Source organism: Ciconia boyciana, chromosome 1 (assembly GCF_034638445.1).
Source record: "Ciconia boyciana chromosome 1, ASM3463844v1, whole genome shotgun sequence".
Taxonomy (NCBI): Eukaryota; Metazoa; Chordata; class Aves; order Ciconiiformes; family Ciconiidae; genus Ciconia; species Ciconia boyciana.
This window is the reverse complement of record NC_132934.1, coordinates 152,584,937-152,873,294: the sequence shown is the minus strand read 5'-3', so window position 1 is coordinate 152,873,294 and position 288,358 is coordinate 152,584,937. Positions and strand designations below refer to the sequence as shown.

General features: G+C 42.7%; 3 protein-coding genes and 2 long non-coding RNA genes across 8 annotated transcripts in view; 2 read left to right on the top strand and 3 right to left on the bottom strand.

Moving 5' to 3' along the window:
* TMEM255B (transmembrane protein 255B) overlaps nucleotides 1–44,870 on the top strand; it is a 77,908-nt gene extending 33,038 nt beyond the window's left edge. The window contains exons 5-9 of the mRNA XM_072849827.1: nucleotides 26,200–26,280; nucleotides 30,215–30,300; nucleotides 33,382–33,541; nucleotides 38,929–39,072; nucleotides 44,169–44,870. Coding sequence (XP_072705928.1) covers nucleotides 26,200–26,280; nucleotides 30,215–30,300; nucleotides 33,382–33,541; nucleotides 38,929–39,072; nucleotides 44,169–44,336 — 639 coding nt within the window. The 3' untranslated portion in view covers nucleotides 44,337–44,870. The remainder of the gene's footprint in view (nucleotides 1–26,199; nucleotides 26,281–30,214; nucleotides 30,301–33,381; nucleotides 33,542–38,928; nucleotides 39,073–44,168) is intronic.
* A 4,606-nt stretch (nucleotides 44,871–49,476) lies between these two features.
* Nucleotides 49,477–94,071, bottom strand: GAS6 (growth arrest specific 6). The gene is made up of 15 exons (XM_072849826.1): nucleotides 93,673–94,071; nucleotides 93,078–93,244; nucleotides 78,357–78,381; nucleotides 77,499–77,561; nucleotides 70,945–71,067; nucleotides 69,249–69,368; nucleotides 67,270–67,395; nucleotides 66,030–66,151; nucleotides 65,138–65,256; nucleotides 64,551–64,740; nucleotides 58,138–58,302; nucleotides 56,417–56,585; nucleotides 54,604–54,776; nucleotides 53,546–53,774; nucleotides 49,477–50,062 (listed from the first exon to the last, which is right to left on the bottom strand). Exons 1-15 carry the CDS (start codon nucleotides 93,740–93,742, stop codon nucleotides 49,911–49,913), a joined length of 2,013 nt encoding a protein of 670 aa, XP_072705927.1. The 5' UTR covers nucleotides 93,743–94,071; the 3' UTR covers nucleotides 49,477–49,910.
* A 7,127-nt stretch (nucleotides 94,072–101,198) lies between these two features.
* On the bottom strand, nucleotides 101,199–105,881 carry LOC140646228 (uncharacterized). Its single transcript, XR_012040374.1, has 3 exons — nucleotides 105,741–105,881; nucleotides 101,675–101,895; nucleotides 101,199–101,544 (listed from the first exon to the last, which is right to left on the bottom strand). It is a non-coding gene; the product is annotated as an uncharacterized lncRNA (long non-coding RNA).
* A 25,197-nt stretch (nucleotides 105,882–131,078) lies between these two features.
* Nucleotides 131,079–145,945, top strand: LOC140646227 (uncharacterized). Of its 2 annotated transcripts, XR_012040373.1 has the most exons (4): nucleotides 131,079–133,829; nucleotides 134,262–137,016; nucleotides 137,146–139,218; nucleotides 145,147–145,945. It is a non-coding gene; the product is annotated as an uncharacterized lncRNA (long non-coding RNA). The 2 variants fall into 2 exon arrangements; XR_012040372.1 differs by having other exon boundaries at nucleotides 134,262–139,218.
* A 10,068-nt stretch (nucleotides 145,946–156,013) lies between these two features.
* Nucleotides 156,014–287,236, bottom strand: RASA3 (RAS p21 protein activator 3). Of its 3 annotated transcripts, XM_072849823.1 has the most exons (25): nucleotides 286,935–287,236; nucleotides 249,107–249,167; nucleotides 248,043–248,160; nucleotides 236,397–236,500; nucleotides 224,704–224,798; nucleotides 212,648–212,724; nucleotides 190,444–190,524; nucleotides 187,579–187,651; nucleotides 183,157–183,236; nucleotides 178,953–179,057; nucleotides 178,293–178,449; nucleotides 177,307–177,455; nucleotides 175,218–175,332; nucleotides 174,255–174,329; nucleotides 173,599–173,722; nucleotides 172,322–172,428; nucleotides 171,596–171,673; nucleotides 170,514–170,591; nucleotides 169,879–169,952; nucleotides 166,037–166,143; nucleotides 165,001–165,083; nucleotides 161,294–161,505; nucleotides 160,397–160,500; nucleotides 158,411–158,594; nucleotides 156,014–157,817 (listed from the first exon to the last, which is right to left on the bottom strand). In XM_072849823.1, exons 3-25 carry the CDS (start codon nucleotides 248,117–248,119, stop codon nucleotides 157,742–157,744), a joined length of 2,415 nt encoding a protein of 804 aa, XP_072705924.1. In that variant the 5' UTR covers nucleotides 248,120–248,160; nucleotides 249,107–249,167; nucleotides 286,935–287,236; the 3' UTR covers nucleotides 156,014–157,741. The 3 variants fall into 3 exon arrangements, with proteins under 3 accessions (XP_072705924.1, XP_072705923.1, XP_072705925.1); XM_072849822.1 differs by lacking the exon at nucleotides 249,107–249,167; XM_072849824.1 differs by lacking the exons at nucleotides 249,107–249,167; nucleotides 286,935–287,236 and adding an exon at nucleotides 286,275–286,374.
* Nucleotides 287,237–288,358: the final 1,122 nt, after the last annotated feature.

Below are 288,358 nucleotides of genomic sequence, written 5' to 3'. Positions count from 1 at the left end.
GTCCCCATGGGATCTTTAGAGGGAAGTGGATTGCAACAGCACAAAGGGAACATCTTGTTGGAGCAAAGACAGCAGAGGAAGTGGCAGGCTTTGGTTAGAAGTAGTGTGAAGGGGGAACCTACTGAGTGACAAACAACCCAAAATTCACCATCTGCCTGCCATCAAAGGGGGGGTGGGTCATTTAACCAGAATGACTAGTATTTCCAGTGTGTCTTCAAAACCCGGTCCTCCTCCTTCCGCCAAACCTATTGCCATCTCTGGTTCAAAAGGACATTTATAGGCATTCACAGTACTGCAGTAGCAGTAGTGTTACTAGTAGTTCATTACTGTCTATGAGTGCCTAGGAGTCTTTCTCATGACCTTCTTGTGTAAGCGCTAGACAAACTTAGAACAAAGGTTTTTTTTTCATTTTGGCTCCCAGAGTTCAAATTAAAATATTAAACAAAAAGGATTAATAGAAAAACAAGACAGACTGGGTTGTGGGGTCATTTGAATTTGCCAGTTTACATGTTAGATATGTGTTGTTTGCTGTTCTGTCTGTTGTGATAGAATGCCTAAAGATCCCTCTAAACCCAACCTTTTAATGGAGCTTTCATTTCCAAAAGCATCAGGAAATAATTAGTTATATATTTTAATAGACACCAGAACTCAGATGTAGAGTGCTGCATAATACAGCAAGTGTGATGGTATATGATCCCCTCACTGCTATGAAATATCATGGGCCTGCTCATCTTTCTGCTTGTGTTCATTGAGGGGCAGCATAACATCACTGGCATCAGTAGAACTATGCTTAATTTTCTGTTAGCAAATGCATCAGAATAATTAGGCTTTGGATCACTTGGAAAGTAAAGCTGGGCTTCAGAACCAATGTGGGCTTCAGAACCTCACGTGCATTGCACGAGGAAGGAGATGTCTATTGGTATGAACAACCAAGTTGTGCAATTGGAGCATGAATAAACACTCTGGATTGTAATCATGTTTTGTGCTAAGCAGACCCTGCCAGATGCTGAAGGGGTCTGCTTTTACTTGGATTTGCCCTGCTGTTGCTCTGGATGACACTTGGTATAACTTTGTCTGATCAGCGTGAGCCCAGGGAGCCTCTCCATGGGAGCTACTTAAAAGAGGAGGGGAACAGATTGCTCTTAGGTTTCCTGCTCCTGAAAATTCAGTGGTTGTGCCCCAGAAAACCATTGCCACTTGTTCAGATATTGGATCTGTCTCCTAATTTCCCAGGAACCAGGCTTATTTTTGTCCTGCTTCGATCTGATCATTAGGAAGTCTTCAGACAGCACAGTTACACCTTATAACTGCATCGCAGCTGCGCAGCCGCAGCCCCCCGCTGCTGAGGTTAGACGTGACCTCGCCTTCTCTGAGGCGAGTTGCTGTGTCAGAGGACAGTGTGTGTGCCCAATCTCAAACACAGGGACAGGCATCGCCCCTGTCATCTTCCTAGGTGTTTCCTTTGTCAGTTCGCACTCTTCTGGCTTCAAGTTCCTTTCACATACCTTACTTAGCTATTCTAGAAACGACACTGCTTCCTGCCTAAATCCAACAACAATATCATATTCAAATATTATTGTACCCTATTATTGTACTGAAGAAACAGCATCTCATACGTAATACCTAGAGTTTATATTTGCCTCCTCTTTATAAATAGCTGCGTGGCATTGCTTGCTGTCATGGCATGCCCTTGAGGTGTTGTTACGGACTGAAAGTGATTCAGTACATTGCAGTGCTCTCCGGGGAGAAAATGAGCCAGTGAGTTGTTGTAGGAGAGCACCAAGGCACAAAGTCATGGCACTCACCCAAGAAGAAAGCATCTTACAGTCTTGGGTGCAGTTCTGTATCTGGTTACGTCAGTGACTGGGTATGACTGCATCATCTGTGCAGAGCTGGAGACTGGAAGGGGCTGGTCACCCTCCAGCTATCCCTCAGCGTGCTGGAGATGTACAACCCAATGACATGAACCTGCTTCAGTCACGGCATGACACGATTCATGGAAATCTGTTCCCAGCTGTTTACGTTTGGGTCGAGTTTTGTTTATCACATCTGTCTCTTCTGTTCTTCGCATATTACAGAACAAAGAAATACTCAGTAGTACCATTTGTTGGAAAACTAATTTGCGTGTCAACATGGTCACACTCACTTCATCTCATTCTCCTCCTCTGTCTAATAAGGCGCTTAATAGGATCAGGTGAAATAAAGGTGTACATCACCTAATTTCTCTGACTAACACTGGGGAAATCTGTAGGGGTGGTAGTGTAAGTACACTCCCAATATGGTTTACACCAATATGGTTTATGGTGGGGCCTTATCAAAAGAAGGTTTGTCACGCAGACTGCGGTGTCACTGCCACTGCTTTACGTCCCCTTTGCATCACAGCTAATTGCCTTCCGGGAGGGCAGTAACACCAAGTTCAGTCCATTCCCCAGAGGCCAGTACCAGCCATTTTCAGACCTGCGCTGTGCTGTTCCTACTTTGGCCACTGCTTTTGGGGGATGACTGCTGGAGAATGGGACTAAACTGTCCTCCATTCAGGGAAAGGGCAAACTCCTGGCCTGTCAGAGCCGGTGCCCAGGTCTACACTAAAGCCATAAAGTTTTCGTGAAGAGGAGTTGGGCGGCGTTCACTTTTCTGTCTCCAGTATCAGGGTGCTGATATGAAGGCTGCAGGTCCCTTTTCTCCTGGAGGGAGAAGTACTAGCTGAAGCCAGGCAGGCTTCAGACCAACAACAAATACAACATCCTCCTTCACATCAGTTTGGAATAAGAAATGTCTCCTGTTTTTCATTTTATTTTTAACTTCATTCGAGTTGGGAGGGATGTGAAGGCGGCAAATTACGTTATAGATTTTTCTTAGTGTGTGCCTGTTGTTGAATGGAGACTATTACTGTTGCACATTTTTTTCTGCTCTTGTAAGACTGGATAGAATAATAAAATACTTTCTCTGTTTTATTTTCTTCCCAAGAAGGCATAAAATTGACAAAAATTCTTCCAGGAAAGGAATGTATTTCAGAAAAGAGATATTTAAATTATTTAAGACTCATTTTAAAACACTTTGCTTAATAGAAAGCTCTGGAGCACAGCACTTAAAAAATTAAGAACGCTGAAGGAAAAGTAGCTTGATTTAAAATAGCAGTAGCTTATTTAAAAAATAATGCAGATGTAATTTACTGTGTAAATTTCACCATTGCAGCTTCAGCTGCACTTTTCACCTTAAAAAAAAAAAAGAAGCCAGAATCAAATGAAACAAATCAAAGCTGGAATTGATGTGCGGTGATGTTATTTCAGAAAAATATGGTGATCACAGGAATCCATTATCTGAATTCGTGTTTGCTTGAGATGTTTTGTTATTTAGCAGATGAGAATAGCCCAGCTGTGCAACAGCTAATGGAGATCATCCAACAGCCTCCTCTCACCACACAGGGAGGCCCCTGTCCCACCTCACGTACACATTCCCTGCAGTACCTCCTACCCTCCTATCCTCCTTTATCGACTATCTACTCCTTTATCTACTATCCTCCTTTATCTTTTACCGCAAGCCTTGGCCACATGATCCTTAGCTTCTCAGGTATCCCCCAGGCAGAACCTAAAATAGCCAGCAGCAAGAAATCTGGTTATGAAGTGAGGAAATTGCCTGCAAGAGCTTCCTGAGAAGGTTAAGAAGATGACAGGCAGCAAAAGCATGGGCAGATATTTGAAGCTGTGGAGACAAATGCTTTGTATCATCTTTTCACATGCTCAGCTGAGAATCAAGGAACATTGGTACTGATACACAGCCAGTCGCATTTTCCTGAAGTATGGGATAAAAAGAGACTGACATGCCTGAAAGCTCTAAGAGAAACCAAGGGCTCGTGCAGGGGAAGTCCTCTCTGCTTGAGTATAAGAACCGCTTTTTGATCTTGTTGAGTGGAATTCACAGACCACATCTGGACAGATTTAACAGAAAGGATCCACTAAAAAGTAAAAGCAGAGCTGAAGAGCTTGGGATAATACCCACGGCAACACCAGAAGATACAGCAGTGAAATTGCAACTTGGGATGGTTGCCATTATCCTTTCTCTACGCACCTCTTTGGCTTTGCCTTCTCTGTAACAATTCTTCAGGTAGTTCAATACATCAATAAATATACCTCTAAGCCTTCCTTTCTCCTCATTGAACAAGCCCAGTTCCTTCAACCTGTCCTGGTACATCCTGTCCTTCAGTCTTCTGATCATTTAGCGGCCCTCCGCTGGTCATACTGTAATTTGTCAAGGTCTTTCTTATATTGGAGAGGGGTTAAAATTGGACACCATGCTGAGATGTGGCCTCATGAGTGTTCAGCAAAAAGGAATAATCACCATAAAAACCTCCTGGTGATGGTTTGCTAATGCAGCCCAGTATGCAGTTGGCCATCACTTATGCAAAAGCACCCTGCTAACATATGTTCAACTTGTCCACAAACACATCCGGTTTTTTCTTTGCCAAGCTGCTACCTAGACAGCTTGAACTGGAATAACTGGGGTTATTCCAACTCAGATGCAGGATTTTACATAGACACTGTAGAAAAATTAACAGAATACAGTCAAAGAATTTAGATTCATGTTTAACTATTCTTAAAGATGCACTAGATTTCTAAATTTCTATAACCAACAGAAAAGAATAAAAAAGTGTGGATGCTCTATTAATTGCCATTTCATTACCATTTTTGGCTTTCTTTTAAGCATGAACTGCACTGAATTTTCTGTGTTTATAAAGCCTAAGACGTTGATAATGACCCTCATGTGCCTTATCATTAATTACTGCTACATCCTCTTAGCTGAAGTTCTGTTTTAACGCAGTTTATGGTCAGGCATGACCTTGCTTTAAAAGGAAGTGATTTTTAAGCGAGTCTGATTTTACATGGTGCAATGAAGGGACGGCATAAATCTACAGATTAGAACTGCTGCACAGGCGCGCTGTCCTGTCCCCTTGTGCTTGGAGCTGGGTTCCTCTGCCATGGAGAGCTTGTAAGGTCCACTGAAAAGCTCAGCCAAGGGCTGTGTAGCCAAAGTGTCTTAGAAGGGCTTCCAAGATGTTCCTCTGAACTAGTCATTATTTTAGGGACCTCCTAAAAGCAGCCTCCATGGGTTTTTTTCTGGGTGGGTTGAATGGACACATTTTTGAATGAATGCTTGGATAGTGTAATGGATGGTGACCGTTCGAAAGATTATAAGCTGCTTACAACTTCTGATTCTGAATGGTGAAGGGACAAATTGGCAGAATAATCAGATGCACTTCAGGTTAGCTTTTACACATAGCGAACAACATGGCTTACTTCATTACTTTATTACTAGCAATTTGAGAAAACACTACGATAAGGTACTGTATTAGGAACTGAAACCTGAAATGGACTATGCGAAGGGAAATCATGTTATAAGAGTCTGAGGAGAAAAGCATCTTGCTCTATTGTTTTGCAGTTTCAGACCTCTATTTTTATATAGATAGACCCTAATCCATTCAAGAATTTTCTTAAGTGTCCACAAATAAGAAACTGAGAAAGTGGTGGAATGTGAAATGTTGGGAAAACTGGTCTAAAGAAAGGAAAAAATCCATTTAGCCATAAGATTATCCTGCCCAAGATCAGTGGGGCTTTGCTCATCTTCACTAGAAAGCACAAACACAAATGGTTGCTTTGTTTATGGAGATCTGGGGACTTTTTTATTCTTGCTACAGACTGCCTTGTATCATAGTAGTGGAATGGGCAGTGCCTTGTATCATAGGCAGAGGAATAAGAGATCATCTGCAGGTTTTTTGTGATGTAGGATAATTCTGTAAACAGTAGTTATTCTGAAGGAGACTAGATCCCAATTGTAGCACCTCTGGAATATAAATGTGTTGCAGTGGCTTTGAAATCATATATTGTATGTACACATGGTAAGTGGTCTTGTCTAGCTGAAGCATTTTAATGTGACTGCATATATATAGAGGAGAGGCTTCCTGGTGCCTTAGGCATGGCATCACTCACTTTAAGCAAAGGTTCAAATCCCATCCTGCCTAAAAGCAGACAACACGTTAGATTCTGATTTACAATACCAGGTTCTCACAAGCTGTTCTGAACGCTTCAGATGTGCAAGAATTGGAACAGAAAACAAGTCAGGCTCCAATCCTGGGCTCCCATTTTGCACTCTTTCTGACTTTACATCTATGTGCCAGCTTTACATAGATGGGTGAAGTTATCAAAACTCATGTAGATGTTAGAGGGATATGTGTATAAGGAAAAGGAGGGTGCTGTGGAAAGGCAGAGTTGCTTGTCCATCATGAGATCTAAAATGCACATCAAACCAGGCAGTGTTAAGTTGTCCCTTGGATTCCTCTCCTCTTCTGCAAAGCCACTTCTGTGTCATATTGATTTAATTTCATTTTCAGCTGATACAGTTTCTTCCTCTTGATAGCGGTGGCTTAAGGAATTAATTAAAATAGAGCATATCATCAGGCACTAAGCCCTGAAATGAACCTGTAGCTGAACTGGAGGACACTAAAACACTTATCTCTAGCATGGGATCTTTATCCTCATAGTTTAAGTGCATCTTGTGGACTGCTGAAGTGTATCAGCTGGGTATAGATAGATATAGATATAGATAGCTGGGTATACCTATAGATTTGGGAGTTTAGAAACTAAACTTGAGATATTTGTCTTCTTTTTATGTATGTTAACTCAAAATACTGTTTAATAAGAGTGACATTATGTAAACTCACCTTCTGGGAAGCAGAGGGGAAAGTGAAGTCTTTCATCTGGGGGATGCTGATGCAAATTGGGCTCTGGTTGGTAGAGCTCAAAAGCTGCTGTACTAAGTAATATCAAGATGGCAGCCCTCATCCAGTGAACAAATGGTTCATTTGTTCATTTATAATGATACATTATAAAACTGCAGTCCCAACCAACCCTGGCAAAAAATAACATGAGTGGGTGTGGGGTTTGATTCTTTCAGCTTGTCCAAATGATTTAGATCAGGGCTGTTTTGCATTGTACCTTTCTGTGCTACAGAAACCAGATCAGGGAGTTGAGTGCTGCTTTTTTCTCACAGAAAGCATGTGTAAAATACTCCTAGTTATGTAGTATTTTATGCCTTTAGACCAAGAAGCTGCAAAATCACCGTGGCCACTTGGTGCTCTAGCTTCCCTCCCAAGGAGAGAAGCTCCCAAGGAGAAGAGGGAAGCTGTGTTAGCACTCTGAGGTTTATCAGCCTCAGCAAACATCAGCGGTTTCAGTGTTTTGTGGGTTACAGAGTTCAGGTCAGCTGTCCGCAGTAAAATATTTGTGGGATTTTAAATAAGAGTGGCTGTCAAAAAGTGGCACCCTCCTTCCCCTGGTTTCACGCTTCTGCTTCACCTCTTGCGCTAAGGCTCAGGAGCCTGCCCAGGGCAGACTGAAGGGAAAGCTCACCCCGTGTGCTTTCCCCCGGCAAGGCTGGCTGCCAGTGGGATTGCCCCATCCAGTCTATCTCAGGCAGACAGACACACAACTGTCGGTGCCAGCCCAAGGCGAGTGGTGGGGAGATGGAGCTGGGAGCTGGAGGGAAGGCAGGACCAGTTCTTTGGGCTGCAGCGTTCACTTGGCTCAGCTTAAAGCCAGCGTCGAGCCAAGTTAGAAGCGGTGAATCCAATGATGACTGGAACAACCAACTGTTATGAGACCTCAGCTTGGGACATGAGTTAGTCAGAGAAGTACAGTCCAAAATGCCACAAAGATTTGATGATTTCCGCTGTAAGTGCAGGGCCCCAGGCAGGGATGCCCACCCAGCAGCAAGCTGCAGGTTCCCTGCTGCTTCCCCAGGCCTTGGACAGAAGAGGCAGGTGCTGCATGTGTGCACTCAAGAACTGGTGGCAACATCTGGTGATTGCACATGCAGCGGCCAAGAATGTCGATCCTCTTCCCATCTTTGAAGCTTCTTGTGGAGATTACAGACACTCAGTCAAGAATTGCAGCAGGGGTGCCCAGCAGCTTCGCTGATGACCGCTGCATTTTACTACAGGGTAACTTCGTAAGCCCATGGCATGTAACACGGCTTACCATCACGCCCCAAAGCCTTGCACACTTCAAGCCAGATCTCCTAAAAAGCCATTTGAAAATGTTCTGAGTAATCCTCTTGGCCTTTCCTTTGAAGAAAAAAACAAGTATTCCCTGTCTAACGAAGTTGTTACCTTGACAACTGGTGGTAGAAAACGCAACTCAAAGAATAAGTACTTTCTCATTGCAGTTAAGTTAGCTAGCTTCTCTGCAGAAGAACACTAAATGCATTTTACTTTCTCCATGCTGCTACATGAGACAAAATTACAGCTAATTACTTTTAATTCCATTTCCATCCTGTATGACTCATTAATATAATAGCACGGCATAGCATAATACCATGAAGGGTTTTGTTGGGGTTTTTTTTAGCAGAATGAGCACTAAACATTTGTAACTGAAAACTAGCACTAGTTCAGTAGTGATTTTTATATTGTTGGTCCACCGAGGTGAAAAATGTTTTTTTGATTAAACTTCTTAAATACAAAGTGCTTCAGTTTGCAAGCAGTGCATTTTGAAGCCAATGGGCAACTATCCCAAGTATTAAATACTAGTATTAGACCTGGCATCTGACACTGATATGGGAAGCACAGACTGCATTCCTACAGTACCACTGAATTACAAGGGAGGATTAATTCTTTTTTATGGGCTTAATTTAAGGGTTGGAGCAAAGGAGGACTCTTAAGTCCTTAAGCTTAAGCCCGTTTGCTAAGATTTTTCTTTTGTACTGCAAGAGGACCACATTCGCATAACAGTTGTGTTCATGCATCCAAATGCAATTGAGTATACTTTAAATCAAAGGATGAATACTCTTCTTTGAACATCACAATCCACGTGGTAGAAGAGCTCCTCATGCTGGATAGGTCTCCAGCCTAATTGAGAGCCCTGGAATGAGTTACAGGTATCTACAGATGTCTGGTGCTTCCTGCCACATCAGAGCCTGGAGGCTCTGCTTTGCTGTCTGCTCTGGCAAAATCACCTACTTTGAGGTGAAGATCTCCCCCACAGTAACTGTAGTTATATTGGTGCTGTTGTAGGTTATTGTGTTTTTGCCAGAAGAACCTTCCTGGGCCAAAGGAGGGGTTTTTGGATGCCTTCCTGCCATAGTAGTATTTTCAGCTGATGCAGAAGGAGCAGAGTAGAGAAAAAGGACATCCTAGCTGTAGGATGGAGCCACTGTGTTTTGGAAAGCAGCAAGTCTAAGGAGGGATGAAACATCAATGTGGTAAAAAATCTGAATGTTAAGTAATCTTCCAGGGAGATACTGTAGTTACTTGAGCTAACATAACCCATGAATTAGTAGACAGTAGTGTCTACTAGCAAGAGGAAGCTGAGTTACCCATAATGACAGGTATTTTGTAAGGTATTAGTGGCCATGTCTACTCTGCTGCTATGGAAAAAACCTCAAGCATCAGACCTCTGTCTAATGCTTAGCTGCCACTCAGCTCAGTTTCAGACCACCCCACAAGCTCTCTTGGAAACAAATCTGAACTAGAGGGATAACGCTAAGCTGTGTGGGTGTGAGCAGTGTAGATGGGACCATGTGGCCTCAGGACTGGAGATTGATCTCTGGCTTTTATTTGGCAATATAGGTATAGCCTGTGGGACCATTGCTAGATTACTGACTCCAGTTCTGGTGTTCCTTTGTGCTTTGCAAAGGACATTATCAACTTGGAAGGAGTTCAGAGAAGAAAAATCTGAAATTTGGAGTGGCATCTTTTAGCAACAGTACTCAGAAGTTTGATTTACTGTGTTTATCAAAGAAAAGCTTAAGAGGTGAATTGACCTTGGCCTCTCTAAGGTATCTACCTAATCAAAGGTTATCTGATAACAGAGGGCTTTTAGTCTCTCACACAAAAGCACAAGTAAGTGCAGTGGGTTGAAGTCAATGCTAAACAGATTCAAACCATGAAGCAGACACAGTTTTGACAGTAATGAGTTACGGCAACAGCTTTATCAAGGGTATGGATGGTTCTCCATCACTGAAATATTTAAATCCCAAGCTTCTTTTTATATGAGCTTAAGAAGCTTATCCAGAAGTTATGAACTTGACGCAGATGTCTTGGGTTGAAATTATTTAGCCTATGTTATTCAGAAGGTCATTATAGAGCAGGGTCTTCAAAGAAGGGTTCTGTGAACTATTTTTATGGTCAGGTGGAAACTCTATTGCATCGTGTCAGCAGGTCTCTCTGTGTGGTGCCAGGACCTGGTCCCTGCTGGAAAACGTTTAGGTGTTCACAGATTAAAAACAGTTGAAAACCATTTATCAAGATTTCTGGTCCAGGTTTGCTGGTCTTCAAATCTGCAAAGGAAATGTAATCTTTAACATGAACATAACTGAAATAATATCTCTATTAAAAACATTATTCCTCAGATATTGGGTAACACACAAGACAACCCAATGATAAATATATTGGATGCATCCAAGGGCTTGAGAGCAAAACTGTCATTTTGCTAATGTTTTCTGGACTAGAATGCAGAGAACTTACACTGTATAAGGGACAGGGGAGGACTTCAGGATATTTGTCCCCAAGAATCTGCAGTCTGATATTCCTCTGTTTCCAGACAGATATGTACTATGCATACAGCCTGAATATATTAACATTACAGAGGAACTGGTAGGATGCTTTAATTTGGTTGTCAGATATTTTCCAGTAAGAAAAATAATGGCAACCCTATTTTTGGAGAACCTCAAGATCCCCTTTCCAGCTTGCAGAGCCTCTCACATTGGCAGGGACAAAGTCCCCTGTTATACAGCTCGTTTTTCTTTTTTTTCACTGAAATTCCTTTCAGGTTTAGCCGAGTTGCAAATTCTTTACAATCCCTTTCTTCTTCCCTGCTGTGACTTGTTTTCCTGGGGGAAAAGGGTTGGAATTGCACCAACCAAACACAAATATCTAAACTATTAGGCAGCACACACGTTGTGTTTGGATGCCAAAGAACAATTCGCTTTTTGATGGGAAGGAAAAAGAGAGATTCCCGGTTTCTTTCCCAGCAGCATCTCTCTAGATCTACCAGGTGGTCTCCTCGTGCTGTTCTGCAGCTCCAGGACAGGGGCAGAGAGAAGGCTGTCTCAAGCCCACCTGGCTCTTAATCTACCCCACTGTGTAGGACAAAAGCCTTCACTGTTGGCAAAAACCAAGGATTGGTCCAGCTTCCCCTAGCCCCGTGACACAAACGTTAGTCCATTGGCTTCCCTCGCTGAGATGTAACAGCCCACATTGAGATTCCTCATTAATGTCATTAGTTTGGTCATTCAAGCTGCAGTAATGCAGCTTTGAGGTAAAAATTCTTCAAAGATGCAGTAAAGGGCATCTTAACTACAACTGCGTGCAATAGGGTAGGAGGAAGACTGCTCTTTTATTTTAAATTAGGAGGTTGAACTCTGAGAAGACATTAAGGGAATGACATTTGAGTATATGAAAGGTAATGGTTAAATGCCACTGCCATTTAATTACGTGATCCCGTCTCACAGAGAGCACAATGTCAATGGACAACAGGGCAGAATTTGCAGTGCATTGGGGTAATAGCAAACCTGGCACTTCCAGTTTCTTTGGCTCTGAAAATTAAAGCATTTTCTTTTAGCTTTGCTTCCAGTGTAATTAGATAGGTGCAAACTCCACTGAGTATACTGTAAATCAACTCCAGAGATATGGAGGGAAATTCTACACTTTTTACTCACCTTAATAACCGTATTATTAGCATGAGAAATAATATGAGAGGTGAGAAAGTGAGCAGGATTTGATCCATGTTTAAAATGTCAATGGTATTCTTGTTTCCATGGATTATAGTCTTCTGCATGTGTGTGACTCCTATACATCCAAAAATCAGTTTTTGGGGGGAATTTATTTAGCAATGTAGAATAGCAGGTTGGATCAAGGGAGATTAACTGTCTACTTCCATCTTTAACCTTACTTTACAAAGCTCTAGCCATGATGGAATTTATGCAAAGCATACAAAGCACGTTAATTACAGTTTAATCCTAAGAAAGGTGGGTGACTGGGGCAAAGGGCTTGCAGTCTGCTCTGAAAAGCATAATCTACTTCCTTCTGATGTGCTGCCAGCAGAAGATAATTTCCTTCATTGTTTCCTATTCTCAGAAATGTTTCTAGACTATCAACAGATGTTTCTGTTCTATGAAAAAAATTCAAAGCTGCTACACAGATACATAGAGGGGAGAGGGAGTAACCACCTGCAGACTTCAGACTACAGCGAAAATATTTGGCATTTTTTCCATGATTTGTCAAAGGAAAAACAGTGCTTTGAGTTGCCCTGTGCAGAAACTAGTGGAGTAAAAAAAAGGCAAAGGTGCTGTTTATTCACATGGATCTAAATCAGCAAAGCATGTAAAAGTCCTTAAATTCTACTAGAATAAAAAATTAGGGTATTTAAGTATTCTGCATTTTGCCCTAGCAAAAGGTTTCAAAAAGCCAGAGGTTTTGTTTCGTCTTTAAGAAGAAACCATGAGTAGTATGAATAATAATATGTAGCAGGAATTTCTCTGTCTGTGGGTGGATGATTATTCAGTTACAAATAGTGTCCATGAAAAGTATGGTCCCAGGTATTCAGTAAAGTTCTGATTGATGATTATTTATGGCTCTATTAAGAGCTTATTAAAATATGTGTTGCACCAGCATTGATAGATTATGAAAGTTCACACTTGTAATATATTTATTTAGTCTTTGATGAGAAATTTCAAGTTTGAAAAAGTGTGTTTTTAAGATATCATAGTTAAAAAAAAATTTTTACCGAACCTGCCTAGAATTTCCTTGTGTGTATGCCTCAGCGCAGGTCTGTCCACACTCCCAGCCAGAAGTATATCCAGTGGCTTTTTAGCCTCTGGAGCACTGAACACCATGTATTTTTGAACATCCCTGATCTTCTGAAATGCGTGTGAGCTTCGAAATGACAAGCCAGTGGAGATGGGGAAAAGCTTATTGTACCTGAGCAATCAGGGTATGCATGAATAATTTCACCAATTGTTTAGACCGTCTTAATTTTATAACTCATGTCTTTCCATTCCTCCTGGGGCTTCTCTCATGGACTTTTTACTCTCTTTTATTTTGGGGCCTAGTCCTGCAGTCCCTTCCGTTTGGACGAGCCCTGTCAGCCTGGCCTCTAGTATGCTGTGCTGTGTGTCGGTGGGGGTCTTCCCTTTACAGGGATGATAGGGAGCTTTGATGGCAAATTGCTGGGCATAAACACCTACTTGCTGTGTGTTTTCTGCTCAATACCTAACATAAAAATTTCATACATAAAGTTGTTATTATATTACTTGGATTATAATGGGGATATGTAAAGGTCCCCGTCAGTGGTGTGCTGTGCCCTGAGAATTAACATCAACACTGCAACATTAATTAAGCCTCCAGCATTTTATTTGTATATGTAGATATTCAATATATATATATTGCTCAACTAGATGCATTTAATGCAGCCTCTTTTCCTTCTCTTTAATGTAAAATAAATCCCAAAGAGCATTATAAATGTAAACCCCCTACATTTCAGTCAGCAGGATATTCAGTATTTCAGATGTGTAGAGGTTAGTGTGTTGCAAAATGACATTTCCTGCAGTACTATACTTAGACACTTACATATTTCTTACATGTTCTGATAGCATCAAGGCAAAAGGGAGGAGACGGGTTGTATTTCATCTATTTGAGTTGCATTACCAGAAACAGAATAAACAGTTCTTGCATTCTTTTGGAAAAGTTAATTACTCACATGGCACAACATCATTATAATCAAGACAGAGCAGTTAGTTCATATAACAAACTCTATAATCAAGGTAATGTAATCAATGTAAGTAATCAACTATAATAAGCAATTAAATATCTAACTGCATCAAGCAATAACTAAAATTACAGCCTTGAATAATATCAGCTAATTGCATCATTAGAAACTTGTGTAAAAGCCAGTGGTAAATCTAAGTTTTTAACTATGCAAAATAGCTGTTGCAGGTATCATGGGAAGGTCTACAGCCTCATCCTGAGAGACATCAGCTAGCAAAACTTGACTAAAGAAAAGCAGTCATATTCCGGTTCCAGGCTTGGATTTGCCAGAGGTCTGGGGTATTAAGGCAGGAGTAGGCTTCCTCGCTGGGGCCTTGTGTGGTCCCAACTCCCCAGTACAGCCAGAGCAACTGCCCCTCATGACACACTGGTTTGCAGCACAGCAGCCCCCGAGCAGACGGGCACAGTGTCACTCAGCAGCTCTGCACACACCTCTTTTCTTCCACTAACGCCTGCATCAGCTAAAGGCACTGGGGCTGCTGAACCTCCATGGGGATGTGCAGGGGAGTCAGCTCCTGTTTCTTCTACTTGTCCCACTGCACTGCGTATGCTGGTGAGGGCTGATGGGCCTCTCCTCCCACCTTCCTGCCAAGGGAGAGTGTGGCCAAAAGTCATTGAAAGAAAAAAAAAACTATTTGAAGAGTATTTAACCTGTCCTAATAGAACTATATCCATCTGAGAACAGACCTGTCTGTCCACATCAAGAAGAGAAGTGTCTGTGCACATCGTCTAGCAATGGGGCAGCTCTAGCATCTGGAGGCTTTTAATTTGACTGTAGCAGTACTACCAGCCCAGAAATCTCCCCCAAATAAAGGAGAGTGAGACTGAGGCTACCACTACAAAATATTTTAAATAGAAGAAAAATCAATGAGGAAATACAAAGTGAGACAGATCCAAGTATGTGTGTTTTTCAGCCATGACAATATACAGGTACTCCATGTACTTGCTGGTTTGAAAGAGCTGAAATGAATATCTACTGCTCCCAAACATTAAGAGAAGCAGATTCTGTAGGATCTAGTCCTAATAGTCCTAAATAGAAATCCTAAAAAGAGCCCCTGGAAAGCACGGTGTGAAGTAAATCTGCTTGGTGAGAGTGAAGAAGTGTTTAAGCCACTGCAGCTGCTTTTCCTATTTTCAGCACTGGAGTTAGGTTATTTCAGCATAGCAGACGAGACAGGCAGGGTCCCTAGGCTGGAGCCCGGCATTTCTGGAAGAAGATTAGCTCCTAAGTTAAGTTCATGCAGGGCAGACAGAGAAGCACGAGGAAGGGTAAGTGGTGACTGCAGTCTAGAGTGAAGCTCGCAGCATTGCTCTCATGGCATGACCTCACCCAAAGTATGTAACAAATACTGTCCTGACTGCCTCCTAAGTATTTAAACAAAACGGGGAATGTGTTATTTGCACCAGGGGATCACTAATGTCTTGTAGTTACAGTAGGAGTATGGCATGGACAGAAGCATCCTGTCTCTCTGTCTCACTCTACATCACTTTGAAGGGTTTGTTCAACTGTACGTTTGGGAACCCTTGACTTTGAAGGCAGGGGAAATACATGTAGAAGCTGAATCAACACACACTAGCCAAGTCTGCAGCTTAGGTCAAAAGAACATGTGAAAATCTAATTCTAGGGCTTATAGTTTCTTAGTATAGTTTGCTAATTGTTAGCTGAATTTTGAAAAAATGGCAAAAAAATTGAAAACATTCTGTTCCTGATGGCCCAGTCCATTGTACCCCTTGGCAGCAGCATAACTTCAGGGCTAGGCTGGTGCACAGAAGTAGGGCTGTGGGAGTCCAGAAGTTGCTTGCTCTATTTTTTTTAGTGCTCACCCTTCCAAATCCCAGCCAGCATGTACTGTGCGCTCCCTGACAGCCTGGGACTTTCTGTGTTGTTAGTCAAGGTGATGCTCTCAAGAGGACAAAACACAGAAGAAAAAGTAGGAAACAAACACTGGTATCACAGGGGAAGAAAACTGCTGAAATGCAGTAATGGCAAGGCTTGGAGGCCCACTTGATGAAGTAAAACTAAACTGACATTTGGATTTAAAAGCTGATGATGAGCTTGGTGGCAATGAGATAAAAGCTGTTAATAACTCTAGAAAAACACTCTCGTGGTGCATGGTCAAAATGTGAAGCAGGTAGGAATTATCGTAGAATCATAGAGTCATTTAGGTTGGAAAATACCTTTAAGATCATTGAGCCCAACTGTAAACTTAATATGACACTGCCAAGTCCATCAGTACTGTTCATTTTCTCCCCGTAACTGTACTTTCCCAGTAAGGGAAACTTTCCTTAATTTTGAATAAAACTCAGACTTTTTTTTTTTTTTTTTTTACAATTGCTGTCTTTCAGGCATCTCTCCATAGTGTTCAGGACTTTATTTTCTAGCATCTGGACTTCCTTTCAGGGTCATAGTTTTTTAAAACCTGGGGTTTTGTAGCAACCACAGCATTCCAGATTGCTGTCAGCCAAATGCTTACAGCCAATTTATGTGTTTTGAGTTTCTTAGTGAATGAGAGAGAAGGAGATGCAGTGGCTGGTTCAAGTACCAGCCCCTTTAGCATCCCTGGCACTGACTGAAAGAGCACTTCTGCTCAACCCAGTGCAGCAAAGGCCGGGAGCTGATGCCTGGCACTCCCATAGGAGCAGTCCCTGACGTTGAAGGGAGAGAAGAGAAGCCCACTGAGCCCCATGGTGATGGTGGGCAGCCCCAGGGCACTGGCCTGTCCAAGGAGACACCTTGCTCTGTCCTGCCCAGAGACTCCTACAGTTGGGCAGTGACCCCTCTCTTCCCAGCTGCTCTCTGAAATCCAAAGGTTATGAAAATAATGCCATTACTTACAGAAATAAATTTCAATGAGGCATGTGAGGAATAGTATTTTAATAACTATCTGTAAACTATGTGTACAAAAATGTAACATCTCATGAATTATGGGTTAGGTGTTCTGTTGGTCTACCAGGAAGTTAAAGATTCTTTATCAAGCACAAGAGAAGATACAGGTCGGTAAGAAACTAGCCAGTTTAAAATGGTTATTGTAGTTAGTTTATTTTCTTTTCCATCAGTTGATGTGGGTTCAATATTTGGAAATCTGGAATTGGAGAGTTCATGGGGGGTTATTATTTCTGCTTTTTTCTTAAAATAGTGAAATTATGCAAGATACTGTTTTCTGAAAGCCTCTTCTGCCCCAGAAATTGCAAACTGAAAACTGAATTGCATGTTTAGCTGCCAACGAGTCAAAGCCCAAAACGATTGTCAAAAATACCCACCCTTGTTTCTGATTCCAGAAGGTATAATAATGTGCTTTATGTGGGAGTTGCAAGGCTGGGGAGCAAACAGAAGTATAAGATGTTTTGTGTCTTAAAGCTGATACCCCCTTACTGCAGTATTGGGGATACTGACCTGTACCTTAGACTCAGATGTTCCTTAATACTCATCTTGTCACAGCCAATATGCAAGCTGTTCATAACATTTTAAAAGTGCACAATTTTTTTTTGTTTATGAGTGAAAGCACAGAAGTTGTTTGTATTAATCACTCCTATGAATCCCTGGGATCTCCTAGCAGTGGTCTTCCTCAGGAAACACCCATCTCATTGCGAATGTTGTTGGAAAAGACTGAGAAACAGCTCTTGGTCAGAGAGAGACAGGAATGACACAAGATCTGTAGCATTTCCTCTCATTATTTGTACAGGGTGGGATCCAGTCAGCTTCAGCTCAGGTCCCCAGACAGTGATCCAGTCTGCCTGCTTTCCCAGACTCCTACTATGTTGGCACCTTCTTTCATGAGATTCTTCTGTCTTTGGTCTGAAAGCTCTCCGGTCTGTATGCTCCTGTGTGCCATGTGCTCTCAGGTAGTCAGTGTGAGGCAGACGCAGATACCTATGCTCCATCTAGCCCTCCAGAAAAGCATAAAAGCTAGTTGCTAATAACAGCTATTTGTTCATATTTGCATGCCTGCTTTCAGAAAGTTAGCAGATCTTGAAGGGAGTGATAATCTCCAGAGCACCCAGCTGTTGGCACAGGGCTGAGGTGGGACTGAAGGGTTATGTTTTGGTTTGCTTTTAGGATTGAAAAATTTTAGGATTGAAAAACTTGAAAAATCTTGGCAGCTCTCTCTCCTGTTCATTGCTAGCTATGCTGTAGATGAAAAGGACCTACAAAAATGTTGTAGGAAGAAAACAGAAGATGAGAAACTTCAAGTTAATGAGCCACTAAAAACATTAGTCTGGTTTTGGACTCCTCAATTTTATCTGTATTTGTCTTTTACATGTGCCCAGGACCGTTCTGTGGTCCCCAGGCCAACTGGCATGGTGAAGCCCATGTCCTTACTCTTAAAGTCTCTAAGAGTCACAGGCAGCATGGCAATGTCCAGATTACTTTCTGGGAGTGGTTCTTGGCCCATGCTAATTTCCAAAACATGCCCAGAAATTATTTTGGAAGAGTGAAAGTTTGCCCAGGCCAAAGCCATCGCAGGCACGGTTCTAACAATTTAATGGACTAGGCGATCGAGTTTCAGGCCTGGGAACATTCCCTGGCACTGATTAATCTACATTTCTATTGATGCAGCCATGGAAGCTAAGACTAAATAAATACTGTAATTGGAAAAAAATAGCCTCACTATATAATTATTTCAATAAATTATTAGCCATGTTTTATGTCTGTAAAGTATGGCATAAATTTCAGTCAATACAGTTTATGCTATATCTCAGTTTTCAGAAAGTGGACTTACACATAAGGGAGATGGAATTTTCCCTAAGTTATCCAAAATATATGTGTTCTCCAAGGAAACAAAACTGGAATAGAAAAATTTACTTTCCATACCTCAGTTGAGAGCCATACGACCTCCTCCCCCACAGACATTGTATCAAATCCACCAAAGATACTGTTCAAAGAATACTTTCCTTACACAAATAACGTATTGCAGTGCTCCCACCATCAAAGGGAATGTGGGGTTTTTACTGTATGCTCTTAAAATAAAGCAACCAAACAAACCAAAACCCTCTATATTTGGACCAAATCTTCTCTTTCTTGGCATAAAGCCTTCCCTCTTAGCAGTCTGTTCATCACTCTCAGGTTCTAATACACATGCAAGCAAAATACTGAAATAAAACCCATGCAAGATCAGGGAGAGCTACAGTTTGCTCTGTAGGGTTCAAGGCTGAGCAATTATGATTTGTCTGAAATTAAAGGGAATTACTGGGTGTCCAGATTTTTTTTTACACCTCTGAAAATTTTAACCCAAGTTCTAGTATGACTAGTGTTAGGCCTTGTAGGATCCACGAGAGTCAAATCTCAGAGGCTCATGGATGTTCTTCGGTAGCCTGATCTTAATCTGTTTCTGCTGAATTCAGCAGCAAGCCTTCTTTTGACTTCAGCGCATCAAGTTTTCATACTGAGCGCCACAAGTTCAAAAGTATTTCCCAGCACAGCATATTACATGACCAGATTTTACCAGGAATTTCCTCAACCACTGTCACTGGAACAGAACTATGCAATATCTCCCACTAATGTGTAATATTAATATATTAATACATAATAAATAATGCATTCCCCTCTGCTTCTTTGAGTAACTCTCTTTAACTGAAATTGGGCAGGTGGGAAGGATCTGTTGGTTGGAGCTCTGCTCCTATACACAGAGGACAAATACCAGTAAGCTGGCAAAAAGAGGAAGAATTCTGTATAAAAATGTAGTTGCATGCTTGGGTTTATTTACTGATGTAAAGGAAAAATGTCAGGGTTTCATTCAGTCCTTCTGAGCACTGGAAAAGATAATTTCTTAGCTAATTGTTCTTGGTTTTGTTGTGGTTATTTGTTACCTATGTTACTACAGAGCTTAAGAGTAGCAGTCATCTTTTCTGTTCTGTCTGCATATTCAGGTCTTTTTTATTATATGCTGATGCCATTTTTACTTTATGTATGAGTGTGTTTGTGTACAATGGGCAGATACAGTCAGATTGCCATCAGTCTAAGTTTAGAAAATGTTTTTTAATATAACCTTATTTATTTCTATACAGTGGTAAGTGGAGATATAACAGAACATTGTTGCTATATACTTTAAAGCCACTGTTAATAGATGAAATATATATACACTTACGTATATAATATGTAAAAGTAGTTCTGTCTGTACCAGTATTGCTATAAGCAGTAGAATCAAGGATGGGTAGGTATCCTATATTCATATACAGTCTGCAGTGAGCAATATGAAAATATGAAGTATTTTATGAGCAGCCTGTCAGGAATACTTTTATGGCTTTGAAGTATGTCTCATTTGCTGTTGTTATTAGAGAGGCCAATAAAATCCAATAGGTGCTAATGCAGTGTGACATACCACTGGATAATTTTTAAACACTTTTTAATGTCTGTGTGGTGCCTTATTCATATGAACGCCTTAGTAGACAGACCACAAGACCTCTATGGCAAGAAAATCTAATTCAAATAAAAGCTTTTACCAGTGCAACCTTTCGGCATCCCCAGTGTACCTCTACTTAAAAGCTGCGTGCTTTAGGTGTTGAGTTCTGTGGGTGTCTGGATAAAGTCAATGTTATCTGATCTTTGGTTTTTTTATACACTCCATCATCACTCATTTATTTTGATTTGGGGTCGCCAGACTGATTGCACATACAAATGCCTTTAGAAGAACAGACTGAATGCAGAAAGCTGGCTTTACTAGTGCAGCAGGCTTGCTTTTCAAATTTAGGTGCATGAAGGAAAGTACTCATTTGCCATGATTGTGCGTGCAAATATGTTAACTGTATACACAGTGGTTGCTTCCACGTCACAGCTCTGACCTCTTTGCTGCACAGCAATATGAAGCGATAATAGTGGGTACGGATTAATCAATCACCTCTCTCTCCTCAGGGAACAGTGCTGCTTCCAGTCACAAGCACACTTGTGCTAAAAGACCAAACCAATAAAAGGACCAATTTCTTTTTTAAGAGGAAGGAGCTGTAAAGGGTAGGAAAGCTGTGTGAGCCAAGAGACCAGGGCCAAGGTGAGGGTCTTCCTGTACTTGATGGAGGCAGATTAGCCAGCTCTCTCACTGCCTTTAACAAGGTATAGAGTTGTCTGAGGGGAGGATTAGCATTCAGGGCCTGGTGTGATGTGGTGGCATCACTCATCAGCAACCTGTAGTAAGGACATGCATGCCCAGAAGGTAAGTTCAGGGAACATCTGTCTCCAGATGCTAAGGTATACTTGCTAAATTCACAACCTATGGTACTCTGAGAGAACTTGTTTGTGTGCTCATATCCTGAGGTAGACTCTGACCCTCTTCACAAAATCAGAGTTGCTGAGGCTGGGCAGCACCTCTGGAGATTGTCTAATCCAACTCACCTTGCTCAGAACAGTGCCAACTAGAGCAGGTTGCTCAGAACTGTGTCCAGTTGGGCTTTGGATATCCCCAAGGATGGAGGCTCTACAACCACTCTGGGAAACCTGTTCCAACAGGGAAACCTGTTTAATCACCCATGGTGTAAAAAAGTTTCTTCTTATGTTTGAACGGAATTTCTGGTATTTCAGTTTGTGCCTATTGCCTCTTGTCCTTTTCCTCGGCACCACTGAGAAGAGTCTGGCTCCATCTTCTTTACTTCCCCCATCAAGTATTGATACACATTAATAAGATACACCTGAGCCTTCTCTTCTCTAGGCTGAACAGTCCCAGGTCTCTCAGCTTCTGCTCTTATGACAGATGCTCCAGTCTGTTAATTATCTTCATGGTCCTTTTCTGCACTCACTCTAGTATGTCCACGTCTCTCTCATACTGGGGAGCCCAGCACTAGACACAGCACTCCAGATACGTCTCACCAGTGCTGAGTAGAGGAAGGATCACCTCCCTGGACCTCCTGGTGGTGTTCTTCCTAATGCAGACAAGGATACTGCTGGCCTTTTTTGTCACAAGGGCACATTGCTGGCTCATGTTTAACCTGGCACCCACCAAGACCCCTAGGTTCTTCTCTGAAAGCTGCTTTCCAGCTGGTCAGCCCCCAGCCTTTTCTGGTGCATGGAATTATTCTTCCCCAGGTGCAGGATTTGGCATTTCCCTGTGCTGAACTTCTTGAGATTTCTGTGGGCCATTTCTCCAGCCAGGGTCCCTCTGAATGATAGCACAATCCTCTGGTGTTTCAGCCACTCCTCCCAGTTTGGTGTCATCTACAAGCTTGCAGAGGGTGCACTCTACCCATCATCCAGTTCAGTAATTAAGATGTTACACAATATTGTCCCCAGTATTGACCCCTGGGGTAGACGACTATTGAGTGGCCTCCAGCTCGACTTCATGTCACTGATCACAGCACCATGACCCCAGCAGTTATGCCAGTTTTCAGTCCACCTCACTGTCTATTTATTTAGTTTCTACTTCATGAGCTTGTCTGTGAGAATATTACGAGAGACTGCCAAAGGCCTTACTGAAGTGAAGATAAACAACACCCAGAAGCAGATGAGTGAGAAGCTCCACTCATCCATCAAGCCAGTCACATCCTTGCAGAAGGCTAACAGGTTGGTCAGATGTGATTCTCCCTTCCAAATCTATGTTGACTACTCCAATCACCTTCCTGTCCTTGAGATGTTTGGAAATGGTTTCCAAGGTTATTTGCTCCATCACCTTCCCACCAGCATGTAGTTCCCTGGATTCTCTTTCTTGCCATTCTTGACGATAGGAGTGACATTTGCTTTCTTCAAGTCCTCAGAAATCTTCCCTGAACTGGACCATGACCTTCCAAAGATAATTGAGAGCGGCTTTGCATCGACATCATTGAGCCTCCTCAGTACTTACGGGTGCATCCCATCAGGGCCCATGGAATTGTGTATCTCCTGTCTGTTTAAATGTTCCCTAACCTGATCCTCCTCCAGTAAGGGTAAGTCTTTCTTGCCCCAGATTTTCCCAGTGGTCTCCACTGAAGACCAAGGCAAAGAAGGCATTGAGTACTTTGGCCTTTACCATGTATTTTGTCACCAGGTCGCCTGCCTCATTCGGTAGTGTGCCCATATTTTTCCTAATCTCTCTTTTGCTGCTAATACACCTGTAGAAGCCCTTCTTGTTGCCCTTCGCAGTCCTTGCTGAATTGAACTGCAGGTGGGCTTTGGCTTTCCTAACCCCATCCCTGCATGCTCATATAATTTCTCTATTAGTCCTCCCTGGTGACTTGCCCCCGATGGCACTTCTTGTACACTTCCTTTTTATGTCTGAGTTATATCAGGAACTCCATGTTCATCCATGCAGGCCTCCTGCTGCCTTTGCTTGATTTCCTGCTTGTTGGGATGAACTGTTCTTAAGCTTAGAGGATGTAATCCTTGAATATCAGCCAGGTCTCCTGGACCCCAGTGCTTTCCAGGACTGTATCCCATGGGATTCTTCCAAGCAGATCCCTGAATAGGCCAAAGTCTCCTTTCCTGAAGTCCGGGTTTGGGATCCTGCTTTTTTCCCTGCTCTCTCCTCTCCAGATCCTGAGCTCCATCGTCTCATTGTCAGGGGCAAGGATGCCCTGACTTTCACATCCCTGACCAATCCTTCCTTCTTTGTAAGTATGAGGTCCAGCAGAGCTCCTCTCCTCGTCAGCTCCCTAATCACCCATGTTAGGAAGTTGTTGTTAATGCACTCCAGAACCCTCCTGGATTACTTGTGCCCTGCTGTGTTGTCCCTCCAGCAGATACATCGTGCCTCCCCCAGATGTTGGGGTGAACTCCTTTACTACTTTGAAGCATGAGCACCCATGAGCACCCGGGCCTGTGAGTGTGAGACTTCTTCCAGTAGTCTGAAGAAGCCTCATCTACTTTTTCCTAATCAGGCAGTCTATAGCAGACACCCACCACACCATTGCCCATCTTGGTCTGGCCTCTAATACTGACATATAAGCTCTCAGCTGGCTCCTCATCTGTCCCTAGGCAGAGCTCCATGCATTCTTGCTGCTTTGTCTCATAAAAAGCAACTCCCCTCTCTGCCATCCTACACGTCCTTCCTAAAAAGCCTGTATCCATCTGTGGCAGCACTCCAGTCCTGTGAGCTATCTTACCACGTCTCTGTGATCCCAATGAGATCATTGCCCTGTGACTGCACACAAACCTCAAACTGTTTGTTCTCCATGCTGTGTGTGTTGGTGTACAGACACTTCAAAGATTGCTAAGCATCCCAGAAAAGGGATGAGAGCTTTCCTTGTGCTGTCCTATGGGTGCTTCCTTATTCATGTGCATACACTTGAAATGGGCCCCATTTAGCCCTGTTACATTGATGATGGGATTTCTCTTGTCCACATCACCCTGTTCACTTCACTTGTCTCATCAGTCCACTACTACCTCACTTGATTGTTGGTCCTCATGTCCCTCCCCTGTTGCTCCCAATTTAAAGCTCTCATCACCAGTTGACTAGACTGTAAGCAAAAATGCTTTTGCCCTGATTAGTCATGTGGATCCCATCTCTGCCAAGAAGTCCTTGATTGAGAAAGATGCTCTCATGGTCATAAAAGCCAAGTTCCTGTTACCAAGAGCAGATGCACAGCCAGTTGTTGACCTGCTGGATCCATCCGGCCCTCCTCAAGCCATTTCTCCTCACCAGGAGGATTGAGAACACCACTTGGGCTCCATGCCCTTGACTGTCGCCCCCTTCCAGGATCTTCCAGGATCAAACTGAAACTTATTGTTGTCAATATAATGGACAGCAGTTTTTCACGGATTTGCTTCTCATGGTAGAAAAAGCCATTTCTACTCTTCACTCCCCTTCTCTCTCATTTCATCCCTATGCAACAGATGAAGTCAAGGGTTGGAGTATGATACTGTATGAAAGAAGGGCAGCACAGCCTTTGGGTGATCCTGTGCTTGCTGTGCTAGCAGACAAACTACAATCCTGTTGGTCCTCCCAACCAGATCTGTCCCTGGAAGTCATGGCTAAAGGCTAATGCTTTCCCAGGCCTATGGAAGAATGTTGTCCTAGTTCAAGACATGGCATGCTGTTTGTGTGGTATTTGCTTTTCCTCTAGAGAAAAAGAGTTACTGAAGCATATTTTCTTACAGTTGTGTGATATAAATATGTTTGGATGCAGGAAGCTAACCTTTCCCTAACCCTTGGGAGCTGGTGTCCAAACTTCCTTGGGTTTGCCAGAGTAATCAGAAAGGCAAACAAGCTGATGGATGAGCTTTATTCATTGACCTGTCTGCATTCCTGCCTAGCTCTGCATTTTTACTGATTATGTATTTTGGGTCAGCAGATTTATACAGTTCACACTTCATTATCCAGCAAGCATAGAATTCTCAGAAGGGATCTTAAGTAGTGCAGATCTTTCTGCAATTTCTGGGCTATTCCTGGATGGGTCATAAAGCTTTAAAATGCAGTGAAAGTTAATCAGCACAGATTGCTACTAACAAACAACCTAAGTAGTCCTTTGCTTGTAAGTTAGCATGCAAAGAGGGGATTCCGCATAGTGAGTTTTGATCTTCTCTCTTGGAAGTGGTCTGACTGACATACTGGAGAGCACCTGAGTGCTTTTGAAGGCACAGATCATGACCTAGGACTAGATAAGTGACAGAAAGTTGAAAAAGACTTTTTTTGCCAACATAAGTCATTCCCACACTTTGCTTTGGGATAGACATCTGATCACAGGGAACTCTTCCGTCATCAAATCCTCCCTAGGCAAATATGTTCTCGTCCTGAAACTGGCTGAGGTGTGCACCCTCTAGCCTTAAAGTGGCCATTTGCCAAGTTCGGAAACACACATCTTCCATCCGGCCAAGGATATTTCATTGTCTTCTTCCTTTATATCAACTTGTGGGAACTGTTACAAGCAAAATATGAAATATGAGCAGTGAATGCATCTTTTGCAATAAGTGTAAATGCAAAATAAGGCAAAAGCAAACTTAGTGCAAATTACTCCCCCTTTATGCCTTCATTTCATCATTCTTTGTTTTGCTTTTGGGGTTTGAAGTGTGAGTAAGAAGAATGCTTAAAGTATTAGCTCTTTTACTTTGTTTTCACTATGGACATTGTTGAAATCCTTTAAAAAGAAAGTCCCATATCTTGAAGACAAATAGCAAAGTAATTATTTCTGCTAGGTAAGAAACTACCAGGAAAAAGAGTGACTGGACCATTCTCATAGAGCAGTACTATTTAACCTCGGGGAAGGAAGTGGTTAAATGCCAGGGGTGATGTCTTCTTAATAGAGGTGACTGGTACAGAGAAAAATAAATGATACTCACATAGCTTAGTGGCAGGGCGAGGAAGGAAAATGTAACCCTGAGGAGAGCCATTCTGGAAAGAAAGCCCACAGGGGTGTGTGTGAGGGGCTTACCCAAGTGTCTGCACTGGCTTCAGCTCCACAGAGCTGTAAGCATCTGGCATGGGGACAAGGGACATGGTGCCTTCACACTTCCTCCAGACTGAGTACTTTTTTGGCTATTTTTCTCTTTACAGGAACCCAGACCTTTGTATAACAAAAGGTGCCAGTTTTATTCAAGCGGTATAGGATTCCTATATGATGCCTACCAGACAGAGGTAAACAAACTCACCTCATCACATGTTTGTTTCTGCTATGCTTTGAGGGGCTGGGGAGGAGGGAGGCAGGTGTTTGAGAGCAAGTCTGTGCATGTAGGTCACGGGCTGATAGAAACCCTCCTGCTTTTTCTCCCACAAGTGACTCCCCGCTTGCCCGAGCCTCTGGTGATTGCAAATCATTACAACCAGTGAGGTTTTGAGTCATCATCAGTGTTTCTATCCAGTACATTACTCTGGGATTGGAAAGGTTCCTAGTCCATCTGTACTGTATAATAGCTGTCTGGAATGTATTTGTCACATTGGCATCTTTCTCTAAGGACATTTCTGTAGGCTTCAAGTGGAATATGAAATATCTAAATTAATCCATTTGCATTGTCCAGAAGACTTAAAATTTTCTCTGTATTTATCCAGCACAGGCCAAGAATGTCAGCGGTTTGAATGCAGCTTTTTTATTATCTCAATGACATTAACATGGTTGGAAAAGTGCCCATACCCACATGGCCTAGCCTCCTGAGAAGTCCAGATTTAGTTTCTTTTCCTATTTTTCATCTTATTTTTGTGGTAGATTGGTGAGAGTGAAAAGGAAATCAAGCAGAGCAGGATTGAAGACAGCTAAACAGTGGGATAACTTACATGAAGTCAGATGTCCTTCATCACCATTCCTCCCATGGCTAAGAAAAAGTGTATGGGGAATGTTACCATTAATAATTCTAGACAGCTTAGCAAAGTATATTACCAGGTTAAGCAGCTAATACCGCTTAAATCCTGCTGCTAGGGCACCCCGTTGTTGATTCCAGAAAATGTATGACAAAAATATTTCATTCACCTCCTTGCCTAAAGACCTACCCAGACAAACTTGTGATCTGTGACAGCACCCTGTCCTGTAAGTTTTACTCCATCCTCTTCTAAAGTGTGCATGCACACTCAGACACAGACATGGCCAGAGAAACGCTTCTGATTCCTGTAATAAGCGTGTAGCTAGCATCACACTGACCACAACTCCCTGCAGGTGACCCCAGCGTTGGGCTTCTGGCCAGACAGGCTTCCCCAGCTCTGCAGATTCTGAGAATGTCTCAAGTTGGGCCACCCAGAGCTTCTTGCTCTATTCTAGCAAAAAACCCCATATCTTTTAAAAGTGTAGTTAGTTTGTAATAACATTCTTGTCTGGTTGTCCACTGATCTAGAGTCAGCATTTGCTAATTCAGAGTTAATGATCCATGGCATTTGAACTTGGCTTTTGCTGGCTAACTGTGGAAAAGCAAAAGGCGAACACTTAACTAGGAAGGCAGATTGTTTGCTGAGGGCAAGTTTCCTTTTGATTGCCATCTCTAGCCTGTGAGTGGTCTCCAGCTCATATCATTTGCCTGTTTTGGTTCTTCCCTTTGCTCAAAGCAGAAAGAATTCGATTTTCTTGCAATTCTCTTGAATGCATGTTCTCACCATGAGGTGAGACCATCTCTTCAGTTGGTGCTGAGGGGATAGACAGGCACAAACAGCCAGAATGTGAAAAAGCTAAATGTCTGGTCACTGAAATGGAATAATAGGTCTTGACATGGAGAATACCCACAAATGGCCTGTTTCCACCACCCTTGCTCACACCACACAGTAATTTGTTTATTTTGGTTTATTCACTGTTTTCCTAAAAAGGAGTGTCTTGCTCTTTGCATGTTTTAAAAATGCAGTGATAAAAATAGACAACTACAGTAACTCACTTGGCCAATAACATAATATGTCTTGTAGCCTAGAAGCAGCTAAAAACATGTTTAAGATCTTGCCGATCTCCCTCTTTTGTACTTCTAGCCTTCTACAGTAAAAAGGGGCAAACTGGCCTTACTGATTCTTGGAGAGGGGAAAACTACTTTTATTTCCAGTTACAGGTGGTCCCCAAAGCCATGCATCAGAACAAACCACCTTTTTAGCAGCCCCCTCCATCTTACGAAGCCCTCCAATCCCAATCACTCATGTGTAATGGGGAAAGGGTATTTTAACTATGCAGGCCGTAGGCCATTTTCACTGCATACAGGGGGTCAAAGCCAAAGCCTCAAGTTCCACTCAGTGCAAAAGCACTAGGGCATCCCAACAAAATGCCTGTGGCAGTGGATGCATGGGCACACTCTGCTCCAGGATCGGTTTTCAAACTGCTTTGAGAAGCAGCCAGGTGTGATGTTTCAGTTACTTCTGAACTGGATCTCGATTAAGTCAACGCAGTCGTTGATGGTAGCGCGCTCCTCTTCTGCAGTAAATTGCAGCTCAGACTGAGGACAGCTGCAGCTGAATGTGACTTCGGGCCAACAAAGCCCTTGTGGGAAATTCCAGTAAGTTCAGACGCAACGGAACAAGGTTGATGAAACGAGGTCCTATCTCAGGGTGGGATATTCTTGTGACAAGTGGGATGTGTCTGTATCAAGCTGTGAGCTCCATTTCCAGATTGCAACCTAGACTGAGACCGTCCTGTTATAACCTAACTTCCATTTTGAGTTAGAAGAGCTGATTGTATGAGACGTTAACCACAGGTACAGCCTTGTCCTGGGCAGCAAAGCAATCCCAAGGCATCATTTTAACTTCCTTTTAACTTTAGCTTTGTCACCCAATTTCCGCTTCTCAAGCAAATCCTGCTAAGGACAAGTGTGGCAAGTCTGAGACCAGCTGCAAGATTAACTTCCTCTGGTGCTGACTGTGTGTGTTTAAGGCTTTCCTTTTTGCTGGGAACAAACCCACGAGGAGTACAGACTCCTCAACAGTGGCAGTTTTCACACTAAAAAGGGTGCACAGATCCAGAACTCAGGAGCTGAGAAACATCTGATTTATCATCTCCTGTGGAGACTGTCCCACAGACTGACACATTCATGGCTAAGCAGAACTGTCTGACAGAGCTTTTCAAAAGCAGGCATGTATTCCTAAGCATGCTCCTTCTACTTTTTCATTATGAGGAATTTTCCATTCAATAATACATTTTATTTGCAGTTTGCGAACAAAATACTTCTCAGTGGTTACAGTACATTTTTTTCTATCAAAATAAAAACTATAGAAAAATGTATTTTCTGACCTGCTAGCTTTTAAAACCTGACAGTTCTCCAGGATTTCAAAGTCAATAAGCTAAAAATCTCAGGAAAAAAAAGCCTTACATATAAAACATTTCAGTTGGTCTGTAGTGCCAAATAGAAGTGATTAATGCTTACCACACTTAAGGAGTCATTAAAATGATTTCTTGTCTGGATGGAGAGTGGCTTACGTGTGCCTACCTTTATTGTTGTAACATCTGTCCATGCCTGCAATTCCTGCTTACACAAATAAGCCTTCTCGGTTTTCTATTCAAGAGCCTGCAGTAAGTGGTACTTATTTGCTGGAGTGCTTGGATCTTTTCTGAGCGGTTTTGTTTGCGGGTTTGGAGATTGTTCTTCTTGTTGTTGTTCCTAATTGCTTCCTTCTTCAGGAGGGTGTTACTGAAAGGAGAGAGCTCCCATTTATTGGAAGCTGTTCAGATAAATTAGCTTCTTTGCCCATTTCCCCACTATAATGGAGTGGTATTCTAATCCACTTTGGTGGCTTGCTGTGGTGTATCTCTCAGGACCCATGGTCCCTGCATCACAGCCATAGGGATCTCGCAGCTGCAGGCTCTGGCTCTCAGCACCAGGTCGTACAGCAAAGTGCTTGAACACTCTGGCAGCCCTGGCTGCAGGTCGGTGCTAGGGAGCTCTGGGCTCCACAGTGCAAATGCCCCGAGACTCAGGGGCTGATGTCCTGCATGAAACTCCTGGGAGCTCAGGGATGTCCTTCTGCCCTTCTGCAGTCGTGGACTTTGGAATCTCAGGATCTTTCTGCACAACAGGTAGTAAAACCTGACACTGCAGTAGCTGCTTCTTTGTGGTCAGTAGGATGATTCACACAATGCTGAAACACTGAGAATAAAAGTCAGTCTCTTCTTTCTCGGCAGGTGACATGTTATACCTTAAACAGCAAGTGCCAGCTGAAAGTGAAGAGTAACACGTGCTATTGCTGTGACCTGTACAACTGTGAGAAGTAAGTACCTGTGTGCAGTCAATGGCCTCCAAGAAATCCTTGGTTGTTTGTCCCTCCTCTTAAATGACGGGGCGGGGGATGCCCCTAGGCCTGGAGAAACAACACAAGGGGTTTGTATGCTGAGCAACCCAGTTCCTCTGAGACTGAAGTCCTGATGCGCCAGCAGAGAAGAGGTGAGGGGTTGCGTATTAGTGTTGGCATTATTTCAGTTTCTTTTTCTTTAAATATGCCCATAAGCTCTTTGCTGTGTGATCAAAATTGACTGCTCAGTCATAGCCCTGTCAAGATTTACTGTTGATCTTGCAATGCAATTTTCCCATTAGATTTAATGAATCCTTTTTTTTTTCTACCAAACTGGAGGAAACAAAATGAATAGGAACATAGGTGTCCATGAGCAGAGATCATGTTGTAGGCATATGCAGAGCTCTTTTGTTAGCAACAGCCTCTGTAGGCATGGGATTTTGCTGAATTGTCATAGGATAGATACAGAGGGTCTTGTGAGTGTTTTCTGATGCTGTCCATTTAACTTCTTCATTGCCACAGCATGAGATGTCAGAAGATAAGAGGAAATGTCTGGATACGCTTATGAAGATCAGCTGAAGGTTAGCACAGGGTTGCCATGCAGCGATTTAGCAGGAGTAAAGAAGGTGGTTAGGAAAACTACATCACAGCAAAGTCCAAGGGTTTATAATGTGGAAGACAGTTGAAATGGCCTCACACAACTGACTGGCCACCTGACACATAGAGATTTCAACTGCAAGCAGCATCATGTCTTGCCACATAGAAGAAACTGGGGAGAATTTCCCAGAGCAGATCTTCTGCCTGACTCTCCCTCTGCACACCTCAGTATCATCTTACCACGCACTCTCATGCAACATCTGCAACCCTCTACAGTTCCCCCACAGTCACTCTCCTTTCTTTCCCTCTATGTACTTCTCATCTTTCTTCCTTCCTTCCTACGTCTCCTGTTTATTTTGGTTTTGCCTCCTTTTCACACGCTAGCAGCCCTGAATAACCCCAGTCCTCTGTAAGCCTTGGCTAGCATGCTGCCAGACATGAACATTTTAGGTGTAGGGGAATGAGGCTGGCACAGTGCGGCTTCTACATAAGGCTTCTGCATAAAAGAGTAGCTCTTGCCCAGATCCTGACTTAACTAGAGAAGCAAAATGAAATTTGGAACTAGAGGGAAGTCATCTGTGCATACGTATTTCTCATGCACACAAGAGACACAATGTGAGTGCAGGTCTATGGAATGGATTAAAATCCCCGTGAATGTTAGAGTCTTTTGCTTGTGTAAGAATTGTTAAATCTGGACATGATGTGGAGGTATACACAACAAATGACATGGGAAGGGTAGAGTATGCACAACTTTGGTACCTTTTCTATGATAGACAAATGATGGAACATCATAATTGCAATGCAGTATGTTTACACTAAGAATGCTTTCTTCCATGGTAAACAACTAACTGCTGCACGTTAACACTGAATCAAACAGCCCAATCCAATGCAGAAAAGAACAGGGGTCTTAAAGGGCTGAAAGCATTCAGAGTTATCAAATAAAGTGACTCAAACTCTGTTGCTTAAAGCGTAAGGTAACAACAAGGAGAGATCAGGAATACTCCCTCTCCCTCCAGATGGAGATCCTCAGTGCCATTTTTCTAAGACATTGGGTTTGTCTGAAACACCTGGGACTGATCACTGCTGTGACAGTATCCCGTGATATAATTAAAAATGTGTGTTCTGCCATTGTCAGTAATCCACAGTGGACAGCAAGATCTTATGGCATTGGCATGGACAAATCCAGAGTAAAGAAACAGTCTTGCTGCTCTACAGACTTGGCAATTCCAGTTCATAGGATGGCTAGAGACAAGTAGGAGAAGACACAGTCACAGGAAGTGTCTTGGTGTCAGCCGTGTAATAGCCCGGTACACAGGCAGGATCGCAAGTCAGATTTCCTCAGCCTCATGGCAGCTGAAGCTGTAGGTTTATTTAGTTAAGGAATGACTGGGCTCATGGTAGGGCCCAAGTGAACTCAACAGTAGCAGATCCGCAGTGCCAGAACCATGCCCCACAACAAATGATTGGATGTTTCCAGGAATTACTGTGCTTGGCTTGGTTCTTCCCAGAAATGTTGTGGGTTTCACCACGCTGCTACCTTCCTCTGCAGAGCTTTCTCTAACCACCATCTCCACTGCTGCCCCATGCGCTGGGGATGGAGGAGCAGAGGAGTGAGCACAAACTGCTCACTTCTGGTTTCCGCCATAGCCTGATGGCAATTTCCTAACAGTACAAAAACAGACTTGGCATTTAAAAAATCTTTCCTACTCAAATAGCTGCTCTAGGAGCTCATTAGTGGGCTAGCATTAAGGCAGGTACTGGAAAGAACTGCAGGAAACTGGTTTCAAATTTTGCAGTAGCATATTTCTGGCTTGCGGCAAGACAATGAGGATTAACTTCACAACATGCCTAATTTACAATAACCAGTGCAGTGTAGAAATATGAACAAAGAAAGATTTCTGGATAGTGCAATCCGTAGTGTAAAGACACATCTTTATACTGTACTGTGTTGCATCTGTTAATTTGGAACCGCAGAAACCATAAACAAATGTAGCCAGCTGGCAAAATCTCCCTTCCTGTGGTTGAATTAATGCTTAAGCAACTTCCCTTCCCCAGTTTCAGAGATGCCAGCAGATTTCCAGGTGAGATGGGAAAAAAAGCAATGCTAAGCATGCTTTAGGTGGTAGCTAAACAACAAGGGCATCATCCATATGCCAGGACTATGCCTGCGTTCAGAGACCCTGAGCAAAAAAAAAAAAAAAGAGTCCCTGCTGGTGCACAAGACTGATCAGCCAAACTAGGGCTGGTATCAGTTGGACTACATGTTTAATGCTGGCATTAGCAGAGCCAATTTTTGTCTACAGTAGAGCTTTCTCCAATTCACCTGAGAAGTGTTTGATGGAAATATGGATGAAGTACTTTGCCAAAGAGGAAAGTAAGCAGGAGGGATTCAGATCCTCTGGTGCTCTGTGTTATGTGCAAAACCATTCCCACCGCAGTGATGTTGTCTGCATTCCCTTTCAGTTCAGAGCAGTCCTCCAGCTACTATGAATTTCTCGGCGTGAGCAGCTGCCAGGACGTGATTCACCTGTATAGGCTGCTGTGGTCCTCCACAGTCCTCAACGTCATCGGGTTGTTTCTGGGGATTATTACGGCAGCCATTCTTGGGGCATTTAAAGACATGGTAAGGCTCACAGTCTTTTGTCTTATGTGAGGACTTCTGTCCTTGTTGACGTTATCAAATGGGTTAAAACCAAGGAAGCCTAAGTGTATGAAGGAGGCACTTTAAACATGGTTCCTGTGTGATTTAGGCTAAGCTGTTGCCAGCTGCTCACAGCTAAGTAGGTCAAGCCTGGTCAAATACATGAATGGAAGGGAAAAAACAGGCCTCTGTGTGAACAGATGCTGGCGATTCACTTAGTGGCACCTTTTTTTTCTTCTAATTCAGCACTGAACATGTGGGTCAGCAGAGAGTTCGAGGATGCTAGTTTGTAGCTAACATATAAAACTCAAGTCCTAGGTATGACTATTTAACCTTATGTAGTTCTTTTCCCAATAATGGGGATTAACTCTGAAGTACCAGTCAAGTTTTTATTCAAACAGTTTTATCAGGTCACATTAACCTCCTCTTTTGTTTCACTAAGGAATTCCACCCTCTAACTGCTCCCTGTGCCACACCACCACGTTGTGCTGATGTGCACCGCTGTGTTTAGAAGAGGCTGTGTGCTAGGAGGGATTCTGTAATACAGTGCTGCATCTGCCTAGATTTTCTGACGTGTTAGAAAGGTGAAGTAGCTTTTCCTGGGTTGGTCACTGTCAGTGGTCATGTTTGCTAAAGCAGTGCCTATAGACCTGCCAAGTGGCTCATGATTTACTAGGCACTCAGAAGAGTAGATGGTCCCAGCCCAGACAGCCTCCAAACTAAATGGGCAGAGGTGTGGGGATGGAGGTGAAATGCAGGAGCCGAAGGGAGGTGTGATAGCAGCACAGTTCATCTTAGATCCATGATGTTTCTGGTGACTATTCCAGGGGAGAAAACTAAATCGACAGGTGAAAGGAAAGAAGTGAGGGATGGAGCAGGGAAGAGAAAGCAAGAGAGACGGGTGAGATGTACACCGGGGCGGCAGACTAGAGGGAAGGGGCTGCTCAGAGCTGGCAGCCAGTGAGCCAAGGACCCACACTGGAGACCATCCAGGCCCTGCTCTGACCACCCAGCATCCCTTAGCAAGCACATCCAGGCTATCTATCTACAACATGTGTTGGGTGCTTAAAACTATGTGACAGAGCAGGGCCATATGAATTATTTGAAATTCACCTTTGTTAAGAGTTGCAAAATGTTTGCCGGAAATATTCCTCTCTCTAGCTTAAGGCAAATAAGCACACTGAGCCTTCGTGTGTAAGAAACGTGCAGCTGAGCTGTCCTTTATGTGGGGGGACTCTTTCAAGGAGTTGATAACAAATTGCAGCCAGCCAGTAAAGAGTTGCAGCTGCCTGACGGGAGGGAGTGGAAGCAGCTTTCCGAGCTTAATTCATCCCCTCCCCGTGAGAGGAGCAATGGCACAAGGGGAGCAGAAACAACCACGGTGAGAAACAAGGGGAAGAGCAGTTACATGAGGAGGGGAAGGCAGGCATCACCTACAGTGAGTCCTTGGTAGAGCACTGCAGCTTTCCAGCGCTGCTAAGTATTTTCCCCTGCCTAGCAGATGGGTGCGAGTGCCTCCACCCAGGGCAGCTGTGGGAGTTGCTAGTGCTCCCCTGAGACAGGGCAGGGTGCAGAGAGCCAGCCTGAGTCCACCTAATCTGTCTCACACAAACCGAGGCTTACATGGGATTTGGGCTGATGTTCCGTTGCGGGGCGCTGCGACACCTCTGTGCTGTGCGGGGGCCATTGCCGCACTGCTCGTGAGGGAGGCCAAGCTGAGGAGCCGTTCCTGGGAGAACTGGGGTCTCCATGACCTGGCACATTCCCTTGCTGGGATGCAGAGCCTGGCTCAGGGGCTGGGTCCTCTGACGGGGCGGCGTAAAGCCGAGCAAGGAAATCGCAGCAGCAGGGAACGTGCAGCTTCTCCCCAGGCTCGGCTGGAGCGAGTCTGTCGGGGCTCCAGCTAAAAACCTGATCTGAATAAGCTGTTTAATGTCTCCTCTGCAGTGGGAGCGGAAAAAACCCCTCACTAGCTTAAGGGAAAGATGAGTTTGTGTCAGTTACCTCAGCACAGGAGCCATGCTATCTATGCTTGTGGAAGTGTTACTGCAGCAGCAATCCAAAATGCAATGACCGCTCCTTGCTCCTGCCTGTGCTTTTTCAGGGTCCTTTTGAGTGACGTACTGGAGCCGGTTTGCTAATCTGCTCCTCGCTTTCCTTACTCTTGGGGTAAGAAGTAACTCTTGGGGGAAGACGGGGGCCAAGAAAACATCAAGCAGAAGAGGGAGAGAAAGGGGCATGGGACTGAAATAAGAAAAAAAAACCCTCAAAATGTGCGGGAGAACAATTTTCTTTCTTTCAGGATGTCACCTTCCCGCAGAAATGCTCACTGGCATTTTGCAGGGAGAGCTGCAAAGCCCACAGAAACGCCTCAGGGCGTTGCTCCAACTTCCAGAAAACATAGGGCCAGGCTGACTAGTCGAACAAAAACCATCATGTTTATCTCTGGGGAACACTGGCAGCCAAAGCATGTTACAAAGGGGAGAGTTTGCAAAACAGTGCCGTTGCCTCTAAACCCATCGCATTTCCTGGACAGAAAAAAAAGAAGTGTTGTTTTGGTTGTTGCGGGTTTTCTTTTTTGTGACAAAGTCCCTGCAGACCCTGGCACGCTCCCCGCGGTTTTGCTGCCTGCCAGAAGGCCGTGCTGGCTTAGTGGGAAGCATTTCATCCTCTCCTGACCCCCAAGGTGTCAGCTCTCAGCGGCCCCTGTCTCACCAGTGGGGCCATCCTCCGTGATGGGCTGGGTGCTGGGGGAGCCGCAGTGGTTACGACGGTACCCTCCTTTTCAGATCTACAGTGTGCTTGGATATAGGACGCCAGCTAGACAGTTACCTTAAAGTCACCTTTAACAAAAAGCAGATTAAGATATAATAGAAATAGAAGTATGTACTTGGAGTAGCCAAAATGGTAAAACACCATGATTATTTCTTACAGAAGACAGAGGTAAAGAAATGCATGGAAAACTTCACTTGCTGGTACTAGGAGTTAATCTAGAAACTCCCTTCCCTGCTCCAGTATTCATCTGATGACTGGTCGATGTTCTCCTGACACACCTTGCCAAGGAATCTGCCTGCCCTGAGTTTAGGGTTGCATTAATCAGAACTACTGATGGGCCTTGGGGGGTTGTTGGCTGCTTTTTTTTTCCCAATTAGTCTCCTTCTTGGAGTCCTCGAGGGAATCTGAACGGATTAAATATCATTCCCTTATCCTCTCTCCTCTTCCCTCACCCTGCTCTAAAAAGGAGAACAAAATGAACCCCTAATTACTGGGCTACTTGCCACGTGGGCTACCTGCCATGTGTTCATATCTTAGCACTCGTGCAACTAAAGGTGCAGTCTGACGTTAAAAGTAATCGTGGCTCAGAAATAAACGCTTTGGCAGGTCTGTGTCAGATCAGGGAGCTGACCTGCCTTGCTCTGCAGCCGCGCAGCCCAGCACACAGCGAGCAGCAGCTTGCGGGCCAGACACCCCTCCGGCCGCAGCCTGGCTTCCCACGCTCCCTGCCCCGAGCTGCCGCACGGCTGGCACCCTTTAAAATGTCTCCACCTACCCTTGTATTTTATGTGACTAATTTAACATAGTGTCATTCCTGGAATACTTGATAAAAGCATCTAACCACCTTCAATACCTGCAAATCGTTGCTGGCTCCGGGCTGTGACCAGATAGCCTGATAATAAGGTGCTTTGATCAGTGGATTTGGGGTGGATGACTCCCCAAAACTGTCTTCTAGGACTGTTGTGATGTTCATCCTTAGCAATTGGAGAGCGTTGCCGCTACGGATGGAGAGGACGTAAGAGGACTGAGAGAGGTTCCTGGGAGAAGGACAGCAGCACCCAAAGGGACCCACACCAGAAAGTTGGTGACAGATGCAGAACAGGCATCTGTGTCTCACATTGGGTAAAACAAGTGTTTCTTGACACGTTTACGTCCATAGCCAGAAGGATCTGATCGCTCTGGGGCCTCCCTCCTCCGAGGAAGGGGTGAGCCATGTCGCTGGCCCCAAACCTTTGGGTCAGAGGCAAGCTTGTTAGCTGTTTCTTGCTACTCCTGTCTGAAAGGCAGTCTCTCTCCGTTTCTCCCCACCATATCCACCCAGCAGGGTGGGTAGAAAGGAGATGTTTTGAGGAGGGTACCTTGAAGATGAGAGACTTACCTTCTCCCATGAAATAGGCTCTATGCTTTCGACCGCAGCCTTTCTCCGCGCCAGCTCCTGGGGTGCTAAGTTTCTCCAGAGAGCTAAGGCCTAGAATGTCAGGTAACCTCATGTGGTACATCTGGGGTACAGTGACCTAGATGATGTTTTCCGTATACAAACACAATTAATATACCTCTTTCTCAGTCACAGGGAGATCTCACACTATCTCCAGAGGATGCAGTGGTTTATGTCTCTCACTGATAAATCTGAGCAGAAATGCAAAAAAAAAAAAAAAATCCTGGGTTCTGCTTTCAGCATTTGTCTGGCAGCCACCATATTTTATTATTTCAGTAAAAAGAAAATTCCATGCTCTCATGTAGAGGAATCTGCTGATAAAAATGAAGGAGAGAAAAGAAACCACTGGATTTGTCTCGCTTTGCAAAGCAGAGGGACATGAAAATCTTTCACAGAGCTCTACTGTCCTTCACAAATGGTTATATAGCACAGGGTTTTAGGGTTTAACACAGGCCCCCGTTCACATTTAGCTTTTGCTCTTTTTTTTTTCTCTCCCAGTTGTATTAGCTGGTTTAATATGAGCTATTACTTCTTCCTGCAAACCTCCTCTCACATTGCAGTTAAGGGCCATGCCAATAAAGCCAGGGGATGCGATGAAGGATTTTATGCAGTAGGAATGAGATATGCACGTGGGGGGTAGTATCGGACAGCCAGCAGCAAACTCCATTTCACAAGTTGAGAGGGAGCTGTGGAAGAAGAGCAAGTGGTCTGGAAAGGGAGATCTTTGTAGATCTGTGTAGGAAAGCAGAGAGAAAAGACACGAGGACATCAGGTAGTTGCTATCGGAAAGAGCCTGCAGCAAATTGTGAAGGACTGGGTGTTTGGTGCTGGAGTGGATAAGCGGTCAGAGCTGTATGCTGGGCTCTTCAGGGTGTCTGGGGTCTGGAGTCCTGCCAGTGCTTCTGTCACCGGTGCTAGGGAAGCACCAGCAGTCTTTTTCCAAGGGAAGAAGATTAAAATAGCTGTGTATTTCTGGTCAGAAAATTCACTCCAGATACGCCCTCCTCTCATTCTGTCTGCTCCTTGTTTTTTTGGAGTACCAGTATTGTGTTGGAAAACAGAAAGTTGTTACATTGCCTAGTTGCTTGTGTTTGGACCAGTTCCTGCTCCAGCCCCATCTGCGCTGTGCTGATATATTGTTGTCTTCTGTGCTCAACAGGTACCTCTGTCCCAAATTGCTTTCAGTGCTGCACCTCCTCCTCAGATCCTGTACAATCCTGCCCAGCAGATCCTGACGTATGCTGGGTTCTGTCCTTCTGCAGCAACTATTCCTACATATCCATCCTACCCGTTACCTCTTCAGGTACAGTACAAAATGGCACCCTTCTGACTCCATCAGAAAAGCATAAGCTGCTACTCCATACAAACTCTGCAGTGGTAGATCTTGGCTCCTGGGGGTTTGAAACGAGGCAAGGAAGTTGGATCCCAACTCACAGACTCATCTTTGGGATGACTTAGTCTGGGCCTAGTTCTCAGAACTGTTCTCAGATCTCAAGCTTTCTCTGGTTTTCTTTTGGACTCTGTCTGCTGACCAGGAATGCCAATGTGGGATTAGAGCTGCGCTACAGTAGTCATGAGGGTGAACACAGCCCCCGTGTTGGGCGAGATAAAGCAGCAACAGAGGCATTGGGGAAGCCAAAGGAGGCATCTGATACGCACAGGATTTGGCAGAAGAGTTTACACACCTTAGCCCACCTTACTCTTAATATGGAGATAAGTAGATTAGGACTCATCAGATGGAAGGGAGGCAAGAAAAGGGAAATAAGAGGTCTGTGAAACTAAGTGATACAGAAAGGATTGTGGATGGATATTAGTGATAACTTCTAATCACACGAAGTTTTGGTTGCCCCAGTAAAGCTATTAGGTGGCAAAATAAGCCGGAACTAGGAAGTGTTTTTATACACCAGAAAAGATTCAAATGCCACACGGTGTTGTGGAAGAGTATAAATGAGGGGTTAGGAACATCAGCTGCTGTTAAATACAGGGATTCAGGTGTCACTTGCAGCCGAGCAAGTCCCCAAATGGCTGCCTGCCACAAGAACCAACGGGGCCTCATCAGAAGGTGGAGCCCTTTTTCTTTTAGCTTCCTATACGCATCTGCTACAGGCCACCACTGGGAGACAGGTACAGAGCTGCTATGGCAGCTGGCGGAGGTTGGTGAGCCTCGCTGACCAGAGGCAGCTGGCCTGGAGGCAGCAGAGAAGGCTGCCAGAGGTGCAGCTTTCGCCCCTTGCGGGAGTGGATACAGCATGAGCCGAGTCAACAGTGCTTTGCCTCCTTCAGAAGGACGAGGCGCAAGTCGTGCTGCAAGCCTGTGCTGCATCCAGCCAGAGCTGGCCTGAAAAGTGCAGGGAGTGGTGCTGAGGGTGGTGGTTTTTTCCCCAGAGCGAGATGAAGAACGTAGGGTGACCTGGTAAATAACTGAATTTACTGAGACCCTGGAGCAATCATGAGTTTTTAGATTTTTCTGAAGCACAGTAAGACTGTTTTGTTTCGTCCAATGGCTTGTTGTACTTTGGCTGTGTAGTGCTAGACCAGTGGGTACCACAAGTTTTGCAATACTTTTTAATTGAAAACACTGCATGTTTAGCATGAACGAGCTGTGGACCAGCTCCCCACAGCCTCCTGGGCTACATCTGTTCAGGGCCAATAAGCTACCACGGACAAGTACTGGGACATGATGATCATCCACACGTGAATTGTTAGCATGCTCCTGGTATGGGTTTGGCCCAGACCACCTGATAGTCTCCCAGCAATGCTCAGGAAGGGGGCAGAAGATGGCAAGGGCAATGGACCGTTCCCGGTAGGTAGTGCGCATGCTGACGGTCACACTAGTTTGGTGGTAAGAGTTCAGCTGTAGGGATGTGATATGTGCTGTGCCAGTTGGCTTCACAGCCAGAGAACAGTCCTTGGCACGTCTTATTAACATAAATGGGGCCAGGCACTTTTGGAGACCACAGGTTGAGAGGAAAAAAAGAACATCTCTTTTTGTTTGCTTTTAGCTGAAAAGCTGTGCTGTTCTGCAGAGGTCAGTTAGCATGTAGCCAAGAGTAGAGAGAGAAGGGGATAAAAACAGATGAAAGAAAGCAATGATGCATGTAAGTAGTCATGAGGATCAATCGTAACTGTTCAGTCCTGTGTCCACTGAGAAACAGAAATACATCATATTTACTCCAAATTCTTAACTGCATTCCAAAATAAACACAGTTCTTTTCCTAGATTTCTACTTTTTCTAAGAAGTGTGTTCATTTATCTTCTCTCCCCTTCATAACATTCAGAGGCAGACACCACCAGCTGTCCCCAAGCCAGGAGAGGTTAATGAGAAGCACTGGGCTCCAAAAGAGAAAGCGCTTAATCCTTTTCCTGGGGCGGGGGGGGGGGGTGCCGCCTTCCTGCATGTATGAGCTCATTATGTTGTAGTTTGGAGAGAAGTAATTTCTGCATCAGTATAGGAGTTAAAAAATCATAATAAACTTACTCAAAGCTACAAATCGTTAATGTTAGAAGCAGGCCCAATAAGGAACAGCCAGAAGCTTAACCATCATCTGCTTCCATTCCTTTAGAGCTGTGGTCCTAGTCCCTAAGGCAACTACAGGCCCTGGGGCTGGGATTCATCTGGCTAAACACAGGGGCTGTTAGCATGTCGGGATCTAGTGCTGCCTGATCATGAGATCAGGTAGCCACCTGGCCCCTGCTGCCCCTCCGGGAGGGTCCAGGTCCTGTAGTCCCTGTGTCACATCTGTGTGGATGCCTGGGCTATCCCATGGCATCCCAGATGGGCCAGACACTTACATGTGGGCAACTGAATTGAGCTCTAGCTGTCCATAGTGTAGGAGACCCTGCCTGAGCTGGTCTACCCTTTAGAGTCCACAGAGCCGCACGTGGATTACCTCAGGCTAAAGATGTATGATGTGAGTGCTACGAATGTACCCTAAAGGCCTTTCCACTACCTAGGGGTGGGATTCAGTTGCTACCTGTCACTATGCTGTGCACTTAGATATCTATGTTCTTGAGCCTTCAACTGAGACATCAGAATCTGAGGCTGAACCCTGTGTCCTAGGGGTGTAGTTCAGTTGCCTAAAGATATGGCATCTGAGATGGCCTAATGGTCGCAAGAAATCCATACAGGGCTGGCTGATGTGGGCCAAGGTCTACATGAGACTCGCACATATTTCTGGAGCAGCTGGCAGAGAGTGCCCTCGGGCATCTCAAAAGGCATAATGTTTTTGCTTCCACGTAGACCAAGATCCACATAAGGGCCCGGAGATGCACCTCTCTTAGCGTTCCCTTTGGCTTGCCAAAGCTTTGGCTAAACACTGGTCCTAAGCCCCTGCATTTCACATTGCCCGGCACCTGCCCCCAGTTGGGACAGTCACACACGTGGTGGTTCAGTACAACAAAAGGAGCAAGACCTTTTCAGCTAAGAGTTAGGGGAGAAAAAAAGTGAATTGACGCCAGTTAATGAAGTAAAGCAGTTAGCAATCAATTACCAACTAATAACTCTAATTAGAACCCTCACTTCAACCAGAGGAAATCCACAGCCATAGTTCCTCCTCCTGGGAACATACCCCACCTTGGATTAGTCTGGCATGCAACACGCCTAGCCTAAGCGCTGCCCCCACTTGCATGGACTGAGGCTCCATTAGCTCAAAGGCTATGAACCTGAGTTCACCTGTGGCTCCCACCATCAACAGATTCATTCCTAGTCCTCTGCTGAATCCAGTATCTCACTGAATAACTGCTTGCTGGAGGGGCAAAGTCTTTAAAAAAATCACAACCTGAGCTGGTGGTAAATGCTCCTCAGTTCACCTCATGCTTCCTTGTCCACAAGCAGAAATCAGCCAAATGCAAAAAAGAAAGAGTAACAACAGGAATGCATTTTGACAAGGATGTAACCAGCATTTCTTTTGTTTACTGTGGCATGTGCTAACAAAATAATTCATCCCTTGCTGGTACAGTTCAGTCACAACTGGTCTTGGTAACAGGCCTGCCAACTGGTCAGGTAAATGATTAGCTGTGCAGGGACTGGTGGCTGATGACAGCTGTAAGGGCTGTGCCAGTCATTCCTGCCAGAGGAGAACTCATTACAGAAGCAATTCCAGGAAGACAGATGGAAACAGTTGCTGCAACAACTCCAAAATAAATTAAAAAAAAAAGAAAAACCCAAACCACCCCAAACCCCAACAACCATGTTTGGAGCTGATCTAGCCAGCAGGTCTGTCAGTACACCTGCACTGCCTCCTGGAGAGTTAAAGGGCACAATCAACCTTCCCGTCAGGACATCCCCATTCCCACTCACGAAGTCACCCTGCGGTACAAATGCAGGACACCATTCCCCTCGCCATGGGGGTTTGACCCAGGGCAGCAGCCCCTGCTGACCCGGCGCCCCATGGAGAAGCCAGGCACTGTGGCACGGGGTCTGCCAGCCTGGGCAGCTCTGAGATGCCATTGTGCAAGTGCCAGCCCTGGTACAGGCCTTCTGGATGGTGACTATTAATTTTTTTAGCAGCAGGGAGCAGCTTTTACTTGCCCGGATTTTTCATTTCCCTTGAAAAAGATCCATGATTACTATTTTTCATTTTGTTTTGTTTTTTAAATTCCAGGCACTTTAGGCCTGAACCTGAGGGGAACTGAGCACAGCTCTTCTGATGGAGCCCATGGACTGGCATGTGTTGGCATATGAGGGGAAGAGTGAAATCCTGGCCCTCTTGAAACCAATGGCAAAACTTGGTTTAAAGTAGTGGTAGGATTTTCTCCAGAACATTAGTCCCTACATGCATTCTTTTGTTTTAACAAACTCTGCTTGTTCCTGAACGTGGGCTGCTTCCTAAGCTCTATCTATTTTTTGTGCCTCTTTCAGCCAAAGCCCCGTTATAGCTGAGACAGCCAAAGTGAAAGACCTACAGGGAGACACATGCCTACCTGTGAAATTTTCTCTTAAGAGGAGTCTGCATTTGGCACAGGAATAAGACCTTGCATGTATGCAAATATTATAACTGAGATTAATTACATCTGAGATAATTTAAATGTCACAGTGATGCCTGGAAACGAGCAGGTACACGTAACCAGATCAGCCAGTCAGGTGCAGTGCCTCACCCAGGAAGCCAGAGCATCTTTCCCTGCAGAAATTCCTGTTCTGCTCTATTGCCTAGCTGTATGCGCAATGTCTCTTAAAAATTACTTGGGTTACAGCTGGAATCTGTCTTGTTTCACTAGATGCCATCATTGCTATACTTAAGCAGGTGCTTTCAAACTAAAGTGAGTGTTGTGCTGCAATGCATGAGAAACTTAATCATGGGGCTCATTATGTAGCACTTACATGGCAAACACTTAACGCAGAGCTGCAAATGGGGTTGTAATCCTTTACTGAAGAAGGTATTTTTCTTTGTCTATATACAGCCTGCCAGCAATTTTCCAGGAACATCATCTACCGACATTTCTTTATCAGAAGAAACACAGCCTCCATCTCAGTCCAGCTCCAGCTACGGTCTTCCCCCCAATGCTCCAGCCCTCTATACACCAACTTACTTCTTGCCTGGAGAAAAGCCTCCACCGTACGCACCATAGAACAAAGAATTTATTTTAGGTAGCTGGTAGGCTTTTCTTTTGTTTTTAAGAAACCTCTGGAAACCACGCTGTGCAGGCACTAGGCTTCCCAAGGAACCCGCCGCAGAGCGTGTTATGGCCACTCTGCTTTTACCTGCATCTCACTGTGAGCAGAGCAGAACCCTGGCAAGGTAAGGGCAGGCACATCACCAGCGGGGTGACCAGTCACCACCAGTTTGCCTGCAGTCAAATGCAGTGTTGCTTGCTGGCTACCATGAGCATGAGATGTTTCCTTCTCGGTACACTGCAGAATGAATTTTCTTCAAGAGGAGAAATGAAGAAAACACTCTGGATACATGTTCTGCTTTCATAAACTAATATAGAGGGGTTCTAGTCTGTGTTGTCTGGGTGGGTAGCTGGGCGCTCTCCGAGTCAATCATTTTGGGTAGGAAGAGACCAGGTGTTTGTTTGAATGTAGTATTTATTTAATAACCCTTTTTGGTGAAAGTGTTGTACCAATAAAAGAAGTGTGGCAATTATTTTACAATAAAATTGACTGTGTATATTTATACTGTACTTAAGGCTGTGTATATTTGTAAGAACAGGAAAACAAAAGAAAAGAGGAAAAAGTACCCTACCGAATAGTTCCCTCTTTCAAGTTTCAAACAGAAAGGTTAATTTTATTGGGACTATTTTATCCAAACTTTGTGCCAGTCTCGTCTGCGTAGTAAAACGTTGTGGTGGGTTGACCCTGGCTGGATGCCAGGTGCCCACCAAAGCGGCTCTATCACTGCCCTCCTCAGCTGGACAGGGGAGAGAAAATATAACAAAAGGCTCATGGGTTGAGACAAGGACAGGGACAGATCACTCAGCAATTACTGTCACAGACAAAACAGACTCAACTCAGGGAAAATTAATTTAATGTATTACCAATCAAATCAGAGCAGGATAATGAGAAATAAAATCTTAAAAACACTTTTCCTCCACCCCTCCCTTCTCCCTGGGCTTAACTTCACTCCCGATTTCTCTGCCTCCTCCCCCCGAGCAGCGCAGGGGGACGGGGAATGGGGGCTGCGGTCAGTTCATCACACGTCGTCTCTGCCGCTCCTTCCTCCTCAGGGGAGGACTCCTCACACTCTTCCCCTGCTCCAGCGTGGGGTCCCTCCCAGGGGAGACAGTCCTCCACGAACTTCTCCAATGTGAGTCCTTCCCACAGGCTGCAGTTCTTCACAAACTGCTCCAGTGTGGGTCCCCCACGGGGTCACAAGTCCTGCCAGCAAAACTGCTCCAGCATGGGCTCCTCTCTCTACAGGTCCACAGGTCCAGGAGCTTGCTCCACCAGGTGGGTATCTGCTCCACCATGGAGCTCCATGGGCTGCAGGGGGACAGCCTGCCCCACCACGGTCTTCACCACGGGCTGCAGGGGAATCTCTGCTCCAGCGCCTGGAGCAACCTCCTCCCGCTCCTTCTTCACTGACCTTGGTGTCTGCAGCGTTGTTCCTCTCATATTCTCACTCTTCTCTCCAGCTGAAGTTGCTGTTGCCCAGTTTTTCTTTTCCCTTTCTTAACTATGTTATCCCAGAGATGCTATCCCAGAGTCAAGGCTGATGGGCTCAGCCTCGGCCAGCGGCAGGTCTGTCTTGGAGCCGGCTGGCATTGGCTCTATTGGACATAGGGGAAGCTTCTAGCAGCTTCTCACAGAAGCCACCCCTCTAGCCCCCCTGCTACCACAACCTTGCCACGCAAACCCAATACAAATGTCATGTCAGTATGCTAAAGATGCAATTTCCAGACAGGCATTTAAGCTGCGCTTTAGTGTTCAAATTAATTCCTTTCTAGTCAAAAGAGGACAGCAACCAAAACCACTCTATGTTAAACCCCCGTTATTTATTTTTAAACTGATCAAGACCTGATACAGGCATTTTACAACGACTGAAACAAAACGGATGAAGGGTCAGAATTCCTTCCTATTTTTTTTTTATTTTCTCCTATTGTATACAGACAACAATATGTTGACAAGGCTAAGCAGCAATACCTGTAGCAGTGCCATCGACAGGAACAAAGCCTTGTCCCTGTCGTATGCACCCGTCCCCCTCGCTGTGCATCACATCAGCTGGGATCCCTCTTAGCACATGGCTGGGGTATCTCGGGGGCAGGAGTGGCTATACCAGCATGAAAACCCATCAGACCGCTGCATCCCTTCACTGCATGTTGCTGCTGCAGGAAGGGTGGTGGTGCTGCTCGCTGTATAGATCTTACAGTCTAGACAGCAATGAAGCTATAGAAATTTCCTGAAAGGCCAAAGAGCAAAGCAGGGAAAGGAAGGTATTTCTCATTAACTTTTTAAGCAGCTGCTTCATATTATGAAAATATAAAAACCCCTATATAAACAAAACCAGCCTACTTGACAGTTTCCTTTGAAAGGAAGTGACACCATCAGACCAGCTGAAAATAGAACAAAGAATGGTCAGCCTTTTACATAATATTTTCCACCTTTCAAGAAATCTGTTAATTTATGTGTTGTACCTCTAGGTATAAAAAGCAGATTCAGTACTAATACACATAAGATCAGAGGTTAATCTATATGGACAGTAAAAAACATGTTTTGTTCAATTACGAAGGATTTTCTGAAATGCAAAGTTTTAGGCCAGCAATGTTAACATCAGTGACAAGGTGCCTTACGTATATTGTTGACAAGGTGAGTTACATGAACCTGGTTAAGAGAAACAGAAGTCAGAGAGGAGACCATTATTTTTCCTTTAAACATGAATTTAACGCATCGAAAATTCTTAGTTCTTGTGCAAATACATGCTGTGAAGAGCACAATCACCCTGATCATGCAATGAGTGGAACTATACATTCACTTCTTTTTACTTGCTGTGAATACTACCAGGGCGACCACCAGGGTTCATGCTGGGGACTGAAAGCCCAGAACAGACTTGTTCCCTTTGAGTTGAGCACCTAGACTGCTAATAGAACAAAAATTAAATCAATATTTCTCTTGGGTCAAAGTACAGTGACTGAGGAGGAATGAAGGAATGCTTATCACTTTTTTCCTCTTTTCAATGGTATATAGAAGCAGCTGCCTCCTCCTCCAGCGTGGTACTGCTGTAGGGTATTAAAACCAAGCCAGCTTGACACAAAAGACCCCCGCTTTCTGTAATTCTCCAGACTTGCAAACTCTGCCTTTCTCTTCTAAACCACATTTTGGGTTTGGGGGTGTTGTGGTCTATGCAAAATATCTTTGCATACGTGCACACATATGCACAGTCCAGGAGAAGTTTTTGCTCTGAATGAGACTGGTTTCAAAAATGGAATTATAGTGTTTTTTCACATAATATTAAGTCTGAAACTGCAGCGTGCCACACTGTACCACAGGATTCACGTTTCCAAGATCCAAAATAATTCTGGCCTCATAAATAGTACCACTTACATTAACACAAAGGTCAGACATGTTTGTGATTCATTTATGCCACATGGTAGGTTTTTGGGAACTACCACAGAAATTATACAAAAGTGCCAGATATAAGACTATTTTGCTAACATGCTTCCTTTGAAAATAACAAAGTAAAACACGGTTTGTTTCATCTACTTGGTTTAGAAAACAGTAGGCGTCTTCCAAGTTTCTCCTGTTTTCATTAGAGCTACTCCAAGTTAAAAAGATGGGAGATGTATTTTGGTAAAGGACTAAAATAACCATGAAAAACACACAGAAAACAAAACACTGCAGTGTGGAAGTGTTATTAACCACAGCATCTTCAGGATTCCCGGCTCTCACTGGAGATACTAAACTAATGTTTCTTGGGTTCTCCATCATATCGTTAAGTTTATCCAGAGTCATCAAGTCTAGCAGAAAGCACTCTCAGGAATAATGTGGTTTCCCTTGCGCAATAAAAAGCAAAAACATAGAACTACTGGGTTTTCCTATCCATGCACACTCCGCTGATAAGCTATTACTGTCTAGTGAGCAACTGTCCTTTCAAACTTGCATCTGGTCACACCTGAGTGTAAAGAGTCTTGTGACAGGTCCTTCTGTAAGTGTAAATGAGTAGGTTGGTTGAAAGCGATAAAGCTCTGGTCTTTTCTGCCCTACTGCATTGCTGCTGACTAATTGGGTCATGATATGGAGCTACAATGTCATGCTGTCTTATGTCTAAGAGAGTACCTTCCTCTTCTCTGCTAAATAAAGCAGGGATCCTTACCAGCAAATACATCTGGGATAGTCTTCCTCCTCTTCCATCCTTTCCTCTGGGACAGTTATATCTCCACAGCTTGGTCACAGATGTTGTCACACATGTGGATTATTAGGCTAATCTGTCACCTCTGTATTTGACTAGGCAAAACATGACGTAGAATGACCAGGAGCAATTTATAAAAGATCTTGTAGGACTAAACATTTTCCACGTTAACCCTCTGAAGCATAGGGTAACCTTAGCCACCCAATATTCAGATTTCCACCACAGCATATACCTATCTTTCTCAGTTCATTAGTCTGATACAAGACAAGGACCAAATAAAGCAAGATTTAAGTGCCTCAAAGCAGGCTAGGCAAAGCCCGCCCCAACTTCACAAGGGTAGCTTAGAAGCTGAATGCACTTTATGGCTCTACAACCTCTCCCAAGTAAACCCCCATGCATATTTTCACCACACTGCAGTTCGGCCTGGCTAACTCTCACAGTCTCAAGCCTCTCCGCTCCCACTAGGCTCACAGTGAATGAGCCAACCTAAAAATTAAGCAGCAAAAATATGTCATCGCCAGATAATATTCCCCAATTCTTGACACCTCATCATTTGCTTCAGCGGTTATTGACACAAAAGCCATATGGCTTTCAACTTATTGAGTCTTTTCTTTTAATTGTTTCCTGCTGACCCAATTTTGTTTTCCATTTTCTATTGACCAAGAGTTTTTCTAAAGGTCACAATTGATTCTTCTATCTGTGGTACCAGAAAGAGAAACTCTAGCAATAAGAATAGCAGCAACCATTTGCTCTCCAGCCCAGAAGATATATAATACTGACATAAGCACTTAAAACCCCCACCTCCAAACAAAAACCCAAACCAATCAGCCAAAAAACCCCCCACTAGTGCAATCTCCACATCAGGCATAGCCTGAGTCATTATCTCCAAAGAAGAGAATACAGAATAATCTCAGTACAGATAAATTAAAAACTTGTATGTAAATATTTTATTCTCTCATATTTTGCAAATCAGAAAGCAGTGTTTGGTAATAAAAAATAATACAGAATTATTATTTTTCTTCCCGTCCACACTCATATATTACCAGGTTTTCCACATTACAGATAAAACTGTCTCTTACAGTCTAAAGATAACATTCACTTTAGGTATATTCTGTACTTCTGGCTTATTTCATATTAGTCTTCTGAACTATTTACAAATATATTACAACCTTTAAACCTCAAAGCGAAGGAGTATTTCAATAATCAATCTGACATAAGGATCAGTAGCTCCTACATAACTTCAGTGTTTAAGAGAAACTATACACGCAGTGCGGTAGGTCTGAATAATTTATATCTTTAAAAAAAAAGAAAAGCATTGAAAGTTTCTGAATATAAAACTTTCGCATTGCAGTGGTACCTACTGACCCGCCTCGACTGGAGGACAGGAATGTGAGGTGATGTCACTGTGCTTGTAGAGAGCCTCGTCTAAGTCCAGTGCCTTGCTGCTCAGCTTGACAGTCATGCAGCCGTGGTAGGACGCGGTGACCGGAGTGGAAGTCACAGGAACATCTGTGTGAAAGGGGAGACAAACATCTCTGATGGCTGGTTTTGAATAAATACCTGCCCTACCTATGCTCAGGTGAGCATCACTTCACTGAATTCAAACTCTCCTCTTCTCCACCCCGGGATTTCTACCCCCACCCCCCACCCCCCCCGCCCTCACAGCAGAAGGCAAAAGCACAATCCCAGACATGGGGAAAACACCATCTGCTCTTATGTACAAAAGCCCTTCTTCCAGGCTGAACCCTTCCTCAGCTGCTCTGTGTCTCTGCAAGGCCTCCGGTCCTGATGAAACTATGTGCTGCGCAGCAGCAAGGCTTCACCCCAGTTGCACGCTGTGTTCACACTGCTTTCCATCTCGACGTTTCCCCCTCTCCATCTCTGAACCCTCTACTTCGTCTTCAGTGGAGTTGTTATACCTTCCTCTAATGCTCTCCCTCTCTCTCTTCAAAATATCTGCCACAAGGTTATAGGAAGAACTTCATGACAGGAAGGCTCCTCCTATGCGCAGCCTCTACCACTTGCTGCACTCGTCTTTACTGTTCTCTGATTATGCACAAGGAGGTTGCTGGCATTCATCAGAAAGGGGCTGGAATACATCAATTGAGTCGGTAAGACTAATGAGACTAATTTTTTCTGGAGATCCACTGGTGGCATACTTTTGATCAGTTTACCAGAGGCAGAAAACAAATAGCAAGGAAGAAGACACTAAGTACAGTCCAACAGACTAGAGAAAATTAGTCAATCTTACTAATAACTTCTGTAACATCATATACAAACTGACCTTAAATAAACAAAAAAACCCACTTGTAATAAAGTAATCACATGAAAATTTACGTGAACTGCGTCCTCTACCCTTCCCTAAAGGTTATTCGTTTATTTACAACCCAAAGCCAACCCAGTCAAGCTGGTTGTGCAATGGAAAGCAATGAACGTCCCAAAGATTATTTAACTTCACAGTGATGCAGGTAGCTAAGTAAACCCCTTATCTTTACACTGAAACAAGGACTACTTGAACAATAGGTTGTCCTGTTGACCTGAGATTATATGGAATTCAAAGGATTCTGCCTGGAGAGATATGAAGCTGATGTGATCAAACACAGCTCAGACTGCAGACAGACTCTGGGACTGAGTGAGAGAAAGAATATTTGTGTGGGATCTGTAAGCCACAAAGAGATACTATAAATCTTCCAGCTTCCTTGCTGAAAAGTACCATTGCTTGGTAGTTGCTTAAACTAATCATTTTAGCTATTTCCTATTCCTCCCCATTTACCAAATTTTATCTGTGAAGTCTGCTTAAGAGAGGGAGGCATCTGTGTTGCAGTACCTCACATGAATGTAAAATAAATTTTTACTCAGAAGAAGTTGACAGTGTTGGCTTAACAGCTTGAACACTTGTCTAAGGAATCATGCAGATTGCTGCTACGTATGCCACAGGGCTGACTGAAAGACAGTGTGGGCTTTGAGATGAATTTGTAAGATACTAGAAAAAATTAGTTAAAAAAATATTTTCTTTGTGTTGTAATTGCAAATCAGGTCAAATATTTAATTTTCTGTTTTGACTAGAAATGGATCCATCTGAAATGTGGTCCTGTAAAGACTCAAAAGTCTTGTTTAAAGGCTCCTTCACCTTGTGTTCTACACATTGCCTGGAAAAACACCTATGCATCATATAAATTACATAATTTAGGATTTACCACAACTGAAAGTACCATAAAAAAGGTAGTAAATGCCTGTATGTTCCCTCTTATCTCTTGAAACTCTAAATAATATTTCTTCCACATCTGCAATATTAGCTGTACTTAGGATAGGACATACTACATATTTTGACCCAGAATTCTTTCTTTAATTGTGGCAAATGGAATAAAGACATTAAGTGTGGCCACTATACTTTGTTTTTTCCACAGGGTATGGAAGCAGGGAGAACCCAAAAACAACGTAATGTTTTCAAAATCTGAATGAGCCAAACTCAGATCTGACCATTTGGTATAGTTATTTAACCCAGAGTGGTGAATCCAACCAAAGTGCTGAAATGTTTATTTGTTTGGCAAATGACAAGGTTTCTCGATGCAAGTGCCGGGTTCCTGTCAATGGCAAAAGCAGACCACAGACAGAAATTCCTGTTGCTGAGCAGAACAGATCAAAGGGGGAAAGTAGCTAAACCTGCAGAAGCCAGCTGGGTCTAAACAGCCATAGCTATGATATCTCAAACTTAGTTCTGGCTAATTAAAAACCATGCTTCACCCAGCACGGTTAGTCTAAGCAAACCACAGAGAACTCAGGACAGCGACAGAATGGGATTGTTTTCTGAGCTGTGAAAGTCTCTGCTGTGCATTTGAGAGCTACTTGAAAGGACGCAGGTGACCTGTCTTCCTTGTGCAACGGCCAGCTCGGACAATTCAATCTGGCACTGGAAAATGCCACATTTGGGGATTCAGCCTTGTTCCTGCCAGTGTGTGAACATCCCAGAGTGCGTGGCCTCCCCCTTTTAGGTGTAACTAGGAGCCATTGACATCATCGGCATAAATACTCTGTAAACTCTTATTCATGGTGGGAACAGTCACGCCATGTGTCCTGGCACACATGGCACCTCAGCCACCCTCTTCCAGCCTGACTGCTTCAGCACCTACCAGGAGGCCAACATTGCTGCCCCTCCCTTGCTTGGGCAAGTAAGGGCAAGATTTTGCTTAGCTGCTGGCAATAAAATAGGATGTACCACTCTGCATCAGAGACGTAAGCGTTTCCTTAATTGCATTCATCAGCAGTAGGGACTGATAAACTAGTTCAGCCAGAACGAGAAACAAACCCCCAAACTTGGCCAAAATTCATGATTCAGATGAAAGTTTGATCTTCCAGGTTCAGAACAGAGGAGGAAACTGACCTCCCACAAGAAGCCCTGTTGTTGCTGAAAAACCAGGAAAACTATAAATGGTGGTAGCCGCTTTGCTGTGCCCTAAGTACCCCCTGCTGGGAGGAAATCTGTTAATTGCGTAGTGCTGTGATCAGTTCAAACAGAACATCAGCCAGGGAGAATCACCACACTGGACTTCCCAAGCTTCAGTCCAAACAATGTGAGGCCCTGGTATTCCCCTCAAGGAGTGCTCACACATGTTCACTACATTAACGCAGCACTGCAGGAGCCTGTGGTCCAGCTCCTATGGATTTTACCAGGTTTAAGATAACGACCCTGCTTACAGCTATCCTTCAGATAAATCATTCCTATTGCTGACCAAGCAAAACCTCCTCTTTCCATTTTTGCCTCCAGCTGTCCTCAGAAGGACACAATCATTCCAGAAAAAAAAAAAAAGAAGATTGTCAAGCACACCCTCACATCTGTTAAGATCACATGCCTGCATTGCCGACAAAGCCTACTCAAGCAGAAACAGAGAAGGACGCTCCCAGCTTGAATGAACAGAGACAGTTTTCCTGACTGCCAGCTCAGCAAGGTGAGTTGGGAGTCTGTAGCCCATGCTACAAAAACTGGATGCTCACCTGGCAATCCTCCCACGTATGTCTTCACCGCTGACTGCAAAGAGCTCTCCAAGATGGACAGACTGTCCTCTAACTCAGAGATGCTTAGTTCACTCTCTCCTGCTATCCCATCTACCCTCAGGGATAAGTGATCTTTCCTGAGGAGGATGTCCACAGAGTGTTCCTTCTTATCGCAGAGATTTATTGCCAGTCTGGACACAACTGTGTTCTCCAAGGCCACGATGATAAACTGGACAGCAGGGGAAAGAAGAAAAAGAGGCAGTGAGCAGAAATATACCTAGCCACACTTATTCAAGATCCGGATGACCCCACTGTGGCCTTGTTTACAAAGATTTTGCAGAGCCACCAGAGAATTAGCCTTATTACTATTGCTGATTGTGTTCTGAGCTCATTTGCATAGATGAAAAACCAAGGAACCAGCGGGACTAATTGTTAGTCATAACCACTGTCTTCTCAGAGAGAATTCTTAGTGGGTCTTAGAGAGGTTGTTACATTGCACTGGGACCAAATAGACTAGAGCTGCTGTACTATAAATGAAAAGTTGGCTTGTGGGTTTTAGTGAAATCATTTCTGATTTACACTCATGTAATGCCAGAACCCAGCCCTTTATTATGAATACCATTAAATCCGTCGCTTCAGCACTCCATCATAACTGGTGTTTCACAGCACCTGGAGTGACACCTAAGCCTGTCTCTTCACTGCCTCGGGACTATTACTGATGAGCTCCAGAGAATGGAAATTATTTGCTTATGGCATTAGCAAGCACAAGCAAATAGCTTCTGTCCCAGAAAAATATAACACAATACGCCTGCATTCAAAAGACCAGTTCCATCTTTTACCTGGACGACATTTGCAAAGAGCTCCCTAGCAGTGTCTGACACGTACCCGCAAGGGGCAGAACTTCGGTGTCAGCCAAGCACTTCAGTCTCAGACCATGTTCTGAACTGGGGGTGCAAATAAGCAGGCAGGGAGCAAACCTGACAACCTTTTTTGAGAATGACTTCCAGTGCCCAGGAAATAGCAAGGAACCTTCTCTAGAAAAATGCTTAAGTCTGTACCTGTTGTTTCAGTTTCTTCGTGGAGTGATAGTCAATCAGAGATACTGATAAAGGGACAGATGCTTCTTCTGTAACCAGAGCAAACAGCACGCCAGTATCTGTCGCTGGTTGAATTGCAGCATTTACTTCTATTTCCCAGCTTGTCTTGGTGTCATTTCCAGAAGAAGGTTGCACTACAGAAAAAGAAATGTGTAGCATGACAAACATAGAACTAACAGGTCAAATGGGTAGGCTGTGCAATTTCTGCCTGGAGAAGAGGATAGATGGATGAGCATATGGAGGGACTGCCACATTTCTTTTACTCAAAATAAAAAATTCCAAAGCACCTGAACATAAAATCAGAGAAAAAAATGGCATCAGTTTCTCATTACCTTTTGCATTCTGCTGCCTTTCAGAATGCCAAATGACAAGGTTAAGTTTTTTTATCACAAAGAGAGATTCAAATTCCCGTGGCTTTCAACCCAACACATTCAAAGAACTGCTGCAAGATAGGGCACCCAATTTTTGCCTTGTGCTTGACTGTCCAAAGATCATTGAGGAATCTAAGTCCAAATCTGATATACAGTAAATATTTCTATGAAAGCCTGTGTTAGACTGAAAAAGGATATAAGCATTCTACACCGATCACCTGCCTCATCACTTCCTGATCACCAATCTCTCAGAAGCATGGGATGTGTCATCTCACCTGCTGAACTCTGAAATAAACTCTCTGGCATCTTTCTTACTGACCCAGTGCCCTTGTAATTTAAAAGGTGATGCTGGGTACAAAGAAAGATTTCAATACTGTTTCTGCAACCTCCCTACACAGTAGTATTAGCTATGCTGGTTCACCACATCTTGAAATACAACAAATAAGTTCTTTATAAAGCTTACTATTACAAAGCCAAAAAGAAGGAGGATTATTGTTTGTAGAAAAAAGAATATAAAAATGCAGGTGCTGAGGACTCATCTCTGCTGAGTGCTGTCATCCGCACTTCAGATGCTGCATTGCCTCTACTTTGCAGCTTTTGAACCCATGTGGTAAACGAGACAACAGACACCCGATACTCCCTAATTTACAATGGCACAGCAGAAAAATCCACATAATGATGCACAGAAGGCTTCTGCAGAGGAGGAATTGCACACAAAACTAAAATAGATGGTTGGCATTTGTATAGGTTTAAAAATACTGAGTCGATCACACATATAAACAAACAGAATAATCCAGAATAAAGAAAAGGTGTCTTTCTGAGTGCTAAATTAGTATGGCCAAGTTTGGTTTGAAACTTGTTATTACTGCACCTAGGCCAATTTCATTCAGCTTGTATCAGGGATACGCATCGTGTGTTTGTCCCAAGTGTAACGAATACCACTCGATGATTAAAAGTGAATCCAATCTTGGACATTTTGCTACAGACAATATTGATTTTCTGTCTATCGTAAACTCACGATATAGCACTATGGCTTGCAGCTCTCCGTGTTTAGCAGAAAACAGTGGATAGTGCTGGAACCACCTACTGCTGCTGACAGAGGGATTGGAAGCCCCTAATGCTGAGGATGAGCTGGAACCAGCCTGGACGTGAAATGCATTACTCGAGCTACACAGAGAGAACCTAATCCGTTCTGGTGATATTCATACTGGCTCTAACCATCATACATAGGCCTTCCTTTGCTATGAACCACAACTTTAGTTATTCCCTCTCCACCCACAGCTGCCAGTCTTTTCTGCATTGATCAACATCTGGCATACATGTAAGTTTTAAACTGTTTATTAACCAAGTATGGTTAATGGCAGGACAACAGGTCAGAAATAAAAAAAAAACAAAGTACTTACCGTAAGTAAGATTAAACACAGCAAAACCTCTGCCAGGATAGAAAGACCCTCGTCCTGCTACAGAAAAGCACTGCATCTTTTCATTCATCTTTATGGTCTCTTGGATAGTGGTGTCCTCCCCATTCAGCCAGTTCCATGCCCGCATGCAACCATCCAGCCGAGGGTTTATCTAGGAAGATAAAGCAGTATCTCATGCCTCAAACTACTATTCAGTGAAGAATAACTGATTTTGGGTGCAGAGGAATCCTGAGTGATATTATGATATCAAGTAGGGGAAATAATTTTGACGTGTTATGAACATGCAAACCAATTGGCAGCAACCCCAGTCCCACAACCCCAAGCAAATAAGTGGTCAGTATTCCCCAGGAAACTCACCTGAGTTCAGCTGGTCTCCACAGGACAGAAGGGCACTAGCTAATGCAGGTGCTGATTTAGTTGTATTGATTCTGTTAGCTGCTTCTACATGCTGCACATCATTAGTGCAATTTACTTCTAAAGCTCTGTAGCCAAAGCTTTGTAACTCCCGTAATTCTGCATTGCAAATGCTGGAGGGTAACTTGAAGTTAAAAAAAAAAAATCCTTTGTGTCATTGCAAACAGCCTTCATGACACACAAAATGTTGGACCTAATCATGGTATAAGTTGTTGGGTTCTGGCTTAAGGGAGGGGTGCCTGAGCCACAAGACAGGCACCCCACTCTGTACACACTTTGTTCCTTCCAACTTCTAGTTATGTTATCCCGTACCTAATGTCAGCAGTAAAATGTGAGACAGTATGTAAAGAGAAGGCTCCTTGCAAAGTGTGTAAATCAGCACCATTACACCCAATTAACTGAACCAGAGAGAGAATTAAGTGTCTGAGCCAGGATAAAAACCTCAGGAGTCTTTGGCTCTCAATCCTATATTCAGACCACACCTCGAGCTTAATGTTTCAGACAAGCAGTGGCCCTGAATGACTTATTGTGAAGAACAGGAGCCTTCCTCAGCTGCCGCACTCCCAGTCACAGAGCCGCAAGCTTGTCACCTCATTTAGAAATAAAGAGATGCCAATTTGGGTTTCAAGGTGCCAACTCTGTGTGGTGGACATTCAAAACAGCCTGAGCAGCAGCTATTTCAGAAACACAGCAATCATTCAGTCTCACCCAAAGAGTGCCTTAGCTTTTATTCATATGCCCTATCGACTTGAATTAGGAAGAAATAAAGAAAAATAAGCTTCTGTTTTTCCTTGGGTCTTACTGAACTGAAACAGCAAATGCAAGCAGCAAACCTGTGATACAACATACATGAAGCACAAACTTTGGTCACAACACAAAAAGTGCCCCCAACGTTGTTTCCAGACCTAGCAGGCACAATGGTACCCTCACACAGCGGTGTGCCCACCGACCCACCAGGGCCACTCATGGTCCCCAAGCCAGCATGACCACCACTAATTCTCAAGGCTTTGCCATGTGCTCCAGTTTTGCTGCGTCCTAATTCTGCAGGCCAAGGGTGGGATACATCTCACCCAAACTTACCAGTCAAAAAATCAGGAGTCTCACCTTTGCTACTGGCTTAGGCTCCCTCTATAGTCAATGGAGAGAAAGCTGTATCCAGAAGGTGATAATTCCACCTGTTTCAGGGAAGGCTGAACTGCTCTCAGGAAGGACCTACATTACCCCAAGAGAAGATGAAATCAAGCCCTTCAGGCATGCAAAACAACATGAGTGGATCGTGCTAGACTTACCGGTAGAATAAGGTCCTTTGTTTTGAAAGGAATGCCTCCGACTGTCAAATTCAGCTGATACAGTCCTTTGTCTAGAGTAAACAGATCCCCTGAGACAGCTATTTTCATAACTGCATCCCTGTTGACCTTTATAACCAAACTTCTTTCGAGTTCTTCAACAGAGATCTGAAAAAGTAAAATTGCAAATAGAATAGTTCAGTATAAAAAGAACTTAATATCTACAGCCTCAACTAAACAACAGACACCACTAGCGAAATCCCCAAGATGGAGAAATATTCTCTGTCCCCAGGCCTCTTTGTCTACCTTTTAAGTTACATTCCACCTTGATATGTAAATCTTTACTCTTGACAGCAACTTGGGGTTGCCCTAATGGCAAAGACAGCCCAGCTACTTCAAAACAGGTACACAAAAATACGAGTGGATTAACTACATGACATTTGTAGGTTGCTCTATGCAAAATGTAAATGCAGTAACGAGTTATTAATGAGAAACTTCCTATTGCAACTGCACGTGAAAGGAAAAGCTGGAAAGACAGATAAGAAGATGTCTTTTGTTAGGCCAGTGAAAGATAAAGCAGAAGCCTTCCAGCCACATGAATTCTAGTTTTTTAATACTGACCCCTGAAAAAAGAACAACAGAAGATGTCATATTTGAGAGGATAATAAAAATGTGTAATAGGCAATAATTTTTCTCTCAAAAGGTATCTGCGAGTTTTACCTCCATGTCTCTGAAGAGCTACTTCTAGGAAGATTCTATCACCACTGAAATTTAAAAACATTTCATAATTTTAATTATGACCAGGCTGCACAGAGAAGCACTATAAAGCAGCCAGCTCTGTGGAGGGAGAGGAGGTGAAGCACAAAGCTGACACAAAGCTGCTGATGAACAGCAGCATGGATTCTGCACCTTGGGACCTGGGTCCTGCTACCGATGGGGCATTCTGTGGCCGTAGCGGAAGACAACCCCTTTTTTCCTGCAAAGAAGAAAGGAGCACGCCTTTTCTATTTCATTATCTTCAATGCACTACTCCTTCCCACCCCATGACAGATATTCCACCTACCCACTCTTCATCCATATAGCTCTGTTCCCTGGGACAGCCAGATACTGCCTCCATCAGTGAGCCGCTGTATAGAACCAAGTACCTATTTCAGCGGCTGTTTAGACTTGTTCTTCCCTCTCCCTGCTAGTAGACCAGGTCATGAGCATCTTTCTCTTTGCATTTCAAGAGTAGCTGCCCCAAAATTGTTTCCATCAGCCACGCTGAGCTCTCTCTGTGGCTGTACTGTAAAGGATGACAGGGTTGAGCAGGTTTATTCCTGGACACTACCTTTGGATTGCAGTCTTCAGTAATGAAGATTAAGATTATTCACAGAATATCAAACTTTTTTCTTCTCCTGTGGGTTCCAGTACAGTCTGGTTTATATTGCTAAAACACTGTTTACACTTGGTGTGTTGCTCCATGCTGTATCCTACAGGACATGAATTTACTTGTCTGAAGCTTGCTTGTTTAAAGTGGCATCTACACCTCCCCACTGCGTTCCATGGAGACACACAGGTCAGTCTCAAACAGGCTTTTTTGGGCATTGGCAGGCTGTAAAGTCCACTCAGTGGGTGGAAACACTAGCCCACAGGTCCTGGCAGCCACAGCCCGACTGGCTTAGCTATGCTGGCTATCAAGCTAAAACTCACTCGGACGCCTCTACTCAGTGTGGCGGTCACCGCTGGCCCAAGACGCTGGGGTGCAGAGCTCTGCAAGGAGCTGGCAAACACCATCTCCCTGCTCCTAGAACAGATTGTGAGCAGCCATGGAGCGAATGGGGAAAAGCCAGCTGCAGCAATGCCCGTACTGTGCTTCCTTGGTGAAGAAATCCTGCAACTCGCAGGGCCACCAAAATTCAGGGCCTTCTAAAATTTTATTAGATTGTGTAGTAAGTAATGACATATAAATTTTAAAAAACTAGTCTGAGTTCTTAGCTGCTTCTGATCATTAATATAAACAAACCCAGATCAGTGGAAACTTCCATAGGAGAAGGGGTTAATCCCAGTGGAAGCTCTTAACAAATTCCAGTTTAGGAAACCAGCTGCAGTTCCTTATGTTCAAAGCTTAATTGCTGGTGCACCTCCATCACCTACAAACCAAAAGGTGAAGCATTTCGGTAGCTAGCAGACTGCTGTAATTCCCTCCTCTGGTTGCAAGGAGTAGCTAGCTGCCGCCTGCCATAGTGTGCTCGGGGACGATCAGGTGGACAGTTCTCGTAGCTAAGGGTTCCCATACAGTTAGCCATAAGGGCAGCTTTGTGTTTCGGATTCATGCCCTGGATAACTCATATCATAGAGCCAGCCTGTCCGCTCTTTGCCGAAAAGCAAGTGGACAGCACTGAAAAGGGACAGGACTACAGGCAGCTGCAGGGTTAAAGCCAAATACAAATCTGCTTGCGATTGCTTAACCTTCAGTTCTGACATTTAACAGTGCAGGTAGGTTATTATTTTTGCTAACCATACTGTCCTCAGAGCAGTACTAAACTAAACATTGAAAATAAGACAAAATGATTACTTTTTTTGGAAATGCAAAACAAACAGAAGGCGAATGCGTTCTCTACTATCATCAGTTCATACAGGCTACTTCATCCAGCTGGATTGCACACAAATAACTGTATTAAAAGTTTTTCCTCAAGCTTGCTTGTTTGTGTTTTCAATGCTGGGAATTATAATCTAAAACCAGACTAGGAGCAATCAACATCAGAGAAAATACGTAGGTAGAGATATTGGCCCAAAGTTTTGAAAATGCCTTCATATTTCCATAAAAGTGTGCAACTTTTGCTCAAGAGACCAACACATATACACTGCTGGTGCTTTTTCTCATGTTTTGCTTTTAAATAGCCATTGTTTTTTCATCTGCTGCAAGTTAAATAGTAAAATTCTCACAACCTCTATAAAGTTCTCCCAAGTTCCAAACTCCACTGTTGTAGGTCTAACCAAAACTAAGAGCTTGAACCTGTGCACACTGAAGTCCAGAGTAAAGCTCCCAAACTGCATTTCAGTCTGGACTGTGACCTCTGAAGGCTGTTGGGGTTGTGCTTCACAGAAGATGAGATTGAAAAGTACACACAAGTCCATACTTAAAATGAAATGTGTGGCTACATGTTTTATAAAAGGAGACAAGTAAAAAGGAATAACCCCTCCTCGACAGGATTTCCCAAATTAAAAACCATGCCAGACAGAGGAAAAAGGAGAAATGAGGGCAGGGATAAAATGGAGGAGCAGATTTATAGTTTTATGGCTCAGTCACACAGTTTAAATGGCATTTAGAGACGGGGTGACCCTGGATGTTAAGCAAAAGAGAACAAAGTACCTGTAGGGTGGAGGCAAGGGATAAGAAAGCAGAGCAGAGAAAGGAGAAATCAACAGCACCCCAGCAATGCAAGCGGCATCCCCAGTGTCAGAGGTGAGTCAACCATGAAGTCAAGAGACTAAAGGCTCCTTCCTCCTGCTGCCGTTCACCTGTGGGTAAATCCTTCTGCCTTTGCCCAGTATCAGGCACAGCGTTAACAGTTTCACTTCGGGAGGCAGTCACCAGAGCTATGGCCATCGACCTGCTCCAAGCAAGCACTCCTGTGCCAGCACTGCATGATGCTCTCTCCTCTGCTCACGCCATGCAACGTCCCTGCCAGCTGCCAGGCCCTGCTCAGCCCAGGTGCAGGACAGCACTGCTGGCTGCAGGGACACCTCTGCTCCCCCTTTGGCGTGGCTCCTGTCCACCTGCACCGCACAGCACCCATAGCTCGGTCTGCACTGTCCCAAAAGGTCTTGGGGATGGGTTTCCAAGGGATATGTACAACCTCTAAAAAACCGCACAAAGAGCGCGTTGCTGCAGCAACCCCAACCCGGCAATTTCTTGGTTATGATGGTACCTGGGGATAAGAGCCCTGACACTGCTGGCTGGCAGGAGACCAATAATTCTTGCCTAAAAATGATACTTACTTTTATCATACTGCCTTCTCTCCCTGCAGAAAGCAAGCACAGCCTTTGTTTACCCCATAACTCCTATGCATTTGAACACTTTTGTATTACTTGAAGAAAGAAAATACATTTCAGATATCTCCCCTGTAACGAACATGGGAAAGTTTGTAATTACTTCATAATGAGGTCTGGCACTTAACAAGTATGTTATGCTCCTGTGTTAAACAGTTTAGCTTGGTAATGACTGCTTTTTGTGACTCCAGAGTCATCCCAATGGCATCAGCTCTGCTTTTCACATCTTCTGTCACCATCCTCCCTGTGCAGGCAATTACAATTGCCATATTTCAAATTAGCAGAACAAATCTTACAACAAATTTAGTAAGAACTGGCTTGAGGCTATTCCTACCTGTGAAGATACAGCATGTCATACATTTTATCTACAGCTTTGCTGAACCTCTACAGCTCTCCATTTGGAATCTAAAATTGTTTCAGTGACAGTAAAGGAACTGAATTAAACATCACCTCATCTGCTGGAAACATTACCAAATGTCAGTAGTTGACAGTGAATGCACTCAAGGACTTCTTTATTTGTTCATTAGAAACAACATTTTTCCCACCTTGCTTTTTTCTTTAACGAATAATTCTGAATATTTTTATACTCAAAAATTTAGTATAAAACCAGAAAATTATTCACAGTTACCAGTATCTGTATTTGTCTCATACGTGAGTTAGATGAAAACTTCCCACCCACTCCCCAAGAGACACATCAACTTAAAAGTCAAAAGATCTAATTAAGTAAGAAAAAATGAAAGGAGGGAAAAAGGCACAAATGAGAAGATGCATATATAGAAAGCTAATCTAATGTAGACCATACTACAGGATGCTTTTCCTGATCCTGTCACAAACAGTAACACCCGTGATGCTTCCTGAACCACCAGGAGATGTTCTGAGAGAGCGTCAAGAACATGAATCCTTACAAGCTCCAAGATGCAGTGCATTGTCTCAAGAGATTGCTGGGATTATGCTATTAGTCAGCAGAGATCCACTTAGTTCCTAATAGACCCCACTATCTTTACAAGGGAAATGGACTATTTTGTGTATAAACAAGCCTGAGGAGTTTAAGAAAGGATACTGTAGCATAAGAGATTTGTCAAGGGCTCAGACAATCTGAGCCCTGTGACTAAACAAACAAACAGATGAATAAACAAAGCCAACCAAACACTCCATACAGCAAACAAACCACCCTTGGAAACTTCCTTTAAGAGAACAGCTACTGAGTTCCTTCCCTCCTACTCCCTTCCAACTCTCACCCAGAAGGCATCTTCTCAAATTAACATGAGTTGTCTTAGCACTGCTGCATCCCAGAGGCACTGTGTCTTCTCTGGTCAGGCTAGTGTTGTACAAATTAGTGACCCAGCCTAGTTTACAATGGATATAAAGTATAATTCAATTTCTTAGGAAAATTATCCTATTCTCACCTGAGGATGTATTATGTACTGGTGTGCATTGAATGGATAGGTTGTCAGGCTTGAGAAGTGGGCCTGTGCGAACCTCATGAAGTTCAACAAGGCCAAGTGCAAGGTCCTGCACATGGGCTGGGGCAATCCCAAGCACAAATACAGGCTGGGCAGAGAATGGATTGAGAGCAGCCCTGAGGAGAAGGACTTGGGGGTGTTGGTTGATGAGGAGCTCAACATGACCCGGCAATGTGCGCTTGCAGCCCAGAAAGCCAACTGTATCCCAGGCTGCATCAAAAGCAGCGTGGCCAGCAGGTTGAGGGAGGTGATTCTGCCCCTCTGCTCAGCTCTCGTGAGACCCCACCTGGAGTACTACGTTCAGCTCTGGGGCCCCCAACATAAGAAGGACGTGGACCTGTTGGATTGAGTCCAGAGGAGGGCCACAGAGATGATCCGAGGGCTGGAGCACCTCTCCTATGAACACAGGCTGAGAGAGTTGGGTTTGTTCAGCCTGGAGAAAAGAAGGCTCCAGGGAGACCTTATAGCAGCCTTCCAGTACCTGAAGGAGGCCTACAAGAAAGCTGGAGAGGGACTTTTTACAAGGGCATGTAGCGATAGGACAAGGGGTAATGGCTTTAAACTGCAAGAGGGTAGATTTAGATTAGATCTAAGGAAGAAATTCTTCACTCTGAGGGTGGTGAGGCACTGGACCAGGTTGCCCAGAGAAGTTGTGGATGCCCCATCCCTGGAAGTGTTCAAGGCCAGGCTGGATGGGGCTTTGAGCAACCTGGTCTAGTGGAAGAACCCCCATGGCAGGGGGGTTGGAACTAGATGGTCTTTAAGGTCCCTTCCAACCCAAACCATTCTATGATTCTGTGAACATCTTTGAGCATCTTCTCAAAAATACAAAGAATACACAAAGTGTAGCTGCACTTGACAGAGCCCATCAGGAACAAGCCAAGAGAGGGTAAGATCTCAGCAGCGATCTGGACTCACCGTTTGCCACATGCCATGGTTGATAAGTGGTCCGCTGCTGGTCACGCGGCCTATTCCGTTGTATTTCAGCTGCAGCTCTAGCCGTCCTTTGCGCAAAGCCAAGACTACCCATGTGCTGTCTTGATGGCCTCCAGCAAAGAAAAGGATACCTTCAGGATCAAAGGTTCTAAAGTCGAACTCAGCCACAAGTCTGACCGCACAGGTGCCAAGAAATAAATTAGTTATGCAGAGTTCAAAAACCACAGAGTACTTTCCATACAGATAGCATCAACTCTAACAGTTATAAAGCTCCATTAAAACCTACTAGCTTTTAATGCACTCCTGAAAGACTTAAGCTGTGAAGACAGATTTTAAAACAGCATCAAGAATAAAGAATACATTACTGGACTTCAGTAATTATCTTAGGAGCTCTGTGGTCAAGGCTGCCTTTCTCAGTTACTGGTTTGGATAATGTTTCGCCTTACAGGACTTCACAATACAAACAAATAAGCATGATCATAGGAATAATTGTTATTGTAACGACTTAACTCCATTGCATGCATCAAAGCCGGATAGCGCATTTGACTGTCATTCTAAATTGTCCTCACCTCGTCAGTTGTTTCCTTTTGAAGCGCAGCCTGATAACAGGAGTGCCGCTGAACATCCTCCCCAGGTACAAGGATTTAATACTTTTTCCAACAGCAAAAGGCACGCATGGTATTATGTTCTATAATCAAAACACATTTTTGAGTGTTTATTCTCCTCACACAGCAGAAAGAGAATCAGAGAGTATGCCTCCTCTTCTTTTCTCATGTAGTTGCTATACATATAGTAGGTTAGGGCACTTCAATGTTTATACTCTCAAAATACAATTGTTTTGGTACTGAGAACATTTCCTCTTTCCTTCCCTCCTCCCTCCTGTCCACCTCGGAGGAATGTTTTCCTGTTGCAAAATGAAATTATACTCATAAGGTACACCGTAAGGTTTTCTACTGCAGCATCATGCTGCATCAAAAGATGTGCTAAGAACGTGCTGTTGGTTGGTCACTGCAGAGGCAGCCTGTGCCACTGAAGCCCATCCACCTCAAATGCCTGGAGGCCGAAAGCGTCAAGTGCAAGTGCTGGTCTGTAAATTACACCATATGCCCCGAGACCTTCGCACCACCCTACTGGGTCTAACTCAGAAAAGCTTGTGCAGCCCAGAGGTAACTCACAGCCAAATAGAGGGCCGGCAGGGCTATCACTGGCATGCTCTTTTTGGAATGGGGACAGGAGGAACATGAGAAGAGAGACTCTGAATGGATTTCCTCCCAAAAAGGCTAACGAGACCCTTCGTTTCAGGAGAGCTACTGTCACCAGCTCAGGTGGCCTTGCCAACATGATTCCCTCCTGCTGGTCACTCAGCTCAAATGGTTTTGGTCCAGAGCTTCACCAGTTAGTCTTAATTGCAATGTAAAATAAAGGTCTGTTACGCAGTTACAGCAATGAAGACCAACATACCTCACACGTATTCATGTCCCGGGAAAGTTTTACTCCCCCTCTGCCATCGCAATGACAGGTATAACTCCCTGGCGAGTTGACACAGGTCTGTTCACAGAGCTTTTCTTCACATTCATTTATGTCTACACAAAATCAGCAAAGAAGAGAGGAGAAAACAGCAATTGAGTTTGTTTAAACATGAATCATCTGGGGGGAAAAAACGTTATCAGTGCTGTTTTGTAGCACCTTTCATTTGAGCGTGCCCAAGCGCTCCGTAGCCAGTACTTACCCTATGCCACATCTTTACAGGAGGGAAGAGTTAGAATTAGCATCTGCACAAATCTATTCTCACAGACAGATTCCAGCTGCCCAGAGATACACAGCAAGTCAGTGGGAAGGCTGGAAGCAGAGCTCAACTCCTTGTCTGCTGATTCAGAGCCCTGGGCTTTAACTTCTAGACAAGACTTCCTCCCTTCAGGCCCCTTCTGCTATGCTTGTGCTGACTGGCTCCTGCTCCTTCAACTCAGGTTCAACTCAGGGACTGCTTGCTTCATTGCTACTCAGCAGCTGGATCCTCAACAGGCAAGTAAAAGCTGAGTTTCTCATTCATTATTTTCTTTTTTTTGATTCGGCTTGTTTTTATCCACTTCACAAACAAATGCAGGAAAACAAATTGCGATGGCCCACATGGATCTCTTCAGGCACAGATAAACACTTAGAGCCTGGTAGGGCTGGCTGCCATGTGATTCAAGTCATTAAGTTAACTTAGACAAAAGGCAGGGAATAATGCTAGTTTTGGAATACTTTCAAAACTTACTCCGTTGAGAAAGCTTGCAGGCAGTGTAGCCAGCAGAACTGTGCATGGTTCCAATGCATATTAAGCTCCTAGTTCAGAGTAATACCACAAGACAGGTTTTGAAAGAACAACAGCTACTGTTCTGTAACTTTTCTTGTCTTACAAAGAGAGAGAGCAACATGCACAGATGCTTCTAAGCTTCCACCAGATCTTGTGCTTGTCATAAATTCAAGAAATCTCAGTACTCTGCTTTGTAGAGCTTGATTCAAGTCATCAAAGATGACTGCAAACTCAATGAACTCAAAGATGACTGCAAACTGCAAACTCACTCACAACTAGGGAAAGGGAACAGAAGTCCAGTGTGTAAGAAAGATTCAAAAAAAGCTTTTACTGAAGCCTGAAATTAAATTTCTTTTTTTTATAGCTTTAAATCATAAATGCTAACACGTTATTTCATGAGCTTACCCTGACAAGTCTTTCTCACGTCATCATACTTGTAGCCTGCATCACAAAGACATTCGTATGAGCTTAATAAATTTTTACAGTGGGCTTCTCCACAGATGTCTGCTGATGCTGTGCATTCATCTATGTCTGCAAAACAAGCAATTAAACAACACAACTTCAGGTGAGTATAACCACTTCACTGTTCACACACTGGAGTGGGCTCAGGGTCAAGAGATCCCTCTATCATTTTGGTAGCTGAAAAAACAGTATCTTTAAGAATCTACCTTTAGTGTTAGCTAGCTATAAGAAGTGACTTCAGGCTTTCAAAACCAGTTGTTGTTTCTTTCTTTAGGCCATTAACCACTATTGGAAAAAACAGTGCAAAGTGAGCCAGGAGAAAAACTGTAAAATCAAAACAATTCCCACAAAACCAAAAAGCCCCTCTCCATCCAGGGGGCTGAAACTGTGGGTTAAAAAGCAGCAAGCAGGAACTGAGGAACAGCAGTATGAATTTTACCAAAATACAGAAGGAACACACAGCCTGTGGAGCATCACAGATTTCTGTTCTCCTTCCTCAGACAGGCAAACAATAACTTTTCAAGCATTCACAAAACTAAGATCTAAATCTGCTGATCTGTAGTGGTAAAGGGGAATTGAGGCAGCCCAATTTCTCACAAAGAACAAGTCATGTCTGAGAAGTGTTGTGGGGTTTCACCACAAAGGCAGGCAATGGACTGGAACTGGAGGTCCATAAAATCAAACAAGTGTTTTTCTAACATGTTGACTAATACCCAGCAAAATCCTGGTGTTGACAAAACATTTGCAGTATACTGAGAATTTAATATTTACTTTTGCTTTTTAGTACATGTTAAAACTACAACTACACTTCGTGATTTCCCACATATGAGTGAACTGGCCTGTGCTTATACGCCACATTGACAGTGCTCTGATAGACAGTACTAGGGTATTTTACAAACATACATACATACGAAAACAAATGTAATTGTGAGCCCACTCGCTGTCCACCTGTCCATGCCAACTGGCACCAGAAGATAATTCAAAAGGGAAGTTGGCTCTTCTAAGCAGCTGCTCCCATTAGAAAGGGATACCACGTAATCTATACACTCAACGCTTTAAACAGTGGAAGTGACAGAGAAATAAAATCCTGCTCTTTGTCTTTTTGCTGGTAGCATTAATATGTTGTTCAGATCAGGTATGCAGTCTGTTTAGAAATATGTTGTCACATCCATCTCTAAGAGGTATATACACAGACTTGCCTGTTTTTTCATGAGATACCCATAACTAACAGCCACCTGTGATCATTAATGAGTCTGTGTCTCAGCATGCAGTTTCTTAACACTTTTAAAATCTCAGCTGCTTAAGTTTTGGTTATGTAAATTCATTCCACAGTTTCAATCAGATACTTCAGATCCTCACCTTCTGTTCTCAGCTACTGTGTAAAACAGTTGCCAACCTTCACTAGGGCCTTTCTACAGCTATTAATATTGAGCTGCAGTGAATTTATCCATCTGTATCTATATGAATTCATTAGCTGCTGCACATATCCGAATTTAGAAAAAGAAATTAAAATAAGAAACACACAAAAGAAAAACAAAGTGCTTATATACTACAACACCGTGATACTGGAAAGGATCACAACAACGCAATCTGGCCAGCCCTTCCTTCTCTCGGTGTCAGGCTATGAGGACTGATCAGCTAAACCAATTTAGCACAATCCAAGCCACAAATCCTCCATGAATCACGCCTGTGTTATGACATTGGAAAGTAGCACAGTGCAACTGCTGACAAGCCCAGGCATGTAGTGCTGGCTGGAGCACCCAGGACAACCCCAGCAGCGTGCAGCTAACAGGAGCTACCAGCAAGTCTCCGCTGGGCTAGGGAGTAGACCAGGGCTGCTCAGTGCAACCCACCTCTCTGAAGTACAGTCACAAGTCACTAAGCATCTGTTGAAGCAAACTGAGAGGCCCAGCAAAGCTTACCTTCACATGTTTTGCTGTCTTTAAGAGCATAACCACTGTAGCATGAGCAACGGTAGCTGCCTAGCTTGTTGAGACACAGTTGGTTACAGCCGCCGTTCTGCACTCTGCATTCATCAATATCTACACCAAAAGAAAGTGCTACAGTCAGCTTTTCACCTCTGTAAATAATCTGGAGGGTGAGAGTGGGATAGGCATTGGGAAGGAGAAAGACCAAACAAGAAACACTATTACAGCTGCAACACAATTATTACAAAAAGCACAAAGATTTCATTCAAACACTTCAAGTACATTAGCTCAAGTTCATTTAATAAAAAAAAAGACAGAGAAGGAAATGTAACTGACTATCTCCTTCACAGCCCTGAGAATGCAGAAGAGTATCTTTAGTCACTGTGGAGGTGAAGAAGTTTGTTTGCACGGGCAAACTAATTATAACTAATGTATTTTATATCGTAATTAACTTTTAAAATTATACTATGACCAGTAAGTTCAGGATGAAAGCTTTAAATAAAACAAGAACAATATATCCTTACTACTACAGAACTCATGAGAACACAAAAAAGTTTTAAGTTCACAGCTATTGAACACTGTGAGCTAAATGGTGCTCCACTGAAGTTAGCAGCAAAAGCCTATTAAATTCAGTAGAGCCTGGATTTCACCCTCGATGTGCCCTACTTGCTCATTATGTCCTGCTTGTCTATGGACTCTAAGAGTTAGCTGATGGGTAGAACAGCACATTTAATGGCATTTTATAAGAAAAAGAGGGGATATGCTTCAGACTGATCAGTTGCTGAGCTCTCAAAGCTGATTGTATACTGATCCAACAACTGTCTCAAATGCTTAAATAAGCTGCTTGTGAGCGATCCTACAATCTCCCCACAATATTTACATCAGAAGGAGAGGCTTTGGATCTCCTGCTGTCTTGGTTGCCACAACTCTGGACTGGCTGAATGTGATTTCTGGCAATTACTTAATACTGGCAGACAGAAAAGCAGTGACCATGACAGGAAGCCTTGCAGGCAGAAAAAAAAAAAACAAACAAACAGAAAACAAGAGGAGGGAAGATGATAACTTCAATGTTTCATAAAGGAATACAGAAAGCCCTCTTGGGGCCTGGAACTTCTTGCACAAATAATTTCTGCCTGAATACTGTCTCTGGAGTTGGTGGAAATACACAGAGGGATGTAAGTGGACGTGGAATAAGGTCGTACTAGCAAGGAGGCTTTAACAGACGAATTTCATCAGCCTGTGCATCATCAGAGTCAGACCCCAACTGCATGCTGAAAGTCCCTGTTCCCCTTGCAGGGGTTCTAGAAAGGAAGATGGGGCAAATTCTCAGGCTCTGCAGTCTGTGATCTGTTGCATCGGGGTTAACAGCAACAGTTGAGGCAGTTCTGCTTGAAAAGCCACTACAACTCTATTTCTGCTGCCCCTTTCAGAGGGGTGGGACAGAAAGTTGGAGCGTAACTTCCTAGATTACCTTGCCAAGACCAAGTTGAGATCCATTAAAAGCATATAAAAAATGTTGACGTGACCAAGTTATATGATTCACAGAAGGGTAAAAACACGAGCGGTGTGTAATCCAGGTTCAATTCTGTGACTTTTGAATTGTGCAGCACAGTATCAGTGACCATTTGAGAATATAGCAAAACCCAATACATCTTTGTTACCGGTATAAAAGATAACGAAACCCAATTACCTTTTTCACATGTTTTCCCCTGCCAGCCATGCTTGCATTCACAATAGAAGTCCCCCTTGAGATCTTCACATTTGACGGTCCCCTCTTTGTGACAAGGATCGGGAGAACACTGGTTTGGCAAATCTGATTTATATAAGGAATAAAAAAACCAAAACAAAACAGAACAATACATTGAAGTCACTGACAACCAGGTGTTTCACTCTTGTTAAAAGTCAAGAAGCTTAAACAGTAATGGGGAATCACTATCAGAAATACTCACACCTGGCAGAACTGGAAGCTAATTCTTAGTGCTCACATGCCGAACAAGCTGTGCCAGGAATTTTGCAGAGCACATGCACTGGAATTCATTTCATTGCAAAAAGAAGTGAGCTACCACCCCCGTATCTGAAGGGCACATCCTGAAAGAAACAGCTCAAAGTATCATTTTTAAGAAAGTTAATTCTACTCTCTCTAGTTTTGGAGAAAACAGAAAGCAGGCAGCAACTAAGCATTCCAGGAAGGATGGGTACTCTTTTCAATTCCTTTTGGTAGTTCAACCGAGGATCGCACCAGTGTTGATAGATTTGTTGCTAGCAAAGATTTGTATCTGAAATTTTTGTCAGAGCTGTCCAGCTTAGGCTTTTCTATTATGTAGAATGAGAATAAAAAAGAAATACCAATGTGTTAACAGTATAAGAATCACAAACCACTAATCCAGTGTACAGACAGCACAATGTTCCTACGGGGCCAACACAGAGTGAAGTCTGCCACGGATTTTTAAGCCAAGTTCCAATAGTTGGCAATGGACATTCTCCATAGGATCATAGCAAGAGAGTAGTCACCATACTTTGGGGAGGATTGGGGGAAGAAATATCAAACTATCATGTAACTACTCAACGAATGGAAGTCACCTGTCCAAATTCACGTACCCACCTATCTGCAAAACACTCAGGGACAGTGTTTGCAGAGATAGCTAAAGGGAGGATCAGAGAATACCCTTGTCCCCACAAAAAATGAACTGGTCGTTATCATGTAGTAGTAACCTGTTACACAGGTGTTCCAGATCAGTGATCTTCAAAAAACATGAATGTATTAACCATTTCCACAACCTTAACCAGAAGGAGCAGTGCAGAAGCTCATTCTGTAGACTGCAAAGCTCACCTAGTCAGAGGGCCTTTCCGTTTACATATCCCCTCCCAGCAGTGGGGTTCAGGAGAGACAGGGCACTTCTGCAGACCTTTTACACTTGGGTGAACTTTAGTCACAGTCCAGTCTGCCATGGATGCCACCTGCTACAGAGAACATTTGAACCTGACCAGAGCCAACCTGAATGAATGTATATTCACAATGGGACTGACCTACACTGCAGCAGTTAAGTGGTCAGTCCCACTGTCCTCTGTGCTCACCAGCACATGGAATGCATTGGAAAAGGAAGTCCTATGACATGAAGGCATGATGTCCAGGCTTCTCCGATTAACATATCTGGCAGTTTCTTGTGCCTGACCAGCTATGCCAGAGTGGGGGTGGCAAAGCTACAAAGCAATGATTCTACCCAGTCCTTTTGGTGCATGATACAGGCACTGTTGGCAGCTGCTGCAGCTAGCAGTCTTTAAAGGAAGAACTACTATCATTAACAATGCCTTCTGCAATCCTACGATCTTGGCAACACCTTCTTACTACTCAGCAGAAACCCAGTTCAGTCCAGACAAAAGGAAGAGTTTATGAAAAGTGGACCAGACAGGTACATTTAGAGCACCTGATTAGCAACAGCCCTCTGAAGACCAAGTTTGGTCTGTGATGCTAGATTTGCAGTGCAAAAAGCGCTCAGTGGGTACACATTAAGTGAGCAGCAGCAGCAGCAGCAAAGACCCCTTCTCATACACACTGGTTCTGCTGAGACCAATGTTCAGTAGACCAACATCCAGTTCAGACTCTTCATGATATTCTGAAACATGACTTGTGAATCAATGGGCATATGGGGTGGCAGGGAGGCACGTAGGGAGAGGAACTGTTGAGAAGCCCATCAGGCTTCTCAAATTGAGAGAAGTTAAGAATTGGATTAACTCCTATTTTTGTCAGGATTATACTGCTTCTACATTTGTGTTCTTAACTTCCCCTGTGTGACCCTGAAAGTCACCTTCATGACAGGCTCCTTTGAAAAAACTTTAACATTTCTGTGAGTGCAGGCAGAAGCAACTCCCTCTGATGTCTTATAAAGCACTGAACAGCATTTTTGTTTGCACTGCCTGCCTTAGATTTGAATCTCAGTAATCACAGACTGGTTGAGGTTGGCAGGCACCTCCGGAGGTCATCTGGTCCAACCCCCAACCTCAAGCAAGGCCACCGAGAGCCAGTTGCCCATGTCCAGACAGCTTCTGACCATGTCTGACCATGTCCAGACAGCTTCTGAGTATCTCCAAGGATGGAGACTCCACAGCTTCCCTGGACAACCTGTGCCAGTTCTGGGTCACCCTCACAGTGAAAAAGTGTTTCCTGACGTTCAGGTGCAACCTCCTGTGTTTCCGGTTGTGCCCATTGCCTTTTGGATTTTCAGTTTGCCTTTTGGACAGCCACTAAGATCGGTGCTGTGTTAGGCATGAAAATAAGGCAAGAGAATATACTTTAATGTTAATATACTTTAATAGCATTTGTGTTATAGTCATCAAGAAAAAATAGTCAGATTCTTGCACACTGAATCACCTGAAGACTGAAATTAGCTGCACAGTGTTGCAGTTAATCTAGATTACCATGGAGTACTAATTTCATATTTGCTTTACGTTTGTCACATTGTGCAATATAAAAGTTTTCACCATTCCTTTCTCTGTAGGGTATTTAATCGAGCTTTAGACATACGGACTATGACAAACATACCTGTCCACTATGCATGTGTTTGTAATGAAGACTCCACCGTTCTTCTGAAGGGGACTAACAGATGCCAGAAGTCAGCAGATGATTGGCAATGGCTGTCATTAAATATAGTGGGCTGAATCAAGCAGGACAAAATAGATGAAGCGAAGGAAGGAACTCTATAAAAGGTCATTTTAAAAGGAAAGAATTTGCATTTCAAGTTGTGATTTCATTCCCCTCTACCAAAACTCAGTGGTTCCATCCACTCTCTCACTTCAGGTTCTCCTCCGTAACCAGCACAGCTTCAACTGCTAGCTAGGGCTATGCCATTGAAAAGATAAGCACTTATCCTGAGCCTCAGCAAGGTGTTCCATCATGGACAAGGGAGGAGAGAGCCAGAGGGCTGACCAGGAACAGAGTGTGACTTGGCCAAAGAAATGCCAATTTTCAGTATTTCCTCTTGATGCTCAGAAGCTAGTGCCTAGGAAAACTCTACAGGAAAAGCAGGGGTACACAATCCTAAGAGCCTCACAAAAATAACCATCCACTCACTGCAAACAAGGCCTAATCATCTTTCTTCCTCACCATTCCAGCTGGGCAGAGCTGGGGCAAAGCCACAGCCAAGGTAGAGGCCAGGCCACACAAAAGAAAACACAGCTACATGGGCTGTCTGCCACATCCACCTGCCAGAATACCTCCCAATAAATCACTGCCCAGTCGACACACCGCTGAAGGCGGAGGAGTCGGGGAAGGAGAGGCCAAGGTAAGGCAGAGATGAGCCACAACAGAGCTGCTCTTGATCAGCATATTTCTTTTCCTAGGCAGACCAGAATTTGTATACAGTAAACACAATGGTTTAGGTATAGTAAAAAAAAAAAAACCAAGTCTGGTTTTTTGAAGCAGCACAAACTAAGCCTCCCAGACATGGCAGTGTTTTCAAAGTCACTTGATAAGCAGAACATGTCAACAGGGTTATGCGTGACTTATCTGGTGTATCTCAAGCTTCTGATTCTTTCCCTCAAACTGGATTCTGATGTGCCTTGCAGAGCCGGATGGAAATAACACTGCCCAGCAGAATGCCACCCTTTCTCAACCCATGGTAAATGGCAGGAACAACCACGGACATTTCTATCGCATCAACACTGTGCCGATAGTTTGCTCCTCTTATCACGAGAGTTTGAGAACATGAGACAGAGTCTTATACCCTCCTGGTGGCTTTGCAGCTGTGTAATTCTGCCAACTTCGTAGAAGGTGCTCCTGATTTAAACCATTGCAAGAGAAAATGGAGCTTTTGTTTCCATTCATTTACATGACAGATTTTAGTAAAGCTTTTAAAAGTAATAAAGAGCACCTTTTTGTGTGCTTTGAGCTATGTCTGATAGCACATATATAGCTCATAAATGCAGACAGAGAATAGAACTACCAGTTCCATTTTTGAAGTCTGTATGGAAACAAGACTTTACCTAAGTACACTGACTGCTGCTTCCAGTTCATTACTTGGTACTGTGAATTTATTTTTTGATATTCACAAAATGGTGCAAATTAAAACTTCATTGGGAAAATGCTAGGTTGCGAAGATTATGACACCCACTGTTAAAAAGCAGACACACACATGACCTAACAAAAATCCCATTGTGGTTTTTTAAGGCCACATGCAGCTTCATTTCCAAAAGAAACTGTAGAGTTTTCCAAACTGTTGCAGAACCAAACCCCTAATTCCTAGCTGACCTACAGGATCTCTTTTAGAAATAGATCCAGATCTGCAGACCAAAGTACAGGTATCTATGTGTAAAGCAAGCATCTCTCTGCAAAGCAATTGTCTTAAATTGTCATTGCAGTCAGTGGAGATCTAGTCACTACAATAAACAGAGTCCGTAGAGTGATTCAGCTCTCCCCAGAGCAGAGGCAGTTTGGTCAGTGGAATCCCTCTAGAACCACTGACTGCAGATTAACTCTCCACTGTGATGGGAATACTGCTCGTGCAGGCACCTATGCTGGAAACACCTGCATCTACCTCTCTGAATCCAGAGCTGAATCCTACCTGTAACCCTGGTCTGAAGATCTTATGAAACAGAGAATCCTCAAATGCCCCCCATAGCTGTCGAAACACTGTCACAGTTAAAATGTGTACCTTATTTCCAGTATAAACTAGTCTAGTTAATCACCCTCCAGTCCTTGGGTTGTGCAATGTCTTTGTATGCCAGATTAAGAGAGCCTTCCACTACCTTGTTTTGAGAGGAGAAAGACTGTTAAGAAACAAAATTTAAATGCATTTTGCAGGCACAGCCCCACAGAGCTACATAGCCTTTTGGCAGCATCTGTGAAAAATTAAGAGGCACACTGGAATTGGCCAAGCACAAAGGCTGTCATTCTTCCAAGCGCATTTCAGGCTCCGTCTCCATTACTCCTCCTGTGAATTGACAATGGCTTGCCAAAACTCAGCCATTTAAAAATGTTTTAATATTTTAATGGAGGAAAATATTATCATTTTATTTCCAAACCACTGCATCTGCAATGGGCAAAAATCCCTAAAAACAATTATTCAGCTTTTATTTTTTCAGATTTTTTCATCACTGCCCTTTAGACTTGCATTTCTACACCACTATTAGCTGTTTGGAACAAGTGTTCCCAGTTGATACCACCATTTTCAGCAGGAACTCCCACATCTTTGCCGTGCCACACACGTGAGCAAAAGGAAGCATTCAGCCTCACATCCCACTTTGAACTAGCTGGCATACGGCAGCCAACACGGGTACCACAGGTCTGAGAATTCCCAGTTCAGAGGACTCTAACATCTGTAAGTGACACTGCTCTATTATATCAGGGCAGGTCTTGACATACCGCTTCTTAACCTTGGAATTCACTCTTCAAAAAAAGTTGCTATAATGAAGTTTATAGACGTGAAAGCTCGACTAAATCCTGATCCTGCTTTGGTAGCGCTGGCATGAACACATGACTAATCAAACTTGATCACAGTAAGAGACTGAACCACAAGGGTAAAAATGAAAATAAATATACACACACGTGATTTTCTCCCCATTTGAACTGATCTGCTCCCAGAACATATTTAGAATATTTATGCAGCTTTATATCTTTAGCGTTGCTAAGCTTCAAGAGGCAACTGTGAAGGTATTAGAAGAGTTAATTAAATTCTGATCTCTAGTGCTAGTGATGAACAAATACTCCTTCCCCTTCTACACAGACGTTGGGTTGACTTCCAAATTGATTTGAATTTTTAAAGGTTGCAATATTTAAAGCACAGTCACGCGATGCGTGAAGCTAATCTTCATGTAAAGAAGTCTGACCCAAGCCTGGGTTTGAATATAAGCTTTTTTTTAAGATTCCTTAACAGGGGCAAGCCAAAGTTAGCATTCAAGAAAAAAGAAAATGAAAGGTCAAGCATCGTGTACAACCTTTCGGCAAATCCTATTTTTCATCCCTCTTGCTTCTGAGGTTATTCAGACATTGGGAAACTGGTGGGAAAGAAATGTCTTTCATCATAAAATACCAAAGCACTGAAAGATGACAGCGAGATGGCAATAGGTTATAAAAGGGAAAAGGCCTTGTTTTGTTGCTCAGATAGGACAAGCCATATGGAGTCTCAAGCCTAGAAAATAGGAAGGCCAGTACTAAAATACTGTAAATAATGGAGATGGCTGAGCTGGTTCCACTACTTCAGGTAACATGAGAGAACATTTAACTACAATATACAAACCAAAAATGCTTACTATGAACGCATGTAAGGAAATCTGGACTTCTTGTATACGGCGATCCATATTTCTGAATACAAGCTGAAGAACAGAAAATGAAATAACTGTTATTATTATAATGATGACATGGCAGATGTTGAAAGCATGTAAAATCATATCTGGCCTACTGATTCATTAAGCAAGGATCTGGAGGGTGGATGCAAAATCTATGCAACATTATAATCTCCCAGATGCCTTAAAATTCTTAAGTTCATCAAAATTTTTTAGCTCTGATGTACAGTAGAGTTATAAACCATCTGAAGAGGATGATCACTTTCCCAGATGCTACTATGATTCTGAAAGCATGTTAGTAGCTACTCAAATTTGACCTACTAAATCTCTTTTAAAAACATCTAAAAAGCACATGGAGTTTTCTAAAACCGTTGGTATTTGTGATCTTAAGTACTACATTAAACACAACTAGAAAACAATATGATGCCATGACTATGATACAGTCAATAGAATAAGCCAGTGGATCAATCAATAAAGGCACTTTTATTTTTCTAATAAGGAAATTAGTTAATAGCTAAGTTAATTAAGAAGAGGAAAAGGTAGAAGATTTCAAATTATTACTAATGCTGCAAGCTGCAGGTATCAATGCAATACCAACATTTTAACATGCAGAAAACACATAAGTATCTCTATATAAATCTATACATAAGTAAAAAGCAAAATCACATAAGGAACGTACAGACTATCTTAAAAGTTAGAAATGCATGTTTACTGCAATCAGATTTCCATCACTTTCCTTAGCAGAGACTTCAGCTGTGACAAGCTCCAGTGTTAGGTACCACATACCAGCACTGCCACAAAGTGAAAGTAAAAGCTGCAACTCACCCAAGTATTTCGGGTAAAAATATTCCTGTAGGAGGGGGGAAAAAAAAAAGCAAAGATTTATTGAATAATATTTGCTTCTATTGTCATACTATTTAAGAGCTGCTGTTAGTTTGGTGGTCTTGCATGGCAGTTGTTTAACAAGGTCCAAACACAAACATCCTCATTTCTTTTTATTCAGAGCCAGAAGCACCACAATATCATACATGCATTTTGTCTTTTGAAAAGGAAAGAAACATTAGGTCCAGTCTCAAAGTATTTGACAACAGCTGACCTGGTAAGCGGCAGTGACTGAGCGTGAAGCCACTTACCCACTACCCAAGAGGTAAACGTGCTGATGGTGGCATGAAGTAGGGGAAGGAAGAGGAATCTAGGGACAAAAGCCCAGAGGGAAAGTACAGAAACATTTAAGTCACCCAGTGCCTCCTTGGAGGCCCTCTGCTGATGCAGAACATGGGCAGCACCCTAACACCATAGCCGCTAAAATAAAAGGGTACGCTTTGCTCCTAGAACAACAAGCACCCTACACCTCCAACAGCACCCATTGCCATATTGCTGACTCCATGACACGGTGCAGACTGTCCACTCAGAGAAAGGAATGCTGCCAATTTGCAAGAGAGGGCAAAATTGACTTCCATGACCTAAAACTGGACTGCAAAAGGCATTCCCACTCCTCTCATGGTACATGGCCACGTGTTACTGTACCCTACCTTCTGCTAACAAAGTGTAGCCATACGGCGAGAGCAGCAGTTTGCTGATGTGAAGTGGATCTGACCTTGCATGTTAGAAGAAATTCAGTCTGGTGAGACCTTGCCAGTTGCATGACTGTTTGCACCAACACAGAGAAAGAGCAGGAAAATGCCGCTGTGCTGCATGGAAGAGTGGGAGATTGGCCTAAAATGATCATTAAACCACATTCTTAAAAAAATACAAAAATTCGTGGCCAGGAAAAAAGATTTCTTTCCAACTTCACTTCATATCGGATTTCATAATGTATATGTCACTAGTTCAAATGCTGTTAAAATTGTAATTGAGGCGTGCAATGAGGGAAAACTTGTGGATTGTATCAGTGCTTAACTTTTTTGTTAAAATAAACCATTTCTCAGCTAATTATGAAAGCATATGCATAGTATAATTCTCTTTCATACAACATGAGGAATTTTCATATAACACTGTATCTGCAGTGAGGGACAGTAAATATCCTATATTCTACAAAATTAGTTTGGTCTATTCAATGTGCAAGATTAGAAACTACTTTATTTTCTTCTTATTACAGATGTTTGGATAAGCTCATGCATATATACAGGCATGTACATACAACAGAGACAGTACATACAACACACACCGTGATTCAATTTGACCTGGACTGTCTAATGCAATCAATTGGTTGACAAGATCATATAAACTAAAAGTTTTGTGTTGCTGTCATTCACCAGAAAAATCAACTGCTTCTGGCAAATACGCTCCAGTTACTGAAATGCACCATGTAAATATTCAGAGCATCAATGAAATAGAAGAAGTAGCTTACACTTATTCTAATTTTCAATTCTGACATGAGGGTAATAGGCTTGGCATCTTTTGGGGTTGAGCTTTGTAATATGTCTTTGGGTTAACAAACTGAGTGAGGAGCTCAGAACTCACTACAGTCCCCTCTCCCTCTTGTTTTTTTTACGGTTTAGTTTTGGAAAAGACAAGTCAAACAAATACAGTCAAAATTGAAGTAAAGTAAAGAAGAGTGCACAGCTGTGCTACAACCACAAACTGAACTTCAGCCAGCACTCGAGGAGAAAAAGATAGCGGCATGTGACGAAATATTCCAACCATTTTTTTCATTATTTCCCCTTTATTCAACATGCACCACAAGAATGTGCATCTGTATTTAACCACCAACAGGATAATCCAGACACTGGCAAGAACAACATTTTCTGCACTCAGAGGACAAGAAATAAGAGCTTTCATATTCGTGGCCACCAGCCTAATTGCTCCAAGTCAGTGATGGCAAAGGCATAAAACTTCATTTTCTCCTTGAGTTCTGATGAATGACTTGAGTGCTAGAAAAGTTGTATAGAGTTTACTTTTGAATGAAAGATTAAGGTAACTAGTTATTTTCATTGTACAAACAACCTGCCAAATTAAAACTCACTGTATATTGATTCAATGCCAGTTGAACAGCAGAAGAGTGAAACTCCAAGACACTGTATCACCACCAGCTTCATTTCACGAGGTACATACAGAGGTAAGTGATTTAAATAGGGAGCTATTAATAGAAATTTAACCCTTCTTTCCCTGTCTTCTCCATTTGCTTATGTTATACAAAACTACTTGCTGATCAGTAGCAATCCTCCAGGTCTACAGGATCTGCTGATAAAACCATTATAAAATAAAGCAATGTGATCATAGGTTCTAACATTACTCATTCTTATGATTAACTTTTCATTTTTCTCCATAATCAATTTTCCTTACAACAGGCTTCTGGAAATACAATGACAATGTATTTCCATTCAGCCAAAAGATTAATCAAGAATGTGGGACAAATGATCTTCCACCTTGAGAAAAGGAACTTGCTTAAACTGAAAGTAGCAGTCCCTTTTCAAAAAACACTGATGAGAAGTTTTCCCAGTTAAAAATTCAAGTTGTGCCCAATCTGCACAGAAAGACAGCCAGACATAAATTATTTCTAGTGTAAGTGCTCAACTCTACAATGCCTTTTCAGTCTTCTGCACTGTACTAAGTCTTAATGACCCACAGATGTCAGGGAAGATGAAAGCCCTATACAGGGTCAGGTCCCTGTTGAAAGTCTGAGACTCATCTTCCCTCCACCAGAAGTCTTTAATTGTATTTTCAGGATCCAACAAAAATTCCAAGACAAATGCTTGGAGGCTTGCTAACAAGGAGTTAGCAAAGATTCTCTGTTACTACTTTGCTGATTTCTCAGCTAGTCACCTTAAATTTCAGGCTTATCAAACATCTCACCATCCAGAAAGCCACCGAGTATTCACTGATTCAGGATCAAAAAGCATGGGGGTTATTTAACTGTGACCACCGTGGTAGCAAAAGTCACCACAGAATTATAGTAAGTGTTAAATTTTCAGCCTGGAGTCTGCTAAAAGAAGTTAACATTTAAATGGCAGCACTTCCCCTTTGGATTTGCTTTCCTAATTGCTGCTGAAAATAAAAGCAGGAGCAACAGGCTTTTTTAAATAAAAAGGTATAAACAAATACATATTGGACATAAACATCCTCTGGATAGGCTGCTGCACAGACACTGACCTCACCAAGCTCTCTAACCAATCTGTCCAGTAGTAATGTCCCCGTGCATGCAAGAGGAAGACAATACCTTGCAGAAGCACCAACCTCCACAAGAGACCAACTTTCATGAACCTGGTTTCAACAATTCCAACCTCTGTGTCTGCTCCTACCAAGAAAACCTTCATGTATTTCCACCCGTCCTTCTTGTGACCCAACACACTTTCTGTCTGTCTGGTTCCCACGTAGCAACCATTACAACCGGGATGCCAGAAGCTTCAGTAGCCAAGGGCCTGGCACCAGGACACCTGCAGCCTGCAGACCAGCATGTAGCATTAGTTACACACCATGCGTCATGTGCCACCAGAAGTACAGCTCAGCAGAGACCTCAGGTAAAGAGGGAGAAATAGGAGAGACTGGGAAGTGCCTCACATCTACAGGTCTCCACCCTTTCAGTGAAGTGGAAAGCGCAGCATGAGGCCAGTCCCTCCAAGCAGGTCTTGGCTTGCTTATTTCAGCTCAGTTTAAGAGACCTTTTTCTTGCTGTCCAGGAGACAGAGCCATGCTTTAACAGAAAAGACTGAAGCTCTACAACCCTCACCCCTTCCACATGAACACATGTACATGCTAGAAGTAAGTCTTTCAATGCATTAAACATAATTATTGGTTTCCACAACAGTAGTGCAAGACCGAAAAGTGCATGCTTTTATTTCAGGGTCCAGTGACACCAAACACTTTTTCATGGGGTTAAGAAGTTCCTCTCCCACCTACAGCCAGAGCTTATTCCTGCCCTTATAATACAGCCACTACAACAGTGTGGATATCTAAAATGAAAAGAGAGCGTAAGCTTAAAAGTGTCCTCAAAAAAACCCAACCCAAACAACCCCCCCCCACCCCCCCAAACTCCGGGTTGTTCATTTTTATATTTGTTTTTTTATTCCAAATGTTAATGGTTGCAGTCAAATAGTTAAGAATAGTTTCTGTGGAGCCACCCCCACAATACCCTGCATTGAAACAACTGAGGAGAACAGCAACATGAAGGTAAGAATTCGTAGCAGGGCTGTGGAGTCAAAGAGGCAGAAGTACCTACATCAGCTTCCCTGCTGCAGGGAACCTACAATGTGACTGGGGTCACCATCTATTTTCAACTCCATGGCCAAACTCTCCCTTAGTGGTAAAATCCAGAAGTTAGTGAAATTATACTGAGTATGCGTTAGTCCCACTGCATTTTTAGAGAAGATGGAAGAACACCAAATCAGAACAGGCGTTAACATGAGTCACTGTATAAAAATAGTCCCTCTGAAAACACAACAATGACCCTGTCTACACCAGGAAAATGTTCTCACTGTTGCTTAAAGTAATTAGCCACACTGGAAACCTCAGCCAAAAGGGCCTGCCAACTGCTTCTGTTTGTTTTGATTGAGTACTAGGTCAGGTAAGCCTGATCAGCACGGAATCGAATCAAAATCATCTTTGAGCTGTAGTGGCAGCAGATAAAAGATGTAGTCTACAGAAGGACTGTTCATGTTCCTGGGCAACTGGCTCTTGGTGGCCCTGCCTGAGCAGGGAGGTTGGACCAGATGACCTCCAGAGGTGCCCTCCAACGTCAACCATCCTGTGATTCTGTGATTCTGTGACTGCAACACTGCTAACACTGAAGGATCTCACAGACTTGTATTAGCAATGGTAATTTCTAAAAAGCACTTTCTTAGTTACCTAGTTACCTCTTAGAGAGCAGTGACAACTCCCACATTATGCCCTTTTCTAATTTTCGTATAATGACTCTCCCTTTTCCTCTTTCCTTCAGGACTGAATGTTTGTCTTGGGCATGGCCTGACCTCCTTGTTTATAAACGTACTTCACATTTCCACACTGCAGGCATGCACTACCCTTGCAAAGAAATGGCCACTACCAACCATAATTGGCTATAATTTAGTGTTTGACTTGGGTTTGCTTTTATACCAACAGTTGTTCAACTGTTATAACCTGAGAATGCAAATCTCATTAATGCTCAAGGGCTCTCTGCATTTTTTTAAACTCAGCCCTAGGCTTTTGCTGCATAGCAAATCTCACGCTGAATGATTAGGCCTTCCTCCTGTACGATGTAATTAAACCATCCTACAATTTAGAATTTTTAATCTATAGAACCTATAGTTGTAGGTTTACATTCAAATCAATGCCATGTTGCTTGCACAAGCTTTCTTTCTCTTTGTGAGGAACCCTACACTCAGCCAGGTTAGTTTGCTTCCTATTTTGCTTTGGGGCAATGTGCATTCTCCATGCAAGGAGCAAAGAGAACTTCTCTCTGCAATTCAGCAAGTGAGGCTTTAGAGAAGCAAGCAGGTACTGTTACAATCCAAAAGCAGCTCTGAAGTCTCATCTCCTACCACCAGACTTACTGTTGTTTAGGGTAGCTTTTAGATTTTGTCTCCATTTGCAGAGTATCCATTTCACTGTCCAGCTACGCTGCTGCACAAAGACTATGACTTCCCCTTCCACCGAGTTGTTCGTCTTTCCAAACAAGAAGCATTCAAGACCACCCTCTCTAGCATCACCTGTTTCATAGAGACTAGGCATCTCTGCAGAATCCTGGAGACTGGAAACAAAAAACATCTATTGTCGTAGCTTCCCTCACCCTCTTCTGAGAGGCAGGACTATTTCCCAACAGCATACTGAGGTGCCACTTCAGCAAAAGATGTTGTTCTGCAGTGAGGAAAAACCCACCAATGATTAGAATGCGCAATTACAGGAAAAAAAGTAACAAAAGGAAAGAAGAAAAAAAAAAGTTCCTGTATGTCACAGCCAAGCAAAACACAGATACTTTACATTTGTGAGGATGTAGGGGGCACAGAGACATGATTTCTATGTGAGGCCTGAGGCAGGGTTTGATTGGACAGTAATGGTGTGAAATGGATGTAACTGGTGCAAAGGGCCAAATATTCCAACAAAAAATAATTTGTAGAGTGATTCCAATGAGTTGGTTGCATAGGCTTTTAAGTTACTCTTAATGCAATCCAATCACGAATGCCTTGAGGTTTCCTCCACTGCTTCAGGATTGAAAGGCTACTTTCCCTCCAGCTGCATCAATGTGCAATTTGAAAAGAGGATCCCAATTTGGTAACAGTTCTTGACTCGGTGTTGCTTGTTTGAATCCTTACTTGTTGCAATAGTTACAATACTTGTACGCGTGGTTAAACTAACACTCAGTTAGAAACTTAAGTAAAATTAAGCAAACAAGGATCTGACAAAACACCTAGCCTAAGTAAAAGGCTGTCTCCCTTCAACATCCTATATTGTGTCATTACTCTGCAATTACTTAAGCCGTATTTAAAACAGAACAGATTATACATCACATCCAACATGATTTAAATGTTTGTGATCTCTCTTATAGGCTCTGTAACATTTTATCTGCTGAAGTGAAGAAATACTGAAGAAATACTGTATTTTTCCCCTTCCTGTAATCTAATGATACTGTTTCTTAGGATTTTGCTTACCTGCAGAGGTTGCAACTCACAGTAATGGCCACTTCAAGGCATGGCTGGTTTTGGCCTCGGTGGGGACAGGCAGGCAAGGAATAGGGAAGTGACATCTGAGACAACACTAGGCCCTTGTGACAGAATCTGATCTCATACTTCCCTGTTCATTATTTTAATAACTAAGTAACTTTTGCTTTTCTGTTTCTGTCCTAAATGTTTTCTGGAATTGAACTAGAACTCCCTGTTCCAGGAGTCGGCCAAATGTGGTAGCTCTTCAGATGCACATGATTTTCTACAGTGCAAGCATGACCCATGCTCCTTTTACTACTTCATTTATGTACCCTTCTGTCCTGGCAGGTGTGCAGAGTGAAGACAACACCAGCACTTCCCCCCTTCCTCGGTATCCTCCTTACTTTCCAGCTTTGATCTTCCAGGAAGAGCAAAGAAACAGGAAGAAAACCCAAAACAATAAATAAGGAAACTTCCCCACAGACATGTGCATGTATGGAAGAGCCTCTAGAACAGCAGGTCATAACAAAACAGTGATGAAGGTACAGATATGGAAGGGAGACCTGCTGAGAAACTTCAATGAGATTCTCCAAGGCTTGGTTATTCATTCCCTTCTTTGACAGCATAAGCTGTGGTGACCCTTTCTGCTTCTCCCCTTGCACCTGGCCTTCTCATCTAAACCTCTGCTGTCATTTGCAATGTGTTGGTGCAACCCTTTGTGAAGCTGCGTGGTGAACTGGATCGGAGGACTGCTCCAGCTGCAAAATGACCACTTTTCTCTCCAGACTGCTTTTCTTTAGATCGGTTCCTTAAATCGGTCCATGCAGTTGCACAAATTGCTGTGCAGGCAGGGTGAACAGAATAGGCAAGGGGGTTGCTTACACCAACTAGATCAGCTGAGCTCCCAAATGCAAAACCAAAGCCTGAAAAGATTATAATGTGAGTGGAGGCAAAGTAAACCTCACTGCTATGTTCCTTCCCAGTTTCTTCTAAATCTCTGATGCTAGTTCCATCCTTGTTCTTCATACTTACTGGAAAGTAATTGGTTGTCATTCATTAAGTTCACTTAGAGTTTGGAGTGCGCATGAACCACAATTGCCAATGTATACAGATTCAATGTTTCTCTTACCTGATTCTCATGCAGCTGTACTAACAAACTGTATTAATTCCCAGTAGGCTGCTCCTCTTTTCTTTTAATTTAAAAAGAAAATGAATGAGCCCATAGCCACAAAACTGTTTTCTTATTTTTTAATTGGCTTTTTCCCCTCTCCCATATTTATTAAAACCTATTGCATTCCTCTAAAAAACTGACTTACCCTAACTTTATCTGCTTTTTTCCGTTATCTTTCATCTTGACCCAAACCTGTATAATCCCCCTGCTTCAATTTACCATTCTTTGCATCTTTTTCCATCCTATCTTCAAACAGCTCCTCAGTTTAATATTTGCCACTTTTGTTTTCTCTTGTTCCTTCTCTCCTGCTGCACAGGAGGTTTAGCATGTAGTACTTATGTGATGTGGTGTTTCAGTATTTCCAGGTCTATTCTGAACTTCGGGGCTAAACTCACACGAGTGGAAACAGATAAAGATCAGGTAGGCATGAGTCCAGCAGAGCTGATGGAGCTGTGCCTGCTTCCACCAACAGCAAACTTTGCTCACACTTCTCCATAACTTTTGATAAAGCAGCATTTAGCTAATAAATGTATGACCTGCCTTCTAAGGCAGGCAGGAGTATTTTTGTCACCCTCCTGCTACTGAACTCCACCACCAGAAACAAATGCTGTGTCTGTACCACCAAGCAGATAGATGCATCCTGCTCCACAGTCCCAATCTGTTTGCCTCCTAGATCAGTTAGACCCACTGGATTTTGGTATGACGCTCTCCCATCCTGTGTTTCCTTTATAAGAAACTAGAGGCAGAAGGAGGAAAGGGAAGGGAGAACAACTGGTGCTCACCCAGATCTCATCCCAGCAGAGAGCTGGGATGCCACTGCGGCAGCTATCATAGAATCACGGAATCATAGAATCATTTAGGTTGGAAAAGACCTTTAAGATCATCGAGTCCAACCGTTAACCTAGCACTGCCAAGTCCACCACTAAACCGTGCCCCTAAGCACCACATCTACACCTCTTTTAAATACCTCCAGGGATGGTCACTCAACCACTTACCCGGGCAGCCCGTTCCAATGCTTGACAACCCTTTTGGTGAATAAATTTTTCCTAATATCCAATCTAAATCTCCCCTGGTGCAACTTGAGGCCATTTCCTCTTGTCCTATCTCTTGTTACTTGGGAAAAGAGACCAACACACACCTCGCTACAACCTCCTTTCAGGTAGTTGTACAGAGGAATAAGGTGGCACTCAAACTTTTCTACTTCCTTCTTCTCTCCTTCAAGCCATTCTTGGACAAAAGTCTAAATGTCCCCATATTTCCTTTCTTGAAATCCATTAAGCAGGTACCACTGTGCCTGGGAATCCAATTCTTCCATATACTGAGTCCAAGCAGGTTAAATCATCAGCACAGAGTTCTCCAGTAACTCTTTCCCTCTCTTGGATGAATTTTGCACCAACAAGAAGAGATATAGAAATTTATACCAGCTATAAATCTAGCCCTTGCTCCACACTCTGCCACAATGATATAACACATCGGTATATTGAGAAGAATTTTCACAGCAAGTAAGTCTGTATTTTTGCCTGGATCTAGAAAGGAATATTCTATACAGGGATGATGACATCTGTATTTAAAGATGATATCAGTATTTTTAATGTCTAGACTACACAACATTCACTAAATTACTCAAAGAAATTTTATACTGCTTAACTCTCCAGTAACTCCTCCCTTCCCCCTACATGCCTTCATACTTTTCTGATTAGTATTTACAAATGTGTATCTACCTTGCTGTTCTTAGAAATAAGACCTAAATGTTGGCTGCCAAGCACCCCTCCTAAAAGATCAGAGTAAAGTTTGGATGACTCTAGTCCATGCATGCAGCTCATCTTTGTTATCATGACCATGTCACATAATGGAAGAAATAAAGAAATAAAACCAATGAGCCAGTAACACTATGAAACACAACCAAACTGACCATTATCACACCCCACATATTGCTTCATCTGCATTTCAGCTTCTCGATAAACCCAGCCTAGCAGAAAGAATGCTGACATTGCTGGATGTTTTGCTAGGATCAGTAATTTTCAAGACATGACTGCAAGAAGCCCTGAAAAGCCTGGTCTGGTCTCCCTGCTGCCCTTGCTATGAGTGGACTACAGACCTCCTGAGTCCCTCTCAGCCCAAGTTACCCTGTGATTCTCTGCCAGTGTTTTGTGTATCTGACAAGCCATAGATTTGAATAGGAGTTTGGACGCAAGTCCCTCAAAAAGCAAGGGAACTTTTCATGTGCATGCCTGTGAATCAGATGTTCATTCTGCACGCATAGGAAAACCAGCTGGTTTTCCATGGTACCCTATTGAGGGACAAATCCATAAACAGTAAACACAGGTGGCCAGGCTGACCTACGTCAGCGTTTCTGGTGGGCCTAACACCTTTCAAAGTATTCAGCACGGCAATTTCAATGGTGATCTGCAGGAAGACCAGTAATTCTTCAACAGTAACAACAGCAAGCAAGATGTGCAGTGACAGATGCTGTACTGATAAACTATGGTAGCAAATGATAAGAGGCTGCATTCAAACTCCTTCCCTATGCTGAGCCTTTCAAAACAGAGAAATTCCTTGCACAAGGACACGTTTTTGCTGTATTTATTCTTTAGTGAAATCCAACGTTTCCAATAACACCACCAACTACGCTCCCTTCTGCCCTTTGTTTTACATGCTTGGATGACCACATTTTTAGAACAGGTCAACCAAATTCCAGAGCAGTTTATCAGTCAGTTAACAAGCTGTAATACCTTGACTGCATACCAAGGTCAAATATTTCTGCAGTACTGCTTTTTATAAGGCCTCATCAACATTTTAAATAAGATAACATTCTTATCTCTATATCCAAGACATTTTGCAACTTCATCCCACCTATCACACCCAGCATATCTTTTTAATAGATCACATTTAGAAACAGTCCTCATACCTCCCATGAACATGTTTTCCATCCTTATTTTTTTCCCACCATGTTATCTTTTCATTTTTCTGTTTGGTACCTCTGGCATAAATTAAATTATAAAACAGGAACCATCCCAGAATTCTACAGTAATATCTAAGGATGTTATAATCAGCTTCATGAAAAAGATAGGCTGCAAGACTCATTAACCTAGGCTCACACTTGTTTTTACCATGTATAGTCATACCAATAGCACAGACTGAGTTTTGTTCTGCCTCCTAAAAAAAAAAAAACCAGCCTAAGAATGTTTCAATTGATCTTCCTTCCTCCAGTCTGGGCGAGCTGATATTTATACTTTCCGTAACATAAAAGACAAAAGCTGCACTGCCCTGCAAATGAATGGCTATTTAGCCCCGCCTAATACACTATTCTTAGCAGTTGATGTAAGTAATCACACATGTGGCAACACCCGCATTCAGGTTTCAGAGAATGTGTATCTTCCGCTGACGGCTTGCAGATGTTGCTTTGGAAAGCTGATCACTGAAGCAACGGAAGACACGGAAAAAGGGTATAGACCAGTAAATAGGAATGAAACGTCGTTTACCTAGACCAGAGCACCCTTTTTCCGTGCCTTCCATTGCTTCAGTAGGTATCTTTCCAGAAAATGTTATTCTTGGCTAGATGTTATAATTGGCTGGATCAAGCTATGTTTTTACCTGGGAAGCATCACATAACCTATACTACAGCCGTGCTTCATCTTACCTGAACTTGTAGAGCTGTCTGATTGAACCGATTAATGTAATTTCATATCACAGCTTTAAGTCATAGGTCTTGAAATTAGGCCTTGAAATTCTCTTCACACAACCATAGGACAATTAAGAATGGCAAGGTTTGTAACGAAGACTCGTACATTTCATTAGATCATCTGATGGGGAGGGGTAGGGAAGAGAGACAACGCTTTTGCATTCACATTGCTAGCCTTTCTTGAGGTCGAACAGAGAAGCAGCAAGCTATTAACTAACCTCAAACTAACCTTCAGCTGTCAAGGCTGCAAGACCATTGCTCCCATGGGACAGTAAACAGCCAAGTGCCTACATTCGTGCTCATCTGGTGCTTTAAAGCATGAAACCCAGGAGATGTGGACAGACCTGAAAGCCCAGATCAGCAGCACACCGATGTGCTCCTCACAGCTTGCCTACTACAAGGTTAGCCATAAGGCTCAGCGCAGGGCAAAAAGTGCTGGAGCTCTTTCTTTCTGCTACGACCTCGGTAGTTAATCCCTGTGACCAGGTTCAGCAGGCAGAGACAAAAATGTCAGCCTCCCTAAACTAAAGGAAACACCAGCTGTCAACAGTAACCAGCACATTTCCCTGGTCAATAAAAAGTCCTCACTTTACCAGCGTGGACCAGCTGCAGCCTGACAATAGGCTGAAGCGTGACTGCAGTTACTGTAATTCCTCAAACTGCTAGGCGTTGTTTATGAACAGTTTCCATCTTTCCTGAGTCAAGTCTGTCTCAGCTAGCTTCCTTCTTCTGTCAGTCACCAGGACAGGACATACAAGGCAGCATCAGTGAAATGACAGCATGATAACTTGCTAGTGTTTCAGAAACACTTCCATTACCTCAGGTGCGTATTAAGGAGATGTGAAAAGATAAAGTCAGATGAAAATGCAGATGAGGAAAATACTCTGCCCATCAAATCCACAGATACTGCTGGAGGAATAGTCACCTGTGCCTTACAAAGTACTGAAGGCTTCCAATGTGTAGAGTAATAACAGCCCACATACATGACCTCTGCCACCATGCATTAGAAAACTGCTACTGAGCAGCAGCTGCTGCCTTCCTGTCACACACTGATTGCAAAATGGCCATAAATCCCCCTAATAAGTGGTGGCACACTTGCTTCCCCATCAAATTGAAGCAAAGTAACAGCAAGGAGCAGGACACACTGCACGTGACAAGCAAGTTCACAGCTCTTGGGAGTTTTGTGTCTCAGAAAAGGTAGGATCTTGCATCACTGCAGACCTAAAAGTATTATAAAATACAGTTCTTTGGTGTAGAAGTGCATGTAAAATAAGCAAGGGAGCACAGACACTAGAAGCTTATCTAGCCTTAGTGATATTTCTTCAGGTGTTTTCAGAACTAGAGCAAGACCTAGCAGCGGTAACGGAGGAAATGCACCAAAAAAATCAAAATCATTTGCAATGACAGAAAGTTTGCACTGTCTTGCAAAACACGCTTAAATGGCATGACTGGATCTTACATAATTAATGTTACACATGAAAAGATTTTAAACCAAAATTATTTCACTATTTTCATTGCAGTAGGAGAACTGTATATTTTTTTCAATATACAAAATAAGTACCGAATATTGTTAAAAACTCCTGACACATTTACACAGTCTACCACACTCTAAACAGATCTATCAATGCATTGCCTTTGGCTACTTTCTTGGCCAGAAACCAGTTAGCTAAACCGGTGACCTCAGATCACCTTTTTTCCAGAATGCTACAAAATCCCATTTGGGATATTTTTCCTGCATTCACTGCTATATAGTGAATATTTATACTGTGCTTAAAGTTATGTTATTCAACATGAACATGCAAATAGTTGTGCCAGCCATTCTCACCACGTTACAATTATCCATATTCTGTATTAGCTCAGTTTTACAGAACAGCAGCAAACACTGCTGCAAGCAGATGTGACTACGCGTACACGTAAGAGGCGTACCGTTAAACACTGCCTGGGCAAGCACTCCATGCTAAGCTCTAAATTAAAGAGCGTCAAAAAGAAAAGCCAGCATCACAATGTTTTTGCCATACTTGCTACTGCCTTGTGACAACAAGCTACTGCAATGCATATCCAGCACTGAGCCTGCTAATGAAGCACACATGTCAAGACTTGCCTGACTGAAACATAAAACATCTCCTCAGATGAGTCCCTCCCTTGCCTGTGGTGTGTGTGTGTGTGTCTCTCTCTGTGTATACACACACACACACACACACACACACACACTCTCTCTCTGGCCTATCTTCTCCCTAGAGCATCATAACCATTAACAGGAACACGCTGTGCAATATCAAGCTGCAGTTTGAACACCAAGAAAATCCACTTCCCACTGCTAAATCAATGCCAGATAATCTCTGCAATGAGAACAGCCTATCCAAAACAGGATAGAGGAGGTGTAAAGTAATTGGAAGAGTAAGCCGAGCTTAGTAAAGCAACACAACTGCATCCACATGCTGTCCAAAGTGAGAAGAAGACTGAAGTGAAAGTCAGCCTTGAGAAGACCTGGAAAAGTCAGCTCCACATGTGGTGTGCAGGCTGTAACTGTGTGAATCCACGCTTAGTGTTGGCAGTGCAGCAGTACCACATTCCTGTAGATGTGCTCTCCTGCTGCCGCAGTGACAGGTCCTGAACCTACTGATTCCAAAATGCTACCCAAGCTGAATATGGCCCAAAAGGATTAAAGTGTGTTTATGACATACTTCTTCTGAGAAACCCCTATTCTGACATATGCCACAACATTAAGGGGATTTTAAATACAGCTGGGATGGGAGGGTGCAAGAAAGAGGGACAGCAGGGTGTCCAGACAGAGAAGCCATAGCATTACGTCACACTGGTCTTGCTTCGTGGATTTACACCCCGGGTGTACAGGGCCCTTCCTCTCTCCGGAGACAGCAGTCATGCCAGCGGGCGCCAGGCTAGGCCGTTCACCCAGACCATCCTCGCCGAGGCATTTCTCTGACACAGCCCGTGCTGAGTGCGAGTTACGCCGTGTGGCTTCCAGTCATTCACCTAATGGTTCTGGTTCCTCCTCCTCCTCCAAACGGCTTCCCCAGCTGTGCAGGCAGCTGGCACCCAGCCGCAGAGGGATGGAGGGAGGGCGGGAGGGTAGAGCCGGACAACCCACCGAAATCTCCGCGGCGGCTCTGCGCCCTTACCGTCTCGGGGTCGTTCTCAAACACCTCCCGGGCCTCCTCCTTGCTGCAGTGCTCCTCCACGCACTCCCTCTCCAGGTGCCCTTGCTTGGTCTCCTCGAAGATCTGGTAGGCTCGCCGCTGCCTCTGCCGCAGGAACTGGGCAGCCTCCGGGGCGCGCAGCAGCACGGCTGGGCCGCCGATCGCCGGGCCGGCGGGGGGGCGAGGAGGAGGAGAGGAGCAGAGGAAGGGGAGGCAGCGGTGAACGGCTGAGCCCGCCTGGCCGCTCCGTACCCCCCACACACACACACAGCAAGCCGCCCCGCCGAGGGGCACCGCGGGCACCAAGCGCCCTCCCTGCCCGGCGCCCCGCCCGTGGGTCGCCGAGGCCTTGGCGCGGCCCCTCACAGCGGCGACCCCGCGGCCGCCGCCACCGCCGCCGCACCGGCATCCCCCGCTGCAACCGCCGCCGCCTTCCCCACCGCAGCCTGGCCGTGAAGCCGCGCATCCCGCCCCCCCCCCCCCAGCCCCAGCAGCTCCCACGGACACGCACACGCTCGGGGCGGTGGGGGATGCTCGGCGGCGTGTGCGGGAGGGACGGGCCCTCCGCGGTACTCACTCTGCGAGGAGTCCGCCGCCAGCAGGACGAGCAGCAGGGCGGCCCCGAGGGGCGCCGCGGGATGCGGCATGATGCGGCGGCGGCGGCTGGGGCCGGGCCGGGCCGGGCGCTGGCGGAGCGGAGCGGAGCGGGGCGGGCGGGCGGCGGCGCGGGCGGGGAGCGCGCTGCTACTGCGGGAGCGCGGCGCCGGGGAGCCCAGCAGGGGAGCCGGGGAGCCGCTCGCCCGTCCTACCCAATCGCTCGCCAAGCCACCGCCGAGCCGCGGCACAGGGACACACCTCGCGGCGGGGCAGAGGCCCGGCCCCGCGTACCTGCCCGGCTGCGTGGGAGAGGCCGTGCCGAGCCGCGGGGCAGTATTTACGGGAGCCGGGCTGATGGGCGGACGGCAGGGGCCGGGGAGCTGGCGGGAAGGCTGCTCCCTCACCCACCTCCGGCCGGGTGCGCTGGCGGGCACATCTTCCTGACAGCGCTGGGGCTCGTCGTCGGAGGGGGCGAAGCTGGCACCAAACCCAGCCCAGTCCTGCCTTAACTTAGAAACTTGGGTTCTCCCCACACCCCAATACGTATTTTCTCCACGACTAAATTTTCAGTTGATACCAGTGTCTTAGGATAAAACGCCTCAGGAAAGGTTGATACCAATATGTTGCATGCTGTCCTTTACCGTCCCCGTCCACCCGTAGTTCCACAGGACAAGTCTGATGCAGGAAACCCTGTTAGCTGCAACCCAGAGCTGCAGGGTCAGGGCTGGGAGCTGCACTTAGGCTGCCTATTGCCACTGCTTTGGAGCTCTCATCTGTGCTGCCCTGCAGACGGGTAAACGTGACAGATGGCTCAAGTCACACCAAATGTAGATATTCTTCAAGATACCTTTAATGGCATAACTTGCGTGAAAACATAACGTGTCTAATGTCATTTTAGTATTTAGGTATATCTAATACAGAGTCCGTGTCTCCACAATACATTACTGCGAATATAACTAAACTAATGTAAACAATGTATTTATATTACATATAGTTGAAGTAAAGTACATGAAAACATAAGAGCCAGCCCGCTCATTCAAAGCAAGCATTCCTAGGCTGGTATCTGCTGCCTGACAATGGCCAATAGTCGACATACAGGTAACAGTTATTAAATTGTATAAACCACTGTGGCGTGGTCTTTTCTTTCTGTTTTCAGCTTCTGAAGTGCAGAGGAAGAGCTCTCTAATGTAAAAACTGTGTCCACTATCACGCTAACAGCCACAAATGTACCTCTTCCCCATGAATTTGTCAAATACCTTTTCGATCCATTGGTACTTCTGGCTTCCAGGAGTGACAGCAAGGTCCCAAATGTGCACAAAGGCTAGACAGGAACTTTTTTCCACCAGTTTTAAATCCAGTGCTTAATAATTTTATAGGGTACCTTGAATTTCTGTCTTTGAAGAAATAGTGAATTATAATGCCCTATTTGCTTTCACCATGTCATTTCATAGACCTTGCTCATATACTCTCAGAACCATCCCTTTTCTTAAGCTATGGAGCTTTGATCTATTATCTGTTTCCAAACCCCTTTGAGCTGGCATTGCTCAAAGAAGCAGTCCCACCAGTCCTCGTTGCTTGTTCCTGTCCTTTGGTCACGTCCGCATCTTGTGCTGGCATGCAATGATCCTGATCGGAGTAACCCAACAACAATGATTAATTTTAATTCAGATCAGTTCCCCCACTGAGTTGCTTCACAGCTGCACAAACACCAAAAGAGAGAGGGTGGCAGCAAGTAGCCGCAAGCGAAGGGAGTGTGGGCCTGCTCATTTCAGCAGCAGAGCTGGCAGAAATGGCTTGTGAAGCTACAGCTGCAGGCAGAGGTTTCCTAGGACTGGCTGCCACATTCCTCCCTCCATCGTGTGTCCCCCTGCCCGTGTCCGGAGATGTGGCTGTGCCGTTTCAGCTCACTCACCTGGCAGGAAACTCTTTGCTTTTCTAGTGCGTGTATGTTTTCTACCGGGTTACTGTGCTGAACCAGCTCAGTGACAGAGCGAGAAAGCATAGGATGAGGAGTGGGATTGCAGCAGTAAGTCCGTAGGCTGCTGTGGGATTGCAGCCTGTGCCTCTCATACAGAAGCCATTCCCCATCTTTGTTCTCGTCCTTCTCTGTATCTGTTCTATTTATACTTTGTTTTAGACGAAGTGGACGAAACTACATGCAACATTCAAGATGTGAGTTTACAGCGGCACTGTCCTGCTTTTGTCTCTTATCTTCTTCTTACTATTTCCAAACATTGCGTGGGTTCCTTTTTACTTCCTGGCCTGTTATTTTCAAAGAGCTATGAACAAAAGGTCTGAGACCTCTTTCTGGGGTGGAGTTGCTATTTTACCAGTGGATACATATGGTTAGGGTTGCCTTCCATGGGTGCATCATTTTGCATGTCCATATATTAAATTTCACTTGTCATTTATCACACTGACACATTAAAAGTGCTATCAAGCGATACAACTGAGCTAATCTAACAGCTTCTTGCTACGAAAATAGGTAGTCCCACTCTTCCTTGCCTCTATGCTTCCACCCCATCCCTGGATGCACAATTCTCCCTACCTCCTTGACTTTTGTATGGTTTTGTCACTGATGTGACCTCTCAGCAAGCCAGTTCAGCTCCCTAGGCCAACAGAAAGGTATTTTTTTTTTCTAAGAGTCTTCTGAAATTCTTGATTGCCAGTTTAGGATTTGACTGTTCAGACAAATTTTGTATTATCTGCAAACTGTCCTCGTGGCATTAAATTTCTCCATACAATTTCTGAAGATGTTGAACAGCAGAGATTTTTGTGGGTTCTGGAAACTGCTTTATGTTGTGTAATCTAATGATGAGTTTCGTTTCTTTTAGACGGTTTTTTATCCTTTTCCTTTTATTCTGTATGGCTACACTTTGAGAGCCTATGGTGAAAGACCGGGTCGAAAGCTTTTTGAAAATCCAGGTACGTAATAGTACCATCAGAACCATCCTTATCTACATAAAAATCACTCCTTAAACCTCTAATGGCTTTGCAAAACATGACATCCTACTTGACATGCAATGCTGATTCTTCTCCAACATATCATTCAGTCTACTAATTCTATTCTCTATTGTAGTTTCCAGTAAGTTGCCTGGCACAGACATCAAACACTGATTTGGGTGAGCCCAGAAGTCCTTTCAACAGTCACATTTTCCACCTTCCATTCTTCTGGCACTGTAGCATTTAAGACAGATTTAAGCAATGAGTTGCATAAAGCAGCAGTTTCATTTTCTTCAAAATTCATGGCTTTATACCATCTGACTTCAGCTATCCCAGTGAGGTCTTAGGGAACATAAAAAACAGGATAGAAAAATAACACAGAAAATATTAAAACAACATTATATGAACTGCTGGTACTCTCAGCATGTCCCATTTTAGACTCCCTTTTGATTTTAAAGTAGTCTAGGCACAGAAATTTCCAGATGTAAATCTGAACTTGTAGGATTAGATTCCATTGGTTACTAGACACTAACGAGAAATATGCACCAAATTTAACAAATTTTGAGAAAAGCGATTAAAAATACCACTAGAAGGTTGTTAGACACCTTTGTTAAAGACCAAAAATCAAAAAATTATTTGCCAGGTAACAGAACCTGAGTCAGTTATTCTGAGTTCTGATGAGTATCAGTCCATCTTCCTTACCCAGTCCCAAAACAAAAACCAAGGTTGCATTTGCCTTTCAGTGCAAACCAGTGCGTAGTATGTAGCCAAGCTGCAGAAATGTAGTGGAAGCAGGTGTAACTGAGCAAAGTTCCTTTAGGTTCCTGCAACTAATTACTTTTGTAGGTACCAAACTGTAGAATGAAACTGAAATGTCCTAAAAAGACTAAACAGGCCTCACAACTTTAGAGTCGAAGATACTGAGTTATGGAGAAGAGGAAGGGATTTCCAAGTGTGCCCTTCCTTCCTTCCATACATCACCCCCTCAGCCAAAGGCACTGCAGGGGGCGGTTCTTGTTGACTTCTGAAGGACCATCTTTTCCATGTAATGTATTTGTTTGACCTCAAGGAAAAATTGATTAGACTTATGTCCTACAGGTTGTCCCACACTGCCAAAGTATCTCAGATTTCAGGGACAAGTGATCATTTCACATACTCATTCCACATTCATTTCTTGTTCTTTTTCCTTCGAAGTGCTCCAAAGATGACATTCCTATATTTTTCTTCTATTCTACGAAAAGGGAGGAGTAAAAGGATGTGAGATTACATCAGAATATTTAAAAAATTAAATGATTGTGGAAGGCAGCGTACTTAACCAGCAAATCCCTGTGAGAGTAAGGAAGCTGATTCCATGATCCTTGACCTGAATGCACTACAGGCTGGGCACGTGCCAAATATGCCTAGCACATTAAGATCTGGAACTTGCTGCTTAGTTGTGTGAACTACAATTCGCAGCCTGATGCCAGGAAATAAACTGGAGGTTTCAAGGACAGGAAGCTCTGAACTGTCGTAGTCCCGTCCGCACCTCTCTTGGTTCCAGGTCAATGGGATTTCCTTTCATTAGAGGTCAATATGGTGACTGAAAATGGCTGTAGGCACCAGCAAAACCAAAATGCTCATCTGGGCAGTGACACTCCCTCTGCGGCAAGCAAGGCAATGTACAAACTCCTTTGCACAGAATGGGCAGAACGTGCCACCATCCTCCATGAATGATCTCTCAGGCTAAAGGGCACTGAGCAACAATATCAAATCTCCTGCCCCAACCTACAGTACATCGCAGCTCCCTGTTTGTTAAATACCGCTGCAGGTCACAGAAGGGATGAGGTGGGGATGGGGGACCAGAGGGTCCTTTTTCTCTGCAATCTGAGTCACCATGATGCATTTAGCACTGAGCACCTGGGAGGCAGGAAGCCCAACAAGGCTCTTGTATTTGTCATGGCAAGAAGAGGTTGCAGGCAAGAAGGAGAAATGGAAGAGGTCCTTACATAACCAACTCTGCTTTTTAATTCTTACTCCCTTTGAAAAGAATAGTTTTGAAAAGAATGACTGTGCTTTCCTCCATTTTGGAGAAGACCTCTGGATCCAAGCATTAGATTGGGGGGTTAACTGCTTTGCCGAGGAAGCCCGGTTCCTTTACCACGTGCCTGCCTCTGCATGTCTGTTATCCAGTTAAGGTGTAATAGATTTCTTACTTGAGGATAAAGTGCCCGTCATACCATCACTAAATGCTTCTATCATATCTCCTTATGTTGCTATTTGGCATTAAAATTCTGTGGAGGTTGAAAAACGTCTTGATTTTGACCCATGTGTGAGCAGGCAGACAAGGGAGCTCACAAACTGGAACCACTGTGGGCGGACAGACTATAAATAGCTCTAGGATGTCCCTGAAAGGTAATTTACATCAAAAAAACAGCACCCCAAATATCCTACTGTCTTCACACAAATTTTGATTGTATGGAAAAATCACACACAAAATCCTTACTGAAACAGTGTCATTTTGAAGAAGAGCTGAAGATTTGCATTTCTGCTTCACCCAAAGATGAAAGAGCTCCTGTAGCAGTGTGTGGACCTTCCCCAGATGGACCGAAGTTAATGAGAAAAAGTATGGGTTCCCAGGCTAAAAATTTAAGGTTTCTTCTCGTCATCAGCAGGAATTAAACCCGGAGGGCAAGACAGGAACCTTTCATGGTACCAATGCAACCCCTGCTGCTTGGGAAACCCATGTGGTGCATCAGGCTGGACCTTCTCCTAAAGTGCCGCTGACGCAGATGAGCTGGAGCTTTTTGCACAGCCCATACTTTCCTTTTTAAAAACAACAAGAGTCTGAAACACATCAACTTCACTTAATGGCTGGCTGTAAAATGAATCAAAATAAATCAAAATTGTAAAGTATTTGTATTAATGAGAAGAGAAAGCTGGAAGGGTAAAAAAAATAAGATGGAAGCCTTCTAAGAAGATTTCAAGGCACTCAGCGTAACGATGGATGGGCATGCAGCTCCATTGAAAGATCTTACTAATGCATGTGTGAAACCTTAGTCAAAGATACAAACAGACGAAGAATGAGAATGGTGATGAAAAAGGATCTGTCAGAAAGATGTGAAACTGCAACTAAAAACAATTAGAAGCCATGCTTTCATTCAGGCTATTTTCAGATCCCTGGATAAATATGAAAAATTACTCTCCCCTCTTCCAAATATAAATCCTTCCTGGAGCCACACAAATATGTGTCTTTGTTTAGATCAGGCCAATGTTTTTGTGGGAGGATGTGAAATTTCATCAAGAGGTCTCCAGTAATGCTAATGTCATAAAATTCCTCTTATCCAGTATGTTCGAATTAAACATTTTCTAATAAAACAAACACAGAAAACGTCCCATTATACTGCTTAACTCTTTTGACCAATTAGCATATATTGACTTAAGAAGAAAAGGGTTAACTTTCAAAATATACTTAATTTTAGTGGAGGAAGAAATGGATGAGGGGAATAATCAAATGTAGATTAGACAGAGAAGAAAAGACTAGGATAAAGAAATGGAGCTGGATGCATGGAGAGAGATGTAGAAGAAGGGTTATTAATCTTTCACACATAATTTACTCAAAAAGAAATTTAATAAAAGACTCCCTAACTAGGGAGCTTTTCCGTAAGGGACCCAAACCCCATTTTCTGATAGTGACGCATTATGCTGGAGGGAGAAGAAGGGAAAGGCTCCTTCTCCTGCAGGTACTAGTCATGCCCGTGTCCATATGCTGGACTGAATGACCTTTGCAATAACCTTCGCAAGGTTATTGCAAATAACCTTTGCAAGGGATCAATTCATCATCAGGGCTGTTGGTTTGCCTGCTGAATGCTCCTCTGCAGCTGAGACAACTGAATCTTGCGTTGAAGCATTGCACCAGCATGGAAGGAGCTGTTTCCTCTTCTCTCTTCCCTGCCATCCTCATCCCAGTGGAAGTGTGCTGAGTTAAAACGTGGGTCAACCTGGTGATGAAGAAACTACGGCGACCTGTCCTATTGCTGGGAAAGAGTCAAGAGAAAAGGCGGTGTCAACGTATAGAGCCCATTTCTGACTTCACCGAGGACAAGAGTTCAACAAGCCTGAATCCCAAACCAGACTCTCTGAATATGAATGAACTTTTGAGTGATGTAAGGTATTTCATAAATATTCCTAGTGGATGCGATTTGTGTTTTATTAGGCCAGCTGTATATTAATATACTATGTATGAGGTCATCATGGTTTCTATTCCTATGCATTCCACATGTGCTTGTTTTCTAGGGGATTTTTAGTTGCTTGAGCAAAGCCTAAAATAAATATAAATGAATTCAAGGGTGACATGATGAATAAAAGAATATTGCAGCAAAACAGTAAGAACAAATATAAGCCCATACTATGTGTTACGCCCTACAAAACTGCACCACGGACAACATAAACACTGACTTGGCACATGGACTCGCTGAAAGATTACGTGAGTGTGAGCTGTCTCTCAGAGGCAGGAGGGAGTGTATGGATGCCCGTTACTGTCTTTGAAATGAGCTTCTCCTCAGAAGGGCATGATGTATTCTTTATTGTGCTCATTAACTCAAAGCAATAAACACACAACTTAAAAATTGCTTGTATATAGAAAAAAGTTGACTTATTGGAAGTCAGTGGCTAAACTCCCGGCTATATAACGCAGTATACTGGGATGATGAGAGATGAAGCCATAGTTTCAATGAGATGTAGCTCTTGCAAATGCTCTGAGCTCTTGGAGGGGACCCCACACTGAAGCAGCCTCCGTGGATCAGTCTGGGTTTGGAAGAAGGCAGAAGAGCTGTCACTGCACAGCAGCTCCCAAGCCCTGGTCCCTGGGGCAGCTGCTGGTGGTTGGGGAGAGTTGCCTGGTAACATGGAACTGCCTTCTTCTCACTTCCAGCTGTTAAATTGCATTGAGAGGAGCTGAATAATACCAGCATAGAAACCTAGCTTATCATTTGTCAGGTTTAATATAACAAAATATCTAATGGCATCTCTAAATTGTTTACCAGGATAACATAGTTCCTTACTGGCAAAGTAAGCAAAATCGTTTCAACCTTTTGCCACGAGGATCATTTCTCCTGTGGATGCGTTTTATTTTAAGCAGGTGGAAAATCTGGTAAGTGATCAGTAAGCGCTTGTGCTGATCAGCGCAGCAACGCTTTGGTTTTGTCACTCGCCTTTTCCCTATTAGCAGCAGCAAACACTGTCCTCCTTGCTGAAGCCAAGTGCATCCATTCTTTTTGTGTCCCTAATTAAAAGGCAAACAAAAGGGGTGACATAAGTAAAAATTCCACAAATGTGAAGAGCCTTGAACAGAAGCCAGTCACTATTTTCCATATTATGTGCACACACTCCTCTGGCCTCCTGTTTGTGTGTATGTATAGACATATACATTCAGTGGCTGAAAATATGTTTACTAAATGTGGTGAAGACAACATTTTGCCCTCTGGACTACATCTTTATTATTTTGTTTTCAAAGGAGGTGAGTCTTTGGAGCAGAGTTCTAGCAGGTCCGTGTTGCAAAATGAAAACAGGGCTTTCTGTAACCTCTTATTGATTAGCCCCTTGGTCCAACAAGGTTTGTCAGAGGGATGCTGTAACCTCTGGCATGTGTGAAGGAGAGGGAATAGCAGAGGGGATTGTACCAGAGCAGGACAAGAAATAGACATAACAACTGAGACACTGGAAAATCATTTTTGGAAAGTGCATGCCAAGATATGTATTAAAATACCAACATTTAGATCTACTTTTCGAATGGAAGATAGAATATCTGATGTGATGGTTTCTCCATGCAAATGGAAATTTGTATATTTGTATTTTGATAATAATGATGATAATGATCATAATAATAATAACAACAACAACAATAATAGAAGATTTCTACAAGCTAAGTAAAGCAGGGGTTCTGAGTTTAATTCTAAACTAGAATGTATTCTGTTTTGGGTTTGGTTTTGTTTTTTTCTGGAAGGGAAATTCTAGCTGTCCAGTTTGGGAGGGAATGAAAAGTGAATCAGGCCTTTTAACATCTCTGTGGGAGACAAAGAAAAATGGAAGTGGTGGTCAGGCCAGAGCAGATGGTTATCCCGCTGTAAGCCGGCCGTCATTGAGGGAAGGAGTTTCCAGATGTCATGTTGAGCAGCCTGTGACTGACTGCCATGAAATTTCCATCTCCCAAAGCTGGAGAAAAGGAGAACACCTGCAAAAACCCAAAGCAGCAAACCAAAAGAATGTGTGAGGAACAGAGGACGGCTCACAAGTCCTGGGAACAAAAGGTGGCATGGATGTGGGCTTGGGTGTGGGAGGCAGCCCAGCAAAGAGCTGCTCATGGAGCCTGCGCCAGCTCTTTTGGGGGCAGTGGCAACAGAAAAAAAAAAAAAGATCCGTTTTGGTTTCAATAAAAAAAATCATAGTTCAGCAACTTGTTATTTAAACCAGGAAAATTAGGGAGGGGGAGGCATATCTGGTGAAGTATTGCTTCCCTTTTCAATTATAGATTGCTTTGAAAGATATGATAATGTGACAATACTTTGCTAATGAGAGCTGGTTTTGAGCCTGCGTTCTGCTACATTTATCGAATATCCAAACTTTCTAACATTGGCACTTAAAATGGGCAAGAAGTATATGTTGAGAATACACAATGTTTCATTCATGTGCAAGCTGGTCTTCAGGTAAGCATCTTGATGCTCTCTTGTCTGTAAGAAAGCTTTGCATTTTAGGAAGATGGTGCTACTGTGAAGAGAAAAAACAAGAGGCATACACAAAATTAAAAACAGTCTGTACCTCCATCCGTAGATACACACAAATATGCCCACATATGTGTATCTCCATATCCACATACGTATTGCCATGTCCCAGCATGCTACAAACATGAATCAGTTAAGCTTCTTACACCACTACTCTGAGACAGGAAGGTATTATTCCTGTTTACAGACTAGAAAGCTGAAGCCTCGAGGTGAGGAAGTTCAAACGTAAAACCCAGGAACTGACTCTATTTTTTTAAGTACAAGTTGGGTTATTTTTATGTCCAAAGTTTACAATACCATCTTTTCTTTCCAGTGTTTGACTTGGTTTCGAAATTTCTATGGCAAAGACAGAAAAATCATGGGATAGAATAGCATGCAAATAAAAGGAAAGAATTATTGTTTCCTTTTAAGTTGAGAGAGAGATTCTTTTCCCCATCTTAGCCTGTATCAGAACAGTAATTTAAAAATGAAGGTCTGATTCTTCAAAAAGCAATATATTTTTGCTATCATTGATGCCAGCTGGGTCTGCAAGCTCTACCACAGGAGAGGTGAATAAGCAGTTGGGAAAACCTCTGAATGAATTACACTCAGACCATGATAATTAAAGCCCTTCTTGGATCTTAAGGACTGGAACCAGAAAAACAATGGTCCAAAAGACCCTGTTCAGCACCATTGCATTTTGGCATGGGCAGACCAGTGCGCCATACAAAACACAGCAGCAACACCCCTTTAAAAGCAATAAACAGGGCAAAGCAGGTCTGGAGGGGCAGCAACGCCTTTTGCAGACTGGTGCAAGGGGCAGATTAATCCATCACCACCGCAGGACGTGGTCTGGGGCTTTCTTCAGCCGGAGGTGCCAAACCCTTGTCCCTGAGGAGCACACCCTGGCTTCCTATAGGCAATGCTATGAAGCAGTGGAGGTGATGGAGGAGGGAACTGTGATATTGTGGCATATGGGGAGCACTCTCAGCAGGGAATAGGGTATCTCCTATGATAGCCTCCTTCAGTACTTTATCCAGTGACTGTATATTGTGTACAGAACCCAGCCTAACGCTGGATACTGGGCTCTGCTGCAGATTCTTTGCTAGATTTACTCCTAAATGACTTGTATTGGCTCTCTCCAAAGGAAACCCGATCATCCCGTGGTTGCCCTTTGTCTATAATCTCTTTGCTTTCATCTATGGTTTGGCACCAGCTGCACCAGGAAAAGGCACATAATTATAGTTTGCTTCTAAGTTATTTAACCAGAAATTAAATTTTTAAGTCCCAGAAATTACACATTGGTTATAGCTAAGAAAAAAATTCAAGTATTCCTTTAAGGAGCCAGTGTTAAGCAGAATACGCCTAAGTCAAACCTATCACAAGAAAAACACCTTAATATCTGAAAAAAAACCCTTCAGTCGTTATCTGGCTAGGAAATTAAGTTCAGCTGTTTTCTTACTAAAGTTTTCCAGTTCTTATTTTTATTAAGTGTGCATTGTTTATACATTGTGCTCTAGAAATATTTTATTACATAAATGTTTGTATTGAGGGAGGGAGGAAAGGGTGGGAAAAAAACCAACAAATAAATCCAGCCTATTTAAGGCTTTCAATCTGTACATATGCTGCAAGGAAGATCCTCACAGCGTGGCTCACTATATGCCAGGTGCATTTGCTGCCTGGAAATGTAACTCAGCTCTCCATACCATGAGCAACTCTGTCAAAACTAGTAATCATCTTTAATATGTCCATCTCTTGCACAGACACCAGCCCTTAGGGCAGGTGCAGTAAATGCACAGCTGATCCACATTTTGGGGGTGAAGCCCGCTAAATCCCACACACAGTATCCTGAAAGCAGGGGACTTGCTGCGTGTGGGCTGTACGAGACACACACGGTCAGCAGAGGAGCTGCCCTCACTGTGCAGCATGGCGGGGTTGTAGCAAGGCCAGGCAGAGCTTTTCAAGGCATTTGGTTGGAGGTGAAGGGGAAAGATGCTGTACGAGCAGCACTGCTGCTGCCCCGCATCTCCCATGGGCAGTGCCACGCTCTAGTTTTCAGACAGAAAAGGGCTCATGAAGTCAAAGCTTTGTATTAGGTCCAAAACGTAAAGTTAAAGAGGCTGTGGCAATGCCACTGGTGTGACTCCTGCATGCTGGTTAACCTCATAACACACATGAGTTCATGTGTGTTCCCATGCACATACATCCTCATAGCTATATATGTTCATTGCACGTGGTGAAGACATCTGCCCTCTGCGGTGCTTCAGGTCTCTCAACTCAAGGTGCTCAGCTGTGGCCACATCCAGAGCACCGTGCAGGGAGTGATAAAAACCTGACCCCAGAACCACCCCAAGTGCCAGCACACGCTTACCTGGGGGGGCAGAGGCATCCATCCTCCAGCAGCCCTCTCCTTCCCTCTGTCCCCATGTGCCCAGGTATCTCCTGAGTGACCCCCGCAGCTCCATCCCCACTGATGGGAGCCACAGAGAAGCTGCAGCACAAGCCGTTCCCATGGGACGATCCCTCCACCTCAAAAGGGCTCCCTCCAGGCGCACTCCCTTTTTCCTCCCCTATGCTCAACTTTACATACATATTGCTATAGCATTGTGCAGCTTCTGATAGGGGCCGATAAGCAGATTGCAAAGCCTCATTTTTTTTCTGGAAAGGCAGAAAACTAATGCAAATGACATTCAATGTGGTTTTTGATGGGTGCAGCTTGATGCTTATCGGCCCAATTGTACACTAGTTTAACAAGAAAAACTGTGAAACTCTTTGTGTTACAGTCAAGTGTAACTGGGGCTTTCACATTTCCAGAAGTAAAGCGGGTCCTCTGGCCAAATTAAAGAAAGTGGAGAATTGCCAAAGCAAACATTTTTGTCCAGCTTAGCTTATCTGATGTTACCAGCATGTAGTGATGCTTTATCGTAGCGAGTTATTTCCTCTGTTAAACATAGAAGCAAGAGCAAGTATGGATAAACAATGCATGCAACCAAACCCCAAACGTTTAACTATTTTAGCTTACCATGGCAGGAAGCGGGGGCGGGAGGGGAGAGATAAAATTAAGCATTCCTCAAAGAGCCCAACTACTGCTTTCTGTGCTGGAATTGTCTCAATCAGAGAAGAAAGCCTGAAGCACAGAGCAAGTGGCTGTCCTGCAGCCAAAAGTTCTCACAGAGCCCAGGTCTGTTCGCACCTCGACTGCTGTGTTCAGTTTTGGGCCCCTCACTACAAGAGAGACATTGAGGTGCTGGAGCGTGTCCAGAGAAGGGCAACGAAGCTGGTGAAGGGTCTGGAGCACAAGTCTGATGGGGAGCGGCTGAGGGAGCTGGGGTTGTTTAGCCTGGAGAAAAGGAGGCTGAGGGGAGAGCTTATCACTCTCTACAACTACCTGAAAGGAGGTTGTAGAGAGGTGGGGGTCGGTCTCTTCTCCCAGGTAACTAGTGATAGGATGAGAGGAAATGGGCTCAAGTTGCGCCAGGGGAGGTTTAGACTGGATATTAAGAAATTTTACTTCACTGAAAGGGTTATCAAGCATTGGAACAGGCTGCCCAGGGAAGTGGTTGAGTCGCCATCCCTGGAGGTATTTAAAAGACGTTTGGATGAGGTGCTTAGGGACATGGTGTAGTGGTGGTCTTGGTCGTGTTAGGTTTATGGTTGGACTCGATGATCTTAAAGGTCTTTTCCAACCTATACGATTCTGTGATTCTGTGAAAAACGGGCGCTCTGCGTGGGCTTGGGATGGGTGACTCCGGGAGACACCTCTCAGATCTCGTGGTCTGGGAGATGCACAGGAGGAAGCAAACGTCTCACCTGCCTTTAGACACGTCTGAAGCAGATGTTTTTGTCTGATCCACTCACCCCAAGCTTTCCGTATGGAAAACAGAAGGATGTAGAGACCTTTAGGGGCATGGTTCATCTGAGTTATTTCAGGTGTCTCCTTTGGGATTAAATTATTCACACCCTGAATACATACTCATCAGTTAAAAAGAGATTACTCCATAGTGGATGCCTGTGTTATAAACATCAATATTTCATCAAAAGAACCCAGAGGTCAGCACAAGACTTCCTCGTGGTGGCTGCCATCAGCCATCATCTTTGGCTACTGGGAGCTGTACGGCTTTGCCCACCTGAGTGGCAAAGGGAGGAACAGGAAACCAGAAACCTTCCTTCCTACAAATAAGATCCTAACCCTCCAAAGCAAACATGTAAAGCTGCACTTTACATGTTACAAGGAGGAGTGGCAAGGATTATCTCCCCAGAGAATGCAGTTTCACAGTTATTTATCCCTCCATCCTTGAATCCTACAGTTGAAGTATTTAGAAAATTCCAGTGCATCCCAGGCCAGGAGCCTCTGAGCAAAACAGCACCTACAGAAAAATTTAGAAGATAAAGTATATGGTACAGTAAGTGTTACTCGTTACCACTATAAACCAGCCTTTAGCACAACAGTTTTGCTGCAGAGCTGTTTGTTAGGAGCATAAAATTCTATGCTGCCAAGATAATATACAAAGAGCCGAAGGGATTTTCCAGGGTGAAGGGCTGAAATAGGTTTGTGTGGCTGAGACAGGGTTTTTGTGCAGTAGCACCCCAGTATCTCCGTGGCTGGAAGATGAGGAGCAGATCCAAGTGCCGTTAACACGTGAGGACACCGGGAGGTGATGAGCACTCCGGTGCGAGGAGGGAGGGCAGAATCTGATCCCACCAGGGAGGCCGTGGCCAGTCTCATTTGATTTACGATTGTTGGAAACTCCTGTTGGTTAATTATGATTTAGTGCGATGTGTGCACGGTGGATTATGTGGGATTATGAAAGGAAAGCTTTGGCTGAATGTCTGGAACAAGGTCTGGGTTGTGAAACCTCTGTGTGGTGGAGCAATGATGGCTCAGCTGGCTTTCAGGGCTGGCTCAGGTAAGGCTGTGTCAGCACCCTGCCACCCATCCCATTGCCTGGAGAGTGAGCCGTGACCCGGAACATCATTTCCTCACTGGTAATCCCTATGCCAATGGGCCTTTTTTGCACATGAGAATGTGCTTTGACATGTTAAGTTCCACCTCCTGCCTATACCTTTTCAGTTAAGTTGGGCAGGGTGAGACACAGCCTCTTCCAATAGCATGGATTGATTCATAAACTAGGACGTTCATTGGCACAGCAGCAAAAAATGTGTTTGCTAACCCTTATGCACATCAAACAGGTGCTGACGGCAAAAACATGTTCTGCAGAAGGTCCCAAGGAACCTAAAGGCTGAACAGAGCATTGTAGAGTTGTCTCATTCCCTGCCAGCAATCCTTGGATGTCATCCAAAATTACCTGTGGCTTCTTGAGTTTAGTTCAGTTGGAATTGAGGATTAGTAAGAGAAGCATGTGTAAACATCTATGTATGTAGAGGTAGAAAAAGCAACATATAGAAAATGTATCTTGGTAGCCTACATGTAAGTCTAAGGGAATGCTATAAAGAACATATGTACTTAAGCATTTATAGGTTTTCCAGTAGACACTTAAGAGCCACAGTTTAAATTCATGATGCTGAAAGTCTTGATTCAGAATGAGATCAATCACCACTGAGTCTCTGGCAGAAGCCGGTGCTTTGCATTTCATTACATTGTCACACAATGGTGTTGAGCTGTATCTTATCAGGCTTTCTAAACTAGGCCCAGTCCAGAAAAGCTCTCAAGTGGATGTTACTTCAGTACATCTGTGATTTGAGCCAGGCTACTTATGTTCTTCCGTGGTGTGGAGCTGTACGTCTAGATTCATGAGTAGGATCCAGATCCTACACAGGAATTGAGAACGTCAATGCCTTTGTGAAATTAAACCTCTCAGTCAAGTCCTGGATATTTTCCTCTAGACAATCCTCAAAACTTAATATTAAAAAGAAAGAAAGCAAACAAATCATGAGTCTAGACACAGTCTAATGAGATTCAAGTCTACAACAGATACTCTTTTTTCATCAAGAAATGGAGAGTAGGGTGAAATCTGCAGAAACTACCTATGATCCTAAGTTTCTTAAAACTCATTCAAAAATAAACTCAACAACATAAAAGCCTAGTCTAAGCAATCTCTGGTTCTCTTTTGGGGAATTTCTTTAACTAATTTATAGAAATTAAGTTAGAATAAGCCCCTGCAGTATAAAAGGCTCCAAATCTCATAGGAATTTGCTAGTGGTTTGCAGTAGGCTGTGATGGGACACGTCTGAATAAGACAAGGTAGGATCAACAGTACATGGATATCCAACTGCATAATCATATCCCTAGTGTGCTTGCAGATATGTCCATGTAACATCTAAAACTGAGTCTTGTGAAGACCAACAATTCTGTGGGTGTGAGCAGAAGAGAAGTAAAACTAACCCAAACAAGCCAACAGACAGATTGCATTGTACAGGAGAAGCTATTCACCATTTCTGTGGGGACACAGCAGTTGCTCCCACACTGAAACAGCTCATCCCCACGTACCACACTCCACCTGCCAGGTACAGTGTCCTGAGTGGCACATCAGTTCACAACATCAGTTCAGAGCTCATGTGGAGCTAGGAGAGGGGCATGGACAATCCTCTGCTTTAAATGTATTTTGCATGTTGGCACAGTCAACGTTAATAGGTTGTTTTATGGATCCAGTTATAATATCTGTAGGAAATCTCAGGACCAGGGCACCTGGGCTTGGTCAGACAGCACTGCCGTGCCCAGCAGCTTGACTGCGCTCATCCATTGGCCTAACAGTGACACAGGCAGCGATAGCAGAAGAACCAAATTGGGGCAGTCTTTGCTTTTGTTTCTTCATCTGTGGGAATTGTACAGAAGACTGCGATTGGAATCAAAGGGTTTGCAGTGAGGAAAATAAAAAAGCCCAAGGGACGCTGACTGGTTTGAAAGACTTCAAGTTTGTTTACATCCACTCCTTTTTCCTTTTTTCTCATTATCTGAAACTTTGGGAGTGCTGTAGCTGGAAAGGCTAGGACACTCATGGAAAGATACACGCTGAATGAGGTTCCAGCATCAAATGAAGACCTTCTTACCCCCAGCAACAGTAGCGTGTTCAGGGTTACTTTCATGTGTGGGCTTCAGACTCATGCAGCCTATCTGGACTCAAAGGACCTTATGGCTCCCTGCAATTACAAATCGGACTGACTGAACTTTTAAGCACCCTGTTTATATTTACACATTCTTGTCTGGTTAAAAATTGTTTTTTTTGTTTTTGTGGGTCCTTTGTGTTTTGTCTCTATGACTGCAGCATATTTGACAAAAACCCTGAAATGTCAACTATATCAAGAGGAAAAACCAGTGGCTGTCTGGGATTACTCTAAGCACTTTCTTTCCTACAAAAGAAGAATGATAAATGTATATTTGCTTTTATACATAGGGGGATTTCTTAAGTCTTCCAGGAATTCTCTACTGTTTAGACAATTTGTGTTGTCATTGGGGGAAAGAGCAAAGTTTGGTACCTTGCTAAGAGGTGCTTGTGTCTTCAGAGTCTCCTGAAGACTTATAGGTAGCAACTGATCTCCCAGCTCCTCCTTCCCTCACAGCCACGTGCACCTTCACTACAAGGCTTTACTTTGGTATGGAAGTCGCATGTCAGTGCAGTGGTCACGCAGTGAAGTTTTGAGGGTACTGTATTTTTCAGACAGGATATCACAGCTCTCCCTCTCTGTTGCCTCTGTGGCAGAGACCAGGGGTATCTGGCATATCTTAGAGTAGTCACAAAGTTTAGATCTACCTCTTCCTTTTGAATAGTTGGGGTTCTTACTGGTGTTTTGACTTCTTGTTTTAAAGTTGATTTGCTTTCCAAAAAAGCAATGCGACAGAAACGTGTACTTCTCCCATTATAAGAACATGTTCTCCCATAATAAAAAACATGTCTTAAAGAGATGAACGTGCTTCTACTAAATCTATGTTAATTAATGACACCAGCAAAATTGAGATAACTTCTTCAAGTGTTGGGGTTTCCTCTCTCTGACAGCCTTTCCACTGTTATTCCATCAAAGTCATTAGAAATAATCTGGCTCAGAACACACTAATTGAGACTCTTTTGACATCTGCACAATGCAAGTGAAGATCTAAAAATGAAACCTTTTTCAACCCTTTGTTGAAAAACCTATACATTACCACAAATCTTTCTGCTTCTGTCTTTTTTACAAGGACAGTGCTTAATTCTGTCTTGAAACTTGTTTTACTGTGTTCTCTTCCCTCTTCCCCTTATCCATCTGCAATATGCAAAAAGCACTTTCCTTTCCCCTTCTGCCTCTCTGTTACTTTCTATTCTCTCACAACGGGTCTCCAGTGACTCAGGAGAAAAGGAGGAGTCTGTCGTCTGTCGTACAGAAAAGACATGCATAGCTCAGCATACTCGTTACTATTTTTCATAACAGCTTGACAGCTTGACAATGTTGAGTCATTGCATCCTATAAGCCACTGAAAGTTGCAAACCTAACTGTGAAACTTCACATTCCTGTTACTGAATTATTTTTTCAAACTGTAATGCTCATTTATCAAGATCTTTTTGAATTCTAATCCTGTTCACCAAAGTGCTTGCTACCTTTCCCGATATAGTAGTCTACAAAATGAGAAGTACTAAGCATACTCTGTAATGCATTATTGAAGTTATTCATGAAAATATTGAATAGAAAAAGACTTAGGTCCTTGTGAATGTCTGCTTCACACATCCTTCTATTCTGATCACAGATCACTGATAACAACTTTCTGAATACAGTTTTCCAACCACTTTTTTATTTCTCTTGATTTACTGTATATATGTAATGTGCATGAGGATATCATGTGATCTGGTTGCAAGACCTTGCCAAATTGAAGAGATACTGCACCTCCCCTATCTACAAATAATATATTGGAATAAAAAGATAAATCCATTTCCTTCTCTTGGAAGGACATTGCCTTATTTTGGCATTACCTGTCCTTGAAAAATTTGTGCTAAGTTATACTTTTGTCCTAGGTTTTTTTCTGAGACTTACAAATTGCTGGATTGTGTCTGGCTGTAAAGCCTTTCATGAGTAAATGAAATTGCCAATTCAAAGCCAGTCAGAAATAAATGGAAAGTTTTTCAATAGCTAAATTGAGCAAATTGTGCAAAACAAGCAAGATGGTCTCAATCCACTTTCCAGTAGGCAGGTGTACAATGATGTACAATGGGGACGAAGAAGCAGAGCAAGTGCTGATGCCAACAGGCATCCCTTCATCTGTACCTCCTCAGAGCTAACCTTTTTGTCAAAGCACACTGTGTATAATCATTTAGTATTTACCAAAACACCTAAATTCCTAATGGCTAGATGTTATTTTTTTATATTTGGCTTTCAAATTGCAGCCTGTGGTAGGAAGAGTGAGAGGGTACACCATATGGGAAGGATTTCAAAGTCCTGCAGTGTTTGCATCCCTCTGCTCCGGTAAAATCAGTGGCAAAACTCTTGCTGACTTCGGTGAAAACAAAGTTGGGTGATCTCTCAGTGTGCTTGAAAGCTGTTTTGTATTTGATCCACTCAGTTAATTGGCTGAACAATACATACATTAAATAAGAACCTACTGGACAGCTCTTCCCTCTCACATAGCAAAGCTGGTCTGCTGGAAGATGTAAAGTCCTGCACCCTCCTCTGCAAAGGATGGAAGCGCTGCAGTCCCTGACAGCAGCCCCAGCACCGGACCCTGTCCCAGCCCTCTCCGTCCCTCCTGCCCGCCGTGCCATTCCCACTGGTGCTCAGGGGGCTGCAGGGCTGCTCCCAGAGGGAGCGCTGGAAAATACAGAGGTCTCTCATCCCAAGTCGAGGTTAGCTTTTCCAGTAGAAAGGTTTAAAAATGCAAAAAATGTGGCTGCTCATCCTTAAACTACCCCTGCCAATCACAGCTTTATGATTTACTGTCCCCTCCAAACCAGGCCCGTCACATCTAACGTCTCAGCAGGCAATACTCAGGGGCACTGTGGCAAGTCACAGCCAGGGTAATATGTATTTTGTACCCCTGAAAAGGGAAACAGCCTGCTCACGTGCATCAGAGTCGGCAGAATTACAGCATTTTATTGTACACCAAAGTGCTCTCTTCTGCAGGTCACTTCAAGCCTATTTCTGATTTTAATGGGACTAATGGTACTACTACTAAATAGTCTCCTTGGTAGCAAGTGAGTCTAGCCCATTCATTTGACTTAACAAAAGTAAAATAAACATAACATTTTCCTTCTGAAAATAAATGGGAATAATACCTTAGAAAATGAACCTAAAATAGATATTTAAGTAATGAAAAAGTCCTTTCCTTTTTGTTATTTCAAGCCATAGTTATTTGTATTCATTTTGGCTCCTTCAACAGCAGCTAGTGGCGATGAAGTAACTGAAAAAGAGCATAAATCACTGAATCAGAGCTTACTAAGTCATGTAATATTATGACCTATATATTCCTATTTAGGTTACTTGCTATGCTTGCATGGTTCCAAGTTGAAAATAATGTGTGTTTCTTTCGGAACATATAGCTGGGTGGTTGGAAAAAAGCATATAGAGGATAATAATAAAAAACCATACAGCTGAACATGGAAAGACAAGGCTGAGTTACTGCTGTACTTTTTCTCGAAATCCATCTGTTTATCATAAATTTTCATGTCTGTGCAAGCATATTAAGAGATATTCAGTGATGTGGTAGTTATTGGAATCATTACAAAAACAACGAACCTGAGGAGAAAGCCAGTTTTTCAGCATTTTATTTACTATACAGGACAAGCCATAAAACACACTTGTAAAATTTTGAAACTTCACAGTTACACTGAGCAAGCACTTGGTAAGAAAAGCGCAGTCTTGCAGCAGGTTTCAATTATGTCTATAGTGGATTTCAGGGCAGTTACATCAGCTCCTATACGCTGGGCAAATCGAGAGGCTGATTAGTGTAGATGACTTGTGCAAATAGGCAGCTCGTGGTTCTCTCCGTTATTTCAGCTCCATTTTCTTGTGCTAACACACAGGTTTCTCCAGAAGCAGGCAGTGTTTTCAAAATAGCCCTGTAATGAACTGTAGGCAGGATTTTGCCTGTTCGGAGATCAGGCTGATAATGAAATTGCCTTTCCTGAGAACCCAGGAGTCTATGACCATGTGGCTGTATATTTGGGTTGTCTATTCAGATTTATTTTAAATTCTTACCTTACGCAGGCACAATTTCTATTCCACTATTAAACAGAAAAAAAAAAATTTAGCAATACGAACATTTTCCCAGTTTGATCGTTAAGAAGCAGACTGTGGTGTTTGGAGAATAGGTTTTTAATAGGAGGAGGGGGAGACTTCACAAAAGATTAAATGATTTGTTAGTTGGTGATGTTTTAAAAGCAAACTGAGCATTGGAAAACACAGTTGTAGGCTAAATATGGCCTCTATGAGCTTTTAAAAAACCCCAGTACAGAGTCCTGCCAGGCCTTTAGGAAGGCAACTGCAAAATCAGCAAGCCAAACACCATAATCAATTGCTTGTCTAGACATAGTCCTCCCACCTCCTTTCCAGCCCTCGTCTCTCTCCACGGCCATTCCTGAAATACCTCAGCAGCGACTGCCTGCGCATCCGTGCAGACAAGCAAGGAGTCCCCCTGCGATAGTCCAAACACCCCAGCAATTTATTTCTTCCTGACATTTGACTCGGGGAACAGGTTTCCTCAGAGGCAAGAGGGAAGTGAGGAGGAAGCATAGGTCCAAAATGATGTGCTGCTGGTAGGAAAAGGTGAACGCAGCGCAGGAAATGTTTTACGCAGACCCGAGGGGGCTGGCGTGCGTGTGGCTGTGAAGATGGTGGGCTTGCCAAGCTGTCCAAGGAGGGAATCGTTGCCTCCACCGGTGCTCCCACGTGCAGCAATGGGGCTTCATGTGGGTGCAGGAGCCATGAAACGCCTGCTAGGAGAAGGTGCAAGCAGCCATAGGAGGACTCTTTGGCTGTACCCCCTTTTCCTGGCCTTCCCCCTCTGCTCTCAGCAAACTTGGAGGTGAGAAGACTGCAGGAGCTGCAATCCAATGATGCAGCTGAGATGGAGGCAGGTGGGGTGGCTCCTTCTGCCCACAGGAGTGTCTGACTATGGCCGTGGGCCACACGGGCTCTGGGGTTCACAGTGGCGGCAGCGGATCCCAGCTGCAGGGAAGGGGTGGGCAGGAGGAGGGCTGGTTCCCCAAAGGGTCCCAGGGCTGGTGGACAGCATGGTCTTTGCATGGGCACTGGGAGGGCAATGGGCTGGTGGAGGTACAGGGTTCTCGGTGGTCAAGGAGGCTGTGAAAATAGGTTTGCTGGGAGCTGGGGTGGAGGGCTGGCTTTGCTGGAGCGGAGGGATGGGGATGCTGTAACCCACAGAGCCATCAGAGGGGAGTGCTGAAAGGGCTTTAGTTGGTTGAGGACTGCAGAGATCTGGTGAAAAGCAGGACAAACTCTCATCCTGTCATTGCATTGCTGGCCAATGACTTAAGAAGAGATTCAGTGCAATTTCCTTTCCAAAAGAAGATTTTGTTTTGAAGTAAGCCTGTACATTTCACAGATGTGCCAATATACTGGCTGACACAGCTCCTATTCCAGAAGAAGAATATATTATTTCTTCTTGATAGGAGGTCAAATAAAGAAGGGAATGGACTGAAACCACATTCCAGTATATTTGTTATTTCCAAGCTCCTAATTGAGAAAAACAGAGTTGCACAATGTTTTTTGCGATTTCATCCATGATTGTTCTCCGAGGGATCAAACAGTACAAGAGACACTCATGTGGACAGCCTGGGCAAATATCTCCTTAAAAATTCCAGCAGGATGAAGAACAAGATTTTCTGGAAATCACTCGGTGCAAAACACTGTCCAAATTCCATTTGAACAAAAAGGCACGTCCACAAATGAAACACACGGACAGCTTTCAGGCTTCAATGGCAAGTCCTGTTTAGCTCAGCCTCTTCTGTCAGGTGGGAAGACTCCCGTACTCTTAAAAATGCTATAAGCTCCAACACCTCTTTTTTTTTTTTCCCCCTGACAGGATCTTGTGGTTTTAGCTTCTCACTTTTGGAGTCTTCAGCATGAGATGTTATGGGAATAACATCTATTCTGCTCAAAAGAAAAGGACTGGGGAGTCAGCTAGGGCCCTGGACATCCGATTGCCTGCACGCTTCATGTTTAGCTGTGTTTTGGACTGCTCTGCACAGCTCTCTGTGGCATGAGCCTGACCTAGAAGAGCCCTAAGCAGCACATTCGTGACATGAGCCCTTCAGTGCTCCTTAGCCTTGGTACATGGCCCTCGTTAGTTTAGCTGTGAAGAACTATCCTCCAAGTCCTGCTTCTCTGGAAGAGCTGAGCATCCACAGTCTCCACAGCAACTGTTTTCATGGCATATTCGTGGCATCTAGGGATCCAAACCCCTTAATTTCCTTTGAATGCTTTCATCCGGCTTTTTAAAGAAAACAGTGAGCTCTGTTGTGTGCATGGAGGATGTTGGGTTAATGGCCATGCTTTCTTTTCATCCTGCAGTTCAGCGCCCTACTGAAAAATACAGTATATAAGTTTTGGGTATCCAAGATAGTTCACTACTCTGTATTGCAATATTTGGCAAGACAGTGCTTTGCCTGTGATGCCCGTGTGCCACGCATGTGTCTGAAGGGCTGGATGGCTACTTCCATGATTATTTCCTGTACAAGACACAGGAAGAGGAGCACACATGCCTAGCCAGAGGGAAGGAAGTTAAACTGCTGATCCCAGACAAACATGGTTCAGGATGACTTAACTGGGTATGTCAGCAGAAACCACCTTCAGTCCTGGTGACAATGCTGCAATGGCAGAGGAATTTATAAACAGAAGTTGTTTCATGCCTCTAAAAGAGTGGGACCTGCAACACATATTTTGGCTGAAACTACCACCATAAAATTCATTTTGTGGGACTGTCCTTCCACATAATGTTAGGACAATAATTACAGATTAGAAAGCCCCGTCAGGTTCTCCTTCTGCCCATCTTCCAGGCTAACACAGGATATTGTTCTGCTTTCAATTTCCTCAGCTGTGGGGTTGTTGGGACAGTGTCCCACCACCTGAAGGACTGCGCTGGGAGCAGTTTCACCCAACCCCTCTGGCTCTAGGTGTCAGACTCCATTTCGGAGGCGCAGTTGTATCTCGTTATCAGACAGGAAACATAAAAAGTCATTGCTTTTCTTCACAAGCACTTGCAGTGTCTAAACAGCAGCTGCTCCTCCCACTGCTGCCATTTAATCATGCTGCATATTACGATGTTGACCTTGCCCCAGAAGTCGTGGTGGCAAGCCCTGTCCCCACAGGGAGTGACTCTTCTTAGCCACTTTCTCAGTCAGTCCAGTCTAATCATGAAATGCCTCAACTGGACCTGTTGCTGCAGTGTCATTTCACAGAGGAGGGGAGCTACATCCCAAGTCTTGGACAAGCATGTTCAAGGGACACCAATACTTGGCTTATATTTCTGCTACTGCAGCACTTCAAAATCTTGTATCCAAGTCACTTGTTTCTGCACTGTGTCTAGATGCCCCTTGGCTTTGCTGCTTTCCAAGACCTCGTTGCTCTCTACAGGTTCCTGAGGAGGGGAGGTGGAGAGGGAGGTGCTGATCTCTTCTCCCTGGTATCCAGTGGTAGGATGCATGGGAATGGTTCAAAGCTGCACCAGAGGAGGTGCAGGCTGGACATTAGGAAGCATTTCTTTACCGAGAGGGTGGTCAAGCACTGGAACAGGCTCCCTAGAGAGGTGGTCGATGCCCCAAGCCTGTCAGTGTCTAAGAGGCATTTGGACAATGCCCTTAACAACCTGCTTTAACTTTTGGTCGGCCCTGAAGTGGTCAGGCAGTTGGGCCAGATGATCATTGTAGGCCCCTTCCAACTGAAATAGTCTATTCTGTTCTCTTCTAATTTCTTTTGGGGCTCATGCCTCTGGGATTTCGCCTTGTGTTAACTTTCAGTTTATAAGGCTGAGTGCAGTTTTTGATCTCATGATCTGATCCTGTTCCACAGATTTAATGGCAGTTAAAGGGGAGATCTTTTCTCTCAGTCTGCATCTGTCTTGGTGGTGCATCCACAGCACAGAGTGTGATATTTACACTCTTTACTTCTCTGTGAAGAAAATAAATAGGTCATGGCCTCTCACCGGTCACCATTCTCCAGCTCAGATTGGATCGCATTCACTCTGCAGGGACCGCACAATTTAGATGGAAGTAGACATGGTTTGAATTGGCTTGTTGCATTTTCTGCTTGTGGCGTCAGATGTATAGCCCTGTACCAAAGAGCTCTAAAGAGAAATCTGCCTTCTCTGAGTAAACCTGCAGCAGTCCAACTCTGCAGGTATCCTACAGTTCAGCCTTTAATGATGAGACAAGTTTACAAATGAAGGATCATCGCTCATTCGATAGACAGTCATTTTGCAGCTGACATGCTCTTGCATGCTTGAGGCAATCCAGCAAAGTATAGTAAGTGAAGGAGTCAAATAAGGGGAAGAAAAATCTGCAACACTATAATTAAAGCAGCCAAAGAAAACAGAGTTCTGTAACAGCAGTTATTTAAAGACAAAAGCTCTTATACACACAAAAATTAAAGTACATATTAGCCTGATTCCCAAATGCCATGTGACCAGTGCAGCCATAGTGCCTGTCTCTGTCTTTAACCTCCTTTCAAGCAAATTTTGACACACACGCCCCCCTGCCAATTTTGGGTAGGCAAGACTGCAGGCAGCAATTTCGAAGATACCGCATGCTTACAAAATCAGCAGCCATGCAGGGAAGGAAAATTCAATGAAAAGCTGTCATGAAAGGGAAACCAGAGAGAGCTCTGTCCTTACCAGCCCCATGTTGCAGCAGCCAGGGTGTGCATGGTGTCGGGCAGCAGAGCTGGCAGGGTGACACGAGCAGGTACAGGTGACATGGGAAGGAACTGGGAAGAGGTTGGGAGTCTTGGGAAAGACATAGGGATATTCCTTTGGCTGTCCTACTTTAGAGTTACAGTTCTCTTCCCTCTTCTTGGGCTTTGTGTTTTTCTTTTTTGGAAATAATGCCATATGAATTCAATTGCATATGGGATAGGCAATAAGCATAGCCATAAAGATAAAAAAGAATAAAAGAAAAGCTAGTGCAGAGGCTGGGACAGTGGCTGGGGTTATTGCAGTCAGTAGGATGTAAAAGGTCACCAAACAGAAAAAAAAAACACAAGAAACCAGACTTTGTTGGCTCTCCTGCTCCCAGAACCGGCTTGGGTTCTTTCTGCGACTTTTTTCCCCTCTTACTACTTTCCAGGCTGGCTAAATTTCTCAGTAACTCCTCAAATCCAAAAGCAAACCGTGGCTACAGGAGCATGTCTGTCTCGGCAATCACAGAATTGCACGTTCTTTTTTTCCCTTCCACCACCACCAAGCAGTCCTAAGTCACAAAGTTTAGGTCACTGCTTGAATTTTTGCACAGTTCAGCCTAGGCGAGCCTGGGGCTTTGTGGCACGAGGATGTCAGCTGCGAACCCAAAATGGCTTGAGGCATCAGTGTCTTGCATTGCGGGTAGTTATGTGCATCCCACAGAGCAAGGGTAAAAATGTTACCAAACCAGAAGATCACCCCTACGCCCCAGGTGATGGGGAAGTTGGCAGCCTCGCAAGGTGTGAGGCAGCAGAGAAGCAACCTCCAGAGAGGCTGGGGCAGGACCTACACCTCTTCTGAGTAGCAGTCTTCTACCATTGCCACAAGCTGTCCTGAACTCACCTACCTTTAAACCTACCGTAAAAGTTATCTTTAAATTACAGCGTTCTTGGGGCAGTGTTTACAGGGAGCATTCACAAAAGTTTTAGAGAAGCAATATGTAAAGGAAGATTTAGGTTTGCTCTTCCTCCCGGGTGGCAGCTGCCAGCTATGCACAGCTGAACGTGCAAGAGTTCAGCTCCATTCTGCTTTCTCCTGAGGCTCCCAACCCTTATCTTTTAGTGACCCAGTAAAAATCGTGTTCAGCTTTACCTCAGGCTACCTCATTGTGTAAACTCAAGCATCGTTATTCCCTCGGGCACAGACCATGGCAGCAGACCCAGTTTACAGGAACTATCCTCTCATGCGCTGGAGATTGCATCATGCTGGGCGTCTGGTCCCCACGTTTCCGCCCCCGCTAATGTCACTGGTATTCCTGTCTGTGCAGTGCCGCTGGTGGGGGGAAGCCCACCCCAGGTGTGCACCCATTGATCTGTAGCTACGGCAGCTGGGCTCCCGCTCCCCATTTCTCTGTGTCACACCAGGATCAAGTTTGTCTCATCCCAGCAAGCAGGAGGAACAGTTATTTCTCTCCAAGACATACACTGAAAGACGCTTCCTAATTCACAGTTTGCCTCAAAAAAGGGAAAAGACTGAAAAATAACAATATTATGTATTTCATCTCAGGGCAACTTCATCTTTGCCAGCTTCTCCTGGGAGAGGGCAGGCCTGCGTGAGAGGGACACCGCGTGCCCAAAGAACAGCAGAGGAGGTGAGGACCCACCCTGAGCAGTAGCTGGCTGTCACTGTAGACGTAGATGTGGCCTCATTTACTGGAACAAGAATCAACACTGTAAATGTTTACTGTGCAATAAAGCCTAATGAGCCCTACTTCTCTCAGCATTTTCACATTGTCAAGGTGATCAGCAGGCAAAAGACCCTACTGCCCAGTCACTCCTATCTGTCAGACTGCTCTCAGATATGCAAAAGTCAGTGATTTCTGCTTCTTTGCAGCAAAAAGAATGATTATTGTTTCTGACTCAGCTCAGAAGATTTTGTCATGTCTGATTTTGCTGGAGGCTCCAGCCCTTCACGCCAAGTTATGGTATCACACAGCAAGAACAGCTAAACAGCCCCAGATGGCTTGGTTGGTTTGTGTTAGCCTCCTAGGTTTTTAGCAGCACTGTCATATAGCCTGTTACTCTTGGACAGTGTAGAGGTTGCTTTTCCGAGCCAGGTTTGTCAACAGTCTAGGTGGATTCTCCAGGGCTCTGTTCTGGGACTCAGCGCGCTTTGGCTTGGCGCGTGTTTAAAGTACACTCCAGTTTTGAATAAATCATATCCCCGTGTACTACCATAAAGGAATGTGGATGATACTCTTGTGGTTATCCACAGTATCTTTGTGGAGATTTGGGGAAGAAAAACAAATAGCACCCTTCCAGATATTTTGAAATGCTGCCTCCGACTGTGGGGGAGAAAAAGTTTAAAGAGAAATTAGGCCATCATGAGTTGTTTGGACTAATAACCACCAGTAGAAGAATAAGCTAGTTTCTAAAAATATTGTTCAGCAGAAACCTTTGTGGCTGATTTTTTTTACTGATCCATGCACTAATGCACACACTATAAAGAAAGGCTAAATATTCAGTGACTTGATAGGTAGCTAGTGAGCTCTAAAATACAGTTTCATCACACAGATGTTGGCCTGCATAAACTGAAAGACATGGCAAAGTTTGTACCCAGTGCTGTGGCGAAGCATCATCGTCCATCATCTTTGAAGGTGGCTCATTTTATTGGTAACAACTCCAGCTGTGGTCTCAGTCAAGATACTCTGCCTGCAAAGGCTGAACTAAAAGGATCTGCAGAGACTTCTCAGTGTGGTACAGTATAACAAATTGGGTAGATTTATTGAAGTGTTGGGTTTGGGATTTGCTATTCAAGCATTCCTTCATCAGGATGCAACAGATACTTTGACAACTTGTTCACAAGAAAAATCTGGTCTCCATTATGTGCAAGTGTTATGTCATATGAAGCTGAAATAGGAAGACACCATTCTTTTAGCTCAGTTTGGGTCATTATGACTGTATCCTGCCACTGATCCATATCTGGGTCTCCAAGCTATGTGCATTACGAGGCCTGAAAAAGTATCAATGGCAGGATATAGCTCTTTGTTCTTTCACGTTACAATCACAAGGAATTAGAGTGGGATCTGGCTCCCAGGACTCTGAGCTGGCCTGCAGCTATTAGCTTTATGAGAATGGCTTGCATCCCTTGATGAGAAAAGGCTTTGGAAAAACAGGCCGTCATCCGATAGCTTCCAAGCTCTGATATTGCCAAGTAGCAACTACTTTCTCATCGTACGAGCACACGAGACATTGCAGAGCTTTGGTGGTGGTTTGTCTTCAATAACAGTGTGTTCTCGGGTCCTTCTGGCAACACTTCTCGACCTACCTCCATCTATTATGTTTTGCTCCCTCATCGAACAGACGTTCGATTTCCCCAAATGCTCTTGCACACTGCATTAACCCCATACCTGCACGCTTGGCTGGAGAGCAGCAGAGAGGAGGGAGGGGAGAGCTCAGAGTATGTCCCAGTCTGAGTGTCTGAAGCTGCCTGGCTGCTAAGGGCTCCTCAGGGTCCTTAAATCCCCAATATCCTTGCCAAAGACCCCGTAACCTTCCATCTTCTGTGGTTACGCACTGTGCAAAGGACAGTGGTGGACACACTGTTGGTGGTCCCAAGGAAAGCTCTTTCTCTCCAATGTCAGGTCCAGCCTCTTCCAGTGCCAGGACAGGGTAGGGCTAGAAACACTTCAAACCCAAAACATGTGAAATATGTTTGTTATAGCTAGATGGCATAGTGTCAGCTCAGTAAAGCAAGATTTGATCTGCTGTCGTCAATGTGTCTGTAGAAGTAAATCTTGCCAATAATGAGCCAAAGAAAGGTAGCAGCCTTGCAGTCAATGGTCAAAACCTGTTCCACCCACTTCCATTCACAACCCACTTGATGTTTTGCATTTAGTGCCAACCAGAAACCCATCAAAGCTCTCAAAGTACTTGACTAGGAATACTATTGTGGAATTTAAGCCAAGTAACTCCCACCAATTCTTTTGTCTAAGTATTTTCCTCGCAGAAATTAATTTTTGTCCAGAGCACTTTTGTGAAAATTATTTAGGCATTGTATCTGTTCTGAAAAAAAATCTCCTCTATAATTTTACAGTCTTTGGGGATAGTTTAATATTGAATACTATTAATAGACCAGGTTAAAAAAAAGCACCCTTTTTAAAACTAGCTCTTGCCACTAATGGAAGGAATTTAAATGAAGTCTTTTATTCATACAGGACACCTGCAGGAACTGAAGACTCTATGTTTATGCATATTATTTTATTAAAAGATTCACAATATCCTTCTGAGCCATTCCAGAAATCAGTTTTACAAGGAGATACTTGCTAGCGAAAGGAGGATAATCTTGATGACGATTTTATGGATAAATATTTTCTAATCACAGGAAATTCGCAACTTATGTCTTAATTGTAGATTGAAACCTCTTTTTTCCATATATGTATGACATTAACCAATGTGAGGAACAATGCAGTAAAGAAGTATCCAGAGCAAAAAGGTCTTTAAGCATAACATTATGTGATGCTCCAATTGATTATAGGAGAAGACTATTACTGTACTGCTCTAGTGATTTCTCACATGGACTTTGATTCCAGAGGGTGTACGGCTGACCAGCCTACCAACTCCCAGTTAACCAATATTAATGTATTGGTCATGTCCAACTGTTAATGTACTCATTTTAAAACATTTTGTAGTTTAAAACAACATTAAAGGGAAAAGATGTTGGTATAACCCTTTAAAAATAAAGCCTGTTTCACTACCAGTCACAACACTTGCGTGTTGCAGTCACCTGCACTGTCAGGTTGACAGCGGTAATGTGCTGTCTATAACATGTAGGAAGCTGCTTCAAAGCCATCTGCTTTGTCAGATGCAAGGCCCAAAAGCACTGGAAAGGGCAACGAGAAGGGCCCACCTGGAGCTCAGGCGGGTTCACCACTTGCCCTGTCTCTTGACTCTTGCACATTCGTTTCTGCCAGCCCCAAGTCTCTGGTTACTGTACAGTTCATGGGGTTTCCTTTTGCTCTTTCTTTCGATCAGTTTGGAAGGAAAAACGTGCTGTCCCTAAGAGCCGAAGGCAGTGAGTCCTGAGCAGCACAGGCACAGGGCTGTAGGTTGGCTGGGAGCTTTGCAAGCTGTAAGGCTCAGCAGAGAGCCCATGGCATGTCCTTCACCTTGCACCCCTTTCAAGCCTTTCCCTTCTGGCTCATTGAAGGAACGTCTGAGGAGAGCAGGAACACTTTGAAATTTGAACACAAAGAGGCAATTGAGGGGTTCAGGAGAGGACACGAGCTTGATCAGTAAAACATCATCACACTGAGCTTCTTCCCCTTGCAAATCTCCTCAAGTAAGTGAAGATGCAAAACGATGTCTCCTGCTGGCTCCAGCTATCCCTGCGTAGGAGCGCAGCTCTGAATTCAGTTTCCACATGGGAGATTTCTTTTTCTTTTACTTGGATAGTGGTTAAACACAACATTTGGGTTTTATGTTTCTGTCCTGCCTGAAGCAACGCCTCCCCTGCATGTCCCAGACTGCTGCTGCTGTGTGATGGAGAGGGAAAACACAGGCTTTTGTTTTGGACTGCTCATGGGTTTGGAGGCATTTCATGCCTCATCATAGCCGATGCTGGGGCTCAAAGCTCTCCTATGTTGTGCATGCTATTAACCAGCCAGCAATTTCGAAAATATTTTTATTGCTGCTATTTACCCTTCAGGGAGATTGTAAAACAGAGTCTTTATGGGAATATCTGGGCTGTCTATGCCTGGAGGAAAAATATGAGCGTGATTAGCTACATTTGCTAACCAGAGCATCACAGCAATTGCCTCTATGTCCCTGTGCCCAGCTTGTGCCAGGCTGCTTAGGGCATGTTTACAGCTCGCCTTCTCACAGCTATTCCAAACACTGATACTCACTTGGGAGGGAAAAGAGTCATAATTTGTTAAATATCTTCCTGTTTCTGAAATTAGCACTTCATCCAACCTTCCGCCAGCAGACTGCAGACGTCCCGCTTTAAAGTAGCTGCACTGCAATGGCTTGGTCTAAGGCAGCCGAGGGTAGTGGCGGGGTGCTGTGGGGAGAGGCTGTCCATGCAGCGCTGGGGCTACAGCCAGATTTAGTCCTGGTGTCCATCTCCACCATTTTACCCATGACATCCGTGGGAGCGGGGTACTGGGGAAGGAGCTGCTGTGGCTATCTGGGGCACTGCAGAACTGTAGCTCTGTCCTGACCTGTGCTGCCCTGCCAGGGCTGCCTCAGGCCAGCCTAAGACCACATGCAGCCAAAAGACAGCCCCTTACCTGCTCCTTTACCTCTGGCCATATGGGATTTTCCCCTTTCTTTAGTGCCAGCACCAAAGCTTCTAACACCACAGCTAGCATGTGGCAGGAGATGAGTGAAAGAAGGGCGTTCAAATGGCTGGGGACTAGAGTGCGCATTAAGGCACCTCCTTTGGTCACCATATAGATTCTATACATACATATATACACATAGAGAGAGAGGTTATAGCTTAAGTGCATCGTGAAGCCGCATCAGGTTGTCCTTGAGCCACACAGCTGGCCCTACATCTGCAGAGTAGGTGCAGTCACCTGCCCCTCCAGGTTTGTGTGACACCGGGCCGAAGCATAGCAAAGAGCCAGCACTGAACACCACTGCAGCAAAGAGGTTTATTTGTGTTTGAGAGGAGAGGAAAAGAGAAGAAAAGAAAGAATTTGCACTAAAAAAAAAAAAAGTGGATAAAGACATTAGCACGATTCCTTCTAAGGTACTGAGAAAAGGAGAGGTGAAAAGTAAAGCTAATGGGAGAAAGTAATCTTGTCCCAACAGCCATGCAAATCCATGGAGAGCCTCACAGGGGCAGGGCTGCCTGATATTGCTGAAAAGAAGTTGTTGGGCAGCACGAGGCTGGGGAATGTGCCTTATCCATGCCATGCTTCCATCCCTGCCCTTCTGGCTAGGCTGCCCGCCTCGTCGCCGCCCTCAGCATCTCCCAAACGGAGATGCAACTGCAGATTGCTCCCTTCACTCTTCCCCTTGGCCTCCGCACAAACACTGAAGACACAAAATGCTGGTCACTGCCTCCACCCATGGAAACCTGGATCTGCTTCTGGCCCTGGCCCAGAAGAGTCACGCCGGGCTGGTGGTGTGAATAGCACCTCATTTTGTGGATTTGAACATTGCAGGGCAAATTAAGGATAAAACATTTTCTTTAAGCTTAAAATGACATGCTTTTGCTGGATTTGAGTCACACTTGAGCTATTTTAAAACTCTCTTAGAATGCTTTATTCTGTTTTTCAAGAGTAATAAGTGAAGATGGGCCAGATTAAAAGCTGTGGCCTGAACAGCGCTGAGCTTGGGTGGGGGTCAACAGAAAACTACATCGCAATTTTCCAGTTTGGCTCATCTTGTTGTAGAAGACTTTTGGAAACTATCTTGTACTCGAATGCTCTTTGTGCTCGAGGTTTTCCTTCCACAACTTCACTTCTTTTGCAACTCATCAAAGTGCAATTTGAATGAGTATTTGCTTGACTGTGGTGAGCTTGATTTTTAAAGGAATAAGGCTCAAAAGGCCAAAGATCTCCTAGACCTCTGCCAGACTGAACTGCGAAGTGGAGTGAAAAGCAGCAATTTTGATTTGAAGTCCCATATACAAAAACCTTTCTGGGGGAGCTTGAACCCAACCATCTTTCTCTTTGAAGGAGCCAAAAATTTCAACATTAAACCCTTCCTGGAAAGACTTGCATGCTTGAGATGATGTGATCATGTGAAGAAACTTTGTCCATAACCACAGAAACTGAAAATCAGAATACATTTGCCGAGCCTGAGCTTTATTTCTGTCAGGAAACAACCTCTTTTGCTAGGTCTGGATGCCTGCTTCTTCTCCACCTGTGCCGTGCTTGATGCTGTGAGTACTGATCCACCAGGAAAGAGGTATCCAGCAAGTGCCTGGTGTTGGCCATGTAAATTAGGGACTGATGCCCACCTGGTTCTTATGTTACCCACTCCCTTTGATGCCTGGTGCTTCTTGGGACTGGGGCCAGCGCCCTCTGAGGTCCCAAGTGGTGAGCAGCAGTGTTTCCAAATGACAAAGTCAAACTGCTGGCATCCCTAAAGTGCACCTGGCTATGCGGGTGAGCGGCAATGTCTCCTACAAGTCCTGCCACTGCTGCCAGCTAGAAGTGGGTGGGAGGCGTTGGGTTGGTGGCATGCCTCCAGGGTGTGCACACTCCTGGGGTGGCCACTGAGACCAGCTGGCAGGAGCCAGGGCAGCGAGGTGTGCAAGGGGGGCTGGTGCAGCTGCAGCGCAGGAGGAAGGGCTGGACACACAGAGACAAAACGAGTGCAAACTGAAGGTCTTGCTGAGGTTGGAAGCACACTTGCACACAAACATACACACACACACACATCTCCTGCTGCCCACACCATGCTGAGAGGCATTGGACCTTCAGAGGTGCAGGGGCTCCGGGAGACTGTGTGGGCTAGAGACAGAAGAGCTGGGGATCAGTCGAGGAAAACACAGCCTGATGCCCTTGGCGACGTCACTTCAACCCATGTTCCTGTGTGCCTTTCCCCCAGAGTAGGAGTCTCATAAACCCACTCAGAGGGTTATCTTTCTCTTGACAGCCTTCCAGGCCTTAGCTTTGAACCCACAAAATGTTTCCAAGTGATGTCGAACACAAGGGAAGCAGGTATCTGCTGCTGGTGCTTGCCTTTTCGTGACAAGCTTTCCCGACACACGAAGGTAACGTTGGGCGCGAAGTTGCTGAAGGCGGCACCTTCTGTTTGCATGCATTTTTCTGGACTCTATAAAGAGCAATGACAGAAGTGTTAAAAGAAATTAATTTAAATGGTTGCCAGGAGGCAATTGCAGACAAGCCTTGCTCATGACAAGTCTCAACTTAGATTACTGATTTATTGTTTGTGCGGCACACACCATGTTTCAAAGGCCAGGAAAGTTTTTGCAGCAATGCCAAAATATGAGCAAATAACACAAAAATTAAATATCCACAAGCAGAGGTACTGTATGGGAGATTCACAGTCTCAGGAGGTGCTCTGCTTTTGGGTCCTGCCCAGCATGGGCCACTAGCCCAGGGTGCCCTGTGGGATAACCCCATTCAGATAAAATGATGGATTGCTACGCAGTCTTTCCAAGGAGGTTACACACTTGCTAGGAGCCTTTTTCAAAATGAAATCCCTCTGAATTGTCCCACTGAGGTTTTTGGATCTGGTTCTTCAATGTCAGAGGTTAAAGGAGCATGGATGAGATAATTTTCAGCAAGAGCACAGGAGAAGAGTAAATGTCTGCATCTCATTTTCCGTGACATTTTTCTATATAGGGATTGGAATTCCTGGGCATGAGCCCTCCCAAGCCATTATGCTTCATTTCTGGAAAATGGTGAAGATGAGAAAAATGCCAAACTCCAAAGTCAGGTCACAAACCGGTCAGGTACCTTCCCCATGAGTAGCATCTTTCCCATGTGGTTCCCACTTTGATATCAGCCAGTGGGGTGAGCTGGTTATACACAAATCTCTGCTTTCCATGTTATTTGAGTAGACAAGGTCCAGGCTGGTAGAGTCTTAAGTGGTAAGACTTGAAGTGCGATTTGTGATTGTTCTTCCCATCCTCGGTGCTAAAAATATGGCTGAAATCCTGACTTCATGGTAATGAATGTCAAGAAGACCCTGTATACAAGAGATGTCAGGTTGTGATTTTAAAAGCCTACCAGTGCAATAATAAACAGAACAGAAAATATGATTGCTGTCATTCCAGCACAGGGTAATAAACTCTTTATGGACATGGTAAATTCATTCTCAGAAAGATGCAATAATTTAGACAATAATTCACAACAGCCAGCAAAATCAGACAAAGTTCCCATTGACTTCAGCGAGGGCAGGATCAGTCCTGGAGGACACTCTGGCTTGCTTTGGCCAAGAGCTTACAGTATTTAACCTCACGTTTTCCAAGGGAGAGGGCCACGCAAGCCGTCTCTTACCTCACTGTGTCTCAGTGCTCTGAGGCTGCTGTAAGAAAACATCTGCTGAAGACAGCATGGGAGGAAAGGATGGGACCCAGTGGGCCTGATTTAGGTACCGAGCTCACGCACATGTTTCAGGTGCCAACTGAAGCCGTTCTCCAGCAGCAAGTGCCAAAGTGCCCTGTACGGTTAAAGGTGGCTTTGCAGGTGGGTCTACACAGAGGACCTGCTAGCCGAGAAGCATGGGTGTGTGAAGTGAAGCCATGGGTGTTGGCCCTAACATGCAGGTGCAGTGATGGCTGGGCATCACCTGGTCCTGGGCATGGGCAGTCCCCCGTTCCTAAATAATCTCTTGTGATAAAACCCCAGACTGTTTACCACGGAGGGTGAAGTTTCCTGATTGCTTTAAATTGATCTAAGTGTGGGCTGCTGCTGACGGGAGCCATCTCATTCTTCTCTTTGCCTCTGGGCCGGTTCCTGCCCTCCCCCGTGCTGCTGGGACTACTCATCTTCTTGTGGTTTTGGTAGACTTTGCTTTCAGCCAGAGCAAGTCCCCTGCCTGACTTCAATGTTCAGCCTCACAAGCCCCAGGTCCAGGAGAGGAAAACCTGTTCTGGGGGGACTGACCCTTCAGTGGCATTGCAAAAATACAGTCTGTTTGTGAGCAGTCCTTCTGCTCATCAGTGCTGCAAGTAAGGGGGAAATCCTGACTTTTGCAGTAGAGGACAAAAAATTCTGCAACAGACAGGCTGTCTGGAGCCGCACAACGCAAGGATAAATAGAAGAGAAAATGTAACTGCTGTCATTCGAAGCTGGGGTAATAAAATTTATGGATGTGGTGGATGCAATCCCAGTGTACCACAGTAATTTAATAATTTACGCCTTCAGCAGCCATGCAGACTTGCTTGAGCTGATCATGAAACCGTATCCTACAAGATGGTTAACAGCTATAACCTTACCAACAGCACTAAAATAGCCAACTAGAGAGGATATCAGCTCTCCCAAACTGTCCTTTGATTTGTGTTCACACAAACTGTCCTGGGTGAAGGACTGGGATGCTGAAGACTTGGGTATCATGTACCACACTGGGAGGTGTACCCAGCAGCTCAGGCCAAAACCCGACCTGCTGCAGACCCAAGCTGAGCTGGATCACTCGCATGTAGCCCGGCTCCTGGGGACGCATGGCGGGGCGGCTCTGCTGGCAGAGGCTCGACACCGTCCCCAGGTGTAACAGGCTTAGTTAAACCAGGCTTAGTTAAACCAGACATGAGAAGGACTAAAGAGTTTGGCAGGAGGGAGCATCTTGAGACAACGCGGAGCTGCAAAAAGCAATTTAGGGAGCAAATCTCTGTAGACGCGCCCTCCCGACTGCACATTCAGTGAGGTGGACTGAGAACGTGAGCAGGCTGTTTTGCAGGCCTGGCTCCATGCCCGTGTCCGGCAGCTCCATGCCAGCACGGCCAGCCCGCGGGTCCCGAGGCAGGGACCAGCCGAAGCAGGTACCGGTGCCCTCCTCCCCGCTGCAGCGGCACAAGCCGAGCTTCGTTAGCGTCACTGCTGGTATAACGAATTAGGGGACAAAGAGAAGCAAAAGCAATAGCTGAGGGTTTAAACAGGGGAGCAGTCTGGCCCTGGAGCAGCCACCAGACCTCTTTTTCCTTTCTTTTGGGGTCGTGTGGCGGCAGCAGCTGACGGGCACTTCTGTGGGCTCCTGGTTCAGCAGCGAGGCAGGCAGTTAGAGGAGACGGTGAAGATATTTAGTTCCCCAGGCCCTCCGGGGTGAAATTCTGGCCATAGCAAAGCTGGCGGGAACGCTGCCATTGCCTTCCACCGAGCCATGATTTCACCCCATAGGTATTAGTTTTTGCTCTCTTCCCAAGACCAGTACAGATATTAGAAAACCACAGCTATCAGGGTGCTGCAAATAAATACTCCAGGCCACAAACCTGGTTTCTTTGTCAAGAGGGACAAAATGAACCTAAGAGGACAGGAGAGCAGCAAGGATGCAAGACAACAAAGCACGATTAACACAAGGTGGAAGGAGAGACGAAAAAGCAGCTTCTGTCTTCAGTAGGAAATAATATTGTGTTCTGCAAAAATCATCAGCTGACACACGCAGCTTAAAGCACGTTATGAACTTTGTTTTCCTAGGGTTATAAACAGCGTCTTTCAGCTGTACACTGCGCACAGCCTTCGGCTGCCCTTCTGCGCAAGAAGCCCATAAACCAGACGAGCTGATTTATGAACCAGCATGACAGACAGAAAGGCCTTTCCTGACAAAAGATCATTTTCTTGCTGAACTAAGTCTAAACTCAAGCCAACCGTTCCTTTTATCACCGCCGGGTGACAAAAGGAGTGAGATGACGGTGTGTGGCACGGGACCGAGGAGAAGGAGATGCTCCTCTTAGCTTTGGGCTTTCTCCAGCCTAGGCCAGAAGTTGCACCAGGTCCAGTTTTCATATAGGAGAAGGAGAACAGTTACATTGACTAAAACTTCTTTTTCCTGGTTTTTACATCCATGTGGCACCACTTCACCTGGTCACCGAGAGGGACCAAGTGATGGTGCCACATATGTGACATACATGGTCACGAAGGTGCTTTCCATGGGTGATCTTCACAGGCTGCTCCCTTGGGCTTTATCTGAGAATTAACTGTTTTAAGGTGGGCTAGGTATGAATCTCTGGTGCTGCGGAAGTGCTGCATAGTTAACACGGCTGCTTTCTAAAAGCATCTCATCGTAACCTGGACTGTAACCTGGACTTTACCTGTTTCTGTTGAACATGGTAAAGAGAAGAGCTGCTGTAGTGAGTATAAATGAAAGTAAACAGGAAAACAAAACTGATGGTACCATCAAAAATATGGATTTGGAAGGATGGCTTTTTTTAGACACTTTTCTTATTGTAGCCCAGAGGAAATCAGCTGTGTTGCATATTTTTTTTAAAAAGGGTTCAGACTTGAAACATGCCAAATAACCCAAAAGCCATGCAGATGGGGGGAACACAGTGCACCGCAGCTGCCAACCCACAGGTATGGAGGGAATTTTGCTAAGTATTGCATCTGGTAACGGAACTGGGGAAAGAAAAACAAAATTTTTCACAGAAGACAGCTTGCTCCTGATAAAATCTGCTGAAGATTAATAACCTTTCTCAAGACAATTGCTGAAGATATAAATGCATTTACATGCTGCAGTCAAACATGGCCTTCTTATTTTCAGTGTTTCTTTCATACTTGATGTTGCATATGAAGATACGCAGCTACACCGAGGGCTCCTGCCCGACCAGCCTTCAGGAACTCGCACAGACAAAAGCCCAGCACTGAGCCCCTGGCAGGGCTGCAGCCTCCTGCACTCACCCTGAAGGAAACCAGCTGAGCCAGTCACTGGGATGTGGGCAACGTGGAGTCCTTGCTCCTGCGACCACTGACTTTCTAATCCAGAGGGAGTTCCTCTGTGGAAAATATTAGGATCTTTGAACTGGTGTGAATCTGCGTTTTCCACCGAGGTGTCATCTCTGCTGGGAACAAGGTGATCTCACGGAAAGCCTTGGGAAGCCTTGCTTCTCTCCCTCAGTAGAACAGAGAGTTTGAAAAGGAGGAAAAATGGTCTCAGCTCTGATCGAGTGGCTTAAATTTTAGTGGCCACCAGCACCGATCCCAGGGCAGCTGCCTGCCTCCAATGTAGGGAAACCATTTTCCCAGCTGCTCTCACAGAAGAGGCTGAAGTTGAGAAACCAGCTCTGCTAAGGGGGAGTCCGGATCTGCCCTGGAGGCCCTCTAGCAGAGGAGACCGGACGAGAAACATTTCCATAGACAGATCTCCGCAAACCTGGGAGGAAATCTCATGTACAGCAGGAAGCAGGGGACTGAGTAGAAAGACCAGAGCCGGATGTGCCCAGATGGACATTAAACAACCCCTGAGATGTCTTACAGCAGCGAGGATCCTGGCACAGGGAGGAAGGGGAGAGGTTTGCTTGGAGTGTTTTTTCCCCTCAGACCTGCAGATTTTGAGCTTTGTCTATGACTGAAGTGCCTCTGGTTCAGAAACTCCTTTGCATCATCTGCATTCCCTTAACCATCACAGTATTTCATATAATGAGTGGAGTGATAGCTTTCAAACTGGGCAGTAGTTTGAAAACATTCCAGTGAAAAATACCCAGAGAAGTACTTTGAAACTTCAGAGAGATCAGTAGGCTGAAGACCAGGAGATCTACAAGAGTCTCCCTCATGTGAAAGCTGACAAAAGCGCCTGGCAATGGCATCTCCTCTCCCAAGGAGAGGGAGGCTGAAGGAGCTACTGAACCAGAGGAAACCTTGTACTGGGTCTCTGGGAAAGACATACTGGAGTTAGTGTGAAGACAAGTGGGGGCTGGATATCGAAGCTGTTCTTGGGCACAGGAAGTTCAGAATGGTCAAAACACATCAAAGCAAGGTCCATCCAGCCCAACACCGTTTCTGAGCCAGTCACTAACAGAAGAACCACCCCTGTGGTTTTGAACCTCCCACTTGCTTTGGGTGCCCCCGATTCACACAAACCCACACGCAGAGCCAAGGGCCTCCCAAGTCCTGAGACATCTGCCAACGGCCAAGATGAGGCACCGTGCCAGCGGGACTGGAAGAAAGACCCTGAACCTCTGGAAGTTTGAAACCAGATGGGATGCACAGGTGGGATGGACATTCACCAGAGGAGCGCAATGGGGTGGCTCACAGTACTGTAGACGTCTGTGAGTAAGGTATGCAGTGAACATCTGGTAAAAGGATAAAAATATAAAGCAGTGGTGGATGATAAATAGAAGTACAGTGAAAAAGAGGCTTGGCACTGCGTCTGACATAGCTGCCATTCGTAGAAGCTGTTGCATCAATAGGTTTTGTACTTTATACTCCTAAAAGTACACTGCTTTCCAACTATAATCTGTATTGGGTACTGTAATGTGCTTGGACAAAAGCTAACTGATGGGGTTTCCTTATATTCTGTACATTATTTAATGTGCCAGTCCCTCTCACTTCTTGTGTTTTTGTGGCTGAAACAACTCTGGATGTTCAATTTTTCGTCAATGTGTAGGTCCCTCAATCTTTGCTGTATTTTCTAGGCTCTTTCTGTCACTCCTGTTCTATTCTGTTCTATTTTGGCTTGAGTTCATACACCCCACCACATTTTCTTTCAGGATGGTCTCTGTGAGCTTTCCAAAGAGATATCCACAAAGACTGGAAGGGATAATCAAGGAGTTAATGTCAGACTACTACCTGACGTGAGGGCAGCATTTCAGAGAGTTAGGCTGTGAAATCTGCTCTGATTTTGAATATCTACAGCGAACTGGGAAGATGAGCCATGAGCTGGGGAAACATCTCAGACTGATTGGCACGCACATGCCATGCAGTGTCCAGGGGAAGAAGGTCACACCATGCAGCATGCCAGGGCTGATGCTAATGGGAACACGCCTTGACCTGAGCGGATGTGCGAGGGGTGTTCCTGTAGAGCAGGACAGAGGCTCTCAGAAGGGTTTTCCTCATTCAGGATTGCAGGGGCAGCCACCCAAACAGCCGTCCTAGCATCAGCAGCTTGGAGAGGGAATTTTGCTGATGTAAAAGCTCAAAGGAGAAAAGTAGGACTGTCACTCGCTGATCCTCATCCAAAACACCAAAGACCCCACTGGTCCAGCACAATGTAGCATAACACTGTTGGACTGTGAGAAAATATGTCCCCACCGCACCATGGGCTTGAAGAAGTGGGGTCCGGCCAGGGCTGTCCTAAGGCAGGATCCTATGCAAACTCATCACAGCAGGGACAGGGAATATAATGAGAGAAGTCTCTGTAATCGCCGGGGTCTCACTCACACAGCCTGGCTCCACTACTCATGCCCCTAACTCAGGACACCAGCTTTTTCTGATTTACAAAATAAATCAGGAAAAGTATGTAAAAGCTATTTTCTTTCTTCTCTGGAGGTTGCTGGTACATATAACAGCTGGAACAGTCTTGAAAAATAGGATTTCCAGCTCCCATGGCTGAGACCCCTTTATTCTGCAGCATTGCAGCCTGGGTCATGCTGCACCGTGGCTCTCGTCACAGGTCCCTTCTGGAGGATGATGGTTTCCAGGGGATGACTGCCTTTCAAGAGTCCCTGAAAGACAGCTAAGAAAAGGCAGGCTATTGTTCATGGAAGTAAATAAATGCAGGGAACCCACGCTGCCACAGGGAAATGTTTAGGAGTCGGAGACACACGAAACATTGGCAAGCAGTGCCGGAGAACATGCGGTTTGTATTTCTGGCTGCTTATGCTGTGTGCTTTATCCTGCGGGCTTTTTTTTCTTTTTTTTTTTTTTGTCTTTTTTTTTTGCATGCAATACCACACCTAGTTTGGTTTGAGTGTCACTTGGTGTAGGTATGCAATGGGGACCTGTTGGCAGACAGTGGGATACAGAGGGATATTTGTACATCCAAACGACTTGCTTACACACACCATCATGGTAAATGCTCTCTGCGTGTGTTCTTCAGTCACGGGGTCCTTGGAGACCCAGATTTATTATGAAGTGCAGTGATATTGGAGAAATGTCATAGCTGCCAGTTGATCTACACTCGCTTCTAGAGTTAATCAGTTTTATTATTCCCTGCTCGCTCCATTGTTTCAGTAGCTATGAGCACATCAAAGCAGATAAATAGGAGAAAACAGGAAAGCTCTGTTCTCAACTTTAATATCTTGAGCATTTCATTTTTTTTTTATACCAAGAGCAACTGGATCCTATTTTGCAATTTAAAGTTTAGTGTTTTATTTTCTTAAGCTGAGGCTGCCGGAATTTTGCACTTGTGCAAAAGCAGTATAATTATTGCATCTCTCTGCATTGACACCACAAAAAAAGAAGTCAAGCTAACATTAAACCCATCCTCTCAGAAGACTGAAACTTTCTACACCACATGTCAGCCAAGAGGCTCCCACATGAGCAATACAGAGCCTTTTCCGTGGGGCTTTCTAGTGACTTAGACTTGTCAGTTTAAATTAATATTTCTGAATGTTTTTTGAAAGAAAAACATGCTGAAAAAGTACTTTGGCCGGGCTCCCCCATCTCACTGGCTGCATGGATGTGCAGAGCCAGCACCTCTCCTGCCAGGCGGTGGCTCGGTGCCTCTCACACGAGCTCGTGGGATTCTTGGAAACTGCGTGTCCCCACGGCCAGGAAGCAAGCAGTGCTGGGACATAGTGTAAATCTTCCTGTAAGTCACTGAATCCTTCTTCAAGGTCCCAAAACAGGGAGGGGAGGAGCCTTCCTCAGCCAAATAAGCCTTCATTCATGTTCAGCTGAGAAGCGACCCTTCCTTAGCCTTCACGGATCCTCCTTTCCAGTGATGCTGCTCCAGCAGCCCCTGCCTTGGGGCAAACATCTCCGGGGCTGTCTGCTGCTTTTGGGCTACACCAAGAAGCTCTCGTCAAACAGAAGCGCTCACTTAGCAATTGCCAAAAGCAACGAATTTCAAAGAGGTTGGCGTCTTGTCCCCAGGCCTGTTTCCATTCATAACATCTCCTGCCCTGTGCCTCTGCTGGGAGGGATGCTCAGGAAGGCAGAGTGCTGTTAGCACTGGTGATAGGCCCAAACTACTGAGTATTTTCGACATAGGTCGGAAGACTGATTGATAGAAAAATCAGAGGCCATCAGTGGAGGACAGTTCTCTAGCTCAGCTCCGAGGATGGTGGTAGTGCCAACATGCGGTTGTGGCTCCCCCATCTAGCTCCTGTATGCTGGTAAACAAAACCTTATGAAAAATAAAGAGTTTCAAACAATTTGTTATAGCTACTTGGCTCTGGCCTTCAGTGGGACTGCACTCTCTGTCAGTTCAGCTAACAAGGTGTGTGTGCCGCATCTCCGCGGGAAAGCAGCAGGAAGACACCAGTTACAGAAGATTGTCTCAACGCAACCTTCCCCCAAAGGGTGACTATTTTTCTCTCATAAATACCTGATGTGTCTCTGTCACTGGGACCCCAAAATCGTGCATCTTATCAGGTCCAATATGGTGTGTATGGGGCTCATTTTGCAATATGCTGCTCTACTCTTTTACAGAACCACTGGAGGAGCTTCTGGCAAACAGCGCTCATTTCGTGGGCATGAACTGGACAACTATTACCCTGTCTGCCGCCCTCCAGAGAAGCTTTCTTGACAGGGCTCTCACAATGGCTAATTTGATGAAGGAGAGATGACTGCTGCTCCCAGAGGAGCTGCAGCCAGCCTCAGTCGGTGGGGAACCACTCCAGGCTTCGCTCTGCAGACTTCAACTCTCCGGCTGCCACAGGCTTTGCATCTCTTTGCAGCCACTGCAGCTGTTAGTTCACAAAACAGGGGGACACACTCCCACCTTTGGTGTCCGGCTATAAAGCACCTGGCTGGGGGGCTGCACTGCGGGGCCTCAAGTTATTTCTGACCCTTTGCACCAAAAGGAGACAGCTAAACAAAAATATGTCTTTGGGTCAAAGAGGTAGCATTTGTGGTTCAGAGGACCAGTGTGAAACAGTGTGGAAGCAACCAGCATGGCTTAAATCTGCCTAACATGGGGCAGGTGGGAGGCATTGGCCTCATGATGGGTCCCCGGTCCTCTTTTATTTAGCAGCATAGAAATACTCTGCAGCAGGGCTGGAAACAGGCTAGTGAATGAGAATGAGAGCTTTCCAGGCCAGATCAGTTTTTCAAATCATGAGTATCTCCTAGTGTGCTTTGACGCTTGATATTTTTCCAGGTAGTACTGAAGGGAAGAGAAGACAGGTGGCATCCAGTGGGGGAAAGAACAAAATAATCAGGCCTCCACTGGCAACTTATTGAGAGGCCTTGAGCAGTTTCTTTATGGCTTGTTCTTTTCTTTCGCCTTCCCCAAGATAAGGCATGGTGTTTGTAGGGGCCAGCTGCAATGCCAGCCAGCTCTGGTGGCTGCACCACTGGGGCCTCTCCTGCAGGGAGCTGGGCAACAGAGTTCAGAAGCGGTCCCTGTGCCAAAGAGCTCCCCGTCTGAGACGGGTACAACATTGCACCAGGTAAAAGGAAAATGACAAACAGAAACTTTATATTCAACAGAAGTACTTTGTGAACCTTGCACCTTTTAAGTCTCCCCCTGCTCCCCCCCCCCCAAAAAAAAAAAAAAAAAATCCCAGTGTATGCAGCTGGATACATTGGATGTGCTTGGAATATTTGTCTATGGGTAAGAGACTCCTGTAGCAAGAGTCTCACACGCCCATGGTAAGGGAAACCCTGTCTATCACTTGCAGGAGAAGTAAAAAATTAAAGAGAAATAGGAGGGCACAGTAGTTTTCTGTCTAGCCATGACATAGCACCGTTGAGCTATTCATAGCAAAACCCAAAGCTAATCTGCCTCAGTTTTACAAGCAGTGCTTCTGGAGGCACAAGCCGCCTGTCATTCTACACTGACCAGATCAAGAGATTAGGTTAACCACTGTGCTAATTCAGTTTTGGTGATGAGTCAGGCCATGCCTACCTCTCTTGGCCATTTTTTCCTCTCTATGATCTTTCCAATTTCTTACATGAAAATCAGCGTTTTACTGATCGTGCTCACATCACGCCCTTTCCCAGGGTGTTTCTGGGCACCTGGCGAGTGCTGGTGAATGCTGACTCTACCAGGCTCTGAGCAGATGGGTGCTGTCTACAGCCAGCCCCACCACACAGCTTCCTGGGAGACAGAGGATGAACAGAGAAAGCTGAACAGGCTCAGAGGGTGAGGAGGTGGAAAGCAAGGGCTCTAAAAAATATTTACAGATTTGAGTGGGGAACTGAATTTGAGCTCCTAGTTTCAGGCTGTAGCCAAAAGGGTTAATGTGGTTTTTGGTTAAGTCCATGAAAAAATAGGTAGAAACTGGGAAGAACTGGCAAATCAGTTCCTGGACAACTGGGTCGATTATATTATCCGCCTTTAGAAGATGTTGAAGAACTGGAGAAGAGTGCAGTTTGCTGCCAGATAGAGACATTGTCTGGAAAACATCAGATCATGGCCTACAGGATGACCACTTTCCTCCAAGGCAGCCCCTCCGTGTTGTTTTTATATGCTGTTGCCAAGCAAATCAGTTGGTCAGAAGAGGGTGAAGAAATCCAGCTTGCAGAGACACCTTGCTGGCCCCCTGCAAGCCCATTGCTGTAAGTGACATATTTCTCCAGTAAAAATGATCTCAGGGAAAAGAATAGAAAAAGAAAGATTGATGAAAAGCTATTTCCATCTGCAGCTGCAAGGTCGATGAGACCTATTCAAAGGCAATTAAAGCAACACTACCCTTAGCATTTCAGGGAGGTTGCATGAATATCAGATGAAGGTCTTCAGCCCTAGAAGACATTTACATCAGAAAGAAATGATGCTCTCCAGACCTTCTAGGGACACAGGCTGTGCTGAGATCTGATGAGATTTACTTCCCTGTGTAGCACTGCCAGAGGCACTGCAAGCATTACCCCATATTTGTTGCTGCCGTATCTGACGTACAATTGGTTTGACGATGGCAGTGACTGATTTGGTTGCAGCAAGAGACAGTGTCGTGCTTTTGAGGAATACAGCAAGACTTCCCATGAGCATGGGAAGCTGATGGCAGATGTGCGCTGGTAACTTGGAAGAAAACATGTCAGTCCCATTGATGGAGGCAGGGCAGAGAGGGGAAAATGTTACTAGAGAACGATGGGGGAAACAGGGGATTTTACACAGGCTATCAACTATTCAGCAGCAAGCCTCATGCTTTATAAGATGGAAAATGACCTGTAGTTCCAACAAACACCGTAGGGCTGCTGACATGGAGGCAAGCTGTATGGGAAGGAAAGCTATGGTGACCTTGGAATACTTTTTGGATGCCTCAGTCTGAGCTGGAGCAGCTGTGCTGCAGACAGCCCTACACCACCGAGGACTAAGTGGCAGCCCTCAGGGGTCAGCACTGCTCGGCGTGTTCAGCCCTCTGGCAGCCTGTCTGCGGGAAGGTTTGCTGGGAGGTTTTGGAGGAAGGCAGCTTTCTCATTTCTTTCACAATTCTTACACTCGACAGACACGGCGCCTTCAGACCCCCCTCACCGAAGGGTCAGCTGGCAGACAAAAATCTCACACTCTACTTCCTTCTAATCCTCTGAATATCTCAGTGAAAAACAGTCCTCTAGTTAAAACACTGCAACAGCCCCATTCGATGCTGTTGATACATACCAGCTGCAGACAGTGGTGGCAGTGAGCAAGCATTATTGAATGCACATGTGTGATAAGGGTACATAAATGTCCCCCATCACGCAATTCTCCTGCATTTGGCTCTACTGAATTTAGGCTAACAATGGCAACGATGGAGCCTGTGGCTATTTTTGCACCTTTCAAATCAGAGTTGTACAGACACAAGCTCACATTGCCCAGCGGATTTGTAGGACCAGTGGCTCAACAAAAAATGGAGTAGGCAACAGACAAGTTTGGGAACTGCTGTGCCATGCTGAGCAGGGTCTTGGGGTGTTATTTTTCAGCTTGAGATGCCAACTCTTAGTTTTGGTAGGATTTGAAAGGGTCTAAGACCACACGGTCCTTCCTCTCATCAAGGAAAGCTGAGCAGGATGCTGCTTCCTCTCTGGTCCAAGGGAACTGAATGACGACCAGTGCCAGTGACTTACCCTGCCTGACTCCACAGGTCATCAGGGGCACTGAAGTCGTGTCTCCTGGACTTGCCCTAGAAGCAGCTCCATGGGGTCAGGAGCTGTATACAAGCAGTGACAGATCGCCTCTGCTTCTCCACTTCTACAGCAGAAATGCATCGTGCTCAGGAGTGAGTGCTTACAGTTTGCTCAGGGCTCAAGCAGGCGGTCATCACCAGCAGCCAGGCGGTCATCACCAGCAGCCCTCAGGGATGATGTGAGGTGGGATCCTTCGTATCTGGTGGAGACGGTGTGCGTATGCTCCCCTCGTGCCTCCCAAAGCCTTCGGGCAGGAGAGTGGCTTAAGGAAGAGGAGGACACAGGATGCTGGAGGGATTACTGGGGGCAAAGCATAATCCACCAAGCCCTCACAACTGAATCTGAGTCTCATTTTGTTTGCTGATAGTTCAAAACCCTGAGGGTAAAGCTTTTAAAACCCATTTAACAAGAGAAAGCGTGTGTGACTCTTGGGCTGATGTATGTGTTTGTCCTGGTTTCGGATGGGATAGAGTTAATAAGGGACCACCATGGAGAGAGGTATCCAGTACCTGAGGGAATTAGCCATGCTGGAGGTGATTTATAGTGACCTGAACAACAAGCAGTTATCCAAAGATCCAGATGAAGTCCGGTGCACACAACCCATGTGGCAGAAGTTGGTACGGAGAGCACCAGCGTCATATGCCAAGTCATTGGCAATACTGACCTGGAAAGACAGAGAGGGTCCAACGGTGGATGAAGCGGCTACCAACTCTGGGAATACGAAGAAAGTCTCTCTTCCTCCCTCATCTCAGCTGTGGAGAAACTGGTCCAGCAACTCAAAGAGGATAGGTCCTACTCCCCACCTGTACAGACCAGTATATCAGCTATTAGGAGTCAGTGTTCTTCTGCTCAAGAGAGAGGATATAGAGGGTACATACCATCGGGCACCCTGTGGTTTTACCTGCGTGACCACAGAGAGGACATGAGGAAGTGGGATGGAAAACCTACCTCGACCCTAGAGGCATGGGTACTTGAGTTGCAAGGAAAAAAAATCACACAAGGGGCTTCTTCCAGGAAAATTGCTGCTCCAGTTTCCAGTGGACAGTTCCCCAGACAGAGTCCCCAGACTCCTGAAGGAACTCTTGACTCATATGTACAAGAAATGGGCAATGGATACTATGACCAGAATTAGAAGGGCCCTGCCTCCAGCCACGTGGAGGAAAGGGACAACCGGGTTTACTGGACTGTGTGGATCTGATGGCCTGGCCCATCAGACCCACAGGAGTACAAGGCTCTAGCAGACACCGGTGCACAGTGTACCCTAATGCCATCAAGCTGTATAGGGGCAGAACCCCTCTGTATTTCTGGAGTGCAGGGGGATCCCAACAGCTGACTGTACTGGAGGCTGAAGTGAGTCTAACTGGGAATGAGTGGCCAAAGCACCCCATTGGGACTGGCCCAGAGGCTCCGTGCATCCTTGGCATAGATACCTCAGGAGAGGGTATTTCAAGGGCCCAGAAGGGTACCGGTGGGCTTTTGGTATAGCTGCCTTGGAGATCGAGGAAATTAAACAGCTGTCCACCCTGCCCGGTCTTTTGGAGGACCCTTCTGTTGTGGGGTTGCTGAGGGGCAAAGAACAACAGGTGCTGATTGCTACCACAACAGTGCACTGGTGGCAATATGGCACCAACTGAGACTCCCTGGTTCCCATCCATAAGCTGAGTTGTCGACTGGAGAGCCAAGGAGTGATCAGGAAGACTTGTTCACCTTTTAACAGTCCCATATGGCCAGTGCAAAAGTGGAGACTGACAGTAGACTATCGTGGCCTGAACAAAGTCACGCTGCCGCTGGGTGCTGCCGTGCCAGACACGCTGGAACTTCAATACGAACTGGAGTCAAAGGCAGCCAAGTCGTGTGCCACAGCTGATATCGCTAATGCGTTCTTCTCAATCCCTTTGGCAGCAGAGTGCAGGTGCCAGTTTGCTTTCACTTGGAGGGGCGTCCAGTACACTTGGAATCGATTGCCCCCGGGGGGAAACAGCCCTACCATTTGCCATGGACTGATCCAGACTGCACGGGAACAGGGAGAAGCTCCAAACATCTGCAATACATTGATGACATCATCATGTGGGGCAACACAGCAGGAGAAATTTTTGAGAAAGGGAAGAAAATAGTCCAAATCCTCCTGAAAGCCGGTTTTGCCATAAAACGAACTAAGGTCGAGACCTGCACAGGAGACCCAGGTTTTAGGAATAAAATGGCAAGATGGACGTCGTCTGATCGCAATGGATGTGATCAACAAAATAACAGCCATGTCCCCACCAACTGGCAAAAAGGAAACACAAGCTTTCTTAGGCGTTGTGGGTTTTTGGAGAATGCATATTCCAAATTACAGTCTGATCGTAAACCTTCTCTATCAAGTGACCCAGAAGAAGAACGATTTCAAATGGGGCCCTGATCAACGACAAGCCTTTGAACAAATTAAACAGGAGATAGTTCATGCAGTAGCCCTTGGGCCAGTCCAGGCAGGGCAAGATGTAAAACGTGTGCTCTACACCAGGGAGCAGCCAGGGAGAACGGCCCTACCTGGAGCCTCTGGCAGAAAGCACCAGGGGAGACTCGAGGTCGACCCCTAGGGTTTTGGAGTTGGGGATACAGAGGACCTGAGCCCCGCTATACTCCAACTGACAAAGAGATATTGGCAGCATATGAAGGGGTTTGAGCTGCTTCAGAAGTGGTTGGTACTGAAGCACAGCTCCTCCTGGCGCCCCGACTGCCGGTGCTGGGCTGGATGTTCCAAGGGAGGGTCCCCTCTACACATCATGCAACTGGTGCTACATGGAGTAAGTGCGTCGCACTGATTACACAACGGGCTTGAACAGGAAACCCCAGTCGTCCAGGAATCTTGGAATTGATCATGGACTGGCCAGAAGGCAAAGATTTCAGAATATCACCAGAGGAGGAGGTGATGCGTGCTGAGGAGGCCCCACTATACAATAAACTATCAGAAAATGAGAAGCAATACGCCCTGTTCACTGGTGGGTCCTGTCATGTTGTGGGAAAGCATCAGAGATAGAAAGCTGCTGTACGGAGTTCTATACAACAAGTCGCAGAAACTGCTGAGGGAGAAGGTGAATCGAGCCAATTTGCAGAAGTGAAGGCCATCCAGCTGGCTTTAGACATTGCTGAACGAGAAAAGTGTCCAGTGCTCTGTCCCTGTACTGACTCATGGATGGTGGCCAATGCCCTGTGGGGGTGGTTACAGCAATGGAAGCAGAGCAACGGGCAGTGCACAGGCAAACCCATCGGGGCTGCTGCATTGTGGCAAGATATTGCTGCCTGGGCAGAGAACCTGGTTGTAAAAGCATGTCATGTAGATGCTCACGTACCCAAGAGTTGGGCCACTGAAGAACATCAAAACAACCAGCAGGTGGATCAGGCTGCTGAGATTGAAGTGTCTCAGGTGGATCTGGACTGGCAACATAAGGGTGAATTATTTATAGCTTGGTGGGCCCATGACACCTCAGGCCATCAAGAAAGAGATGCAACCTATAGATGGGCTCACGATCGAGGGGTGGACTTGACCATGGGCAGTTTATCCATGAATGCGAAACATGCGCTGCAATCAAACAAGCCGAGCAGTTAAAGCCTCTGTGCTATGGAGGACGATGGCTGAAACACAAATACGGGGAGGTCTGGCAGATCGATTATATCACACTCCCACAAACCCGCCCAGGCAAGCACCATGTGCTTACCATGGTGGAAGCAACCACCGGATGGTTGGAAACATATCCTGTGCCCCATGCCACTGCCCAGAACACTATCCTGGGCCTTGAAAAGCAAGTCCTGTGGCGACATGGCACCCCAGAAAGAATCAAGTCAGACAACGGGACTCAACTCATTTCTGAAACAACCTCATAGACACCTGGGCCAAAGAGCACGGCATTAAGTGGGTATATCACATCCCCTATCGTGCACCAGCCTCTGGGAAAATCAAACGATCCAATGGATTGTTAGAGACTACACTGAGAGCAATGGGTGCTGGGACATTCAAACATTGGGATACACATTTAGCAAAAGCCACCTGGTTAGTGAACGCTAGGGGATCTGCCAATAGAGCTGGCCCTGCCCCATCAAAACTTTCACGTAGTGTAGAAGGGGATAAAGTCCCTGTAGTGCACATAAAAATTATGCTGGGGAAGACAGTCTGGGTTACTCCTGCCTCGGGCAAAGGAAAACCCATTCGTGGCATTGCTTTTGCTCAAGGACTCGGGTGCACTTGGTGTGAAAGGATGGGGAAGTCCAATGTGTACCTCAAGGGGATTTGATTTTGTGTGAAAATAGCCAATGAACTATTGTTTATTGATATTATGGTATGTATGACGTTAGTTACTATACAATACTGTATGTCATCACTTTTATGGTTATTATATATCATATCAACAGTATTACAGTGAGAACCACGCAGATTAATGAAGAATGAACTTTGATGAAACTGAGCAAAGTACAGTGATGATGGAACCAGAACTGGCTTCAACATGCAACAATCCAACACCACACACCATCTCTCCTGCCCTGAAAGACTGTTTTGACAGATGGAACACAAAGTCATGGACTAAATGAACTCCACGGACATTTTAGAGGGATGGCCCATAGACCAAGGGAGTAATATCTGTGTGTATATATCAAAAGACAGGAAAAGTGGTGGTGATTAATTGGAATGTAATAGAAAGGGTAGAACCTGGGCATGACATAGATGGTAGAGAATAAGGGGTGGATACTGTCCTGGTTTCGGCTGGGATAGAGTTAATTTTCTTCCTAGTAGCTAATATAGTGCTGTGTTTTGGATTTAGTATGAGAATAATGTTGATAACACACTGATGTGTTAGTTGTCGCTAAGTAATACTTACACAAGTCAAGGACTTTTCAGCTTCCCATGCTCTGCCAGGTGCACCAGAAGCTGGGAGGGGGCACAGCCAGGACAGCTGACCCCAGCTGGCCAAAGGGCTATTCCATACCATATGCTGTCATGCTCAGTATAGAAACTGGGGGGAGTTGGCTCCTCGGGGACGGGCTGGGCATCAGTCAGCAGGTGGTAAGCGGTTGCATCACTTGGGGTTTTTTGTTTTTTCCCTGGGTTTTGTTCATCTCTCTCTCTCTTGTTATTTTCCTTTTTATTACTATCATTATTATTATTATTGGTTTTGTTGTTGTTGTTATTGTTATTATATTTCAATTATTAAACTGTTCTTATCTCAGCCCACGAGTTTTCTTACTTGTGCTTTCAGATTCTCTCCCCCATCCCACCGGGAGCGGGGGAGAGTGAGCGAGCAGCTGCGTGGTGCTTAGTTGCCGACTGGGGTTAAACCACGACAGTGTTTCATACACTCATTGTATCAAAAACGTCTCTGAGAGCCACCTTCCAGATCCCTACTCCTGAGTGAGTTGGAAAAAGCCCTCTGTTAGTGAGTCCTAGACTACCGGACAGCCTAACTATCACAGAGCAGTCTAAAGTATATCTGGATGTTGAGTGTTTGGGTGGGGGGCTCTTGGTGCCTGAGGAAGAGGTGGTTTACCTTGTGCATTATGCTGAGTGTTTAAAGCAAAAATTGATCCACTCCTAGAGCACGCAACTCTGCTCGCACTCACCCACGAAGGCAGCACTCTCCAGAGAGTGGCAAAGGTGAAGATTTAACCTCCAGCAAGTTTCTCACCGCTGAATTTGCTCCCATCCTTTTCATCCTTTTCAGTTGCCAATCTCAGAGAACTTCTCATTCATGGGAAATTTTTCTGCAAAGTTTTAGCTCAGTGGTGCCTTCCCCAGCCTTTGAAAACATGCACGGTAACACACAGCTCTCATTAGTGGGAAATGGCCTCTCTACTTTCTGTTGAGTGGAAATCTTCCAGTGTCATCTCACCTGTGTCTATTAGAAGAAAAACAAAACAGATGGCAGGAGAAAGGATGTTGTATTTAACACTGCTTTCTTCTCCCTCTTTTGCATTTCCAACAGAGGCATTTTGAGAAGAGCAGTCTGAGCACATACCCACTTCTCTGGTGCAAGATGAACTTACTTTCTGCATTGCCCCCAGCCCTTCCCACCAAATCTGTTGCTCTGTATTATAAAAGCAGGACCCTGATGAAAGAGCGAGGTAAAATTTAGGCTACAGAAAACGGGTGTGAGACAGACCAGCAGCAGGAACCTAAGTAGCAGATAGGGGTGAGAGCAGATATTCACCTAAATGCAAAGCTACATGTTGAAGGAAAAGGAGCATGGCTTCAACGTAGCCCTTTAGAAACAACCATTACAGATCACAGCCCCCCTGCACCAACCTCAGCGCCCTATAATGGGTGTTAGTCCTCTGTGTAAGGTGACCTGGATATATGAACAAACCAGGCTGAAGCTCTGCTTTTCCGTTTTAATTAGCATCTGCTTCTCAGCTGGTTCTTGTCAGCCCTCACAGCCAAGGATGAGATGCTCCAGCATCTGAGGACAGACATCTCAGCTAGCCAGTGTATAAAACATCCAGTCTCTGACAACGTAGCCGAAAGCAGCCTGTTCCACAAACACGCAGTTTCTGCCAGCCCACCTCCAGCCAGCCCTGTCCCTGTGTCTGCCCAGGCGAAAGGCACAAACCGCTGCGATTTAGTGGTGTTGCAGAGGAGGGGCTGGCTGAGAAGTGCTCTACTCCCAGGTCCCAGCGTTGGCTCGAAACTCAGACAAACATTTCTTAAGAAAGGATATCTGCAGATCAAGCATCACGTGCCTTCCAGGGAAAAACACACAGTGCAAACAAAAAGAAATCAGCTGATCTGTGCAGAGCAGGGGGAAAAAGCCACACAGCCGGCACGATTTATGCTGCCTCTTCCAGGATGTGCCCTGGAGAGGTGCTCCACATGTTACAGCCTCGCCAGCGCCAGCTGGGCACATCTCTCTTTGGCAAACTCCCTGGGCTCGCACAGTCCTGCCAGTGGTGGCTGGTAGCGTGTGGGGAGCAGGATCTGCTCCTCCCAGTGAGAGGAGCAGATCTCCTCCTCCTCGGTGACAGCAGAAGGGGCTGGAGGAGGTCAGGTTTGGGTAGAGGCATGCCAGGGAAGAGGTCTGAAAGTGTGGTGCTGGGGAGGGCACGTGAAAGAAGGCTGGTAGAGAAAGTTTCTCCCCATCCAGCTGAGGTCCAGATCCCTCCCCAGGCCAGGTCTGAGCAGCTCCTGAGGCATGGTTGCCTGTTCAGCATTGCTCCTTCATTTCTCCTGCTTCTCCTGTCTCGTCCAGCCTGGGAGGCAGCCCAGCTCCTCTGGGGCCTGGGTGCCAGGAAAGAAGCGGAGAAGGTTTGCCAGCAGCTCTCTGCTAAGGACTCTGCACCACCAGATAACCCCATCTGACCCCTGCAAATGAAACAGTAACACACAAAGGACGCTTACTCCATCTTAAGGAAGTGCTTTATGGTTGTTCTGGGTCAGACAGCCGAGGGGCTCTAAAGAAGTCTTCACCTGATTATATTTCACAAGACTGATCAAATATGGTATTATTCTTGTTTTGCTAGTGCTTGCAAAAACAATAGGAGGATATCCCCGCTCCAAAATTTAAGAATGCCAGTATCCTTCACATTTTTTAGAAATCTTTTTTCAGACCTGTTTTCAAAACGTAAGTCCTTTGGGCCAGCTCTAACGTGGATGCGATGGCTACTGTACTAGTGCTGTAAGGCCCTGTGGCCTTGGGTTTTTTTCCCAGCCATCCCAGAAATGACCATGGGGCCACCTCTAGGTCTACGGTTCCCAAGCTGTGATCCACACCGTGGGAATTGCTCCTGGCACTGGGGAGTTAAATATACAGTTGTTTTCCAGTGTGAGTTTAACAATAAGGATGTGCAGCTCACCCACTCAAGTGGGTTTCCCTTCCCATGTTGGAAAAGAGTACAGAACAGGCAAATTGGGGTAGCGGAGATTCTTAAAATAACATTGATATCACACCCATGCAATACAACAATAAGTACAAAGTAAACTGAAAGCACTAACCAGGAAATGCATTGCTGCTTGGGAGCCCTAGATCTAAGCGATACCACATGAGAATTGCCACCGTCCTCTTTTTGATCCATGTGACAGTGCTGAGGCAGCGAGGGATTTACCTTTCTCGTCTCTGGCTGCCCTCTGCCAAGCAGCAATATCCTTTTTTCCGGTACCAAGTACCCAGTTAAAAACACTGTGGGCACACCACGCAAGGCTTGAACCTATCTGCTCAGATTCACTCAGCCAGTTGGAGCTTGTTTGGGAGGGGGCATTTTGTCCTGGCAGCCCGCATGGTGCATGAGGCGCTGTCGGAGCAGCTCCGGCTTTGTACCTGACCAGGTCCGGTCCTGTCCCGCCCCAGCAGGCAGAAGAACAAAAAGCCAGTTCAAGCCTGCAAAGTGTGTTCTGGCGAGTTCAACGGGAACCCACGGTGCCCTCGCACCCCATGCGGGTCAATGGCGTTGCACCAGCTGAGTCGGTAATGCATGGAGCCAGTGCTGGTGCTCACAGAAAAGCGCTCATGGGCTTCTCCTGGCTGGGATCGTTGCAGAAGAGCAGATGCTGAGCAGCGCTGTGGGTGGTGGGACGGATCCTGCATGAGAGCACCCCCACCTAGTGGCCTGAGCCATCCCTGTGGCACCCAAGGCAGGAGGGAAAAACCCTGGGAGGAGAACCAGGGCTTGCAAGAAAACCACTGCTGCACAATGAGGGTGAGCGAAGAGGAGTGACAATGCGTATCACAGCAGCCGGGCTTCTCTCCTATCACCCTGGGTGGGGTTCGCCTCACCGGCTTTAGATGTCTTACTGTAAGCTCACACGCTGGAAGCAATCACGCCAGGTTCCTCGCTGTCAAGAAAAGGGAATTGGAAATTTTTAGGGTTTGATGAATTTCATCCTAGGGTAGGCATCTAAAATTGCGAGTCACACTCCAGAGGGGCCTCTCTCTTCCCCCCACCTATTAAAGGAGGTTGAGCAACTAACTGAAATGTCAGCATCTACACGGTGGAAAGCTACATTTGGAGAGACAGATCCCATCTTCTTTGTCTTATAGCTGTTACTGAATTAATTTGGAATACAGATCTTGCTTCCTGTGGATGTCAACAAGATGTCAGAAATTGCCTGGTTAAGCATCACTCAAACAGTGCTGTAAGAGTTCTATATGAACATACTCAGTGGAATATCATTCCCCATCCCCTGCAAAAGAAAACACAGTTCTGACTAGTGCAGTTTCAAAGCCCTTCATCTCAGTTTTTGAACGCTCAGCCCCTGCTACATACAAATATTCAGATGAGTGAGGTTTTACAGACAAGGATGCTTGCACCATTGCCTATGGCATGGAAATACTTCTTTTTGCACCCCGTCAGCTCCAAGCAGCACTGCGGTTATTGTATTTGTAAGGGAAGAAAAAATAAAAATACTCCACAGAGAGCTCACCAGCTTCCTTCCTCCTCCACTGCAATGTTGTATCACCGCCCAAGTGGCCTCCTTGACCGAGTGAAGACAGTAGTGCTGCCTCACAGACAGAGGTACTATCAGAAGCAGTCGAAAGATCTGTCTCATCTGAGAGGGAGGTGGGATGAGGTGGACCCCAGAGGTCCCTTCCACACCAAGTCTTTCTCTAATTACTGATGGCAACCAGGACTAGGGCAGTGGTGAACAAGAGGTCTGAGACTTGGGAAGGGGCAGCAGGCTGGGCCTGGCACGTGGGACAAGAGGAAGGTGCTAGGAAGCAGGGGTGGATGGAGGCAAGGAACACCAGGCAGGGAGAAGAGATGGGGACAGTTTTGGAAGGGCAGGGCCAACCAGGAAGGAAAGAAGGAAGGAAGGAAGGACTGGCAGATGAAGTTGTGTCAGGCAGAGCAACCTTGCCTGCAGAGCCTGGAGGGACTCCCAGCAGCCCCATTCTGCAGCACCTACCTGCAGGGAGCCAGGGGAGAAGTGCCCCGCTCTCCTCCTTGCTGGCCCCAGGCAGGTGGACAGCCACTGCAGCTGCAGATGGTCCATGCACACAGGGCTGTCTGGTGGCTCATGGGGTTTTCACCCAGGTGCTGCTCTGAGGAACACAACAGGAACCAAAAGCTCTCCCTCATGGCAGGAAATGCTCAGGTGGGGGAAAGAGCAGAGAAAATGAATTACTGAACAGCTTGATTAGGGGAGCATCGTTCAACTTTGGGAGCCTGGTGGGCAAAACCAGCTCCAGTTCTTCTGCCTGAGCGTGCCCAAGGCCTCTTGGCTCTTGCTTTACGCTGACTGTGTCAGGTACCACCCTAAGAGCCAAGCAGGCTCTCAAACATCAAGGCACTTGGCCCCTTCCAGCCCAGGAAGATGGGTCTTCCCTTCCTCCAGCCCCCATGAGGATTTCCATGCCTTCCACCTCTTAATACAACTGGCTGATGCTTACTACCGGCCCAGGCCTGCCGGTTTCTTCATTCCCTCTCTTCTGCGTTCACAATTTCTAAATAAAGCGAAAGCATCAGCCATCTCTGACACCAAAATAACTTGGGCACCAGCTACCCTCTGCTGAGAATCAGTGCCAAGTCCCTTCAGAGGGCTCTCTAAACTGCTCTGTACGAGGGCTTTTTGCTTACCATTCCCCCTTCCTGGCACCTTCGATAGAAATTATGCCAAGGGGACTTCTCTGGAGTGAAAAAGGATGACATTTTTCAGACAAACCAGGTTCAGGCCCAGCTCTCCAGTGGGAAACCTGCCTTTGAGCCTGTGGCGGTCTTTACCAGGGGAATTCAAGGCAGCAAAGGGCTGGTGGGGAGGGTGCCGGAGCAACTATCACAGGTCCAGCTCCTTGGTAAACCCTGAGGAAACATAGTACTGTGCCAGCAGGAAGAGCCAGATCTCGGAGCTGAATTTCTCTCTGGTTTTGCCTGGTTCGCATGCTAGAAGAACAGGAGGACCCTGGGCAGCTACCAGGCTGCACACATAGACAATGCAAAAGATTAAGACGGAGGTCACCTAAACGACAGTGCATTTTTGGGGGGAGGGGACGTATACACCCGCAATACTGGCTTCAGAAGAAGGTCGTATCACAGATGGCACCGTGCATCGGTGATTCCAATAGGGAGCATGAGGTGGGATGGTGCTGGAAGCAAATGGATTTGGAGCACAGCTGGGAGATGCATTTGCTCTGGTGGCAAAGCTGTCTGGGGTGGCTTGTCCCCACCTCATCAGGTGTGCTGATGCAAGTGTTTGTGAGACTGCTGTAAACCTGGTCAGGTAGATGGTCCAGGTTTTTCCAAAATCTCCCCCTCTTTTAATGAGTCCCAATTATTTCACTGATTTAATTGCATCAGTGCTATTAATGGGACGCTGAACCACAGCCAGGGTGGGGGAACAGGAATCTCTTTAAGGGGGCTTTACCACAGAAGAAAACATACCATGGAGGTGTCCTCATAACACCATGGCTCAGCGGGAGGTGAAGCATTTGCATCTCCAGACATCACAGATGAGCCCGTCTATTTTTGAAGTTGCTTTTCTCAGCTTGTGAGCCTCTCCAGTCATTCCCATCACAGGCATAGGATGTCATGGCTACCAGAGGACAGCTTCTGGAGAGGATAAGAAGTAGGAATTATAGCTGAGCTGTAACACAGAAAAACTTGCTAAAGAAAGCAAAACACAAGGTGTTTCAGGGTGGCCTTTTTTGTGCAGTTTCTGTTTTCATCAAGTGAGTATTTCCCTTTTTCTTCCCCTGTAATTCATGAAATTCACTTCCTTTATTCAGGTCAGCAGATTTCTCTACACAAACATGATGACTACAGTTTTAGTTTCCATCCCCAGAGAAATACATGGCTACACTTATGCAAAGTGCCTTTCTTAATCAAATAAATTTATTTATTCACATCTCTGGTACCTGATGGCAATCCTGTGCACTGTTTTCACCTCTGTCAAGACTTACTTGTTTTCACGTAAGAATAAGAGTCCATATCCAGGCAGTATATTTGTTGTGGCCTCAAGTGAGTAATAAAAAACATATTTCCTTTTGACAGCTTTAGGGCAGAACAGTGCAACTGCGACAGAGGTTAAAGATGTTGAGTGAATTTAGTACAATCAGTCAGACACCATACAGGCCCCACACTTGTGGAGAGAATTTGCCCTCGACATTAACCAGAACTGTGTACATCTGGGGTACACAGATTTTGGTAAGATTCAGCATAGCAACGTTTTCAAACTAGTAAAAAGCTTATTTCCCTTTTTATCATTTAAACATTCTTTATATTTAGCCCAGGCTGCTGGTGAGCCTTTTGTTTAATCAACACATCCACATTAACTTTTCAGGCAAACCTGCTAACACCAAGCAACTTTGTGGTTAAAAGTAATAGCTCTGCGCACACATGATAAACCCAACGATTTGAATTTTTCAGGTAAATCAGAGTGACTCAAACAGAGTAGATGAGAAATGGGAATGGAAACAGAAAGGCATGTGTGATTTGTTCAGAAGTTAGGAGGGCTGTTTTCTATCCTCAGGATGAATCTCCTAGGATCCTATTTTCTTCTAGGTTGTTTTAGGAACCCAGAACAATTATTTGCTCTGTGATGGTTCCTTCCAGTCTTTTCTTACACAGCCTGATCCAGAATCTTACACACGTAGGAATACAGTGCTTCTGTCTTAAAACCTTGTCTTTTCCTCGGTACCCACTTGAGCTTCGGAATAATTTATTTACTATTTAATGACATTAGCTCAGAGCCAGAAAGAAATGCCTTTTCCAGTCAGCCTGCTAGCCTTTGTCTCCGGCTGTAATGAATACAGAAGGTGACTCGTGGGAAGATGCTGTTCTTTATCTCCAAGCACTGCCCAGCATCAGTCCCAGTCCGGGACTGCCCTACAACATAGTCCTCCCACAGCATCCATTTCCTGGAGCTAATAATGGGGACTGGCAGGGTTCACGCATCCTCCTGCTATCCGGGCCAGCTTCTCACACAGCCCTTACAGGATTACGTGTTGAAATGACCTCCTTGAAACTGCGTGGAGTATTGCAGAGAAGGGATGGAGACTGGAATCATATCAATGTTCGAGTGCCTCAGGCAGCTGTGTCACACAGCCAGCCACCTTAGCCCCAAAATCATCTTCTTGTGTAGACAGAAGTTCTCACCAGTTTCTCACAGCTTCTCAGATGGCACTCACTGACACTTACTCCCACGAGCCTTGTAAGGGTGTGGTGAGCCCTGGGTGCTCTTTGCATTAACTGCATGCCATGCCCATGGCACATCATGCTTTTCTTTTTTTCCATTTGGCGATTTTGACAAGGAAACATTTCCAGACAAGAACCATGTTCTTCAACCCTCTCATCCATATACAAAGCTCATTGAAATCTTACTGGGTGAAGAACCAAGTGCCACTGGTGCCAACAGAGCTTTGAGACATCATTGGCATGTGCAAGGCTTGTCACTCCTGCTGCCCGACTGACTGCATCCCAGCACAGCTTCAGACGCAACAGCCACAGCATGTAAAGGCCCGAATAGTGATTTGTCATCACTGCAGCAGCTGCTCTCCATCTCTACGCCATCCACCTAGAAAACACGCACACACGAGTGACAAGATTTTACCTGTCAACTAAATTCCCATACATTGCCTTAGGAAACTCTAACAGGAAACTTGACTTCGGGTGTGCAGTTTCACAGCCGAATCTTGCAGTCTGAACTCTACTTCTGAAATGCACAAAGACATTTGCCTGGCCAGAGACAGCACCTGCTTTGAACTGGAATGGACACAGACCACAGCCACTTGGGTCCTGTCACCAGGTCAGCCGTGCCCTAGTGTGCTGGTTCAGTGAGGGAGAAAACAGGCACAAGGATCTTCTTTGGCCTCAGGAGTCTCAGGAGAGAACAGCCCAGCTTCTAAATTTTTTTCCATCAAAAATCATTTTTTTGCCTTTCAGGCTGGGATAGAGGAGAGAAGGAAAGAACTGACCTGACATGCTTGCTTACGGCTATGCCTTTTTTGTTGTTGTTATTTTCTTCATTCAAGATATAAGGGATGCTGTCCCAAGTGTCCCTATCAAGTCATCTGTCTTGTGGGCAGGATTTGCTGAGTATTTCTGAAGATAACATCAGAAACATATGCTGCAGACAGACAGGAGACAGAGGCTAAGCAAGTATTGGAAGCCCAGTTTTAACACAACCCCCTCATCAACCCTGCTAATTAAGTTATGCCATAAGAAAAGCAGCTTTCAAAGACTTCATATTGACTTAAGCCAAGACATGTTAGCAGGAAAACAAAATGATTGTATACACCAAATGAGATTGAGTAGAAAAGAGACAGACCAGGGAATGGTCTTACAGTAATTTTGCATTTAACTGCTCATTTCCTACAAATCCCGTGTCAGTTTACTACCTCATCTTACTTAAAACCTTGTTTGTTTTTAAAACAAGGTTTACAATTCCTCAGCAAAAAACACACACTTGCGTAATTGTGGTCAAGTTCACCTTCACCAAGACACTGGTGATGTATCTTCCACCATCAGTTCGGTTTTCTTTCCTGGCTGTGGTTTACCTGTTAAACCACTACTGTCACTCAGCTACAGTGTGCCTTCAGAAGCTCTTCTCCAGAGGTTTCTCAGAAATGCACATCCGTGTTCTGGTGACAGAGATGCCCGATACAGCAGTGGGAGTGACCTTGAACATGAGCTAGACTAACACACTCCTGAATGAGCCGGTCAACAGTTTTCTATCCTGGAGGGGCTGTTGCCTAGCCTTCCTGCAAACACTCCCCCAACAGAACCACTGAGTGCAGCTTGTCACACAATGCCTCAGAGCCAAAGCTTAATCCACATGAGTATCCAGAGACAACTGGTAAGCTCCAGAAGACTGACTTGCGCAAACCTCAGCATGCCCAAGGTTTTGCCACAGAACATGTCCTATTCAGAAGGTGGTTCCATAGGTCCATGAGCCAATATGCATGTGGGGTGCTGTGCTCTCAGCTCTTTCCTCCTGTCCTTTCAACATGGTCTCATCCCTCCCTTGCAGCAGCAACAGCTGTGTAATAACACGAGGAACCAGTTCAAGATGCTGATCTAGCTGAGCGATAACTGCTTTCTTTGCCAGAGTAGTTTATGGCTGGCCCAGGTGCCCAATCTAGTTCACTGCAGAGTCCCATGGGTGCAATGCTGACCCAAGAAAAGGGGTGGGGATGGGAGGACCACCAAGGATGGGACTCAGCAGCCCCAACAGAGATTGGTTTACACTCACAAGGATCTCCGTCCATGGTCCAACTCTGAACAGCAGACACTGCCCCAGTGGCTACTGTGAATTTAAACAGACTCCAAATGTGCACGCAGTTTTTGGAAATAAAACATTTCTTTTAATTGGCAAGTAGAACACACGTTACAGGTCATTAGTATTTTATAAACAATATTAAGTTACAAATAGATGTTAAAAATTGCAGTTCATGGCAGCCAAAACCTCGGAGTCCAAAACACATCTCTGCAATGCTTCATTACTTCCCTTTCCCCAGTCTGCTGGGTGAAGATGAATAAAAGATCATTTATGATCTACTAGGAAGTGGTCTACCATATACTCAAACAAAAAGAAAACCTCATTCCTAAGAGGATCACTAACAAACAGAGGGATTCCAAGAACTTCAGCCATCTTAAATCATGTCAGATGCAATGAGGACACAGTTAAGAGTTACAAAGACACAGATATCTTCACATTAAACTGATAGTTCAATGCTTTCTGTTCCAATTCAGCTTAAAACCAACACTAGCTTCTACCCCACAGAAGCTTAAAGTCCATCATGCAGGCTTCTGTGCCATCAAAGCTAGATGTTCATAAATCAGACCCTTATACAGAGGAAAGTTACGGTGTACAACTGAACAGCATACATAAACGTATATTTAGGAGATCTTTATTCCCCTCCTCAATGACTTTTGTTGGTATTAGTGAGATACACAGCTCATTCCATTTTCACTACACTCAGAATATTAACAAGTTACCATTATGCATGTTAAGATACTAAAGATCCTTTAACAAGTCTCTTTAAAAAAGTATTTAAAAACATTTTTGGAAAAGTAGAAATCTATTTCCCAGAAAAGCAAGTGCTACTAAGATAGCATGGACTCCAGTGCTTAAACATCCTTTCAGAGAAAACCCATCTTGACAGCTTTTGTGCCAGGGAGTCAGTGTGTCTCAGCTGCCAGACTTGTATTCTATTCGTCCTTCTTGCTGTGGTGGTAAAAGGTAATCAAAATCAGCTTACCCTGCCTTTCAGTTAGCAGACTTTCAAAGATTACCATTCACTGGACTGCATAAGAGAGACATGTAGCTTTGACATAAGTTCATTTCTTTCTTACTCATATTTATGAGAGTCAGTTTTATTATACTGCTGAGATTGCATCTTCAAAACCAAAGTCTGCTGAACGTGTCTGGAGAAATGACTTTGTATCTCAAAAATATCACGAGTACCATTCAGATCTGAATTTATGTTAAAAATTGTGCACATTTAGCAAAAATTATGCTGCTGTAAAAACAAAAGGCCTGCTCAGAATACAAGCTACAATGCAAGAGATTACACCAGAGGGTTTTTTCTCTGCTGTTTTTCTAAATGCAGGCATTAAAAGTAAAGTGTTACTAAGCTTTTCCTAAAAGAGCACGCAGGGGTGTGGCATAATATACATTAATCAGGAACAAAAAACAGTAACAAACAACCATTCTAGAAAATGCTGCATATTAGCAGCGTGCTTGGTTTCCGAAACATAAGGAATTGCATGGGAGTTGTCAAGATGAAGTCCACACACCTCGATCATTGAACTGATCACTAGATCCCAAGAAACCAAAGCAAATTTAAAAACACACATGACAACAACTGCCTAGAAGGCAGAGTTTTATCATCTGTCAATAACCAGATGAATAAAGTGCATAGCAACTATTGTAACAGTTTCTTGAAAAGAGAGTATGTTTAGCAAGTCTCAAAGTTTGTAAGCTTGACACTTATCCATACATTTTGCTACATGTGTGGCTTCCCTTTTGTTTTGCTATTTAGCTTCACTGATCGACCCTTCAGCGCTGTCCTGCGATTTCCTTTGCACTTCATATGGAATGTGCTGAGATCTCTGACTGCTGCCTGATGTATGTCTGAAAGCTCTTGTCACCAATTGGATGTTCTCTAAAAGAAAAGAAAAAAAGGAAAAAGTACTATACATAGAATTCTCTGTCAGGACATCAGAATGTCAGAACGGAAAGTGAACAGACAAAACCTTTTCCCTAAGTTTGATTTTTCAAGAAGTTGTAATTGTAATGATAATACTGACTTACTTGAACTGGAAGAACTGACTGATTTAATTGATCCTTTTTGTCTGCCATGCGCAGAATGCTCCTTTATTTATGTGTACACAAAATACAGTCATGTGGCTGTATCAGCCACTCTTCCCATTTTTAAACCAACACTCTAAAATAAGCTGGTAAGTACATTATCTTCTGGTATTTACTGCTCATTCCACAAGCACAGGTTCAAAATTTAAAAACAACAAAACAAACCCCATGCTTATTTTTATGAATAAAACTGCATTAAAAAATAAGCACTTAAAAATTCCTTACAGTCCCTTAAAATATTGTGATATCAATCCTAAGTCACAATCCTACTTTGTTTGTATTTGCAGGATCTTTTTTGAACATGAATATGGTGAAGACCAGAACATAAGCAAGGGAAATACCATTTCCCAGGACTGTTCCTCTGTTGGGACAACCCAGTATACTTACTGGCTTCCATATTTTGTCTTCTTAAATTTATCCCTCTTATATTGAGCATGCTCCTGCTCTAAAGTTCCAACACCTTCAATAATCAGCTTTAGTGTTTTATACGTCTCCTTAGGGTCATCAATGATGAATGTAGAATATTCTTCCTCTTCAGGTCCATCATACACGGATTTGCTGCCACAGGCCTCTGGGGAAAAAAATTAAGTACAGGAATAGGTATCAGACAGGCAAGGGGAAAAAAGCGAGACAAGCAGACTAAAAATACTCAGTCCAGGGTTCATACAGTTCCTTGGTTTGCTTCTGTATGACCACCACAGAATTGTGGCTGACATCAACAGCAACAGCAGAAAGAGCAGCCCTTTTGCTGGGCTGTTGGTAGGCACAGAGGCTGTCCCATGGCCGTTCCCTCCTCCTCGTCTCGTAAGGAAAGGGCAGCAAGCCTAGCAGCTGCTCCTGGCTTGGTGCGAAGCTGTCCTTTGCTGCACAGGCAATGCTTTCATCTCAATTACCACTAGCAGTACTCCATGCACACCCTTTGGGAACTGTGACACAGGCTTAACTCTGCCACTGTGCTGCAGGGCTGGCCTGCACGAAGTCAAGTATTCACTTGTCAGAAGGACAGGTTGCATCCCTAAGCAGCAGCTAAGCAGCAAGTACAGCACTGCACAACAGACTGAATTCAAAACAATTACAGGATGAAGTAGTCAGGTAAGATGTTTTACCACATCACCCCTAAAAGATTCATACAATAAGCATAAGCAGAATATGTCATGACTACTGCCTGACTGCCTGCTTAAGGACATATCCTAAGAAGGGGCAAGTCATACTGCCTTCCTATCTTACCAGGGAGCCTTCCTGGCTAAGAGATCAGGACACTGATTACACATGAACATTTGCAACACATTCATCATGTGATCTACTTCTGCATTGTAGCCGAGCGTATCAGAAGGGGAGAGAGAATATTTTACTTTGTCTCTATTTTTCTCTAGCTTTCTAGCTTTACTGCTGTCTCAGTCTCAGCTTTTGAGTTACCTTCCCCTTGCTGCACTGTCTGCGCCAGACCTGCGTCCTTTTCCCCGACACTGAAACTCGATGCTGGCGCTGGCAGTGAGGATTCGGAACAGGGGAAAGCTGGGCATTGGTTCAGACAGCTCGGAAGTGGTGGGGATCTTAAGTTTGCAACTGCACAGTGGCCAGGAATGGATTAAAGTGCTTTCCAATCTGTGTTCGACACCACTGGCTTACCTCATATTATAAAATAAAGTCCTATTTAAAGATCAGTGCCACAGTGAAGGCTTCCCTGCCACTCCTTGTGCTAAATTGGGATTTCAAGTCTGGCACCGTGTACACCGGATACTTTTCTTGGCATGCCTACTAGTACTAACTTCCTCTGCTGTCTCTTCTTTCTTTTATCCTTCATGTCACATCTCTGCTCCCCTCAGCTCCTGAGGGTTTCCTAGCCCAAACTTCACTTTTCAACATTTCACAGACATCCACAGGTCATCTTTTGCTGATAATTGCCAAAATTCCTGAGAAACCATTTGTATCCAGCCTGCTCTTGGGATCTGAATCAGGGAATGTGCACGTGACTTCTGGTAACACAAAACCATGTTCCACTGAAACCTCAACTTTGCTGGTGCTTCTTTTCAGAATCAGTAAACTTCTGGTTTAGTGCATGCTCTGATTTGTCAATTCAGAGCATCTAAGCAATGCTCTGTGCCTATGCTATTTTAGGATGCTGTGGTTAAGACCATATTTCAAACAACTGTTTATTATGCAAAGAACTTTGTACAGACTATGAGACTGCACACTGCACCAAAAATAATTCACACAACTGCCTCAAGACAGCAGAAGGGGAAACAACTTAAATACTGGCCACTGGGTTCTAGGATGTGATTCGCAAGGCTGGTCTAGCTAGAACATACAATTTTTCACAGGTATTTTTGCCTTGCTAAGAGTATTGGAGATGCAATGATCTTTCATCCTCACCTTGCATTTTCTCCAATTTTGGCATATACAAGTTGAAAAGAGAGTAGATGCGCTCAGTTTCTCTATCTCCATCTATATCCAGTTGTATATTTGCTGGCAGGCCTCTGTAAGGCATCAGGAAGAAAGGCAAAAGTTATATGCTAAACAGTATATTATGGCACAAAAAGCACTTAACAAGGGTGAAAGTAAAAGTGAGTACTCGTGAAAACCAACAGGTTGTATATAATGGAGCTCAAAACTTCCTATTTTTCCCAAAAGAAAAGGTAGACAAGTTCAGACTTCTTTATGCCTAGATTTATCCAGCATGCTTTCAGTCTGACTTGAAAGAGAGGACTGTATCAGTATTCAGACATTTTGGTGAATTAGTCCACTATAACCAGATGGAGGAGCCAAAGCACTGAACTTTGAACTGTCCAGGTCTTATATTCTGAGACTAACTACCACTACAGACTTGCTGCTTCTCTCATTTTAGATTAAAATAGTTTCCTACGAACCAGCCAGTACCTCTTCATTTAACAGAGAGCATGAGTGGGCCCCTTAGGAAAAGATCAGTTTAGAATTAAACCTAGAAACAGATTATTATCTGTTTCAGGAATTTACAAACAGGACATTGAAGGGATTTCTGACATTTTTACTAATGACAGATGATCAGAACCAAAGTATCTTATCCCACAGTCAACTCCTACCAATGTCTTGAACTCTAAAAATTTCAATATTTTGACCAAGATATGCAGATACTGACAGTATCAGAAATAACAATAAAGATGGTCTTTGAAAACACCACGATGCCTGCGCACCTGGCAGACCTTCTTGGTAATTGCATACCTGCAAGTCACACTGCAGAGACGCACATACCCCTGGCAATACCTAGACCAACAGCACGTTACCAATCCTTACCCTGTGCAGGGTGTGCAGCCAGGAGTATTATCTGCCGTAGCTTTACAGCAAAGCCAGTGGCCGTTAAGATAGGCAGAGGGATGGTAGACCGTGAGGCGCTTCTTATTGCATTGGCTAACTTTGGTGAGGATATCAATCCAGTCCTTGGCCTCCACACAATTATTTGCTTGGATATACAGGACTCTTCTTTCAGGCTGGATCACCTGGAACATCTGCAAATAAGGAAATAAGCCACAGAACAAACCACCAGAATGAGTTGGTGAACCTAAGACTGGGCTCAGACTGATGATTTATTAAAGGAAAAACACAGCATACTAAAAGAATGCACCAATAAATACATTTCAACACAAAACCAAGCAGCAAATTGTACCCTTAAAACAACAAGACCTTTCACCCGGTACAAGGAGTAAGATACTGTTCCTGTAGGAGATGATTTACAAACAGCTAATACCAGCTTGCTGTTTGGGCCTCAACAAGATTTGTTGTCAGCCTCAGGGATGCAATTTTAGTAATGCTGCAGCTCCAAGTTTTGGAAGGCTGACAGAGGGACCCAACACAGGGCTGAAAGGAAATGTTAGTCAGCAGGAGGCAGAAAAGAGAAAACCAAGAGTTTGGATCCAGCCTCAGCAACAGCTTTGCTTTAATACTGCCACATCTCTCGTCTTTTTAACACCTATTTTCAGCATGATTCTTTCCTTTTAATAACTTCCACGCTTCTGCACCCAACTATAGCTGTTATTAGAAAATCACAGCAATACACTTTCTCTTTAATCGCCATAGGGTGGTTCAAATAATTACACATTAATTCTGCATTATGGCTTGGGCACTTAAAATCTAAACTAGAGCTCTCCTGACTGTTCAAAATAGCTTGCAACCTAGAATAGCATAATCGCATTTATTTTCCTCCTCTTGAAGAAGCAAGTTTCTGATGCACAGCCTTATTGCTTGATTATACTGATCATGCACTGAAGATAACTAAGCTCAAGTTAGTGATCTTAACTGCAAATTTTGGAAAGGCAAATGTCAACCATGTTCATTTCCTCTAGCTTCTGCAAATACTTAATTTTAATGGGTTTTCCTCTCTCAGGTATTCCTAAATTATCCTTCCCCCCTCTACTTCTTCATTTGATTATTCAAATAATTAGACATTAAACTGCCCATATCATGTGGAATATTATTTTCCAAACAGCTGGTTTCTCTGTGCTACTTCAAAAAAACCCCAAAAAACAAAGAGGCACAAAAACCCCCCACCCCACCAAAACTGAAATTCACTTTTGTCTATTACAAAGACCTGAAACATTGGCCCGAATTCTGCCACCTTGCTGTCAGGAGAATGTTGCAGGCTGGCACCAGGAGCAAACTCTTCTTTCCTTGTGACACTTTTAGGTGCACATCCTTCGAAGTAGCTTGCAAATATACTTGCTAATTTGTGAATGAACAGGTTTTTTAACTACAATGCCTCTTCTAACAGGAAAGGGAAAGCTCCAACAGTCATTTCCCTGGATTTAGTACCCTGATAGATGTCAGACAATAATTAGAAAGGCACAACATACAAGAGCAGTGTAGGAGCGGCTAGTGTGATCAGTCCAGCACTGCCAAAATACACATCAAAGAGAGAGTCCTCTTAATAAAACTTTTCAGGACATAACTGGCAATTTGAGTTTGGAGAATAGGGAAGGAAGGAATGAGGAAGACAGGAGTGTGCAGCTCAACCCTCTGTTAACACAGAACTACAGGGAAAAGAATTTCATGTCCTGCTGGGGTAAATGGAGCCTTCTGCACTACAACAAAGGAACAGATTTAAGGAGTATGGCTTTGTGTAAGGGGATACCAACCTAAATGAACTAACATATGGCAACTGTTACTGAGAAGCCCACAACTAAGCCAAGAATTTCAAGTGACTGCAAGACCTTTACACTACCAAAACCACCAGTTGCTTCTTAAACAACACAGAAGACCTGAACAGTACTTAAAGCCACCCCCATAACTCCCAAACTGTGCTTAAGGAAGGTGAAGGCTACTGGCCTTACTGCCAGACAGGCAGATTTATCAGGAGTGAGGAAGACACACTTGGTGCAATTCAGAGCACAGATACATAGAGAGTATTTATAGAAAATGTGGATCTTTAATCACACTTAGCACTCATGATGGAATATCCATCGCAAATACATCTGCTGTGGTGTTTTGAGAATTCTGTTCTTGCTGCAGTATTCTATTTATGTATGGCAAGATAAATGGGAATATATTAGCATGGGAAGGTGATAACGGTATTTTCTGCTGCTTATGGAAAGACTCTGAACCTTACTTTCCAGAATGGATGTATTCACCTTCATTTCCTCGGTAATACTGAATTTAAGCAACCAAAATAGCCCACAGTTTCTGATGTTAACAATAAAGGGGTATTTGTCCTATAATAAATCTTTACAATAAAGGGATATTTTGGATGCATTCTACCCCAGTAGACTCAGCTAAGTTAAAGACTGCTGTCACTGAAGAGTTGATCAGAATTATAGCTCAGCTCCTTTCCACACACAATAAGTTATATCTCAACTGTGTGGCTACTTTTAGTTCAATCAAGTTATTTTGCAGAGTGCAGTTGGCAACAGTTCATCACATGTTACAGCTGCCTTCTGATAGCTTGAGAATTATTTTGCAGCTTGGTTGCTTTTGCCTATGTAATTAACATGAGTTACAAACACCAGAGCCACCTACAGTACAACGAAGATGTGCTCTAGAAGCAAGCGAGCTGAAACTTACTCCACCTTTTAACACAGAGAGATATGCTACCAAAATAACACCTGAAACGGAAAATACTGAGGAGTCAAGCATTGTATTTCACTTTAATAAGAAGTGCTGTTTGAGGAACCTAATATCTAAGGGCAGATTTGAGCACTGCCCTGCATGGTGTCCACAAGCAGCGTAGATAGTAGGAAAGACTTAAAGGAAGAAAAGCTAAAAGTCACAACCATTTATGTGTATAAAGAAGTCTGTAGTAGATGCATGTTTAGAACTGGAAAACACTGAGCTGTTTCTTTGTTTATTTTTAAATAAAACTTTTTAAGGACTGTACTCAGGTTTACAGGCAGAAGACTATCAAAAAGGCTCCCACATCACCTAAATTGATCATGTCTAAGAACTGTTCTTACACAATGGACGGTATGTCTCGCATACAGAAGTTGGCAGTAGTGTTCCATGCATGAGAAATACAGCTGTATTTTATTCCCTCATGTGGCAATCAAAATGCTAAACCATACTGGCACAGCACAGGTGTTGTTTTGGCACATGACCTAACCCAAATATATATGCACTTTCATTAACTAATAAAGAAACCCTGATAGCTAAGAAAGAAGATGCGATCCTTCACAATTACAAGCAGCCAGTTCCTTCCCAAACAGAGAGGTCTGACAGAAAGGGCAGGGACTCGATTATCTTACCTGTGTCTGACATTACAGAGCCCAGACAGCTGATCAGCAGTGGTCAGTACTGAGTGTGCTGCAGATCACGAAACCCAAAGACTGCTGACTGGGCTGTTAAGAATCTGAATGGGCTGTACTTTTGGAAACTCCTGCTACTATATACAGAACAAGCAGCTGTGGTTGTACATCTTTCAACAGAAACCCAATCCAGGTTACAAAAGGGAAAAAGGCGATTAGGCTGGTGGATCTAGACCAGCCTAACAAGTAAATTAATGAAGATGACCTACTTACATTTTTCATTTTAAAGGATTCCTCCTCCAGTCTTTCCACTGCCAGAATATTTTCAATTGGAATGCTACACAGAGGGTGATCACCTGCAGAACACACACAGAGATACTGAGCAACTTATTCACAACTCAACTTCACCCTCTGCCCTTATTCTAAGAGCTGATTCAGTTCCTTTGAAGATCATTTTGACTGCACAAGAAAAAAAAAAATCTTTCACTTAGCAGGGATTTACTAGCATGGTCCTTAAGTATTATTTTAAGTTCATTTCTGTTTTTCGCTGCACTACATTAGGCTAGCAAACCTCTCAGAAACTGATTACTGCAGCAGGACGCAGTATATTTCCTGAGAAGGTGACAATGAAAGAAATCATTCCTGTCAGCTCAACTGAACTAGGTTGATGGCGGTGATGTAAGATCTCAAAGCTGAGTGTGAAATGATGACTGGCATGATCTGAACATGTTTCCTTATCTTTGTCACTCCCTGTGTATTTATATGATGGAAGGAAGCAGTATTCATTGTGTACTACTGAACAAACAGGAACAATTTGTGAAAAGCAAAATCCTTCATGTTAGGCAACATTAAGTGAAACATTTTTGCAAATTCAAAGCTTGCAGGCAAATCCCTGCCTACTGCAGCCAGTTGTGCCAATGCTACAGAATTTATGAGAACAAGCTGAGATGTATCTGAGAATGTTCAATACAAACCCAAATCGCAGCATAAGGTATTTGTATCCTGAGTTTTGTTTCCTTGGACTATCTTCTACATAACTGTGAAACCTACAGATGATGTTGACAACTGATATTGGACAAATACTATCAAATATTCTGCTAATTTATAGGGTACTGTGCTATCCAAGAAGCTTCTCTAACAGTCAGTATGGACATACTAAAAAAAGGGCAAGAACATACAGGCTGACAGACTCGCCTGCACTGTGCCTTCTACAGTTACAGATCTAGATCTCAATCTTCTGTTCTTACACAATCCTTATGTTTAATCTTCACTTTAATGTGTTAAAGAAAGACTGGCAAACCCTTGTTACCTTTGCTTTTCTGATAGGTAAACTCATGGTTTGTCAAGCGAAACCATCTCTTCTTGAAGTTTTTCATACCAAATCGTTTTCTTCCTTGTGCTCTCTTGATCATGAACCTAGTAAACAGGACAACAGTTGTTATAATACACCAGATTTTATATATACATGCATATAAATATATGCATACATATAAAATATGTATTTATGTATACAGATTTATACATATATACACACATACATGATGGCACTTGTGAAGCTTTAGGAGGGGACACACAGTGTTTTCTAATTATTGAGGCCTCATCTTGACAAGGAAAGGAAAGCCACATTTGGATAGGTTAGTGCATCTGTTAGTTAAGCCTGTCCTTTTTCCAGATCTAGACAAGGGGCAAGACATGTAGCTTGACTTGTAGTCTACATATGGGCTCTAGTTAGTTAGCTGAACTGCAGCTTGTGCCCAGTTCCTCAGCTACAAATGCAGCTAAATGGTTTCCTACTACAGCAGAAAAAGGGCAGAATATGGTTAGTACTGCTCTGCTAAGCTTGTTAACTACACATGCTTTTTTTATTATACTTTTAAAGCTGTGAGAAAGCTCAAAAGGTTTAGAGTATGTTCAGTAATTAAAAGGCAGGTGTAAGGCCTCTGGAGCACAGGGACTGTACCCTTACATGCTTTAGTCGCTCTCAAGCTCTAGAAACAAAACCAGGATGTTCCACAGCTCCTTTTGCAACTGCACATTGATGCTGCAGTTGGAAACATGTTTTCAATAACATACAAAGCAATCTGATAGCTGAAAGCTAGAAGCCCCCACCCCCCGCTTTTTTGGCAAAGGAGGGGAGTTCCTTTAGTGAGTTGTCAGTTTTAATTAATTTCAAACTTGAATTAGCTTACAAGAAACTGTGATGCATCCACCACCTTCCTAACCACTAAATCAATCCAAAAGCTTCAAGGTGACTTTGGAAACCCTAGTGACTTCATACTGCTCAGCACCACTTTTGGTGGAAAAAAATGTGCATGCATATGCAGTAGTTGGTAACAGCTACGCTACACATTACATTAACTATTGTGCCAAATACAGGATTGTATAATGGAGCCAGTAAAAACTACTTACTACAGAATAGTTTTTATCAAGTAGGAAGGCACTATACAGCATAAAGAGCACACAGAGAGAACAGTGAAGGATTTGGTTGAAGATTTTCAATAGCAGAGGTAAAATGCTTAGAACAGCTAATACTGTTTCTTGCTTCTGGTATCTTCAGTCAGAAACAACTACATTGCACCCAACTGAATCGCAGGTCTGTATAAAGCTCGAACAGAAACCCAAGTTCCTTCAGCCTTTAACTGGTTTGTAACCAGCTGGGCTGGTGCCTGCTGCCCATTCCAAGCTGTGCGGGCAAAAGCTGACAAGGACTGTATACAGCAACAGATTTTTTTTTTTAAATCATTTATAGTTACATGCCTCTCATTCTTAAAATGGTCAGTTACTGTCTCGGTCATTATTCTTGGATTACTTGAGAAATATTTAATAAAACCATACGATTCACGTCATCACCAGACCCACTGGCGGTAGACTTAATATTTCAAGGTTAAGGCACATTTCAAGGGAAGAGCAGATATCCTTGGGCTGGACAATATGCTCTTCAAGGTAGTTTCTCTTCCTTCTCATGCCAACACTTAAAAGGTGACTTAAAACTGCAAACTCCTACAGAGCCTCCCTCTTTGAAAAATGCAAACTCCATACTGCAGAGCTAAGAGCACATTTCTAATTAAATTCTTCATAGCTGACATAGAATTTGCTTTTATTTCCCACAGATAGGTGACAAGCATTCAAAGCCACAGAAGTTATAAGGTGAATGTGAAGGATTTCTTTGTTTCTAACATCCACAGAATGTGTAAGAAGTCAGAGCAAATAGTCAGAAGCATGAAGGGAAAAATGTCTAAGATGAAACCCATTTCAGTGCTGGGTGGCTGGAGAGAGTTTCTTCCCATGTTTATGGTAGACCTGAGTTTGGATCTGCCTTAGCCTTGCCTGGAAGCATCAGCATGCCCCTTTCACCTACAAGAATGGCAGGACTAGTTCTCCTTTTAATTCTCTTCCTTTTGGAAAGAACCAGGCAGACAGCTGCTAAGCAGTGATGGCATGGTCAATGCCAGGAAACCCAAGTGCCAGTGACTAATCTTTGGTACGGTACGTTCATTCAAAAGTACATATGCTATAGCTTTCCATCTAGATACTCTTAATAGAAGCAAAGATAGATTAAAAAACCAAAAGCAAACAAAAACATTGCAAACGCAAACAGAAACCTCACTAACCAGCCAATCAATATGGAGAAGAATCAAATCAAAGGCTATGAAAATTCCCACCCACTCCCCATGATATAACAATGCAAAATGTCAGGAAAAATAGACAGATGAAGGCCATACCTTAACCTTGAGACCAATTTATGTGAATGCTACTTAAGAAGTGCCTAGAAAATGTATGGCCACTTCTTAATCACTTCCAGTGAGTTCACTGGGATCTATACACTGAATATTAAGCAAATCTCAGTGCTTCTCGGAGCCTCTACCTACAGATAAAAGTCCTTTATTCTCTATTTAGAGCAGGTGTTTGTTTTAAGGAAGGGGGGGGGGGGGGAAGAGTTGGTCAACATCAAGAAATAGATAATGAAATGTTCTCTTCTGGGTTTACACAGGCATTTCAGGATTGTTAAACAGAGCACTTCCTCCCCGAAGTTAAGTCAGACAAGTCTACTGCTGCAAAGGAAGGGTATGCTGTCAGCCAGTAGCTACAGCAAAGCACCAACTGCCCCTACCATCTTACCTGCATGAACTATTACCATCAACTTTCTTTACTGTTAGTTTAAGAGTCCTTAAAACAGCAGCCACAGGCCGAGCAAGAAAAGACAGAAAAAAAATCAGACAGGAGCAAAAGAAAGACAGAGGCAGAAAAAAAAATGTTTTAGAGTTAGAGGGAAAATGTTACAAACTATACATTTATTTTCAAAAATAAAAGAATGATAAATGTACAGAATTAAAATAGATAAACTTGCTTCTAGGGACAGACGGTCATCAGAGAAGTGACGTGAACTGCAGAAGTTAACTGGAAGGCATTGTCATGTTTTAACCAAAACCCTAATTTTTGCATGACTTAGAGCTACCATGAAAGCTTACTTTCAAGCAGAGCTCTGACAGGAAGAATTTGGATTTTTTACTTTCTTCCTCCCAGCTCAAAGAAGCTGTTTCCACAGTGCACTTAGATGATATTAACAACTCAGTTTTGTAACACAAAAAATGTCAACAATTAGTATCTAAAACTAATACGGCATATGGAACATGCTTCCAAAAAAAGGAAAGGTACTAAAACTAGAAACTGTTCCAAGTGCACCACAAATTTTCCTCAAAATGGCCATGATAATGATTAGCATATGGATCTTACAGGGCAGCAAAAGCAAATTCCATTTGCAGGCTTTGCCCTCACTAAGATATTCAGTATCTACCTTCACAGTGGAACTTTACAGCTTTTGTTCACTGGAGTTCAGAAAAAAAAAAAATCAACTTGATTTTAACACAATGCTGATTTAAGTTTCTTTTGCCTTAGCTGTGCTAATTAAGTTGTACAGGCTTCTTTTTCCTCCACTTATTTCAAAACATACTTAAATTAAGATGTTTAAATCAAATGAAAAGATGTTAAAATCAGCTACAGCAGCCACAGAGAGTAGAAATAGCAACACAAGAATCTTCCTACATTCTTCTCTGAACACATGGATGGAATGGGGTGGCAGAAAAAAAAATAGCTGCCTTAGAATGGTAGCAAGCACACAAGTAGAGGGTTTTGTTGCACATGCATGCTTACCCTTCTTTAAGCAATATAGGTTGCTCTATGCTCTTGTGATCTCTCCTTCCCGAAGATGAAATTAAATCTAGAAACTAAAAGGTGAACAAAAAGAATAGATAAAAATGACAGTACCACACTACCCAAATTAAAATCTTTAACATTGGTACAGCAGAGAGCTACAAGAAAATACTGTACAAGTAGTTAAACAGAAGGTAATGGCAGAAACTTGAGGAATTTGGGAGGTTTCCTGGGTTGTAAACTAAAAATAGCACAAATGCTCTTAATCAGAAAAACTGCAGATGACCAATGCTTCTTGTGCTTCTCCTTCATTATATGTACCTTTCACTTCCTTTTGGACTAAGCAATTTTCATCACAGGTCTGCAGCATCCTATGAAGCATGCACATGTCTCAAGCTCTAAGCAGCAGCTTGTTAATCCAACCTAATTATTAAGTAGAAGTAGATCCAAAAAGATTTTACTATTGACTTGAACATAATTTGATAAAAGTTTCTTGAATATTACAGTTATCAGGAGTCTGCTTTTTCCAGCACATGCTTCCTGGTTTACAAACAGTATGTATTACATTCTAGGATTCTGAGCATCAGCTTCAACAACACAGCAGGATTTTCAGAACATTCACATGCATTACTTACATTTTTTACTGCATCTGCATATTTCTGCTCATTAAAATAGTCATAAAAAGTAGCCATGTAGGATTCCTTGAAATTGGCCTGAAATACAAAGCCAAAACCATGCTTATCATAATACAGTTTATATAGAAAATGTTATTGTTAACAGCAGTAGACCATGAGGCAAGCCACCGCCAGATAAGAGGGTTTTTTTCTGGCCGGAGGTAAAATAAGCAAAGCACTACTTTCATGTCATACAGCACACATTCAGTAGTACCAAATTTTTATTTCAAAAAGGTAGCAGACTCCATTTCAAATGTTCAGTTACTACAGTTAATAACGCATTCTTCAAAAGCTTCCAACTTCTGCTTTGGCTTTTAATCTTTGTCCTAAAAGAAGCTGACAAAGTGTGAGAGAAGGAATTCTATTGTCTTGAAGGATTTGTAATTGAGGTACAGATTCATCTACAGTTGCCTGTGTGAATCCTAACTAGACCACCAGTGACCCCAAATTATCATAGCAGTGTGGTGCCTTAGGTACATAAGTTTTATTTCAATCAAACATCCAGAGCACAGGCATTTAGATCTAAGCTCACCATTGACTGGCAGAAAACTGAACTGGTATGAAAAGAAAAGCATAGCCCTTCCCCTTACTGCATGATTCTTCTCAGTTGAGCTTTAAAATACTGAAACAATCTGTAAAGCCCTGTACAGCTGCTATCATGTACTGGAGGCAAGTAGAGAACTTCAGCGGTTTTCCTGATCACTATCTTTCTTCCAGAAGGAAGGAATGAAAAGCCCTGGGTTTTCCTGATCACTATCTTTCTTCCAGAAGGAAGGAATGAAAAGCCCTGGAACAGACTTCTAGGTTGGTCACACAAATTTGCTTTACTGAAATCTAGTTCAGATTAAGACAGATTTAGTTTTCCTGTGAGCATGAGAGGCTTATAATCAAAGCAATCATAACCAGTTTTGCATAAGCCTAGTGCAACTCAAGCGTTTTAAAAGCTTAATTACAATGAGTGATAAAAGATTAAAAGGGGAAAAAAAAAAAAAAAGAAAATCACTTTCCTGAATTGAGCCTTTAAATGAAAATGGCATACTTACAGATTTAGATTTTGATAAGCTGCCTAGCGTTTGAATGGTTTTAGAGATAAGTGTCAAAGTTCGAGAAGTCTGAGGATCCTAGGAAGGAGAACAATATTATATGGACTAGCTATTTAAAATATGGAACAGAGGAAGGTAAACTACATTTCTTCCTTCTTATTTCACTTGCAGAAAAGTAACATAAAATTAGAAAAGACCCAATAAAACACTACAGGAAAAAAGTTGCTTTTTTAAAGGCTTTTGATTCTTAAACCATCATGTTTCATAGCTACCCTGTTGCTCTTCAGAGAACCAAAGGAGATCACTTGCAAAACAAAAACAGAGATTTCTGTCTTGAAGACTGTCCAGGTCCTCCCCACTCCCAATAAAAACAACTACTAAAAGTCTTGGATAAGTTGCTTTAACATCCAAAACATTTCCAACATTGCTGACAATCAATCCAGCATTAATGTAATGTGGCAAAAATGAAGCAGTGACCATCTTTTTCCACAGCAGCTTAGACCATCTACTTTGTCCTTAAATTTCACTGTTCCTCCCATACCTCCCAAGTTCTTCACATACACAGTCATTCAACATATGCTTCATATCCAAGACATAGCAGATCTTTGAACTAACAAAAGGTACTTCTCCTAAAGGCTACTGAAAGAACTGAAGAAAGAATCTTGATAGACAGACTATGGTGAAAGAGACATATACATAGCTAGAAAAAATTGATACAGTACTTACTGGATGGTGTGGTGTAAGCTGAAAAAGGTTGGGAGAAAGAATGGCAGGAGCAAAGAATCTCAGGAAAATAAAGCTGCTGACAGCTGTATACCTCACATCTAGGTCACCTATTAAAAAAAAAAAGACCTTTACTCAGCATTTCAATAATCCTTCCTTAAAAACCTTCTGAAATTACCAGAATGCCTTCAGAAAGCTACCTCAAGCATGTGCTGGAAACATATATATTTGCGAGTTACAGGATTAACTGATGACGGAGGATTCGGAGCCAGAGATCGGCTAGCATAAACCAAGGAAATGTCAATGACAGCCTTTTAAAAAGAAGCGAGTTCACGACACAGGCTACAAGAACACCACCATTCATTTTTCCACTGCACAGGGAAATTCATACAAACATCTGCTATTCCATCTATGCAACTAAAGTATGATGAATAACTTGCATAGTCTATGCAACATTCAGCACAGAGACCAACTCTCAGTTATCTAGCTATAGCCCCGAGCACAAGCGCTATACAGACTCCTAATGTACCTATTCCAGTTGGTAATTACAGAAAATACAATTTATTTATTTATTTATTTCTACATAAAATAAAGAGCATGACAGCACAAATCAATGGCTTTCTGCTTGAGCTTCTCTACTATGAAGTGACTGTTTAAAAGCTGAACTTGTATTACTCTCTCTAAAACCTCCTTATTGTAATCTGCTTCCCTTCATGAAAATACACAGGTTAGTTGTTTTGCTCAATTCCGGTTTTATATTGCCTGCTCATTCTTGCAGAGCCAAAACAACCAGGAGGGAGCGGAAAGAATTCTCTCTTGACAGCCAGAAAACCTTTGCAGCACATGGGCCTCCTAGGGCAATGAGCTTGCAATGACTCCAATAATTTATAGATTGGCCTTTATTACAGATTGACGTATGAGCAGAAAATAATTCAGCTGCATGGAGTCTGCAGAATGAGCCATTACAAAAACCTGAACATTTGAAAACTGAGCATACTTTGCAAATACTGAAATCATAAATACATACCATCATAATGCTCTTTTTAAATGCTGTTTTCCTTTGAAAGATGTTTAAAGAAAACTCATACAATCATTAATAGTCATGTTCTTTGTGGAATGAATAATCAAGGAAAAACCAACGTTAATACACACTCCAAGTGGTATTTCGGATAAGCTGCTGTTCAATTACTAAATCCATCATGGATCATGAAGACTGCCAGACTACACCTACATTTAAAAGCTATCAGTGATGTAAAATAAAAAAATATATAGAAACTCACCTTGAAAACGTTTGGCAGCTGATTCTCTCAGTGAAAAGAAAATATCGCACATCACTGTAGGGCAGCTTACGCCAGATTTTGTAATTACAGTAAAAATGCGATCAACATACTGCCTCAGATTCTCCTGAAAAATGCAACGATTATGACAAAATTAGTAACACTTTCTGCTGTGGAAAGAGGTATTATTCCTGGTTTTATTCGTAATTGCATCATTCAAAGATTCTCACTTTCAACATTATATACTTGCAAAACAATCTCACACTCGATACTCTCTTTGGTAAATGCACATATTCAAGTACAAGAGTAAAAATATCATTCTATCAAAAACAAACATCAAGTGATATGGCTGTATGACATATCGTTACTTTTCGTAGCACCATTTTCTACGTCATCAGTAGAGCCACAGGCTAAGTTATCCTTGCCCTCAAAGGGGGGGGGAGAAGTGATTAACATTCTACAGATATACTTTACATTTATAGCATAATGTAAAGCCGCTGTAAAATAATTATAAAATAATTATAACAGTTTGTGGTGTTAAGAAAGCTTCCAGTGTATTCTAATGAATGACAAAATTATTTGCAACATCAAACATCTGAGGACCTCAGTTAAAGTTGATAGTGTAAACAGAGACTATATCTTCAAAATCTAATGCATACCCTGTTATTTTCCAGGTTTTCACCATCTTTTAATTTCACAGGATCGATTTCACAAGGTTTATGGACCTGGCAGATCTAGAAAAAAAATGTAGCGAACAATTAATATATCAATTCACCTTCAAGTAGAAAAAGTTTTGTAAAAAGCATAATCTGTTAGGTTTTTGGGGTAAAAGGCAAAAGCCAACTTTACAAACTGTATTTTTTTCTTTTGACAAAGCATCGAAGGTAAATTACATGTGATCTTTATTTTTTCCCAAAAAGTAGCATTAATTTGTTCTACCTTTTCCTTCAACTGAAATGAAGAATTGTTCATTAGACTCTCTCAAGCAAGGCTGTTCAAGAAAAGTCCTCTTTTACCAAAAAAGTTGACTTAGAAAGTATATCTATATTCTTTAAAAACTTGACATTTTTGATGAAACCTTAAAACAACAGCTGAAGAAACTGTCAAATCATTTAAAGGAAGTCTGTGGTCTGAAAGTACTGCCCAATTACTGCGCTAAAATACCCACACCCACCATTCTGGACTGGATAGATAATAAACCATTGTTACAATACATGCATCACATACACGGTTATCTAAGAATAGTTTTATTCCTTTATACCCTTGGATGAAATGTATTACTTATAGCTTCCCAGCAGCTTTCTGCTGTATATATTCTTTATTCATCTAAGTTACTACTTTATTAATTTATCAGAACCAAGAAATGTTAGATTTTATAAAACAGAGTAATTTATAGTTCAATAAATGGAAACTTGCCTTTTCCTTTAACACAATCAAACTGTTTCTGAGTTGGGTGACTCAGCTGTGGCTAAACGAACACACAGGATTTTAACATAGAAACAGGCTCTTACGCATTATTCCTACAAAGTCCTCCCAAAATGGGAAGGAATAAACAGTATCTGCTACCTGAAGGCCTTTTACAGTGACATTTTATCAAATAAAAGAGTCTAAACTTCTCTTACCTCATCTATTATTGGCTTTAGTGTAACTTGCAGATAATGCATCCCTGCCAGTTTCATTGTCTCATCAATGCACTTGGAAGTTAATGAGTTTCCTCTGAAAATGGTGTTTGGATCTCTGGAAGTGAACAATGTTCTGTAATTTAGTCTCTTTGTAATAAACTGCTAATATATGGAAATAAAAGAAGCGGTGAAAGGTGATGGAAATCTGAGTTTGAATGCACAAAACCTCCCTTTGACACCAGCCTGCCATTAAACGCAGTCACGTAGCATTTAGTGCACTTCCAGATTATAACAGAAAGGCAGTAGTCACGGTAATTCCAGAGGCACTACAGATTTTCTTCTCTGTATTAGCGCAGTGTGCTTAGTGCTCCATCCCAACACATGGCAACACCTAGGCTCAAATCAAAGGGCTTTACAATATAAACAGGGAAAAATGTGCCTGCTTTCGTGTGCTACTGAACAGCGTTAATTTGAGTAAGGGAAGGAGGCAGTGATTTTAGTTTCACAACACCACTGGACATTACATGTGACCTACTACCTTCTCCTACAAAATGAGTAAGCTGAGAGGGAGATGAAAACACTGGCTCCAATGACATAGCCACCTTTCCTAAGTGACTTACAGCACTGTCTTGTGATAACACTATTAAACACAGTGCAGATCCCAATTCTGTCCTGAGAACTGTGTGGATAGCTGATGCCGTGCAGACTCTCACGTTTTTCTGAAAAGCCACTTCCACAGAATTCTTCTTGTACTAGACATACAGCCACTGTGATTCGTTAAGCTTTAGCTAGCTGCACTATCATGTGTATCTTTTTTTTAGTATTACTTGCATTTTGAGAATGCAAGTAATTTGATATTAATTTTGTACCTGCAATTCACGTTATGCAGATAGGTACATAATCAATGATCTCATCTACAACCCATATGATCAAAACCTGTGCCTACTGACAGCAGATCAAACTTGGATATGAAGTTATTTGCTTGTTCTTTTACACACACTGATGTCTTTTCTGTTGTCCATAGCTCACTACAGTTGTACCCATTTACAAGTAGTGAATAACAGGAAGAATTACTTTGCTGGATTCATCATTTTGTTTCATAAAAAAGTAAGCTCACTGCCTGTGACAAATGCCAGAAAGCCCTGAAAACAAACACCATCTTTGCTGTTTTATCACAGGAACATGACTGACTAGGGAGCAGCAAATTTCCCCATACTGCAGCAACCAAGCTGTTTCAGCCAACCTGCAGCACAGAAAAAATACACCTACCTACAGGAAGGAAAACACTCTATCCCTCAGACACTCTGAAAAAAGCCAACCCACACAAAGACTTTATTTTGTACTGAGGAAACTGTTACTTTAGAGTCAATATCTGGCATTCCCCTTGACTCCCAATTGTCTCTTCTACTGTCAGTCAAGAGCATGACTACATGGCACAAGGCTTGTGGCAACAAATGTTCTTTAGGACCTGCCTGGTGTGAATACTAGATCTTACACTACTAAACTGTCAGCACACCAGCAAGTCAAACAAGGGACTTACAAGAACTGACCACAAAAAAGATTTTGTTTTCTGCTATCCACTGCCAGATCCAATCCCATTTTTGCTCCTCAGCCCTCTAATTGGAAAGATTAGGCACACAGCTTGCCTTAAATATTCATGATTAGGAAGAAACTTGCTTTTTGTTTTGAACAAATTCAACACTCTTACTCAGCACTAGATGATTTATTAGCACACCATAAAGCTGAAATGATTTCATATGAACAGCTGAAGGTAATGTAGGATTTCACAGTTATCATCAAATACAATTAAGACTGCGAAGAGTGAAAATCCCTGCTCTCAGACCTTACAATAGTCTTGCAATTAGGTTTTGCAACGCATATGGGAATTCCGCCTAAAATCAAACTCACCAGATCTTCAGAGCAGTGAATGCATTTATAAAGAACTCTGCCACTCAGCTGGAAGGAACAGGAACAACTCCAACAGTTTCTTTTGAAATTGCATATAATTCTAGAAACTGAGTGGAGGATCCTAACACTAGCCAATGCAGAGTAGATACGTTTGATAGCAATTTGTTTTTTTGGTACTTACTGAGTTCTCTTCACTTCAGCATTCGCAATGGCACTTATGAAAGGCACAATTCTGCCATAGTGTAAGAAAAGCCTGACAAGAGGTATGGCTGCTTCCTGTTTTTCTCTGCAAACTTCACCCAAAATGTGTGCAGCTGATGCTGAAACAGGCTGAACAGTGGGAAGAAACAAAAACTTGAGAGATCTGTCTAGAACAAGCATCCTCTCTTACTTTTCCCATTAGCTCCTTAATGCAGAACCCCACACAACAGTTGCAGTGGCCAGTTACCCAAACATGCCTGTACATAACATGGGTGGCCGTTACATACCAGTTTTTGTTGGCTGTAAGTTTTGATCGCAAGAGGGCAGCACTTTAAAAACTATTACAGTACAGTGTCTTCCCCCCCCCCCCCATTTTTAATAGGTGTCTTTTCACTGAATGTCACTGTTGCCTGGGAAGCAAGTGAAGAGGAAGAACTCTAACCCTTTTCAATCTCAAGCCACAGTAAGTACAGAACCCAGTTCTTGTACTGAAAAAATAAAAGCATTGTCACAACTGCTAGAAGTTATACATAATGGCAGACATGGTCCAACCCTCTGACATTTCAGGATGAAGTCTTGGTTTGGGTTTGGTTTTTTTTTTAATTATGCAAGTAAACCTGTTCCTCTCCAGTAAAAGAAAACAAATTGATCAAACTGAAGTTTACTTTGCATTTTCACATGTAAAATTAGAAAGCCACAAAGAATATGCTGCTGTTAAAACCACTGGTGTTCCTGGGTGTGCCTTCACCCACCATATTGCATGCAGATAAAGATCTTTTCTGCAAGGACTGAAAACAAGCACCAGGGATATGCAAAGCTTAACAAGGCCCTCAGGTCGGAAAAGGAAGAAGCTGAAGTCTCTGGTAATTACACAACTATGGTGCCAGCAAGATAGTGACAAACTATTCAGAGAGATCCCTGTGAGGATGATCTGCAGGTAAATAACAAGCAGTGCAAGCAAATTACCTCAACATCTGCAGATTTTAGCAGGAGGTCTCTAAGTGGACTGTAATAATCTGAGGAAAAAACATGGTCCTCAGTGTAAACCACATTTAACCTTAAGGAACCGAGGTCATCAGGTTTCAATGACTTGTTACCATTATCTCTGGGCTGCAGGAAATACCTGATATGCAAAAAGTAAGACAGAAAGTTTGTGCTGAAACACAAGATTATTTCAGGCTATACATGAACTTACATAAAATGTATAGATATACACAACATTTACATATGTATCAAATTGTTGAGAGTTCTGAATCAGACTTTTTAATTAAGTTTGCCAGTCTGTTTTGCACCAACTGCAACATGGAAGTTCTGATCATAAAGATTTATGTAGATATGATTAAAAACCCACACACTAAACCTATGGCACTGCTGATGAACTGCAGTAAGTAATATCATCAAGCCAACGTACTAGAACTCCCACATGCAATACAGAGGCAGACTGAAATCTCTAATCACACTATCAAAACTTCTTGTTCTTACATTTGGTAAGATTACTTTGGCTTGCTTACAACAAAAGATACAAATTAAATCCATTTAAACTTTATCACATAGCAGTAATTACTCTTAAGTCTTCACAGCAAACATATGTTTCTACTTATTCTCCAAAAGAAAAATGTCAAATACCATGCTTCGTAAGAACTAGACTGTCGGAGAAATTTCAAAGGGAGTCTCAGTTCTCCTAGAAACTCGTCTCCAAACTTCAAGTTACTGGCATTCCAAAGATCAACTCTGTAATAAAAACAATTAATTTTTAAAGATTCATATAAATATATAAAATATAAATAAAATATAAAATAAATAAAAATATAAAATATAATATAAAATAAATAAAAATATCATATAAAATAAATAAAAATAAAAACAAATAATCCCAACCTTGTTTTCAATTTTGTTGGTTTTTTTCCCCTCAAGCCTATGAGTTAGAAAGTCTCAAAACTGTACAACAACGGTTTCCAAACAGTAAAGAGACAACCTTACCATAGATTTCTGGAGCCTTACAATTCAATTCCATGAAACATCTGTGAAAAAAAGTCATCTAGACTACCTTTCCCTCAACTGTACTGTTTCCACTATTCACATTGATAAAGATTCAGGGAACTGTTTGGGTATCCCAGATAACAGAAAAATACAGGTAAAATGGACACCAGGGGAAAAAAAGCATAGAGATATTTAAAGACTCCATACCATCGGTCCCGGTCTATTTTGGGATTACTAGCAGTTAAGCGGCAGCTTTACAGAGTTAGGCTGAATGTCTACACAGTCCTTCCCAGCGCTCTAGCTCCTGGGAAGACTGTGTCAAGCTTACAAATTTGTTGTACCTAAACTAGTTCTGTACAGATACTCAAAACCTTAAGACAGTTCTACCATTCTGTATAATCAGTGTATTGACTGAAGCCTACACAAATTTTGGCACTCAGTCCCTCACGTTTGGGAAGTTCTGATATGTATCTCTAGATAATACTTCCTTGCCTTTCACGTGCTCTTTACCATTAGGATGTAAAACAACTGCACTGAGATTCAAAGTAGAAGTACTGGTGTCTAACCTGGCATTTATAAGTAAATGCTACAATGCTGACCTTGGAACAAGGGTTTCAAACTCCAGGGTAGTTGTTTCTGTACATATTTTAAGGTTTCCTCTGAGAAGCATTTTTATTTTAAAACAAGCTCAGCTGAGAATTTTGCAGCTAAGTGACACAGTCTGAATGTGTCTTAAACTTTGGGGGAAAAAAGATGTATGGGAAAAAATACAGGTTTTCAAATAATGAAGATTTTTAGAAGAGCAACTTTAATTTGGGCAAGGTGCAAAGTCATTCAGTTATGGACATATTTACACAACCTTTCTAGTCTCAAGCAAGTCACAGTAGGCTTGTCAAGGAATGGATGTTGACAGTCCTGCTATTATCCTACCTTATGCAAGTGCAGAGAATGTCACTTAAATACTCTGTGCCTTGTATCTCTCAACAGCGTCTCATGCGTCAAGTTTCATACACTAGACGTACCATCAGCTCACATTGCATGCCTGCTGCATTTTCTTCAAACTCTGATATTTCGACAGTATTTCTGAAGGGCAAGAATTCCCCAAAAGGAAAAAACTTCTTTGAAAATTCAACCTTCCCTCCCCTCTCCGTATCTGGTTGGTTACTATCTTGCTAACTAATTCAGATGTCTACAAGCAGCTTCAGGAGGAGAGGAATCTTCTGAGAAGTTTATTTACACATAGTCAAACTTATAATTTACCAAGTATTTACAGGCTACTGGTTTCTAGTTTATCCAAATTCTTTCAAGAAGCCCACTAGCAATAACACTTTCAAACACAGGCGGCCAAAGGATGTTCCCCCACAGCAACTTCTTACAGAAGAAAAACAGTGCAAAGGATCTCTAAGAGAGGAACTAACAACTTAAGGTAGATCTCACACTACACAGTAAGCAAAGCAGGCATGCAAATGCTGAAATTATTGTTTTGTGTGCTTGGAGTACAAAGCATAAGCAGCATTTTAAAAAATCATAATACACAGACCTCAGAGTGTAAAAGATTACTGTTTCCCAAGGTTTTTAGAAGGCAAAATTATGGCAAGTGTTATTCTAAAACTGGTCAGACAGTAGTCACAGAAAGAAAGAAACAACAGAGAGGGGGAGGAGAAACAATGAATTTCACCAGAACATCTGGTCCCTAAGTGTTGATATGCCCTGCCTGCAACTTCCTACACCCACTCAAAAAGAGAAACTTCCATAGCTTTAGAGAGAAGCCATGAGAGACTAAGTCTCCTCTTTACCCTGTGGAATGGTATTCTTCTCAGGAGAGAAAAAGAAAACAAACCCCCAAACCCATAAATTGTATGATCCGTCCAGAGGCCATGGGGGCAATCTAACCCTGACTAAACAGACTGGAGGAAGTGAGCGGGGGTGGAAGGGGAACCTGAGATGGAAACAAAAACACTCTGTCCTATAGGGGACAAAACCTCTGAGGAAAGAGTTTGCCCAACCAAGACTAACACTTTATCTGCTTTTGTCTGTTATTTAAGTGCTTAATCTTTTCCCAACTATTTTCTAAGCCTCCTCACAAACTATTCCTCTTTACCACACTGTGATGTGTTGGTTTTAAGGAATGAAAGACTTTTCTGAAGCTCAGCTCCACATACATTATCATTGCAGGCAGTCATTTGTCCAGAAAATATACTAAGTAAAACAACTGTATAATTCCATTCAGTCCAGTAGTACAAAATAAGAATCAACTGAAATATTAAGCAATGTGTAACCACTGTCCACCAATGTCCAGGGTCCCCTTCCAGAGTCACAAAACTATCAGTGAATCCTAGCTTTCATTTAAAATCAGTGTGTGGCTGGGCATCGTGATTACAAAGACAAGACTGGGACTCCCAAGACACTGTTCAGTTGCCCATTCCATCACATACATCCCATGGGATATGGGACACGTTACTTCATACCTGCAAAGCTTGGCAGAAATATAGTCTGGTGCTAGGACTAGGTCATCTGCTGTGCTGCCAACACTGACACAACCAAAGCAGCATGGCACTGAACCTGGGCCTTTGATCTCTCTTCTATGAAATAGCTGTGGGTTGCCCTTAAACCAGCTACCCTTGCACTGCCTGATGCAGGTGTTCTCAGAGAAACAGAGTACAGCTCTTGTCTCTCTCATATATGTATAGTTTCCCTTTTCTGTCTCACAGAGCCATGGCAAACACAAATCCATTAATGATCTTGTCGTGCTGTGATACTACGCTAATAGGCTAGGTGAACCAGCAGCTGTCAAATTAGAACAGCCCTCATCCATTCATTCGTGAATATAGATGTGTCTTGCTTGCTGGGAGTAAACATTGAACGATGTTTCCAGGAGACCCTTCCTGGTCTCCCCTCCTTTCCTTACAGCCAACTGTGCTTCTGAAGGGACTAGGGAATGTTTTGGGAGATACACCCTCACCACCTCTCTCATGGGAATACCTGGGGAGGAAGGGGGTGCCACCATTTCCCTCAACCTTTCTTCCTCCAAATCCTAGCACAAAGGAAAGGGGGATTTCTCACCACCTGATGCAGATACAGCAGTTTCCAGCTACAGTGCATCCAGATCACCAGATGGCCTAAGTCTCTAAGCTTCCATGTATGTGATGGTATGACGCATATGATACCTTTAGGTTTTGCACCTACTATTGTTTCCTCTCTGCTCTTTCTATTCACCTGTCCCCACAGACACTGTTAACAGGCCTCAGCAGGTTCTAAAATAGCACTAAGTGGGCAGCAGGGGGTGGGGTGCGGTTGATTTGTTTTTGAAATCAGAATTGCTTCTTTCCTGTGCAATGGATTTCACATGTATCATACTCAGCCTTGCAAGAAGGGGTTAAAGTCCAGCCAGCAAAAGAGAAGAGAAACTGCCTCTGCCCCAGAGAAACTCTGAGCTTAAGAGTTTCCTTTCAGGGAAGAAGGACCTTATATGGGTTGCTAAAATTAAGTGATAAAAGAAAACAGACCCTTTAACCCAGAGCATCACACAGCTCTCATAGGAAACTGAGGGAGGGAAGAAAGGGGGGCCCAGACATAAAAGGCTGCGCTTAATGACAACTGCGCATTAGTATACAAACAGTGTATATAGGATACCAAGGAAAATAATGAGGATTTCTCCCACAGAGGAACTGTCACACATTCACATACATTTACAGGACAGTGGAGGTAAAGGAGCATACAGACACAGTGACAAAGACTCATCTTGATTTATGAACAGTAAAACCATGCTTGCCACTTTGAAAACCAAGTCTACTACAAAGTTACACAACTTTGGAAAACAAGTTTATTAGTACAAAGTGTTTTATATTACCTAATCTCCATTTTGTCAACTTCATCAACATCTTCAATATCAAAATGGGATTTCTTGTTGTAGCTACTGGGTCTTGTAACCTAATAAAAAGAAGGAAACTTTAACGAATTGATCTGATACAAAAGCATTCTGATGTTACTTGTACAAAGCTCTGGAAGATCAGTCTTTTACTATCAGTGGTGACTTCAGTCCTGATTCTGAAAACGTTCATGCATGTGAATAAACATGTTGACTAAACAGATTCCTCACTATACAAAAGTGGTGGTTATGCAATCATATCCAAGAGTAACTATACTCCACACTTTCTTTACAGAGAAAGGATGTCTTTAATATTAATACAGTACTCTGAGTTTACATTGAGAAAAGAAAAAAACCACAGAAAGGAATACAACTTTTATAACCAATCTAGGGAAATAAAAGGGCAATTAATAACTGAGTTGTAAATACAGCTGTACAACAGATGCCCTGAGTCACTCTGAAGGGGGGGGGGGGCAGGGAACAAAACAAAACCACCCTTGAAAACATGTTACAGTGGATCTAATTAAAACTGGGAAGTTCTGCCTGTCCTCATATCCTGGAAGTCAATTTATCATGCTCATACAAAAAAACCCCACCAAGTAGATCAATTGCCCAAGAGATGCTAGCCTGTGTTACGCATATCAGAATATAGAACCAGGTGCACAGTTCAATCATATTTGCAAGACTGATAAACAGCAAAGCATGGGCAGAAAATAATGGGAAGATAGCTGTAAATGTAGCGCATTAGCAAAAGAAGTTTTTGTACAAACATTTCTTAAAATTTGTTTTCTAGCGTGATTATAAAAAGACTTTGATGGTTGTATTTTTGCATAGTGTGTCAGAAACTTGAGAAAAAGGCTACCCCACCCAGATGAAACCACAGCAGGAACTGATCAAATGCAAGTGTGTATGATGTGTGGGTTCAGCTCTTGGTTGCACACAGAAGCTGAACTTTATTGTAGGTTTAAATATGCTTGCGGCTTAATACTACCCACTCACAAAAACTGGCTTTTATTGTAAACTTGGCTTCTTGGTTTTATATTGTACATCAGATGCAGATGGTACAAACAAGGGAGGCAAAGATATAGCTGCACAAGTGGAGAGGAACCAGAAGACAATCTTCAGCACAGGACACTCAATAGAGCCTTTTTTGAGTGTGTATGTGTGAGGCAGGCACCATTTTCAAGGCGATACATAAAAACTAAAAGGTACTAGCAGCACTGGAGACCAAACCCTCTAGACTATACCAGAATCAAATGCACCTATAAGCCCAAGAGTTCAGAGGATTTAAATACAGCCTACAACTTCAGCAGCTGAGCACGAATTTTTTCACTCTACCCTTGCAACTGTCTTCCCTGTGGCTTCAATAAATTATCCTACATAACTGCGAATGACATTTTCTACTACAATTATGAAGCTAATGGTGTAATTTTTAATAAAGAAGCAAACTTAAGTGTTTTATTATCTGTAACACGAGTTGTTAAAAAAGTTATAGCATAGGTGTAACTTATGGCACATCCATTTTAAGTAAACACTTTTCTGAAAAGTTTTGCTGGAGACTGCATGTACGAGGTCCCTCTGTTCACCTGTACAACTGCTTAGTGTGCAGATTAATACAGCTCAAGAGCAATATTCCTAAAAAGATAGCTGTGTGAGGTCCATCCATTCCAAGGATGAAACTGGAGATGAGGGAACTCCCAGTCCACAGTGCTGAACTAGCTGCAATGTACCATTTTACAAAAAAGGGGGCACAACTCTGCTGTGCTGGTCCCTTTCTTTACACAAAGCTGACAAGTCATTTATCAGCTGCTTGATTTTTTTCAGCACATGCAGGTTTGCAAACAGGTCCCCAGCACTACCTTCTTTGGTTCCTGTAAGAGGGGCATTTTCCTGTAGCTGCATATAGAACTCCGAGCCCCCACACCACGCTGCAGCTGGAGCGGTGGTGAAAATGGCTCCTAACCATCAGGTGCGAGTTTCGCTCATAGCACCCCTTAAATAAGCCCTTAGATTTCCCAAACCAATGATAAGCTATTTTCCATTTAGAAAATTAAATCTGTGCGACTTTTTGGTTGTAGTAAGGAAAGCACCCATTCACCACCTTTTACAGATCACCTTCTTCCTTGGAGGCATGGCCAAGTGCTGTGCTAGCAGACTGCAGCTGATGAAACCGTGTGGAAGCAGTAAGTGACACCGCTGTCAACAGCATGAATCTGTGCAGCTCCACAGGAATCAGAGCACTCTGTTAGCATGCACCAGCCACAGGTCTGCCCGTGTCCCATTAGTGAATGTAATTCCCAGTCATAGCAGTTCTACTGAACCTTGTTCCCTGGAGACATTTAGCCTGATAGGTACTAACTACTCTCAAAATGACATAAATCTATGATGGCTCTGTCTGCACTAAGGGTATGTTTATGTTTCTGAGTTCTGGCTGATTCAGACACTTCCCAAGCTCTCCTCTTACCCACACAGAAAAGATTTTGCCCTGAGTTAGCAGAACAACCAGGGCATGGGCTTGAGTTCAGGTTTTACTTCTGCTGATACTTGCATGCAACGCAGCTTTCAGCATAAAGGCAAGCTAAAGCAAGCTTCCAGTCCCCTCCACAACTCCAGCTGGAAGATGCTTTCTGTTTCTCTTCTTCCTCTCCCAGTATGGCACCACCTGCCAAGTTTGGCGTTTAAATGCCAAACGTTCACTGTTTCTGCAGTGCAAAGAAGGCTGAGGAATCAGACACATGAAGTTTTGTGGTTCACAGGCTGAATTGCTGGATTACATTCTCATTAAAAAGCTCTCGCTGTCACATGCCTCCAGAACTGCCTATGTCAAGAATAAGGAAGCCCACTTTACTTTATTTACATATAGCATCAGTCTTGTGTCACTGCCAAAGGCTGCAGCTCCGGACCAGGTGATGGACTGAAATCCTGGGCAGCCCTGAGTGAACACGCAGACACGTCAGTGCAGTTTCAGCGCTCAGTACCATGGGACCTCTCCCCCACCAACCATGCATGCAACACCTCCACGCAGTCTCACAGAGTCAGGCAAGCATGCACGAAGACCCACTGCTATCTAAAGTTAGGTCTGCAGTGAAGTGATACCCTAGGAAGAGACGTGTTGGGTTACCAGAGGGAAGATTACCTTAGATAGCTATCCCGGCCAACCCTCAGGGCTTCCACCCCTTTGGGAAGTGAGAAAGTGCTCCTGCCAATAAAGAACTTGCTATATCTGTTCCCCAAATCCAAATACATTACATCAACAAGAGCATGTTTCTGCTGGTACGACCACCTTTAGATTAGTTGGTACAACTGTCAGCTTCTAGGCAAAGATGGTGGTTTGTAGAAGGAGGGGGAAGACAGCAATAAGCCCCTCACTGGCACTGCCAAGAATGATATGTGCACTTCAGATTTGCACAGTGAAACAGCACTTGTATGGCTCCTCTCTCCCCAGCTCTACTTCAGGGGCTGCCTGTGCCCCTGAACTGATTTGAGAAACCACATCCCTAGGTGCCATCCCTATACCACCAACAATTTCTAAGGTAAATGTGATCTGAATGATGCAAGCCATATGGGCAGAAAGCGCTTTTTAATGATATGCCAACTGCATTGTACTACTCTGGCTTTTCATCAACTTCGTTATACCAGGTATGTGCTTGAGGTATCTATTGAAATAGAACAGTTAAGTGTAGACTGGGACCAAGAGAAAAAGAAAAGAGAAAGATACATATACTTTAGAAGACAGAATGAAAAGTTTCAAGAGCTATCCAAATTATAAACACATGCACGTATATGTATGGACACACCACAATTACAGCTACTCTTGCCAGAAAGAACCAAAACGAGCGCTTTCATGAAAGTTATACTTTGTCTTAACTGGACTTGTTGAAAATGCTCTGTATTAAATAAAGCTGTAGAGGTTTCACCCACTTGGAGGAAAGGCATTGGTATTGCAGCAGACTGGTATCCAGCCAGAATATCCAGTTTAAGTGTATTTTTCCTCTACAGTTTTCAGTATTCCTAGGAGATAACCTTCCTCCCATTGACTGGGAAAGACAGGGTGGAGCAGCTATAAAACCACAGGCTAAAAAAAAAAAAAAACAACTTTTTTTTTTTTTAAATCCCATTTTTAACTGTTCTTTTTTAAAACTCTTCTGGAGTGAGGCGTGATGGAGTGTAAAGCTTGCTGCTCAGAAGTGCCCACCTTGAAGCTTTTCCCCCAGAGCACCTGAGCTGAAGCAATATACTGCTGCTTCGCAGATGGCCAGTCTGATCCTGGGTACTTCTTTTCCCTGCACCATGCTTTGAAACAGTTTTCAAAGAAGACAGCTGGCACAACATGGAGCAGGATGCTGTGCCAACTATCTACAGTATAGTATTTCAGCTTATCACCCATTCCTTTGAAATACCAACCTCAAAATAAAACACTTCATCAAAATGTGGATTGTTGGTCTTCTTTTTAACTTTAGTCTTTTTGGCTTCCGATCTGAATTAAGGAAAGGAAAAAAAAAAAAAAAAGACAAGAAACAACATTAGCAGAAGTGTGATCCTATAACAGAGCCACTAAGGAACAAACAGTCATCCACTTGATTTATCTGATAAAGCTGGAACGCCATGTGGCTTCAGCGCAGGAAGACATACACACTTGCACACATTTAAGAGAGGGATTCACTGCAAGCCTGTTTCTCTATAGTGGCAGTAATCACAGTTTGTTATCCTCTCTTAAACACAAGTCCTTGAACCCTGGTTCTGTCACTCGCTTGATCCAGCAGAATCTTATATCTGTACAGATCAACTGGCAAGAATGGGGCTCTGAGCAGCAACATTTGGGGGATGGTCTCAGTCTTGATGTGACTCAAAAATTCCTCATACCCTAAAAGCACAGGAGATGGGAAGACTGACATAGCTATTTCTATGCTTTATATTTTATAATCTCGGCCTGAGGAATCAGTGAATGCTTTTCAGTGGTGCTAAATAATCAAAAAAACCAAGAATTATTACCTCAGTAAGAATATTTTTATTGCTATATTACCACCCTTTTTCCTGCAGCCCCAACAGCACCTAGTTAATGTTATGCTGTTGAATTATGAGCAGTGCTGAGCAGAAGTCTCTTAATTTCTACTGCTCTGTAGGAACAAGACATGGCAGACCTCCTTCAAACCACTCACCAGGCAATAGGCCTGACAAAGTTCAGCACTGCCCATTCATCCTCTATGGGCAGTGCCATCTACCTGTGCCTGCCTTTTAGAATACAGACATCTTAACTGCTTGGCATTGGGCTAAAGCCCGCCAATGCATTTCACACAGGCCAGCCAACAGCTGTTTGATGACTTCCAAATGTTACGAACCTATGCTTGATTTGTTCTCATTACCTACAAGTGAAAAGCTCTGTGTTGTCCTGTGTCACTGATCTTCCCCTACAGCTCTGCAGTACTAAGAAGGCACAGATAAAACAGACACAGATGGAGAGGCGCATCAGCCATGTGGAAAACTGACCTACTAATCATTTCATCCCAGAATCTATCCCTCATTTCTCATGCAGCAAAGCTGCTTAGATAGCTTGTAACTGCTTATATTAACTGGACAACTCTATGTATTCTTTCACAAAGGTCAAGTAAAGCTGGGTCTAATTCCCAGTGCTGCTACAGGCTTCCTGTGTGACTTGAATGGGCCAGTCCACCAGTATACAATGTTTTCCCATATATAATAGGGGCATAGAAACAGTTTTGGTCAGGAAGTCTGATGGCTCTCTAAGTACAAATCACACAATAAACAGCAGCACTTTTGTTGACATTTTTGTGCTTGGCACTGCATAAATGCAGCAGAATAAAGCAGCTTTCCTACTCTAAAAGGAGAGGCATCAAAAAATCCAGAGGAGAATGACGTACAGATTAAGAATATCCCACTATCCCTAGGAGAAGCCGAGACATAAGAGAGACTAATCGCCTCCACGACATAGGGCAGATTGCCTATCCCATCTCATCAGTCACACTTGCCAATCAGCCTCTTTACTGATAAACCCATCTGGGAGGGGACTGGGAAGCAGGATGTAGAATGGGAGGCGATTAAGGCAAGCACAATTACTGGGCAATTACAAAGCAGTGGATGGGAATAAGCTGCATGCTGCTTGCTGGAGATAGGAGGCAAGACTTCTCCCCCCACCAAAAAACAGATAGGAATAGGATGAGGCTATGTTCCTTCTTCTGAAGGGAAATACGTTATCAGTTTTCATACATTATCCAGACGGGGGGTGGAGGGAAGCAGACAAAGAAAGGTAAATATGGACATTCAAGGGTACAAGGGTTAGTCAAAAAAATCTCCTTACAGTTTCAGTACTAGCTACCCAGTACCATCTGAAAGAAGTCACAGGCTTAAAACACCAAAGCATACAACTCAAATACACAGCTCATCAGTGGAGATAAGGCATAACACACCTAGACAAAGATGAAGAACACAGACCAGTCTCAAAGACTCCTCTGCATGCAAGGTAAGTATTTGTCAAGAATGCATCTTATTTATAGTATTTTCAGTAAATTGTTGTAAAACATTATGAATAACCCATGCTACCAAATCTGATTCTTTGACGTCACAGCAGAGCTGTTTTGTTTCTAACATGGCACAGACATAAAAGATGACTCTAGATAAGCAGAAACAAAAAACAGTGACATCCAACAGCACAGGAAATTTTTATAACAGAACCAAAAAATTTAATCCCAAATTTAAACTGAAAAGTATTATGCAGAATCTCATTACTAAAACTGCATTCCAAATTTTATCCATGCTATTATGTCCACATGTATCAAATTATAGGACTGAGCCACCTAGGGCTTTTGAAATACACATCAATTTGCCACACCTTAAAAGTGAAAATACTCTTAAATATTCACATACAAATGTGCATACATTGCAAGACATTGATGTATTCAGCTTTCTCTTCTGGCCCTACCCAATATTAGCCAATAAATTTGCTCAAAAACTGGCCTCCAACTGTGAGGCAAGAAGATGCACAAATTAAGCCTAAACACAAATTACATACTCCAAGATATTCAAATTATTCAGGGATTATTCAGACCTTTACATAAGTCAAAACTGAAACAAGGCTCAAATTATTTACTCTAGTGTAACTCAGTAATTCATACATGCACACACAAACACTTAACATATTCTAGTGGTGTCTAAATACTCCCATCTGTCCATCTGAGAATGCAGATTTCTAATAGACAAAGGAAACGGAAACCATCCTTATAAAATGGAAGCTCTTGTATGTGCAATACTTGCCTGGAGGGTCCTGCTAAGGTAACAGTGGCATAGGGATCACATTGCCCGTTCACAATGGGCAGCCCTTGGCATTCTAAAACTCTAGAAAAGAAGAAAATGCAGACAAACAAATCAATGAAATAGGAAGAGACTGGAGTGAAAATAAAAGCAGTGCATTTTCATCCTGCTCCCTTTTCACGCTACTTTACACTATGGAATTGAAATGTTACCAAGCACAAGCCTTTAATTTATACCTAGACTTGAAAACACATTTTGGTCTTAAATACATTTGGTCTTTAATGGGGCCAAAAATATTCTTAAATTACTGAGAAACCTTAACTCGAAGAATTCTTATTATGCAAGTACAACAACTTAAGGTTCATGAAATAAGAGTCTGCTGTCAAGATGGGAGCTGTCAACACTTTAAAATTCTGTGGCAACTTATTCACAAAAAAAAAAAAAAACCCACCCAAAAAAAAACCCCAAACAAAAAACCCAACAGAATTTACTTCTGTAACAAAAGATTAAAAAAACCACACAGACAGATCCCAGCAGTAGTCAAGTAATTTCTCAGAATCACATTCATGAAGGCCTCAGTGCTTTTGACAAAATTTAGCATGGACTTATTTGTAAAGGTGAGTTAACTACAGACCAGGAGACATTATGACACAGCCATCTTTCTCCATAAAACTTTTAAATAGCAAAACTGAAGAAACACATTCAGCAGCTCTGAAGAAGTCAAAGAGACACCGGAGGGACAAAATGGAACAAACTGGGTTTTGCTGCAAGCCATGGTGAGAAATCTGCACTTCCGCACTCTCATTTCAACATCTCTTTGGAAAAAAATAAAAAACAAGCTGGCAGGTCCAGCTTGATTTTCTTCTGAGTAAAGGACAGAGCACTTTCCTTCTAGTGGTCTTTACACAAATATGATTATATTCACAGAAGAAACACTTTGCCAGTGAGCTACAGCACGACCGCTGGTAATTCTTCTAGGATAGCAGATATGGCTTGAACACATTCCTGTTTTAACAGAACAATTGTACACCAAGTGTCAGTGTCAAACCCCCCACCCCTTCCACTGCTTCCTTAAGGCAGCCTGTAAGTTCCTTAAAATGAAATAGTAACTCAATGGCTTTATAGCAGTCAGCCAATTTTCTACTGTTGATGAATGGCTTCCAAGCCAGCTCCCATCCATACAGGAAGAACTATGTGAAATTTAAATACAGATAAAGCCTGCTCAGAGAGAGTATGATTCCTGTTTTAACAAAAGCAGTCCTTTCAAGAATATGCAGACAATAGAAAGTGATCTACACTTGAAGACATGCAGAGTTTATAAATCACTACACAATAAAACCACAGATGAATTTGAATGATGAAAAGAGTGAAGCTATCCACACAAAAAAATATGCATACCCTAACTATACACATATACAATGATAGGATCTATTCTAATATTGCCACACAGAATAATTTTTTATGTTTTTTTGTGGATAGCCCTCCGTGGTTATCACATCAACCGTCAGCAACAGTTAAAGAGACAAACAGTATCATTAGCTGGTCAGAGAGAACACAACAACGTAAATCATTGGACACTTGCATCTTGAATTGTGCATGCTCTACAAAACATATGGAGAACAACAACAGGACGACATCTAATCGTTCATGGCTCTCCCAGGTTTGTACTCTCCAGCTCGGAAAACAGAAGTTATCCATTCATGAACAGCTTATAAAATCATGAATGGTGTGAAGAACATTTCCTCACAAAACAAGAATTAAGGGGCACATAATGAAATTACCAGACAGCAGGTTTAAAATAAACAAAAGGAAGTACTTTTTCCACACAACGCATAATGAAATTGCACAACTTATTGCCATGGAATGTCGTGGAGGCCAAAAGAATACATGGATTCAAATCAGGACTACACAAACTCATGGAGTGTAGGTTTGTAGGCAGCTATTAAAGCTTAATGGTCCAGAAGCCTGCTGTAGCTCAGGAAAGCCCAAATTGCTTGATTGAGAAGGGTGTAACACTGGAGCAATCATACCATATTTGAAGTATCACTCATCAGCAAATATCAGAAACAGTACTAGGGTAGACTAGAGGGGCATTTAACACAGTAGGGTAGTTTTATGTTCTCTGGGGAAAACACAAAAACAAAAAACAAAACAAAACAAAAGAACCAAAATACACAGATGTTCTCATACAGTCACAATGACTTAAGAGTAAGACATTTCTTTGTGTGCAGTTGGAATAAGAAAAGCAAAAACAACCTTGAAAGAAAGAAAATGTGGGAAAACAGGAAACAGACACCAACATAAACTGTATCCCAAGCCTTTCAGGTAATTTAAAAGCGGTTATTGTTTAAGGATGTTGGAGAAAGCAGGCAAAAGACTGAAGACTTAGGATTTTGAGGAAGTAAGGCTATGTCTGGAGAGAGGCTCATTCTGGTTCTTATATCTTACTAAGCATCATGAGGAGAGACAATAAAATTCAACAAGGCACAGGTCTAGTTGACTCATGTTAGTATACCGTCATTAGCTGCAGGAAACTGTAATCCTGGAGCTGCTTTCATTATGGCCATTTTCTTCAGTCATGGGAAAGCTGCTAGGTAAATTAATACTCCTCCTCTCCCAACCTGGTACCAAAATACTAGCTTTAATTGGCAAGCAGGAAAAGAGCTAGAACAAAATGAGTTATGCAGAGGCACGATAAAATGGAGCCTCAATTCTGCCACATGTATATCACATTATGAAGACTGACAGTTCATATCTGGATTAGATGAAAAAACATACAAAAAGAAATGTATAATAAAGGTATAATCTCTATTGGGGGGGGGGATGCTGGGAAGCAGTGAATAAAGCCAGTAAAAATGAAATGCCTTTGCTCTAATCATCTGCAGAATTAATTTAACATATGTGTACCAGGGTAATGAAAAAAAGCCTAGGCAATCAAGATTATTCAAGAATTACAAGTCAACTCATCAGGCCCCAGAGGAAAAACGTCTGGTGGCTGCTAGAATCTTTTCTGCCCAACTGGTAGTTTCTGATCATGAGCTGTCTCAAGCCCAGCTGGGGCAGAGCAAGCCATCCCTCACAGCTAGCCTGGCTGGGCTGGGTTAAGGTCAGTGCTGGGTCATATGGGAAAACTCTCAATGCAGCTGCCTCACTATATTTTGCTTGTGGTTTATAAAATTAACAGGTCTCAAGGAACAAGACATTTCAGTTTTCAATGTGGTTCATGGCCAAACCTTCACAAGAGTAAATAAGCTATGGAAAATTCCCAGAGGGTAAAAGAAAACCTCAAACCCAAACACACCATGAGCATGCCCTCTTGCCCTTAAAATTACATGATTACAGAAGTTGAGAGGGAGGCAGGGGGAGGTTTTGAAAAAAGAAGATTTTTCAATAAAGACTAAGCAGCTCACATCTGACAGTACAGGCATTCCCTCTACCTCTGGGTTGCCAACCAAGAGCTGTAGGCTGCAGTCTCTGAGACAACCCCTACACAATCAGACTCAAAACCAGGCTTAACACAGGCGAGCACATCAGGATGATCCAAGCCTGTGGATGTTCCACACCCCTTCCTTGGAATCGCAAAAAATATTTAAAAATTATAGGCTGATTCGTTCAGGATGCACATGTGTCATTGGCATCCTTGTGCTCCAGAACTGACAACCAACGCAAAAATGGACACAGAGAAAAGAAACCAGAAGGGACATGTATCCATATTTACTGTTCTTCCAGATTAAATCACTTCCAGTGTACCTAGTCAGGCTCAGTTCTTCCCCTAGTTCCAACCTAGGGTAGGGAACAGCACACTGCTCCCATTCTCTTCTCTCAAATCAGACTGTTTTCTCACTGTGATTCCTCAACAGAAAATAAATACATCTTTTTTACTACACAATCTTGCTCTCTATCACTATACATAATCCACGTATTTTAATTGCTTTCACATACATACTGAATTCCTGGGATCAATCTTAATGCTTGGCAAGTTTACTGATGTATCGTATTAATCTTCAATTTCCAGCCTCCGCTTGTTCCACCTCTCTTTCATTTCTTTATCTCGAGGCTTTGTCCCATCTCATATGCGTATTTTTTGGCTGTACTCAGGTTTTTCTCTGTGTCATTTCAAAGACAAGAGACTTCCTCCTCCTTGCTTGCTCTAGTGATCTAATTATTACTTGAACACTCAGTACTTTGTGTGGTAAGCCTGACCAGACAGAGAAGTATCAACTTAAAAGCAAACTTTGTGGCAGATTTGTCAGAACTGTTATCAAAACAATGCATCTTTGGCTTATGTGAAGTACTTGTTTGGTAAGGAACATTTCCCAGCATTGGGTATGTGATTTACTTTCTTAAGTCCCTCTATATCTTCCCCCCCCCCCTTTTTTTTTTTCTTTTTCTTCTTTTTTTTTTTTCTACTGACTTATAGTAATCTTGTAACATATGTACTATCCTGAGTACCTTGTCTTCCAGCGGTCATGGAGCACCTCCAAATAGTCTCTCTTTGTGAATGGGCTTCTCAGGGCACAGAGAATAGGCTATTAATCTTTAACTTCATAATAGAGTAGTGCAGTCTTTTTGTCTAGTCTGACAGTAAAGAAGTGGCGTTTCTCCTTTCCTTGCCACATTCAGTTCATTCTTGAATGTCCTCTTCTTTCAGTGCAGTTCTGCATCATGATCCAAGCTCCTACTCATTCCTAGTGGTTTAAGAGGAACTTTGAGGTCACGCTGCATGATAGACTTCCATGTGTACCTTGGCCAACCTCACATCTGTGCTAGCACATGGCAGCTGCTCTCAGACCAATGAACTGACTCCTGTCTTCCACTGCGAGCAGGAACTGTTCCCAGGCCTCCTTCTTGTTCCCGTGGTCTGCATGTGACCAGGACCTTGCTAAACCAGTCATATTAATGTGTTTTAGAGGGGGCTTTGCCTGGATGTATCTGCATCCACCACTACTAAGCACAAAGGCACTACGTCTAGGTCAGAAATTCCCTGAATCATAACTTTCTGGAGGCCAGGAGAGTGTATCACTGTATGACTGCTCTCATAATTCTTCATCTCCTACTGGACACACTCAGAGACAGCGACCTAGGTTTTTGTCTGACCAAATGTTACATCTGAACTGCTGCTAGCGTGCCCTCAGACAAACCTTACACTTCCTCTTCATTTCCACAAAGTAATCTACCGGATCTTCATTCAGGATTTAACATAAACACACAACCCTCTTTTGCCAAAAGGCTGACCAAGTGGCCCATTTCTTCTGGAGTAAGGCAAAAATTTTCACAATTTACTCAATCCTGGTTTTAAATTACACTCTGCCTCCATCATAAAAAATACTAAGATAATTATGTCCCAACCTCCTCAAAATTTCTTTACCAATCCATACTCTGATTCTGCCTTGCCCCTGTCCCCAAGGAATAAGGAGGCTCGCCATACTGCATCCATGTATTGAGTCAAGCCCTTGTCCTCTGGATGAACATTTGAAGCCAAAGGATCATGCCCACTCCCAGTAAGTGAACTCTAGTAAATGAAGATTTCAAAAGTACCTATTCCTTGACTTTTGGAAGTGATTTACTTGTACCAAGAAAAAATTTCCTACTATTCTTCTCACCTGCATGCTTTTTGTACTGGGAACAGACCAGTTTCCTCTGAAAGGGGTTCTAACATGCTGGGAACTGCCACAGTGATGTGCCCTGGTTCACGTTCATCTTACATCCCACTCAGACAGAAAATGTTACAGCACTGTGTAGTGTCTGGTGACCACTGAACACGCCTGGTAGAATGAACTGGGGAAAGGAAAGAATGGAACAATGTCCAAGTAGATACAGCCATACTGAACAAAACACATCAATGCTTCCTTTATCATCATGATTTTTCAAGCCATTTCCCCACTACATTTTTTTGTCTCTCCAGGGAACCTGAAACCAGAGTCTATATCCAATCCTAAGCCACACTGCTGCTCTCCAATCTATCCTTCCATCTCTTTTACTGCCCCTCCAGGAAAACCACTCTCCTGTAGGAACTCCGGCAGCACCCTATCCTCTTTGGATGATACCCTCCTCCTTTTGGGTTTGTTTGGTTTTGGTTTTTTTTTTGTGACCAAACATGTTCTGGCTTACAAACAAGAAAACTCTTGCCATCCCCTTAACCTCCGAGAGGATTAGCGCTTAACTGGAGGTACTTTTCCCCCCTTCACGTGCCAATTCACTTTGCCACAAAGTTCTGTAGCACTAAATGAAATCCTGCCCCATTCAAAAAAATGGAACAACTTTACCTGGGACCAGCATTTCACTCGATGTGTATTCCCTTAAAATGAAGGCTGTACAGCATTTATGCATTGGCTCTGAAACATTTATATGCAAGATACATTATACACTCAAAACCAATCCCATTTCAGCTTCTGAAATCTGGATAGGGCTTATGCAGATCAGAGGAACAGGCTGTGCAGGCAACTATTTTGATTTTGCTCTTTAAAATACCCTCCAAAGCCTCCACACCAAAAGCACAACAGAAACCTTGAAACTCTGAGATTACAGCTGCAACCCCACATTAAGTACTGCCTTTTCTTCCCCATTTTCTGTTGAGTTCAGAATAGCTGCAGTCCAGCAAAACATTTAAACATGTTCTTAAACTTGTGTTATCCTGAACATAGGCTTCTTCCTGAGCTGACCTACAACAATTTTTGCAGCCTCATGCAGCACCCAGATCAGCTTTTGGTCTGAACTGGAAAGCTCTGTATGTGCAACGTTTCTGTCACACATGCGCAATTCTTGTTAACACAAGGCTGTTAACGGTGATTTCCTTCAGACAGAGCAGAGGAAAAGGAATTGACTGTTAATGTTTGGGTTCAAGCAACCATTTCTTTCCCAGGTATTTACTGAAGATATTTTATAGCAAAACAGGGAAAAATATTCATACAAAGCCAACCAATAATACACAGAAAGCAAAGGAAAGCTAATGAGCACAACCCCTGCTTCCCCAATCTAAACCAAATTAATATTAGAGATATTACAGTAACACTACAGATAATGCAAAGAACTGTTTCATTAAATATAAGGAAGAAATACTGTCAATGCATACACATCCCCAAAATCAGCCCCTTCAAATAAGCTGCAAAATTTTCTCGTGTCAGTAGATATCTAAACATTTCTTAATAGTTTAAAAATCACATGGACTTTTTTCTGCTATTAATATGGGAGCTGTCCTCCATGCTACAGTTCAAAACATACAATTTACTTCCCAATATTAGCTCTAGAAAGACTTTTAAAACCACACATTTACAGAGTACCATCTGTACTCTGTACTAAATAAAGAGAACAGAATAAAAAGTGGGTGTCAGCCACCCTGTTCTCACAGGACAAGGAGTTAATCTATCAGCAGTTAAGCCAGTTTATGAGTCAATTACAGAAGAGTTGCAAGCTTCCTAAAAGCCACTTCAGAAGTTTTTAGTTAAGTTAATGTAAAAAATGGTTAAATTATCTTCTCTGACAGTGCCCTGAGGCCTTGAACAAAGACACCAGCTTGCTGAAATCTTGAACTGCACTGATTTAGTGACTAATACTGGCACCGACATACTTTCCTCCTGCCTTGGTCTCAGACTAGCAACCCGTTATTAACACAGAGCAATAGCTGAATGACAGGAGAGTAAAGAGAAAGGGTAAGTAAGGAGAAGGAGTTATTTCTAGCACACGTTGATTTTCAGAGGAGACAGAAGACCCAAATACAAGTTGCAGCAAAGCAAGAAGTATGTAAAAACTGTAAGGTAATAGCAACACAAAAGAAAAGGTACAATCAGGAAAGGATACATTTGCTTAATGACAGAACTATATTGGTTCTTATAGGGAAAGTGAAGAAATTTGCATTTGATGTAGTATGGCAGGAAGCCAAGGAATGGGTCAACATATCAAGGCAGTTGCAGAAGCATTTGTGTTAAAGCAGTGTGGTGAGGGGCGTAAGAGGAGAGAAGCAGAAAGGACAACAATTACAATACGCAGCAAACGATTAGAGCCTAGACAATAGCTTTAGCTGAGCTGACTGTGGCCTACGGCAATACTAAATGGAAGCAATGAGATAATGTCTGTACAGGCAGATAAGGAAAGAAAGAAGACCAAAGATCAAAAGGCAGCATGGGAGGCGGACACAGAAAGGCTGTTACAGCTACATAATGAAGCCAGCCAGTGACACAAAGATCTCTCATGTTGTTTTTCCTTGCCTGGAAACGTAGGTTGGCCTCAAGATGACGCACAGTATACTATATGGGATATACAGGGTTTATGGAAAGCAAACTGCAACCACCTCTGACTTGAGGCCTGTCCAAGTTTAACCTGTTCCCAGGAAGGAGCTGCCTGCACACAGCACAATTCCTCCTTTCAGGCAGTGCCTGCATGTCACTGTATACATGCACGAGCACGTAAGCAAACAAAATAAGCTGCATGAGCATGTCCTGACTTTTCCCCTCTGCCAGCCAGCGGGGGCCACAAGCATCTACAACTATTAGACAGACTGATAACCATATGACAAGAAGGAAGACAAAATGAAGAAGCTAGTTTTGTAATGACTGAAATCCATCCCAAAGACAGTGGTACTTGGCAGGGCAAAAGTTACCAAGAAATCACCCAAAGAAAAAGTTTTTGAGCCTACTGGCAGGGATCCAATTATGAAGTAAGTAAAAAGATAAGAGAGGAAGAGACTAAAACCAGAAGCTTTAAAGAACTTATGACAGAGAGAAGGAAAAAAGGCACCCTGGGGGGTGGGGGAGGGTATTCAATTGTAAGAAACAAACCAGCAAAACAGAAGCAGCACAACCTTAACTTACCTAGGGGTTTCCTACCTAACTGGTAAGTAAGGGTTTCCTCCGAAGTGCTGAGTATAGCCAAGTTAAACAACTATCCCAGGTTGGCCATAGATGGTAATACTTTAAATAAAAATTCGGACATGCTGGTAAGAGACCTGAACAGATAGTCATCTGTAACAACCCGGAGAGCATGAAGTACAGCAGACTGGAGGAAAGCATCTAAATCTCATGCCACAACACACTTGAACCACAGGGCACAATAAGCCAGAACTCTTGGGCCAAGGGAATGCATCAGCTTAGAGTCTGGATCAAATCTCAACAACTTTTGGGTGACGGGGGTGCGCACAGGAAGGGATGGCAAGGGACAAGATGGTTTAACGAGAGCCGTGGCACCAACAGAATGAAAACCCAGCCAGCTTCTCCTCATCCCTACGCAGTCCAAGTATAATGATTTCTGTACTAAGTAAATCTTTGAAGACTCTTTCACATAGATTCTCACATCATATATTTAATTAGATGTCTTATAGTAGCAAATACACCTTTCTAAATTTAGAAAAAAAAAGGGCAAAAAAAAGCTCACAGTTTAAAAAGAAAAAAGAAGTAATTATTTGTGGACCTAGAAAGCAATCAAAGGTGCCTTGAAACACTACATGGAGGCTACAACCTTCTGTATTGGGCATGCCTTGGCACACCTGAGGTAGGTGGAACTTTTAATGCTTTAAAAACACAACCTGAAACAACTCAGAACAACTTTTGACTACATTTATGTGAATAATCAGACAATCTTGGATCTTGATTAACAATAGTTATTATTAAAGGGCAGTGATCTTTCCTACACATGCAATACTTTCATTAAGGAATTCAAATTAAGGTGATTCATCACCACTACTGAAACCTGATGGCAGTTAAGTTGCCAACTGAGTCCCAAAGTAATGCTGATGCATTGAATTCATTTTGATAAGAGAACTGGGCTAAGGTTATACAAATTGTGTCACAGTTAACATGAAAAAGCTCTCCACCTAGAATTCAAGAAATAATATTAATAATTTGATGCTGTCTAGATTTACGTAACTAGAAAGATGTTAACATATCTTACTGTGATTACAGACAATGCAGTAATCAAGCAGGGGAGGTAAAAAAAAAATCACACAGTATCAGGTATTTAACAGTAAAATCAAGGCATTATATCCTCAAAAAACTATGTTTTATTAAAAAACAAAGTACAGAAATGTTCAGTCCAAATCAGCATTCAGATACACCTGGTTTGTGAAAGGCAGGAAGCAGAACTGTGGAGTCTTCTTTAGTTATCCGAACAGCAACATACAGATCAGGCTTGTTACGTTTCATTTACCTAAGGTGTTTTTACACTAAAACAGATAGAGCTATTCATTCCAAGAAGCACAATCATCACAGGCATCAGAAAGCACATTTTGTAATAGACTTTCCCATGAAATTAACTGAAAAATCCTCCTCAATGTCTCTAACTTGGCAAGAGGAGAGATCAAATAGGATTCATAAACCATTCAATTAAAAAACAGCTACCACAGGATGTTGACTTGCCTACTTTGAATCCTTCCTCTGGTCCTACAAGGCCACTTACTTCATTGTGACACTTGATGATGCTAAAATCACTGAAGTGGGTACTGAAACATCTCACAGGTAAAGCAATACATGTGCAGCTTTTCAGAGCTAGTGTTAACACTTTCATTGATCAGTTGCTGTCCTTTCTTCTTATCAGTACTGGGTGTACTGTTATGACTGTTGGTTCCCTTAGCTCCTGCTATAGTCTCTCCCTTACAAATTTCAGCGGAGAAAGGGACCATCTCTTCTGGAGATGTGCTATAGTGTTCTGTGCCTAGAGGATCACACTGTGAACATAATATAGAAATTGCAGGAAGGATGTTTTGGGGCCATTCTATGGAAACACCAAAGAAAGTGGGTCCTGCAGACAAAACCTTCCATTAGCAGTGAAACCTTCTTAATAAAGCATCATCCTCTGCAACACCACAACTGAAAGCACCGGACTCATAAGATTCTCCACAATTTTTAAGACGTTAGGAAAATACCCACCTGGAATGATCCTGCCTGATGCTTTCTCCTCTAAAAACATGTAGACATATTGTCTTACAGGTAGTGTTTCAGAAAAAGAAAAACATTAAATGATTTAGACTTTTCTAGCGTGATGGCCTACTACTGAGTCATCACAATGCAATACCCAGAAGGTACCTGGAGGGAAAGGCACAGACTTTTAATAGAAGACAAAATACCTCAACCAGTCGGATGAGATAAAGCACGAGGTGAAATTTTCTGCACAATGAGAGCACATCAGAATGGTAAACATGGTACCCTATCAGGAGCAAGGCATTATACATATTGTGGACAGCTTCCCCCAGGACACTGTCCCATTTTACTTTCTACCCTGAAAGGTCAGTCATGTCCTACGTTCAGCTAAAACCTATGATATCCCATCCCAAAGAAGGCTCTACTTCACCAAGTGGCGATTATACTGTTGTTTGTACAGCACTAAGATCCTTGGTGATGAAAAACAATGCAAAGTAAGCTCCCTCTAAAAAAGTTTTTAGTGTCTTGTCACTTTAGATCTTCTTAGAGAAAATCAAGATGCAAATTAGGGCATGGTCAGGTAGGCATTCTGGTATAACCAGCTGTAATTAGTAGCCCACATCAGCTTTATAATTCCAGTTATCACACAAACAGTTCATACTTGCATTAAGTTTCTCCTCGTATTTTGGGACCAAAAGGGATCATTTGGATCACATAGTCTGGCCTCTTTCAAGTAAGTGATGAAAGCTCTCACCTAGTCAAGTTGTGCAACAAGGTCATGTCGTCTACTGTATCTCCAGAGCAGCTTCTTGAAACAAATCAAGGCCTAACTCAAAGGACTCACAATGATTAAAATATCCTCACAATAGTCTACAGGAAACTGTTCACTGATTAATGATCATGACTCAAAAAAAAAAGTATTTTACTACTTGTTTCCCACAAGATTAGCCTTTAGCTTCCAACCACTGGGTATCACTGTGGTAAGAATAAGTACGAATAAGTACCCGTACAATCAGAAGGACTCTCCTCTGAATATCGTGCATACTGTGGTTTCACCACTTTGAAGTTTTTCTTGCATAAATCAAACGCTTATTGTGAGACACATTTACACATTTACCAGGTCTTCAATTCTTCCTGTAGCTCTTCTATGAACACTTCCGAGTTTAACAGCACCCTTTTTAGCCTGGTCTCCTAAAGATACAGCCTTATGAGAAAATGCTTTCTGTCTACGTTTAGCCACCAGTCTCCCACTGACGATTTTTTTGAATCAGTTGGTGATTTCCACAAAATTTGAAAAAGTCGTAGAGATCTCAAAAGATACTCCAGTTCTACAAATTTTATTAAATCCAATGGCTGCGTAGAGAAGAGAGCACTACTGGATGTCCCCAGGGAGGAAAGGGCTGCACACGGCAGTTCAGCGATTCTCTGTAGCCTTTGACTCAACAGCACATAAATAGTGAGAGTCGGCCATCATACTGTGCCACTCTTACCAACGTGATGTTTAGGCTAGCAGGGCAGGAAACTGGACAATACAGCAGTGACTGTCAAACAACTAAAAGGGTAACACCATGTGCAGCCAGTACATCTGCAGCTGTATACAGTCTAGCTGAATTCTTGCTTCTGTTTGAAGCTTGTATCAAATTATTACAAAACCATCAGCTTGGAAGCAAGTCAACTGTAAAATGAGTTAAAATTAATTGCAGACACTACTGCCTCCAAAAGCACAGCCTCCTTGCCAATTTCTGTGCTTGTTAGAATGGTATCTTGCATTTTCTTTCAAAATATTTCCCTTTTCTCTTTGTATTTGAGAGAACAAAATGATTGAAGGAGGAACTAGAAAACTACCTTGTACAGTGGGAAGGAAGAGAGTGGGACAGTGAAAATAAATGATCTCAAAGTGCTATTAAATTAAAAGTGTATATTAAAAGATTTTTAATCTTTCCCACAAGTGCTTTGTATGTTACAAATACATAATTAGCAAAACAGATGAAAAATTTTACAATCAACTCTTACTAAAAAGGCCAGAAAATGGCATCCAAGTCAAAGGTTTACGCCGGGGAGATGTGGGGGGGAGGAGGGTGGGGACCACAGTGGACACCAGATGATTTTAGCACTGTGGACTCTGCAAAGAACTTGGTCACAATATATAACCAGTTGCACTCCCAGTACAATAATGTACCCAGAAACATGAACATGATTTCTAGCTCGACCGGATGGAGTAGGGAAAGAGATACTTTCTCATTATTGCCACACACACTGTCAGACTTCTTGCAATAACTTCCCCGCAACAAATAGTTCTGTGAACAATAGAGTTAATGAAGGGTGTTTCCTATACATTGTGTACCACGTCTTTATTCTCCTTATACTTGCGAAAAAACCCAACTTCAACACCTGGGGCCTTGCGACTTCCCCTCTACCCTCCAGCTTCCCCTATTCCTATCATACCTTGATGTCCCCAGTTCCCTGTTCTGCTACCTAAATACCATCTTGACAAGTGTTGCTCTTGGAGCAATATATAAAAAACTTGCAGAGAAAAGTGTGATTTGTAAGTTGTGTCCCATCACATTGCTCCTTTAGAAGCTTCACCAGCATTGGTTTTGGATGGTGCCTGCCACAGAAGCTGTAGGAATTCCAACAGTCATTCAGAATGAAACAGCATATAAATTTACCTTTGAATTATGCTAATTACCATGTACTTCAAAGCATCTTTTGATATAGGTCATGTTGCAAGACAGCTAACTAATTTTTCCTAAGGCCTTACCTCCAACATAATTGAACTGCTCCAGCTGATCACCATTAAAGGACATCAGTGAAGTAAAAACTGCAGACATTTGGAGTACTATCAGCATATCCAAGGTGCTAACAATTCACAGTTCTCAAAATCCATGCATCTCTTACAAATGCAGACACTACAGGAATGCTCTCTAATGCCCCAAACCACCCTAACACTGTGACCTCAAGCACATTTAGAAGTCATTTATCAAAAGGATTTATGCTTGAATAATTTGTCTCCATTTATAATCCCAGACTATGTTTACTCTGTGTAAAACAGGAAGTACCCTCACATCATTTAAACAGCGGCACTTACTGTTGAAACAGACTGACTAAGAAGAGTTACATTCCAGTCTTGAATTACAAACTCAGTTTTATACATATTCCAGAGGGTCATGGGATGATGATTCAATCTCAAAATGGCTAACACTTTAAAACATGTTCTGCTGGAGGTGGACTACTGCCAAAGGATCCAATCGAAGAAGTTGCTCTTGATTAGGATTACAGATTAGAAGACACTTGTTTGTGATTTGAGTAAATAAATAACTTCATGAACAGAGGAGAAGCACTGAATAAACACTGAATAAAAAAAACAAAGAAGGGTGAAACTGAAACTTAATTTAGTGGGAAACCTGGCAGCAGGAGGAGATCATATTTATAGATATGGGGAGGTTTGATGGGGAGTGAGCAATTTGAACTTGATTTAGGCTACAAAACAGTCAAGAGAAGTTTTGGTGGGGATGGAGAAACAAAGGGGAGAGAACTACTTAGAGAGCAGGCAGTGTAACCTCAAAGCTACCAGAGCTGGGAGGAAGGGGGGGGGGGTGGGTGGGGGGAAAAAAAAAAAGTTATGTACTATGCTAAAGCCTTGGACAGAGATACATATCCATTTCTTCTCTCTTCCCCCCCCTACTCCCCAAAACCCACAGTATTGCAGCACTATATGATAAAAATACCAGATACTATGTCATTTAATCTCTGAGCAATTTTCCCTCACCAGTTTGTTACGAAACACATACAAGATTAAAAGCATGACCAAGATGCAATCCTGCAGGAAAAGGCACAGTTTGATGCAGGGTATGCTCTCTAGAGAAAGGAGATTGTGACACATTTTAATGGATGCATGAGTTTATTGAAAATGAAGCCTTGAAACCACTTTATGCCCTCATTAGCATTCCCTACCAGCAACAAACATAAGTCGAAATTTTTCAAAATACTGTGAGGTGACATGATTGATGCATACATTAAACTGGCCCGCTTGTAGTCAGCAATACCTTTTTTTTTTTTCCCCCTAACTGATTCAGCTCATATTTCAGGCAGGAAAATAAGCTTCATTTGACCCTGAAGTGAGTTAAAAGCTGGCTGTATGCTGTACATTTCTGCAACGGAGTAGAAACTTCTCTAAAGCAATACATAAACATATGTTCTCTAAACCTGGAAGCAGCAAACCCAAGAGGCAGGGTGGCTCAGGGACCCATTTTGAATGTAGGCAAAGAGTGCTGAGAGCTGTAACATCACAGGAAGAGCACCCACTGCCAACTCTGGCCTCAGGCTACTTCCAGACTCAATAGGAGCTGCAGCCTTGCACCAGGCCAACATACCATAAAGAGTCTCAGACTGAGCGCTGCTGCCTCACATAGTAACAAAATAGTGTCATCAGCATACTGCCTCTGTGAGGGAGCACCTCCTGGTTCCTCTTTACTTTTTTGCAGAACACCACCTCTAATTTAGAAAAGGTAAATACAGTATGGCACACCACACAAGAGAGGAGCAAACCCTGCTCTACACCACTGACAAGTAACGAGTCCACCCAACACCACCATCTATTAAACTGTAATACTGTGAGAGATTAAAGAAATTGCATCAAGCTAATGGGTCCCAGTGTTTTCTGCATTAAAATATACATCACAAAACAGCACAGAAAAGCATTATCTAAAACTTTGCTGGCTACCCTTCCTGCTCTCCCGCTTTCCACTCTCATCAGCATCAGAGAGAGCCACGACAGAAAGCCAACAAAATCTGGTCTTCAGCATCATAGATACAATATAGCCGTGCATTTCCAAGTTCTCTCTTCAATCCAACCCTTTAGACAGTTTCTCTACCTATTCCTGGGATCTGATGAAGATAGTTACCTACAGAAAAGTAAACTAGCTCCAACATAAACGAGAAAAGCAGGAAACAAGCTAGTTAGTAAAGGAAAATTCTCAGATGACTCAAAGATGATGCCTCTATGTTTTAATTTTACACAAAAGCATTTAAATATGTTCCATGATTGAAGGACTAGCTGCACTCCTGTAGTTTTTCAAGGTGTCTCCAAATGCAATCACAGGTGACAACAGCAAACCTTCACCAGACAAGATAGGATCATGTTTTTCCTCTTACTCTTAGATTAGGATGCAGACTACTGATCCACAAGCAGGAATGGCCATTATCTCAGCCCTTCCAACTAGACTTGATATATGAGGCTTTGCCCTTCAGGAGCTGTGACCAGCAAAACATAGAGGCTGACCATTAAAATTTTCAAAATGGAGCATCATTTACCTTAACCTTAGAAACATCACATTGCTTAAGAGAATTTTAGGAAGTTACATAAAGTCAGACTGACTTAGGGCAACAATTACCAACCTGCGAGCAATGTGCTGCCTATGCCACTTCCAGCAAAGCTCATGGACAAGGAAATTCAAATCAATAATGCGAGCAATCAGAAAGGAAGGTCAGATGCTGCCCACTGCATGCTCTGTGCTTTATTCACATGGCATAGAGGACTGGGGAACCATCACTGAGTCCCAGCACTCCCTAGGCAGAGACCTTCTGCTTTAACCACACTTGACAAATGACACCTTCCTCCTTACCTCCCTTTTCCTCTTCAGAAGGGCTTTTAAAGCTCTTAAATGCCCACAGCTCAGTCACTGTTCTCTTAATGACCCCTGAAGTGTTTATCTTAGGGATGTCATATCTACTTATTGTTTCCTTTCCTGCTTGCTCTTGCAAACAGCCCATTTAACTTTGTTCTACATGGTCAGAATACATCTTGTAGAGCTCTCAAGAGAGTTGCACGGCATTTAAGTTTAATTCATAAATTAATGCAGAGCAGCCACATCTTCCACACCAGAGCTACAGATGCTTCAATTATCAAATAAAATTTCAGTATTGCTAATGTATTTTTAGACTCATTAATCGCTTACAGGAAAACTGTGTTACTACATATGAAAGACAGCAGTGGCTACTAAACCACATACGTTATTATTTAGCTATATAGATTTACGGGGGGGGGGGAATAAAAGGAGCAGGAGGAGGGGGGGGAGCTCTCCAAAGCAGATGTTTCCAAGGTTTTTTAAACCTCAGAGACAAGACATAAGAAAACACTTGAAGGAGCAGCTGGGGACACTGAATAAATACAGACATTTAAATGTGACTAATTACATACACATGCTGGAATTCTCAAAGGAAGATCAGGGAGCCAGGCTCCCAGCTCACGCTGACTTTTCAACAGGAGTTCAGTGGCCTATTCCTTCAGGCATGCTGGAAGTCAGATGTCATCTTGCTAAATAGAGAACACTGCTTCTAAATGTTGCCTCTGGTAGCGTAACCACAGCGAAGCCTACAGATTTCTACAAAGCTATCTGCAGGAGCCCTCCTTTTTATTAAATAAATATCAAATGCATGTATCTGCTGATCCTAGCCTATGTGCTGCACAGAATCTGCTCTAATGATGGTGGGAAAAGGTTTACAAAAGGTCTAGGGCTCCTTTCCGAGTACTTCTGTTGTGAAGCAGGAAGGATATCTGTATATGGAAAGTGGTAGCTCAGAAAAAATTTAAGGAGAAGCACGTGCCATTGTTTTTCAGATTTATGCATGGAATATGGGTACGCACTCTCCATTCATTACTTAGTTCAAACACTACAACCTGGCACAGCTGCAGAAAGAGCATCCTTCCCTGGTTCCTGCTGCTCATCTTCCTTCCTCTCCATTACAGAAAAAGAATAGTGCAGTTTCTAGGATGCACCGGATTAAGGCCTGATTCAGCTTAAAAAACATGAGGGGAAAAAAATAAAAATACACCATTCCTTAAGCAGCTGCCAGGAGCCATGCGTCAGCACAAAGGGATGGGTATGGGCATAAGCAGGAGGAAGCATGGGAAAGTCTTGACCACTTCTTTCCATCATCTTAGTACCTTAAAATGTTCATAAAATTACAGACAGATTTCTGGCAGGTGACAAACCACTTGACAAACAAGAGATGGCCTTCACTTTACAGCCAATGGAAGGTGAGGCCATATGTTGGTAGCCACAACAAGCAGCAGCTGACTGTGCAGAGGACCAGGAAGGCTGTGGTTGTAAAGAGCATGGAGGAAGACAACATGAGATCTTTTGCGAGTGAAGGACAGAGAGGGAAGAAGCCAGAACCCACTGAATAAGACTTACTTTTTCCTAGCACTCAAGATGACTCACTACATGGCACAACAGTAGTTAGTACAAATGCAGCTACATGAAGGTACCAGGCCACAAAGTCCATACATGTTGTCTTTTATCTGACAGGCATTTGGGCAAAGGTCTGTGCTCAGCAGGCTGTAGGTCTGCTCTCTCTGTATGATGTGAACATATGACATATCAAGAGCCTGCATCCTGAGTCCTGTAACGGGGACATGAGAGACTTATGGAGACCCAGCTGACAACTGTGTCCAAGCCAGTCACTAGGACCATCAGGTTTCGAAGCAGTTCCACAGTGGGAGCCCACAAGTAGCAAAATGTTCCCAGAAGGAGCGTGCAAAAGTGAGAGTTGTGGTCCTTACAGAGGATGACAGCAGCAGCTGCCAGGGGACACAAGAAGTCCCAGTGTGGTGCCTGCATCTGTACCATCAATGTCACTTCTAAATCCACTAATGCTTCTCCTTATAATCTCTTTTGCAGAGATTCAGTCCAGGAGATTGTGCTATAGCAGCTGGCAGAGACCAGGGCCTCTGAAGGGCTCTGATGAAGCTGGGCATAACAGCTTAGTGGTTTTGGGCTAAACAAAAGTATTGAGTGCTTACTAAGGAGAAGCTATTAGGTAACAGTTTCTAAAATGATTTTTTTTGCTCCCTCTGCAGAGGCTAAAGGAAGCTCATATGCCCTTTGCATTTTAGAATAATCTACTACTAAATGTTCAAGAGCTCAGCACTTGATTTTAATTTGCCCTTCCATTCAGATGAATTTTCCCATCCACTCGTCCAGCTGACTGTTCACTGTGTGCTCCACAGGACTGCAGGCTGGCTCAGCAAGGCCCCAGCTGCTTTCGAGGCTTTCTGGAATGCAGAGGTGGCAGCAATGCGCACAGGCTCAGAGGGCACACTGGTGAAGACCTATGGGTAAGCTCGTAAGAAAACTGATCTTTATTTTCTGGATAGGTAAAAACGTTTCTTAATTAGGCCTAGTCTTCATTCAGCTTGCATACGTGTCTTTGAAGACAAGCACTATTCTGGGGCTTAAAAAAGCATGTATCTCTAAGGTATTTTTAAACAGCTGCCCACTGGAAGCAACTTTTGTTCTCCTTGCAAATCTGAATGGTTTAACCAGTTATATCTATGAGGCCATTTGCGGGGTAGTGTTTACCTTTGCAATGGAGATGCTAAGAGCTCCATTAAAAAAAAAATTAAAAACATTTTTTTTAAACTTAAAAAAAGGAAGTCAAGGAAGTTCACAAGACAAGCATAAGATTCATCAGAACAGTCTGGTTCTAAGACGAAGTCATTCTAGGTTCTTGCTCATGGTTTTACAGCCTCATCTTACTTGTTCACTGCAACAAATTCATGAGCTGTCCACAAGAAAATCAGTTATCTTCACAAAACTCAGTTGGAAGCTGCACTCCCCTAATACACCCAGTCTCTGCTTTTCATTAATGAACTACCTATGACAAAGGTTCTGCCTCCCCTACTTTTGCAGCTCTTCCCACTGGCAAATTCCGGCTACACAGACATTTTGTTGAGTATTGCTTAATTACCACACTCTTTTCTTACATGCCTAAGCACTAGAACCAATCTATGAACAAACCTGAACGAGATTTCAGATCACGTGGAAAAACATTAAGAGCTGCAGTTTGCTGTATACCTTCCTAAAGCAAACAGTGTGGCATGAAGAAAATGCTGGACTACATTCTGAAGTGCGTTTTGTTTTTTTTTTTTTTCACTGATGTAATCACTTCCCTTTCGTTTTCATCATTCCCTTTCTCTTTCTCACTCATAAGACACATTGCCATGAAAACCTGCACCAACGGAACTACATACTCTAGAAATATTTTTATTTCCCAATTCCCTTATCTAAACTGCTAAGATCTACTCTCACTTACCACTCAAATAACAAACAGCCATGGAAACTAGCCAGAGCCAGAGTGCCCAGGTCAGCTACAGAAGAGAAGACGACAATGGGAAAAGATGGCTTCAGCAGACAAAAGCTTTCTCAGGGTCTGATTTTCAAGTTTTGTTTCTAAGAGCCAAGGGCTGGATTTAAATCAAGATTAACTCTGAATATTATGATTCAGTGGTTAAAACCTCAGGATTCTTCTACGGACTTCAGCTAATACATTGTATTTACTGAACAATACCTTGCAAATCACAGTCACAGAATGCTTTGCAAGCCAATCTAAGTATTTTGTCTGCATTGTAGAAAGTGAATGAAGTAGTCTTCACATCAAGGCCATATACGAAAAAATTTGAATAAAGATTTAAAACCTGTCTAGTCAAATGAATAGAAAGGTAGAAAAACACGCTGCACGCTGCCTTATTGCCTTTCATGAAGGAAGAAGCTGCATGTATTACATGTTAAGAAGGACCTTTTCAGACACCCATTTCTAGCATTTCAGGAATTTCACTGAAAACTCCATTGGTACTATAATGTTACCAGGTCTCATTTAATTAAAGAGAAAACCTTTAAAAGCAAGCTGGCTGTGGCATGGCATACTCTCTCAGAACAAAACAAAGCGAGGCAAACACTTCTGAAGGTCCTTCACTATACCGCCTAACTATTCAAAACAGACCATGGTGAGAGTGGAAGGATGTTCCAGTTAGTCTATGTTTGCAGAGTCCCAGACATCACAGGATCTTAACCCACAATTAGGGTTCAAAGGATATGGACAGAGGCCTTTGTGGCTTTATCACACCACTAAGGAGTGCACTACACACTTCCAAGAAAGGCCAAAGCAAAAAAAATCTGGTACTCAGGACAACTGTGCTCCTTTTCCCTCTCCAAGCACAGTATCCTCCAGGCCTGCCCTGAGGACAATCCAAGCTCAGTGATAAGCTCACTGTCCTGTGTGTCCCACACACATATACCCTCTCACACAGCAGAGATATGGTCATATTCACACAGCAGAGATATGGTCATATTCAAACTGCACAATGGAAAATGACACAATGAGAGTCCTCAGGTCGTAGTTAAAGGAAGGCCAGGCCCTCCAGGTGGGGCACAGCTATACTGACATAGCAACTTTTGTTCTGAAAGAGGTACAGTTGTGTTCAGGTGGCATTGTGCCCTGGTTAATAAGTTCACTGGAGCTCAGAGCCTGCACAGCAACTTGCACCAGACTCCTTGTTATCCACTCTGCCTCATCACAGCAGACTGTGGAGAGAAAAATTTCAAGCGTACCTACTCCCTACTCGCAGAGCTCTGGTAGGGCCTGGATGGCTAGAGGGTAATAGGCACAGGCATGCAAGACCATGTACCCCAGCACATCCTCATATCAACAGTGTGCCTGGAAGGATGGAGGTCAACCACATGGCTCACCTGCATTTGTTAACAGGTCCTAGATGTAAAGACTACCATGACAGCTTATTAAAAAAGCCTTAGCAAAGGCAGTAACAAAATGATGTCAAATACTGGTCTGAAAATAGGGCTGGTCAGAACTTTCCTAGCAGAGCATTTTTTCTATTGACACAGTTGCCAAATAGCTAGAAGTGTATGATGCCAACATTCTGATTTTGACAGCTTTTCTGCCAGACAGAGAATACAAAGCAGATTCCTGACAGAAGCCAACCAGCTCCACCACTGCTCCTGAAGTAGCCACTGGAAAGGCTTTGGTGTGGTCAGAGAGCAATGGCCTCCCAGACTCCTCCTCAGAGGAAGGCGAAACCTTGACTCCCTTCCGAGTCCTGCGGCTTCTAGGTTTCAATTCGTTTGAGTGAGATTGGCTGATTCTGAGACTGCTTTAATAATTGATGGCAGGCTTTTGTTTGTTAAGACAGCTCTGTAACACTCTGTCACTACGCAAGTTGTGCTACAAATTTGCTTAGCTGGTAAGGTCCTTAATGCAAATCAGAAAGATGTTAATATTATCCTTTGATGTCTTTTTAGTATCTATGCCATGACTAAATTGGGTAAGTGATTTATTAACATTTAAGACTATTAGGAAGAAAATTATGTAGATTATGGGGACAGAAGGGGAAGAGAAAATGAAAAAAATCTCACATCCTATAAATTCATAAGGATATCACTGATTAAGAACATTCAATGTCCAATCAATGTTTTGATTCCTCCAACTATTTTTAAATGAAGCATTACACACTATCTGTAATCAGTGTGTTTCTCATAACTCTGCAGTTACATTTCAAATCCTACCGTGTTGCAAGCTTATGGCAGACGACACCTGTGTCTGTTATGACTTCACTCAGTCTCAGCTCAAGGTGGACCTTCCCCTGAAACACACCAAAAACACCGTATGAAAAGTTAGTTTTATGCATAGCCAGCCACACCATTCCAACTTAAAACAAAGCAAGTCAGTTAATACAAGTAATTCCAGGACGAGTTTAAAGATTAAGTAATAGCTGTATAGCTAAGGTATTTCCACTGCCACAGAATCCAGACTAGTAGCGATTTCACTAAATTTCAGTGCATACTTCCCACCATTATCTTATCTTTCCATGTTTTACTAATTGAAGGATATGGAATGTCTGTGGTCTGACACAAAAATATTGCGTTGCAGCTTTATCTATATTTAGCATTTTAAATATTAAGCAAAGATCCGCAACACAGTCATTGAAAAGACATCACAGCAGTGTGTTATAAATGAACACCTACACATTTTAAACATTAGAAAAATAAAAATTATGAAATAATATAAACTGTGAGACAAGTATCAGTAAAACTACATTGGGCAACTAAAAAAAAAAGTTCAACCATGTTGCTAGCATTCATAGCATCTACTATTACAGAGTCTTCAACTCCTTACCATCACATTAACTTTATTATGACTTGGGCCAAGATGTTATGCTCAAATATGCTAAGAAAATAAAGGCAATCATGAATACAAACTGCATTCCTCTCATTAACTCTATTACATTTCAAAACATGAGCATCCGCTCCCACTGGCAAAAACTCGGCACCACTCTTACAGTGTATATAGTAAATGCAAAATAGATTTTGTTATTGACCTACTCTGACATGCCAGCACTGCCCAATCATCTTCTGCAAATCATCATGGCCAAAATTGAGTCATTCACCTTCATAACCATCTCCCCTCTACCCTTTTTACCGAAGAACCCTAAAATCCACCCTGCCAGTTAGTCAGAGCTCTAATGTGGGTGTCATCTTTGACTCAGATCTACTTCAACTCATACAAAAGCCTGTTGCCACCCCTTTCATAAGATCTTCCAGATTTAACCTTTCCTCTTTTTGCACATGACCAAAACTCTTGCCAGAGACTCCCTGTCTCTTCTGACTAGTTACAGCAACCTCCTGCTCTATGAAGATGTCTATCCTGCATAATAGAGGAGAGTGAAGACCAAACCCTGGTCTCAAGTTGCACCTACGCTGCTAAGATCTTCCTCTACAGCAGATTTGTCTGGACAAAAGCTGGTGAAAGCAGTCCAAAGCAGAGCAGGGAGTGCAGTAACAATTAAGTAGCATGGACACGTGGAAGTTCGGTTCAAGGTCATTCTCTGGTCCTCTTACATTTAGCAGTATAAACAAACACTGAAGTCAGAGCCTGAATACTTGTCCTGAAGAAGCCTATGAGAGATTCTGTTTCTTACTGCTACACTCATTCTCTCCCCTTCCTTGTGTATCCCTTTCTCAGTACCATTCTTTCTGCACTATCTTGAATGCACGCTTCACGCTTTCCTGCATTTCACGCTTTCACTCTTCAAACCTCTATCACCTACTTACACCTTCAGTATTCTGACTCAGTAGCGGTTTTTCCTGTCCGAGGGCTGGAACACAGGCCTTTCAAGTACATGTGGCAGATGATACTGGTGTTCATCCAGAAAACAAGAAAGATGACCTCTCCAAGCTGTATAAAAGCCTATGTTGCAGAGGCATCGCAGCAGCTTGCTGGCATTTTGAACAGGGAAGGACCCAAACGTGTGTGGGAGTTTAAAAAGATGGCTCCTGCCAGGTGTCTTTTGCATCATTTTAAACAAAATAATAAAAACAAACAACAATGCAAAAACCAAACATGTTGCATTTGGCTGCCAGACTCTTGATTCTTCATGTCTGTTTCAGCAAGACACCTATGTCCTTCACCCCGTCAGTGTACGCAAATGTCAACATCTGTCATTTTCTTCCAAACTGAAGCCTGTCCTCATGAATAAGAGAAGAATTTCTCTGCACAAATGTGTAAAGCCACTTCTAGACCCACCTCTTTAAGACTCAGTACCACTGCAGTGCCCATCGTACCCACACTAATAAGGGCTAGGCATGCAACCAGCTAAGAACTCTAGTTAAGCAGGACAGTTTTCTGGCTTTAGTTTTGCTATGTTTTCCTTTCCTCTTCACTGTTCTCTCTCCCGCTGGTCACATATTTTATCACAGGACCTAAACCACTAGCCTCTGGAGAACAAATTTGTATTATGAACCTGTAAAAAACATTGCTGCTATCTTTGTTGATATGCTGCATATTACCTTTACTAGAGAAATCAATGCTAAAACGAGTTTTGAAGAAATTAAGAGACAAAAAAGAGATTTAGAAACTCTAGAGAAAATAGCCCTTTGTAGAAAAATACCAAGAAGGTAAGATAATATTTTTATAGAAATATTTCTGCTGATCTTAAACAAAGGCGAGACTGACCTCTCTCAGGAAAGAGAGAATGCTTCAATGCACTTAGGTGAGCCTGAATGCAAACTTACTTATAGTGCCCAGTTGCTCACTCTCACACAGATTGAGCAAGATGGAAGCTCCCTATTTTAGAAATTAAGCTGCAGAAAACCTTTTTAAGCCAGCAGTACTTCACACATTTTCCCAGCTACGTTAAGCACAAAAATATAGTGCTGCCTCTTTTGGGCTGAGAGCCATTTTTTCTTGTAGCTCTCATTTTTCTCTTGTGAAGACTTTGAAAATGGTCAGCTGCTCAAAAAGTGACTCAAAGCTTTGGAGAGCAAAACAGGGGTCATGGGATCACTGGGACCGGCAGCCCTACGACTGTTCCCAGAACACCTCCTTACTTCCAGTTAATAACTCAAATATATAAATACATTAAAATAAGGCTACAGTATCAAGTTTGCAGGCTTAATTCACAGAAAATATAAGTCCTACATAAACAGAATGCTTTTTCCCAAATCAATTATACCATTAGGCAAAACATAAGGATACATCTGACTAGGTTTACTCCTGAGCAATGGCATTAGTTAGGTTTACAAAATACCAGATAATCCATTTTTCAAAGGGAAGACAGAAAACTATGCAAAAAATCAGTATCATAAAATCAACAGTTAATCTAACCAACAGAAGGTCAACATATACTGGATTAAAAGTGCCACGGAAACAGGGAGTTGCCAATATCTTTATTTACTGACAGTTTATAAGAAAAAAATTCATATTTTTATTATTAAAAGAACTACTGTGATAGTAACAGCTTCCAATTGTACTAGGTGCATACAGTTACTGACAGCATTTACAAGCAGGAAAGATCAGATAATGCAGCAGGATAAAAAAATATGTTGTCCCTGTTTTACAGCGGAAACACCGTGGCTTGATCCTGCTCAGACAGAATCCCTGTTGCGGAGCCAGGGATTGAGTCTAGGATCGGTCCCAGGCCATAAAGCTTTTTTTCCTTCAGCACAGCGAAAAAACTCAGAGAAGCTGCTGGAGGTTTGACAATTTTGAAGTAGAATGCATTAACTACTAAAAACATTTCCATAAAAAAAAAAGTATTTCAGGATGTTCCTAGAAGCAGCTATGCTCATTAGCATACCCTTCACATTTGGAAGGGTAGGACTTTTTCAAGGAACAAGCTGAAGGAGTGCCAACTCAACTGCTGAACGCTTCCTTTTCCATAAACTCCGGCTGATATGGATGGGTGGGTTCATAGGTCGTACGTCTTTCCTAATCACATCTAGCATCACATAATGGGGCCAGCCAGCTTCCATTTTTCAGTTCTTGATTAAACAAGCCATCAGTAGACTGAATTTCTTCTAGGGAAGCAGACAGTATTCAAAAAGAAATCAGTAACAAACAAAACTTTTAAAGGGCCTTTCTGAGGAAAAAAAAAAAATATATTATGATTGTCAAATATCCCCCTGTACTAAAAAATAATAGAATCAGGTTCCAGTCTTGTTAACATTCTCATAACACAAACAGGTATCAGGAAGAACTACACACACAGCTATCTGAAAAACAAACTGAAACCGATCATAAGCTTGCAAAGAAACAAAAAAGCAGCATCAAAGTCCTGTTTTTATAGATACAGGAAAAGCCTGTTCCAAGCATCTCATTTCTCCTTGGAACGCAGCTGTGAGTTACTGTGGACTGACACACCAGAAAACAGTTGTAAAGCAAGTAAAAGTATACAAATGCTACCTACATGGATCATGTTTCCAGAAGCTGCAAATTAGCGATTTAATTTAAACCCAGTATATTGAAGCAGAAAAGAAAACACGCAACCGTAGATGATCCTAAAGTCATTATATGACAAAGTTCTGCCACCCTTTTAGCATCTTGAACAAGTGGTGGGCCTCAGAGGCAGTGTTTGCAAAATTACCAGGATACCACTGGGAGCCATTTCCAAGCACAGTTACATGCACACATTTTGGCCTGGAATCTGACATACACCACATGATCCAGTGACTGTAGATTCAGATGCAACATCTGATCTAACTCAAAACAGATGCAATCTGTTTTTTCAGGAAGATATTTATGAAAAAACACTGACAAACACTAGGAACCTCTGTGCTCTGTATCTGAGGCACAAAATGCACAAAAGACTGACAGTTTGCCTAAGTTCAAAAGACAGGAGCCAAATCTACCCAAATCTCTTAAATCATATCTTTAAGGAAGTATCAACCAAATCTCCATCCTTTTTGTTACTGTGAAACAGTTTTTAGAAATCTTTCACTTTTTAAAAACATCAAAGGAAAAGAACAAGTCTTCACTGTTAAACAAAAACAGAAAAAATACAATCTGCTTGCATGAATATGAAATACCAAGTCAATGACCTTCACATACAGTGCTCACACAGCACTATAATTTTCTCTTCTACAAAAGAACAATCACAAAAACTCCTAAAAAAAGGTATTTGTCTACTATTAAACTTGCTGGACAAGAGGTTTGTGATCACCCACTATTCCACTTCTCACTAGCCTACCAAATTTTGCTAGGGGCTTTCCCCTCCAAGGTGGGAGTGCATCTGTATGGAAGTTTTCCAAACATTTATCCCACATGGGGACCCTTATCCCAGCACAGTTCCGCAACCTCATCAGCTCTGCAGCTCAGCTCAACTCTGCTCATTGCTCAGGAGTGTGGAAAGAGTGGGACCCACCTTCGGCTCTTTATTCTTCCTCCTGCTGGTACAGAGTGACTGCAGGCAGTCTCACTCCAGCTCCTGGAGATGGAGGAGGGAAGAGGTATAGCAGGGACAGGTTGTAGAAGAGGACTAGGCTAAGCAGGTGACATGAACCACAGCCCATGACTAATGCCAGCACCTCATTGTTTCGGAATCTCAAATTTAGGATTGTGATACCCCTTGGTTTACTTTCCCTTGCTGCAAGTTGTCTGGAGAAAGGAGCATTGGAAGAACTCAGCACTGCACACAGACCATTCCAAACCATGGGATAACCTGTGCTGTTGCTTTCTCTGCCTTTCCAAATTTTATTTCAGGATATAGCAAATGTTATTAGACAGACCCTGTCTACTTTGAAGCCCTCTTAGGCAACTTTCTGAGATGTCACTTTCCAGCACGCATAAAGCTTAAAAGCAAACAATAAAATTGACCTGAACTCTTAAGAGCTCACTAAATGCTGTCACGAGGGAGTGGGAGAGGAAAGACCAAGGGTGCAGCTACTGCTTTAGGTAAATCCAGCCCTTCAGTATTATCAGCAGCCCCACATAAGGTCACAGCCTAACAGCAGGTTCAAGAGCAGGAGGAAGAGTTTGTTTGCTGTCTACATTTGCTGCTGTAACAGCTGCTCCTTCCTTTAGCAGGCGGCTGGGAAAGGTCTAAGGATCACACTCCAGATCGCAGTCTGCCTACTGGACCCCAGTGCAGCATCGAAGAATCTGGAACAAAATCCAGCCTATCACCAAGGAAAGCGCAACAGCTCTAATGAACACTGCATGGACTCATAAATGCTAGGCAAAGCAGAACCGATGTCTGCTTGATCTCCGTATGTGCAAGTGTGTCAGAACTGCTCAGTAACTGGCAAACATCTTCAAATGGAACAACGTTAACCTTCCTGTTTCCCTAAAGGAAGAATACCTCCATATGGTCAAAATCCTTATAATTAGTCATGTATTCCTCTCAAATACTTTGATGCGATACAATATGTAGATAATGTAAATGAAAGCCACCTGGCTTTCATTTCCCCAGACAAACTGTGTTCTGCAGATACAGAATCCAGGTATGTTATTTTGAAATAATGTAAATTTATTATTCAGCAGTAGGTGCTCCTTACCACGTCATGTTACAGACTAGCTTTTTAAAAGTAACAGACCAAAACCGGATAGACTGTCTTACCCCTTTGCACTGATAAGTCTGAATACTGCGCCCCTACATTCACATAGGGAGGAAGTCTTGCCACAAAGCAGGATCTGGTCAACAACTGGTCTTTTCATTTATCACAAACATTATTTACCATTGTTGACGCATGATTCAGTTCTCTGAAATAATTTTGTTGGTAGGCATGTAGCCTTGAGAATCTTCCTACCCTATCAAAACAGAGATTTCATCTCTTTTCAAAACAACTAGAAGATAGAAACCTAAAAGCCACTGTTAATAAAATAGAGGGTAACACCCATTTATTTCCTGTGTGTGGTGGAAAGCTGATACCAAACCTGGAAGCAGCTTCTTCTTTTTACAATTTGCATATGCCCATGCTTACAGTAGGTTATACAAAATGTGTGAGTCATCTTTACGCTAGAAGCATTTAAATACCTACACAAAGACAGTTAATGTCAGTGTTGGACAGTGGTCATGCAATGCTTTTAACTGTTTAATAGAGTAGATAATTCTGTCAATCACTGGAGTGAAACAGCCCTATACAGTTACTCCTAAAGACAGTTTGCTCAACCTACTTTATCTTCAAACCCATATTGTTAAGAAAGTAACAATTAGCATCAGAGCCATTCCAGTTCAACACCATTTGCTCTACATATATAAAAAGCATTGATTTATACAGAACAAGAAGCAGGCAGATATAGGAAAGACCGTGGCAACTTTCACAATATTATGAAGGTAGGGCGAAAGAAAATAACAGAGTAAGACATTTCCAGCTTCCTCTGCAGATCTGGGATAAACTTCTCTGTCACACAGGACTGAATGGAGAAGAGCTAATTTAAAAGCTGGTGGTGAAACCTTGGCTCTGCTGAAGTCATGGCAAAACTCCCACCCTGGCAAGGCCAGGATTTCATTCATGAAGCCTGACATTTGGGACACAGATTCTGCATTCAATGGCAAGGTGCTGACAAAGGAGAGGGGTTTTTGAGCAGCACAGGCTGCCTTGGATATAGTCTTCTAGCTAATATACAGGCAGCATTTCAGAGCCAGTAGTGATTTCCAGCACGACAAAAGGATTTTAGGTGTACTCTCCAAACATACCTGTAAGTAAGGTTTTCCACTAATGATGTATAGTCCATCACCTAACACTTATATCAGTCCATACTCAAGAACAGACATGTTTAATCAATAGTCAAAGGCCTGTGTAGGCAGAATGCTAATGTGGTGGAAGGAGGAGGAAGGGCTTTTGGTGTCTGAAGAAAGTACTTCTTGACATCAGTAAATCTTTTGCACAAAGCTTTTAGTACAGAAGGTTAAAATGCGAGATAACTTGCTTCCTCAGTGTTTGTTATCTGCCCTTTACATGCCCCTTTTTTTTTTTTTTTAAGTTGATAGCCAAATAGATATGTTTCAGACACATCAAAGTTCTTATAAGGAGGAAGGGGAAAAGAGCAATTTTCAAGTTTTTATGTCAGATTTTTTTTGCCCCCAACAATGAGTTTTACATAAGACCTTGAGCATGACTGGCCTTGGAAAAGCACTCTGTCATTTAATACTTAGAACTCAGCTATACGAGAACATGACCATTTCACATTTGTCAGTGCTGTGGAGGAAGTAACTCAAGGCACACTTGAAAAGGGGAACTTTTAAAGCAAGAGCCTGCACAGGAAAACATGTCAGAATGATCTAATTCTCCTTGCATTTCTCCCCCGCTTTGGCATATACAGACTACATGGTTTGGAGTATGCTGCTGTATTTTGATATTAATCAGAATGTCTCTGGATCTTTAACCGCTTTGCTGATTACACACGCACAAAGGGTATTTGGGTTGCAAAGCTCAAACTTCACAAAACGGACTTGAACTATGCAGGGCTGAAGTTACTGTGAAAAAAAATGAAGGGGAAAACTACTCGAAAACAGGAAAGGCCTTTTAAAGGTCACATGGGCACTTGGGCTTAAATTCCGCTGAGAACATATGGACCACTGAGAGCATCTGTCATCTACAGCCCCAGGCAAATATCTGAATCAGTAACTGTTGGGTAAACTTCAGCATGTGAAGGAAAGGCAAACATTCGTGGATCAAGAGAGATGTACACACAATAGCATGGTAATTTTTGCTTCCAGTCCTCAAAAAGCATGAGAATGAGAATATAGCAGGTCATGAAAGACAAATAACTAGTAAAAAAGAAATACATCCCATGGAAAGTGTGCAACATCATGTTCTTACTGACTTCAAACAGCTTAGAAAGTTGTGTCTGCTGTTGCTAGTCCCTCCCTTCCAGCTGAGGCAGCTTGATTGTTCATAGGCTATTTCAGTGCAAAAGTTAAACCATTTTCAGTAATGGCACAATTCCTGTTTTAACTTCCCACTGAAATGTTTGAGTACTTGTACTGTCAGACACTGGGTATTTAGCTCTGGGCATGGTAACATCCCACTGAGGAGTGGGCAAGCTCTATCAGAAGATGGGAACTTAAAATTCCTTCAACTAAATCTGCACAAACCCACGTGGTTACAGCATCATACTTTCAGAACAAGTTTTCCAGTCTGGAAAGTTAAGCCATGAATTATGCATTTAACAGCTGCTGTCAAGTTTCATTCTGCACTCTGTATAATAAATCCTCCTGTTAGCATTTAACATGTTTTAGAATATTTAAAAAGGAAATATTCAGAAATCATGTAATTTCCTATTTGTATGCCAAACACAAACACAATTTTGCTGGAGTTTAATAGTGCTCTTCTCCACAGAGCAGCTTGAACTTAAACCACTTATAGCACAACAGTTTCATCACCCAGGCTGTATCCAAACAGTGTTCAGGGTATACACTGACAGGACTATAGCCGACCATGCCATATGTTATTTTCAAACTAGTGAGAGCAAAACCAGTAAGCTGTGGGGGCATTGATTTACCAACAGAATAAAAGCCTGTCGACCTCAAGGGGCAATTACAGTCCATTGCTGAATGACACAGCACTGTGTGCTGATAGCTACTGTTACACACCCACTCAGAAGAAGGGAAATTAAGGTGCACCTGATTATGCTGATTATCTCAATAAGCTAGTTTGCTCCTCGACCAAATGATGAACCAAAGCCACAAAGGGCATGTAGGTGGGTAATGCCCAATCTGCATCTGCCAGCTGAGCAGCTGCGCAGCACCTGTACTGCTTTGTGTGGGACTGTGCACCACACTGAATAGCATCAGTGGTGGTGAGATTACAGGCCTCTTAGCAGCTCTTAGCCTAGATGGACAATGCCCCCATTTTTTCTTCAAGATAAGCAATCATGCCTGACTCCGGTACCTCTTGCTGTCAAGCAATAAATGGAGGTGGCATTAAAGCATCTGACAATAATGCTCATATCTGTGTAGGCTGACAATTAACATAGTCCTGCTGTCAGTAACATCCTCATCTGCCATAAAGTTTATCAAGTCGTAATCTCACCTTGCACTCCTGAACATACAAAACATCTTTGTAAGACAGTAAGAATTAGCAGTGTTGGAAAACCATAAAACTGAATGCAAAGCCTCAAGCTAAACACCTGGGCAACCATGCCTGATGGAGTTATACAACATTACCGCTTACATTTTGATTTTTTTTTAATATATATAGGCTTATTTATTTTGTACAGCATCAGAATAGAGTTATAGCTTCCAAATAAAATCTGAGAAAACAGCGCAAAATATTAAGAAATCCACTCAAATTCCATTAACACTAGAATTCTATTTGTTTGTTTGTTGTATTATTTTGTACTCACAAAAAAAGAGAGGAATCTCCTCATCATATACTATTCCCTCTCTATGTATGAAGACAGTAAACAGTATTGGCATTTGAAAATTTGTACCATTTCTGGAACTCATACAAGTGACGTCCAAACCATGTCAAGAACAAAATTTTAAATCCTACTCAGTAAACTTCAGATAAACAGCTCAAAATACCAGTTCTTACATCAGAAATGTTATTATCCTTCATTTCAAATCAGTCCTTCTGTTCTGAAAAATGATGCCAAATGTGTCCCAGAACTGGGCACCTGAGAACCATGGCACCCAAGATAACTAATATTTCAATAATCCATTGATTTTAAGCTGGTTTTCAGTTTCTGACTGGGCTGATTGGTCTGCTTAAAACCTGGATATTTTCAGGCTTTGCACACAGTAAAGAGAAGTCCTACACAGGCTTATCACTGTCACCCAGTTTCTTTCATATCACAGCCTAATGCATTAGAAAGAATTAGAAACCTGGTCTCTGATTTTTATTTTTTTTTTTTAAATTCCTCACTCTGACTTGTATGACCTCAAGCAAGTCATATTCTTTCTGACACTTATTCTCACTGTATTCAAAGTGTGGGAGTGACAGTAGCTTACCTCAATATGGTGCTGTGATGCATAACTAAATAACCATGAAGTGCTCTACAACATGGAAAATAGTATTAAGACCACTGGCTGACAAAACCAGAAGTAAGATGCAGGAGTGCCCTAGCACGTGGCTCAATGTTTAATCCACTAGATTATGTAGCCAATGGGGACAACTGCTCGAATGATAAAACTGATAGCTGGCACATTAAAATTGCTTTTTAACTACTAGTATTTGCATGATTCACTGCAAATGTTAACTACCTAAAATTTCTTAAATTATTTTCCTTAAAATTGAGGCAAAACTGAGTAACATTGCATAAATACTTATCATTAACACAAATATTCTTTTTCCTCTTAGAAATGAAAAAGTGTTTAGAAAAAGATACAACTGAGATACCACAATGTAAAAAAATACAAACACAAAAATACGCCTTCATTTGGCTATCTTCACTTGCATAAGAATTTGTACAAAATATTTACAAATCTGCTCCCATTATTATGGAAAACAAAGCCCTCTTGCAGACTCCTTAACATAAAGGCTGTGGAACATCTAAGTACATGGATAAAATCATCAGGGTGCTGTTCATATTTCCACTAGTTGTAATAAATGCTTATCATGGAGCCCAGAAATAGCTTTTAACAGTTGGGCTCTTGTAAAGATACAAACAGCGGAAGTGATAAACTGTACAAACAATTACAAACAGAGAACGTGCTTTCCAGCAAATATTGTGCTGATTTATATTGACCTGATATCCTGCTACATCATTTTAATTTCTTGCTTTGTTATAATGACTGTTTTCACAACACCTAATATTGTAATAGAAAATAGAATCTGCTTCAAAAGACAGAAAGTACAAAAAAAGAGGAGTCTCACTGTGTACCAAAATCTGCAAAGTACCAAACTCTAAATGGAGCTGAAGGGATACAATTATCAGCATTCCCCTGGTTTGGAGCAGGGCCTAGAAATCTGGCAAGGAGTGGTTTTTTCATCTGAGATGTACTTGTTGCCATTCCTGTGACAACCTGCCTACATAATTATTTAAAACAGTACCTGCAGATACTATTTTCAAGCTGGCTCCACTCCCTGAGGAATCAACAGTTATTTATAGGGTTTTGAAGTTATTTGATACTTGAGATAACCACAGCCCTCCTTGTATCAGTGACCCTGATAGTTCACATAGTTTTAATTATTTCTGTAGGCAGAATCCAGGCCCCATTGATTTACACACACTCGTAATTCACCCTACACACACACAAGTTGCAAATATCACTGAAACCTAAACCATACTAATGAGCAATACTTCCTTTTTGTAGGGAAGCAACGCATCTGTCCTAGAGCCATGGAACTCATAAAGCTTCCATGGCTCTGTTACAAATACTCCTTTGCAAAGATAATCTCACCTGTACTTCCGAATCAGCATCAACATGCTGGAGTTGAAACCAGGTGTCTCTGTTATGATACTTCTGCAGATCTTCTTTCTGTATAGCTACCTTTCCTGGAAATAAAACAAACCAGAAGCACAGTTTAACACATGCTATAGCTCCCACAAAGTACATTTTCATCAAAAACAAGTTTTAAAACAACGATTCAAGGACTGTCCTATTCAAGAAAGGCTTCAGAGCAAGGAAAGATTTCTTCAGGGCATACTTATTTACACAATACATAATTCTTTCTGATGAGCAGCTTTTTCCACTTCATATTGTGAAAGACTTTAAAATTCCTAACGTCATAGTCACCTAACACACTGAAGCACTAGGCTCCGTGGATGAGCTTGTAAGTATACTTACAGTAAAAATACCATTATTACTACTTTGACATGACAATTAAACTTGTGGGAGGAAAAGCTCTAAAATTGTTGGAGAGAGCAGCGTTGTTTGTTTCTGATTTGAGGCAGATGTCTATAACAATCCCAAAAGAAAGTTCCATGCGTGCTAACAATATTTTAGGATGAGGCTTTTCACTATATATTTTTGTAGAAGGGCAGCAACTAGAGATGCCAAGTCACAGCAGATTCCCAGATCTGCATTTTGAGGCCCTGTTGACCTAGCTCCCTCATTCAAATCTTGCAGAGTTTGCATTCTGCAACCCAGAGCCACCCAAGTACTACCCCTGACTGTATTAAAAAAAAAAAAAAAAAAAAACACCACCACACCACAAAACAGTACAGCTTTTCCCCCTCACCTTTTTAACCCCCTCTTACCCCTACCAAATTAGCTGGTTTGGTAGTTATGGCAACAGCAGCCAGTTCCATGCTGTGAACTAATGTACATGCACGCTAACGGCTAATATATATATATATAAAGCTGAAACTTTTATCTTGCCCAGTTTCTCTCAGGCATTATGTAAAGCACTCTCTGAGGGGCAATGAAACTTTTTCCAAGCGTCTGTCTTTGTATACACAAAGCAGAGCATGGCATGCCTGAGGAGCACGTGATCCTCAGAAAGCAGCTTTGGGCTGGGTGGTTCCCCAGGCACTGAGCAAAGCAGCATGTTCAAAATGAAAGAATCCAGGACAGAGACATTCACGAGGCTCGAGAAAGCTGTTTTTTGGCAATGGGATTTGGTAGCAGACTTCTCTGCTAGAGCAAGCTGCTTGCATACAGTTTGCAACCACTGCTTTGCTACAGAAACAAACTTTCTTTAACCAAATCCTGCTAGATAAAATGTACCAATGGAAACAGTCTTAGTGGGAGAGAGATTTCCAAGGCTTCCCAAACCCATGCAGTTTGGCCAGAAGTCAGTAATACATCACACCAGCAAATGTTAAGAGAACACATTTACCAAAAAAAAAAAAAAAAAAAAAAATCCACACAATGCAAGACTCTGAAAATGGCAAACACAAAGTATTCTCCTTTCTGAAATCTAAAAGCTTACTCAAGTCCCAGCAGTAAGTTATTACACCCCAGTGCTCCCTCAAGTTCTGGCCTTTTCCTTTAGCTGTTGTTGGATGGCTCCACCCAGCCCTCCTGTTTGCTGGGCTGCTCCACGTACCCTGCTGCAGCTGCTGCTGCATTCTTCTGTCACCCTTGGGCTACTTCTAGTGACAGTTTCCAGATTTCCAGTCCCAGTTTCTAAACTACTCTGCCATGCTTCCACAGTTGCCCTCCATAGTATCCACCAGGGTTTCTGCTCTGGCTTCCATACAGCTGCTGGCCCATTACTCCCAAGTCTTGCTCATTGTGCCCTCAGTGCTCTCCTCCCCTTGCTTGCCCTTTAGATATTACCAGATCCATCTCCTGGCAAACATTAAACTAGAGATTAACAAGGCAGATTCATTACCAGGCTCTTTATTGGATATGCAGAGCAAGCAACTTGAAACTTCTTAGAAAAGCAATAATTAAATTACATGAACCTACAAAATAATATGGCAGAAAGGGTAAATAAGACATCTGAACTGTGCTGAACAGAGGACACCAAGCTATGCTGTTGAGAATCTGTAATGATGGCTGTGTATTTTCAAAGCTTCTACTTTTATTCTGCAGCCACAGCAGTTTGTGGGCAACTTAGTTTCTCTAAAACATTTTGAGAGTAATTTAAACTGGTGACCTTCCACTAATTGCTTTGGACCTCATTTGAAATTGTTTACATTCACTGCTTGCTATCCTCACTGTACCCTTTAATCTCTTGCAGAAATCCTCCACCTAACTGCAGTGCAACATGCACGTCCCAAACACCATCGCCCATATCTTTCAATCAGTCTCGTTTGCAGTCACCACCCTTGCAGGGAATGTCCTTGCAGAAAACCCAAGGACGATTTCACCAACATCTGCACCTGTACGTAGCATAAATGGTGTTATCACTGTCCCCTCTTTCAGCAGGGAGTTCCACTGCTCCCTACAACAAGAATGGCAAGATAACCCAGATGGGTCTGACCGCACAGTCAGTATATAATCGCAGCACAAAGTGTTTTGGAGGCAATGGTACATACCTCCAGCTCCAAGAGGGTTAACATGGTGGTACAATTGTTTTGATTAGGAAACTGTTTGAACGGCACTGTTTGCTCTGCACACAAGCAAGTCTTATTAATGAGTGAAACTTATTGACTGGGCTGGCTGGAATCCAGGGTTTTTCACTGTATACCAAATGATCCACAAAGGAGAAAAATCTACTAGGGAAAAAAAAATGGGGGGGAAGAGGGAAGGGAGAGTAAAAAAAAAAAAGGGTCTACAGTTTGGCTAGTCTAAACATATACAAAGGTATATTACTGACAGGGCAGATTGTTTGCTCTGCCGCCCTGTTAAACAGTTCTCTGTGTACAGGAGCACCCTGCACAATTTCTGTTTATAACTCTTTGCCTGTACCAGCCATGTCCATATGCTCACCCAACCTACACTCCTCCTCCTCATCACCACCAGGCCCACGTAAGGCACAGTGCACGTGCTGAGCATGGTCAGGTCCTGCCCTCCTCTAGTCACTGCTCTGCCACCAGCTGACCTACATCTGACCTGGTTCAAACAACTTCTAGCCTTGCCAGAACCAGGTTAAATCTAGGCCAATAATCACAAGCTGTTGGCACCTGTCATTTGACCTGACACTACATGATAAGGGCCTACAACTCTCCTTGAAGATAAACCTGAGACAAGAGGTCAGAAAGGTTTACCACCACTCGTTTACAGGACGTTTTCCTCCAGTGCGCTCCCAAACTGGAGCCCATTGTCCTGTGCTCTTTCTCAAGACTTGGGTGGCTGCCAGGGAGCAGCGAGAGACTCCAAAACTTGCACCTGAGGCACCCAGCCACTCCTGCTGGTTTCCTCAGAGCCGCCCCAGGCCACAGACTCCGGGTCTGTTTAAGCTTTTAGACACTGTATGGGAGGAGGCAGGAAACAGCAGAGCATGCTGAACGGTATAAGGTGTGATTTAAAAACTTGGTTAAGTTACATTTTTAAGTTAGATTCTCAGCAATAAAACCAGCAACAGTGAGGTAAAAGCATTCTTCTCATCTGAACTAATTTCTTTCCTAAGTCTGACATTCACCAGGACCTCAGGTTGGGGGAGGGTGGGGAAACCCCACACACTCCTGCATGTTTTTCAGCCATATGGCAGCAATTTCCTTATGTCCCCCCCAGTTCAGACTGAACAGATCTTCACCAGCACACTTACATCCTAAACCCTGTGTTCAAAACAAAGATGTGACACGTCACACCCGACCCCTTCCTTCTGTGAATCTCTCTTTAGGGAAAAAAACAATCCACTAACAACCTATTATTTCAAACATGCGGCCAGCCAGCTCACAGATGAATGAAGTTACTACCTAGGGCCTGGCTGGTCCTAAGGGTGCAAATTCCACTTCACGATACCTGGTGCAAACTGATTTAAAAGCCTCCTACTTTCCCACCCCATGCACCCCTGTCCCTGTGGCATGCTGTACTGAAACTGTTGAGGCAACCGATCCAAACTAAAAAACACTGAGCAATGAAAATAAACATTCTCAGGGAGGAGAAGGGAGGAAGAAGTAAGTTTCAGGGGTCATGTGTGGGCGCTGTTGGCATTTTTAACACACAGATCATTTCAACTGACCTGTTTTATGGCTTCCCCACTCAAGACTCACATTAACACAGCTAGAAGATAGGAGATACCAGAAGGTCAGTAATTCGGGCACAGAGGCAGAAATACACAACAGAGATGGGTAGGGATTTCTGGCTACACCACTTGGGAAAGTGTTTGTGGAAGCACTGCACCCTCAGTGCCCATCCCTCACTGGAGTTTCAAAACTTCTTCCCAGGCAAGTCAATGCAGTCCATTAGCTTGTCCCTGGACATGCCTGGGCTTGTTAATTCAGGGTCTAACATTTCCATGCAAAGACTAACAGAGTTGATAATTTGGCTCAGGCATTCTCCAACCAGTCACAACTACCTTCTGTCTGGATTACCTGTTGGTGACAAAAGGATTAGGCACTACTTTGAGGATTACATCTCACCTTTTAATACTCATTTGCCAGTTTGCAGAGTGTTTGCCTCACAGCTGAGATACGTGAACAATGTCAGATGCTAGATTAGTAGAAGATATATTCCTTTACCAAAAAAGAAGTCAGACAGCAATATGACAGGAGTTTGTAATTTTAAAAGGGCACGAGGCTCTACCTGAAAAATGGTCCAACAGTTATTTTATAGAACCCTAAAAACAGAGCATTTCAAGGAGCTCTTGCACCTTCTCTTTAAGTTATCTTTATCTTGGAATACTTGCACAGTGAAAACCACAGAACTTTGCATATTGCTGCCAAGTGAGCTGAAGCAATATAATATAATATTTTTAATACAACATACTGCATTAACACTGACTGCAGTATAGTTAATTTATAGCAAAGGGTTAGGTCTGAGTCACATGTTAAAAGGCCCCAAACGCCTAATTAATTCAGTCTTCTCTCAACTCTGAGCAGAAACTACTTTGTCTCCTACATGCTGCAATATTAGGCAGCAAGAGGACATGGAAGCTAGTTCAGAAGTTGCTTCGTGCTAGTATATTAGGTGCACAGACACACTGTATCAGTGAATTAATTTGAAATAACTGATATAAAGGAGAGTCACTTTCGATAGCTGGAAAGACTAAGGACAAATCAGAATCAATTTAAATGAATGTTTTAAATGAATGAAACTTCAGTTACCTTGAAATCTCCAACCAAGAAGCAATGCTACTGTTCCAGGCTACCTGGAATTTTGTAATTATCTATATGAAAGGTTATTTATCATCAAATAAAAGTACTGAAACTTTGCAAGACAAAAAAGGGCTAGGTACCTGCCTTGTTCAAGAACAGTACAAATTCACTCACCCCTCCCCATAACATGGAAAAAGATAGAAACAAGCAATCTCCCTACTTGAGAATTAGAAAGACAAGGATGAGAATTAGGGGCAACATAAGGCTTCAGAGCCTTAGATGCAGCATAATGGCTCCCTCCTGGCTCCTGTGCAGTGCACCATGAAGCATAAGCACTACTAGACCATTTGCTACCATGGGTAAGAATTAGTGGCGACAATGGCAGAACATTTCCAGCACAGCAGTGTGCATCCTACACAGAGTACTGAGGTGTACTATACTCATGACCCCAGTTTTGTTTGGTTTTTTAATAACTAGCCCAAATATAGTAAGAATATCACTTACAAAACCAATTTTTCCCCTTCATGGGATATATCTTGGATAATAAGGCAGAGAAAAGTAGGCGGTGGATAAGACACAGCTTCTATCCTTAAAAGAAGCAAGCTGTAGCATTGCATGGACTATCTTCTATCAGGGTAGTTTTGCTGGCCACAATCCTAAAGATCTTGCCTAGCTTACATTGCAATTTCTACTCTCCCTTTCTGTTTGAAAACAAACAAACAAACAAACAAAAATCAAAATACCACAAACAAACAAACAAAACCCCACACCACACCTCTGGTATCAATTCTCTGCCAGCTGCTCTCTGGGCCCTTAAAGTGTCCATACATTTGAGAAAGGTGGTCTAGCCCATGGCTGGTTGCAATGGGAGAGCAGTCCTAAAATCGAGAGTTGCAGTCACTGTTGTCTGCCTTACAGTAGGCACCAGGACCCTGAGCATGCTGCCTGCACTGAACAACCATCTCCTTCATCCCCTCCGTCACCAGCCCCTTCCAGGTACTGCCACCAGAAGCCACTGCATCTTCTTCACAGTCACAGTCTTTGCTTAGTTTCAAGCGAGGCATCAGACAGAGACTGCTTAACATCTGCTACTGCTGAGATAAGTCAAGTACTGCATAAAATACAGAAAGCCCCGCTCAAACTATAGCAGAACAGTCAGAAGTAAGCTGGGAGGATGGATCTATGATGATATTTAAATACAGATAGTATTAACACTGTGATTTGGTAAGGAGGAGGGTTCCATAAAAGGACAGCCGAGGTTCTAGCACATTATGCTTAGTAGTTTTGCTTATAATGTATGTACTTGTAGGAGGGAAAAAGGAAAAATATGTATTTTTGAAAGCTCAACTTTGTTTTCCTGCTTTTGTGACCATCTGTTATGTTAAAAGATGTAAGTGCATCCTAACAATTTATTCTATGCAGAAAGTATTTCTTTTAGGCTTTCTATGCAACTGTAGAGAATCTTCTCAGGATAATTCTAGTTTATAGCTTCTCAAGACTTGTCATTGTGGGACAGTCATCTGTTTCCTTTATTTCATTAGTAGCTATATTTATACCATACTGAGTAGCTATTAGTCCCATGTCATCCAACAGTACATTATGGAAACAGTAAACTAAGCTGTGACTGCTGCCTAAGCCATGGTTGGGGTGGAGGAAACGGAGGAACACAATTTTCTATTAAAATCTTGAGCTCTGCTTTGCATTGTATTGGAAGATCTTTCCTCCACTTAGCTAGCAAGAAGCATAGTTTAACAGGGATGATTCTTTTCCAGTTTTTCTTTTAAACCAATAAAATAATCAAAAGGTGACACTTCAGCTACATTTGGCAACAGTTACCTAACAATGGTAGATGGTTTGCTTGGACCTTTGGTAATAAGTGGTGGCAACTCTACAAACACCTCTCTTCAGCTTTGGAAGTAGTCATTAACAAAGGCACAGTCACCTCAAACATGCAAGCCTCAAACAACTTTCAGTTCCAGGGTGTTTTCATTCTGTGAGAGTGTCCATGAGCTATGATTTGGTTTCATCTACTTTAGTCCAGAGCAGCTAAGTTTAATTACCTCTGAAGGAAAATTTGTTTTATTGCCTTAGTTTACTTCAGCTCATCTACTATTAAGCAAGAAGACAGTTACAACCTGCCAGAATACAACCGCCACAAGAGTTTCAATTTGTTGTAGAACACACTTAATAACCTCCATGAAGGTGACTTACAGCAGTTAAGTTATAGTAAATGTCATTACCAGAATCACTTGCTAGTCTTCTCCTCACTGGCTTTCTGCTCCTTCATTGAAGAGCTTAGCTTAGGCATTTCATATCTGGGCTTTATTCAGTACCATTCCATCCCCATCAGCATCCCCAACCAAGCCTCCTCAGTCAGGAATACCACAAACTTACAGAATAAAGTTCTTGCTCCCCAATGCGGTATGGGGGACAAGACTTGATACAGTGAATTTACTTTTTCCCTTCAGAACTTCACAGGGGGTGCATTTTGTTCTGTTCAGGTTCCTGCTTAACACAGATGTTAGCAAGTCAGTTACATACATCTGTTACCAAAACAGATGAAGTGCTGGGGGGGGGGGGGGGGGAACACAAACCACAAACATGTGATTTGTGATTTAAGTAGAGGATAAATAATTGTGTACTTGTCACCTGAAGGGCATATGATATTAACTATTCTCTCAGTGCAGTGTTAAATGACTTGGTGTGGCACATTTCCTGTTTTTTAACTGATCTATGTGTTCAAGATCACAGCCTGGAAGCCTGCACTGTTCATTACACACCTAGGAAAATACCAGCTCAGGGCTTATCATGGAGATGGTTTTCTTCACTAAATCTGCTCAATTATTAAAGGATGAGAAAAGCCTTCCGTCCCACTGTACTGGAGCAGCTTGCCTCATTCAACATTTCTAAAAAGCTGAAAACTAAATATCAAAACAATCATTAAAGAACATATATTTACATTTGCCTTATTTAGCAGCACTACTATCCTAATATTCCTTCTATTGCATCCAGCCAGAGGTATCCATTACTACTGGAGGGGTACTAATTGACAGTTTTTCAAGTTAACCCCATCTCCTCAATGTTTCTCTCATTGTAACAACTAGATGAAAATAGCTATCCTATGTATTATACAAACACATACATATTCCATCAAATTGGCCTACTACTCCTATTTGATCATTTGGAAACAAACAGATCTAATTTTAAGTGGAATTTACCATTACTTTCAGTAGTACATTTCCTACTCAAAGCATCTCAACATACTATATAAATCAGTATATAAACTCTAGCCAGTAATAGTCAAGAGACACAATATCAATTAAACAATAACTTAAGACTAGTTTATTTCCACAGTAACTGTATATTTGCTACATTTTATCTAAAAAGGACAAATCATATTTCAGATCCACTAAGCTCTGCATTTTCTTCATTATATTTGCATTTCAACCGGGATCCAAGACTTCCGAGACACAGTTGTTCAAGAGTTGTATCTGTTTAGCTAGCAAAATCCTACATGACGTAGCAAATTATGATTAGGAAAATGCAAATGTAATAAACAAACATGCAAACTCAAAGATATCTTTATCGGCACAATCCTCTCATCCTGTATGCCAAAATACTACAGCATGTTCCAAAACATATCTGCTACACATGCGTTCCAGTTTCTGAATTTATTTGGTTCTCCTCGGAAGTTTCTGTCAGAAGTTGCAGGGGGTTCTTGTTTTTCATTTTCTGGCCCCCACTCCTTCCGCTTTTAGTGGCTTGAGCATTCTCATCTGTCACATATTGAGTTGCATTTCGGATGTTAAAGAACTTACCATCACAAACTAGTACTTCATATTTGAATAAATAAAAGCATACCTACTCTGAGCTGCAGTCACCCTGGAAATCAATATTATAACATCAAGAGAAATTTCTGGCAATACTAAGTACTAAATTTCTGAAATCACTAAACAGTGATTCAAAAGGAACTCTGCTAGCCAACCATATTCAAAAAATAGCTACTTGCCAAATTCTCACCATTTTGACACACATGCACTGTTCTCTCTCTGTCTCGAAACACCCTCAAAAACAGCCAAACAAACAATGCAAACAGATGTCTTAAACATACCAGATCACACAGGAAACACAGGCAAATTCACAAGCTCAGTAACATCTGAACTTAAAGTTAGTCTCCCTGGATGGAAGACACAACCCCCAACTCCCTTCTCTGAGAAAGTTCATTGCTGGATGAGCACGGGTAACCACATTTTCTTCAGAAGTGTCTCATGATGACATAATATAACAAGCGATCTCTGTAATGCAAACAAAGGACCCCTATTTGCAGAATATGGTGGTTCAGTGGAAAAGAGCTTATTCTAGCACTACTCTGACCAAACTTTTTCAGTAGGGACCTGTTCCAAACCTCCCTTGCTCAAGCCTCTTCAAGAAAAGGTCTCTTAAGACTGAGCTGAAGATACACATAGAGCAGCTTTTCCTTTTAAATATTACAGACTTAGTTCCAATGAAAGAGTTCCCTTTCTCAAAAAAAACTCCACAGCTTAGTTTTGCTGCTGCTGACTTCTGTTCAATAGAAACTGCTGAAAATATCCACATGCAGTTACTCCAGAGCACTGTTCTCTTTCCAGAGCATTTTCCTATTACAAACAGAACTTATAGAGTTAGTATCAAAGTGACAGTAATTCTGGATTTTTTTCTTCTCTCCATTGCTATTTATCACACTTCCACATCTTTGAAATGCTCTTCAAAATATGCCTGTGATAAGGAGGGAGGGGAATGGGGGAAACTCAGACTACAACAGCTAATACACACTGTAAAACCTCAATGTAGACAGGTAACACTGGAGTTTTTACTTCTAGTGCTACATCAGTATAGTAACACACTAGTCTGCCTACCTATGGATTCTGCAATGCATACAAAAGTCAACATTGCCATTTCCTGAAGAGGTAATGAACAATAGAAACCTGATCAATCATTCAAGCATCCAAACAAAAGTATCTTTATATCTTCTGCAAGTCCTTCTTTTCATAAACTGCTCCCAGTACCTTTAAGACAAGATTACTCTAGCAGTTCCTGAAGAATTCCCCTTCAATATCAGAGCTTGATTATTAAAACAGGAACTTAGGAAACATGGAGAAAAGAAAACAATTTGCACTTCTCTATCTGCAATTTCATGGGTCTGTCTTGTATCAAGTGTTCAGAGACCCTTGTTCCAAGAGAGGGAGTAAAGCCCTGAGCAAGAAAAATCCCAGTCCATGGCCTGTTCATGGGTCACTGCAGCTGCAGAAAACTGGTGACACACAGGAGATCAGATGAGGCAATTTCAACAGTGAAAAACTCATAAGTTAAAAAAAAGGAGAGATTATTTTCACATTACAAGGGGAAACTAGAGATGAGAGAGACCAAAAAGCTTTCCAAAAGCTCACTCAAAAATCAGAAACTGACCCCCTCCTCCCCAGGATGCTAGATTGCTAGATGCTGTACACATGAGCTCAGTTAGGGAGAAAAAGAATGATGACCCGGTTTCCTAGCTCACATGTAAAATGTAAAACAATAATTAAAGAAAAAGCTAATGATTTCATGATAAACTAGTGTAACATAAAGATACATATGAAGAGATCTGCACCACCACCCCATGCACTTTAACATAATGCATTTTACAGCATTATACAAACTGTTGCTCAACATCAGACAACTTCCTCACTACAAGCTCTGTCAAGACATACAGACCTCATTGCTAGCTATAGTCATGTTATAATGGCATTAGAAAAATGGCAGTCATACACGACATTTCAAAAGTAAGAAATGAAAAACTGAAGAAAAGCCAAACAGTTAAAATGACTTAAAGTGGAAACTGTTCCCCTCAATAACAACTGGGCTTTTACAAGATTTTTATCCCTGAAGAGATAAATGGAGTGTCATGCAATTTGCTGCAGGTGAAATGCATAGCAAATAATATCTGGAAGAGCAGAGGTCTTGCCCATGTCAAACAGGCACTGGAAGTCTTACAGAGCTATTCTATAGGCAACAGCTTGCTCTGATACCCTCTACAAAATTCTGTCATCATCGTACTGTGGATACCTATGACCAGTAGCTATTACTCTGCATGTCATTAAGGTAGTCATAGTTTAACAACACTGCATGCAGGTAAGTGTAATGAGCCCTGGAAAACTGCAAGACTAAAGGCCTTGTATTTAGGAAGAAAAAAAAATGCAGTAACAAATGATGTTGCCAACATTTAAACAATGCTTTATTGCCTATTTCAGTTAAACTGCAATCTGCATTTACTATCATAACAGACAGCATTTATCTCCCAGCCTTTATAATATGTAATACTGAAGGCATTTCTGTCACTTGACAAAAAAGGACAATACTGAGCAGTACTTACCACTGTCACTGTCAGTCCTATCAAGACCTCAACTCATAAGACTACATATGATCTAACAGTTAAAATCCAAGACAAGTAAGCTATAAAGAAAATAATAATTTATGAACACATACCTATGATGGAATCCCTTCGAAAAACATCTCTGTCAAAAATATAAAATGACAGATGGCGAAAGGTCCGAGGAATTTCACAGTAAAAGTCTTCTCCATAGAAGGGGCTGGGTTAAAAAAAAACAACAACAAAAACACACATACACAAACACACACACACACACACACACAAAAGAAAAAAAAGAAATTAGTGTTGGTATTCTGGAGGAGCCAGTGTGTTTATACTTCACACCCAGAACATCACTCTGGACTGTGACAGTCTTTCCCGCCCATGAATGTGCACCCTTAAGCACTGTTCCACTTTGACTCTTCCCAACTATCTTAAATGCCCACAGAACAAGATTTCTTGATGTGCAAAAAAGAACGGACACTTCTTTTTATCTGGAGAACAAGTGTCCCTAAACAATGAGGGCAGAGAACACATTATTTGTTAACATACAGTGCCTTGAAGGGTGGAGAGAGGCCCCTGCTGCCACACTATGCTTACAATAGACCATTCCGACAGAGATCACAAAAGCATACACATGAACAGGGTGAGCAAAATACAGCGTGGTTCATGGCATATATATGTATCATTTATTTATTTTTAAAAGGATTTCATTTATTTAAAATAAAATGCCTACAGCCATTGCCTCTTTCCTCATCCCCTGCAAAGTTTCTTATTTAAAGTCAGATTCAATCAACTGATGGTAACCAAGCCTTGGAGCTGGCACGATGCTTGTTACCTGATAGTGCTGCGTATCTGTCTATTTTTGCTTACTGGAATTGTATAGAATAAGTTCTTTTACTAAGACCAGATTTAAAAAAAATAAATACTATCTCAGCATGAAAAGCTCTTTGGAGACTTAAAGGGCTTTCTTTGGATCCTACCAATTTAGGGGGGAGAGAGGAAAAAAAAAACAAACCAAACCTCAGACACCTAATAGCAACCCTTTCAGTTTCTCTATCCAATTATATGTTTAAGGATTTACTCCTAAGCATATATCAACATTATTTATTCATTGACAGGTCTACCATTTTACACAGATTTTTCATTCCAAGTCACTCATGCTTCAGTAGACCTAAATGGGTGGATGCAATTTGAGTCATATGGACAAATACAGCAAGCACTGCAGATGTAGACTTAAAAATAAATCTAATTCCAACAGGCCAAAAGCCAGCAGGTTTTTTTCTTCCCCTTTTAAACATAGACCTCCTTATTGTCTTGGCTAAGCACAAAAATGTGAGAAAGAATCATGCTGTAGCTTTAATCATTATCAAAGGCTTTTTATGTTAGAAAATTAGATATCCAAAAATCATTAATAGTTCCTTGCGTTAACTTTCAATTTTTCAACATTTTGTCAGGTGAGGTCATTCCCTTGGCTTCTTTCAGGATATTTTACATCACCATATACTTTTGCTTGCATTTGTGCCTACGGTAAAAATTCACTCCCCCAGAATTGCCACATTCCCTCAAGAGCTAGCTGACAAATCTCACTCAGAACACACAGGCACTGCATATTAGCTAAGCACTCTGTGTTTGAAGGGAATATGCCACATTAATTTCATGAAGTCCAGAGACATCACCCAATACTCAGTAAGAACATTATTTAAGTCACTACTCCACCAGCCACGTGGAAGAACACATATTGGATAAACAATGAAGCCCAACACATACTCTCAGGTTAAATTACCACCACTGAAACGGCTTCCCATTCCTTGAAATAAACACATCCAGCCGTAAGTTATGGCAACCAATGTGAGCCCCACTCAGTCATCCCTACTGTGAAGGCAGGGGAGAAAATCTAAAAGCTGGAAATGGCAGCTGGTTTGGCTGTTTGTCCCAACTACCCACCCCCTCTGATTCAGCACACTCAGTTATGTCCTCTTTACCCATTCTACTCCGAAAGGTTTTATTTGGAATCAAGAATTCAGTAGCCACCACTTCAGGCACCAAATACCCCAGTTCTTTGGTACAAGCAGCTTCTACCAAACTGGGAACTATCTAACTGTCCCAGCAGCCATGCTTCTGCTGGCAGCCCCGAGGGCCTCATTCTGTGCACACCACTTGGTGCAAGTTTTCATGCACAGGCTCAACCCAAGGGGGCTACACAAATGCACAAACATTGCCCTAATATCTAGTGCATTACACATGCAAAACACTTGCATCATTCCAAGCTCTAATACTCTGTTCAGCCATAAAATTGTCCTTTCTGCTGGAAGAACACGACAGAAGAATTTACTCACTTATGACCTTAGAATGAAATTATACTTAATGAACTGTGGATTACATACCTAATTCTCTATTAAGAATATTAGGGAAGCTTCAGTATATTGGAAGTCTAAAGGCAATGTAAATACAAGTGAGACTTATACTGAGCATACTTTCATTCAGCTCAGCTGATTCTGGGGGAAAGAGCAGGGAAGAGACAACAACTGGGGCCTTTGGCAAGTCCCCTATTAATGTTTGTCACTGGTGGTGGTCAGCGGCAGAACATAACTAAGACCACAGCAAAACAAACATGAGATTCAGAAAAGCAGAGTGGACAACAGGAAGCTTCTAGTCCAATATGTGGTATCAGAAAGAGACTGATTAACAGAAGAAATGCTATGAAGGCTGACTTAGCCATGCAGGGACCACACCTGGTCACTACTTTTAGGCATAAGGCTTATTAGTCTGAGCAGCACCTACTGGCTGGTACTCTTCACAGATACTTTATTTGCAGCCACCATCAAGAAAAGAGAAGCTTTGTCCTGCTCTTGGCTTTCCCCCTCCGAGATCTTGTACCCCTTGTAGATTCACAACCTCTCATCACTCAGGTAACACCCCTGAGGTGCACTGCGTTCTTAATTAATATAAGTAAGCAGATTTTCAACACAAGTGCACTCACTCTGCATCAGATAGTTAGCCAGCACAGTTTGAACTGTAAGGATATGCTTCAAGATAAATCCGATATCCCCCTGCCCCAATCTTGTGTAGCTCTGCAGAAACAGTATCTTTGAAGGAATCAAAAGTAACCACATAAATGCTTCCACTTAAGTATGTGCTTTTCCTCCATGTATCTCTTCAGAACAGTACTCGCTTTGTCTCCCACCCAGACCTGAAGAGCAAGAGGTCGCAGCAGTCAAACCCCATGATTTATATCCCAAGCTAACTTACTTTGAGCGTGAGCCCCAAGGGTCCAGAATGGTTTTTCCAAAAGAACAGCTAAATCCCTCCCTCAGTGTCCCCTCTCTCCCAAAAGCCAGAATTAGCCTGATGGGGCTTCAGTGAGTACTTTTATTTTGACATAGCAATTAATAAAAAGCAGTGGCATCTGCCTACACAGCCCTCAGGAGTCTGACAAGATCCTCCAAAACAAATACTAGAACTAGCTTGGCTGAAAACTCGGGAATCTTTCAGAACCAAGTGAGTTCAGATTCAACTTCCAGGTTTTGAGTTAAGCTTTCCTTGTAGATTAACCAACCCTACGCTCAGGAGAAATTTTAATCATTCAAAGAGGAGGAGAAATAATGAGTGCCCCCTCCCCCAGTCTTGCAGCATAGGCTACAGATCAGTATGGTCACAACTGAAGGGCATGAACAACACCAGTGCTGTCGTTGTTTCAGCTTCTTCTGGACTTCGAACAAGTGACAGGATAACTGCTGAGAGCAGGATCTTCCAAGGACAGAAACAGTGGACAGTGGACCTCCACTGTAAATGCAATTCAGCTCCTTCCAAGCTGAATATAAAAGCGTTTTCAAACCCAGCTTCTTCAATAAAGACTACTAAATTCAGAACAGTTTTACTAATTTATTTTTAGTTTTGCTGTCACAGTGACGAGACGCGTAGCAGTGCAGGTATCAACTACTATTTAATTATGAAATGGGGATTGTTCCTAAGTCACTGTCTCTTGTTTTCCTGACGGGATTAGAAACTACAGAGAAAGCCCTGTACCAATTTTTAAATCCTTACTCCAAGCTTTCAGGCTTTCAAGGGTCTGACTCTGTAACCTTCTACTCCACATACCCTCACTTCACACCCCTTTCTCATCTCTTCTCCAGCACATACCCATTACCTTGCTATGCTCTGAAGGAGGGAACCTCTACCTCAGCAGTCCTCTTCTCAGGAAGTGTGGGGCTCTCTTACTGCACAGCTTTTATACAGCCCCTACCACTGACACATACACTAATTGATCCCTCCTTAGGACACTTTCCCTAGGATGCTTCCACAGCTCTCATGACAGAAGAGACACACACACACACACAAAAAAGTCAAGTAAAAGCATAAAGAATAGTGCAATGGATTTGAATCTTCAGGCATACTTTCCCCTCACCAAAAACTTCCTTGTTCTGAATGCTCACGGGAGCAGGAATACCAGGAAATCAAAACCAAAAAGTTCCCTCTAGGTATTGTCTCACTCATAGCTATCCAGCTTAGAACCCTTCCCATTTCAAGGTATCTATTTTTTAATCTCTTCTAATGTGTGTTTTGGCAATGGATATTTTCAGGAGGAGACAGGGAAGAAGAGAAACAAAATTACTGTGTAGATCAAGTGGAATGAAAGCAAATAAGGAAGAGAATCCTCATCTCAAACATGATGAATGGGAACTTCTTCCTCTAGAAAAGGTTCAAAATTTGTTCACTTTCACATTTTACTAAACTCCAGAGGCATACTTGCAACTTTAATTCCATACCTTCAGATATCTACTGAAATCATCGCAAATAATATTAACAGAAAGGAAGAGACCATAAAACAAATCTCAGTGTAGAAACTTTTCTTTAGTTTCAGGCTGTGTTGCAAAACCTCGTGTTTGTTTCTCAATACTTAGGATTCGCTAAAGCAGTTTTGTTTTGGCACCAGTACTTCAGTGGATGAAGTGAAAGAGTTGCATGATGAATAATAATGAAACCCCTCAAACCAGAATTCTTTGTGTATGGATTTTTTTTTTTAAACTGCTTTTGTGTTTGAAAGTAGGGACTATTAACATGCCACAGACAACTCCACATCCTCTGACTATTTTAAAACATTTAGAAATACTGGATTCATCCTGCTGCATGAACTGAAGACCAGAGTTCACATCGCCATGTGAGCAGGAAGCAAAATCAGTCTGTACAAAGGAGTACACTTGTTTGTTTCTACTACTAAGCTTTTTCTACTACTTGGCTAATACGTTTTATACTATGCTTTGCAGTCCATGTAAAGGGAGTGGGGCAGGGAAGAGAAGGTTTATTCAAAGCAGATACAGCAAGCCAAATAAAATCTGAATACACTTCAGCAGACACAGAGCTACAAGACGACAGGCGAGTAAGAAAGGCTCTGTAAGAGCCGAAGTCAGCAGATGTCATGGTAGCTTCCTTACACAATTTATTAAAAACACCTAGTGTTATATTTGAAGCACAGATTTGGCAGAGGACACGCATCAGGAAATATATGGCACAGAAGGCAACATCTAAATCCAAACATACCACTTATGCCCACTGTTAGAGCGCAGGCTGTAGTCTTCCAGACATCCACCAAGCCTAAGCAAATTTCTCCTTGTGTCACTGTGCAGAGACACCCAAATGGACAGTGCTGTGTTATAGCCACAACCACCCCTACTATGTAGAGAAAAAATAAAGCAGTGTGCACTTTCTCAACCCTATGCTCAGAAGAGAGAGACAGACACACGAGCTATAGTTATCAACCTCACTTGACAGTTGCTGGTTTGGCTCAATAAGGCTTACAGGGATTATAACAACTTTAAGCAGCAGCCATTTGGCCCCTAGTCACCTCCCAAAATATTCTGTAAGATGACACACACAAACAACAGAAGTCACATTACAGCTGCATTTACTTTTTTTTTTTAATCACTCAAAGCAGCCTACAACACCAACAATTGTTACTCACATGGGTGGCTCTTCGTGTGGATAAACGCTCTCATTCATAAACCCTGCCTTGGGTCTCAAGGCTCACTTCATTCTCCTCCTTCCATTAAGTCTTGCTTCACTTCCTGGCACCCTTCCCAGCTGTACTACTTCCCTACACAACCATACAGTCCTTGCCTTCAATAATATCCCTGACCAGGCTGAAGTTGTACCCATACCCATCTTACCCCTTTCCCTTAAAGGCTTGGGGTGTTTCAGAATTCAAGTCACGGATATTAGGAATTCGAGCCATGGTTAGATGTAGTCGAGTGCAGAAGACGGCAGGCCCTGGGGCAGACAGCACACTGAGGAGTGAGCTGGGAGCATGCAGGAGAGAAGCTGCAGAACATGCTACAGCATCCAGCTCCAGTCCTCTTTACTTAAGGCCTCTGGGCTGGGGAAAGCTGTTATTTCAAGGAGGTGAGCTGGCAACATAAGAATATGGAAGTAGCTAATGGAACAAACTCAGATACAACAGCTCATTGTGGCGATGCTCCAACTAAGGGAAAAAACTTTGTGTTTAAAATTTGAGAAGTGGCCTGCATCCAAGATGTTATCAGAACACAAGAGAAGTTTAGCTATGCAGCCATGAACTCCAAACATAGGAAAATAAAGGGTTTAAGCAAGCCTAGAATTAAAAAATAACATTAAATATGGTAGTAGAATTACTTAGAGAAAGTTCTGAGCTACTGACTGAATTTGTTACCTGATCTAATACTAAAACAAAGACACAGTAACCTCTTGTTAAGGAGAACACAGCCTTAACTATGAATTTACAGCACATTTCACTATACACTCACAAGCACACTGCAGACTTGCAGTGCTCACTGTTACCTTCACTGGAGACTAGCAAAAAAAAGGACTGGGGGTGGGGAAACTGCCTCTGGCTTCATTTGCTGTTTCATTCAGGCTTTGATCACTATGTTTAGCACGTGAAAAATTCCTCAGTGAAATAGTGGAGAACTAAATAATCACAGACTCAAGACGCTTGGCTCATCTCTCTAAAGCACACTCTGTCAGCCATTTGATTCTTAATGTACGACAGTTTTTGCCTTTATCCATATCCTTGAAACAAATTTAGAGATGTCACATTCCTTCCATTCTTCACCTATGATTTGAGAAGCTGCCTTGATTTCCTGTTGCAGCTGACACTGCCCTTTAAGTGAATGGAAACATTTGATGCAAACAGCAAAGGCAAAGTCAGTCTTAACGCCAACAAGCCAAGAAAGTTTATCCTCAGGCAAGATCCGTAGCTAGGAACAAGTCCTGGATGGTGGAGCCTGAAGTTTGAAGCTACTCATGGGGGAAGCTAAGTAGTTGGTTCAGCAAAGGAAATTAATAGGCAAAATTCTTGCCAGGCTGTCTACTTGCAGCTCAGAACTAAAGAAAAGTTGTAGATCCGTGCATTTAAAAAAAAACAGTAATTATCACATGTTCCTTAGGACATAAAATACATGAGTCCCTTCACATACATCTTTGCTAGGTTATATGGAATGGATCCAATTCTATTCAGTGCCTTTGTGGATGACGGTAATATAAATATTGAACAACAAATACAAAACAGAGAAGCGTATTAAATCCTGGCTCTGACCAACCTCTCCCTCATATCTTATGACTTGCATGTGACCACCTTAGAATTTACTAAAAGCTTGTGCCAAGGAGTTTATGAAAATAGTGCTGCTTTAAGAGTTCAAGATTCTCTTCCTGGGAACCTGGAGAGCTTGCTCTGACCAACCCACGCATTCACTGTGCTTGTCCAAAGATCCCTAGAGAAGTCGGATGACTCTGAACTGCCCCACATAAACAGTACTTTCACATTGCTCTGTGGTTTCATAGAAAGGCCTGCCCATGTTGTAACCCTTGACTTGTTTCAGCCATACGCTACCCAGTTATCCTCACAGCAGCCCTCAAAATCTTCCAGCACAAGGCAGCAGTGCCACCATCCAGTCTAACAGAGGCTGGATGGCAGGAATGATTTAAGTTCCTCATCATAATTTATGAGTCCCACCTGAGTGCTAAACAGAGGAGTTAAGGTTCACCATGCTGGCTGCTCAGTTTTTGAGGCTCACAGAGATTCTCTTCAGAGCACTGGTAAGGGCACCAGACTGGGCAACAGGATGTGCTAATTCAGTTCTTAGAGTTCTGAATGATTCCTGCTTTGTTGATTTAAGGAGTTACTACTCTCAGCTGTCTTCTCATGCCTCTGCCACAGCCTAATAAAATAAAAATCTGCTGCAGAAGATTAGGACAGAACTCAGGGAAGCAACTTCTTACACTGTCCCAGTATAAAACACAGGAGATCATGAGTCAGAGTCTGAAGGCTCTGCCACAGATATCCCAAGCAAGCCAGAATTGGACATTCATCCAAGTCCCTCTGGGAAGGAGAGATAACCGCTTCCTTCTCCTATCTGCAGTTCTATTTAGGCTTTACATCAGGAGAAGGCCTGCTTGGAAAAATATATATTTCTGCAGTGCTTAGTAGAAGCTTAATGAAGCTCAACTGAGTGAGAAGAAAAAAGAAAAACAAAAGAAAAGAAAAGAAAAAGGCACAAGCACTCCTTGAATCCCCAAGTACACAAGACAGTGTTTCAGTGTGACTTTAATTATAAGCCTTTTCATACAGACAAAAAATTCTTTTTATGCAGATATGCTGGAAAAGATAGGCTTCTCCAGGACAAATCTGAATGAGAAGACATCATTTCAGAGTCAGTAGCGCTAGGGCTGTGTATGAAACACCTTTCAATTCAGACATTCACACAAAGCATCTTATTTTTCAGAGACTACATGAAAATAATTTTTTGAGCTTACTGGAAGATGGGGGAGTTACCAGTATGAGTGAAAACACAGGCAATTCTTAAAACCTTCTTTACAGCAAGCCAGCCCTGTGTCAGCCATGAAGTGATAGGAAATAGAAAATAAGCATGAACAACAGAGTAGAGCCAATGTTCTCCCCTTCAAGCTATAGTCAAAGGCTGTGTCACCCACTTCAATGCTAGCCACGCAGATGTTCGGGCAGGATTCGACTATTTTAGTCATGCGTTGGCCCAGCTTTACATCCCTGCTCCCATCTAACATTGCATATCGCAGCAGCGATACCTCAGAAAAAGGGACCCAACGCATGCTTCACTCTTACATTGGCAAGTGCCTGGCAAAGAAGCACCATACAGGAGAGCAGGTATTTCTCTGCTGCATACAAATTACATGGGCCTTAGGGCACATAAGCCTCGCCTGCCCAATAATTCACCATTACTCAATGGGTTGAATCAATTTACAAACAAGCATTAAAGAATGTAACAGCATGACTGGCTCCTCAGCTATGTGCTCATCTCAGAGTCTTACAAAAAAACAATAGGCAACTGCAGTACGGCCTGAAATCATTTGAAAAACATCTTCCTTTGGAAGTCTATGCACTTGTTTTTATGACTGTGTTTACATCTATTAAAGATTAAGTAGCTGTTTGACCATGCCTCACTAAGTAACAGCAATTCCTATTCACAGATTGGGCAGACATCCCAGTTTTACCATTCATGTATTTGGGATTTTTGTATGCTTGTCTTTTATGCAACAGAAAAACAAGGACAGAGAAAACACCTGTATGGATAAATGCAAAAATCAGTTGATATCAATGTCTAAGTGGATATTCAGGGACTGTGAAGAAGCAAGTTTTTTCAAAAATAGTATTTGCAAATAGAAGCTCACAGAGGGAGAAGGCAGACTACCACTGAAGACAGGAATTCACTGGGAGAAGAAATAGCAACCGAGGAGATCATCTTTAGTCAACCCTTAGATCAAAAAAAATAGGACTGTAAAGGGATTTTGGGAGGTCATCTAGTCCACCACTGTTCTAAAGTAGGAAGATCTGTATTTTGGTCAGGACCGATTATATAGAACCTATTAAAAGCCTTCAGCAATAAATATGGAAAAACCAAGGCAACCTACTCCAGTGCTTCAGCATCTTTAACAACAGGAAGATTTTTCTTCACAATAAAACTTAAACTAAACTTTCTTCCCCACTGCAATTTAAGTCCATTATTACTTGCAATATCCATACTGGACATACAGAGCAATTCCCGCCCTCTTAATTTTTTTTGGGGGGTGTTGTTTGGGGGTTTTTTTGTTTTGTTTTTTAATATATTTACATAGCTATATCTACTCTCATCCCTCTTCTCTAGGCTAAACAATTCCAGTCTTTTAACCTTTCCTCACCGGTTATGTTTTCCAGACCTCTGATCATTATGTTGCTCTCCTCTGAATTCACCTCAATTAATGAAAAGAACTTAGCTCCACAGGAAGCCAGAAACCTTCCAATTCTGCACAGCCTCAATGCACCTCTTTAGCTTTATAATGGTATCTAAAGACAGATGGAATTTTTCCCACTGAAGGAATTACACTTGCTGCTTATTCCTACTACTAAGAGTTTATTTTCTCAATAGAAAAATACGTGGATTAGTTCAAGGAAATTACATCAACTATCCTCATACATCCCCACTGCCCACCTTCCAATTCCCCACAAAGCACTAATGATCATCCAGCAAAAAAAAACCCCACTGGGCAACTTCTAGTTGTGAGCAGGAGGGCTACAGTTGGTTGACCCAGGAATGAATTTAAATGAGTTAAAGTCATTTTTAGAGAAATAACTGTTTCAGGGACAACTCGTTTAGGGACACTGCATGTCAGTTATTGTAAAAAAAAAAAGTGCATACAGATCAGTCTTTGCTTTTTCACCTTTTTTTTTTTTTTTAAAATATAGTACACTACAAACAGGAAAGTGTTACCATCATCATCCAAAAACACTCTAATTATGTTTAGCCAATCTAAATGCCTCAAGAAACAAAAGTCTCCATTATGGACCCCAGTACAGCATATCATAATATAAGAAATAAAGACTTACAGATGACAAAAAATTATGTGAGAGAACAATTAAAGTGACTTAAGGGAATAAATCCCACTTCAAGCTACTCAGATTCACATTCTTAAATGCGCTAGGTACTTCTGAGGGGCTGGGGGTGGGGTCTAGAGCTATTTCCCAAAGTAAATTATTTGCAATAACAAGACAAATAGCAAATTCCTAACTGTATTACTCAACTCTCACTCTTTTCCCACTTTATATCTTAAGATAAAAGTTATGAACTTGACTGTTCCTTGCTGCTACTTTTCCCTCAACTCCAAAAAAAAGCCATGCTTCCCAGATTACACATATACGCCCAGCCTTGTTCCTTATATTTTTTTGATGTTTGGGGATTTCCAGAAGAAAGCATTTTAACTTTTGCTACATGCTTCTCATTCTGTTTCATTCTACATTTGGCTTCTATAATCTCACAGGAAGTGTCCAAGATAATCAGGCAGGCATCTTATGTTCAAACCTCTTTCAGGTGAAGCCTCATGACAGGAAAAAAAAATATCCCTAACTAGGGACTTAGGGTAGCTAGACCAATGAAAAATTCTAAGCATAGACAGATGTGAAATGGTGTTCAGTGCTGCCTCCTAAGTTGAGATCTAAAAAACTTAGGGAAGTTCAAAACAAATATTGCAGAAAGAAAGGAGCACTGGCTGTACATTCTTAGAAAACATTTAATACTGCTTGCCTTGGTGAAGACATTTTCCCGTATGCACATATAGGAATAATGACATTAATAGTTCTATCACTAGTGTTCTTAAAACTGGAAGAAGGATCATATTCATCCTCCCTCCTCCCCCCAAAAAAGTATCTTTAGAACATTAAACAAACATAGTAAGCAGAGAATGAGAAGAGTTAACAGAACATATATACATGTATTTGTTACCATAATGACTTCTCCACTATTTTGGTCCTGAAAACCTCCTCCTGGTCCAGGTTTACAGTACAGTAGCAATCCCTCATCTTGTTTGGCCCCGGATACGTCGGAAGATTTTTGGCTTCGCCTAAAGACAAGACAGAAAAAACCCAGAAGGATTACATATTAAAATGTTATCCATAAATTAGTCATCTGTCAACTAATGCAGTGTCAGCAACACGGCTGAAGTATTACATTGTATTTTTCTTGTTGTTAAGTCTCTATTAAACTTAGCAGCAGTATTCTGTTTCCAAGGCAGCAGCTCCTGACCGTCACTAAGCTTAGAGCTCAGCAGTATCCAGCAACAACTCAGTTTGTTGCGTCCAATTTATGTGCATGTATTTGGGTGCATACTGCTTCTTTCCAAATTTGTGTTTAGGTTTTGATCAGTCCTCCCCATAAGATACCAGGAACACAATACAACGTGGTAATAAAGCTTTCTGATCCAGCCCACTGATTTTTTCCTAAAGGCATTACCAGAACACAGCAAATGAGGACTGACCTCCAGCTCCACCACTCCTCACAGACCTGGAGATGGAAAACAGTCATTCTAGTTACAGCCAACAGCCTTACACCACATGTTGGACTTCAAAGCGCTTTGATGAGGTAATTAGCACTTGTGAAGCTGTCTAAGGTCCTCCCACAAAGGTACCATGCAAGTCGTGAATATTCTTCGTAATAAACATTTTTTTCAAAACTGCAACAAGAAACATGTATGTATCCTATATTTAACACTAAAAAAAAAAAAAAAAGGACAGGGTTGAGGAACTAAGGGTAACCAAGAGACTACAAAACAAGAATAAAACCACAGCTTTCCCCTCTACATATCCATTAATAACCAAAGCTGAGCACTAGATTTCCTTGGCAGACTGATAAAAATCAAAACTCTCAGACAGGAAATTGGGTAATGCTCCTCATGGCTCTCCTAAAACACCTTAGCACTACGTGGATGAGTGATTTAATTCTAAAGACAAAACTTAGAACTCTCAAAGAATGACTAAATGTAAGTCTACAACACACATGGCCTTATTTACCTTCACTCTTCCAGTACCCGGAGATTATTAGCACATACCGTGGGAACTAGATCATTCTCTCCTGGTAAAAATAAAAAATAAAATTAAAAAAAAAAATGCACCGACCAAGGGAACACAGGTTTGTTTGCCAGTAGAGAAGGGAACTCTAAATGACAGTAACAAACATAACTTTTTATCAGATGTCTGCAGCTCAGCTTAAGTGCATTTTACTAGACACATGCCTTTCTCAGTCTCCAGCTCCCAAATAGCTTTATGCTATTAACAGAACTAACTTGCTTCTTTCAACCCTATCTTCAGTAAAGACATACTTTTTCCTTTCTGCAGATTTGTTCAACAGCACTCTGATGCATGTGCATGTAAATACTGAAGAACTACAGCAAGGAAAGCTTAAGCCAACCTGCATCCCCGGGTTTAAAGGAAAAGCATAAAGTGACACAGAACTCCGTGTCTTCCTGCCTGTGATCTCTTTCTGGCACACTGTTCGCATGCTTTTGCTAACTGACTCATGATGTGCCCTTGGAAATGCCACACACCACACTTCTCACAAACAGCCTGTATATGGGTGACTGTACATGCATATGTTTCCTAAAGCTAACCATAGAACATATAAAGAGGCACTGAAAAGGGACATGAAAACATTGTTTCAGACAGTAATGCCTCACTTCAGAGTTCTTCTAAGTAAGTTTGCTCTCAGCTCAGCTGATGCAACTTGATAGCATTCTTCCCACTTCCTTCAGAGTTGTGAGACATTGTATTAAAAAAAGCTGTCTCCGCTCTAATTCGAAGGTGTGACTGGAACATCTGTTGGCATGCCCAGCGTGGCTTTAAACTAAGCTGAAGTGTTAGCAATAGTTTAACTGCAGCAGCTCTAGCCAAAAATATATTGAGGATTATTGATGGCTTGCTCAGCCTGCATTGAAGTCTATTCTGCCATGGTAAACCTCCAACTTTTACTCTTGTTAGTTTGAGTTCAGGCAAGTTACAAATCAAATGTACTAGCCTCACACAGGCTGAGGTCTCCGAGTTTGCCTCCTCTCCCCACGTCCCCCAAACATTCAAATTTCTCTTATCTATTCTCACATTAAAGTCACATGAAGCCAGCCTCTTTTCTGGATCACTGGGTAAAGTTCCCCAGAGAGAGCGAGTGTGCGTGTCAACAGGAAGAGTTTCAATAGCAGAATGATAAGGAAGTCTTCCTCTGGAGCTGGCACACTATTCTCACGGTTCTTCCAAGAGAAGAGGACAAAACTTTTCAAGCTCAAAATTAAACCAAAAAAATATGCAGTTTCCCTTTTTCTCCACTCTTCCACTTCCTACTTCAACACGAACGCACACACACAAAACCAATTCCCTATTTTGTGATCTCGATTTCCAGCTTTCTGTAGTGCACAACATTCACTTAAGCACTTAAAGGTAATACTTGGTCATGTCAGAGCACTCTAAGAACTGTATTTTGAAAACTCAGTAGAAAAGCCCGTAATATTGAAACCTAAATGCAATGCAAAGGAAGACACCATTTAGCATCACTAGAAAATGACTGCCTGCACAGTCTGTACAGCAAATTAAAGCTCACCACCACCACAAGATTAGAAAGCAGGGCACAGAGGGAAGATAGAGGGAGAAGACATTTTACAGTAATTTCTTTCTTCAAACTGGAAAAAGTCCCTGAAAAACCACTGAGACTAGAACAAGGGATTAATTGACCAACCCAATATATTAATCATGTTAGTGACTTCAGTAGGAGCTTACAAAAAAAAAAAAAACCACCACAAAAAACACCACGGTTTCTTCCCAACGCTGGCAGCAGCCAATGGCTGTTTAGATTCCTCTAGCACTGAGCAGTTGAGAAAGAAAAATTTGTCAAGCTTTCAAGCATAGCTAAAGACTCAGGTCTCTAGCCAGACATTTTATGTCAACAAATGCACTCTGTTAGAGCTTCAGTTGCTCTTTAGATTCCTCCAAGACAAAAACGTTCCCTCTGTGGCACTGTTTTGCCATCTACAATGAAGCCGAACAATTTGCTCAGTATTTTTTTTGGTTCTGCTACTACTGAAATGAAAAGAGAAAGCTCAGAATACTTGATACAGTCATGCACCATTTCCATATTCTCAACAACCAGAGCTGATGAGATCATTTCATTTGGGCAAGAATTTCATCATTTAACCTATCTGTACAGAAGAGGCATCTTCATCAATTGTATTTTCAAGAGGCAGCTCCGCTTTTTTTTTCCCCCCCTCTTCACATTTGTGAAGTACCTGTATGCTAGAGAATTTGGAGAGGGTTTGCAGACAAAAGGTCAATACACTCGCCTTTAAAACCTTCAATTTTCCACTTCTGCTAAGAAACAGAATGTTTCTTAAGATGTCTAAGACCTTGACAATTTAAAATACACAAGCACTTTGTTTTGGAGTATAAGGCTTCCATTTGGAGCCATAGTGGCAGAATAATCAGTTCAAGTTTGCAACAGCTTTTCTCTCTATCCCTGCACTTCTAATATACATGGTCCTAATTTAACTGTGTGATGCACTCAACTTTGCACTAAGTACTTAAACCTAGCAAAGCTGATTTTAGCTATGGAAAAGTTATCATTAGGTATTCTGGACAAGTCTTACAAAATAGGCTATACAATTCTGAATACCTCACTGAATTGCTATCTTCTCCCCACGAATACTGGGTTACTAAAGTTTAAAAATGGACTACTGTAGCAGCACAGATAGCTTAGCTTGAACTAGGCAGCGGGAACGCAACAGGCTGGAAAAAGAGGAAGGAAAAACTCAAAACCATATTCACCTTCCTTGTTCCTTCCAATGTTATACATTCCTGCCCTGCTAAGACACTAGCAATAAACGGGAAGCAAGAAAAAAGGGCTCTCCTGCATACATAGCTAGAAGAGCACTGCTTAGATGATTGGGAGTATAACCAGTAAAAAAAAAACAAGAAAAACTTTTGAGATGTTTCTCAGAATAAACGAATATATACCTACATGTATACATTTCCTTAAGGTTTTGCCACCTTAAATTTTTTTAAGCATCTGGTATTTTTAATTCAATTTAGATACTTGGCATTGTGTCATCTTTGCTTTTGACATATTTTGCCAGGTGCAATTTTCTGAAAAGCAGAGAATGCACAACAGCCAGGCATTATTTCTACCTTTTGGAAAAAAATTTGCTGCTCCTGTGCTTCTAAGTCTTGGGTCACCAGCACGCATCTGCCAATCTGAGCGCATTAAGGAAGACTTTGTAATGTGTCAACAAATTTAGCTTGCTGTCTTCTAGCAGCAACATATTTGATTTTATCAAAATGCCATGGGAGAATCATTTCCCAAACTATTTCAGAAAACAAACAAGCAAACAAAAACCTACCTCCAAAAAATAAACCCAATAAAAGCAGCTGAGCTTTCAATGCTGCAGCATTTGACTTCAGGGAGCATGCTGAAAGACCCGAGTACAGAAACAAAACACCTAAAATCTGAAAAGGGCAACATATCCAAACCAACAACAATCCACTTTGTTTCTGCCATATTCAGGAAAACACTCTCCAAAGAAGCTTGTAGGCAAGCACGTCAAGAACAAAAACAGAGCAGCAATATATGCCAAGAATGGAAAGCTTCTCCTGTTCTCCCGTTCTCCCTTAAGCTATCTATACCAATACAGATGCTGGAATCTGAAAAAATTATCTCAAGCACTCAAGTTTTTTCTTCTGAAAAAGCATTATTCCTTCAACATCCACAGATCAAGCAAAAACAGAAAAAGGAAAATGTGTGTACACACACAGCTCTGATTCTCTATCACAATTTATGCTTAAAAAGCTCCTCATGCACAAAACCCAGCATATATGTAAAATATCAAGATGCCAGCAAGTTTATAATCAGTACTTAAAGTTATTTTAATTAAAACAGAAATGTAATACCACTCAATGTCTATTAAAACATGCAGAAATACCTACAAGCACATTAACTTTTGTGCCTACGCATGAATTTAAACTGAACGGAAACAGCTGCATTAATGTTGAATGTTGAGAAAGCAGTTCCTTTTTTTGCAAGGTGTGATTTTTGAGGGTGAGGTGGGGATAAGGGGAGGGATATATTGAAAAAATAATCCCTTTTAATATTGAAATGGTTAGTTAGAAAACTTCTATTCCCATCAGAAACCAATTTTGTTATTAAACAGCCAATGTGATAATTATGTGAAATTAACATGTTTGAAAGCAGAATATAGTTACATCTGTATGTAATTCCTATATGCAGATGTACTGCGTGTACCTCTCAAAGCGGAATGTTTCAATTCATTTTTGCCTTTCCAAAGAGGAAAAAGCAATAAAAATTTTAAAAGTGTGAAGTTCCAAGAACCAGCATACCCAGTGTGCAACTGTGGAGTTATGTAAGCAGCTTAGTATTCTTGTGTACTTTTGTATACAAATAAACAATAAACACTTTTTAGGCAATATATGACGAGTGTCAAAAATGTTCTCTCCCCTCCACCTATGTACATAGGTCACACAGCCTGAAAATAATAAAAACACATGAAAATCATAAATATCTAATCAAGAAAATTGATATATTTAAAAAAATGAGATTTCTTTTAAAACAGATATGGCTAGAAACACTATTTGTTCAACAATCCCTCTTTGCTTTAACCATAGGTATTTATGTGTGCATATACACACACTTTGTTCTCACGGAGAGACAGATTGCATTAGAGTTCTAAACCAGGTCAAAAATAGCCATCTGTGAACAGATTTTGATGATCTGGAAAATGAGATTTTTAGATGACCTGTTCTTAATCTAAGCCCTTGCCTGCCAGCCTCTTTCCACATGAAATAATCATCACACATTAGAAGACTCAGGGAAAGCACTTCCTCAACAAAACAATACTGACGACCTAGGCCTTAGCAACAACCCCAGAGCAACTTGATACCACAGCTAGGGCCGCTTCAGCAAGTAACTAGCAAGGAAACAAAGCACACTACATTAATTACAACTTTTTAGACAAGAGCATCACATGGAAACCCTCCTGGCTTAGGGGCAATAAGCAGCACCAACCCCAAATCCTTTGGCACCCAACTGAAGACCACCATCTGATATCTCTGTGCCAAAAACTATTTATACCTACTTAGACCTAGTACTTCTAGTGGAGTTTTACTGCCTTTACAGCCTAGTGACACGAACATTTGGCATCCATTAAGATCCCTTCTGCACAATCCACTTCACCAGTACACACAATGCCATACTACTACACTACCACCCTTTCCCCTCACATGATTAAACTTACGCTATGCCAGTTAGGAACCTTCACATAGATCTTCCTCTACTCCGAAACCTGTTCTGAGACAGCAAATGACAGGCCTTTCTATCAGCTATAACAATAGCTAAGCCTAATTAGCTATAGCCCCCATGGTGGCCAGACTCAAACCTATCACTCAGAATGGCTAGTAGCCAAACTCCCTGTTTCCTATATGCATGTGAACAGACATCCCAGTTCTCCTTTTGCAGCCCTGAAGGTCCAATAAACCGTCCAAATATCTTGCCTCTACTGTTCTGGGCATAACAGAAGCGGCTGAGGATATTTTCATTGGAGAGCAATGAGAAGCTGCAGGCTGATAGCCTTACTTTTTTTCTAAGAGGCAACGAACATCAAGGAGGCTCAAAAGATCTTGTCATGGTCTCAAGTACTTAAGTGCTCACAGCACAAGGGCTGTTAATCAAATCCCAGGGCTGAAAGGAAAGAGATCTATACAGCAAGTTCCATGAGAGCTGCTTGCAAAATTAAGATTTTAGTTTGTACAAGAAGAGAAGCATAGCTCTCCTCAACTCATTAACGTAACTGGTTGCATGCTACTTGCCAATATCGTGGTCTAACAGCAGGAATCAGGTTTCTCTAAAGATTCCCTTAGGATAGTAACTTAATCCCACAAAATAAAAAATGTACAGTCCATCTGCTTTTTAACGAGACTGAAGCTATGTTGTGTAAAAGGACACTTTGAAGTTATCATTTTAGAGTAGGATACTGCCAGGAAAAAGGTGTTCTCAAGGAGGTTTCATTCTAATTCAGTTTTCCTGTGGCACTCTGGGGTTAGCATTCCAAGTTTCTTTGATGTGACTTTCTTGTATTTCTGCAGAAAAATTGACGAATTAACCAAACTCTTTACCTGTGTTGATACAACATTAGACTCAGCTCCCCATGTACTATTTTTCAATCCAGCTTATATTTTGAAGACGATACTCTGCATCAAGACACATCTTGTGCAACTTCCCAGCTGCATTTGATAGAGGCTCTTGAGGTTTTTCCTACCAGCTTCAGTAATGTAGGGACTGGCTACAGGTTGTTCTGTGCCTCTGAATTGTGACCTTCATTTAGACTGGTGGCTTGCACAGTTCTTTGTAGTTTTTTTGTTTTGTTTGAGGTGAGGTTTTTGGGGAGTCTTCTTTAGTTTGGGTTGTTTGGTTGTTGTTGTTTTTTAAAAAAGAAAATCAGCTTCCTAAAGTTATAAAAGACCTTCTCAGCAAAGTTTAAGTCACTGAACATCTGTTGTGGGAGGCCATGAGGGAGAGGATTCAGGCTGCAGGAGGGGCAGAGTAGCTGAGAGGAAGTAACTTTTATAACAGACTATTCCACCATGGAGCTGTGCTGGGCCAGCAGCAAGCAATTTCAGCTATTTTTAGAAGAACAGTATGAGACAGGAAATACAAGCAAATGATTTACAACATCAAACAAGACGTGACCAAAATCCAACAACAACTCCACCGTTCCCTTTTGAGAGTCTTTGTACTTCAGGATAATTTAAGATAGTTGCTGTATAGTAAGGAGCCTAGTCATTGCTAAAGAACAAAAGCAATGTTCTCAAAAACATCAGCATAAGCAAAAAGAAGTTTCTGTGAAAATAAGTATCTATTTTTACCTGCCTTCATTTATATTATTCACACACAAAACCAAAAGCCAGGTGACCAAAAAAAGGCAATTTTTATCTATGTACATCCCCCCCTCTTTTTTTTTTTTTAGTGTAGATCAAAAAGCTATAGCTGTATAGCTGGGGGGGGGGGGGGGGGGGGGGGAACAACAACAACAAAACCCAAAACAACAAAAACATAAGCAATGAAAAAGGAATTATGCCCTCTTTCTTCCAGGACATTAATCACTTCTATCACAACAAGCAACACTAAAAACTTTTACAGTAACATGAAAAATACAAATCTGCCAAAGGTTGTCTTTTGCTTAGATTAAAACTAGTAACAAAAGGAGTGATTGCTGAAAAGCTGAAGCTTTACCAGCAATGTTAAGAAACCGTAACTGTTTCCTCTAATGATTCTGTTGTCCACAATGGCTCTTGCTTTAGAATTACTTATTTAGAAATGTCTTCACTAACCAGTGTTTCACAGGATCACATTTGATCAAATTCAGTTTGGCCCTTTTGCCCCACAGTGTTCAAAACCAAAATACAACCTAGCTATTGAGAAACAGGGTGACTCAGAGCACAGCAGTTCAAGGCAATCTTGAAAACCACATAAGATTTAGGAATTAACCGAACAAAGCATGTCTTCCTCCATATTCAGAACTCTTCCTATTACAAAATTAATCATCATGAGGGAGACAAAGGTTTTGAAATCTCCCCACCTTGCTTTACTTTAGCCTTTCTTCAAAAACAGTGAAAATAGGTACTTTCCTACAAGAAGATCAAATTCATTTTTCCATGTAAAGATCCAAACTCAGAAACATCCTCCTCCAAACTTGCAGCAATTAGCAGCTTCCCTTAAACCCAGCAACAGGCAAGACTACAACTCCTTCAAACTTGACATGGTCTCAATATTTCGTTAGTCCACATATTCCTCATGTGTTCCTTCACACACAAAGAGCACGTTATGTACTAAGGAACAATGTAACAGAAAAGTGTGATCATAACCAGTTCTCAGACTATGTGCTTTAGATGGTTTTTGAATGAAAACATTCATTTAAGGAAACTCGTAACTTTCTATAGAGTTGCAGTCTTAGGCAGCTGACAAACGCTATGTTGCAAACATGGCTCTGTGCTGAACAGAATGCTCAGATTAGGATATTATCGAAATCATTCGCATTTGTTTTGCTTTAGTTACTGGATCTTCATTTACAAAGCACTTTTTCCAGTAGAGTGAAACAAAAATAAATCCCACTTGCTCATTCCTAAGGTTGATGCCTTATATGATCTATAGGTGACTTTTCCATGCTGGTGGACTTTAAAAACTTTTTTAAAATTATTTTAAAGAAGGATTTATTTCACTGTTGAATAGCCTGTATTGCACAGATGCAAACTGACAATGCACAAGATTTTACGTAGATGCTGCTGATTTCTTGTTGCTAGCTGGCAGTCCCATTAATCGAACAAAACCAACAGCATCTCTCCTTATGACATTTTAAGATGCTTAAAAGTATTTGGGCTTGACTAACAAAGCGATCACTTGCCAGTTTGCAGTGCTGTGCAGTTAAACTCTTAAGACTGCAGATGAGCAAGGATACACTGCAACTGATCCACAGATCTATTGATTTATTTGTGGAGAGAAAGAGGACAACATGCCTCTACTCTGAAGCCCAGACTGCCTTAACTACTGCCACCACACAGTTTGCCACAAGAATTTCTAGAAGCAGCTAGTTAAAGAACATCCACACATTGACAGAACTGGACCATCACCATCCAAGATCCCAAACATTCAACTTGCCATGTCAGCGGGCTTATTAAAGAATTATTTATTTTTTTAAAATGCATTAGCACAGGATTCCTAACTCATTGCTAAAATAAAATTTCCAATTAGAAAATACAGTTGAAGACAAATGGACCTAGGTATAGGGAGGAAAGGACAATGTCAGCTACCACTGTCTTCTGCGTTTGCTCTTTGCAGACTTCTTCGGAATGCTTTGATATGCTGAGCTGTCACCTCGTCTCAGTCACTCTGCAAGCACACCATCACAGTTCCACTAGGCCTAACAGGGCTCAGCAAAGAGTAATAGTAATGTTTCCCCTTTCCCAACAGCGTCCATCCTTCACAGTGCTAAAGTCTATGCAAGTCTAAAATATGTGCATGAGTAGACTTAAGCTTAAGTCTTTGAAAGTTTCCGAGTTGCAAGCTGACAGTGTACCAGATTATTTTTAAATATGAGCTGTAAGGTTCTACCCACAAATCTAGGGCAGTATATGGGATTGACCGACCAGTGTTGAGCAAAACAAACTGTAAAAAACAAGCAAGAAATCCCCCATCCAAGTTGCCAGTCTCCTGAGTGGTGACAGCTGGGGGAAGAACCTTTCAAGTAAATGAAGTTCACATGCACAAAGGAATACCTAAGCATTCACTTGTTCTTGCTTGACCTGAAGTCACAGGGTCAGGTCCCCATCTCACAGCACACAAGTCGATTCACTTCAGCTAAAGCTTTAACCTAGCAAACTCATTTGTGCACCAAACAAGTAACTGCCAAAATACAGGGTCATGTTGTTTTCCAGAGGAAGCCAATACCATAGGAGCAAACGAACTTCAAAGAAACACAGGTCTGTTTTATTTCAGTGGTTATTCCTATAGAAATGGGAGTAAGATTCAAAAATACATTTTGTTTGTAGGTAGTCACCCAGAGCCTGAGCATTTTTCAAAACTGCCAATGATTTTTGGAAGCTGGGCATTCCCTATGAACTGCTCATCCACACCCACAAAGTTCATCCAAAGTTGAATTTTTAATATGTCTGTTTAGACACTACATGCATCTGTCTCACACAGAATGAAAGGAAAACTAACAATCTGAACTAATACTTACTGTGTCTGTACTGTACAGACACACTAATGGTTGTGTCTGATACCTGTAAGAATCAGCTGAAAACTGGAGGCAGAACAAGACCACCACGAAAAGCTTCACAAAAACAACCCACTGTTTGAACTTTCTACAGATAATCTCATTTCTATCTCACTGGGCTGCACCTTCGCCTACTTCACAAGCATTTTCCTATCCAAACACTGTTAACAACTTACAAGATGGAAAATAATGCTGTTCAAAAGAGCCAGAATCCAAGTTGAATGTGGAGCATTAATTCACCTTTCCCTCTCGTCAGGCTTTCATCTATAAACTATGACAGTGTTTATAACCATTTATTTCAGCATCTTCCAATCCTCCACCCTGTCATAACCCGACTCTCTCTCAAGGCACAAACCAGACATTGCTTCTGGGGATATTCATACGATCCAACATTCTGCACAATTTAGGTGCCTGCATTAGCATCTACTGTTCACGCAGGCTCCTGTGTAAGAGGATTCAGGGCACGAACATAACTGGTTTTCTGAATTATAATTTGAAAAGAGTTCCTCTCACCGTCCATTGACTAGATAGGGAGCCTAGCCAGCTAACACCAATGTCCAGGTTAAGTATTTACAACCACACAGTACATATTTTCTCCTCTCTCTTCCTACTTCTGATCTAGCCCCCTCACAGTTTCTGCATGGCTAGTCTTTCAGGCTGCTATTTCCCACAATGAACCATCACCCCTAAAATCTTCTAGTACCAAGATAAAGAATTTCAAGAGCCTTCATAACAACATATCGCACAATAGGGACTGGAAACTCTGTCACTGTCCTAATGTTGTTTGAAACCTCCATCAGATCTTGGCTTCAGCAAACATTTCCAGGTACAGATAACTCTGCAAGGAGAGTTTCTGCCCCAAATACTTCAAGTTTGATTCAACTATCATGATAAGAGGCCATCTGTGTCAATAATTTTTGTTATTACCACTGTTTTTTTAAATGTACATGTTTCACAAAGTTCAAGCTACTACCACAATTGCAATGTAGTTTTTGTTCTTAACAGCATAATGAAGGAAGGCCAAATTTAAGCTAGATGTACTTCAGCACACTGAACTACTTTAAATTCACCTGCCTTATAGTCAATTCCTTGCTAGTACCAAGAATCTTGAATTTAATATGCTAATTCAGTGGGACTCCAATAATACACCAGTTACCATGACTATAAAACATTTTTCAATATAATGATGCTGCTGAACTCAAACAATAAGGGGGGGGGGGGGGGGGGAGCATGTAACTGGTAAGCAAGGCATCAACCTGTGGTACAATTTATTTTTTAAAGAAGATTTCAAACAGTGACTAATCTGATTGCCCTGAGAGGGGGAACATCACATGAATCTTGGCCTGAGGAACAAACCTAACCAAGAAAGAATGACTCATTGTGCAGGCAATGTGATGAGAACCGAATGCTAGATTATCCAACTTCAGTAAATACAGGAAGAGAAAACACATTTACTTCTTCACTCCTCAGTGCTGAGGACAGGTAACACAGGCAGAATAGTGCAGAAAAACAAGCAAGAAGAGGCTGAGCATAGTCATTTATTTATAAGCAGTGATCAAAACCACAGAGTTCAGAAGTCAGTGTAGCTGTGTGCACCTAAAACACACCACTGGTATAAGCAGCTGAGATTCTGAAGAAACATCTAAGCCAAAAACGCAATACTCCCCTGCAATTTCTATAAATGCTATACGATTAAAATCCATATTTACAGGGAAATGTATAACTTTCCATGAAATGTCTGCAATCCAGCTGTTGATTTTTTTATGCAAAGTATAAAGCAGGGTATTAGAAATGGAAAGTGACCTACTTTCCTTTTTCTAAACTATGCAAAGTGTTAATATAATGAAACTCAATCGATGTTAGTTTTCTTTTATTATTCTAGTTTCAGTTTACAAGTTAGTCATATCAGCTGCAGAAGAGGGGGCGAGCAAGACATACTGTCTATAAAGCATTCTTAATAAAGCATATTTTGCATACTTACTACTAGTGACAAAGCAGAATTCATTCACCTATGCAGAAGTGAGGGAATTAAAAAACATGAACAAGAGGGACCACTGGCAACTGCTCTGAAATACATTCACAAAGTTTTATTTTTATAAGCACGTTCAGTTCCACAAATCTGTCCAACACAGCACAAACCTGCTCTGAGTGCTTCAGTAGCAGAGGTCCAACTGTAGTGAGAGCTATACAAACGCATAAGACATTCTCTTTCTTGAAATGCTTAAGCCTACACAAACATTCATACATGATAAGGGAGGACTAAGCTTTAAAAAGGGAAGGGCAGGTGAAGGATATTTGACAGGTTGGAGGTATAAAGGCACAGCGCTCCCAGAGATAACGCAGTACAAAATACATATAGAAATGTGATGTTAATTTTAATTAAGAAGTCTTATACTGAAAACTTTTCCAAATGAAACTAGTATTAAGGCTAACACAGTTAGTCAGTGACAGTGGTTTGCTTTAATGACACACAGGCAGAGCAAGCACTGCACCGGAGCTTATTCCTCGGCCCAATGACCAATAAGGACAACACACCCAAGTAAGTTTAAACTCACAGCTTTGTGCTGCAACTACTCAGTCATCAAAAGCCCAAAATACACAAAACCTTGGTCAACCCCATCCTCAGCAGTTTACAGAGCACATCAAGCAGGCAAACAGTGATAACTTACCCACACGCATCAACTTATAGTTCATTTTTCAGAGCCCAACAGAAGTGATATAATACACATCATGTTTTTCTTGCAGATACAGCATGTACTAGGTTTATCACAAATTTAAAAGTAAGTGAAGCTATGGTATCACATGCAGCCAGTGTCAGTAAATATCTATAGGCTAAGCTATACCTGTGTAATTCCCACTTGTCTTCAAATAATCTCCTGAAACCCCTGTGCAAATTCATGGCTTACAAAAGAACAGCAGACCTGAGTCAGGGAACGCTTCTGATTACCATGTGTAAAATAAGGTTGATTTCTGGATTATATCACACACTTTCACTGACTGTGAGAAAGCTCCTCACTGACATTTACAATAAGCAGCTGCAAAACTTAAAGCATGTAACTAGACATGCCTATCCAAGACTATTTGTTGGATAAAAAGATGCCCATTTTTACCTTTTAGGGTAGAACACAAGTTACATACAGTAGATGCACACAAATCTGTATGCATGTTGAAGTCATTATTTTTAATGCTGGGGGATGAGGATGAATACATCAGACATGTGGCTACCAAAAAAGACCAATGCTTCTTTACAAAGATCACTCAAAAATGGAAAGCGATTCAGCTTCAATTAACCCCTTACTCATTACATGTAGTTTCAAAAATGGTCCGTGTGTTTTTACAAAGCAGTACCACACAGCAGAGCTATTCTAAGCAAGAAGTTTGTATTCCCATGTAAGAAGTTAGCTCTTTTGGTTGAGGATCTGGGATTCCATCCCAGTTCTGCTGCAGACTCTATCTGTGATTGTGCATAATAAGTCAGACAGCTAACTACCACAGTTGAACTACCTCCCTCTCTAGCACTTCATATTCAAAATGCAACTTCAGATCCCTCAGATGAAAGACTGCACTGGAGTACTGCATTACAGTACTTGCTAATGCAACTGCATGAGATGTTGCAGAAACTGCATTTGAGGGCTAGCTACAAAGAGGCCAGCACAGCCAACCCAGCCTGACCAACATGCCTTACACCAAAGGACTCTCTTGCACAGTGAGTAAAAATCAACATCCTCTTGGCCTGGGAAGCCTCTTGCCTACTTATGTAACAGCACAGGTGAGGGGGAAATCAAACAGAAACCAGGATTTACCAACACAAAGTAGAAGACAAAGCATCTGGTCCTTTTAACAAAAAGGTAAGGCAGACAAACAACTCCCAGTAACCATGACAGGAAATAACTTCTTGTTAGCAGTGTATACTTCCAGCAGTACTGTCACATACACAGAGACAGAGAAAAAATGGCTCCCAAATTGTGGAAAGAACACCAATTCAAGCATGAAAAAGGTACTACAACAGCTGCAAAGCAACCTGGCAAAAAAATGCTTCATGACAGAAATTCCTTTGATAGGAAAGACACCCTTCATAGGAAGCTGCCTGAGGTATACTGTGCCAAAATAGAAGGGCAGAGGAACTCCAAGTGGCAAGAAGGTAGGCACACGGAACAGAAGCACAGGGTAACACAGACGGAAGCCCAAGAATAGTTCCCACCAAGGCATAAGTTCACCTCTACAGGCTCCAGCACTGTTACATCCCAAATAACCATGCCATAACCACCACCCTGCTGCCAGCTAAAGATTTGTGAGATCTGAAGAAAGACACTACCTTCCCAGAAGACGAACCATTTGTGAATACAAATGTTAAAAATCTTCAGCACAGGAAAGCATTTGTTCTGACTTTTGCACATCTTTTAAAGTAATTGACTAGTGAGGGCTTCTGCAAAAGAAACTACTTGTTTCTTATCTGCAGTTCTAACCTGTTCTGAAATTAAAATACTCCCATTGTAATTCAGAAGTGAAACAGTGAATACACCTGCAAGTGGGAAAATAAATTGAGTTTGCTATTCAACCAAAGAAATTGCCTACAAAGATAAGCAAAAATATCACTCTTTAAAAGAAATATCTACTCAGGTGACAACATTCTGGGTCACTTACTTGCTTATTTCCCGAGAGTTGTCATAGTCATTAATCAGAGCTTCTCTCCTTTGAAAGCCAGATAGAATAGAACAGGTTTCTGTAGTAATACGTTCTTAGCACGTATAGGATATTCCTCCAGAAAAAGACAGCAAACACTATTTAATAGCATAAAATTGGTAGAAAAGCTCAAAGGCAAGTATTATAACTAATTTTTAATATTAACTGAATTGTAAGTTAGTGTCTCTTACTTTCTTGAATTCCAACACATTCATTCTGCTCCAAAAGACAAAAAAGTTAAGAAGGGGTTTTTAAGCAGAGACCAGTGATTTCCTCGCCTGTTTCAGTAACACTGTAGTTTCACAGCCACTTGAATCCACCAGAAGCCAGTTGACTGCTCATTGCCCATCTTCTCCCACATGGTGCAATCACAGATGTTCATGTGCTACACGAACCCCTTTTGCGGAACAGATCAGGTCAGGCCACAACAGACCTTGTTCAGCCATTAGCTCTGGCACAGAAGAGGTTGCTAACGGATTCACACTGCAGACATCTGCCTTGTCACAAGAGATGGGGCAGTAATGAGAGCAAACAGGATGGAAAATAAAGAGCTTGTGCAACCACATGGTATTAGACATGCATTTCAAACAGCTGTATGAGAAGTGTGCTCTTGAAAGAGATTTGAGGCTGCAGACTCACAATTAGTTGGACTACAGGCTCACTTTTCCAAGGCTACTCTTACTAGCATTGTTCTATAATGCCATCATCTAAGGACTCACCCAAACGCAGCAAAGCCTCTGACAAAAAGAAGCCATTCTACTTACAAAAAGATCCAACTCAACCAGTGATCATTCTTTCTTCAACTCTACGCTCCCTCACCACCTCTTAATGCTCTCTGCCAGTTAGTCTCCTCCACTCACTTTACTGTTGAGCCCTCTTACTTCAAAGAACTATTCATCCAGCAAAGGTTTCCAGACCTAACAAGATATTTTCCTTTCATTTACATAGAAAGGGGTGAAGAAAGCCAATCTATGTAAAACAGTACTAAATCTTGTCCATTCTGCAATGCTTGAGCTCAAATAAACTGATTTAAACTTGGTTTGTCAAGGCGTTCTTTGACAGCCAACTTGTCTACTTTCATTTATCCTTCCCTTTAATTCAGCTCAATCACCACTGTGATTGAAGCTTATATTGTACAGCATCTCTTTCATAAGGTCCCTTGCTCCTTACCAATATGAAGTCTAAAACGCAAATCAAGAAACCCACAAGGTAATCATCCGCTGGCCACATCAAGTGCATGCCTACCCTACTCACTGGTAGTAACATTTATTCTCCATCTGATAATTAAATATTTTCCCCAAAATAATATTTCCTGTAAGTTTCTTGGTGCACATGTTGCAACTAATTCTGTACAAACACACACTGTCAACTGAAGAGGCTGTGTCACTGCCTCTCCATCTCCAATGCTTTCCCTGAGGTCAAATATAGCTAGTTATTGCCTCCGCTTGATCAGCAAACTGAAGTTTGACGTGGCGGGGCCATGAGTTAGTTTTTACATTATGTCACCAGGTTCAGTCAACTCCCCAGCTGCCAACCACTGCGCTCAGAGGCCAGAAGCAGCAGATTACAACCCCTCTACAACACACAGTTACAGCAAGTAAAGCGTGCCCCATTAACACAGATCTCTCCAGCTATATTCAAATCCAGCTATAGAGGAGACATACCAGAATCATTGTGTTACCAAACTCGTTACAGTTCCCACCGTAAAACTGCATTTCCTCTCCTAAATGGTGCATTTATTCACTCTAATACACATGCAAGCTGAAGGTAAGCAGACTTATTAGACTTTATTAAAAATACTGTCTTGAGATTATTCACAACAGCTGTTTCCTCTTCAAGCTAGAGTAAAACAGATGACAACATAACAAGAGCTAGATAATTTTTAAAAATTAACTCTAAAACATGACACTTGTACACGATTTCTTCCACTCATACATCTCCAAATGGGATAGTAAAAAAAAAAAAAAATTTATACCAAATGTTATTTTGCTAGTGGAATATATAACAGCTTGATAGCATAATTAACATATTTAAAATAAGGGCAGAACAAAGAATAAATCAAATTACACAGAAAAAACGTAGGTTGCGTAGAACGCTAGATCACAAAGCTGTTGCTGTAGATTCCCTACAAAAACACTCAGAACATAGTTTATCTCCTCTCTCAAACACCTATAAAGCCTGAACAGCATCAAGATAGTGCAATTACAGGTGTGGAGAATAGGGGTGTATTTTTTTTAATATTCATTAGCAACTTCAATCAAGATTCATGGGGTGGAAAATAGCAAGAAAAATATTTAGAGTCATACTAATTATCCCTGTGAACATAATGAGGGGATTTTATTTGTGTCAGTCTGGCATCAACTGCAGCCCATCAACTGCATTTCATGCACATTCCATACACTTAAGAGTAGCATTTAAGAAACTATAAATGCATCACTATAACATTTTAAGCATAGGATGAGAGAGACCATGTATTATTGAGCTACCACATGTTGAAACAACTGTTTAAAAGTTTCCAAAAATTCCTACCAAAACAGCAGTATTTTTTGAGAGACAGCAATGAATACTCAATTGTTTTTTCCTTCTGCAGGACCAATTTAGAGCAGAAGGAAAAATTTGGGACAGAAATGACAGCTATGCTTCTGACCACCTACTTCAAGGAAACACGAAGTTTAGGGTAAGTGAAGAGTTTATCTTTTTTTCTGATATGCTTAGGGCTGAAATGCGGTATGCAGCAGACCCCTGAACTACCAGGCCAGGTTTCAGGATCTACTAACGTCTATTAGACTCACATTTAGAGTAGTGAAGAAAACAGTGCTATACTTCACCATTTTTCTGGGCAGACTCTTTCCTGGAAGTGAGTACTGAGTTTGGTATACATTGAAGAACTTACAACGTGTATCTTTTTTCCAGGCAGGAGAATTTATTTTAAAAACCAACAAAATAGTCTCTGCCAATCCAAACATCTTTCCAAATCCCACTGAAGATCTGCAGAGAAATACTACCACTTCTATTCTCCTACTCCATTAACACGCCAGGTACGAGCCACCACCACCTATTCTATCAACATTTCTAAATAATCAGAAATTAAATAACCAGAGCAGTTAGACACCAGCCTTACAGCAACAGCAAAATTGGTCCAAAAGAAAACTTACGTTGTATATGTGTGTATCTATTCATCCCCCCCTCCCAAAAAAAAACCTCAACCAAAAAACAATCCACACACATAAATTGTGCCAGATGGCTAGCACAGTTAGAAACAGAGATGGTCCTAAACTCATCTCTGGATAAACTCAATCATATCATTGACAGCATAACCCAAGCTATGGTCCCTGTGATTCTTCCACCTATAATGTTTAATTGTAGTAATTTGTAGCCAATGTGCCTCAAAACTGCAGAGTTTGTGGTCAGTAATGCATATATACACACTGAAATACTGTTCTCCATAATAATATATAGCAAATATATACAGCATGTAATAATAAAATATACCACATATATAATACCATAATTACCTGTAGAATATATATTGTAATAATTATGTAATTATAATACATTATATATATTTTATATTGCATACCAAATATTGTACAGAGATATATGAAAACCCTACACAACTCTCAAGCAACTTTTAACTTCGAAACTCTGTTCAGCTGACATTTTAAAAACTTCAACTTCATTTCTAACAGTACTTATTCTGCTGGGTTTTGATACAGCTTTATCCAAGTCACAGAATAGAGTTTTCTCTTCCACAAGCATAATCAAATATCATACAATGCTAATCTTTATCTAGATCACAGGTACATCTGAAGTGTCTGGAATAGTGAAGTTGTTTGGAGTATTAAAAACCCAAGCAGTGAGGAGAACAATTACAGAAAGAAAGATGTTTCCTGCCACGCCATTTTGTCTTTCTGACCTCCATTCTAAGGGTAGCAGAAGATTGGATTTTGCAACTTGTCCGCCACATTATTCAGCGTATTTGTGATCTCAAGCAAGACAGTGAAGTCTCGGACGTGCTCATGTACTCTCTAGCTGTGACTGTATGAATCAACTTCCTCTATTTATGGAAAGTGGGTATTAAATTAACTCTTGCCTTGGCATTTATCGTCTACAAGCTTCACTCTCAAATTCACGGGATATCCTCTGTCCAGCACAGTCTGCCATTCCAACTAAGTTGTGTAACTCCTGCTGGCATGGCTAACCAAAGTTGATGCATGTCCACATTGCAGAGGAAAAAAAAAAAAAAAAACCAAACCAACCAGAAATCATTATTCTCTTGCGAACCATAAAACTCAAGTAGGTGGTGTTGAGACTGCCATTCTCCATTATCAGACCCACACCCAAACCTGTTTAAATGGTACCTCTTCCATTAGTTTGCTCCCTTTTGTAAAGGCAAAGTAGATGTAAACACATATATTTAAAATTTGTCTTGTAGATTAGAAGCTGTATTGCTAATCCTAAACACGGCCCCTGCCTTGTTTTCTTTAGGAATCAGAGGTAATAAATGCTGTCAGTCAAGCTTACATTCAAAAGGAAAGAGATGGGGCACATGTACAGCTGATAATTGCAAAATAACCTAAAATAAATCTGCCAAGGAATCCAATTACATCATTGAGCTTTAACTAGTTACAGTGTACTTGCAGGAATGAGAAGGACATCCATTTAACAACAAGCTTCCTTCCTCATCCCTTTGCTCCCCTGAGAGCTCCCCATTAAAAATGCTTTATGACAATCACCTATATCATGTGGATTATCTAAAATAAAGTTCTCTCACTTGTTATCATTAAGAGGTGCAAATTACCAACAGCTTACACCCAGTGGAAGATGTCTACTGAATAGATAGTACAGCTCTGTGGTCTTCCCAGCAGGGAGGAAAAAGCCACTTAACCAGATAAGCATGTCCTTTCAACTTCTCTCCACTTCCACCTCCTTGCTGTACCCTTCAGCTCAAAGGAGTACCTACTCTAACCTAGGCAGTGCCAGAATCAACACTGCACTTAAGTAAGAGAGCTCACATAAAACCCCAGTACTAACAGTAAAGCCACGCTATAAAGGAACGTTCAATAACTTACTGTACACTTCTCATGAGTTCTCTCTGCTTCTTGGTTTAGGGAGATCCCCTACCACTTTCTTTACATGACAGTCGTGAAAACCTTTCCTCCTGCCCACCCCGTAACGGCTGTCTCCTTACATCTTTGCTTAACTTGATTCCCTGTCATCTCCCTGCTCTTACACAAGCAAGATACCCTTAAACATATAGGAATGCCTGCTGTTCTGCAGTAAGGAATTACTAAACTCACACAGTGCAGATTTTATGTGCATCTTAAGTGAGGATAAAAATCTCTGAGCAATTTGTTTATGCAGAACAAGCCTCAGTTACATTTAACAGTATTCTCTAGTATTTTCTAAAGTGAATCTTCTATGATACCTATCCAGACTACAATTCAAAATACTTTGCATGAGTTATCATTCACCCTTCTGAAAAAAGATTAACACTGATAACTTCTTCTAGCTCTTTTACCCAGGTAGAATTAAAGAGGAAGACTGAGGCACCACATGCCTATCTATAAAACACTGGTCATTACTTTCCCTTCTGTGAAGCAGCACATCGCAAGTACTGCTGTTATGGAGACACACCATCTTTCAAAGCAGCAGGAAACTCAAACGCAAACAGAACCCTTTCATCTCGAGTCCAGGTCCGCAGGGAGAACCACTGGTTGAGCTCAGAAGCTAATTTTTACACAACCCTTCTGCCTGTTGCAAAAACTCCTTTAATACAGCTCCCACAGAAATAGCACAGAGAAGTCTAAAAAATCCTTCTGGGGAAGAGGGGAAGAAAAGAGACAGGAAACAAAGGAACATTACACTAATAGTTCTCTTCTGCTAATCAACAGAAGAGTGCTGACATGATGTAAGAGCAGGCTTGCCACAGCATGGAGAGAAGTAAGAACACGCATCAGAAACTTCACAAAAATCGGACATGGTTTTCAAACCACAGAAAAAGGGAAGAAGAATAAATCACTAAAAAATGTCACAGAATGAGAGCAAGATATTAGCTAAAATACATGGATTAATAAAGGGACAAAACACAGCTGCAAAAGGTTAAAGAGGCTTCAAGAGAATTTATTGTCTTTCCATCCCAACAGTCCAATTAGCAATCATTGTTACATACTGTAGCAATAGCTACCTAATACCTAGTGCCTCCCACACACTCCTCCTTATCCACAAAGAGCTGTGGAAATACTCACCTTCCAATGTAAGTCACAGTGACTTAAAGAACCACAACGGCAGAGTTGGCTCCCCTAGCATACAGGATGCATTTTATTGCCACAGTTAGTGTTACAAAACACGCAGCCCTATTTTCTGGTATTGCATCTGCACTTCCTCTTTTCAGCCTTTAGGATTCCCACCATGGCTACCCCAGGATCAGGAACTGCAGAAGATTTTATGAGCTAAAGGCTAGCCCAGACAAGATCTTACCAAAACATCAGTGTGCCAGGACTCTGAGCACAACCTCTCCCCCACCCCTCAGGGGTCTGAATGCCTCAGCTCAAGGCCAGCTGTGACATGGTGCAGCTGTGTAAGCTCGGCTCAGGCTGCTGGGAAGAGAGCTGTGTGAGAAAGCACTGGAGGAAGCCTCACTGGGCACCTTTCTCCACTTAGGAGCTGCATTCCAGCTCAGACACTTGCCCTTGGACCTTGCCAGAGCTATGTAGCAGGTTTGTATGTGTCTTGCCTTACCAATCCTAACCGTGAACTGCTGACTTAATTTCCTGGTATTACCTTGAACCTACCCATCACTACAGACTTGTCTGGTGATCACTGGGCTCTTTGCTGACCCTGGTTAACATCATGGACCTGCTCTACTCTTCTTGTTTGGCTACCACAGAACATAGAATTGGTGAGATCACTGCCTCGCTGGCTTTGCTGTCACACCTAGCTTCCAGCTTACCTTTCTTTACCAAGTAATCCACTTCATGCTCCATGACAAGTGGGATAGGATGGCCTCACGGCTTAACAGAGCCACATTAAATTCATCTTTTGTTCACTCATTTGTGCTCTAAATGTTAGTAAAACACACCCTTACACACCAGCAGGGCACTGGGAGTTCTGTTACTAAGGTCACAAGGACCACTGGAGTATTCAAGTAATCACTGCTATCCAGAACAGGGCTACACTTGTCAAGGCTAAGAAAAAGGTTATATTTGAAACATAAGTGACCAGCAGCTCTTCAGAAAGGTAAGTAGCTAGAATACAAAATGGGATTTGTTATTAAGGCTATAGCAGACTTCTCTACATTGTTTAGAGTCCAAGCGACTAGAACAGAAGTTGCAGTATATGTTGTACACTTGCACAAAACAATGCTCTGTACCAGGACTGGGACCTTCACACAGTGGTGCAATACTAAAAATTCCATTACTGTCAGTTCACAGAAAAGTAAAAACTGGTGTTAAACACTGCAGAAGAACAGGAAGAGTCTGAACAAGCTCTGCTGGGGAGGGGCAGGGGGAGGAGGTTACACAGGGGGAAGAAAAGGGAAAGCAACAATTTAGTACCAGTTTCTTAATAATAGCTTCCTCCTTGGTTTCTATTTTCCAGACCCAAACAGTCACTAAAACTCCTTTCTGCTAAGCTCTTTCTACTCCCCTCAACTGTTTCAGCTAAAACAGCTAACATCGACTTAGGAGAAGTCAGCTTGTCCTGCAGATATCCAGATGTCAAAACTAAGTATTAGGCAGACCTTGGCTTTAGAATAGGAACTTAAACAATTAAAACGAAGTCCCCCAAAATCCCAGAAAATAGAAATTAGTGTCTTTTCTGATCCTTTTGAGAGCTATTTTGCTCTGGTATTGCATTTCATTTCCCCAGTACTGGGTATGCCAGGCAGGACTTTCACTGCAAGAGTCCTACCGTGTCCAGGAGGACACAGAAGGCATTTGACTCAAAGTGCAGATTGACAAGAACAGGATCTTGAAAGGAAGGAAACAAGACTTGGCTAGGCAGAGAAACAGAATCCTGCTTGTCCTCCCCTCCCCTGTCCCTTCCCCTGGCAGGGCTCTCTCACCACCCTGGGCACTGCTTAACCAAAGCCAGTTGATTCCATCTCTACATACAGCTCAGAGAGTTGCCTGTGAGGCACCTGCCCCGTATGTCTCAGCAGGGGGAAGGCACATTGTGAATGAATTAAGCAGGAAGAAAGAGGACTACCACAGTGGAATAACAGTGCCCAATGTGCTATTCAGATCTCAGATTCTTACTGCTTCTACAAAATTGCCTTCCAAAAAAACCCCTAGAATTAGACTCAAATTGGCACCATGACTGGTAGATACCATTTTCCTACCCTGTCCCCTACTTAAGAGAGTCACCCCTGCCTCGGAAAAGGCTGAAAGATAATTCAAAGAATTCCACTGTATGGTAAGGAACGCAGTGAAAGAGCCCATCAGCAGTGCTTGAGCAGGTTTTGAACTGACCATATGTGCAGGAAGCCACATATTGCACTATAGGAACAGAATACAGAATAACTGCTCATTACACCAAGTACCACCCATCCCATGGGCTGAAAGCAGCACAGTGTTTTCCTTTTATAAGTAAGCATATATTCCTGTAGTGGCGAGAATTTTGTGCCCACAAAGGGATCAGATCAAGGTTACAATGGACAATCCTTATCATGGTGACCCTCAATTTCAAGTGTTTGACTCTGGAAGCTCACTGGTGCTTAGTGGATGCAGGGGTAGACAATGCAAGCCTTCTAGACACTGGTTCCAGCTGCCAGGAAAGTGAATGAAGATGTATGTCTGATACCATAACATCACAGTGAGACAAGTATCCAGGCTGTCTTACAGGCAGAACAGCAGCTATGCGTTTCAGTGACTTTCCTAAATCAGGCTGCCTTTCAAATAATTAGTATAAAACCCTCATTTATCATTAAGGTTAATTAGGCAATTAATGAACTGAAAAAAATTACACCTGAGGAGACTGTAAAATGAACTAAGTGGGCCAGGTCAAACTTACTATCTAGTGTCTTGAACGTTTGGGGCTGAACCATCCAATCTGGATTATTACAACACTACCAACCAACAGCAATATGATTACACTGTCTACAGTTAAGCCGTAACTGCTGATATGATTCTGAAGCCTGGGCATAACTAAAGAGGCACCACTAATACCATGGAAGACTTACAGCAGCATCCTCTTGAGGTAGTTTTAATTTACAAAAGCCTCAACCTCCTTCCCTTTCTCCCCCAGAAGCTCTCAATCACAGCCCTACAACAGAATTCATATTACCCCCCCATCAACAGCCAAGTAACTGCTCCACTCCTCGAAGAAATACTTAAGCATACTCTTGATAAGCTGTTTTCATCCAAGAATATTACTTTAATGTCTGTTAAAAAAAAATTTAAAATCCTGATTAAAGTAAAACCAACCTATAGGCTCAAAATGAGGTTTTGAAGCTTTATATTGTCGTCACCATCATCCTATGCTGGCCTATTTTAGAGTTAATCTCATGTTCTCCAAAGAAAGCTATCATTGAACAAACAGCACTGCAAAGCAAAAAAATCTAGCACACACTGGTTGGGCTACAGCTCATCCTTCCCACATCCTGCTCCCTCTGCCGCTATGAAGGCTCCACACTCCAGCACAGTTGGTTTCAGGTGTACCGTACCAGGTGTACTACAGAGAAGCAACAAACACCTTGTCAGGGGCTACTGGCCAACATGAAGAGACTGGTTCTCCTCTTATAGGATGTCTGCAGCACGTGAGCTCCATGAACCCCACATGTGGTTTTCTAGATATGTTCACCACAAGACACTCTTTTCTCCCTGCCATGCCCAGCCTCATTCACTATACAAATTCTAACTTTGTGGAAAAACTATTCAGAGGGTAAGACACCAAAAAAAGAAGTGTGCACCCATGTCCAAAACAATGACAAAAGAAATATCAAATAAATGCACATGACACCTGCACTGGACCAAAACACTCCATTGTGCTTTGCTTCTGTCCAAACCCAACCTGCCCTAAGACAAATATCCCCAACTCTGTCTCCCATGGCCTGATACCCTAGAAGATATGTACACTGCAAAATACATTAGCATTTTCGTCATGACACCAGAGACTACGAAATGCTTTACCTGGATACAACAAAAGCACTGATACATCACCACCACTGCTTCCTCCACAAGCACAAAGGGAACCAAATTCCCACCTTTAAAGCACAGCTACAAGGTCCTGCCTTGCGACTGACTCCATACTCTGAAGGGAGTGTGTGGAAGCTCCTGTCCCTGTCTCACATGCTGGAGTTCTGGAGAGCAACAAGGGATCAGACCTAGCCCTGTACCCAGTATTTCCTCCAGGCAAGTCACCTCAAGTAGCATGTTTTTCAGATCACATTCTGAAGCATCTGGTTAACCCCACGCAGTACAAGAGTAGTTTTGGTATACCTGCAGCCTGGCACTAATTCACAGACATGTAAGCTCTTATCTGGTTCTAAGCCCTTCTTGGATAAGATATTCATGCATAACCCCATTTCATTTTGCTACTGTGCATGGTCTGTTAAGCACAGTATTTGCTCCTACGTGGTTCCCAATGCAGTGTTCATGGTATTGCTGAAGCAGGGACCCCACCTTACATGCATTTGGTACTTCTGGTTACTGTCAAAATCAAAAAGCCACCATACAAAAGAAAAGACATAGAGTTTGACGTAGTACAACTACACCTGAGTAAGATTTCATGGGACTAGGAGAAAAATACACTTTCAATTCCAGAGATTCACTTTGCACAAGGAAGTAAAGCCCATGTTCAAGAGCATGAAGTACAAGTTACCCGCAGGACTAGATTACCAATTCCCATTACCAGAAGCAGGGCATCAGCATTCCAAAAATTTGCAGGTGTTATCAGGAAACTCCAATAATGACAACATATATAACATTTCCCACTAGACTATTACAGGTTACATTTAATACTGGAGCTGACTTTAAGAGTCATTCAGTTAATATCTCTTTACTTTCAAACCCACAACTTTCTGGAACACTGTCACAGAAGCAGGTGTCAAAACACACTAATTATCAGCCTGTTAGAGCTTCACTTTTACTGAAGTTATTTTGCTCTATCACAACACCCTGAATTCCCCCAGGCACTTTTTATTCCCTGTCAAAAGCTTCTGCCTCGCACTCAAAAACAGACAGTTGGGAGTATTGGTCTGAATAAAAATTAGCTCTCTTTTTTTCCTCTCTCTCTCAGGAAATTTTGCTTAGTAGGCCTAAAAAACAAAAAGCCACGGGGGAGTAGAGAGAGAATAAGTATACCACTTACACTATCTTTAAATCTAGTTCCTTCCAACCGTAACATGCAACACCAATTTCCTGAAGTCCACTGCAGGCACCACCCCAGAGAGTATAGAGGGTGGCTCTATACTTCAATATGAGAGGGAAGAGGCATAAACAGTTCCCCTAGCTGTAGTCAGGGGTGGATTTATGACCACTGACCATTACCTCTGTTCTCCATCATCATCTCTGAAGCGCCAATAGTCTAAGCCTATTCTGCAGCAACTACCTGGAGCTGCTGTCTTAAAGTACTGTACAATGTTAGTGGGAACCCTGGTCAAACAGAATCACCCAAGGGCTGCTGGCTCACAGCCTGCAGCAAAATTAACTATGTGGAACAATCTACAAACACAGGGTAAGACTAATATTTACAGAAATAAGAGTGGTGTTGGTCAACTCCTACCTTACATTTGGGGCAAGAGATGCTAACAGCACATATGTGGTTCTTTGGGTATCTTCACAACTTGACATTTGAATATTATGCAACACCAGCCAAGGTCCCAAACATCAAATATCTACACTACAAAATGCAACTCCAAATTTCCAAAGAGGAATGGATCAGAGAACATTTGCAGAAATAGCTGATGGGTCCCTTCTCCTTATCTACTGGGGAATACTTTACGCAACAGTCAGAACTTAACCATTATGTTCATGGAGGCAAAATGCAACTCCTCCTGATCTCAGGAAGTGAACTAGGTTAATGTCCCAGTGCTGCAGGGAAACATGGTCTGAAGGAGGTCTCTAGGACCAGACTTGGTCTAGGCTACTGAGAATTTGCATAGATCAAGACAAGGACCTTACTGACAGTCAAGGCAGGGCACAAAACTTATGGAAGAACAGCTCCCCTCTGACTTGAGCAGAGCAGGGGCAAGTTTTCTAGGACCTTTACTGCCTCCCCAAAACAGAGCAAAATACACCCTTAAAGTACCAATAATCACTTACAGAGCAAAGTAACTTTGGTTTTACCCAGTTCTCAGACACACTGAGCAGTTCTCAGCCACCTGAGAACCTCAAAAAAAAAAAAGTGTGCTACCTTATACTGCACCCACGTGATCTGCTGAAAGACAGATTTTAGACAACTGCTGGAGTTTCACGGTTCTGCCACTATTTTTGCATACCTTGCAGGAAACAAGTAGCACTTCCCCTGGTTTCCTTATAATACATGGAAGAAATATAAAGTGCAACTACCCATATGTACAATCCTTTTAATGTAATCAATTATAAAGCTTCTGTCAGGGACATCTGAAAAAAAAAAAAAGTCAAAAGAAGATAAAGCAACTGGAGTCAGCAGATCTGACGATCTGATCTGTAGAGGACTGACAGGTCTCTCAGTGCTAGCATTCTTTGCTTCTCTCTGCTAAATTGCATTAAAAGAGGCAGCTAAAAATAAGATAAATATTTCCCTAACATTAAGCTCTCCATGAGAGCAAATGCTGCCATTTCAGAAATATTCCACAATTCAAAAATAGAAGGGAAAACACCTAATGCATTTATAAAGAAAAGAAACAATGCTTATAATGCAAGCCTTGTCTTATAGCAGGTGTCTTGTGAAGAAGCTTTTGAACTTGTATTGTACCACTACAGGTCTTTCATGACTGCAGAGAGCACGTAGAGAGCAAAGCTATGATCTCAGAAACAGCACTCACAGTTGGCAAATGACAACAACAGAAGAGCCAACCACTGGACTATGAAGAACTTCCATTTGTTCTGGAAAACTTGGGCCAGTCACTCAGATACATGAGTATTCATAGAAGCACAATTTTTTCAGAACAAAACACAGTCTTGCAAAAAATAAGAGCAATTCCATTAGACCACTGCATCCCCTCTCTTTTTTAGTGACTATTAGGGACCTGCAACAATGCAATCCCAACCAGTAAATCTAACTTAAACATAGCTGGTTTGAAGGCGATGGATTGTTTTTGTTTTAGACACACACAACTCTCACATTGTGTCATACTGTCAGAGTTCAGTTTTCCAAGGTTGTGTTCACGCGTTCTGTAGCAGTCACCAGCTTTTCAAACCAGAATCTAAAAGCAACTGTAAGATGTCACACCCTGTGTCTCCTGGAAAATAGATCTAATTTTCCATTACAAACTGGTGATTGTTCCTGGGCAGGGGGAGGAGGGAGAGAGACTAAGAAAGGGAGCTTTTATACTATCTACCAGATTTTTCTTCTCTTTCTACCACCCTCCTTCCTACAATTCTACAAGCTGAATGACCGCCAGAAAAATCAACGAAAACTATTTTTCATTGAAATATCAAAACAAAACATCTGAGAAGTTTCGTGCTACAGTTCAATTACACTGTTAAACACAAGGAACACATAACCACCTTTAAGAACTCACTAAGTGCTTTAAAACACACATCTTAGAAGAAGATACCAAGAGAAACAGCTTTCAGAACGCCACACTGTAGTACTGAATGGAACAGGAAATGAGGAACAAAGAAAGGAATTTCATAGATTCCAGATGTACTCTAACACCAGCTGGGAAATACAAGCAAGAATCAACTAAAGCCTTGTAAAAGGCTACCACTAACTATTTTCTTCTAGAGTTCTTGAACACAAGTAAGTAGCTGTAAACAATTTGTAAATAGAAATATTTTTGGAAGAAATTGGAAACAGTAGTAAAAATAAACTTCTTCCCCTCTCTCCTACATTTAAGGAGCCATCAGTGCATCTGTTTTCTTGGAGTTGCTTTTTTAAATATCAGAACTCTGTATAAGCAGCCATAACAGAAGCACAACTGTGTAAATAAAGTATTTCAAGTCATTGGTTTTTCAATACTTGGAATATTAAAGCTGAATGAAACTTGAAAGCAAGGAAAATCGAAAACAGTAAAGTTGATTTATACTACATGCCTTCTGTGTAACTGAAATTGAATGGGAATCTAAATTTGTAAATTGCTAAAAAAGAAGTTATCAGTCACTCAAAAACTTTGTTCCTACAGCTGTAAATTAAAAAAGTAACCACTCTAGCTTAAAAACCCTGGAAACAGAACTCCTTCACAAGTTCAAACACCCTTCAGGTCCCTCTGTAGCCCAATGTCTCCAACGTTTTACGTTCCTTTTCTGAAACACAAACTCAGGCCTTTCGATGCAAGCTTCTTTTAAACAGATTTTGAAATATCTGAGTATCAAGTGCAGTGACAAACAGACAAGTATATTTCTTCCTAAGGTCACTGTAGAAGATGAAAAGAAAGCTTAAGCATGCATCTTATGGAACACAGACCTGCATTAACAGAAAATTCCCCCTCCTCCCATTATTGCAGAAATAGGTGTTCTTCCCACCTTCAAGCCTTTTCATGAATTTGTTGCACGTAGCAAAATTGAGACGCTTCATCTAATGTTCATCTGCCTACTACCAGCTTATGAAAGTACATTAATATTTATGCAAATTAAACATTGCATCAAATGCTACCTGTTCAAATCTACCAGTCATTCATAAATAAGTGAAACCATTTTAGATGCGAAACTCTTACCATCACATCATACTAATCCATTTGAGCTAACGGCGATGCAGTCACACAGTTACACAGCCTAGCAGGTAGGGAACAGTAAGACTCAGTTGTTGGGCTAATGAAGGGATCTCTGTTTTGCCCAAGTGCTCCCTGAGAAGTAATAACAAGCAAATGCACAGGTCTCTTGTCAGGTAGAAAAAAAGATAAGACTTCTGAGGTCTGGAATGAAAACTGAAGAGCAGAACTCTTAATCAACCTCAGAAGTTAGGCAAGCTAGACTAGGCTGTAAGTCTTCAATATTTTTGTTCTTTCCTCAACAGACCTCAAAAATACAGATACACTACGCTTTTTTCCCCTTTCAGACAGAAAAGGGGGAAAAAAACCTCTAAGCCCTCAAACTTTCCACTGAATCTTTAAAGTGTTTTACGCTTGGCAATGATCCATTAAAAATTTCAAGAAATGAAAATAGGAAAAAAATTCCAGTTTTTCATAATTTTGAAGCTTCACATCTCATTTTGCAAAACTTTCACCCAGAAAGTCTTCTATAGGAGGAAAACAACATGTGAAGTTTCAGGGAAGTTGCTTTCCCTTGGTAGAGGTTAGGATGGGAGAGGAAGGAAGTCAGATTTGTTTTGTTTTTATTCCAAAACAAAGCTTCGAGTTGGATCCTAAGTTCAGTCATCAGTCCACTATGCTGAAGAAATCAAACAGGCACTGCTAAAGAACAGATACTTCATAAGGTTTAATAAATGTTGCTAAAATCAGAAGGTAAGAGAGCTATTCAGAATGTGCAAGTCTATGATCAACTTTTCAGTTTAATAAAATACAACCTGTTATTAACTCCAAGCATATCTCAAGCTTCTCCTTGATTTAACCACAAAATAGATAAACCTCTGGTACTAGAAGGTTTAAAAACACAACATTAAGACATACTAGTGCATGTTTTAACCATTAATATATGCCTTAGGTGACTTGCTCCCCAGACGCATTAATAGTCCACTGGCACACACAAACATTCATTTTTCTTCTACATATTTGGCTGAACATTTGTTGGTCTGAAATCATTATGAGTAATACAACTGTCTGATATTTACGTCTTTTATAGTATTCAGCAAAGACTACAATCCTCTGTCTTTATTCTAGGCTTCTTGCTCTCACACGAGGAAACTGTAAGATTTATTCTCCAAACACACCAGGTTGCAGAGGGTTTTCTCACAAGTGAATCATCGCAACATGAAAGGTATTAAGTAGTCCTTAACAACCCCCAGTGGATTTTGCCTCATCCTTTCCCCCATCTCCTCCAAGAGAAAAATTGCTACATGAGCTACTCAAAGACTTAATTCGGCTCTCACAGAAATGTAACTATTGGCTTCAACAGAATTATTCACAATTTACACTCCTGTAATGGAGATCAGTCAGTCCTTCATCAGTCAGAGACTAAGGATAGAGGGAATACCTGAAGGTCCATTTGCAGTCTGTAGTGTCTATCTGCTCTAAGAATTGTAACCTAATGTATACTACCAAAGCTATTTTAGAAGGTTTTTTTAAATTGTATTTTCTAATCTTGCTGTAGGCAACACCCTTCAGTGTTTGAACGAGAAGGTCTTCCTTAAATGGGAGTATCAGTGCAATAAATGGCTTCATATGATAACAGAGTGTTTCACAGCATACCTGCATAAGTAGAAATCTTGCTGTGATGCAAAGAAATGGGAGGCGGGGGTTCTGTTTAAGCATAAACACCATAATCAACATCAGGTGCCTCAGCTTTAGAAGACAAGTGTCTGATGGAGAAGCAGGGCAGCATGTGCAAGTATTAATCAATTAATAACAACTAAAACACCTAAACTTTCATCAGTAGCTAAGGCTCCTGAACTGAGCGTGAGATGCAAGTAGTTCTCAGGCGGAAGGTCAGAAATATAGATATATCAGTTTGTCAGATTATCCTCTTGGTGGTCTCGCTGGAGTTTTAACATTTGTTCTCCAGAGCAGCTGACCAAGCTGGCGTATATCGGAGACTAATAAATACAGCATCGTCAAGAAAACATGTACTTCAGAAGGGGAGTGGACTGAAGAGTGTAGACAGACTCCAGCAGTCTCATGACACTGCCAGTATACAGACATGAAAGCAGGGGATGCACCTGCTGCCCCCTCCATCTGATTTCACACACACACACGCTCCCAGTCAAGCTCCTGATACGTGTCCAAAGACAGCTCTGACGTTCACCCGAGTGCACAGATTCAGCTCACTAAAATAGAAGAAAACTAAACCTGACGAGAAATAAGTTGCATTCTTTGGGCCGGCTTTGCAAATTGAACTGGATTTTTTTTTTGTTAGCGGAGAAGCGTCAGTCAACAGGACGTGTTTTAGGGGTGGGTGGTGCAAAGAATGTTTCATAGCTGGGAGCAAGATGAGTAGGGAAGGGGAAAAGCAAGACCTGCCTTTTCAGCAGCAACACGCTACTAACTTGGGTTAGCACATTATGAAGCCATGCCTTGGACCACACCTACGAGAACAGAATCACAAAGCAACATGTGAAACATGAATAACAGCATCAGGCAGAACAGCGACATAAGAACACAGGAAGAGAAGCTAATATTGGGATCTACCTAACCAGTAATTTCAGAAATAGAAATTTGTTTTCAACCAATAATAATAAAATCAAATACATTTAAAAAAAAAATCACCAAAAAACCCCACCAACCAGTCTGAAGAGTAATTCAATGCAATGAAATATTTTCAAAAGCATTTTCTGGAAAACTGTGAAGCTAAGATATCCAGCACTTACATAACATCCTCATGTAAGAGCAATTGGTACTTTGACCAGCAGATAATAACCTCAATAGGAAGACAAGAAAACACTATTAGTTCTCATGAGAGAGATTAGAGAACACTTTTTTCAAATGTACTAATTCCAAAAGAGGACAAAAAAACTAGACAATTTGCTTCCTGACATCAGATGCTCTGAGCAGATCTGTTTAATGGTTTCACTCCTGTGAATCTACCTCTACAAACTCTAAAAGCCAAGTCACATTGGCTTCCACTCTCATATATGAATCATTTTTTACTTAAAAGAAAGTTAAGTTATGGATAATTTGATTTCAGGCTGGCAGCCCCAAACACAAGCATCCTCCATTTCTTCAAAACTAAATTCACTGAAGCATTTTCCACTGCTACCTTTGTTTCCTTCTCTCACTTGCAGAAACTATGCTTTGGTCTCCACTTCTGCTCCAGCTGCGGCTGCTCCTGACAGTCCATGCACAGTCACAGCACTCCTCCTCTAGAAATAGCACTGGCCCCAGCTCTTTTCCATTCAGCACACTGAACACAAGTCGGTCAGAACACAACAACCACCAAATTTAGCAGAGTTTGAAATACTGAACCAGCGGTGAAAAATCTGCATAAACTATTCTGCACCCTCTACAGCCTGTCAGGCTCAAGCCTTAAATAGCATTGCAGTCAATCAATAACAACATAAGTTGCCACTTTATTTTACCTACGCAACATCAGTTTAAGATGTACTTGTTAACTTTTTAATGTGCAGAAGTGATCTTGAGAAGTCTTGAACATTTTGAGGGTGAGATGCAAACAACTTTTCTTCCTTTCTTTACTTGTTGGTCCACTAACTTTGAAATACTAGAAAAATCATTGTTATCTTTATAAGAAACATTTTACATTTCCTAAATAATTATTTTCTATTATATATATCTATATATAGATAGGCACCTGCGAAAAACTCTCTCATTCTAAAAATATCTATTCTACAACCTTATGCCCCATTTAAATGGGGATAAATCCTTTTACAGTATTATGCAGTGAGCATATTTAGTCGTACTTCTACAAGTAACCACTTAAGACAAGGCACTAAATCCCAACAGACAACATTAAAAGGGACATCTTCTCAAGGCAAAATGGATTTCCCTGATCAACCTTAGGATTATTAGACTTAAGGGAGGCCTTAAGTTTATCAAAGACAAGACAGTTCCCCTCCTTAACCTTACAGAAATGCAGAGAGGCATTTCTCAAACATTTATTCCGTATCAAGTTTAATGGTGGAAGGGCAGTAAATACCTTCTCTTGGCAATCAATCTGCTTAAACACTAGTATACTAGCACTTAAGCAAATATTCTGCCTGACTTCACCCAAGACTCTCAGTTTCCCAAAGAAAAGTTCAATTGCTTTTGCAATGTCCTAAACTACACAGCTCTGAATGAATTAGTAAAGAAGGCACAGCAAAATTAAGAGTCAGAGGGACAGCACAGTCTACAGACCAACAATCCTCATCTAGTCAACTGGACTGTCACAATGTAAATGATGTTTTTGAGTCCTCAGAAAATGGTGGGTTTACCCTTTGAACGGGATAAGCTGCAAGTGGAGCACCAACCCACATCAGGTAGTAGCCAGCCTTTATCACAAAAATTTCACAGCTTCATGCTTTCAATGACACTTAGCACTAAGGAGAGTCTATGCTGCCAGAAGTCCCACATTTCAGACTATGACTTCCAACATCTGTAACCACCAAAGGTCCATCCCTGGCCCTTTCTAAGGATGATAAAAGAGCTTTAGAAGTTTATGAATGTCTTAAATTGCGACCAAGCCCTCCCAGTGTACAAGTAGACCATTATGATCTCTGAGGTCAACAAAACTACGAGCAAAGGGTCCTCCTCATTATATTGGTGCCCCGGTAGCCTCTTGATGTGCAGTATACTCCTGTCTCAATTATTATTCCAAAACTATGGGACAGTTTAACCTCTATAACAAGCCCAGCTACAGCTAGAAAAATACAATTTTAGAGCAGAGCCTCATACTCCTTGATACAAGAGTACTAGACTTCAGGGACATGGAAAGCTTGTTATTGTACAGTGAGAATTCACAAATGAGCCGCTTCTTTAGAGTTTTCAAGTATAAATAATTTCACAAAGTACAATCTGGCAGAAAGTTCTTTGCTAACCAGTATACAGCCTTCCACAGCAGAAATGCTGAATATGAGCTTTCATTTTTTTCAACTGAAAGTTTAATAGTTGACGCCATTTAAGGAGGGAAAAAAGTAGCAATTAAAGTACAGTATATTTATTAAACATTACTAACAGCACAACACAAGTCATGTTGTGAAGCAGAAGGACTCTCTTTGTAGTTTTTCCAGCCAATCATCAGCCATAGAGCCTTATGTTGTTTCCTTTCAGGTTTTGAAACACTGACTCATGGAAATATCAGCACTGCACACTTCCTCAAAGTGGCAATCTTATAGGAAGTGTTTGTTTAGTCTTACATGACACATTGTTTTGTTTATGTATAAGGGATTCCGGTAAAAATAATTTTCAATTAAGGAAAAAACACAAGAGGACAACAGTTTCAGTTATGGGAAGCCAAAATAAATCAATTTCAAATGGACATTTGAACAGTGCATTCATTACTACAGATACTACTTTTTTCTTTTTACTGTATGTTACTTCCTTGCAACAGACATGAGCAGAAGTAGCCAGGCATTGAGTTCGTTCAATACAACAAACCACAAAAGAAACCAGAAACTGGACAAGAGGTAGCACAGTAACAATGCCTCTTAACACTGCTGCCCACAATGACAGAGTTCATATCATTGCTCCACAGCTTCAGTATCTCAATGAGACACTTTTTGGAAGTGGCACATCATGGGCAGTGCAACCAAATGAGCAAAACATGGATTCCCAAGAAGCTCAAGGATTCACATTTTCAATAGATGAAACAGATGGCTCAAGCCAAATCCAAACATGACTAGAAACAACACTACTCAGAATGGGGAAGCATTTAGGAGATCTGGGATATAATTACCCATCTAGCTAAATATAGCTGATTCTATGCAACCCATCAGTCTCAAAAGAACAAGTTAGACCAGCAGTAGAAAATGCCTTCATTTACCTGCAGCTGCTTGGAAACCCATGACAAGACCCAGCCATAACAATACATTACATTAGGGCATTCAAACATCTCTAGGCTACAGATGTTTTGCACGGCCTGAAGCCTCCAAACTGCATCAGCCTCTCTATTAAGAAAGGCATGCCAACCCTGATCTCACAGTGTGTTTGCACCGATTCTTCAAAGCATCAGTCCTACATTTCATGAGATTTACACGGTGGCATACTTGTGCACCAGTGCCCCCATTCATGATTTGCCAGCAAAGGTGCTACAGAGAAGGAAACATCTTACCAGATGAAGCACAGAATATCTGAAAGTCAGAGATCAGTCAGAGCTTTGCCATGAAACAAGCTTCCAAAGAACAGAATGGACCACTTCTAGAGCATGACAAATCAAAGCAAATCAAGATGGGAAATGACTTACCCCTTTGTCCTCAAATAACTTATTCCTTAACCCATCAAAAGATTCAAAGCCTCCTGCCACTAGAGAAAAGAGAAACCTACAAGATACTAGCGAATGGGAACTGCTAAAAGACAAATTTACCCTTGGGAATAGCTGACAAAAGTAGTGTCCCTCCAATGTTCACCATCACCTTTCAAAACCACTCCCAGGATTTTTTTTGTAGGGAGTCTACAAGCCTCCATATACAATTTCTTCAAGATTAGGATTACTTTACAAGGCCTGTTAGATTAGAAATACTCCCCCAGTCCATCAGAGCAATCCTGCCACTTCTATTTTTCTGACAAATTTCACAAAAGAGAGTCAGCTATGGAAAGGTATTTAACTTTCAAAAACAAATGCTAGAAACTCGTGCTCCTGCCACGAAAGCTGATGAATATGCCTTCAGATACTTTCTAATGAACAGAAGGAAAGAGCTCGCTTTTGTGCGTACTTATGATCGCCCTCTGCTGTATTACAGTAGAAAACCTGGGTGCAGCCGCGCTCCAGAAAGCGCCTGGCATTCTTCTTGCAGTTCATTCAGTAAAGATCTTCTGCTTAGAAGGCTGAAGCGAAGCACCGGTGTACCAGTGATGCATGCAGTTTTTCCTACTTACTATCCACACTATAAGGCAGCAGGAATCCTTACTACGATACTGCACGTTAATCAAACACTTAGCGCTGACAAGGACTGTGATAACTGAAGTCAGCAGTAGGATTAACTTTAGTCCATGATTTAATGAGATTAATCTCAAGTCTTTTGCTGCTGTCATTATCTTCGATCTCTTCTACCACTCAAAGAAATGCCCACACTCTAATGACATCAATCATTTAGGCATGACATCACTGTTTTCTTCTCAAAAAACAACAACCACCCAAGAGTCATCATCCTATATGTGAGATGTGTTCTTACTCCTTTCACTAAAAATCACCATATAGGAACAACCTGCAACAGCACCACTTGCGTGGTGTCTGAATTTCTCCCTTGCGAAAAGGCTTTTTTTTTCCTCTCCCCTTTGAAAAGAGCCAGAAAACAAGTCTCTGACCACACTTCATAGTCTTACTGAATCTATTTTCTGGATGTATAAAAGAACACAGAACCAACACATAATTTTTAATTTATGTCATAAAATTTTACTTCTTAAAGTCTGCTATCACTGAACTACCTGCTAACAATAAGGAAACGATCCTAGCAATGTTCTCTTTGAAACGCTAATGTCACTATGCAATAATGAGATTTCCTATGCAACCTCACGTCTCAGTTTGATCTAAGGTGACAACTGGTGGTTACAAATTTGCTTTTACATGCGCGGATATGAAAGAGGAGATTTTTCAAGAGCGCTAATAAGAAGCGACAAGCCCAACTCCCTTAGTACCCACCACTGCGAGTCCAGCCCTAAACTTTTCCACTTCCCCTCAAGCTCCCCACCACCATGCTCCATCCAAGCGAGGCAAACCGCTCCCTCTGCATATGGGTTCGAGTCTGTTACGGAAACGAGGGATTTCCCTCCCAGCCGGCACACTCAGAACTCTACCAGGGAGAGTTTAATCTGCACGCTGACATCTGTCGCTTACTTTCTAATAATGTGGTTTGGAACTCGATCAACAGCAAGAAGAAGAGTGAGTCTCCAAACGCGAGTCGTAGGAAGCCGTGAAGAAGCAGCAGCAGCCTCAGCCCGTCCCGCTCACTGAGGCGAGGGCTTCAGGCACCGGCTCCTTCCCACAGCCGCTTTTTGGCCGGTTTCACACCAGCTTTGCCAGTGACACACAGTACTGAGACTCGCTGACGGCCTTCAAACTTTTAGCGCGTAGCTTAGCAACGGAAAGGAAAAAAAAAAAAAATCGCGAAATCTGCCTAATATCCTGCGCCGCCCGGACTCCCGCCGGCGCCGCTCGCCAGCCGGACGCGCACCGCGCTGCCGGCCTGTCACCGCGGCACCCGGCCGCCTCACAGGCACCGGCCGGCCGCCCCTCACGGCGCCGCTCCCCACCAGCCCCGCACCGCCAGCTTGAGGCGCCGCCGAGCCCCGCCGGGCCGCGGGCACCGCCCGCCCCGCCGCGACCCCCCGCCGCCACCCCCGGCCGCTCCCCCGGCGGGACGCGGCGCGCAGGGGAGCGCAAATGAGCGGCCGGCGCCGGGTGCCTCGCCGCACCGGCGCTCCCCAGCGCCCGGCGCGGCCCGCTCCAGCGGGGGCTCCCCGCCCGCTGCCAGCGGCCCCCACCCCGCGCCCTCACCGATTTTAATCCTGACGCTCTGGAAAACCCGCAGCCCCTCTTCCTCCACCGCCATGGTGGTGGTGGTGGTGGTGGTGCCGCCGCGCCTGGCGCTCAGCAGTGCTCGAGCCCCGCCGCCGCGCAGACGCACGGGCCGGGCCGGGCCGGGCCGGGCCGGACCGGACCGGACCGAAGAAGAGGAGGAGGAGGAGGAGGAGGAGGCGGCGGCGGCAGGCGAGCTGCTCCGCCGCGACGGGAAGGAAGGCGAGCGGACGGCTCGGAGCGCGCCGCGACCGGGCTGCTACCAGCGATCGAGCAGCCGAGCGGAGCAGAGCCCAGCGCCCGCCTCCTGCCCCTCACGCTGGCAGCTCCCGCCCCCGCCCCGCCGCTGCCCCCTCATTGGCCAGCGGGGCAGCCGGCCGCGGCGCTCATTGGGCCGCTGCCTGCCAGGGGTGGGAGGGGGAGCGGGGTGCTGGTGAAGCGGTGGGGCCGGTGTTGCTGCGCTTTGCAACAGCTGGAGCGCGAGGCGCGCCGGCCGGCTGCCCAGCTGCGGAGCGCGCGCGCCGCGCCTCGGCCGCCGTCTCAGCCGCCCCAGCCGCCCTCGCCCCCGGCCCGCCGCCGTGCCCTGCTGCCCCGTGAGGGGCAGGCGGCGGCGGGTGTAAGGGATGGCTCCGTTCCTCCCGGCCGCGGCAGCCTCCCCACCTCGCCGGGACTCCCGAGGGTGCAGCGGGGGGAGGGGGAAGGCTGACGGCTGACTAACTCTGTGGCCTGTCTCCAGTGCCGGCCCGCACCAACCGTCGGGGAGCAGCCGTTGGCCCCGGCCGCGAGGCCTGCGCGTCATGGCGAAAGGGAGGGAGGGATGTTCAAGTCCTCTTTCCCACAGAGCCACAAAAAAAGGGCACCTGCGATGCCCCCAGGTTGAAACCCATTCATTAGTGGGGAAAAGAAGGCCCGTATTAAATAAACAAAACCGTTTGGGCGTTAGGAGCAGGCTGGCCTGTCTCCTGGCTCCATTTGATCAGCGGCAAAGCTCGCTCTACCTGATTGCACGGGAGGAGCAGGGAATTCGGATTTCAGACTTGCATGACTACACATTAAGCAGCAAGAAACAGGACCTGTGTCAGTATTCAGTGCCAAACTTTGGGTCTTGTCAAGTCAGTAATTGCAATACTCCTTCCCTAGAGGTCTGGCAAAAGCAAAGCTCAAAGTTCCATAGAGGTGTACAGATCACATTATTTTAAAAAGTAAAAAAACCAAATGCCCTTTCGTGCAGACAATCACAACCCCGCTGAGGAGGCTTAGAACATCCCTATACAGAAAAGCCTGGGCACAGTCCATCACATCACAGTCCAGCATGTCTGAGAAGCACAACAGAATGCCGTTTCTCAAGCCTGCAGCAAAAAGAAAGGAAAAAAAAGATTAAAAAAACCCCACCATCAAGTGCT

Coding starts and splice junctions, on each gene's coding strand:
- RASA3 (XM_072849822.1), bottom strand. CDS start 286,989: ATGGCGGTGGAGGAAGAGGGGCTGCGGGTTTTCCAGAGCGTCAGGATT. Junction 173,723..174,254: donor AAAACCTGGAAAATAACAGG/GTATGCATTAGA, acceptor TGCATTTTTCAG/GAGAATCTGAGGCAGTATGT. Junction 171,674..172,321: donor AGCTTACACCACACCATCCA/GTAAGTACTGTA, acceptor TCTCCTTCCTAG/GATCCTCAGACTTCTCGAAC.
- GAS6 (XM_072849826.1), bottom strand. CDS start 93,742: ATGCCGCATCCCGCGGCGCCCCTCGGGGCCGCCCTGCTGCTCGTCCTG. Junction 66,152..67,269: donor CGTGAGAAAGACTTGTCAGG/GTAAGCTCATGA, acceptor GATTTTGTGTAG/ACATAAATGAATGTGAAGAA. Junction 54,777..56,416: donor TGTGTTTAATCTTACTTACG/GTAAGTACTTTG, acceptor CTTTTTCTGTAG/TGCAACCTTCTTCTGGAAAT.